Raw genomic sequence first — 240,762 nt, 5'->3', positions numbered from 1 at the left:
AATTTCTTCCCTTCTCCCCTGACACTCGTCCGCTCTTCACAGTATAATCCAAAGCCATTTGACTTTGATTCCACAAAACTTAACGCTGGTCTGTGACACAGATGGCAGCATCCTAACGACGTGACAAACAAGAAGTGGCAACTCTTGGTATGTGGGCATCTGTGTGCCTGGAGGGAGTTGAGCATCCTGCCTGCGGGTCCTGCCACATGAGGGAAGTTGTGCGGGTCCAGTGGGCTGGGGCGTGACATTCCCTTTGAGGTAAAGAGGAAGTCGCTGCGCCTTCACCTCCTCCCACCGAGAGACAAAGGTGGCCTGCTGGGCCTCCTAGGACTGGCAGACGGCTCTGGCTCATTTACTGAGAAATTCAGGAGGCTGCAGAGCGGGGTCCACGGCAGGTCCAGGCTGCGGCGCAAGCTGCCCTGTCACTTGGCCAGGTGACCTGGAAGAGCCAGTCAAACTAGACATAACCTGTGTAGATTATGGAGCCACGTGGAGTTTCCAAAAAGCCCTGACGAGCTGCAGCACAGACGCCAGGGCCCTGAGCAGGGCCGTGCCTCCACCCCAGTCTGTGGGGCTCTGGGGAAGACTGAGTGCCTGACCTGTGGGACATCCAGTGACCACATGACCAGAGCCATGCATCACACGCGGGTACCATCAGATCCAGGACAAGACAGCCATTATCAACAACAGCCATCATATGGTACCGTGTGCCCAAGGGCTAGAATTGATGAGTTGGGGCCCCAAGCAGTGGGAGGATTTGTCCCCCCACCATCATTCCCTGTGATCCATTTGAAGAGTTTTTGCTTCCCATCACCACAAGGTCAAGCTTGGTGGAATTAGAGGTTCTGCATCCCTAGGATGTGGAATGCTTCCACCAAGGGACACAGTAAGTGCCCCACTGAACTGAAACTGTAATCACTGCCTGGTAATTTGGGGCCCCTCACACTCGTAGACCAGCAGGCAAAGGAGTAAATTATTATGCTGGTGGGGCTAATTGACCCTGATCTCAGAGGAAGCTGGGGTTTCTGACATAATGCATAGTACAGGTGGGCAATAATACATACCAGTTTGGGCCTTGTGGAAAGAATAGATACATATATATGTATAACTAAATCACTTTGCTGTACACCTGAAACTATCACAACATTGTTAATCAACTACACTCCAATACAAAATAAGAAGTTTTTAAAAATTCAACAATAATGATTTTTTAAGATGACCGACTTTTAGCAATCTTGGAATAGGAGCCATTAACTTCCTAATTTAATAAAGTATATCTTAAAAAAACCTGATAACAAATCTTATACCTCATGGTAAAATATTGTAAACTTCTCTACTGAGATCAGGAATGATAAAAAAGCGACTTGCTATTAGCACTTCTATTCAACATTGTACTAAAGGTCTCAGACCACTGCAACAAGGCAAGAAAGAGAAAGGTATAAAGACTGGAAAAAAATAGAAATCATATTCTCAATCAATATGATTAGGTATGAAAAAAGTATAAAAGAATCCATTGATAAATTATCAGAATTAAGTGAAATTAGCAAGGTTTCTGGAGTCAGAGCGAATCCTCAAAAAGAAACTACAGAAATATGTGTGGCAGCTTTGTTCATAATACTCCAAAGCCAGGAAACAACTCAAATGCCCATCAATAGGTAAATATATAAGCAAAATTTAGATTAGCCACACAAAGCGATGTTACTCAGCAATAAAAAGGAACAAATCAATGATACACATGTGCCACTTACTGAATTTTTAATGCTCGGCTCCAAACTCACCCTTTAGTGCCTGCTCTGCTATAATGGGCAGGACCCCTTCAGCATTTCTCCTTTGCACGATGTTAAGCTTTGTCAATAGAGGGCCCTGGAGGGACTGTGCAGAAGGAAAGGGTTTCCCGGGCCTGGTGGACTTGTCCCTCCTTCCCTCCTTTCTTGTCCTCCTCCTCCTCTTACTCTGCAGCTATGATCACAGCTGTAGAGGATGTGGCCATAGGTGTTCTGCCCCAGGCTTTGCTAAGTGTCTCCAACCCTGAGGGCAGCTGGCCTGTGGGTCCCAGCTTTGATCAGCCTGATCGGGCAACCAACTCGTCCCAGTTTGCCCAAGACTGGCCCGGTTTTAAAACTGAAAGTCCCGCAGTTCCTTCAGTCCCGTGGAAACTGGGACAGTGATTCACCCTATAAACCATGCTCCCCAGACATGATTAAATAGCCTTTGAAAGGCAGGGAGAAGCACAGGAGTCCTAGGTCCTCTCTGCAGTTAATGGGAAGGAGCCTGTCCTTGCCAGGACAGCAGCCAGACCACCACCACGGCTAAGGCCATACTTGGCTGTACTTCCATTTTCAGGTTCTTTCTCTCCCTTTCCCTACTTTCTCCTTAAAACAAGCAAAGGAAGTTAGGGCGAGATCATGGAAGCTTTGACAATGTCACAGGGAACTGTCCTCCAGCTGACTGTTTGACAAGAGACCATACCATCTGCCCCCCGGGGCCCCTGCTCAGGATTCTCACGGGGGACACGTACCAGTGTTGGAAGAGTGGGGTGATCTTTCAAGACAGGTGCCTCCAAGAGTCTCCCGGGACACCCAGGGGAGGCCAGGTGTCAGGGGTGACTCCACCCAGCCCCAGGTCTGAGTCCCCAGTTCTCTGATTCTCTCAGCTCTGCCCTTCTTTGCATTTCAGCTTCATACTCAGGCTGGTAGCAAGATACGTGTGCCTGATAATGCGAGACTGTTTTCAGAGTGTGCCCACGCCTGGCTGTACCCAAGAAGGCAAGCATCTGTCGGGCAGCAGGAGGGAGGCTCTTAGAACCTCCAGGCTGCACGAGGTCCTCAGGTGCTGCTACCGCACTTGTGAACTCACCTGCAGCCTCGCATTGCTGCCGGTCCACACGCACCGCAGCTTTGCTTCACCGGGTGACCCTGATCTTTCCAAAGCCGGTAACCTTCCCACCCCCGCCGGCAGTCTGTATGGGCTCCCACTGCTTCACATTCTTTCAACATTAGGAGCTGCCAGTTAAATTACTGCCAGTCTGGGGGCAGGTAGCACTATCCCAGTACAGTATGCATATCCCTGGTTACTAAAAAGTTCGAGCCTTTTTCATGTATGTAGTTGGCTATTCATGTTTCCTTCTGTAAAATGCCTGCTTCGTAGTTTTCTCTTCAGTCACGTGTGTGTGCTGCTATTTAAGCCTCTCTCAAATGCATTCAGCTTTTAAATGAACTTATAACATACCCGATTAAGTGTATGGCTTAAGATTTGAGCGTAACTACTACCCAGACTGATAGAGAACGTTGACGGCCCCCAAAAGGTTCCTTGTGCCCCTCCTCATGCAATGGTCTGCTCAGAGGTGACAATTATTTCTGATTTCTATTAACAGTGATTCGTTTCATCTGTTCTTGAACTTCATCTAAATCGAATCATACATAGAGTCTTCTGGGTCTGGCTGTGAGACTCACTCATATTGGGTATTTGTCAGGAGTTTGTTTCATTGTCATGGAACATTTAATTATATGAATGTGCCACGATTCATGAACACGTTGTTTCCAGTTTAGGGCTAATACAAACACAACTGCTATTAACACGTTTGTGTACATGTGCACACATTTCTCTTGGCAATACTAGGAGAGGAATTGCCAGGTCGAGGGGCAGACACGTGTAGCATTAGTAGATGACTGCTTCACGGTTTTCCAAATGGTTAAAACCCAATGCTCCCTCCCACCAGCACTGCAGGAGAATTCCAGTTTCTCCAACTTCTCTCCAACACTTAGTGATGTCTTGTCAAACGCTGGTGGTGGGTGTGCAGGCAGTTCTCACCGTGACCCTAATCTGCATTTCTCTGATTACTAACGAGGTTAAGCATTTTCTATCTACTGTAGTTAACGGAGCATTCATGTTTCCTTCTGTGAAATATCTGGTCATGTCTGTTTTCACTTTTCTAGTTGGTTGCTTGTACTTTGGTAATATTGAGGTGTTCTTTGCATATTCTGGACAGCAGTCCTGTTTAATTAAACGTATTGCTGATGTTTCTTCCCCCGCTCTATTTCTACCTGTAGGGACTCTGCGTTTTTCCCCCAGTCTCCATGCAGAGACCATTTCAGCTGAAGCCCTGGGCCACTAGGGGTCAGCAGATACTTCCCGGGCTGCTCTGGGGTTCAGCTCTCCCCTGTCTCTGGATTTGTACGTTCTTATCATTTTTGGTCTCTGTATATTTTTTATTTTTTCTTGCCAGCTCAGTTATAATTTTAGAGGTTTTTTTCATACTTCATTCAGAACCTGTAGGGGTTTGTTTTAAGAAGGGTCACCAGGATATCTAATCTGCCACGTTGCCAGGGATGGATGTCTCCAGTTACTTTTGAATTTCCATGTTCTGACCACAAGGATCCTCCACAAAAACCATGCAGTGATCCCCAGAGTTCAGGTCCACAGACACAGATCAATAATAGGATGTTTGCTAGAAAAACAGCCCCCCAGGCCCCACCCTGAACTTGCTGAATCAGAATCTCCAGGGATGGAGCCCAGGATTTTCATTTTAGCAAGTGTTCCAGATGCTTTTCACATACTGAGAGAGTGCCTCTCCCAGAAGGCTGCTTGAATACAAAATTACATTCTTCAAAGTGGCTAAAATATCTACATGTAGAAGAATGAAGTTGGACCCCATCCTCACACCATATAGAGAAATGAACTCACAATGGACTATACACTTAAACGTAAGAGCTAAAACTAAGAAACTCTTAGAGGAGAAAATATAGGAGTAAACGTATGTACTTTGGATTAGGCAAAGTCTTCTTAGGTGTGAGACCAAAACCACAAGTGACAAAAGAAAAAAATAGATAAATTGGACTCCATCAAAATTTAAAACTTTTACACTACAAACAATACCATCAAGAAAGTGAAAAGACAACCCACAGGATGGGAGACAATATTCGCAAATCATATGCCTGATAAGGGACTTGTATCTAGGCTACATAAGAACTCGTAGCTCAATAATAAAAAGATGGAAAACTCAATTTTCAAATGGGCAGAAGGCCTGAATAGACACTTCTCAAATGGAGACATACAAATGGCCAAGAAGCACATGAAAAGATGCTCAATTTCATCAGCCGTCAGGGAAATGCAAATTAAAACCACCATGAGATACCACTTCACACACACTGGGATGAATATAAAGACAGATAATAACAAGTGCTGGCAATAGAATAGAGAGAAATTGGAGCCTTCAGACACTGCTGACGGAGATGTAAAAAGGTGCAGAAAACAATCCAGCAGTTCTTCAAAAGGTTAAACACAGAGTTACCATATGACCCAGCAATTCCACTCCTGGGTATCCACCTAAAGAAATTAAAACATGTGTCTGTAAGGCCAACTGGCCCGAGGCAGGGGAACGCAATCAGATTCACAGGTTGCATCAGACCGAAACTCTCCAGACCACCCAGTTCCAGAAACTGACCTGGAGGCATTCCGGACCACCCAGTTACAGGAACTGACCTGGGGACCTTTCACCCGGCCCAGGCTTCCCGCCTTTCGAGGGGCGGGACTAGCGGTCCCAAGACTGATGTAACCGGCACCAGATAGTGCCACGACACCCCCGAAGAGACCACCAGATAAGGAATACCCTGCGCCCTCCCAGATGCACCACACCCCTTTCCCTTCTTCCCCTATAAAATCTTGCCCAACCCTCGCCCGGGGGCGACTTCTCTGGCCCCTTTCTCTCGGACCAGCGAACCTCGCCCGGGAGCGCCCCCTAATAAAGCTCACTTGAAGCTTTCCTCTGTTTCGCGATGCCGTTTGTTAAGATCCGACCTTACAGTGTCCACACAAAAACTTGTTCACTAATGTTCACAGCAGTGTTTTCCATAACAGCTGAAGAGTAAAAACAACTCACAAATGCCCATCAGCTGATGAATGGATAAATAAAACATGGGACATCCCTACAATGGAATATTATTATTCCTCAGTAAAAAGGAAAGAAGTACTGATATCCTACAACATGGATGGACCTGAAAATCTTATGCTAAGTGCAAGAAGACAGTCACACAAGGCCACATATCGTAAGATTCCAATTATATGCAATGACCAGAGTAGGCAAACCCGGAGAGACAGACAGTAGATTACTGGTTGCTAACAGCTAGACGTCGGGGGGGATGGGGAGCGATGGTAATGGGTACGGGGGGTCTTTAGGGGGTAACAAAGTGTTCTAAAATTAGTAAGAATGGTTGCGCGACTGTGTGAATACACTAAAAAACAGTTAAGTTATATACTTTAAATGGATGAATTCTACAATATGGGAATTGTATCTCAATAAAGTTGATATGGCTAGGAAGTTTATATTCATGCATCTTCCTCCATCACACACGATGACCTCCAAGCTCTCGTGGTTTTGTAAAGAGCACATAAAGTTATCGCTGTGAATGACACCCTAATGCTGGCACATGTGCGTTTCAACCTCCCCATAAATCCCAGGCAGCAGGTTCAACGCACAGCACCTCATACCTGGGCCTGTGAGCAGGTCGCTGTTTGTTCTTCCTCTCTGCCTGGAGATCAGTGGAGGGCCCGCTGGTTCTGAGAGCAGCTCAGTTAGTGATCCACTGGCTATTTACATGTAAATTACATGTCAGGGTTGTCATTCCAACCTCCACCAGGGATCAGGTGGAAAAGATTTGCAAAGGCAACAAGAGCTTAACAGGAAAAACTGGACTTCACCACATGGGTATCACTAAAAACCAGCCTACAGTTGACCAGAAGTGACGGCTGTGAGCAGAGCTCAGCCCTCTTGCCTTGGGGAAGGAATGACCAGATTGGTAGGTCAGTAGCTTATTTGATGGCCCTGGATTGCTGGTGAAAAAAAAAAAAATCAGGAAACTGTTTTGCTAAGGAAAGGTGCCTTATGTGACAACATGGGTGTACTTCGAGGACATTATGCTCAGTGAAATCAACCAGTTACGGAGGACAAACACTGCATGATTTCACTTATATGCAGGAACTGAAATAGTCAAACTCAGGTGTTCCATGGTGGTCCGGGGGTTAGGATTCTGGGCCTTCATTGCCGTGGCCTGGGTTCAATCCCTGGTCGGGGAACTGAGATCCTGCAAGCTGCTCAGCGTGGCCAAAAAAAAAAAAAAGTGAAATAGTCAAAGCTCATAGAAGCAGAGAGAAGCCTGGTGGTTGCCAGGGGCTGGTGGAGGTGGGGTGACTGCAGGGCTGCTGTTCCCTAGGTATAGAGCTTTAGTTATGTGACATGAATAAATCCCGTAGAGCTGCTTACAGCAATGAGCCTGCAATTAACACTATACGGTACACTGAAACATGTAAGAGGGTAGACCTCGTGTTAGGTGTTCGTACCACAATTCCTTACAAAAGTAGGTAACAGGGCAGTATATACAATACAGTCCCATTGGTGTACTCACACCCACCTATCTATCCACCCATCCGTCCATCCATCTGTCCATGCATCCATCCATTCATCCCTTCAAGCTTTTAAATTTGGTTATCTCTAGTGAATGACAAATAAGGGAGGGTTTTATCGTGGCAAGGATGGGAGTTTCACTTCCTAAGCGATGGGCTTCAGAGGTATTGAGGTTTTTATAAGTAACATTTTAATAATAAAAAATATTTATAGGGCTTCCCTGGTGGCGTAGTGGTTGAGAGTCCGCCTGCCGATGCAGGGGACACGGGGCGTGCCCCGGTCCAGGAAGATCCCACATGCCGCGGAGCGGCTGGGCCTGTGAGCCATGGCCGCTGAGCCTGCGCGTCCGGAGCCTGTGCTCCGCAACGGGAGAGGCCACAGCAGTGAGAGGCCCGCGTACCACAAAAAAAAAAAAAAGTGACCTATTAGTTGATCATGGAATATGCTTCCATTAAAAAATTGAAATATAATTATAAATTTTTTTTTTTCGGTTCGCGGGCCTCTCACTGTTGTGGCCTCTCCCACTGCGGAGCACAGGCTCCGGACGCGCAGGCTCAGCGGCCATGGCTCACGGGCCCAGCCGCTCCGCGGCATGTGGGATTTTCCCGGACCGGGGCACGAACCCGTATCCCCCGCCTCAGCAGGCGGACTCTCAACCACTGCGCCACCAGGGAAGCCCAATAGGTCACTTTTTCTCATGCCTCTGAACTCTCCTGTGGCTCAGAAGTCAGCCCCCAGGCCACCTTCACCTGCCCTAGGGGGTCTCCCGTGAGTCCTGGCCACATTTAAATTCCCTGTCACCTACTCCCCTAGCCCTGGGCACACCTCCAGACGAGTCCTAACCATGCCCCTGTGCCCAGGAACATTGCCTGACCCTCTAGACAAAAAAGCGGAGCTGGCTGGGAGGGTGCAGGGCTGTTTCATGGGCCCCAGGGTCAGAGGTGGGTCTCAGGAACCCTCAGAAATTAGGTGGTCTCTTTTTCTCTCTCGTTTCTGTCATCTTCTTTGTAAAACGTAAGCCTCATAAGGGCATAGATTTTGTCCCTTTTTTCCTCTGTTCCATCCCCAGTGCCCGGCACAGTAGGCAGTCAGTAAATACCTGTTGAATGAACGGGGCGCACACGTGTCTGCTTCTCTCTGGGTTCCTCCACACAAACGTGCACGGCTCTCCTACGCACAGGCCAGACAGACCCCGACATCCTCTCCTTCCTCCAAGCCGCAAGGAGAGTGACCAGCTGCCCTCAGTTCTCTTTTCAAGTTCCTGGGAGAGAGGAGCTGATTGGCCAGCTCAGAGTACAGGTGTAACCCTGGTCTCAGCAGCAGCAGTCAGGTGTAGGTCCCGCAGGAGAAACACCTGTGGAGGCTGCGGGGTGGGGACAGGCGGACACCCCAGAGGAGCCTCTGTACCATCTGGATTTCCCACTGGTGGGGAGCAGGGAAGGGACGGGGCCGAACAAACACAGACGTGAGCCAGGGTGTCGGGTGGGAAAAGCGTCTGTGGTGACAACATGATGAAAAGAGGCTGGAAATGAACGAGGGAGCTGCTTTCATGATAACAGCATCAACGATTGTTCTACAAGTTACCTTAATCAGACCTCAGTGGCTAACTTCAAGCACAGCAGCTGGTCTGGGAATGAACACATTTGCCCTCCAGCCACGGACTCTGCCTCTCCTGGGCCAGGAAGCCCCCAGCCCGCATCACTGCGGCTGGAACCGGATGCTAATACACTCCAGCCAGGCCTCCCAGTGAGGCCGCGACCTGGAGCTGAGGGCTCCAATTAGAAGAGCCTAATTTGTCCCGGCCGCCTGCGAGCCCGGAGCGGGGAAGCTTTGCTATGCAAAGCAGCGGGAGGGGCTGTGCGTCGCGGGGGTGCGATGAATACCATTTGCTCGTCGTTTCCGGGGGAGCTATCTACAGAGCGGGAGCGTGTTGGGCCAACCCGGCGGCGCGGCAGGGCCACCGCACTCCCGAAGGGCGCGCCCGGGACCGCGCGCCGGAGCACATCTCAATGAGGCCCGCGCCGTCCCCGCGTCCTGGGCGGCGCGGAGCCCAACCGAGGCCCCGCCGCGGGGCATCCAGGATGCCAGGGGCTTCGGGACGCCGGGACGCAGCGGGGACGAGCTCCTCCGGGGTAAAGGCAGGGCCCTTGGCAACCCCGACGGCGACAGAGGGAGAAGCAGGTGCTGCGCCGGTCATCATGTGGAGTTCTGGGACCAGCGAGTGACTCAGGTCCCGACGCTGTTACCACTTAACACGCACAGCCTTTCACAAGTTATTTGACTCCTCTGAGCCCCCGTTTCCTCATCTAGGGATAAAAACAGCACTGACCTCAAGGGGAGCTGTGAGAAGGTGATTGAGAAGGGCTGCATTTATTGAGCATGTACTATGTGCCCTATTTTCAGCCTTGGTGTATGTATTCATCACTTCATCCCACAATACGAGCTTAGTATTGCCTAGGAGGCAGTGACTACTTGTTCTCATTTTACAAGGATCCAGAGGGGTGAAGCAACTTGCCCAAGGTCACACAGCAGCATGGGGACCTACACGCTTGGCGGGGACATCACTTGCCTCACAGAGGGGGCACAGAGCTGGCACAGCTGCTCTAACGGCGTGGGGCAGGTGGAGGGAGAGGAGGAGTAAAGGTGTGGGCAGTCCAGAGAGGAGGTCACCCACAAAGTAAGCCTTGCTGTGTGAACTCAGTAAATGAGCGTTGGATGATGTCCTTGGCTAAAGATCTACATCCAAATGGTATTTCGCTGAGTAAAGTGAGACCACATTCTCTGGTACCCAGAATGACACGCAGAGGGGTAGGCAGGCCTGTGTTGGCCACCTCCCTGCTTTTGTCTCCTGCAATCAGGGGGTGCCGGGTACAAGTGGGCAGAGTTTCATCACAGCAACCTGGCCCTGAGGTCTGTACCTGGGACTTCTCCGGGGCCTCCCAGGGCCTGAGGAGGCTTAATGGGCAGGAGCCCATTGTCAGGGGACTTTCAGGGTAGTTGCTGTTTTCCCTGGAGGGGTTGGGGGGAAGTGGGGCCTGGGCAGGGGAGGCCCTGATGGAGTTTCCTGCGTAGGGTGAGGAGAGAGAGAGTCGGGCGGCTGAGCCACGAGGCAGGGGGAGGTGCAGAGGCCAGGATGCTGCTTCTGGAGAGAGGGCCCAGCCCGGGGGGTGCTAGGGCAGGCCCAGGGCCCAGTCTGAGGTGACGGGGCAGAGGCAGGAGGGCAGGCCCGGAGGCCTGGCTCCAAGGACCCCAGCTGGCGGCTGGCACGTCACTGGCTACTGTGGCCAGCGCCAGGGTCAGACCTTTGCTGGAGGAACTCTGGGCTGCTCCAGGCTGGAAGGGGCTTTAGCCATTAGGCCTGGAGTCCCTGAGCTGCCCAGATCCCAGAGGCTGGAGTCTTGGGCCCAGGCTGGCCTGGCCTGCTGAGGCCCGCAGGCAGAGAGCACCAGAACACTGGGTTCAGGTGTGCCATGGATCCCGGTGACCTCAGGCAAGTCACTTACCCTCTGCGGCTTTAGTGTCCTGTCGATGGAGGGAATCACCCAAGTATCTTCCTAATGAGGTAAAAAAAAATAACTGGGTGGGGGGAGGGGGCTCATGAAAGAGGATCAAGAGCTCTGTCAGCCTAAGATGTCACTGTCCTGTCCCTCCAGGGTCTCCTCCTGGTGCTGTGGGCTCTGGGGGACCCAGAGGGGCTATTACGGTGGGAGGTGAAGGCAGGCCTTCCGAGGGGCTCCAGCAAGTCTCAAGAAACAGCTAAGTATGTCTAGAGCTGCCCTGACATGGCAACCACTCACCACATGTGGCCATTTACATTTTTTTCTTTTATATAAACTTATTTATTTTATTTATTTATTTTTGGCTGCGTCGGGTCTTCGTTGCAGTGAGCGGGCTTCTCAGTGCAGTGGCTTCTCTTGTTGAGGAGTACGGGCTCTAGGCGTGCGGGCTCAGTAGTTGTGGCTCGTAGGCTCTAGAGCACAGGCTCAGTAGTTGTGGCGCAGGGGCTTAGTAGCTCTGTGGCACGTGGGAATCTTCCCAGACCAGGGCTCGAACCCGTGTCCCCTGCATTGGCAGGCGGATTCTTAATCACTGAGCCACCAGGGAAGTCCCTACATTTTTTTTTTTAAGCAAATTTATTTTTCCCACAGATCAATTTCAATTACCAAGGAAATATTTAATTTTTTTTTTTTGGCTGCACCGCTTGGCATCTGGGAACTTAGTTCCCCAGGCAGGGCTCGAACCCAGGCCCCCTGGATTGGAAGCGCGGAGTCTTAACCACTGGACCACCAGGGAAGTCCCCATTTACATTGAAATCAGTGAAAATTAAGGACAATTTTTTTTTGACAATTTAAAAAACGTCTTCTCAGTTGCAGTGGCCATGTTCCCTGGGCTCGGCAGCCACCTGCAGCTCGTGCCGTGTTGGACGGTCAGAGGGCATGCCCCTCATTCCGGAGAGTTCTACCGGACAGGCTGCTGTAGAGACAGCGGCTTTGGTAAAACTGCATTTACTGAGCGCACAGCATGTGCCAGGCTCTGTGCTGAGCGCTTTACCAGCATCATCCCGTTTAGTCCCAAAGCAACCCCGTGAGGCAGGGACTGTTATTCCCCCATTTTAGTTGTGAGAAACGAGGGGCTCCGAGGATCGGGTGACAATCCCAGGGTGCACAGCACATTGATGCTGGAGCCACACCGCATCCCAGGTCTGACCTGGTCCGCAGCGCTCTACTTGACTGCTTTCCTGGACTTTGCCTGTCCTGTGCCCCCAGACCCCCAGACGAGGCAACCTTCCGGCCACCTCACCTTCAGGACACAGGAGACTGCACTCAGCACTCTTTATTGGCTTGGCTGAGTTTCCAGAAGGTCGGGGGAGAAGGATTAACTTTGTTTCCCTGGGGGATGCTTCTCTGCTCTTAACCCATCAGGGAACTTTCTTGGGCAGGGGATTAACGATCCCACTCTCTATGTATTCAAAGACCGTGTACGGGTCCTGGTCCCCGTTGACGGTGATGGCCTGCCCGTAGAACTCGTGCAACTCAGCGGAATTCCTGTAGAACAGCTCCATTCTGAGCCTGACCTGCTCTTCAGAATCCTTTGGGCTCTGCAGGAGACGGGCCTGGATTTCCATGGTCGCAGGTGGCTTGTAGATGAGGTGGGACCTGCGAGAGGAGGGGAAGCAGGTGACCCCTGGTCCAGCTCAGAGGACAGGGCAGAAAGGGGCCCTCTGTCCTACTGCCGAGCAAGCGGGTCACATCACCACCGCCACCAAACATTCACTCTGCACCAGCTGTGTGCACACCCTCAGCCGGGCCCGGGAGCCGCAGAGAGACCCAAAGCACAGGCCCTGCCCAGGAGAGAAGAATGCAGATCAATAATAGGACAGAATAGAGTAATATACCGAGGGCCAGATCCCTTTCTTTCTTTCATTCCCTTCCTTTCTTCTTTCTTCTCTTCTTCATTCCAAACAATATTTATCAGCCGCTATGTATGCCTGGCACACATTTGCTATTGACAATGCAGTGGCAGGCAAGGCAGTTGCCTCTGGCCTTATGGAGCTCACAGTCCAATGGGGGATGGGACATTATAACACCAAGTGTGAGCAGAGATGCCAGGAAGGGCCACCGTCACTGCTGGAGAGACCCCGGGGCATGGCAGCGTGAAGGTCATTGAACTTGACACAGGTCAGTGAAAAGATGTCCCCCAGCAGCAAGGCGACAGATCAGACCTATAGTTTAGGACAATCCTGGTATTTCCGTCGTGCCCCTCCTCACTCCCTACTGAGAAACGTGGTCTGGTGACCAAGAAACAGGGCCTTGATTACTGGGAAGATGGAAGCTTCTACCTCTTTGCAATCGCAGAGACTATAAATTGTATTTCAACACCAACGCAGTGATTGTACTTGGTCCGATGCGGAATAAAACTCAGGATTTACCCCCATAGCTGTGGGAGGGCTCAAAGGTGAACTGGTTCCCGAGGGGACGCGTCTGAACAGCAGCCACATCTGGGACGTACTGTGATGACAGCAGAGGCCTAGGGCGCCATTTCACATGCTGGGCTCAGAGCCGAGCCCAGGACAGGGCCCGCAAACATTTCAACAACTGCTGTAGAGCCCCGGACATTGATTTTCTTGCTGCTCTTCCAGGAAAAGAGGGTCGACAGAAAGCACAGAGGAGCTAGCTGGGGGAACCCCCTTTCTAGAGTCTTCTGTCAGTCGTCACTGGCGTCATCCCTAGAGCAGCCCCGCCCTGGCATCGGTCGGCTACATGGGGAGAGGGGGTCCCTGGTGGGGCGTGGCCCCTGGAGCCCTCAGAGGGCTTCCCACTGGGAGGCTGGCACAAACCTTTCTCCTGTGACAGGGTCGGTTCTTCTCAGAGTCAGCCGCTCAATGATGGAATCGAATGGCACATTCAGGAAAAACACCCTACGAGGAAGAACAAGGACCATGGTCAGCTGGAGGGAACCGCAGCCTGGACTCGTCTGAGACCAGGGTGGGCATCAGCCCCCGAGAGTGGGTGGAGCCTCAGTGGCCATCACTCAGGGCTCGGGGTATCAGGCTCTGGACGGTCACCAGGGAAAGATGCAGGCGTGGCCTCCCTGCCGTGGAAGCTCTCCGCACCCTGATTCAGGGACGGCGCCCAGCGCCCCTCACTCCCGGGGGTTGGGGGGACCCTGGGGGGACTCTTCACTCAGGTGAGCTTCGGGGAGCAGACGCCCCATCCTTGTGGCAGGACAGCGTGTTCTCTGGAGTCACACAGACTTGGGTTAGAATCTCACCTCCACCATGGACCTGCTGGGTGACCTTGGGCCACGAACACAACCTCTCTCAGACTCAGTTTCCTCACCAGCAAAATGGGTCCAGTGATAGTTGCTGGTGTTGAAGATGTAAGGAAAAGAAGCAGGTGACAAGCTTAGTGCAGGGCTTATGCGTCCTGGGCGCTCAGACACGGCAGCCAGTGTAGTGACTGAATCACGTTTCTTACTGGAGTCCCTTCCCGAGGGTCCAGGCTCCCTGGCTGCCTGCGCCCCCCTTAGAGAGGCAGGGCTGCTGGTCCTCAGCTTCCTCACTTTCTCTTTCACAGAGGAGTCCTGGACCCAAGGGAGCAGGACCCTCAAAATCAATAGTCCCAGCAGAAAAGACACAGCCCTCACTTCTGATAACTCAGGACTCCCACTGGGCCTGCCTGAGAATCCATCTCCTGAACCCCTAGTTCAAATGGTTTAATGCCCTCCCTCTTTGGCTGTGGAAGTCTTTCTTTCTTTCTTTTTCCTTTTTAATTTTTATTGGAGTCTAGTTGATTTACAGTGTTGTGTTACTTTCTGCTGTGCAGCAAAGTGAATCAGTTATACATATATCTATTCTTTTTTAGATTCTTTTCCCATATAGCTCATTACAGAGTACTGAGAAGAGTTCCCTGTGCTATACGGTAGGTCCTTGTTGATTATTTATTTTGTATAGAGTAGTGTGTACATGTCAATCCCAATCTCCCAATTTGTGCCTCCCCTCCTTTTTTCCTGCTGGTAACCATAAGTTTGTTTCCTACATCTGTAACTGTATTTCTGTTTTATAAATAAGTTCATTTGTACCATTTTTTTTTAGACTCCACATACAAGAGATACAATATGATATCTGTCCTTGGGAAGCCTTTCTTTATATAAAACCTGAGGAGAGAGGTTCTCAATCAGGGCTGATTTTGCCCTGAGAAGCTAGTTGGCCATGTTTGTGGCTGTCACGACTGGGGGCGGGGGGAGTGCTACTGGCCTCTGGTGGGTGGAGGCCAGGGGTACTGCTCACATCTCAGTCTGTGTAGGACACGCCCCACCACAAAGCATCACGGCCCCGTGTCAGTCAGGAGGCAGATGGAACCGGTGGGAGGTGCCAGCGCTCTGGCTGGGGTCCCGCTGGGGGAAGTGGGTCGGGGTGAAGGACCAAGTGTTCTGGTTCTTCCCCACAGATGTAATCCAGGGCCTGTCTCCCGGCATCAAGCCATCTCAGTTTGTTTTTAAAAAAATAAGTTCTGGAATATTCTATGGCTCACTTACTGTTTATTCATTCCTTTAATTAATTCATGCCTGTGTTTACTGAGTGCCTGCTGTGTGCCAGGCTCTGCAGTGAGGCCCTGTGTTTACCAGCCCATCGTATGGGACTGAGACAGGACATTTAACAGAGTTGTCATCTCGGACATCAGCGTCCCATGACTGATGCCACTTCCACTGGGGACAACATCCGTGACAGCAATAGCGGTGACAGCCTCACTGTGCACCCAACACCTTGCTCATGTCACTTCCGAGTAAGTAAATTCAGGCGAAAAGCACCTCTAGGTGTGAGAAAAACGTACTCAGCGATTTCCCGCCTTCACAATTGGGTAAGAGTCTTTTTAGGGTGGATCCTCTTTCTCCTCCTAAGTTAGTGAACAAGAAGCCTTCACTGGCATCCCAGGAATTCACCAGATGTGTTGATCAGGTCACCAAGAGGCCAAGCTTTAGGGGGTCCAGTGGCACATTGGTCCCCATGGGCCCTGGACCAGCCTCTTGGGCCCAGGTGCCACCCCTAGGGCCAGAGCAATGACCAGCCCCCAGCCAGTGTCCTGACACCCGGGAAGCACTCAGGAAAGGAAGGAATACGTGAACAGGTGGTACACCACTCTAGTGCTCTATTCATATACTCTCTCTGCCTCCTGACTGACTTTCCTCCATCCCAGCCAAAAAACTCAACCAACTGGTAGAGCTGAGAATGATGCTAAATTCCAGGGTTGGAAGGGATCAGCGTTTCCCTAATTCCCAGGGACCAGGTGCATCAGAATCCCCTTGGGAGACTGTGACTCTGCTGGATGCCAACAGCCTGGCCCAGAAATGCTGATGCAGCAGACACTGGAGGGCGCCCAGTATTCCCCCCTCCCCACCACCCAGTGCCTGGAACCCGCTGCCTTGGAGAACACCTGGGCCAGGCACTCTTGAAGGTCCTGTGACCCCTGGAAATTACACACAAACTATGGAGTACGCGTGATTTGGGGGAGGGGGATAGATCCATGTTTCACGACAGATTCTCAAAAGGGTCCTGGTTCTTAAAAAGGGTCAGGGGTCACTGGTCTGAGTGTCACAGGGCAATGAAGGATGTGGCCACGGCCGACGTGACGAGGTGGCAGAGCTGGGCCGCCCCAGATGCCACACTGTGTCCTCACACTCACTGCTTCCTGGCGATTTTCCTGAGCCCCTCTGGGGAGCCACCCCGACTCCCACTTATCCCTGTGACTTGTTTGGAGTTATCTCATCCCTGGGCTGTGAGGCTGGGCATGAGGGAGGCCCAGGTGTGGCCAATCTGAGTGCCAGCTCCTCCTGGCCACAGAAGTTGGGTCAGGGTGCAGACTGATCCAAGCCAGGCCAATGAGAGGCTGGCCCCAAGGCTTGCCAGAGAGAAAGGAGCTTCACTTTTTCTGGGGCTGCTAAGCTGTTGGCACGGGAGCCTGGGGCCTGCACCCAGAGACAGCCTACCTGAGAATAAAGCCCACCCCGAGAGAGCAGAGAGATGGCGAGAGACACTGTTTGGGGCCCTGGATCAAGCTGTACCTGAAGCCAACACCCCTCAATGTTTCCCTGACATGAATACATAAATCTCTTTTGCATAAACCAGTTTGAGCTGGGTTTCCTGCAATTGTTATCCAAAGGTCATCTACTACATCTAGTCTCTCCACACCTGCTTCTGGAAAATGTGTAAATTAAAAAAAAAAAAAGAGTGAAACGTGAGCCAAATGCTCTCCTTCAAGACCAGCGTCTCCCAGGCTTCCCTGGTGGCGCAGTGGTTAAGAATCCACCTGCCAATGCAGGGGACATGGGTTCAAGCCCTGGGCCGGGAAGATCCCACATGCCGTGGAGCAACTAAGCCCGTGAGCCACAACTACTGAGCCTGCACTCTAGAGCCTGTGAGCCACAACTACTGAAGCCCGCACGCCTACAGCCCATGCTCCGCAACAAGAGAGGCCACGGCAATGAGAAGCCCTCGCTGGCCGCAACTAGAAAAAGCCGGTACGGAGCAATGAAGACCCAACGCAGCCAAAAATTTTTAAAAAGACGACCGTCTCCCACTGACTTTCTTCTCGTTCTCTCTTTTTGCCCACACTGTTTGCTGAGGTTCACTTCTGCCCAGTTGCCAAGAAGCCCCTCGCTGGTAGCTGATGAAAGCTGCAGCCTCCCCTCCACGAAGTGAGCACAGCCTGGGGTGTGGGCGGGAGCCATGAAAATCCACCTCTTCCCCCGCACGCATTCTCGACAATGATCTCCATTCCCCACGTGCCTCAAAATAACAGCCACCAAATAAAACATGCGAGATCAGGAGCGTCTGAACACGGGGAGCACAGATGTTTCAATGTGCTTTCATCTCTTACACTCCAAACATGCCTGCCCCCCCTCACACCCCCAGAACTTGTGAGGCCCAACAGCAACACCAAAACGTGGCTGTCACCGCAGCTGGCGGCTGACGGTGCCGCTCCGGATGCCGACGCCAGTAGAAAGGGAGCCAGTTTGGAAATCCGTGATAATGGATGCTGCTTCATAAACAAAGGAGCCCCCACTGAAAGATTTTTAACCCAGCATATCAAGATCGCTTGTCGTCATTCAAGGGAATGGCTTGTGAAAGGCTGGCGAGATCAGACGCGCAAGGACACCAAATTGGTACTTGAAACACGTCGCTGGGAAAAGCCTCGCTGGGGAGGAGCTGTGCTTCCATGCTGGAAGCTTCTGATTAGCCAGGCTCACGGCGACCTGGTGCCACAGCCACGTGGCGGGGAGAGCGGGGAGCCCACTCAGCTCTGCTGCCCTGTGCGTGCCCCACCTGCCGGTTTTGGGTATCATGCTACTCATGTACAATAACAGCCAGGAAAGACAGAATGTGAAAGCAAAGAATACTCAAAGTAGGGCGCACCGGGCAGAGACACCCCTGGTATATGTGCTTGGGGTCACCAGGGCAGGCAGCTACCCCTGCCTTGGGGTTTGCAGAATTTCAGGCTGGTGGCTGCCTCAGGAGGGAGCTGGAAGGTACCTCTAATCCCTCGCTACTCAAAGTGGGGTCCCTGGACCAGCAGCATCAGTACCAGCTAGGGACTTAAGCCCCACCACCCACCCACCCACCGAATCAGAGTCTGCGTTTTAAGAAGACCTAGAGTGATGCATATGTACATCGAGGTTGGAGGAGGGCCACTCTGATCCTGTGTTTCCCAGATTTGTCTGATGTTGAGGATTATCTGGAGGGTTTATCTAAAACACAGATTCCAACCTGCAACTAACACAGTATTGTAAATGACCTATTCTTCAAAAAATAATTATTAAAAAACAAAACAAAACAAAACATTCCAGGCAGCCCTCCCGGAGCTACCAAGCCAAAACCTCCAGGGGAGGGGCTGGGAGACCTGTATTTGTAAGTCAGCAGCTCAGGTGATTCTCATGCTCAGGCAGGTATGGGAAGCATGGCTGTTATCCCAGGTCTCACCTTGGCCAAACCCTGGAACCAGAAGGGGAGCTTGGAGAATACTGAGGCCTGGGCCCCACCCCTAGGGATTCTGCTATAATTGGCCCAAGGTGAGGCCTGGGAGTGGAGATTTTTAAACGCTCCCCAAGTGATTGTTGTAGGCAGCCAACTTTGAGAACCACTGCTCTGATTCAATCGCTCAGTGTACAAGATGGGGAAACTGAGTCCCAGAGAGGAGAGGGCTCACACTCTGTCACCCAGGGCACTGACGACAGAGAGTGAATGACAGCTGGGATCTCCCGACCCACCCCCATTATGACCCCTCTGATCATACTGCCTGGGGCTCTGTCTGGGGAGCAAAGGAAGCCTTCCTCCTCCAAGGCCTTGAAGCCTACCCCCTGCTCCAGAGCTAAACTCACTGGGGACAGAGGGATAGAATTTTCTCTGGACCCATGGATAGATTTGATCAATTGAGAGATATGACATATAAGAACTGGCTTTAAATAAATATGATGTCCAGTGCTGTCCAGAGGCAGGGGTCTGCCCTTATTAGCCTCTTGATCTCAACCAATAAGTCTCTACTCTGTGCAAAACTCCATACAAAGCACCATGATGTAACTACAGTGAGATACCACTTCACACACATCAGGATGGTTATTATCAAAAAAACAGCAAAGGGACTTCCCTGGGTGGTCCAGTGGTTAAGACACCGTGTTCCTGAGGCAGGGGGCCTGGGTTCGATCCCTGGTCAGGGAACTAGATCCTGCACGTGGCAATGAAGGTCCCGTGTGCCGCAAACTAAGACCCGGCCCAGCCAAATAAATAAATAAATAAATATTTTTAAAAACAGCAAATAACAAGTGTTGGCTGGTGAGATTGTGGAAAAAGTGGAACACTTGTGCATTGCTAGTGGGAATGTAAAATGGTGCAACAAGTGATCCAGCTATTCCACCTCTGATATATACCCAAAATAAGGGAAAGCAGAAATTGGAACAGATATTTGCACACCCAAGTTCACGGCAGCATTATTCACAACAGCCAAAAGGCAGAAATAACCCAAATGTCCATCAATAGATGACTGGATAAACAAAATGTGACATATACTCACAATGGAATATCATTCAGCCTTAAAAAGGAATGAAATCCTGACACCTGCTACAACATGGATGAACCTTGAAGACATTATAGTAAGTGAAATAATCAGACACAAAAGGACAAATATTGTATGATGGCACTTATATGAGGTATCTAGATTAGTCAAATTCATAAAGACAGAAAGTAGAATGGTGGGGGAATTTCCTGATGGTCCAGTGGTTAGGACTCAGTGCTTTCACTGCAGAGGACCCGGGTATGATCCCTGGTGAGGAAACTAAGATCCTGCAAAGCCAAGCAGCTTGGCCAAAAAAAAAAAAAAAAAAAAAAAGAATGATGGGAGCCAGGGGCTGGGGGGAAGGGGAAATTTGGAGTTGTTGTTTAGTGGAGATGGAGTTTCAGTTTGGGAAGATGGAAAAGTGCTGGAGGTGGATGGTGGTGATGGTTGCACAAGGAGAATGTACATAGTACCACTGAACTGTACACTTAAAGATAGTTAAGGGCTTCCCTGGTGGCGCAGTGGTTGAGAGTCCGCCTGCTGATGCAGGGGACACGGGTTCGTGCCCCGGTCTGGGAAGATCCCACATGCCATGGAGCAGCTAGGCCCGTGAGCCATGGCCACTGAGCCTGCGCGTCTGGAGCCTGTGCTCCACAATGGGAGAGGCCACAACAGTGAGAGGCCCACATACCACAAAAAAAAAAAAAAAAAAAAAAGATAGTTAAAATAGGGGACTCCCCTGATGGTTCAGTGGTTAAGACTCCAGGCTTCCACTGCAGTGGGGCATGGGTTCGATTCCTGGTCGGGGAACTAAGAGTTCACATGCCATATGGCATGGCCAAAAAAAAAAAAAAAAAAAAGGTTAAAATATTAAATTTTATGTTATGAATATTTTACCACAATAAAAAATAAGCACAACGGTGTGGTTAATAGACATTATGATGAAGGGAGGAGGAGGGGTGGATTTCTAGCCTTGAATAAATTTACAATTTAATGAGGTTCTTAATATACATATGTATACAAATAAGTGGATGGACCAAAAAATATGAACCATATAATAGTACTAATTCTACACTAATTATAAGGCCAATGCTATACCTATTAAGAAAATAGAAAAGGAAAGAATAGAACTTAATTTATTAGGCTGCCTTTCCCTCATACCAAAAACCAGACAAAGACACTACAAGAAAACTATAGACCAATATCCCTCATGAATACAGATGCAAAAATACTCAATAAAATATCAGCAAATTGAACCCAGCAATACATAAAAAGAATAATACATTACAATAAATGGGGTTTAGCCTAGTAATGAAAATCTGGTTCGATATTTGAAAATCAATCAATATAACCATATTAGACTAAAGAAGAAAACGATATAATCATCTCAATAGATGTAGGAAAGCATTTAACACAATTTTATATCAATTCCTGATAAATATTCTAAGCAAACTAGAAATAGAAGGTAACTTCCTCCTCAGTCTAATAAAAGGTATTTACCAAAAAACTACAGCTAACATCAAGACTGAATGCTTTCCCCTTAAGATTGGGAACACAGCAAGGACGTCCATTTTCACAACTCCTATTCAACATCTTACTGGAAGTCCTGGATAGTGCAATATATCAAGAAAAGGAAATAGCAAGCATACAAGTGGAAAGGGAAGAAATAAAATTGTGTTATTTGCAGATGACATGATCATCTAATTCAAAGCCACAAAGAATCATCAAAAAGGTCACTATGACTAATAAATAGGTTTAGTGAATTCACAGACTACAAAATCAATAAACAAAATATAAACCAACTTTTCAAGACACTAGCAATAAACAACTGGAAATGGAAAATTTTAAGTACCATTTACTATAATATAAAAATGAAATACTTAGATATAAAGCTAATAAAATATGTATAAGATCTGTCTGATGAAAATTACAAAACACTGGTGAAAGAAATCAAAGACTTAAATACCTATGGGGAGCTATACCATGTTCATGGACTCAGAGACTCAATAGTGTTGAAATGTCAATCCTACTAGATCTGCAGATTCAATGCAATTCTAATCAAAATTACAAGAAGGTGTTTTGAAGATTCCACACAAGTTAATTCTCAAATTTATATGGAGCGTTTTTCTGGAAAAGAATTAGAATCACTAAAACACGTTGAAAAAGCAGAACAAACTGATTTCGAGGCTTATTACAAAGCCACAGTAGTCAAGACAGTATGAGTGTTAGTGAAAGGCTAGACACAATGGATTAAAGAGTCTGGAAGTTGACTCATACAAATATGACCAATTACATTTCAACAAAGGTACCAACACAATTCAATGGAGAAAGATGGTTTTTTCACCCAGTGTTGCTAGAATAATTAGACGTCCATATGCAAATAATGATAATAATAATAATAATCTTGACCCATACCTCACACCATACACAAACTTTAAATCAAAATGGATTGTGGACCTAAATATAAACCTGAAACAGTTAAACTTCTGGAAGAAAATCTCTGTGACTTTGGGTTAAAGAGTTCCTACATACGACACCAAAATCATGACACATAGATTTTTAAATTGATAAATTAGATTTCATTAGAAATCTAAACATTAAAAACTTCTGCTCTTCAGAAGCCCTTAAGAAAATGAAAGAGATGCCATAGACTGGGAGAAAATATCTATGAAATCTATATCTGATAAAGGATTTGCATCCAGACTACGTACAAATGTGAATTACACGCACAACTAATGACATGAAGGAGAACGCACAAATAGATCCCTTAGTACCTTGTGTTTCCAAATTTGATATTCAAATTGGGAAAGTCTGGTCCAGGAAAACAGTTTCCTGAAAAAGGCTCAAACAACTCCTCCTTCCCCAGTTCCTTCAAAGCCCGGAAGGAAGGCAGCGGCACTATCCACGCTTTAAACCAAGACTCAGCCTCTGCCACGCGGAGCCCTTTTTCGGGGCTGGAGCGTAGGCAGCAGTGGCTCTCAAGCTTTGATATAATCAAGGGGTCTTCTCTCAAGGGGAACTTTGCAATGACTGCCACTGAAGCAAGGAAACAAAGAGAAAGGAGAGCCACCAAGAAAAAAGGCAAAGTAACACTGTACAGTAGAATGGTCTGCTCACCTTTAAAACGTGTGCCCCTGACACATCAGAGAGGTGAGGCAACATCAAAGCTGTTGCAAAATAGTCCTCATGTGACTACAACAAGTGGGGCCATTGGATAGCACAAAGCAGGAGTAACCACTGTAATAGACAAGGCCTCCGCCTAGTCCAAGGGCAGGGAGAGGCTGTATCGTGTCTAGAGGTGACTGCATTTGAGGACGGCAGTGAGGGATGGGCAAGCTGCTAGAGGACTCTAATGGGAATGAAAGATGAGCGGAGCTGAGGATGGCAGGACTTGGGAGAGAGTGGTTAGAGGGAACAAGTGAATTATACACAGACTATCAAAAAAAACAAAAAATAAGAACTGGGTCAGCTGCAGAAGAATCCACACCTCTGAGTACACTGCGGGAGGGGCTGTCTGAGGACAAGGCCTGGGCTGCCTTGTCTGTGCTGCAACCTTCGTGCAGGGATGTGGTGAGGGCTGAATAAACGTGCAGCGAAGGAGTGCATTAGCACGTGAGGGAACCAGCTGTGATGCCGTGGAAGGCCCTATTCCATCTCACAGGGGCGCCCCGTCAGCTCTCTGGGATCGGCCCCCGGGTCCACCCAGCCACAGGTGCAGGCTGATTCCGGTCACAGAATGCGATGCTGGACACCGGAAAAGGCCCTGGCCAGAGTTTTAAATTTTTTACTATGTATCTTTTTTACTCTGACGAGTACAACTTGAAAACAAAAGGCCAAACGTCTCAACCTCATTTTAAACCCCTGCGCAGCATGCCTCCTGCCCTCAGGTAGCCGCTGCAGGGTTCCCTCCCCGACCGCTCCCCACTCCTTAAGAAAACAAGGCTCCCGCTGCCCATTTCTTGTTTAAAACTGTGCATAATTGATAGTGGCAAATCTACACTGCCCATGTCTAAAATCTCTCCACGGGCAGGAAGCACAGTCTCCACGACTGTCATTAACTGGGAAATTAACGAGCACGCCTGGCGGTGCAGCACGCGCTTTGCAAAGTGCAGCAGTCCGGTGTAAGGAAAATGACCCCAGGTTCAAATTCCTGCATAATCGGTCTCCATCTGAGAGTCCTTGAAAAATTTCTGCCTCCATCGACACTGGGAAGAAAGAGAGTAATTCCTCTGCACGTGGCCACCCAGACACTTCCTAGACGATCATGAAATGCACATCATTGGAAGTCAGAAAGTTCTGCAAACTTTTCCCAAAGAGAAAGGCAGATGAGCTTAAGGCAAAAAAATGACAGTGGACACGTGGAAAGCAAGCCAGAGCTACACTCCAGGACTAGCCAGTCTCTGCCAACTCGGGGCGCCAGCTGAACCAGTGGCTCTCAGACTGGACGTGTGTGGACACAGGAGGACTCTAAAAATTCTGGCTTTCCCCGGGTCCAGGCAGGCCCGGTGTCCAAACTCTGGCAACACTGCCCTCTCCCCGCATTTCTCACGCCCACACAAGACCAGCAAGTCAGCCCTCAGTGCAGGGCAATCACCTGGGCGGGGCCAAAACAGTTCTCAGGGGCCACTGGGCACCTACACTCATCACTGCCTTTCCCTTGGTCGTCCTTCAGCTCCGTGTCTGTGTTTGAGGGGGCCTGGCTCACCACCCAGCTGGTCTTCTTCTGTGTGAGAAGTTCCTGTGTGTTCCTGGAAACGTGTCTTCCCTGTGAACCGGCCAGAAGCCACACTGCGCCTTCTCTCTTGCGCTCAAGGCACCTGCAACCACACCGGCACCTGGCTGCCTTGGGGCCCCCCCGACAGTGGGAACACTGGCCAACGCTGGTCAACCGCGAAGCCTGCCGGTGTGGACACCAGTTCAGTCCCGAAAGGACGACTGGGCTGGTGAACATTGTGTCAGTGCCCCGTGGTCTGGCCGACACGTGGATGCTCCATCGGATCCCCCCCTTCAAGAAAGAATTTGTGTCTCAGCTGTAAGGGGCAGGGTCAGCGGACAGCCTCCAGCTGTAAATATCTTCCAGGGACTTGAACCCTATGTTCCTTTTTTTTTTTTAAACATAGTTACTGAGATATAATTCACCCCCCTAAAAGTATACAGTGCAGTTCTTTTTAGTGTATTTACAGCGTGTGCAACCGTCAACGCGATATAAGTTTGGGAGATTCTCATCACCCCCAAAGGAAACCCTGTACCCATGAGAAGGCTCTCCCCACCCCCCAGCTCCCAGCCCCTGGCAACTGCTAGTCTGCTTTCTGTCTCTGTGGATTTGCTTCATCTGAACACTTCATACAAATGGAATCATACAATGCATGGCCCTCCAAGTCTCCATTTAGGAAAATTAAGAAAAAAAAAAGAGGACCTCACAAGGTCATTTTAAAAGTTAAACCTAATAATGCACATAAAATGCTTAATGCATAATAACAACCTAGAATATCCATGAGGCCCTACGTGCCGGGCATCCTTCCTTTAGCCTAATGTTTGAAGGTTCATCCCCATTGTAGCATGTATCAGAATTTCATTCCCTTTTATGGCCAAATGGTGTCCCAGGGTATGGATAGACCAGATTTTGTTTATTCATGCACCAACTGATGGACCTTTTAACCCAAGCTTTTGAGCAAGGTCACATTCTTCTGGGGTGGCCCTTGGCCAGTGAATGAGCACGGACGGGTACCAGGGCCTGGCCACGTCTGCCCCACACAGCCCTCCCTCAGGAGGTCCCTGCTGGGCTGGTGGAGTCTGGGTCAGCCTGCCTCCTGATCCCACGGCTCCCCCTACCCCAACCTGCTTCATCCCTTTTCCTGGCTCAGCTCTTACCTGCTCACAAAGCCTTTTCCACCCCATGACTGTCTCAGCCTCTGCTTCCAGGAGAACCCAACCTGTGACATGTGCCCTGAAAGGCACCAGGAGCCTTAAAGTATTCGGTCCGATTTATGTGAACACAACTTCCTGTTTGCATGCCCATCCTCCACCAGGCTATCAGCTGCGAGGCAAGGACCAGTGCATTCGTGTGGCAGTGGAGAAGAGGGGACTGGCTTGGACATGGGTTCTGAGGTCAGAAAGACCTGGGTTCAAATTCCAGCACCACCTTCCGGCCCACTGTGGCACCAGCCATTTTACCCTCCAAGTCTCCATATGCGAGGATTTAAAAAAAAAAAATACCTTGCAAAGTTATTTTAAGGATTAAATATGATAATCCATACAAATTGCTTAGTGTGTGATGATAAGACAGAATATCTATGGGGCCTACATGGCAGGCAGCCTTCTAAGACTTGACCTACCTTAGGTCATAACTCCTCATCGTGACCTTACAAGGGGATTATTATTATGTCCATTACAGCATGTGAGAAAACTGAGGGACAGAGAGGTTCAACCTGCCACAGTGCCCCAGCTAGAAAGTGGCCATGATGGTTAATTTTGTATGTCAACTTGAATGGGCCATAGGGTACCCAGATATTTGGACAAATATTATTCTGGGTGTATCTGTGAGAGTATTTTTGGATGACATTAACATTTAAATTAGTGGAATACAGAAGAAATTAATACAATATTTTAAATCAACTATACTTCAATAAAATAAATTTAAAAAATTAATTAGTGGAATGAATGAAGCAGATTGCCCTCCCTAATGTGGGTGGGCCTCATCCAATCAGTTGAAGGTCTAAATAGAACAAAAAGGCTGACTCTCTCCCCAGTAAGAGAGAATTCCTCCTGTCTGCATGCTTTTGAATTGGGACATCGGCTTTCTCCTACCTTCAGATCTAGTGGGGTGGAGGTGGGATCGACAAACTCATGTACGCCATCCTCAAGGCTCACTGGACCCCACTTCAGCCTTCCTGCCTTTTGGCTCTTCCTGGGGCTCCTGCTTTCGGACTCACCCCACAGATCTTGCAGCTTGTCAGTTTCCATAATCACATGAGCCAATTCCTTACGATTAATCTTTCTCTATATATATAATACACATCCATTGATTCTATTTCTCTGGAGAACTTTGCCTAACACAGTGGTGGAGCCAGGATGCAAACACAGGCAGCCGGCTCCAGTGTCCGTGCAGCTGAGCACAGCACACCATCATGAATCTGCTGAAAGATGAAGGAAGGAAAGAAGGAGGGAGGGAGGGGGGAGGGAGGAAGGAAGGGGAGACGGAGGGAGGTCCTGGCGTCCACTGCTCAGCGCAAACCCCGAACCTCAAATCCCAAACGTGTGGCTAAGCTTTAGCTCTCTGGGCTGAGCTGCAGAGTCAGCTGGAGTCAGAGCCACCTTCCTCTACTTTAAGCAGATCAACTGGAAGGGCTGTGGGGCAGGAGATGGGCAGATGCTCTGCCAAGGGGGCCTCCACCATGTGCCTTCCTCTCAGCCGCCCTGCTACCGGGCGCACGTCCCAGGCACTGCTCCAGGAGCAGGAATTTGCTTCAGGGACCAGAGAGCAGGGTGAGCAAGACCTGGACCCTTGGACCGCCTGGGAAACAAGTGCACTCACCTTGTTGCCGGTCCCCGGAAAAGGGAAGCCGAGGGGGGGGGAGGTGAATTAATTTCGAGGTTTCCTTTCCCAGAGCCAGTCTCCCTCAGTGACAAATGGCACATGAAGGCCTGCCCTGGTGAAGAGTTACATAAGCGTGTCCCGGCCACCATCAGAATCTCCACTCTTGACTTTTCCACTCTCTATTTTTTTTAATAAGGTGCTGCAGAGAAGCTTTTGCTTTAACCCTTTCCACAGCTGGAGATTTCCTCCATGAACCTCTCGAGCGAAAAGCATTTTACTTCTTGGCTTCAATTTTTAACCCTTTGCCGCTTATTAATCTCCACCATCACCATCATCACCGTCATTGCAAACCTTTCTATACTCACTACGTGCCAGGCACCTGCACTAATAAGCATATTACACATGTGTGTTGTCCCATGTAATCCAAGTAAGGTCCTGTGATCCTGCCCATCTCAAGGGTGAAAAAACTCAGGCTCCCAAGAGGTTAAGTGGTGCCTCCAGGCTGGGCTCCAGGTCCAGCTGACTCTAGGTCGCTCTTTCACTACCTTCCTCCGTGTAAAATAACATCACTTGTTCCCTGCAGCTGTTAGAACATCCCTGAAGTCTCTGGTGAGAATCAGAAAATGGGAAAGGGACCGACCCCGAAGCAATTTAGGAGGGGGGCGAGTGGGGTGAGGTCCGCACTGCCCATGCACCCCGACCTCAAGGTTCACTGAACCCCACCTCAGGCTCCTTCGGGCCAAAGTCACCACCTCATCTGTGTCCTCCATCACCTGACGGACGGCTCCCCAGCCGCTGGGACTCCCTCCTCAGTTTGTCTCCCTGGGGACGCCGCACAGCTGCCTCTCAGGGTTAAAGATAAATAATGTGGATTCCAAAAGATCCTTCATCCCCAGTCGCAGCTGTCTTGCCTAAGGATTCCATCACTGTGTTTGTTAAACCCACACTTTAATTACTCCAAAATTATGTTAAAACCTTGCATAAATATTGCAGTGGCATCTTCCGAAGAATTTCATTACAGCAAGTTGGGCTGCTGCCAGAGCTTCGGTTAAAAAGTAAGAGGAGAACAGACGCATGCAGAAAAGATATTGTTTTCAAGATAAAAAGGCAGGGAGGTCATCCTTTGTCAGATCACCCAGGTGTCAAAGAGAAACAGACTCTCCCATTTCACAGACTGAAGGGGGAAAATGCCCTTCGGCCCTCCCACCTAATAGGTTTTACTTCTCGAAAAGCCTAAATCTGATGAAATATTCATAACCAGTGGTATTAATTAAGGGGGAAAAGTCCATCAAGAGAACCCCAATATGTTTACAGTGTCCCCAGGAAACTGGGGAAATTCACAATCAAGTGTGTAAATGTTCTAAAAAAGGGTCCTGAATATTTTATGAATATTTGTCATAAAACAGAAATAATAACCACTGTGCAGAGCTATTAGAATTAATATTTATGTTGCCCGCCATGAAATATTCATGGGGACAGAGAAAGGGGGGGCCTTAAGACAAGAATTAATTTACATTGGGCTCGGTTTACCCGCTGGCTTGATGTTTAAAGACGGTTGACAAGCCTCCGGATGAATCCGCCAGTCACTTCCCGCAGCAGCCGGTGGAGTGGAGGGGGTGGGGATGGGTCTGGGCTGCTGACAGCTCACAGATTGAGTTTCTGACAGCCCTTAAAAAACCTAAACGGCCCCCCACCTTTTTTTCCTTCTTCCATTGCCCAAGGCGCTCTGTTCTGCCACCGCGCATCCGAGCTCCCCTTCCATCTGCTGAAATTAACGAATTAATGAGCGCGACCCGCTTTACAGTGGGGCCCTATGAATGTTTACAGGCGATTAAATTATAATGCGGGGCGGCTGTATAATTCATGAACCAATTAAAGGAAGTGTTAGTTGATTTGATGGGATGAGGACGTACAAAATGCATTTAACTAATGGGGAGCCACGGGCTGCGAGGGCCGGCTCCCTCTCTCTCGGATTACGCGGCTAATTGCCGCACTTTATGGGGCTGTCACTGATAGCCATGCATATTTCATTGTTCTCAAATACTTCAATTGTGTGCGTCCGTGTCGCGGCTGTAATATGGAGAAGCCCGGCCAAACTTGGCTGTAGTTACAGCGGCCGGGCTGCGGCCGAGGCTGGAAACCCGAGCTGGGGCATCGGGTGTCTCCCGCCATTAGGTGATTAAAAGGGCTCAGCGTAGGATCGCCTTTGGTTTTACTGACAATTCCGATGCTGGCTTCAGGACAGTGGCCACACCGGGGCCCTGACCCCCTTTTCTGTGGGGGAGGGGGGAGGGGGGAGGGGAAGTCCACAGCCGCTGTATTGTTCCCAGCACGCCCACATCTAGAGTTCAGGGGTCCCTTGGGTCACCCAGAGGGCCCAGTGTCCCCCAGGGCAGTTCACCAGGGACGCATCCTGAGCTAAGGGTTTCCTCCAGGCCCGACTTTGTCCGTCGGCACAAGGTAGCTGCTCAGGATTTCATTATGCGCAGTTAGGGGCAAACTTGGACCCATCGTGAAGCTCTACCATCAGCACACTGCCGTGTGCTTGGAAGGAAATCTCAGAGAAGAGCAAGACTCTCCTGATGCTCCGGAAGAGAGAACTCGAGTCCACGGGTCTGGGCCTGGAGGGCAGGGAGAACGCGGCCCAGCGGGGTGCCTGGTTCTGAGAGACGCCACCTTCATGCCAACCATCCCGGTTCACTCTTCGAGGCCTGGGCGAGCGCCCCCCGATGCACCCCAGACCGTCAGAGCCCTGCCTCAAGGGTCTGCTGCTCCCAGTAGCCTGGCCAACTGGCCGGCCTCTGAAATGGCTCCGCTCTCTCCCCTGGCTGCTGAGTCTGGATTTCACGGGAGCTAAACACACGTGCGCACATGACACACACACACCCCTAAAATAAATGATTTTAAAACCCTGGGGTTCATATCTTCAACCCCCCGGTGGATGCCTGAGAAAGAATTTCTTTTGCTTCCACTTTTGGCACCCAGAGCTGGGAGGAGAGACTGGCCAGCGGCCAGAAGCTGCATTCTCAGATCAATGCTCACACGCTTTCTCCACATCCACACTCAAGAGCTTTGTGACCCTGGGCAAGCCTCAGGCTCTCTGGTTCCATGATGCGGATGGGGATGGGGATGAAGAGACTCAGCCACATGCTTAGGGGTGGGTCCGGCAAGTACTAACAGCCCACGTTATTTCAGCCGATATTATTATCGTGTGATATTAGAGATTCTAACTTATGCACATAGGGAGGCCAATCTCACCACTTTTCTCCTCCGCAATGCACATCGTGGTCAGGGTCGGCCTCCACCCCCCAGTTGCACATGAATGCTCTGCTGTCCAATGAAGTGACTGCTGGTCTATCAGAAGGCCCAAGGAGTCAGCAGACCCTCGTCTTACAAGCACGGGGTGTCTCTTTGACTAGATCCAGGTGAAAAGGCTGCAGGAGCCGAGGGACCACGGGTAAGAAGAGCACCCAAACGGCTGCCACTTCAAGGATGGAGGAAGGGCCAATGGCAAGCTAACAGAAAGTAAGTTACCTCGGCCTAAGTTATCTCCTTGCAACCTACACTTAAAGAGCAACGGGGGGCTTCCCTGGTGGCGCAGTGGTTGGGGGTCTGCCTGCCGATGCAGGGGACGCGGGTTCGTGCCCCGGTCCGGGAGGATCCCACATGCCGCAGAGCGGCTGGGCCTGTGAGCCATGGCCGCTGAGCCTGCGTGTCCGGAGCCCGTGCTCCGCAGTGGGAGAGGCCGCAGCGGTGAGAGGCCCGTGTACCGCAAAAAAAAAAAAAAAAAAGAGCAATGGGTAGTCCAGGTGGATTTAACGCATTCTGGTTTAAAAGAAAACCAAAGTATCATTCATCAAGTGCTTACCATTGGCAACCAACTGTCCTACATATTTTACAAACATGACCTTATACCATCTTGCGAGGTAAACAGTAGTATTCTCAGTGCACAAACGGGGAAGTTGAGGCACAGGGCAACCAACCATCTTGGTTCAGGAATTTCTTCCAAGCAAATACTTGTGCTGACATTGGCGAAGAGGCCAGGACACGCTCTTAAATTTAAAACAAAAAGTTATAGAATAACATATATTATATGAGCCTGTGTAACGAGAGAAGTAAATCTAGAAGGATGTACACCAAGCTGCCATAATGTTTATTTTGTGGGGAGGAAGTGGGGCAAAAAGGGGACTTTTTACTTTATACATATCTGCTTTTTTTTTTTTACAATGAGAATGTATTATTTCTACAATTAGGAAAAACGCTAATTATACAATAACAAGAAAAAGCTAATTTTTTTTTTTTTTTTGCGGTACGCAGGCCTCTCACTGTGTGGCCTCTCCCATTGCGGAGCACAGGCTCCGGACGCGCAGGCTCAGCGGCCATGGCTCACGGGCCCAGCCACTCCACGGCACGTGGGATCTTCCCGGACAGGGGCACGAACCCGTGTCCCCTGCATCAGCAGGCGGACTCTCAACCACTGCGCCACCAGGGAAGCCCAAGAAAAAGCTAATTTTTAAAAAGGGAAATTATCGATTTTAAGCTAAGGACCAGCATGATGGTGCAAACGCATATGAGTGGACCAGGTTTTCTTGTGCACACAATGTACAGAGTTATAGTTTGATGGGTCCAGGCACCAGCCTGACACCCTGACATCATCATGGAGTCAGCACTTCATTTCACAAGAGCGGGCAGACTGGAGACAGGACACCACAGATGGTGGCCGCCGAGAGCCACAAACAGTGAGATGAATCTGTGTGTAGACCACACTGCTCAGCTAGTCTCCCACGTGCCCAGGTGTAAGAGGGGCCAGGTGAGAAAATAGCTCACCAATAGCAAACCAATGCCTCTGCTTTAGGAGAATCAACTTATGTTCATTCATTAAACAAATATTGACCCAGTCCCTCCTGTGTGCTAGTCACCCACTGTCCCAGGTACCACGGACTTAGTGGTGAAAGAGCCAGACACGGTCCTGTCCTCACAAAGCTTCCAAGGTGTTCTCGTATACATACGAACAAAGATTTCCTGTTCCTGGCACTTGGGTTTGGTCCTGCTATTGAAAGATTAAAATACGTAGTATGAAAAGACCAGTTGGCAACCAACAAAGAGATGAGATGCACAAGGTATTTGGCAAATATGGTTCAGGCAAGGCGGGTGAAGCACATCCTAATGTCTTAAGTGAATAATTTTCCAGTGAAATGGCTGTTGTTAATCAGCTAATATTATTGACAGTGTTTGTTACGGGCTAAGCATGCTACAGATACAGCAAGTCCCCTGCACATGAACAAGTTCCGTTCCAAGAGCGGGTTCGTTAAGTCCAATTTGTAAGTCCAACAAAATTAGCCTAGGCACCCAATTAACACAATCGGCTAGATAGTATTGGACTGTAATAGGTTTATAATACTTGTCACACAATACATAAAAAGCAAACACAAAAAATAAGACATTTTTAATCTTACAGTACAGTCCCTTGAAAACTACAGTAGTACAGTACAACAGCTGGGATACAGGGGTGGCATTGAGTGAACAGGCAAAGAGAGTTACTGACCGGAAGAGGGAGAGGAGGTGGGAGATGGCAGAGCTGAAGGATCGACAGCAATAGGAGACGGAGGGCAAGCTGCAGTTTCACTCACGCCTGACGCTGATGGAACGCACGTTTGCATCTTTGAAAGTTTGCAACTTGAAGGTTCATATGTAGGGGACTGACTGTATAATGTTATGTCATGGAATCTCTCCCTGTACCAGGGAGGTACAACTATTATGCTCCATTTGATGGGTGTGGGAACTGGGGCTCCAAGCAGTGAGTGAAACTCCCAAGGTCACATCCTCATTAACAGCAGACTATTTTTTTTAATAAATTTATTTATTTTATTTATTTATTTTTGGCTGCATTGGGTCTTCGTTGCTGCACGCGGGCTTTCTCTAGTTGCAGCGAGCAGGAGCTACTCTTCGTTGTCATGTGTGGGCTTCTCACTGCAGTGGCTTCTCTTGCTGCAGAGCACGGGCTCTAGGTGCATGGGCTCAGTAGTTGTGGCACGCGGGCTCAGTAGTTGTGGCTCACGGGCTCTAGAGCGCAGGCTCAGTAGTTGTGGAGCACGGGCTTAGTTGCTCCGTGGCATGTGGGATCTTCCTGGACCAGGGCTCGAACCCGCATCCCCTTCATTGACAGGTGGATTCTTAACCACTGTGCCACCAGGGAAGTCCCAACAGCAGACTTTTTGACTTCAGGTTAGTTGGACACCCCAGGCTGAGCTGTAACCATTGGGCCACAGTGCCCCTTTGGATGCTCTTGTGCTCCAGGAGCTCTGGCTCCTCAGATGTCCCGTGCCTGGCATCACGCTGAGGATGTGCGGACACCACCTCCCCATTTCACAGATGAGGCAACACACTCCATCACCCTCCAGAGCGTTTTCACTACCTGTATTCAAAGGAGATCTATATTCTGCTTTCTGTCTCTGTGGGTTTACCTGTTCTGGACATTTAGTATAAATGATCTCACATAGGACGTGACCTTCTGTGACTGGCTCCTGTCACTCAGCATCGTGCTTTTGAGGTCGAAGTCGTTCTGAAACCAGCCCCATTTTACAGATGAGAAAATGGAGGCTCCACAGAAGGGAACTTGCCCAAGGCCATGAAGCCAGTCAAGGGCAGAGCCAGGCTCCGACCAGGTCCATCTGATTCAAGAGCCCATAGCTGTACCAGCTCCGTGTCTAGGCTCTCAGTTTCCTTTAGATGATTTGTTTCAGGAGGGACCGACTGAATGTGTGCACATGCTCAGCTCATCTCCTGGGTGTCGGCTACTCACAGACCCCCAGCCCCTCCACTGCCCCGGCTCCTGACTCCCCAGCCACACGGCCTCCTTGCTGCCAGGAGCACACCCTCCGCACAGGTGGCCCCTGGCCCTCGGACTCCCAGTGGCCACGGGGCCACCCCTTTCATTGATCCAGAGCTCCGCTGAGACGTCTTCCCCCAGGCCCCAGTGGTGAGCAGGGTCCCGACCTCTCACGCCTCCTGCTTTGTTCCCCTTGAAGCCCCCCTCCCTGGGAGACATCACAGATGCATCTGTTTGTGTTTACTCTCTATAGGCACAGATGTGTCTGGGTTGTTCTCTGCCCTCCTGTCAGCTCCTAGAACTGTGCGCAGCACACAGTAGGTGCTCAATAAACGTTTGTTGACTCAATTATGTTGTCCTCAAGAATCTCGCCCTGGAACTTCCCTGGTGGCACAGTGGTTAAGAATCTGCCTGCAAATGCAGGGGAACACGGGTTCGAGCCCTGGTCCGGGAAGATCCCGCATGCTGCTGAGCAACCAAGCCCGTGCGCCACAACTACTGAGATTGCGAGCCACAACTACTGAAGCCCGTGAGCCTAGAGCCTGTGCTCTGCAATAAGAGAAGCCACCGCGAGGAGAAGCCTTTGCACCGCAACGAAGAGTAGCCCCTGCTCGCCACAACTAGAGAAAGCCCATGTGCAGCAACGAAGACCCAAGGCAGCCAAAAATAAATAAATAAATAAATTTATTTTTTTTAAAAAAAGAATCTCGTCCTTTGAAGGGTGGCCTGGAGCTGAGGGCAGCTGGAAGAATCGGGAGGAAGGTGGCCACAGCCACAAGCCATAGGAACACAGTTACAAAGGCCACCACGCAGGGTGGACGGGGCTCGGCGCCTGCATGTGTCTCCTCTCATTTCCTCCACCATCTACTTGCCCTGCCTTCCTCTGCATGCTGGATTCACACTCACCTTTACTGAGTTTCCGCCGTGCACAAGCCTCTGGGGGTGGGCCAGGTCTCACCCACCCACCGTGTCCCCCTGAACTAGCCTCTCCTCTGTCGGGCCTCCACCAGCTTCACTTCGTCCACGCATTTTTCCAGAGCAGAGGCCACAGAGACCCTATGGGAGACACACCTCCACGGCATTCCCGGCACAATTCAAAGGACTTTCCAGAATGTTCCAACTCTGGGAGATCCCCTCGGAGCTTCCATTCCAGGAAAGGTACTTTCTCTTTCTTCTCAAATGTCTAAAATATGATAGGAAGCTCATACTTGTGGGCTAGAAAGACATAGGCTCAGATTCTACAAAGCCAAATAGACTCCACCTGGAGAATCCGGGCACAACTCAGACCTACCCCCGTGGGCAGCCTCTGAGAGGGGCTCCCTTGGGCCCCGTCCCCTCCTGAATCTGCACCTAACTTCAGGGTGCATCCACAGACAGTGACTAATGGAAGTTGGGTAGAAGCTGAACGCTGAACTTCATTGGTCAAAACCGGAGGAAACTTCGATTTGGGGCATGAAGGACGCCTGCCCTGTGAGGCCTCGCTCAAAGCACAGCCCCGAGGCTTGGCAGTGGCAATGCCAGGAGAAGACACCCCTGATCGCCTACTGAGGAGAAACCCAGGGTTAAACTGTTTATCTGGTTACACTCCTGGGTTAAACTTCTTAAGTGAACCTACCTATGAGGTGAAACCTGAGTCTCCAGTTAAAGCTTTTCCACATCCTTGGCTGCGGACACAGGTCTGCAACTTAAAACTTCTGGGTTTCGATAGTTGCCTAGGAATTGTATCTATTATTCGAGCCCAGAAGCCTACCGGCTCTGGAGTAATCTACCCCAAGGGCATCTCCCTGCAATAATCCTGTGTCTGTGCTGGGGCACAGCCGCTCTCAAAGGAGAGCTGTGCGGCCACTAACACAGGGGCCGGGAGGGTGTTTGTGAACAGGGATTCACGACACATTAAGTGCAAGAAAAGGATGGGATACAATGTGTGTAGTTAAAACCCTGTTTTTGTAGCGTATCTCTGAAAATGTCAGAATATGCATACTATATCAAAATGTTAACAATGATTGTCTCTGGGTATTGGAAATATTCTTACTTACCTACATTTTCTAGCTGTTCTACAAACAAATGGATTCCCTGTGTAATAAAATGTTTGAAATATACAGACAATATCCCCAGGCCCCCCCTCCGCACTCCGGGTCTCGGAACAGCTCCCAGGGCCCTCCCCTGGCCTTGCCCTGGCTTATGAAGGACTGGGTCTCAGGCTCATCCTTAGGTTTTACAGCCTCCCCGCTACCCCCTACCCCCGCCCCGAGATGAGCTGCCCCGGAACCTGCCTGGATGGCTCTTCCTTCCCTCTCCCCGCCGCTGGCTCCTTTTCATTCAAGTCTTGGCTTAAACAACCCCTTCTCAGAGGCACCTTCCCCTTAGAACCTGCCACTTCGCCCTTCTCCGCCACACACGGCCGTTTACCTCCCCACAGGGCACTCTGTCCTGGCACGTATTTCCCCTTCGCTTGTTTGTGTGGTGTGCGTCTCTGCCCGTGGGAATGTTCTGTTCACTGCTGTAGCCCCAGGGTCTGGGACAGGGCCTGGCACAGAGCAGCCCATAATACACACACATGGAATGGACAGATAGATGCATGAGCGCTTTCCTTATTAGTAGGAACAGCAGCTGCCTGACCGGGCTCTGCGTCGAGCGCTCTGCCCAGGGAAGCACACGGCATTCCCCTGAGAGAGGAGCCAGTCTTGCTCTCGGCCTCTTTCAGCGACGACGAGTCAAACGCTCAGAGAGGCAAAGTCACCGCCACAGTCACCCTTCAACGAGTGTTCAGGTCCTTGCCCTGCCGGTCCTGGGCCTCTTCATCTTGCCCCTCCATTGCCAAGACGCCCACCGGACGGTGTGAGCCTGGCCCCAAGGGCGGGGCCCTGGAATATCTATCGGGGAAGGGCTTGGGGCAGTGGCCTGGTTAGAGTGATGCATGGGATGCGTCTGCAGAGTCTCATGCTGCTTAGACGATGGGTGGGAGCTCATGGGGGGAGGGGGCTGAAGCCGTCCTGGACTCTCCCCCAGGTGAGGGTCCTTCCCCATCCTTGGTAGGGAAGGGCCCGCTGTAGCTCCAGGACATACTAGTCCCCTTGCAGAGGACTGGAGGTCATCCCCCCTGAGGTGGCCCCCCTCCCCCCGCCTGCGGGGATGGAACAGGCACCCTCACGTGGTGGGGCCCTGGCGACCACAGGAGATAAATGCTCTCACGGCCCATCCCTGCAGCCTCCTGGGGTGGCACTACGGGACAGTGGGTCGGCAGGGGGCAAGCACAAAGGTGTCCTGCCAGCTCTGAATTAAGAACTACTATCACCTCCATGCTTCGACGCAGAAAAGCGGCCTGGAGGAGAAATAAGTGGCCTCAGTTGGTGCAGCTCAGAAGGGGCCGGCCCTTCGCTGTCACTCCACAGGGCTTCTCCCTCGAGGACCAGCTGCAGGCCGACCCTGAGAATCCACTCAGCGCAGCACAAACTCGGGGAAGGGAGAGACAAGGATGCCGATGTCCAGAATCTCTGTGCAGTGGCTCCCAGGAGACGGGGACGTGCGAGGTCAGGGGAGGGGAGACGCCGAGCAGATCAGTCTCTGATGTTTCTGGACTGCCTCGGCCACAGGCAGGCACTCAGGTGCATCCTGGTTCAGGACAGAAATGCCTATTTGCGTTTCATTATCTTTGAGCAGGACTGCAGATACAAACGGGGTGATGACGGAGCAAAGCAGCTTACTGTTGGGCGGGGTGCAGGGGGAGCCCAAGGTGACCCCAGCCTGTAACACTCTCACTGCGTCACTGATGACTCTGGATGATTATGTTTTCCTAGAAGATGGCTAAGCACACAAGTGAGGGAACAGCCCCAAGCTCCCAGGCCTACCTGAGTGGACGTGGGGTGTGTCAGGAGCCCCTCCGCCTTTTTTTTTTTTTTTTTTTTTTTTTTTTGCGGTACGCGGGCCTCTCACTGTTGTGGCCTCTCCCGTTGCGGAGCTGTGCTCCAGACGCGCAGGCTCAGCGGCCACGGCTCACGGGCCCAGCCGCTCCGCGGCTTGTGGGATCCTCCCGGACCGGGACATGAACCCGTGTCCCCTGCATCGGCAGGCGGACTCTCAACCACTGCGCCACCAGGGAAGCCCTCCCCTCCGCCTTTTAACAGCACGTCTCCATCCGGCCAGGTGGTGCTTGGGGCTCCCATCGCCCCCGCCACCGTGCTCTCTGTGGCTGCTGGCTCGTCGTGCGGCCGGCCGTCCCACGAAGGGACACTCAGCCAAAGGCAGCTGCCCGGACTCTTCCTGCCCAGCCGTGCCTGCCTCGCAAAGCCGGCTGACTTTTTCCCTTCTGATTCCACTTTTCCCCAACCACGTACAGAAAAAGGCCTTGCGGCCAAAACATTGCCGCTGACCCGATTAGCCACGCTTTGCTGATATTTTTATCAGCATCTTCCCTTCTTCCAGCTGACAGCAGGGAGCACTCACTGTCGGGCTGGGATATTTGGATTATAACTTGCTCGTCTGAAATACGTAACAGGGTTTCGTATTTTCCGTGTGTCGGGGACCTGGAAGGTCACGCGTCCTTGGCACCCCTCAATTGTTTTCCTGTTGAGGGTGTCTTCCCAGGGTCGAGTGCCCTACCCTACACCCCAGGAAACTCCCCCAGGAGAGACTGCTATGGGTTGCGCACCCTCGAATCCCCTTCTGAAAGGCAGACTTCCGCGGGGAGGGGACCGCGTCTCACCCATTTTGCATCCCCAGAGCCTGCACTGTGTGCACGTAACACTCATCATAGGGCTAATCCTAACTTTGCAGAATGAATAGATGACCTTCCTATTTGCTGAGATCCATGCCCATGAGCTCCAGAAGTGCAGCCCCAGTAGCGGTGCAGTATAGCACCCCAGAATCAAAGAGAACCCCAGAAGCCCTCCAGTTCTGCAGGCAGAATTGCCTCGGACCAGTGACCATCGCTAATTCTCAAAGATTTCCAAGGGAAGAGATTTATCCCTCAGCCTGCTCTGGTTTTTTTCTCTTATGGTCACCTTTACAGACACAACAGGAGTTCTTTTTGTCCAGACTCTTGTCCATTTCAATTGTTTCCCTTTGTTTTCCTCTCATGGGAAATTCCAAAGCAGCAGCTCACTCTTTATAGGTAGAGAGAATTACCGTCCCCAAAGGAGCCCCAGGTTCTACAGAGAAAAAGCTTCAGTTCAAACCCTCTTGCCTTCTGCAGCGTCCAGAGGAAGGACGACGCTCGCTCGGGCACAGGGACGCTGGGCGCAGAGGGGAAGCAGGGCGGCGCGTGGGGGGCGGGGCCTGAAACCTATAAGAACATTAAGTAAATCATTCGCGTATTTTTAAACTTTCACTGTTCTTGGTAACAAATTCCTTCTGACCCACCTGCCCACCAACCACAGACCCACGTCTCGCCCCACAGGGCAAGGGTGCCCTGGCAAGGGGAGGGCAGGGGTGGGTGGGGATCAGCACTCCGGGGGCCACGCTCCAAAACACAAATCAAACTTGAACCATCCTCTCACCAGGATCGCTGGCACCCCTGCCGGCATCTTTCCAGCCAAGTCAGAGTTCACTGGATCATCTCACTCTTTTTTTTTTTTTTTCTCTGCCGCGCCTCACGGCTTGTGGGATCTTAGTTCCCCGACCAGGGATCCATCCTGGGCCCTTGGCAGTGAGAGCTTGGAGCCCTAACCACTGGACCGCCAGGGAATTCCCAATTATCTCACTCCTTGGAGCTGAAAATGTGCTTTCCTATGCAATGGACATGCATCACCTAATTGATTTCTCACCAGCCCCTGGGGGCAGGTGCTATTATATCACGCCCACTTTATAGAGGAGGAGAGTGACCTGCCCGAGGTCCATGGCCAGTAAATGGCAAAGCAGGATTTGAACCTGGGCAGTGTGGACGTGACTGCCACACGGCTGCTCTACCCAGCCTCAGGGACCACAGCAGGTCAGGGCTTCAAGGCAGGTCTTCCCCTGCACAGGTGCACGTCTGGCTGACCTTCTGGCTAACGCAGCGCTGTGTCCGGGCTGGTACCCCCAGCCAGCTGTACCTCTGCCCCTCGATTCAGGTAGTTGAAGGGCATACAGCTCGAGGCTTGGTGTGAGGCAGTGCCGCCCTCGTGGCTGTGCTCGTCAAATTAATGTCTGCACACCCATAAAACGGCGCACTCAAGATCGTTACCAACCCTACATATACAGCTCACCGGATTGGTATCTGGAGAGTTCTGCCGGCTGATTTTCTCTGTTCTTCTAAGTACTCCACAACTAAATGTTTCACAAAGCCATTTCCTCCCCAAATATTTATGTTCTCAAATGTTTATTAGCCTCTCTATCATGATCAAGATTTTATGAGCACTCTATACCAACTGTGAATTAAAGACATAATTTCGAATCCATCAAATTCCAGTTTGGCGCTACATTTGTCTCTATTACACTGCAGCGGTCGTCACGGGCGCCCGGCAGATGACAACTGAAGGCATCTGTCCAGGGGCAGCCCAAGTGACTGATGTTTCAATCCAGAAGCAGCTGGGGGACTTGGTGCCTACCACCAGCAGCGGCAGAGAAGTTTCCACGGCCCACTGGCACGTGGTGGATTTGGGAGCAAAAGGCAAATCTCCGGAGGACACTCTCCCACCCTCGTTCCACCAACCAGGCCGCCCCCAACCCACTCATCTCTGGGACAGGAGGGCCAGCATCTCACAGCAAATGAAAAAGACAGTTGAGACAGAAAGAAAGGCTGTACCTTCCTCTGATGAGCATCACCCACCTGCCCGGGGGCCTGTTGGTTAATCCAATCCTCTTTTTGAAACATGGAAGGAACAACAGTTCCCCAAGCGGGCACAGAAGTGCTAACAGCTGCAGTTTATTATCCACATTTAGTAGAAGCCACCTCGGTGAACCTAACAGCGACTTTACACCATACAGGCTATTAATTCCACTTTGAAAATTCCACTCCCACCTAGAGGGTAAGCTGGTCCATCTGATCTGTTCACTGTCCCAGCACACAGCACGTGCTCACTACTTGTTTGTCCACTAACACCAATTCAAACTCAAGTCTTTCAGCCTACGGAATGGGAGAAAATATTTGCAAACGATGAGACCGACAAGGGCTTAATTTCCAAAATGTACAAACAGCTCATACAACTCAATGACAAAAAAACAAACAACCCAACTGAAAAATGGTCAGAGGATCTAAATAGACATTTCTCCAAAGAAGACATACAGATGGCCAAGAGGCACATGAAAAGATGCTCAACGTCACTAATTATTAGAGAAATGCAAATCAAAACTACAGTGAGGTACCACCTGACACTGGTCAGAATGGCCATCATTAAAAAGTCTACAAATAACAAATGCTGGAGAGGGTGTGGAGAAAAGGGAACCCGTCTACACTGTTGGTGGGAATGTAAATTGGTGCAGCCACTATGGGAAACAGTATGGAGGTTCCTCAGAAAACTAAAAATAGAATTACCATATGATCCAGCAATCCTACTCCTGGGCATACATCTGGACAAAACTCTAATTTGAAAAGATACATGCAACCCAATGTTTATAGCAGCACTATTCACAATAGCCAAGACATGAAAACAGTCTAAATGTCCATCGACAGATGAATGGATAAAGATGTGGTATACATATACAATGGAATACTACTCAGACATAAAAAAGAATGAAATCATGCCATTTGCAGCAACATGGATGGAACTAGAGATTACCATACTAAGTGAAGTAAGTCATAAAGAGAAAGACAAATACCATATGATATAACATATGTGGAATCTAAAATATGGCCCAAATGAACCTATTTACGAAACAGACTCACAGACATAGAGAACAGACTTGTGGTTGCCAAGGACGGGGGCACAGGGGAGGGATGGACTAAGAGTTTGGGGTTAATAGATGCAAACTAGTACATGTAACATGGATAAACAACAAGGTCATACTGTATAACACAGGGAACTATATTCAATATCCTGGGATAAACCATAGTGGAAAGGAATATAAAAAAGAATATATATATATATGTATAACTGAGTCACTATGCTGTACAGCAGAAATTAACACAACTTTGTAAATCAACTATACTTCAACTAAAAAAAAACAGGGCTTCCCTGGTGGCGCAGTGGTTGAGAATCTGCCTGCCAATGCAGGGGACACGGGTTCGAGCCCTGGTCTGGGAAGATCCCACAGGCCACGGAGCAACTAGGCCCATGAGCCACAACTACTACTGAGCCTGCGCGTCTGGAGCTTGTGCTCCACAAGAGAGGCTGTGACAGTGAGAGGCCCACGCACCGCGATGAAGAGTGGCCCCCGCTCACCACAACTAGAGAAAGCCCTCGCATAGAAACGAAGACCCAACACAGCCAAAAATAAATAAATAAAATTTAAAAACAAACAAAAAAAACCCCTCGGGTCTTTGAGTCCAAAGCTCATGTCTTTAACACTAAACCTACGGCTTCTAGAAGATGTCATGGCAACGCCAGCCAGAGGTCCGTCCCTAGGGGAGCCGAGCGGGCCTGCTTCCAGGTGGAGCTCTACGTCCACGCTCTTCCGAGGTGCACAACTGTTCTCACGAATGAAGGACGAGCCTGGCATGTTTCTACCACCGGCACCAAGACAGGGAGCCTGAACGAAGAGCAGAGTTTCCAGGGCCTTGTCTTCCTGAAGGCTGGATGCCTGGGTCCCACCCCAATGGTGAGTCGGCGCCCATGCTCTGCATCTGGCACAGGCACTGAGGTTTCTTGGAGAGGCAGCACGGCTCTCACGAGAACCACTTTCTTTCACGATTGGCCTTTACGTTCATAAGCCTGTCATGTTTTAGCTGTGGCTAGAGGCTCAAAGCATTAAAAATTGGAATAATTGTCATTACTTAAATACTCTAAGCAAATCAAAGAGGAACTGCCGTGGGCAATACAACCATTCTTGAAAGAAAACATTTAGGCATCTTTTAAACCCATCATCGAGCCTAAGAAAAAAATATGCTCCCTAAAACTTAAGTTTCCTGTGGTCAAACATTTCCATGGCTTGAGCATTTGCGTGGTGATTCAGCCGAACTGTGTCACAAACCTGGGTGGTTCCAGGGACCCACTTTGCTGCCTAGGTGTCCTCTGGAGTCCTGCAGCGTGGTACCCCCAAACCTACACGAAGCCTTTGTTCCTTGGATGGTCTAGCGGTTTCCACACACACACCTCCTTTGTTCACTGAGTGCTTTATCTCCACCAGTAGAGTTAGGAGCTCTCGGGCACTTTGGTAGCACCCACTGAAAATAAAAATTACAATCCAGCAACTCCACTTCTTAGGATTTTAATCTGTAGAGATACTCCCATGAATATACAGAACCATACTACAGGACATCAGCTGTAGCAGTGTTTGCAAAATGAAAGAAGGAACACAGTCTAAATGCTCTTCAGTAGGGACGTGGTCACATTACTTACTGCCTAACCTAAGGCTGGAAGACTATGTGGCTATTAAAAAGGATAAGGCAGAGCTAATGTGCTACATGGAAATATGTCCAGATACGCTGCCAAGAGAAAAGAGAAAGGAAGCAGTGTGCACAGTGTGTCTCCATCTACAGAAAATAAATGCATACATTTATAATCTCCTTATTGATGCAGAGACATTTTCTGGAAGAAGACCCTAGAAACTACAAAGAGTTGTTGCTTATGGGGAAGGATGAGAAGAAAATGATATTTTCCCCATTTCTTATTATGACATATTTTGATACATAAAAATAAGTTATGTAACATATAATCATTCAGGCCACGACTCTTTTTTTTTTTTTTTTTTTTTTGGTGGTACGTGGGCCTCTCCCTATTGTGGCCTCTCCTGTTGAGGAGCACAGGCTCCGGATGCGCAGGCTCAGCGGCCATGGCTCACGGGCCCAGCCGCTCCGTGGCATGTGGAATCTTCCCGGACCGGGGCACAAACCCGTGTCCCCTGCATCGGCAGGCGGACTCTCAACCACTGCGCCACCAGGGAAGTCCACAAGCACGATTTTAAAGGGACATTTTTCTAAAATGGTTCTTCAAGGTGGTGGTGAGCTTGCCTCTAACACACCCAAGTGCTGGGAAGAAAAATCAGCAGACAGGGCTCCCACCTCTCATTTCTCACAAGGCCGAGGCTTTCTGCCCACTGCCCCTTGCCCCTCCTGCTAGGTAATCAGATCATTGTTAATTAATAAAGCTGTCAGGTGAATCATCCTCTCTGGTCATTAGTGTCCTTCCAGAAAGAGGATCCTGCTATCACTACCCCGTCCACCCCTCGGCTTGCAGCTCAATTAACTTAATGCTATGCAAATGAGAGGCTCTTCTCTTCATTAGCTTATAGCCCTCGAATGTTAATCGCGTAATTGGGCCTTCAACAGGGTAATTAGACACGATTTCGTCCATTAGTCTTACAAGGCTAATTATTGTTGAGAGGAGAACGGGGGACGCTCCCAGAGCTCCACACGAAGAGGGGCCTCTGCTTAAAGCAAACACGGGTGGAACCTCCACCAGGTACAAGGGCGGCCACATTCCAGGCTGTCCCAACCCAGCATCCTAATCCGCCGGGGGTCAGGCGAGGGAAGGGAAGGGGGACACGGGGAAGGACAGCAGGTGTGCCGGGTGGAGAAGAAGAATACACACGGCCCTTAAAAGCAGAACAAAAGAGCGCGGGCTTCCCTGGTGGCACAGTGGTTAAGAATCTGCCTGCCAGTGCAGGGGACACGGGTTCCAGCTCTGGTCCGGGAAGATCCCACATGCCACGGAGCAACTAAGCCCATGAGCCACAACTACTGAGCCTGCACTCTAGAGCCCATGAGCCACAACTACTGAGCCCGCGTGCCATAACTACTGAAGCCCGCGTGCCTAGAGCCCGTGCTCCACAACAAGAGAAGACAGCGCAGTGAGAAACCCGCGCACCACAACGAAGAGTAGCCCCCGCTCTAGCGAAAGCCCGCGGGCAGCAGCGAAGACCCAAGGCAGCCAAAAATAAATGTAAATAAATAAATAAAAATAAAGAGGTGATTAAGTTAAATGAAGTTGTCAGGGTGGGCCCTAACCCAATCTGAATGGTGTCCTAGAAGAGGGGAAATTTGGACACACAAAGAGACACTTGTACACAGAGAAAAGACGACATGAAGAGGCAGCAAGAGGGTGGCTGTCTGCAAGCCAAGGAGAGACGCCTCAGCGGAAACCAGTCTTGCCAGCACCTTGATCTTGGACTTCCAGCCTCCAGAACTGTGAGGAAATGAATTGCCATTTTTTAAGCCACGAAGTCTGCAGTATAGCAGCCCTGGGAAACCCGTTCAGATTCCTAATAGGTATCTCACTCTTACCATGTCCAAAATGGAACTGGTGTTCCCTTCCCCCAAACCTGCTCCTTCCACATCCCTGGTCAGGAGATGGCCAGCCCATTCTTCCCTTTTGCTCCAGCAAAAACTGGAGTTGTCCGTATCGACCGTGTCTGTTCTGCCTTCAAAACGTAGTCGGAGCCCAAGTACATCTTGCCACTTGCGTGGCTCCTACCCTGGGCCAGCCCACCAGAATCTCCCACCTGGATGATGCCAACTGCCCCCTTCCTGGCCTCCTTGCTTCTGCCCTTGTCTTCAGGCCTGCCTACAGTCCATTCTCCACCCAGGACCCTGAGTAATCCTTTTAAAACATAAGTATCATCACTCAACTGCTCATCACTCCCCACCCCCAGTGGCTCCCACCTGACTCAGAGGAAAAGCCGGAGTCCTCCAGGAAGCCCGTCTACCTCTGACCCACCACCTCCCTCCCCGTCGCCGCTCCATTGACAACAGCCTCCATGATGCCCCCTGAACTTGCCAAGCACATTCTCACCCCAGGGCCTTTGCACTTGCTATTCCCCTGGCCTGAACTGCTCTACCACAGATCATCCCAGGATTTGTTTAAACCTCTGCTCAAATGTGCTCTTAAGAGAAAGGCCATCCCTGACCACCTTCCAAGCAATGTGCTACCCCACCCATCCCTCCCCACCTTCCTGCCCGCCTTCCCTTCTCCCCTTGACTCTGTTTCACTGCTCTCCATGGGACCCAACAGAGTATGTGCATCTGTTGGTTGTATATAGCCTTTCTCACGCCAGCAGGACTGTAAGCCATGGGACAGCAAGTATTTTCGGTTTTGTTTCCTTCTGTGTTCCCAGAAGTCGAGCAGTACCTGCACGTAACAGATGCTCTATAAATATTTGGTGCTTATCTGAACAAAATCATCCCCATCTTTGACAGGAGGAGACTGAAGTTCAGAGATGATTAAAAGAAAAACCCTGCCCAGCCTCACTCAGCCTGTATGAGGCAAAGCCAGGCTTCTGGGGCCTCTTGCTTCACCACTGTCCTGTTAAGCTGCTTCCCACCCGCAGGACAACGTGTAAAGTGCCGTGAAGGTGCAGGGCAAGGAGAAGCGTCAGGGAAGGCTTCCTGGAGGTGGTGGAGTTTGAGCTAAGCCTTGTAGGAAAGATAAGATTTGGACAAAAGCCCAAGGTGTTCTGAAGGAAGACACATCAGGAGCAAACACTCGGTGTTTAGCAAGCAGGAAGTAGGCAGGTGTGCTCAGGTGCGGGGGCAGGAAGAGGAGGGATGGGTGGGAAGGAGGGAAGCCCTCCTCTCCCGATCCCCACCCCACCTCCTACTCTGCGAGTGGGAGTTCCAGGCCTGGTGGGTTTCTGCCCGGTGCATGGAGTCCTTTCCTAGGATCTAGAACCTACGCTTCATGAGACAGAGACCCAGAGAGAAAGGAAGGGCCCCAAGAGCCACATGGGGGTTCTGATCCACTTGCCCCTGGGGGCGGGGGCGGGTGTTGGGTGGGGTCTGGACTCTGCAGACACCTCAAAGCCAACAAGGAGGCAAGGCCCAGGGTTCTATAATCTCAGAAGAAGTAAGGCTGAACTTCAGTTTGTGGGAGACCTTCTTAAAAGTTTTTTTTTTTATTTTTATTAAATAATTTCTGTGATATTTAGGGAGGAGAGCTTCAAGCTTTTAGACATCTGCCACATGAATCTGGCAGAGGCCCAAGCTTTTAAAGCACAAGCGGGGTTCAGCAGTTCAGCACTTTATTTATGCCTCCAAGGAAGATGGAAAATTGAAGTACACTCTGATGCCTCCCAAAGTCTCCTATGGGTAAAGAAAACAAATATGATTTCTCCAGGTCATCTCGGCCTCCGTCCTCTTGCCTTTCTCTGGGAAATGAATTTAAGTCAACGGTCTAGAGTTGCGCCTGCCAAAAATGGGGGCATCTTCATCAGAGCTGGACTCAAATGCCAACTACCCGGGGCTCCATTCTGCTAAAGGTCACCTGTCACTCTCCACCGAGGCCTGGAGATTGCTTTGGATGTCTGATAGCAGGGAAGGTGTGTTTATCTCCCCTGATGTCTCAGTCACCACCGACTTAGGCCCAACTGTTACTGGTTGGATAAAACCCGTTGCACCCCTAATAAGAGCTTAGAATCCACAGGGGAAACAGAAATTGAGATGTGCTTTGTCAATGAAGAATAGTCAACCTTGATGGGGGGAAAAGCGAGAGCTGGTCATGAGAGAAATTCTCTGACTGTGAAGGTAATCAGACACTAAACTAGGAAACTGAGAAAAGTTGTCACTTCCTCCCCAAATGACACATTTACACAGTGTCATTTGGGGAGAAAGTGTGCTCAAGTAGAGTGTGGCAAACTCACTCTGGACCCCTTCCTAGACCTCTTAGAGACAGCAGGAGAGCCAGCCAGGCAGAACTGGGTGCTCTCAGAAAGTTCTTAGGAAAAAAAAATTTTAATGGTTAATAAATACACTGAGTTAGGGGCTTCCTTGGTGGTGCAGTGGTTAAGAATCTGCCTGCCAATGCAGGGGACACAGGTTCGAGCCCTGGCCGGGAAGATCCCACATGCTGCGGAGCAACTAAGCCCGTGCGCCACAACTACTGAAGCCCACGCACCTAGAGCCTGTGCTCCGCAGTAGGAGAGGCCACTGCAGAGGCCTGGGCACCACAGCGAGGAGTGGCCCCCGCGCAGCGACGAAGACCCAACACAACCCAAATAAATAAATAAATACACTGAGTTTCAATATACTACGGCAAGACGGTTAGTGTCAGTCTTTAACTAACAAAGTTACTAACCAAGAAAATACCACGCAAATCCCTTGTTACATGTGTGCCCTGTTTCCTCCTAAAGACTAAACTCCCAGGCCCTCCATCACCCAGCACAGGCTGTCTCTTACGCTCCCGGATTGCCAGCTGCCCTGAAGTTTCCTGCCACCAGCACGCCACGCAGTGTGCCTTCTGGTCCCCGCTGCCCGCTGGGGACAGCAGAGCTAAGCCTGTGGTCGTCGGGGCTCGCTCTCTTTCTGAGAATTCACTGTACTTTTCTATTTTATACTCTGCAGGATCCTGGAGGCTGCAGGCAAAGGGTTCAAAGGTGATGTACATTTTCGATGTCCCCGCTTCAAAAGTAATTGCTCTTAGGCTCTTCAAGACAGACGACAAACCTTAGTAACAGACTGTCATAAACTAAGTTTTAACCCTCGAAAAAAAGCAGTGCCGACCTTCCACATTTGCTCAGAATCATCCTCACCAGACTTTTTCTTACACAAACATTGGAAATAAGTGGTAAAATGTCAACAGTCCCTAGGCGGGTAAATAATGGGAGCACTTCCCTTTTTCTACTTCAGTCCTTATTTACCAAAGGATTAAAATGCTCCAGCCCCGGGGGCCCTGACTCCACCACTGGCCACAGTCTTGAGCTGGAGGCCCAGGGTGCACCTCCTTTCCTAACTCCAGGCCCGGTGACCCAGCCACCGGCTCTGAGAACCACCGCCTGCATCCCCTCCGACCTCCCAGGTGGCTGCCAAGTTCCCATCACCAGCTAGTATTTATTTTTGCTACGAGGACGCACAACACTCACTCTCAGAGCCAGGACAGTCGGTGCGTGCTGTCCCAATGTGCTAAGTGGCTGCGTAACAAGTGTAGTGGAAACTGAGAAGCCTGGGAAGATGGCCCACGTCTTGGGGAGAGTGGATGCAAAAGCGAGAACAAGGCAGTTGACCCGAACGGGACGCCGGAGCAGGTGACGGCAGAGATTTCAGAGACGCTGGAGAGATGCAAGTGTTGCCGGGATGGAAGACCTTTGGGTTGAGTTTTAATCTCTTCAAGGCAGTCTCCAAAAGTATGCCTCGACCGTGGAAAGGTAAAGAATACAGAATGAGGACAGGCGGGCAAAGCCCATCCCAAGCAGGACAGGTGTGATACGGCATTTCACAAGTGCTGTATCCACCCAGTTTTCAAGTCACGGCTCACAACCCTCAAGTCCCCTGCTTGGGCAGTTCACCAAGCCCCACTCCAAGCACTCCCCTTCCGGGACTCCTACACTCCAGCCGGGGACAGCCCCCAGGCCCCGGAGCCCCTGAAATTATTTAAATTAGCCAATCCAGCAAAAGCCTGCAAAACCTAGCTAACTGCCCTCCTGCCAGACAGAAGATGCCTTCCACGGCTCAGCTGCGGTCACCCTGTCCCCAGGGTGAAGCCTCCGCACCGGCCCCATGTGGCAGCCACCTCTCGTTTGGAGCTGTAAGTAACAGAGTTCTGCCTTTCATCTCTCTGAGCGTCATTTGGTTGTGTCCTGCCATCAAAAGAATCTTTAGGGAATTCCCTGGCGGTCCAGTGGTTAGGACTCGGCGCGTTCACTGCCGGGGCCCGAGTTTGATCCCTGGTCGGGGAACTAAGATCCTACAAGCCATGTGGCATGGCCAAAAAAAAAGAAAGAAAAAAAAGAAAAAGAAAGAAAGGAATCTTTAAGTCTTACAAAACAACAGGGGACAGGTGATCCACGCTTTTTCACGGCCGCCACACGATCTGTGAGACTGTTCTAGCATTCAGATTTCCCTGTTTGTCTGGCTCTTTGGCTTCTCTGACAAAAGTGCAGTTTTGTCTTTGTGTATCTGCAGGATCACCTTCTGCCCCGCAAATCACAGGTGAACAAGGAAGTACCTTCCTCCACCCAGAGGGGAGCAGTGTGCTCCGAGCGGCCGAGGGGCCAGCCAGGGCCACAGTTCCTTGGTGAGGAACTGGTCTGACCTTGCTTTGCAGAAGCTCTGGTCTCCACGCACAGGCCCAGAGCTCCCAATGTATCAGGAATAAATGCGGCTCTCACACCTGGAGGCCCTCGTACATACGCCAGGCTCTGTGCAGAGTGCTTCCGCATCACCGCCTCCTACCCCCGACCTGATGTCCTCAATGCCATGGTCCCTGGTCCTCAGTTGAGGAAACTGGAGCGCAGAGAGGATAATAACTGGCTGCAGGAAATTCAGGTTTAGATATTTATCTGTTGACAACATCATCTTGGCTGTACGGAGCATTTTCTAATTCCTAAGTCCCACCCATATGCATTTTCCCAGCAAATACGTACATGAATCCAGCAAAGGTGAGGTGAGAAGGGCTGGGTTATCACCCCATTTGACGGATAAGGACACTGAGGCTTAGAAAGGTTACGCAGAGCCCCCGGACCGCTGACCAGCGAGCCGCAAAGCAAGATTGTCAGAAACGTGTGTCAAACTATCAGGAAGGGGAAAGACGGATGAAAAATTCAGACAGCGGCTGAACGTTGAAAGAAAGAAAGAACCAGAAGAGACAAGGCCTGGAGCTGCCCCCACTCCCTCCTCCATCACATGCACACTTTCTTTTTTACCCTTGGCCCCAGACGTTTTGTTGAGACAATGGCTACTTCCTCCAAAGCCCTCGAACGCAAGTGGACATCTGCCTAGAGGGGCCAATGGACACCATCGTTTGGGCGACAGAATCCGAGTGGCTGGGGACCCTGCTGTGGATAGGTGCACAGCGACTCTGCTGTTAGGAGGGGCCTCCCAGCTCACCGATGTTTAGGAAAGATCTTTCTTCCAAAAACAAAAGGCACCGTGGAGCACACAGTCCATGATATGTATTCCAGCCCATGTCTGGTAAACTCTCAGATGGTGGCAGCAAGGCAGGGTCAGCCGGTTCTATTAGCTCAATTAATAATGAGTAAGATAAGGCTAACATCCCACTCATCGGGCGGCTCGGCACGGGGCTGGAGTAATGGAGTTATTAACCTCAGTCAGCCACTGAATTTTGCTGCTGATTCCAGCTCCATTTCCTAGTTCAGGCCTCCATTAATGGGCTGTTTATTATCCCTAATCCACGTAAGGATCAGCTGCAGAAATATGAGAGCCTCCTGGAAGGACCAAGTGATAATAAAAAAGAGGGAGAGAGAAAGAGAGAGAGGAGAGGCGAGAAATCCTCTCACGCATTTTAATTGTTCTTTGGTCCAACTGCTGTTCTCTTAAGAGACGATAACATCCTTTTCACTTTGGAACACATCAGAAATGGTGAAGCCATTCTCTGAGGGTTTCGCCGTGTTGTTCTCCAAAACACAGTGTCATATGCAACTACAAAATAACAAGCTTTTAAATTAAATGAGAGCGCTCTGGCATATTACCTATATGCCAGTTCAGTTTTTACTTTCATAACATACCATGATTTTCCATTGTTTAAATTTAACATAGCTGAACCCAAGAAATCAGACCAGCATTCAGCAGAATAATTTATCAACATTGTTAAATGCTCTGATCACAATTTTCCAGTTTGCCTGGATCCACGGGCCCCTTCCAGACAAAAGGGTGATTTTTGTCTTTGTCTATTTCAGGGCCACTCTCTCATCCCACATGCCGTCTGGTGAATAAGGAGCTACCTTCCCCAATTCCAACCAATGGGAGTCTTTAAAATGTCTTCTGTAGGTAAGAAAAGCAAGCAGATTGTGACTAGAGGGAAAATATTTTGAGTAGAAATGAGTTATTTGTACCAGTCCACAGTGAGTAGATACAGCAATTACCCTCTGACGGTCGTCCTTCAGAGTATAACAGTATTTGCCATTTTAGCCTCTTCTTCTGGACGCACAGGCTCAGTGGCCATGGCTCATGGGCCCAGCCACTCCGCGGCATGTGGGATTTTTCCGGACCGGGGCATGAACCCATGTCCCCTGCATCGACAGGCGGACTCTCAACCACTGCGCCACCAGGGAAGCCCCATTTTAGCCTCTTTTTGTGTAATAGGAATTCAAAAGCACATGGATAACGATCATAATAAATGTTTCCATGCTTCTTAAAGTGTAGGCAAATCAGTAGCTCACCTATTTAGGGCATGGAGTGTGTAATTTATTTTGTGAGGACAGGAGAGAAAACTATATCCTACACTTTGAATGAGAGTCTGTCCTCCCAGAAAGAGCTGTGGGAGGGATATTCAGAGCCAGCTCATAGAGCCCCCTGCATCCACGGCACTTGCCAATTATAAATCACACGCACACATATTCCACTCACGCTCCAGAGCACTGGTGCTGTCAGGTTAAAAGGGTAGAGGTTATTGCTCCATTTGACAGACAGGAAAACTGAGGTTAATTGTAGTTTTTTTTTCAAGCCAGCAAGCCAGGGGGCAGGGATAGACGCTCATCGCATTGCAGAAAGGACACGATGGAGCCGTTCAGAGCAAAGAGCTGGGGTCCCGGTTGGTCTCCTCCACGTGGCCTGGGGCGAGGGACACGGCTCCTCTGAGCCCACATGCCTTTTACTGAACCAACCTACTTTATGGGGCTATTGAATGGATGAAAGGAGATGCAAAGCAGGCACACAACTGGCACTCAGTAGACACCAGATATCACTATCATCATTCTTGCTTTCAGGGTGATGATGAGGGTCCAAGGTGAGGGGGCAGGACCGGGAGGGGGAGAAGTGTCCTCAGGGACGAACAAGGCAGGACCGCTGCAGAGCACAGTCAGAAACTGGATGCGAAGATGCAGAGGGGAGAGGAGGAGAGCGGGACCCGGCAGCAGCAGCCTGGTCTGAACACTCTGGACCGCCTCCGACCACTAAGCGGAGGCTTGTGTCGAGGGTCTGGCCCAGGAAATACGAAAGCTTTCAGACCCACGTGTCTGAGGGGCCAGGCTTGCACCGCGCAGGCTCCGCTTGGGTGTGGGAGTCCCAGCTCCTCCAGGCTGGGAGTTCATGGCAGCCAGCCTGGGTCCCTTGGGCAGCTCTGCTCTCCGGTTCCCTGTGGGAAAGGGCTATGCTTTTAGCAAAAGCCAACAAGACACCCAGCACCAACTGGGATCCAAGTGCAATGAGAGGAGACCTGTCACTGCTTTCCCGGGGACAACCGAACCCCTCTGGGCTCCCACAGTTATGTGGGACACACAACTGTCTAGTTTAAGAAATAATAATACATAGGGGCTTCCCTGGTGGCGCAGTGGTTGAGAGTCCGCCTGCCGATGCAGGGGACACGGGTTCGTGCCCCGGTCCGGGAGGATCCCACATGCCGCGGAGCGGCTGGGCCCATGAGCCATGGCCGCTGAGCGTGCGTGTCCGGAGCCTGTGCTCCGCAACGGGAGAGGCTACAACAGTGAGAGGCCCACGTACCACAAAAAAAAAAAAAAGAAAAAGAAAGAAAGAATAATAAATAAAAAATTGAAACCCACCACACTCGAAAAGGAACCTATACAGCAGTTGCCAGTTTGCACAAAACAACCTGGGACACAACAAGCTAATCGAAAATACCTTCCTTGGGTGATTTCTTCATAGTCCCCAAATTTAGTCCAATGGAGTACAGAAAGAGAGAAATACTAAAGAAAACAGCAATAGTAAAATCTCTGCTACCATTCTGCTGAATTCTATTGCCACTGACTCAGCGAGGGTCCCCTCTTTTACCCTCTTTGCAGGGATTTCTGAGAGACGCAGCAGCAGCTCTGACCTGGGACCTTGCAGTTGGACGTGACCCGGACCTTGCCTGCTGGGCCTGCAGCGGTACAGCCCGGGTCGGGGGAAGAGGTTCAAGGCATAGCCTGCCCCACCCCCTCCTCACAGCATCAAGGTGAGGGAGGAGGCAAAGGAAAAAAAAAAAAAAAACCAGTCTGTCTGATACACTGCAAACTTCCCAACATCAATCAGAATCCTATACTCCCTCTCCATAGTAAACATTAATTTTAAAAGGAAATACCATGCTACAAACTTGCAGCATGAAATGAATTATTTTACAGCCAAGCGGAGGGCAGATTTCTGGATGGAGCCTTGGATACTTCTCTCTTTTGTTTCTTTCTTCTTTCTTCTTCTATTTTTTTCTTTTTACTATTATTATTACATTGTAACAAACTTTATAGCCCATTTTATTTGTTCTCAAATAACTTTTTCTCCTTCTTTGTGACACATCAATTACTTGGTTTGTTTCCCTCACTGTGGGATGTTGGAACCAGGAGTTTGATATTGCTCTGCAGAATATAATTTAGTATTATGTGCCATAGGTTTATGAGATAGAAGTGAAACAAAACATGGCATTTGAACACTATCCATTTATTAGCTCTAAGAAGAGACTCATATTTGACAAGGAGACAATAACTTTGTTCCCTGATAAGCCAGAGGGGTCTATTTCTGTGTCCAATACACAGAGTAGTTTACCCTTCCCCAATAACTCTATTTACTAGTATGAATATATTTTAATAGTACAATTGATAGATATGTAAATTTATTTTAATCTAATTTCATTGAATCCTCCTAAAAACAAAAAGAGCCTTTGTAGACTGTTTTCATATCTGAATTATAGATTTCTGTATCGTATTCCCAGATTGATTTCTAGGCTATAATTCTGTCAAGATTTCCTCCTGGTGTCAAAAACAGCAGTACCACAGCTAGAGTGCTTTATAATTGGCATCACAACCGAACCAGAATTACAGCCCTGATACTCATCCCAGAGCTGGGTGGGTTCATTTTAGAATGTTTCTCTCTTCCTTAGCCTATATCTGGACTTGGAGGTTCATGGCTAAAATTACTTTCTGAATTAATCATAAAAAATGCTTAATGTCAAGCTAAGGTGGAGGAAACGGATTAGTCAGAGATGAGAAAGAGGAGGGAAAATACACCCTCAGTGATGGGAGAAAAATACAGAAGGATGATTAAACAGTGGCATATGATTAAATCTACGTTGTAAACAAATATCTTTTTTATTTCTCTGCTTGTCCTCTGCCTTAGGGTCAAATAAATTAAACTGGCATTATTTACTAAGTCTTTAGAAACTGCTTTTTACTTCGTGGTGAATGGAGAAGTATTTCCTTGCAAGCCTGCCCTAAATCAAAGAGGTTCTTGAATAATCTTCCCCGCGATGCTTTTAATAAACACCGTGCCCTCCCCCTGTTGGTCATGCAGTCCTGGCATGGTGCACAGGGTCGGTAAATAAAACAGGCGTTCTTCCCCTCGGGGTTCAGAAAAATGAGCACTAGATTCTCTCCCTATGTCTTGTCAATGACCCGCCCCCAGCCTTCTTTTAAGTGACTGTTTTTACATTTTCCCTGATGCCTTTCATCTTCAGGTAGATGAGTTTACTCAGAAGCTAATTATTGACACCAAAGTCTGTTCCATCCTCAGCAAACTGGAGGGTGGAAACTTCGCCTCATAGCACTGTGGTCCCCTGGAAATTCCCGGTCAACATAGGTGGAAAGACAGGATGCTCAGGCTGCCTGCTGGGTCCCTGCTGCCCTAGAACTAAACAGACCTTTCAGTCTTCTAGGAGGAAGCTCTCCAGACCCAACTCCAAGGATATAATTAAGAGAGAATTGAGGAGAATCCAACCGTGAGGAACAGAAGAATGCCCCCCACCAAGAGGTCCACCTCCTAACCCCCAGAATCTGTGAATATGTTACTTTACATGGAAAACGGGATCTGCACATGAGATTACATTAAGGACGTTGATAGGTAAGATCATCTGGGTGGACCCAATCCAATCACACGAGTCCTTAAAATCTGAGAACTGCTCCCAGCTCTGGTCAGAGGGAGATGTGGCCACAGAAGAAGACCAAGTGTTGCAACATTGCTGTCTTTGAACACAGAGGAAGGGGGCAATGATCCAAGGACTGGGGGCAATCTCTAGAAGCTGAAAAGGTGAGGAAATGTACTCTTCCTAGAGCCTCCAGAAAGGAACGCAGCACGTCTGACATATTGATGTTAGCCTTACGGAATTGTAAGACAATAAATGTGTACTGTTTAAGCCACTCAGTTTGTGGTAATTTATCACAACAGAGAAAACTAATTTTCTGTCTATTTTCTAAAACCAACTCATGCTATTCTTAGAGAAACCACAGAGCTATTCAAAGACAAATGATTTGCAAAATATACCCACCTTAGGACTCAGGTATAGACATTGCCAAATAAGGGTCCTAAAAGTTAAAAGAGAGAGAGAGAGAGAGAGACATAGACAATGAATACCCTTTGGAAGAAGAAGTACTCTAGGAAACAGCAGAACATTTTAGATAAAACCTTATCAATGTGCTCAAAATAATTTAGAGAGAACAGACACTGTAATACAAGAAATCAAAGAAAAGAGGATGAGATAAAATTTAAAAGGAGATGAAAGAAAACTGACAACGTTAAGGGAAAAAACTAAGGGAAACGTAAAAGCATTATAGAAATGAAAAATAAATTAGAAGCAACAAGAAATAAATATGATAAAAAATAAAGCTATCATGAAGGACAGATGTGAAAAATAATACAGAAAAGAAAAGGAAAAGATAAAAGCTACTAGAAAGAAATTGTAATTATGGAAACAGATAATAAATATCCAGCATGCACGTAATTGGTCTTCCTGAATAAGAACACCAAGTGAATGAACCAGAAAAATATTAATATATGTACTAGAAGCAAATTCTCCTGAAATAATGGAAATGGAAAGGATTCATAATATTCCAGAGAAAAGTAATAAAGAGAACCAAGACTGAGGCATGGCCTAGTGAATGTAGATGAACTGAGAGAGAGGGCATCCAGACATAAGAAGTACATTACCTATAATGGAAAAAAATCTCACTGGCCTCAGACATTACTGCAACCCTACAGGTGTCAGAGCACAGTATAGAAATGGTACAGGATGCTGAGGGGTAAGAAATGTGATGGGAGAATTTTTTACCTTGCTAGATGCTGTTTACAGATAAAGCTAACAGAAAGACATTCTCAAATGTGCAAGAATTTAGGAAGTTTAGCATGTCTGTACCCTTGCTAAAAATGACTCAAAGACATAATCCATTCAAATGAACAATGAATCAAAACTGATAAATGGAGAGGCTGAATCATGTAAACAGCTGGTGTTGAAATCTGAATCCAGTTGAAGAGAGAATGAAAACTTCACAAGTACAGTAATACAGCTAAAAACAGAATGCAATTGTTATATTTCTAGAAAGAAAAGCTTAGTGATCTTAAAAATAATAATCTGTGTATAATAGACTGAGGCCAAAAAATTTCAGAACGTGTCTGTCCCTCCCCACCCCCAGCCCCAGCCTGCCAGAAATGGAGAGTGGATCGGGGAGGGGAATGAGGAGGTGGTACCTATGGGAGCATTCTTTCTTTCATCTTTCATTGACAGAGTCAAAATATTCTGTTTCATTTCAGAACTGACAAATTGAGAAATACAAGTTTAATCAAACCATCTTGACAAGAGTAGTAGAACTAGAAACAGATTATCTTCGAAACCAACTTGGGGGGAGAGGAGAGAAGCCAACAATAGCAATAATAAAACAAAAAGAAGGGGCTTCCCTGGTGGCGCGGTGGTTAAGAATCCGCCTGCCAATGCATGGGACATGGGTTCAAGCCCTGGTCCGAGAAGATCCCACATGCCGCGGAGTGACTAAGCCCATGCGCCACAACGACTGAGCCCGCGAGCCACAACGACTGAAGCCCGCATGCCTGGAGCCCGTGCTCTGCAGCAAGAGAAGCCACCGCAATGAGAAGCCCGCGCACCACAACGAAGAGTAGCCCCCGCTCACCACAACTAGAGAAAGCCTGCGCTCAGCAACGAAGACCCAACGCAGCCAAAAACAAAAATAAATAAATACATTTATAAAATAAAAAAAAAGAAAACACAGACCATTAAAAAAAGATGGAAAACAAAGGAAACCATGATGAAGCATAAAATAAAGTGATGAAAATAAAAAAGAAGTGGGATAAATTCGACTGTTCAAAGGAAAAGACAAGCAGGTTGAATAAATGTTAAACCCAATTTCATTCTGCCCTACGTGACAACTTAAAATAAAGGAAGCAAAGTAATTAAAGGTAAGAGACATGCAAATGCAACAGAGCAATGGAGGGTTGAGTTCCGGGTAAAAATGGCGCGTTGAAACACGCATCACATTCTGTTTCCTCCCCAAACCCGACAGAAGATTGACAGGAAAGGGATTCTGAAAACCTACAGCAACGACAGGGAGAACAGTGGAAGGGAAGGCAACTAAACACGTGTTTTTGAGGCTGGAAGGCAGCTGGACCTCTGACAACAAGCAGCAGAGACGTCAGCAAGCCAAATCCCGAGTCAGCAGCAGGAAAAGCTGAGAACAAACCAGTCCTCAGCAGCAAATCCTCAAAAGGCTCAGGCAGGCAGAGGTACTGAAACGGAGCAGGGCCCTATGGTCCTTTCCTCCCATGTCCTCCACCTGCCTTTTGTCTGTGGAGAAACTTTAGCCAACGAATAAGTTTAATCAGAGAAGTGAGAAAATGCAGAGGCAAAGAAAACAGTCAAATAAATAATCATAGTTTAGTCATTAAGCAAAGTTAAGGACATTTAGTTCCTCCTCAAGGGCTATGGATAATATTCTGAGCCGTATCCTGTGAACTGTCTTGTAGATACTGAAACCCCCCAGGTGGAAGAAGTTAACTACATGATGACCAGGCTGTAGCCATGACATAAGCTGCCCCAATTCTGAGAACTGGCCTCAAGGAAATGGGAACAAACCAACCCTGGAACTGAAGACTAACTGTACCTAAAGCAATCAAGATGATGCTGGTCAGACCACCGCAGGACCAGTTTCAAGGTGAGTGTCAGAGCTGACTGTGCTGTTTCTACATGTAGCGCCCCCCCCTCCATCTATAAAAGCTCTTGTCCCCTGACTGTCAGTAGAGGGGAGTCAGCCTTTGGACAGGAGTCCCCCCCCCCCGGGTTGCCAGCATTGGAAATAAAGCAAACTTTCCTTTCCACCAAATTTGCCTCTTTATCGGCTTTTGAGCAGCGAGCAGCAGCGGTAACAGTCCACTCGGAAACTGGATGGCTAAAATAAGGACGATTGGTTAAACTTGCTTAAGAAATTAAGCCCCAGATCGCCTCCTCACTCCACCCAGCGGAGTGAATCCTCCTCCTCCACTTCGGTAGAAATGGGAGGTTTATTCTCTAGAGAGGATATAATACAGGCTCCTTGGACTTGAAGAATGCTGAGCACAGTTGAGAGTCTGAGTCTGTACCAAAATTAGGGGAAGTTTAGGTTAAAAATATATATGCCTATGGTGTGCAGTGTGTGAGACCTCTGCCCACCTTCCCCCAGTCCCCACTGTCCTGCTTCTCCCTTGGACCCCAGACCTTCACCCTCCAGCAGGAGATTGGGTGAGTCCTCTCTGAGGAATCCGACATTTCCAGAGGAGAAGACTTAAAGATGTTGAGTTGGTGGGAGGTGCACAAAAGGCCCAAATAGTTCATCCTACACTGAAGACAAATTCTATGAGCTCCATCTATGCCCTCAGAGCTCCCAAATAGTTTTTTAGTGAGCAAACAACCAAGGGTAATGCAACATCTTTCTACTGAGAAAGAATGAGACCAAGACAAACAAAATTTAGTAGGAACAGACTATGCAGGAGGGGAAAAAAACCTCTCCTCATTACCCTCCTGCAAAAACAAGCTTCCATTAACATCTTCAAGAGATTTTAAAAAATCCATGAAATAAGATCAATAAACTATAAAAGTAATATTCAGATGACAGAAAAAAGACCTCTTGAATGTTATAAAAGTAAAATCTGCAGCAGAAGTTAGAAATTCAGTAAAAGGGTTGAAAGAGAAAGTTGAGGAAACCTCCTAGAAAGTAGAGCAAAACAAAACAAAGGCAAACCACACACATACACAAACACAAAAACAACAAAAGATATAGGACATAAGAGAGAAAAGTTTTTTTTTTTTTAATTTACAAGGCCAGTCCAGGAGATCTAACACCCAAATAGCGGGTTCCAGGGAGAACAGGAAAAAAAAAAGAGAGAGAAAAATCAACAAAATAATTCAAGAGAATTTCCCAGAACTGAAGGACATAGGTTTTCACATTAATTTTTGGCCCGATGGAGTAAATGAGACCCAGACCAAAGAAATAAATGAAATTTCAGTGTGAACTTCTTCAGTCTGGAGCACATGTGATGAGGGTGTAACAGCCTACTGTCGTCAAACCATCTTTTTAACTTGAGAAGCAACTGGAAGGTATGCTACACTAAAACAAGAGAGCATGTGAGAAAGAGGAAGATGTGTGATTCAGGAAACAGGGACTCCAACTCAGAAGACAGGCCAAGGGAATCCCTCTAATCACAGTGCAGAAAAGTCCTGGAACAGCCCTGCAGTAAGCCTACAGAAAAAGCAATCCAAACAAGAAAGGAACAGGAGTAAATAAGAAAAACCTGGGACTCACAGTTTACATAATATGATGGACTTTGTGGACTATTGTTCTGAGGAGCTATTATAAGCTGCAGAAATAAGTAGCAAATAGATACAAAGAAAACTAGGCAAGCAAAGAGACAAGGTGATTATTAACATCAGGAAAAACAAAATGAGAAGAGAAAGGCAAAACCGACAAAAAGGACATAAAAGACCTTCCAGCTGAGTTAGCTCTCCGAAAGCAGGTTTTCTGGAAATTACACTCACAACTTTGTGCTTATATCTCATTGGCCAGAACTTAGTCCTGTGGTTCTACAGAGCTGTAAAGGAGGCTGGAAAATGGGCTCTTTCATTTCAGACACCAACGTGCTCTAATGAAAACTGATGTTTTGTTACTGAGGAGGAAAGGGAAGATTCATGTTGGAGGAGACAAGTAACGGTCCTGTCACAGACGGTCGCTTTCATCAAGATGCCACTGCACAATGAACACACAGCTGACAAAAACCTTTATGAACTAAATAACATGGCACCAAAACATATAAAGCAAAAACTACAGGAAACACAAAATCAAATCATTAATAAGCTACCTCTCCCCCAAAGGGCCAGCTCCAAGGAAGAGTTAATGTTGAAGTTTTAAAAACTATTCCAGATACAGAGGAAGAATGAAATCCTATGAAATGATCACATCCTTGATACTATAAGCCTGACAAAGGACAAAAAAAAAAAAAAAAAAAGGAAAAATTCAGACCCATATTACATATGCATATTAATGCAAAAAATCTAAATAAAAATGTAGCCAATACCATCCAACAGTATATTAGTTTCCCATTGCTACTATAACAAATTACCACAAATTTAGTTGATTTAAAAAGTTCAAACTTATTATACTACAGTTCTGTAGGTCAGAAGTCTGGTACAGGCCTAACTGCACTAAGATCAAGGTCGCCCAGGATGACCTCCCTACTTTAAAGCCAACTGATCAGTTACCTTAATTACACCTGCAAAGTTCCTTTTGCCATGTAATATAACATTCACTGGCCTGACATGGCAGGGAGGGGGACTGCTTAGTTTTGATGGGGAATCAAAACTGCACCTGCCACAAGCAATATATCGAAAGAAAAACACACCAAGACCAAGTGACAGTCATTCTAGGAATGAAAGGCTGACTTATTATTAGAAAACCTGCTAACATAATTCATTATATCCATACATCAAAAAGGGAAAAAAAAAACACATTTGTCTTAGAAAATGCTAAAAAGGCCTTTGAATAATATTCAGCATCAACTCCAGATATTTTAAATTCTAAGAGCTATACTTCTTTAACTTGATAAAAAACTGTATATACCTCAAATGACAGTAGTGCCTTAGTGGTAGAATGCAGGACAGTCCTTCAGGTCAGGAAAAAAAAAACCGCATGTCCATCATGACTCAGTTCTGGAAGTATTGCCCAATGTAATTAGACCAAAGAGTAAAATGAAAAATATAAATATTGGAAAGGAAGAGGCAAAAGGATATATATTTGTAGATGAAATGATCATCACCCTGAAAAGCCCAAGGGAATCAACTGAAAAACTATCAGAAGCAGTAAGAAAGTTCTAGTAAGGAAGTTGGAGTATAAAGCAAATAAGAAAAATCAGTATCTTTCTTATACTCCTGAGAAATCCAGTTAGAAAATAAAATGGGTGAAAATACCCTCTTATCACAACACCAACAAGAAGAACAACAGGTAATATAATACCTAGAAATGCACTTAAAATGAAAAGCATGGGCCCAGTAAAGTGTCGGTGGTTTCACAAAGGGGCAAAGAGAGGACAGGGCCACAGACTGAAACAGACCAACAGACCAACTGATAAACCTAATGCAATTCTAGTTAAAATGTCAATGGCAGGGACTTCCCTGGTGGTCCAGTGGGTAAGACTTCTTGCTCCCAATGCAGGGGGCCCAGGTGCGATCCCTGCCCGGGGAGCTAGATCCCGTGTGCATGCCGCAACTAAGAGTTTGCATGCCGAAACAAAGATCCCATATGCTGCAACTAAGACCGGGCGCAGCTAAAATAAATAAATAAAATATTTTTAAAAAGTCAATGGCAGTTCACGATCAAATTATCATAGTGCTCATTTGGAATAACAAACATATAAAATAGACAATAAAGAAGAGTAATGAAAGGGCTTTGTCCTGCACTGACTTGAAATACATGATAAAACTAAAGTAGTTAAACAGTGTGCAGAAATCGACTTGTGGGAAACAATAAAAAGTTTAGAAGTATAACCAAGCGTACTGAGAGACTGTATTTACGAGCAGACAGCGTATATAATAAATACCTATCCCCTGCAGCCACCAGCCCACGACCCAATCACCATCTCTGCAGCAATCAGCCCCAAACAGCCAGGACTTGATCAGTAACTAACAGCTTCCCTAATTTTGCCACCATTTCCAATTTAGAACCAAATTAGAGAAAGCTGAATATGTTCCCCTAACCAAGCACATAGGACACCCTGCTTCCAGCTGGCCGCCCCCAGCTTCCCCAGGCCCACAGCCTCCCTCAGGGAAGCCCTGAAGCCTCACCTTTCCCACTAGAAGGCTCTCCCTCCCCTCTGCCTGCCTTTCAGATTGGGCCAACTCCCTTGCTATATATATAGCAAGCTCTGACTAAACAGCCTTTGCTTTTTTCATGTAGGAGGTCTTTGTGTATTTCCACAATATCTCCTGTGGCGGGGTGCCCTCAAGTTCAAGTTAGTGGAAGAAGGACAGAGTATTCAACAATATTCAACATTTGAGGGGAAAAGAAAAGAGATTTGTACTGCATACCCACATCAAAATAACTATCAGACGCATCAAAGAACCAAATGTAAAAAAGCAAGTTGTGAAAACAGTAGAAGAAAACATGGATTGCTTTGCACCCACAATCCTGTAAGGAAAGCAAGACTGGCTGATGCGTATTATCATCCACAGATGAGACGCTGAGGTCCGGCAAGGCGAGCGGCAGAGCCAGGATCTGAACCCAAGCTTGACTCCTACTTCCCAGGGTAAATGGGACGAGTGGGTGGGAATGGGAATGACTAAGAGACACTCCCCTTCCAGAGCGTGGTAAGGCTCCAGCAAACTGCCAGCAGTCAGCCGGCTCCGGACAGACAGTGCCTGGTGGTGGGGACCTTCCTGGGAGGCAGCGTGGCCAGGGCCGAGGCCCCGTCGGAAGCGGACGGCTCACCTGTTGGGCTTGTAGCCCATGCTGTCCATCAAGCGTGCCTGGTTCCTGTCTCGCGGGAAGCCGTGCAGCACCCACCCTCTCTCAACGCAGTCCTGCCGGTCCAGGCGCTGCCTCAGCACCTTCATGATGATGTAGTTGGGGACTGCAGAGAAAGGAAGACAGCTGGTCACTGTGCCGCCCTGGCCGCCTCTCCTGACCCAACAGGAAGGTGACGGAGCCTCTGCGACCATGGCTCACGGCCTTCCTAACTTTATTTGACCCTGATGTGAAGAGGTGAAGAAGCCGTTTTAGGTGGACAGGGCTGTGGGTGCCCGTTTCCCAGGACCCTCCGAGGTCCTAGCAATGGGAGGAACATGGCCACCCAAGAAGGGAAAAGCATTGGGTGACCTTGAGCTTGAGCTTGAGCTTTCCCTGACTTTGACAGGATATATGCCCATCAGCAGCCAGGGTAGCTCCCAGCCCTCCAGTGATATGTGGGCATCCCTCCCCGATCCCCCTGCAACGGCAAGCATCCAGTTTTTGCAGCAAAAAGACTTTTCACGGAAGCATACCAATCCCCAGTGGAAGGTTTAGTTTTCCTCCAATGGGATGGCAATGGTGCCCCTGAGGCTCTCTGCTAATTCAGGATACACAAGAAACTCCCTTCCCCCAGTTCTCACCTCCTTGATGTTCAGAATCAAGTCTCTCTCAAGAATCACAGCTTTAGTTATAACCAGAGACTGAAATCAAGTCTCACGGAGAAGATGTTGAGAAGCCTCTTGTTTACATTACTGAAATTGACATTCTCCTGAAATTTATACCTCTCTTCTTAGATTCATTAAAAGGCCTATGTTGCTAATGTACTGCGTTCTAGCAATTTGCACTGCATTTCCTGCACTTTGCATTCATTTTTCCAGAGATACTTGGTAAATATTACCATTGTTTGCTATGAATGTGGGCCCCCCCAACGAGCGGGTTTCCTGGAGCTGCAGTGACAGGGCGGCTCAGCATCTTTTCTGGAGATGCCCGGTTCCCTCCGTGAGTCGGCCAAGTGGCCCTAACGCACATGACTGAAACTTCCCCAAAGGCCCCCAGGCTGACAGCCAGGTGAACATGGCGGTGAGAGATTCAGAAAAATTACTGCTTTCCTCCACGGCTGTGACATGCCGGGTGACTGCCCTGTTGCCAAAGAACCATAAACCTCATCTAAGTCATTTGCATTTCCCTGATTTTGTTCTTTCTCACATCTTTCAGCCTTTCTTCCCCAGTCCCTAGGAAAGGGCAGGAAAGGGATTTTGCTCTAATGAGAAGATCTGGCTAAAACAGATCAGTGAGAAGTTGATACAGCTAATCCCACCCCTTCCCTGCTTAAACCTGCCATGGCTCCCCAGTGCTCTGAGGATAAGAGCAGTAGCCTTCCCCATGGTCACCAGGGCCCTGCAGGACCCAAGTCCTGCCTCCCCTCCCTGTGAATCTCCCCCAGCTCTTCGCCTCCCCTGAATGTGCCGGTCCCTCCACCCAGAGCATCCTTCCCTCGCGCCTTGCCCGGGGCCAGGCCCCAGAGGAGTGTCCGCTCCCTGGACGGCCCGTCACTGGGTTAGCACCTGTGCTTCTTCACCTTCACTTGCCACCCCTGTTAGTAACTCTCTGACTCATTCTTTGTGTAATGCTGCCTCTCAGGAGGACAAAGGACCATGCCCACCTCGCTTTCCATGATTAACACAGTGCCTGGCAGATAGGAGGGATGGAATAAATAGAAGGAGCCCTCCTTTTTCAAAGCTTCACTGCAACTAAACAAAGATGTTAAAACCAACTCGACCAGGCTTTGGGGAGCTCAGAAGAAGAGGGGAGGGGAAGGAGCTGGGCTGGAGGCACACACGAATGCGGGGGCTGATCTCAGCCCTGCCCTTAGGTGCCAACCGACCTCCACTCGGTCAGGCAGGCTCTCCCAGTCTCAGTTTCCTCAACCGCCGAAAGAGGATGCCGGGACCTCTCACCACAGGATCAACACGACGCACAGCTCCAGGCATGTGGGGGATGGCACTCAGAGATGGGGGCTGGTGCTTTTCAGTTTGGGAGATGTATGTCAGGAAACAATGTTTCATGAATATGCTCATGTTTGCCCCAAGGTCAAGGTCACGGTGTGCTGGGTTGGCTCCTGGGGTAAAGGATGGTTGACTTCAAACAAGCCTGGGCAGTTAAAGATGGAGAGATGTAGGGCTTCCCTGGTGGCGCAGTGGTTGAGAGTCCGCCTGCCGGTGCAGGGGACGCGGGCTCGTGCCCCAGTCCGGGAAGATCCCACATGCCGCGGAGCGGCTGGGCCCGTGAGTCATGGCCGCTGAGCCTGCGCGTCCAGAGCCTGTGCTCCGCAACGGGAGAGGCCACAACAGTGAGAGGCCCACATACCGCAAAAAAAAAAAAAAAAAAAAAAGATGGAGAGACTTAGGGACCTCTGTCCTGAGTCCTCTGTTCATATTCCTGGAGTCGCAAACCTACTGATCTCCCTGCCTCCACTCCCCAGCGGCTGTTTATATGCAGGGCAGCGGCGGGGAGGGCAGAGGGGCAGCTGTCACAGCTTCGGCTCATCCACCCCGTGCCCCACTCCCCGCGCACGCAGGGCGCGCCGGCTCCCACCAGCGGCCCCTGTGAGGAGTCAGGGTGCGGGGAGCCAGCACTAAGGCTACTGTGTGAAAAAATAATGGGTCTTTTCTCTGATCCAGAAACCTCATGTTTCCTGTCCAGAGAAATACAGATTAAAGATAATGTGTATTAAGAATCTGCCATAGAGCTTTCCAATCCAGGTCTACCCCTAAATATGTACAGATATTCTCAGTGAAATAGTAACTAATACAAAAGCAAGCCTATCCCAGGGATCTATCCAATGGAGCGTTATGGGGCATCTGTGCTGTGTCCAGGGACAAGGGATTGACATTGCCACACATACAGCAAACAAGAAGCCAAGGGCCCTGCCCTCCTGAATTTTACGTTCTAGCCAGCGAGACAGACAATACGTAGATAAATACCCGTTTCAGAGAGTCATAAATACTATGAAGAAAGCAAATCAAATGATGGGATGCTGCTGGTTTGACTGGGTCCAGGATGGTCTCTGAGGTCACAACCGGCCAAGATCTGGACGGTGAGTCCAGCCTCGTGAAGATCTGGGGAGGATGTTCGGGGTGGCACTGGCAAAGGCCCTGAGGCTGGAATGACCTTGGCGCGTGGAAGGGATGGAGAAAGGGCCAGTGTGGCTGGAGCAGAGTGATCTCTGGGAAGTGGGGGTAGGGAGGCCCCGCCGGGTCTTCAGGAAGGAAGGGGATCTGGCCACCCCCGGGCCATCTCGGGAATGACCACGCGCTGGCCCTTGGTGCATATTTATTGAATGAACACATGGGGGTTGATCTCAGGATCCGGAGCTAGTACGTCCTGGCACATGCGCTTTGCCATGTTTGCACAAGGACTGCTTATTTTGTGGGATCACAGTGGAGTCCCCAGCTGGCATCCCCAGGTCCTATGGATGTGGCTAGTGAAGAATACTTTACCGCCTGTAAAGTCTGCAAAGAGCTTGGGCTGAGGACCCCTGAGTGCAAACTAGCTGTGAACAGCTCCAGCTTTCTAAATTTCTAAAAGGAAACCAAAAAAAAAAAAAAAAAAAAATTCCCTGGTGGTCCAGTGGTTAGGACTCGGCGCTTTCACTGCAGTGGCCCAGGTTCAATATCTGGTTGGGGAACTAAGATCTCGCAAGCCGCGCGGCGCAGCCAAAAATAATAATAATAATAATAATAATAATAATAATAATAAATAAAAGGAAAGAAACCATCTTTTGCTGACCCCACAAGCACAGTGCCCTCAAGTCCTTGGGCACCCTGAGCAGCTGAGGGACGCCACAAGCTTCCAGCAACACCCCATTAGAGAGAGGCCGGCTGTGGCAGAAAGAGCTCTCTGCACCCCACTCCCAGTCCCAGTCTCTCCATCAGTAGACGGGGAAGGTGGGTGGGCTGAGCTCTAAGTTGGGGGCTGCAGGAAGATTTGTAAACACTGCTCCTTCTATGAGAGTTCCTTAGAAAAAAACCCAGAAAAAGTCAGCTCTTAGCTCCCCTGGGTTCCTTTCTTCGAGCAAGTGTGAGCGGAGAGCCCAGGGGTCCGGCCGTGGGACCTCCCTGACCCTCAGAGTCCTCCTCTGGGACACCTGCCTCGCTGGCTGTTATGGGGCCTGGAGACAACTCGTGGCAGCTGCCAGATCAGAGCTCTTTTGAAGGGATGGGTCTTCGTTGCTGCCCGTGGGCTTTCTTTAGTTGCGGCGAGCGGGGGCTACTCTTCGTTGTGGTGCGTGGGCTTCTCATTGCGGTGGCTTCTCTTGTTGCAGAGCACGGGCTCTAGGTGCGTGGGCTTCAGTAGTTGCCGCACGCAGGCTCAGTAGTTGTGGCGCACCGGCTTAGGTGCTTTGTGGCATGTGGGATCTTCCTGGACGAGGGCTCGAACCCGTGTTCCCTGCATTAGCAGGCAGAATCTTAACCACTGCGCCACCAGGAAGTCCCTGTGTGCGTATAGTTTTAATTCCTCCTAAAAGTTTACCCAGATTCCCATCAGATGGCTACGATGAAGCCACTGGCAAGAAAATGGGACCCTTAAATTACAAACATGAAGTCCAACATCTGAGCTTGAATCTGGCTTTAGGAGAAACGGGCTTGCCCTTGGGAGAGGGGGTCACTGGGTAACTAGTTTGCTGACCAGTGATACCCCAGGCCCATTAAGGCCTCAGTTGTTTGGTGGTGAGAATGGCATTGGGCCAAGCTGCACTCCAGGAGGGATGTCTGAGCCACTGAGCTTCTAGGGGCAACAGCGGGCTGCTCCTGCAGCTCGGAGCCTTGGCGATTCAGAGAGGGAAAGACCTGGTAGGTCATCCCTTTGACCACCCCCCTCATTTCAAAGTTGAGAAACCAAGTCCCCAAAAGATTGTGCCTTAAGTGACACACCCAAGCCAGTTTCTCAGCCTGGAAGAAATCTGACTCAAGGTCAAGAAATCTGACCAGATAGAAACACAAAGAGACTTTCTGGTTTGGGGTGGGGTTTTTTTTCCCTATTAAGTTGGCAAAGATTTCTAGAGGGAACTTCCCAACTGGCATCAAAAGTTAAAATGTACATGCCTTTTGGCCCAGCAATCACGTTCCTAAGAATTTACACCTCAGATACAACAGTACATACGACCAAAGATGTGCACGTAAAGATGTCCATATCAGTGCTTTTTATAATAGTGACAATCGGAAGCGATTTTAAATGTCTGTCAGTAGAGGACCGCTTAAATAAAGGATGCACATCTATGCAATGTGAGATTAGGTAAACTTTAAAAAATCATTTATATTTATGTTGACTCGGAAAGAGGCCTCAGACAGAATATCAAATGGGAAAAAAGCAAGTAAATGGTTTCTATAATACGGTCTAATTTAAATGTATATTGACATACATATACACACATGCACATATACACACACCACACACGTACGGGGGAGAGAGAAGGGCCCCACTGATGCCCCACGAGTGACAGACGGTCCCTCGGGGGCTCAGGGTCCTGGAGTTGAGAGAGACAACGACACAAGTCAGGGCTTCCCTGGTGACGTAGTGGTTGAGAGACCGCCTGCCGATGCAGGGGACACGGGTTCGTGCCCCGGTCCGGGAAGATCCCACGTGCCGCGGAGCGGCTGGGCCCGTGAGCCATGGCCGCTGAGCCTGCGCGTCTGGAGCCTGTGCTCCGCAACGGGAGAGGCCACAACAGTGAGAGGCCCGCGTACCGCAAAAAAAAACCAAGAAACACAAGTCAACACATCCTGGCTGGAAAGGCCTAAGGACATGGGAGGCGTGGCAGTGCTGAGCACTTCGGAGGAGAGCAAGGTCACATTTCCGGAGGACTGGGGAAGATGTATAATCATACGGACTCCAGCTTCGAGCCAAAACCAAAACAAGCCCCTCTCTTCAGGCTCTCAAATTAGCACTTCTCCTCAGAGGGCCGTACCACAATTGTGAATCAATCATTATTGGTGCAGTATTTGTTTAATGCCTACATTCCCACTCTCACCCCCTGCTGGAGAAAGCAGGGACCCCTGTCAAGGTGGCTCGTTGCTACACCCGCGCATTTGGCATTGTGTCCCGCACATGGCAGGCACGTAATAAACACACTTTGAATGAATGAATGAATGAATGAATGCATAGTACCAATTCCCCCAGACCTGGACTGTTCTCCCGAGCTCTGAGTCAAGTCCTGTGGCAATGGGAAACGGCCCTTCCCCCAGGGTTCCCTTCATCCACGCCACAGCCCACCCATGAATTAAATATGCAGTCAAGAGAAGACGTGTTGACGTCTGGGATTTGTTTCAAAATACTCCTGATGGAGGCGGGGGGGTCTTCCTGGCGGATTCCAGATGCACCGAGGGTGACCATGAGCTCACGTGGGTTCCTTATACTGGTTATGGGTCCCTTCAGGTTCCTTATTCTATTCTCTCTGCTTTTTACATACATTTAAAGGCCTCCATTAACAAAGTGGGTTTTTTGTTTAAAGGAAACAATTTAAAGGCCTAAAGGAGGTTGAAATGACCACTGTGAGAGACCACTGCAAAAGGACAAAGGATGAAATCTCCCTGGAGGTCTGTCCTTGCACCCCAGAAGCGGCTCCACTTTTGGGGGACCTGAGGGCTGGATGGAGCCCTAGCCCTGCTGTCAGTCCGCTCTGGACCCTGGAAGCACTGCCCAGGAGCCTGGCATCTGCACGGATCTGCCTTCCTGGGCAATCCCGGGGAAGCTGCTCAGACCCGCACACCAGGCCGTTACCCTCTCTGTGTCTCAATCAAGGTTGAACGTTGGTAACTGGGGCTCCTGGGGCCTGGGAGACAGAGGCTGCCGGGCCACGGAGGTTCGCTGGTCCCCTCCCCCTCCAGCACAGACGGCTCTGGGCAACACCAGGGGTCCCCTCGCAGGGACGGGCTGTGCTCCCCCATTGGAGGCTGGGAGACACTGCTGGCAGCAAAAACAAATGACAGACCCCTCTGGATACTGCCTCCGGGGCCCTCCCGGACACAGACACGGCGTGCAGGCCCAGGGGTGAAGGGTGAGGCGGGAAGACCCTGCCTTAACTGCATTTCCCGGCCCTACCCCTGCAACTCCTGTATCAGGTTTTCCGCTCGGTGCCTTTGTTTGGCTGCCGCCTTTTTTCCCCCTGTAGGCCATCCACTCACTTTTCCAACCCCACATGGTCTGACCAGCCAGTTCAGCAAAAATGCAGCCTTTTCAGAGCAGATCTCGGCCGCTGTGTTCACTGGAAGTTGAAAGTCCCCTTGATAATGCTGTCCATCGCCCTTCATCCTCCTCTCGGAGAGATTTTCAGTGCCGTCTCAAGTCTTTCTCCACTGAGTCAGGTGCCTCAGGCTTGATTTCTGGGCTTGACAGTTAACATCTTACCCTGCGTATAAGCTACTGCCAAGGGCTACCTCTCCGGAATGTCCTGTCAACCCTAAATTTAGCAAAGTGCAAGATATGAATATCCCATTATTTCATAAAGGCCACATCACATGGTTTCAGGTGTTTGGGTTTTTTTTTTTCTGAAAATCTTCCATAAAAGATGGCAGTCCTCACGCTGACCTCGAGGTTATTAAAATCTCAATCCACGTATTCCCTGCCGGCCGGCTGTGCTCGAGGGGTGGACGGGGAGCCTCGGTCACAGGCGAGAGGTTCCCAGGTCCCCCACCAACCCCACCCAGGCCACCCGGCCCACCCTTGGTCTTGAAGGGGAGGCGTTCCTGTTCAAAGGCCTGGGATGCAGGTCAAGCCCCCGCCTGCATATCAATCCTACGGCTCAGACAGAAGAAAGTACCCCCCTGAGTCAGGCCACCATGAGGTGACTGGACAGGACTCTTCTTCCCAGGCTGCAGGTCTGACATCCTCAGTCAAGTCCAGCTCAGAATGCCAGTGGCATTCGTTAAGGAGGGCCCCGAGAGAATAACTGAGCCAGCTCATGATTTGTCCAGTGGAAACCCGAGCCCAGGGCAGAAGGGACTCTCTCGGAGCCCTTCCCCCGACCCTGTCCTGCCGCCTGTGGTCCAAGCCTCTGCATCCCTGACCCGGGGCTCGGCTGCTGGGGGAGGGGCCCGAGGGGCACCGAGGTTGCTGGCGCTGGCCCTGAACGGCTAGGACGGAAAGTGGAGAAAAGGAAAGAGCTCCCTCAGCCGGTGCTTCGAGGTAAAAAGCCCCAAGGTTGATTGACGCACCCAGGACAAGCCATTTAACCTTCCCACCACCCCTGGGCAGATCAGAAAAAGCTGAGGACCTCACCACACACCCTACACACTCAGAAACCCACCGACACACTACACACACCCAGGCACTCACCTATAACACCCCTACAGGACACGCATGTTACACACCTGCTACATGCCTACCTGCACCCTACACACGCTATCCCCCCATGTGCAACACACACGCTCTACACCCCACACCCTTCTACACACAATACAGTGCACGCACTTACCCCCTCCCCTACACACGCACACACACATGTGGACACACACGCACACGCATGCACACACACATACACGCACACACACATACACGCACACACACATACACACATGCACACACATGCAGCCTGTAACTGCCCCTGCAACGTCTTTCCCTCTTCAAGGCCCCATTTGAAAGCAAGTAAAGGGGACACTTGGCATCTGCCGGGGGTCGTGGGAGACTCAGCACTTTCTTCCCCCCCCCCCCACAACATCCCAGCGCAGCCCCGGCCCCTGCCCCCTCCTGATCAGGCCCAGTGGGAGAGTCTTGGAAAGGAACCCAGCTGCGGAGGAGAAAGAGGGGTTGCTCTCGGTTCTGTTTTTCATTTCCATCTCATGCATACTGATGCTCCAAAGAAATGGGGCTTCCATTCCCCCCCCCACATCTGTCTCTTCCCCACATGGCTGGGGGCTTGACCCAGGATATGGGTTGGGCTCTTCCAGGCCCCGACGCCCCGACTTACTATCACTGTAATTCAGTGAAAGCTAAACTCCACCATTTCTGGGAGACCGTTACCCTTCGGATGGCACTGATTCCTGGCAGCTGAGGCCTGCAAGCCCCCCTCTCTGCTGTAACCAGGAATCAGGAGTGTCTTACAAGGACCTGCAGGGCCACAGTGCCAGGACCTCGGGCCAGGCTTTCCATTAGCGACGCTCTTTGTTTATTATTTACTGCCACCTGCTGGTCAACCATGGATCCTGCGCCCCAAGTGAGCGCTTAAAACGATAAACAGAACATTTCTAAAACCCATACAGCAGATGACAAGGAGAAACCAGCTTGTTCGAATTGGTTGTACTCCACAATTCTTCGGGGGGTGGGGGAGCAAGCCCCTGGGAGAGCTTGCCTCCTTCGTAAACTCAAGTCACTTCCCCCGGCCAAGTGCCTGCCTTGGCCAGCCAGTGCTTCCCAGGCACAAGATGGAACGGATGTCTTTTAGGACTTCTTTAGTTTCCAAAAGTCTGTATCCTAACATCTCTATTACTTAACAACAACATTTAAATCTTCTTGGCAGACAATGGTGCGAGGAAATAACAATTTTTAAAAAATAATTTAAAAGTTTCTGGGACTTCCCTGGTGGTCCAGTGGTTAAGACTCCACACTCCCAATGCAAGGGGCCTAGGTTTGATCCCTGGTCAGGGAACTAGATCCCAAGTGCTGCAACTAAGGCCTGGTGCAGCCAAATAAATAAACAGATATTTTTAAAAAATAAATAAATAAAATAAAAGTTTTATTTCCCGCCACAATTAGCAAATGGGTTTCAACAGGAAGTTTTCTTCTTATAGTTGCCGACAATTTTTTAATATTGGCTTTTTTTTCAAGTCTAGAAGAGTACATTAGGCCTGGGACTCTTACGAACCAGGAGCCTGGTCATCCCGCAGTGAGCAGCTACCCACTTTCTATCACTCCCCTCTCTGCCACGTCTACTGGGGCCAAAAGCAAAGATAAGATTGAGGTGCCAAGACTGTTGGCCCATTCACAGCTGAGAGGTGGCTCTCCAGCAGTGGGCCCTTTGGGCTTCTCTTGCTAATGAGGTTTTAGATGAGAAAAAAAAAAAACATTTAAAAACATTCTTCTGGGGTGGGGTGGTGGTGGTGGGATGAACTGGGAGATTGGAATTGACATATATACACTAATATGTATAAAATAGAGAACTAATAAGAACCTGCTGTATAAAAAATAAAATAAAATTCAAAAACAAAACCATTCTTCTGTAAATAAATGGGGCTTCCCTTAGTAAATTAATAAGACTTTTAATAAAAATGCTCACTTAGACACACTGTGTATAACGATTTGGTAATTAGTTAATCTTAAAACGCAGTTTTACATCTTTCAGTGGAAAATGAGAAGAGGCCAGCAGTCCAGATGCGGACCAGACTGTTGTAAAGTGCAGAGTATTAACATTAACAGTACACTGCGGATCAAAGAGTTTAAGGGGCACGGTTTTCCTTCCATTTTAATGAAGTCGGGGCTCAGAACCAGTTACTTCCGCCCACATCTCAAGGGCAGCGAGAATGCCGTTGCCCACGTGATCTGTGAGGAGAAAATCAGCAGCTACTGGGAAACCAGGAAACAACCATAAGCCCTGTATTCTGGTGTCAAAAAGACGCGATGGCCTATTTACTTAACAAGCATGTGTGCCATAGTGCTTACTGTGAGCTCAGCTCTGTTCTGAGCATGTATTTTCTCTAATACAAGTATTGATTCATGTAATCTTCAAAACAACCCCATTTTGCGGATTAGGAAACTGAGGCACGGAGAGAGGAAGTAACTTGCCCAAGGCCACACACTAATAGGTCGTGGAGCCCAGAATTAAACCCAGGCCATCAGGCTCTGGGGCCACCTGCTCCACCTCTGTTCTCTGCCTGCCTTTCAGGGGAAGAAACAGCATGAATTCTGCCCTCCATTCTGCATTTCGTTCACAGCGTGCCCTTGGGTGAGTGACTTTACCTCCCAGCTGGGGTTTCTTCCTCTTTAAAAGAGAACTGGACTCTCAGTTCTCTGAGCTCCCTGAAAGCCCCTACGTGGCACGTGTGAAGTCAGGCCACCCCCAGCTCCGAGGACCCATGAGGCCATCTGGGTTCAGCCTCACCGAGTCACGGGATGCAGCCAATCCTGAACCAAACCAGAACGTTCAATGCAAGCTTTCCCTAGGGTGGCAGATTAGAGGTGGCCACTCCTAACGCTGAGAGGGGACTCTAGCCCCCCCCCCCCCCCCGCCTTGAATCTGGGCTAGTCTTATTGACTAGCTTGATGGAAGTTCATTCTGGGACTTCTGAGGCTGGCTCAGCAGAAGACATAGCTTACCCCATCCTCCACCCCATCCACCACTGCCGCCCTGGGCCTCCTTGGGATGCTTGTTCTGGGGGAAGCTAGGACCACATAAGGGGCGCCGACCAACCCGAGGCCGCCAGGCTGGGAGGAAGCCCAAGCTAGCCATGTGGAGAGGCTGCACAGAGAGAGGTCTGACCAGCCCCAGACGGTCCACGCATCTCACTCCAGGCCCCAGGCATGAGGATGAAGAATCCTGCCCCAGCAGATGCAATAGGGAGAAGAACCAAGGAACCAGGTTGACACCAGAGCCGAGAACAACATGTAAGGCCCCAGAGGAGCCGGCCCAGTTGCCTCTAGCTGTTCAAGCCATGCCAAGTAAGGCCCAAGGCCGTGTGGGGTGGAGCCGTCCCTGCCACACCCTGCCTGAAATGCCAGTGCACGAAATCAGGAGCATGATGAAACAGATGTCCTTTTATGCTGTCACGCTGCAGGGTGGCTGCAATAGATAACTGAGCCCCAGACGTGGAGCAGACTGGGCTTCTGCCAGTTCCTGGTGACCATAGGGACCAGGCACCCAAAGCTGACATTAGTCACAGGAAGAGAATACGATACCAAAAAAAATCCGCATATGAAACATCCGTCTACCCAACAATCCTGCTACTACTACCGTGACTTCTCCTACAATTACGCCAATGAAAATACTATAACTATTAATAATAATACTGGTAAGTATCCGATAAGCGGCCTATCATGTGCCATGCACAGTGTTAAACATTTTACAGACACATTTTCATTTAGGTACCTGACAAGCCATGACTTTGATACTGTGAAAAGCTCACCCTTGTAGATGAGGAAACCGTAGTTCTGAGTGGTCGGGTGACTTGCCCAAGGTCACGCAGCTGGGCAGTGGCAGAAACTGAACTGGAATCAAGGGGTGATCGCACAGCCCAAACCTGCAGCTGCCCCCTTGACTGTCAAGGAGTGACCGTCGCTGGCCACCTGTCTAGAAACTCGTCAGGCTGCCTCCTGCATTCTATGGCCTGTTCTCCCTTTGTTCCTTCGAGACAAACGGGGTCTCACCTACACAGGAATGCAGGCAGCAGAGGGGAGCTTCTGGGCCCCTGACGCCACAGGGCGTGCCTACCTGCTCTTGCCGCCCCACACTGTCCCAGGGCACGTGCTGGGCGCTCAGCTGTGAAATCGCTCGTTCACCCACGAACACTAGCTGAGCTCCTGGTATGAGCCACGCTGGCCATGGGGACTGGGGGGCAGACAGAGCAGAAGCAGAAGCCCGTGGCGGGAGGTGCTGGGAGGGGTTCCAGACGAGGTCCTTCTTACCTCCCGGTAACCTAACCGTGACCGACCAAGTGGAGAGAGGGTGGTGAGATCAGAGTTCTAGCAGCCAAGGTCACAGCTGGGGTAAATGGAGGCCAGGTGAGAGGTGAGGAAGAGGGAGGTGTCTCTCCCCGCCCCCTCCCCTGGGTCCCAGAGCAGGCCCCGGGGAGGACGGGTGGGAGGGAAGGGCACGGGCACTTCCTTTACGCTCTGTACTCTCTCTCCCTCACCTCTGCCTCCTGCGTCTCTCTGCCCCATCGCACCCCCCCCACTTTGCTCTACCCGGAGCCCCCTTCTCGCTCAGGGCAAAGCTGGAGGGCATGGGCCCCGCACTCCCCTCCCCGGCGATTACAGCTGTGCCACGTTCCCCATGGGGAAGCTGCAGCGCTGCCTTCTAGCTGACAAACCCTGGCAGGTCTCCAGGGACGTGGTGTAGGGGCCGCAGAAGGTCACCGAGGGCAGCCTCCCCTCCACACCTCAGGCCTCACTCCCAGCCCGAGGAGAAAGCCGGTGTCAGCTCCCCCTCCGGGGCATTCTGAGAGGGGAAGGGGCTTCGAGCTACACCTGCCTGGAGGGGGTCGTGAGGGGCTGGCCAGACGGCTGCGCAGGGAGACCTCCTAGCTGGAGGAGAAGGCTGGGCCTTGGGGCCTGGCCTGTCGAAGACGATTTCACAGCTGAGTGGGTTGGAAACCACCAGGGCTGCCCGTGGAGGGGAAATGCTTCCAGAAGCTTTGGTCGGAGAAGGACACCCTGCACCTCTGGGCTCCCCTTCTGTTTCGTGATCTGCACGCCTGACACACAGCAAGCCCCCGATGAACATTCAGCCCAAGAAGAACAGCTGAGCTGCCCCTCTTTGGCGACATGGCAACAGTAGACAGGCCCCACTCTTGCGGGGAGAGAGACGCTTCATTGACCAGATGCACGAGTGAACTGACAGCCCCTCGCTGCCTCAGTTTCCCCACTGCTCTGGCCACTGAACAGATAGCTTTGCAACCTTTTGGCCACAGACCTTTGGCTGATGCCCCAGCAAAGCATCGTTTTAATAATGATGCTTTTGCAATCAAAGTCTAGTTTTTACAAACTGAGAGCTGGACCCTCTAGGGGCGCAAACCTGTTGATAAAGCTTTCTACAGCTGTCCTCATTACAGGCCTCTGGCCCTCACAACGCACCCCGACTTTGAGACCCACTGCTTCTGCTGGGCCGTCTCAGCAGGAAGACTCCTACCTAGTTTCCAGAAGGAAACCTTTGTAGTAGTCCCAGCGGAAAAGTCAAAAGTTTGACTGGAAAAAAGGAGCTACTTCAAAAGCATTGTCAGACCGCGAGGTGAGGGTGCCTTCAAAATGCATAAATTACAGGGGTGTCCATTCATCAACCGATAGGCAGCCCGACAGTGGGGCTCTGGATGGGGGCACCAAGGGGACGTGTGGGGACACATCCGGGGGAGGTGCAGTGCGTAAAATACACGCTGGATAAAAGAGTAAATTAATGTGTTTATTACTCACTGCTTGGAGTGCATGCGCGTGCGCACGCGTGTGTGCGGAAAAATGAAAGAAAAATGTAGAGTTTTTTCAATAATAAAAAGGGAGTTGCACTGCGGGGCCCCTAAAGCTTGTGAAAAATTAAACTCGATGGATTCAAACTGTCCTATTTCCACTTCAAAAGAGAAGAGGCACTGAGCTCTTCCCAAGTTATCTTCAAACGCCCAGCACCCTAGAAAGTTTCTTTAAAAAAATAAAGGCTCCTGTTCCCCCAAGCACTGTACCGGTTACTGTACCCACTGTCTCTCCCTCTTCTAATTATACCCCTGTGAGTCTATTAATCAACTGGTAAATTATTTAGAGAGTCATGCGCTGTCTTCAGCTGGTACAAACACACCACATGCAAAGACTTGCTGGAAACGGGCTGGGGTCCCTCGGGGTCTCCCCTCTGCAGTACGACAGCTTGCAGCTCACCAAGGCCGCACTGTTAAAAAACAAGAAATAGCATTCCGCTTACCTCCTCGGATGGGAAGATTTACTTTGTCTTTCAACTCAGCAACTCTTTGCAAGGTTTTAACAAAGGAGAAAAGCTGGTGTATTGTCGAATCTTTGGCGTGCATTTAGTGATGAGAATATTAATTCCCCCTAAAAAAAAAAAGGCAGCACTTCGGCTGAGCTCTGATCCATGCCTCTTGGGATATGGACTCGTGGAAGGCTCTCGAAAACGCTCATAATCATGCCAATTTGGGGCTGGTTTGGCTTGTTTGTGCTCCGATGGCTGCCTTGGCTGTGGTGAGGTCTCATTACCAGAAAGGGTGCAAATTAGAGTCTGGAATCTCCCTCAAATCTCCCACCTCTTCTCAGGTTCTATTAGGCCATGAGGGACCTTCTCCAGATAGAAATATTTCAGAGACATGGGGTATACGGGAGGGGGCACAGGTAACGCTTGGTAATGATCTGTCTTCCGCATTACCTTTTCTACACACCAGGACTTGCGCTTTCAGGGGAAAGTTATTACGCCAATTAAATAGCTGTTTTCTCAGCTGAAAGTCAGTATATGTGTGGCGTGTGCACCAAGGAATTTGGGCCTTTTTTAATTGAATCACTCTAGCTGTTGGAGTGCTGGCAGGGGCTGGTTACAGAGGTGAAGTGACTTAGGAGCTCCCTGTAACTTGGCCAGTGAGCCAGGTTGGCAGGTGCTGGGGTGCACAGTTCTCCCTTCCGCTCCTAGAGAGACAGGAGATGGGAAAAGCTAGGGTCTAACCTGAAAACCCCACCCAGAGGACATGCCCTCGCCAGTGGTCCCCCAACCTGACAATCCCAGCACGTTCGGAGCACAGTGGGGACGGATCTAGACAAGCATCTCACACACTTAGAGCAAAGACTTAAACCAACAAGGACAAAATATGCCTTTGGCTGTTTTAATATCTCCCCTGGGTCACCGGGCTCCAGAGGAAGCGCAAGCAACATTCGAGAATGAAAACAATGGCCAGAGCCGGGTAGAAGGCAACCCTTCTGAAGCAAAGAGACGGTGGTGTACCACTAATTAGACCCAGCAATCTGGAATGAGGTTATACCTACTGCCAACAGCCATGGGACCGTAAGTTATGGCCGAAATTCCCAGGAGAAGGACTAAAAATGAAGCAATGCAGACTTCTTTCTGATGGGGTGAGTTGAGGCCCATGAGAAGGGTTGGTTTTTGTACTAAGTGAAACTTGGGAAATGAGACATTCCAATGGGCAAAGACAGGGGGCTGCCTTCCTCGGGAAGCTCCGCAGCCTGAGGGTTAAGGAATCTCACCTTCCAGAAGGCCCTTTGGTAGGAATGAAGCCCAGAGAAGGCTCAGGGCACATCATTTGGAGGTGGTGGCCACTGTGACTCACCGGTGACTGAAGCACAGAATTGAGCTCTAGCTGCTCCTTTGCCTGATTTTGGGGGAGAAAACAAGAACTGCACGCATGGCCCTAGTGCCCACTGGCCATAGCGCCCACCAGCACGGACCGTGGGACTTTACATGGCATACGAGCAGCTGAGAAGTTATTTTTCCAAAGGCCCAGAAGAGTTTGTACGTGTTCTGCACCCACGTAAAAGCGACGGGAGCTCCCGGGCCGTCAAGCCTGCATGACGTGCGGCCTGGCCCTGCGGGTCGTCGTCGGACCCCGCTCCATGGCTGCCGGGGAGGTGGCCACGCTGGGAGCACCGCACAGAGCCCAGGGAATAAATTTGCTCAGCGCAGCTCAAGTCGGAACGAGTTTAGGAGGTCAGACCTATGTATCTCAAAATCCGGAGCTCGGAATAAGCATCTCCCCACAGCATCCAGAGTGGCCACCAAAAGCCCAGGATCAAGAGATTTAGGATGAGCTAAGATGGGGCCCTGGAGTCCTTTGCCCAGTAAATGTGGAAAGATGGGAAAGCAACAGTTATTAATTTTGCTGCTGATTTGAAAGGAGGAGGTGTTGGCAGCACCTGTGAGGACAAAAAAGAACATAACGGAGCCTGCAGAGGTCACGGCTGGGACATCACATCATGAGGCCCCGCAGGGGGGAAATAAGAGGAAGTGGCTCCCTGGGGGGAAGATGGCATCTGGATCTCTTCTCTGAGCCGCTGGTGGCGGCAGGGACTGTGAGGGTGGCCGGGACGCACTGTGATAACCATGCTGCCCGTCGCTGGGGCTTGCAGCTCCGAGGCACGTGGAGAGAGGGCAGGGATCCCAGAGAGAGACGGGCAGCGAGTGAGGCTGAGTCAGCCAGCGGCCAGGAGCACGGGGCAGAGTCCCCAGTGGAGGAGGTCCAGCCCCCGGAAAGGCACTGCCTGCCTTCAGAGGGGGTGATGAGGGGGCGGTTTCTACACTAGGTTGGCTGCAGGGCAGTGACATCCGCCAACTCCGAGGTGCTGGGGCTCTGCCCCCGGGGATGAGGCCGCTATGTCCTTAGAAGAATCTCTGCCCCTTTAGATGAGCTCCCTGAACCTTATAGGATTTCTGGAACCTTCTGGATTTCACGCGCAAACCACTGGCAGGGGCTTCCCAGGAATGCTGCTGACACCCAGCAGAGATGTCCGAAACACGCCCAGGGTTCTGAGAAGGGAAATCTGCGTTGCCTTGATGGTCCCACAAGGCGGAGAGGCAGCTGTGTCTCCTTCTCCCAGAAAATTCTGTCAACGGGCTGAAAGCGTTCAGGGCCATGCCTCGCTGCTCATGAGGATTCGGGAAGAACCTTCTGATCCAGGGCAGTGCTGGGAGGATGTATTGCCTCCACCCCGCCTCACTCTTGTCCGGAAAGGAGAATCACTCATCCGACGGGCCTTGTCCCTCCAGCTCCCACCCTCCAGCTGGCGGGCCCTCACCCCTGGTGTAGAGGGATTCCCTTCCCATTTAAGCCCCTACTCAGGGCTCTTCCTGGGGAGGGCATGGGCTGTTCTCCCCATCCTCACCGTCGGGGTGTGGCCGTTTATTGTAAGGTGTCACCTCTGCATCCCAACTGGCTTGTCCCCAGGCCTGGACTTGGGGGGCGGGGGTCATGTTAGGAAGCCCAACTGTGCCCTCGGATCCCTGCCACGTTCTCCATCCGATGCTCCCAGCAGACCCTGTGTCTGTCTCCTACTGGGTTCAGAACTCAGGTGTGATGTGGTTGATTCCCACCCCCAGATCTGCACCTGCACCTGAGACCCCGATGCCAGATGCCAGCAATGCTGGCTTCCAGAAGCTGCCAGCCGCTGTCATGCGAGGTGGCCACGCAGAGCTTCCGGGTTCAGTCTGACCTCGTTTTCAAACCCGACTTCAGTGGAGAATCATTTAAATTTTGGTCCTGTTTCTGCTGGTGGTGATGCGGGCGGCCAGACCCGGGTGGTTCCCGAGCTCGTCCTGCCAGCCGAGCACTTTGGTTCTCTCGGCAGCATCTCCACAGCCCACTAATGAGCCCCTGTTAGTGGTGATGAATGTAAATGCATTCTTTGTTATCCCTGTGAGATCAGGTTTAGTGAAATGACAGAATTTATTGCTTCTGTTAGGAAGATATGATATTGGTGGTTGTTGTGTCTTTAATTCTGTAGGAAGTGCAAAAGTATAGAGCTACATTGTCTAATTAAAGAGAAGGTCGCAGAGGGAAAAATTTAGCACGAAGCGTTGAAGATCGAAGCTACCAGGGTCTCGCTCACTTTATAGGAATTTGGGAATTTTGCACCGTCTCCTAGGTGTACACCAAAAAAAAAGAAAAAAACAAAACAAAAACCCTAAACAACTCTGCCTCTTGCCCACCACTGAAAAGGCTCCTTGGGTTTATTTTCAGGGGTCAGAGAGAGAGAGAGATTGGAAGATGCTGTACTACTGACTTTGAAGATGGAGAAAGGGGCCTCTAGAAGCTGGAAAAGGCAAGGAAACAGATTCTCCCCAAGGGATTCCTCAGGGAGGAATGCAGTCCTGCCAACACGTGATTTTAGGACTCCTGACTTCTAGGACTGTAAGATAATAAATCTGTGTTGTTTTAAACCACTAAGTTTGTTTCAGCCACGATAGAAAACAAATAACTTGGCAATACCCAGAGATGGCAAAGCCGTGGAGGACTCGAGCGTTCCGTACACAGCTGGGAGGGGGATACCTTACTTCAGTGTCACAAGTCATACCCGCTCATGGGTCCCAGGCATCAATTTATCCTACGATAATTAGGGGTGTCTGCAAACCTGTGCCAGTACAAGAGGATGCATCATAGGATTGTTGAAGGAGTGCAAATATGGAAACCACCTGAATATTTACTTTCCGTAACTTTTTATGTTGAAAAAAAATTCAAAAGTACAGGAAAGTTGCAAGAAGAGCCAAGGAATTTCTGCGTCCCCTTGTCAGAGATTTACCCACTGTCAACAGTGCCTCGTCTGCTTGGTCATCGTCTCTCTTTCTCCACGAGAAAGCACAAAATGCTTTCTTGTGGAGAATTAAACAGCTTACCCTCCAGTCTGTGCAATGGAATACTGCGCAGCAACGTTTACAATGACATAAACCTATTAACTCGTTATCCTATTCCCTCATTTATGCAACAAATGTTCTTTGGGGTGCACATCACCCTCCCCCCACCCTCCTGCCCCAATAAAGGGGAAGCTGGCCTCGCTGGAGGGCAAGTGTGCTTGAGGGGGCGCCTGCTTGCTGCTCCCACCCCTGGGCGCGCACACCCCAGCCCGTCCTCACGGCAACCCTGCAACCCGGGGTTTCTGTCTCCATCTCGCCACTGGGAGGCCTGGGCCACGTGGCCGGGGTGGAGGGCAGCGGGATCTGAGCCGGACAGGGAAGCACCAAAGCTGGCACTGGTTTTCACTGGCGCCCAGGGCTCCTGTTCACACATCATCCTATTCACCACCCCGGTGACACAGGAATGAACAGACGCGCCCGCCGAGATCATCGTGTCTCACCACGCAGATCACTGTGCCTGAGGGATCCCATGCTGCCTCACCTGAACTTCACCCTGGAGACTAGAACACCTCAAGGAGGGCCTTGGGAGGGCCAGGCGGGACCTCCTTCCTGGGGGGCTCTTCGGGCTGAGGTCAGGAGCAAGCGGCCTGTCCCACGCCTCCTAGTCAGCTGACTCCATCCGGAAAACGGTAGGAGAAGGGGAGGGCATCCTCACAACCCACGCACTGCCCATCACAACGGCCCCTCCTCTCTGGGTCGGTTTTCTTCACAGCAAGTACCTGTCCGTGTCAGACTTGATAACGAGCCTGGACTGATTGCACAGAGGAGCTACAGCCCTTTACGTCAGAGTGGAAGAGGAGGGTGTGGGAAACGCACTGCCCCGGGGACGGGGTCCTCAGGACCTCGGTCCCTTCTCCGTGGCTCCTTTGTGGACTCAGGAGGCTGGAGAGGGTGGTCTCAGTGGTGCCCTTCCTGGGGGTCAGATCTGGGGGATGCTTTCAGAGCATAGGTCACAGAGGGGTCTGGAAAGATGATCTGGTCCAGCCTCCCCTGAGGACCAATGGCTGGTCAGCCCTCCCTATCTGCAAAGCTGTCTGAACCTTCTACCTTCTGACTGATGATTAAATTGGAATCTTGTCCGATGGTATTTTTCTGTACACCAACTAATGAAGGAGGTGGGCTGCACTATGGCCTCTCCTGGCTCCCAGGTTTTTTTTGGTTTTGTTTTGTTTTATAAATTTATTGTATTTATTTATTTATTTTTGGCTGCGTTGGGTCTTCGTTGCAGCATGTGGGCTTTCTCTAGTTGCAGCGAGCGGGGACTACTCTTCATTGCAGTGAGCAGGCTTCTCATTGCAGTGGCTTCTCTTGTTGCGGAGCATGGGCTCTAGGCGCGCGGGCTTCAGTAGTTGTGGCGCACGGGCTTAGTTGCTCCGCGGTATGCGGGATCTTCCCGGACCAGGGCTCGAACCCGTGTCTCCTGCATTGGCAGGCGGATTCTTAACCACTGCGCCACCAGGGAAGTACCCCCGGCTCCCAGTTTTAAGCGTTATCAGTTATGGAAAGCAAGCATTCTTGAGAACCAGGAACATTCCACACCACCAGTGAAATGCATCATGTCCACAGACCCCTCCCCCTCACTTGGAAGCCAAGGGGACAAACCAGGGAACAAAACCAGAGCCTTTGCCTGCTGGAAAGCCCAATTTCCATTCCCTGGTTCTTTTCCCCAGTTTGGGCCCCCGCGTGCCCAGCAAGCCTCACACAGGGGAATCTCTCTTCAGAGCCTGGAAGGTCGTGGCAGTCACGGCAAGTGTGGCCTACCTGCGGTCTCCTTTTCGAAAAAGGGCCGGATCATCTCGCCGTACTTGGACTTGTCTGCCATGGCCTCTTTGAGCAGTTGCCCACAGCAGACTAGAGGAGAGAGGAACAGAAAGACGCCCGTTAGATTTTAAATAGAAGAATGAGAAAAAAAGAAGAAAAAAGAACCCCCCCCAGTGCTGCCTGCTGCGGGAGAAAAAAAAAAAGGTCACTGAAAAAAAATATAAAAGGGTTTTTCTGAGTGTGGGTGTGTGTCCAAGTGAAAGTAAGTATCAAAAAGAAATAAAAAAGAAGCCGAGGAGGAAGATGCGGAATGAAAAAGAATGCATTTGGCAAAGAACATATTAAAAATGGACGGTGTGGAGAAGACATAACAGGGAATGTCACCACCAGAGAAGGCCCCGCAGGGCCTCGGCGACACCCAGGATTGCTGGCCCAGCCCCGGAGGGTGTTGAGAGTGAACATTCTGGCGGAGAACCGCGTGGACCTGCGTGACGTCCATGTTCACGCTGTTATCACGCAGGGGAGGGTGGGGACGCTTCTTGTTTCCATAGTCCCCCTGGGATGACGGCTCCACAAACATCATCAGTTTCTACCACAAAGGGACACACAGGTGCCTTCCTGTCACAAGCACCACTGTGTCTCTAGACCCCAGCCGGGGCCAACACACAGGGCGTGTCAGTGAACTAGTGTGGAAGGAATTAACACAGCTGCCCTCTCCTTGGCTATGAAAACCTTAACAGCCAAAGCCAGAAGGGTCCAGCCATGTTTTCATGAGTTGGTAATTGCACAGTCTTACTTTTCTTTAACTTTAACTTTTAACTTTAAAGCTAAGGCCTTTACTTCCTGACTTAAAGAAACCAAAACCAATCCTAAAATTAACTGCATAAAGTGAATGTTTAAGACAATGACCACCACCAAAGACGTATTCTTCCGTAATGACATGTTAATTCACTGTGTGACGGCAGTGATCGTATCCAGAGCGGCTGGCAGCTTCGCTCACTAAGGGAAATGTAAGGATTAATAAAGGCTGTCAGCTACTGAGACCTTTAGCTACACCAAGCACCATGCTAGGCATGCTTTGTATTATCCAGTCCTCACAACAAACTGTTGCTTTTTAGATAAGGAAACTGAGAACTGAAGAGGCTGTGTATACTGTCCGAGGTCACGGAGCCAGTAAGTGGTGGAGCTGGGATTCACACCCAGGTCCGTGTGACATCAAACCTAGGCTTAGCTTCCAGTTCAGGACAGGAGGGAGGTGCAGGTATCGTATTCACCTTCTGTCATAAAAAGCCATAAAACTTAGCAAAATATAAGAGGCAGCTCTTTTCAGGCACTGGACAAGACAGGCACGGGCTGTGATCCTTGAGAGAAGGGATACACACCAAGTGAGACCCTCACTCGTCCTGGATTTCGACCTATGGGCACTTTCCAAACCATGGCTCAGGAGAAGTGGGACCCAAACACAGCAGCAGGAAACAAGGATTGGAGTTTGGGGCCCTGCGGCAGCTGGACCATGTTGGACAGAATAATGGAGGGGGGAGGGGGTCAGGAGGGGTTCGGGAATCTGCATGAGGGTTTACTTGAGTCACTAGTCAATGCAAAACTGCACGTGTGCAGGGGAGGCTCCACAGGGCCTGGGAGACCAAAGCTACGGGGAAGCTGGGAACTGAGTGGCATCTGACAGCCAGAGTGAGAGATCTCGCTCAACACCCCAGACACGCAGCTGAGACTCCAGGAAGGCCATGCTTCAGGTGTAGGGATACATGAGCCCTAGGGGAATCCTACCCTAATCCCATAGTAACAAAGACTAAAAATAAGCCTCAGTGGGGTCAAGTTGGTCCTCCAGTTATTTAACTGCCTGTTAGAACTCCATTCTTTTTCATGCAATATTCTCAAAGCAGGATCACACAATCCAGACTCTCAAGACTGTGAGAACCATAATGTCCAACATATAATAAAAAACTACTTGAGAGGCAAACAAACAAAAACACCACCAGGAAAATGCGACCCCTGCAAGGAGAGAAAACAGGCCATAGAATCAGATCAAGAGATCACACAGATATCAGAATTCGGACATAAGAACTATAAAATGTCTATTATGAAAATGTTTAAACTTTAAAAGATAATTAAAATGAATGAAAAGATGGGGAATCTCAGCAGAGAAATGGAAACTATAAAAAAGAACCAGATGGAATTTCCAGAACTGGAAAATACAATATCTTAAATGCAAAACATCACTGGATGGGCTGCCATCAGTGAATCTGAAGACATGAAGACAAGCACTAGAAAGTATTCAAACTGAAGCAAAGAGAAGGTGGGGAGGGGACCGGAAAAAAAGAAAAGGAATAAAACCTCAGGGGGTTGGAGGATAATAGCAAACAGCTTAACATACATGTAACTGGAGTTCCAGAAAGGGGTGGGGAGGGAGGGGGAGGGAGAGAGAGAGAGAGAGAGAGAGAGAGAGAGAGAATATCTGAGAAAATTATGGAAAGAGAATTTCAAAATTTGATAAAAATATCAACCCACAGATCCAAGATTCTGATACCCAAGCAAAATAAAGTAAACCACACTTTGGTACATCATCGTTAAATTTCTGAAAACTAAACAGAAAATATTAGAAGCAGCTATGGCGGGGAGTAAGATGCTTTATATATAGGAGAACAAAGATAAAAATAATCTCTGAGTTCTCATCAGAAGCAATGCAACGGAATGCATCAATGCAACAACAAAATGACATCTTGAAAGTGTTAAGGTGGGGGGGACCCTGTCAACATAGATTTCTATAAGCAGCAAAAACATCCTTCAATAACGAAGGTGAAATAAAGACATTTTCAGACAGATGAAAGCTGAATTTCACCAGCAGACTTGCACTACAAGAAACGTTAAAGGAAGTTCTTTAGGTTAAAAGAAAATGATATCAGATGGATCTTGGATCTAAACAAAGGAGTGAAAAGTGTTGATACTGAGTATATATAAAAGCTCTTTCCCCCCACATCTTGACTTAAAAAAATGACTGTTTAAAGCAAAAATATTTACAATACACTGTAGGGTTTATAACATATGTAGAAATGAAATGTATGACTACAATTACACAAAGAACTAGAGCAAGGTGAAGGGAAATACACTGCTGTCAGGTTCTTGTGTTATACATGAAGAGGTATAATATTAATTCAAGATAGACTGTGATAAGTAATGGATAATAGTTAAGCCCTAGAGCAACCACAAAGAAAATAAAGCAAAAAGATATAGCCAAAAAAGGCAACAGAGGAAATAAAATGGATTACTGAAAAAGTAGTTGATCAATCCAAAAGTTGGCAGGAAAGGAGGAACAAAGAACAGATAACACAAGTAGAAGACAAAAAACCCAGAATGGTAGACTTGAAACCAACCATAAAAAAAAATATTTTAAATGGAAATGGACTAAACAATTAAAAGGCAGAAAACGTCAGGCTGAATTTTTTTTAAACCAATTATATGTTGTATTCAAGACACATATTTAGAATATAGACACATAGTTAAACAAAAAAGAATAGAGCATATACTTATCAGACAAAGTAGACTTTGAGAATTTACTGGAGAGATAGAGGAGCATTTCCTAATGATAAAAGGATGATTTAATCAGGAAGAGATAACGATCCTTAGTGTATACCCACTTAACATAGCTTCAAATCACACGAAGCAAAGACTGGCAGAGACATAGAGAAATCCACAGTTAAGAGTTGGAGATTTTAACACACCTCTCAGTTACTGAAATAACAAGTAGAGAGAAATCATTAAGAACGCAGAAGAAATGAACAACACTATCTTATACCTCATTGACATTCTTAGAGCACAATATTCAACAAAACCAGAATACATATTCCTTTCAAGTGCACATGGAATTCACCAATAGAGAGCATAGGCTGGTCCATAAAAAGTATCAATACATTTCAAAGGATTGAAATCGTATAGGGTATGTTCTTTTTTTTTTTTTTTTTTTTTTTGCGGTACGCGGGCCTCTCACTGCTGTGGCCTCTCCTGTTGCGGAGCACAGGCTCCAGACACGCAGGCATCAGCAGGCGGACTCCCAACCACTGCGCCACCAGGGAAGCCTGGGTATGTTCTTTGACCAAAATAGAATTAAAGAAACCAAGAAAAAAAACATCTGGAAAATTCCCAAATATTTGGGAAGTAAGCAATACACTTCTAAATAATACATGGGTCAAAAAAGAAACCACAAAGGAGATTAGAAAATATTCTGACCTGAATGATAAAACACAACACATTAAAATGTTGTGAGATGCAGCTAAAGAAGTGTTTGGAGAAAAGTGGGTAACATTAATGTTTGTATTAGGGAAGAATGGTTTAGAACTCCCGTCTATAGCCACCGCATTCTGCAAGACTCTATGAAGACAGTACCGTTAACAGCCTGCTCTTCCCAGAGGTTCCAAGTACTAAGGCTTTAGACACACATGACCTGGGACAGTGTTGGGAGGAGCCCCGTCCCACTTCATTCCTCCCCGCAGCAGGGCCCACCTCCATCCTGAAGCGCCTCTCTTATTCTTTCTACATGTTCCCTGTCTGTGTACCAAATAACATGCACTGCATATAGCAAGCACTCAGTGAGTAAAATTAATAGTATTTTAATAAAATGCTTCATGGTTGTTTCTCGTTAGAAAATTCATGCTCGGTGCAGGGGAAAAAAAAAGTCAGAATTGTGTAACACATGATTCTACAGAGATAACCAGGTTGGTATATTTATGTTCCTTCAGCTGTTTTCTTGAACATAGACTAACACACTTTTCTGAACAAAAATGAGACCATTCGGGCTTCCCTGGTGGCTCAGTGCCAATGCAGGGGACACGGGTTTGATCCCTGGTCCAGGAAGATCCCACATGCCGCGCAGCAACTAAGCCCGTGCGCCACAACTACTGAGCCTGCGCTCTAGAGCCCGCGAGCCACAGCTTCTGAGCCCGCGAGCCACAACAACTGAAGCCCGCGCGCCTACAGCCCGTGCTCCGCAGCAAGAGAAGCCACCGCAATGAGAAGCCCGCTCACTGCAATGAAGAGTAGCCCCTGCTCGCCGCAACTAGAGAAAGCCTGCATGCAGCAACGAGGACCCAACACAGCCAAAAATAAGTTAAAAAAAAAAAGAGAGACCATTCCCTGAACACTGTCGAGTGACTTGCTTTCCACCCCACCCTGACGTAACAATACCTCACGGACATCGAGTCACTTTACAGGTTTCTTTTTAATAGCCGCCCAGAGCTTACTTTAACTAATCCCCTCGCAAACAGAGTTTGGGGTTGCCTTTATTTTTCATTATGCATCCTTCACATCTCTTGTTGAATACTGTGGGGAGTGTTTCAGCAGAATAAAGTCCTGGGCGTGAAATCACTGGACCAAAGGATTTGCACAGTTAGCCTGGTAATCAGTAGCAGCCTTTATCTTTCAAAAGGTTGTGCCTGTTTATATACTCGCCAATTATAGACAGGAGCCTTTCAATAAACCTTGTTGGAGTGAATGCTGGTTATTTGTTTGGAGATGTATTCCCACCACCGAGAGGTTCATAAGTGTGGAGATAAGACCCAAGGCAGGGGATGGCCAGGGGGGCCGGGCTGTAGGGGGCTGGGTGGGCAGCTCCTGGAGCTTTGGGTGCAGACAGGCCCCTGCAGAGAGACCCCAAAGGACAGCTCAGTGCTTGCCTCTGCAGACCACAGGTCCCCTAAACAGGTTTACGGAAATCTCATGATGTCTTGTATTTCTCAAGAACACCTTTGAGAAATGTCAACTTTCTGAGCTAGTCTCCAAATGTTCAGTTATTGAAAAGAGGCCCAAAATGGCTCTTCTGCTACAAAAGCAAAAACCATGGTGAGCTTTTCTATTTTCATTTTTGGAAAAATCTAGGCAGGTAATTTCATTTCTTTATGATTGGTGTGCTGAAAACAATTTAAATTTAAAAATACTTTTCTTGAATGGGAGTGTCTGCATAAACAAACTTCGGCACAGTGACAATTATGTAAATTAAGCTGTGCGCTATATTAAGGTATCACTGTTGTGTTTTTCAGACCCTCCCTCTGCCATTAAGGCTCTTCTCACTGTAACTCTTCATATGTCTTCACAGAACAATAAGTGCAGGCACTTAAATAAATGTGGGTGTGGCCACAAGCAGACTGTGCCTCATTCTTTACAAAGTCATCCCTAACCACAGCTGGAATTTTATTCTTATAATACTCTTAAGAGGTAAACTCGGAAGGAGAAGGAATTATTTGAATAATTCCATTAAAAAAAAACCTGTTGATACAAGCAAAGCATTTTTTATCATAAAGTATCCAGGTGATTTTTCCATACTAATTAAATCAGAATACTACTATTTAGTATTTTTACTAAAATACTAATACAACTATTAGTGGTTTTTTTCCATACTAGTCAGAATAATTGCTCAGTTCTCCACCTTCGATCTACGGGTATGATATTTGTCATTGATTCCTGGCTGGGAATCTCAGTGGCTTTGGAATTTTAAGCCGGAGGAGACCTAATTGAAAAGCATTTTTATTAAAAACTTGATCTTTCTGGGGTGGTATGTATATATTTGTGCATGTCAGTATACATGTATATCTGTATGGTGTATATGTATCATTTGCGGGCGTATACATGCATATTCCTATATTTGGGGGCACAGGTCTCATGTCTGCTGCCTAAATAAAGTAGAGGTTATTGAGGCTTCTGGAGCACTGAAGTGGGAGGGGGTCAGTGCCTTTAACTCCCTCCAGTGCCGTGTGTCTGCTACAGCCTCCCTTCCAGCCCTTTATCCCCTGAAACCAGGCTGGCATCCAAGACCATCCGGGACCACCCCAGGAAAGACCTGGAGGACTAATTTCAGTATTTTCTCTCTTCCTGGTAAAATATTTATTGAAACTGTGCTGAGCTAGAAGTCTTCCTCCGGTTCAGAAACTGTTTGCCTGTAAACACACTGACCTGGGTTGGGGGAACCAAACAAGACCGGAGAAAATAAATAAACAGCAGGTCTACATTATGCAAGAAATCCGGCTTCTGGGGAGACTGCGGGGCAGGACGGCGGTGCCTCTAGGGCAGAGCACAGAAAAACCGCTGCGCCAAAGGACGTAAAAAATGATGACCGGAAAACGTTCCAGCTCTGTGGGCCGCGGGCATGTTTTTACTGGTTAATGTTTTTAGGGCCATATTCTTTGGGAGGCAAAAACCTTATCCCTGCAGAGATGGATTAAATGAAAATTGCTCGCAGCAGAGAGCAAGAAAGAGAAGTGACGCCGATCTCCTCGCCGCTCCTGAAACACGGGAAGGTCTGGGAGGGCAGGAAGCAGGGGAGGCTCTAGAAGCCGGGCAGCCGCGGGGGCACTCACCGTTGACAAGGCCATATTTCTGGGCCAGGAGGGCGGCCTGCAGACTTTTCCCGCTGCCCACGGGCCCGCAAAGCAGCACCCTCGGGGTGAACGGGGCGTTAGATCGATGGATGGTTTGGACATAGGTCAGAGCTGGAACGAGAGGACGTGAGGATCATAAACCAGGGTCCGAAAGAAAGGGAACCAGCTTACGACACCTCTACCTGGGCTCTTTTAACGGCAGCAAATATTTCTCTCTTTTACAGCTCCGTGGAAACCCCCTGTGAATCTGCTGGGTAACCACAGGGTGAAGCTGCGGGGAAGGAATTACCCTTCAGGCCTGGGTGCCAAGGCGGGAGGGGACAAGGAGAGGCACAGAAGCCACCCTCCGAGCAGAGCGCTGCCCTGGGTCCCTCTGACACGGCACAGGGGCCGCGCTGCCCTCCTGGTCCGAGGACGGCTGGCTGTGTGGTTGGGGGCTGGTCCCGGGACACGGAACACACACTGAATACCGGGTTAGGGTGTTTCCAAATTGAATCCGGGCTGAGCCTCACCCTGAAGCCCCGGGACTAGGCCGACCTCCTAGAGTCAGACACAGGCTTTGATAAACATGACAGGCCACGCAGGGGCCTCGTACTCGGGGACTTCTAAGGGCCTTCGGAACTGGTGGGGAATAATTTGCAGCCACGCTCCAGTGACACCAACTTTATCGCAAGTCTCCAGAGAGGCAGTGATCAAATGGGTCCCGGAAGTGGGCAGGTGTAGCCCTGGCCCGGGGTGGGCCTGGCATCTGAGGAACAAAGAAGTAGGGAGACAGGGCTGAGGCGCATGCACTGTGGGGGGCACTGGATGCCCAAAGCTACTGCACATCAAACCAGGTCACCTCCCTCGAGAGCGGAGGGTAGAGGAGGGGGCACGAGCGGGCTGAGGAGGCCGTTGAAAGTCAGCCACTCGGCACCTGGGCGAGGGGAGCGGCCCGCCCGCTGAGGCCGAGGGCGGGCGTACCTCCTCCTCAGTCCCCCTTGCATCCCAAGGGGGTCTCCCTCCCCGGCCCCGCCTCCTGCCCGGGTCCCTGGACCATCCTGCGCAGGTGCCGGGGTGCCTGAAGTCAGCATGTTGGCCCCTCGCCCAGGATGGAATCCATCTGAAGACAGGAAGGTGTCCCCAGGCACCACCCCAAAACCCGCGACAGGTGCGCAGGGTCTTCCAACCTTGTGCTTGACGTTGGGGCACCTCCCCGGCCTCTGCCCACCAGGTGCTGTCACGCTCCCTAGCTGTGACAGCCACAAATGTCTCCAGACATTGTCACATGTCCCGGTGTGGCAAGAAGGCAAAATTGAGAACCACTGGGATATGTTCACTGGGCAAATTTTGAACTCTCAAATCTTTGTAGGATTTTTTGATTGGAAGGGTCATTAGAGATACTATGATTCCCCTCTGTTTTAGAGCTAAAGGCACAGGTAAGTTACCTGTCTTCAAGGTCAAGATGATAACCAGCATCCTCACGGCAGGGATGCATTTGCTGCTAAGCTAAACTCTACCAGCCTTATCTTATCTGATCTGTGCACAGTCCCCCGAGGGATGTGCTTTTCTTGTCCCGATTTTACAGAGAGTTGGCAGGGCTGGGGCAACCCTCCCAAGCCCACTGCCTTGGGTAACACTTTCCATCAGCGAGATGAACCGGAGGAAGAGATAAAGATAAAGACAAGGCTGTCTTTATTCTCAGACCTTCCAGGATCCAGCCCATCTGAAGAGCACAAATACTACCGGCAAAGCAGCCTGCTTACAAATGATGCTTAATTTACAGTAAATAACCAAGTTAATTAGAAGTAATGATCCCCCAGACGGTCTCAACATCTAATTATTCTTTTTAAAAATATGTGGTTGCTGGATGCACTGCAGAGATATTAAAAAAACAACACAGAGAGAATTTTGCATTCCAATTTTCAATTTATCTCTCTGCATTATTAATTAATAATAATTAATATTCAGACACTCACATTTTTATTTACAATTTCAGGCATGAATTCTTTATGAACGATCATATGAACTTTTAAATTTAATTAAGTAGTTTGGAAGTAATTAATGTGTAAATTCAGAATCATGGCATAAGATAAATGTTGTGGTTGTTTATCTTCAGAGTGCAGTGTTTGCTACTAAAGACTCTTCCGAGATGCGAAATCACTGGAAATTTATAAGGCATCCATAAGCCTGGCATTTTTTCAAAGTAGCATCACTCTCCAGACATGCCCCCTCGTATACCGACCCCCTTCGGAGAGCGAGGCTGTGCCGGCTCAGGCTCTCCCTCTCTGTAAAGCAAAGCCGCTCAGACAACAAGGCCACCAGCAGGTGGGGACCAGTGGGAGGGCCGGTCGGGGGAGCTCAGAACAACCTCCACCAAAAGTAAACTTCTCTTGAAGAGATTTGAGAGAATATACCAAAAAAGGGCATCGTAAACCGTCAAGTGTCTTAAAATCCCTGCGGAGGTATTTTCATTGTGTCAGGCACCGGCATCGCACAGAAGGGGATAACTGCGTGTGGAGACAAATGAAGCTCAGCAAGACTTTTAAAAAATGAGGGAGCTCCCTGGTGGTCCAGTGGTTAGGACTCCACGCTTTCAGTGCCAAGGGCCCGGGTTCGATCCCTGGTCGGGGAAGTAAGACCCCAGAAGCGGGCTTCCCTGGTGGTGCAGTGGTTGAGAGTCCGCCTGCCGATGCAGGGGACACGGGTTCGTGCCCTGGTCCGGGAAGATCCCACATGCCGCGGAGCGGCTGGGCCCGTGAGCCATGGCCGCTGAGCCTGCACGTCCGGAGCCTGTGCTCCGAAACGGGAGAGGCCACAACAGTGAGAGGCCCGCGTACCGAGAAAAAAAAAAAAAAAAAAAAAAAAGACCCCAGAAGCCGCACAGCGTGGCCAAAAATAAAAACAAAATGAAATAAATAAAAGAAAATAATAAATTTAAAAAACTTAAAAATGATCAATGCAGCTGCTTTGGGGGAGAACTCTTCTAACTTTCCTTGTCTTTCGGGACCACATGTTGAATCCTGATGATAGCAACGTCCGATGTTTACTGAGCCGTTCTCTGCACCAGCTCCTGGGCTCAGGGCTGCGGATACCTGCGTTGCAGGATCTCATGGAGCCCTCTCCTAAGTCCGTGAGGAAGGAAGGATTTTTGTTCCCATTTTGGGGATGACAAAACTGAGGCTCACAGGGGTTAAGAGAGTTGCCGCAGACTGCACAGCTAATGTGCGGTGGGGCTGAGGTTACCTGGCTCCAAAGTCTCGGGACTCAATGGTCACACCCTTGACCCCCAAACAGGCCTCTTTCAGCCCATTTCTGGGAAGCTGTTGTGAACATCTGTTACTGTTCCCAACGGCAGGGCCGTGCCCGGCATGCGACTGCCTATCCCTGCCCTCAATGTGGGCTCAGGACACCTGAGTTGTGTTGAGGTTTTTTGGGTTTTGTGGCGCTGGTGGGTTTGTACGTTTGTTTGAATATTTATAAATTTTCTCTTCCTCCTCCTTCCTCCTCAGGGCAAGACTTCTTGCTGCATGTCCCTCCCACCCCAGCCCTCACCTCTCCTCGCCCCACCCCGTCACTGTCAAGTCCGCTGACCATGCGGGCTGTAGAATATTAGCCCAGGGTCTCAGAGGACGACGCTCCCAGGGACCCCAGACTCGTTTCTGGGCAGGGACCTTGGGCCTCCCGTGACTTGACTCCCGGGCTCCCAGGCACACCCTGGATACTGGACACTGGCATCACTGCCAGAAGAAGTGACACCAGCATGAGAAGGGTCGAGGGTCCACCTGGGTTTACCCTGGTAGAAGACGTCCACGCACGGCTGGTCGGCAGTGATGACTTTCACGATTTTGGGGTACGAGGGGAGGATCCTGACGATGTTCCTGTGATACTCCAGCAGCCTCCGCACCGTCTCCCCTTCCGAGATGCCCGCTGGCACTATCAGTCGGTTCTGGATTTCGGACTTGGAGGGCCAGTTGAAGGTGGTGTGATAAATCTCTGCAAGAAAGAGGGACGCGTTTATAGAGTTGCCCGCCCAACCTGGGGGCAGAGCCTGCGGGTCCCAGCGGTGCTCGTCCGCCCATGCCAGCAGCACCGCACTCGGCTTTGGCTCCGGGCCTGCTCCCCCGTAGCTATTAACAACAACAAAGTGGCAATGATGCTCAGCGCGAGGGGAAGGGTGGCCGTGACTTTCCGAGTGCTTCTTCCGTGCCAGGCTCCCATCCTCAGGCTCTCATTTCACCCTCACAGTGATCAGATCACAAGGCAGGGCTCGGCGTTTTCATCCTCAAGTCCAGGTGAGAAAACTGAGTCTCAGAGACACTGGGCAACTTGTCCCATGTCACACAGCTAGAAAGGGGCAGGGGCCACAAACCCGGGTCTGTCTGCTGCCCAAGCCTGAGAGTAAGTGCTCAGTGAGGGGTGGGCAGGGCTGTTACTAGGATTCCCTGTGAGACCCCACGGGGTGGTTGGGGGAAGGTGGAGACAGCTGTACCTCCTGTCTGAGGGTCGATTCTCTTCCCCAAATTTCTCTCAATCAGGACTGTGTCTGGAGCACTCAGCACGACTGGGTAGAGGAGGAAAGAAGCAAAACCAGGCGTGGTGGGCAACCGACCTGCTGCTGTATAAAGACATTAGAGCAACCACCATCTCCCATCCCCAGCAATGCCTTAAAAGAGAGGTCAGAACACAAACACGTAATCTCAGGACAGAGGAAGCCCACGCTTGAACACTTCACCCAAGGACAGGCTTCAGTGTCATCAATAACTCCGTGACATCTTTGGGCAGGACGCTTTTGCCACATTTGGGGATTATTTCCTAAAGAGAGTTTCTCAGATGTGAGATTCCTGAAACAAGGAATCACCAGGGTCAGAGCAAAACCTCATGTTTCTCAGAACAAGCCCCGAATGCATTTAGCTCCGTGGAAAATTCGACTGTGTTGTCCTCCTTTTTCCTGCTGGGTCACAGGCCCATCAAACCCCCTTTGTGGATGGTGCCTGGGCACCGGGGAGCCGCTGACACAGAGCGGAGCGCTCTCTCGCGGGGGCTGCAGGTCTGGGGGGAGGGCTCTCCAGGCGTGGGTGGGGCTACTCACTGACATGTCTCGGGGAGACCCCGAGGGTCTGGATCATCAGAGCCTGCTCCCGAGTTTCAGGGATGCCATCCAGAATCCAGCCCTAGGCAGAGAATGTGGAAAGATGCTCACCTATGTTTCCTTTTTCAGATTTTTTTGGAACTACTATAAAAGGAACATCATACCTTTATACAAAGACTGGAACTTTTAAGGTCAGAGAAAATAAACGTTTCTGACAGCCGCCTCGCCTCACTTAACAGCTCCTCTCATCATATCACATCCCCTTCTGAATCTTACGTTTATAATGATAATCACACCGTACGTATTTTCTGTCCTGATTTTTTCCATCCCGTGTTATAACCACCACTGTATGTTTCTTGTCGGCCCCCCTCCTCGCTGGCCATGTAACATTCCACCGAGTGAGCTGTCTCCCTTGCTGAGCCCTGCCCCACGACCAAACGCTTCACCTGCTGGGCGTTCGCACCGTTACCAATAACACCGTAAGAACATCTCTGTGCTACAGCTCCTTCCAAGTTTCGGATTATTTCCTAAAGGGAGCTTCTCAGATATGAGAGAAAAGGAACCACCAAGGGCAAAACAAAAACCCACTTTTCTTAAGAACAAGTCCCGAACAGGGCATTAAGAGGCCCGAGTTCAAGTTTCTGTTCCCAAGTGAACTTGTTATGGGGCTGAAATCCCTCAGGCATCTTCTTGGATCAGCTGGGGAGCTGGTTTAGAAGATTTATTTTCATTAACCCTTTAAGTCCAATTGTGAGAGTCTTTTATGATTGTTGTACACTCTGTGGGAATACTAAAGAGCTGAAATAATCCTGCTGGTCACTGGTGACACCACCGACCCCAACTAGCCACTGTTAACACTTAGGTGTATATCCTTCCAGGCTTCACATACAGATATCTTTTCTCCTGGCCGGCGGGGTGGGGGGGGGGCGGGGGGGGTGGAGAAAAATCACACTGCACATACTATTTTGTAGTCTGTTCTGTTCATATAGTGAGAACATTTCATGCATATTTCCCATGTCACAGAATGCTCCCCTCCTGGGAGTTTTCGTAGCTGCCAGGCATTGCATGAATTGACCTGCCAAATGCTAATGGATCACATACTGCTGCTCATTTAGTTTCATTCCATTATATTAAAAAAACAAAACTATTATCTAGGGACTTCTCTGGTGGTCCAGGGGTTAAGACTCCGTTCTTCCACTGCAGGGGGCGCGGGATCCATCCCTGGTGGGAGAACTAAGAGCCTACATGCTGCACAGCCTGCGGCCGAAAAACAGACAAAAACTATCGTTTAAAAAGTGCTATATGTACATCTTGAGGTACACAGAAATATCCTCATGATAAAGTTCTAAAAGTTGATACCTTCTTTTATAACTTTTGACACATTTTGCCACATCACGCTACAAAATTGCCCACCAGTTTCTGTATCCGATGGCAGATCACCTGCTTCCCTGCATCTTTGTCAATGTCAGGCTTTATCCTGGGGGAAAATCTGTCCAGCAAAATACAGTACACGGTAGCTGCTTTAATTTACATCTCTCTGATCACTAACGAGGTTCAATATTTTTTCCATATGTGTATTGGCTATTTGAATTTTTTCTTTTCCAAAATGTCCATTCATGCTGTCTATTCACTCTGCCCTTGGGGTTTTGTCCTCATTTGTTTACAGGAGCTCTTTACATATTAAGAATATTAACGCATTTTGGCAACTGCTACCACAGACTCTGAGAAAAATGATGTTGCCAACATTTTCCACAGTTTGTCTTTTGTGTATGGTGTTGTTTCTGACACACAAGTTTTTGGCCAAATCAATCAGTGCTTTCCTCTTTGGATTCTGGTGTTGTGTGGGTGTATAAAAAAGCCCTTGTCACTGCAAAAGCTGGTAAGTGTTCACTTGCATTTAAACTGAGTTCTCTTAACGGTTTACTCTTTACACTGAAATATTTAAAAGAGCCACATTTTATTTTGAAAATGATGTGAGCCTTGATCTAATCTGTTTCTTTGTGGATCTCCAACTGTCCCACGGTCATCTATGAAATAGCCTGTCCTCTCCCCTCTGAATGTCATCTTTTTCTTAGTCACAGCTACATGCTGATATGATGTTGGCTCTGGCATCTTTCTGCCTGTAGACGCTTGTGCCATCCTCACACCATTTGAATTATCACTGTTTTGTAGTTTATTGTTCTATCTAATAGGAGATGCTCGTCCTTCTTTTTCTTTTTTTCAAAAATTTGTTCCTTCAAGTAGGCAGAAAACTATTTTGTCAAGTTCCAAAATATAAATTCTACAAGGTTGGGAATGACATTAAATGTATAGATTAATTTATGGAGAATGGACATTTTTACAATATCAAGTCAAAACATTATCTTCCTGGGAATCTCCTGGCAGTCCAGTGGTTAGGGCTTGGCACTCTCCCTGCCGGGGCCCCGGGTTTGATCCCTGGTCTCGGAACTAAGATCCCACAAGCTGTGCGGCCAAAGAAGACCACAAAAAAACCAAAAACCATGATCTTCCCACTTGCTTACGCTGTTTTCTTTTTAATGTACCTCAGCAATATTCACATTCAACAATTTCTAAAGTCCTTTCAAATCCTATGAGCCTAGAGTTATACACATATACACTAATGCCTTCAACTTGATGGTCAGATAAAGTAGATAAAGTGAGCTTTGGAAGAGTGAAATAAAGCCACAAATTGTCTCAGGTCTCCATTCTTTTTTTTTTTTTTTTTTTTTTGGCTGCAGTAGAAAAGGATAGCTTTATTACTTTGCCAGGCAAAGGGGGACACAGCGGGCTCCTGCCTCGAAAAACTACGTCCCCCTCAGGTCTCCATTCTGCGGTGAGGCGGGGTCAGACAGCCCCAAGTGGAAGCCCAGGTTTCTGATGCAGGCTCCCAGAAGGGCCCCCCCGCCCTCAGACATTATAAGAACTTGCCTGCCGTAAGGTCAGAGGATGGACTGATAGGGTGAACTCAGACCCAAGGTCACCCATAACTCATAACACCTGATGTACAGAACACCGTGTGGCTGAGGGCAAGGAATGTCTTTCTTTTTAAAAAAAAAAGGAGGGGGAGCACATTTCTTCAATATTAAAATATTTAGGTTCCAACAGCCTCAACTGACAGTTAAAAAAAAAAAACTAAACAAATTTACAGAGTAAAGAGTATTGGAAAAATCAGGCATGCTTTCATTAATTCCTTAAATTATGCAGGAGAACGCGCAGCCATGGAGCCCCTGGATTCTAGAACTAATGAAGCAAAAGTGCAAAAAAAATCTTTTAACAGCCTTTTGCTCCCTTAAGTCCTTGTTATAGGCAGCCAAGCGCTGGCTGCGGCTCTTAAAAGGAGCAGACACCTACAGACGTGCGCACCCCTCCAGGAATCAGGAAGCACAGGGTCTGAGAGGCCCCCACTTACAGTTCTGGAAACCAAACCCAAATGTTCTGAACTTTGGCTACATTCAGACCCCTTTATTTTTTCCTTATTTGGAGGGGAGGGAGTCGGAGCCCCCTGACTGCTTCTTCTAGGACAAGGGCTGGTAATTCTGTTTCAAATCCCTTTTTGAAGCTGAAAGAAGGTTGGAATCCCGCCTTCACTCGGCACTGAGAAAGACCTCCGCTTTTAATATTGCATTACTGAGCAATCATTATAATCTTGCCCATAAATTTGCAGCTGATATCAGTATGTGGTCCAAAGCTTTTAGAAGTATTCAGGGGAACAGCTCTTGCCGACTGGAGAAAGCGGGCCTTCCAATTACACAGGAAAAGTGCAGCAAAATGAGGAACATCTCCCTAATTAACTGGCCTCATTGGTGCATCATTCTGGTTCGGATGTGAAATTAAGGAAGGAGAAGGTGGGTGGGGGGCGTTTGAAGCAAATCCCAGGCCACCTGCTCTCTGGGTTACTCTTTCAGACTCAGGGAGACGGTGCCATCACCCAGGTGCAAAGAAACGAGGTCCCTGGAGGACCTCTTAGGGCAGCACCCACACCCCACTGGTGCAGCTGTGGAGACCCTTCATCCCCGCATCCGTCCGCTTGGGAAGGAGGGGCACAGTGACCACGGCCTCCGCGTCAGGGAGTGTGGGTCCTGGAGCGTCCTCAAGATGGGAGCCCCAGGCTTAGCGCCTGCAAGAGGTCTTCCTTCCCAGAGCTCTTGACTTTATAGAGGTTATACGCAACTGCCCAGTGGCAAAATGGACCACACTTTCAAGGGGGAACAGCACTGCTGGTTGAGAGCAAGCTCATGGCTGCAAATTCTGGCAAAGCAAGGAGTCACCGATCAGTCAGCAGCATCCGAGCACTGCTGGGACGGGACGCTGGTGAGGTGCATCGCGAGGGTCGTGGTTCTGACGTCCAGGAACGGCTGGATGCGGAGAGAGCAGTCAGTCCCTAATTAGAATACATCATCCATCTTCCTGACACTTCAGTGAAACGTCTGTTCCACTCTGGAGCTGCAGCTTTGTTCAGAGCAGGTTAATTGATATTCTGATGCCTTCCCTCGCCGTACCCCTGTGGCTCGGTTCTGTTTTATCACACATCAAAAAGGCCGTATGCTCAGGGCACTCCCTGCACCGGCACAGAGCTGGAGGTCTGCACAGCTGCGAGGGGTACGGTATCACAGGAGGGACAAGCACCGAGCAGATGTCACAGATGAAAAAAAGGGAAAGAAAAGCAGCCAGCCAGCCTAGGGAACGTGGCGAGGCCCAGCAGGGCGCTGCCGGATGCTGAGTGGGCGGCCCGTTCTGTGTGAACACTGGCCTCTTCTGCCCTCCTGACTGTGATTAAAGCGCAGTTAGCGACTGCACACTGCAGGACCCTTGCCCTCTGGGCCCCCTGCCTGTTTGATGCGGTGCCCTTGTCTCCGCCCCTCTCCTCCAAAGACCAGAGCGGGGTGCTGCCCTGGGTTCTCCCTAGGACGCCCTGATCCAGCTCCCGGCTCCAACTGCAGCCTCTGGAGCCTCCATCCCAGGCGTTCCCTGGAGCCGAATGCTGATTCCTCACCATCCCAAGGAGGCAGACTGAGGCTGAAGGCTTGGATTCGATCAGATTCACTCAGCTCAGAGTGTGAACCAGGAGACACATCACAAGATGCATCATGGGCTGCCACCTCCCTCGTTTTTTTCTGATGAAACGTTATACGGTTTCCCAACATATAAAAGAGGATAAAACGGGAGATTTTTATCAGCCAGAAAAGAAATGCATATTAAAAGATCAAGTTTGGGGGCTCTCTTGTGGTGCAGTGGTTGGGAGTCCGCCTGCCGATTCAGGGGACGCGGGTTTGTGCCCCGGTCCGGGAAGATCCCACATGCCGCGGAGCTACTAGGCCCGTGAGCCACAGCCGCTGAGCCTGCGTGTCCGGAGCTTGTGGTCCTCAGTGGGAGAGGCCACAGCAGTGAGAGGCCCGCATACCACAAAAAAAAAAAAAAAGGTTCAAATCCCCAAAAAAAAAAAAGACTGTAGAACTTAATATAAAGAATTCATTTCAAAAGGCAATCTCAGGACTTCCCTGGTGGTCCAGTGGTTAAGACTCTGCACTGCCGATGCAGGGGACACGGGTTCGATCCCTGGACGGGGAACTAAGATCCAACATGCTGCGCGGTACGGCCAAAAGATTTAAAAAAAAAAAAGGCAATCTCTTGGAAAGAGCGGTAACTGGCATCCCAGACGTGAACTGAGGAAAGCTTTCTAATCAACGAGGACTTGGGAAAAACACATTTCGGTAAAAGTGAGGGAGTCTAGCGAGTCGTGGGTGAGCGCACACCCACTGCAGCGTGCTCATCCGTTTCCCAGTGCCTGCCCAGGAGCCTGCCAGGGAGTTTGCTCCTCTGAAACCACTGCCAGGAGCCACCTGGGCTGCCAGCCTGGGTCCAGCAGATGGGAAACAACAATCATGCTTTTACAGTGGGGTGGGCATTTCCACAGGAAGACCTGGGGCGCATTCATTCATACCTTCACCCATCCATTCATCAATTCATTGCCGTATTTATCCACCACTGTGTGTGGTACACTGTTCTTTCATATTGAAAAGTTCAGAAGCCCTGGGTCTGGGGGCTTGTCCAATAGATAGCACCTGGGGGTGGTCAGTCACTGGTTCATGTAACTAACGAGCCCCCCCCTAAGTCTGGCTGACCCAAGTCTGTTACTTAGAACTCTTTCCTAATTGACCATTTGACTTGTGCAAGGCACTGAACTTCATCTGTAAAATGAGAGGATTGGACCAGGCAACTTCTAGCAAAGACATTTATGGTCTAACAAAGGTATTTTAAGAGTGAACAGCTATTCATAATTATGCAGGGAAAATAGGCATCAACCAGGACGAGGGACTGCCCTGCCTCTAAGGGTCTTTGCACATTAAAACATGATAATTTACTTGCAATCATGCAGCCTGATTCTCCTGTGAAATTCTGCCAGCTCCTGAAATCATGAAAAGAAGGGGGAAACCCCCGTAGGCAGTGGGGGCAGACCTTGGGGACCGCTGACAAGCTACCTGGGTCTGATCAACACCTGTAATGACTCTTCTCCCACGGAATTCCGAAGTACACACTGAAGGTCAAGTGCTGGGTCTGAGCTGGGTACACACGTCAGCCCAGAGCTCCTGGCCTCATTCTCAGAGGTTGCAGTCGCCCGAGTTCACTGACCCGATGGTTTCTCAGACCTCATTCCTCTCTCTCCATTCCAAATCCGCTGATCCTGGCACGGCTCAGAGCCAAGCAGCCAGCCTGCTGATTCACGCCTCCTCCTCAAGCTGGTGCTCTCTCCCCCGTTATCCTGGGACCGTCACACCTGTCCATCCGGGCCCTGGTGCAGGGACAGCACTGGCCATGGGCAGAGTTGTGGCTGGGTCCACAACTGGGCTCTAACCCTGGAGCCTTGTGATCGTCAGTTACCTAAGCCTTGAGTCTTAGCCTGTAAAATGGGGGCAGTCAGACCCACCTAAGAGAAAATCTCTGCAATGATTGCATAAGATTATTGATGACAAGTGTGATGACAAAGCTCCTGACCCAAAGCAGGCGCCTCACAGGCACGGGTGCCTTTCTCTCTCCTAAGAACTGTCTGCAGTGCAAGGGCATTTGCATTTCCGCAGGACTGAAAGAGGCTGAATCTCCAAGTGGCTGACTTTACAAGGCTGCCGTTTCAGGCCCCAAAAGGTGGGCGGTAGTCTGGGGGACGCTCTGGGCCTCACCTTCACCAGGAACAGCTGTCCCTCCATCCCCTCCCTCGGTGGGCGCTGGCCACCACTGGTCACTTTCCCCCTGTCTGGCTGCCCCCAGCGTATCTGGGTTATTTCCTTCAGAAACACGTCCCATCTCTCCCAGTCAAAACAGCCTTCTCCTGTGGGCTCAGTACCCTGGGGACATTCACTCTCAACCCATCTGGAGGCCTGGACCACTTTCCACATCTTCCTAAGCTCATCTCAACTCAGGTCTGTGGTCTCCTGCTGCCAGAGACTAGACACCACAGTGCTGCTCCAGGAAAAACCCAACCTGGCCAGCTGTGGAAAGCGCAAGGTGAGAGGATCGATTACGTGTTCAGAGAATGAGAACTCATCAGTCTAAAGACCAGTGAATTCCACACAGTCTCAACAAATAAAAGGCACGCCAAAAAATATATATACATTTGCTCTGGTATTCTAACCAATACCCTCATTTAGAATTAATATTATAGGTAGTATGTTTATAATTAAAATTGGGGGTAGTTAATATGTTACAGATTATAGCTAAAAATCATCCACTTTAGTTTCCACAGTTCTTCCAAATCACACTGACTGACGGTATTAAGCTACAAGGGGTCCCCCCAGACCCCCACATACCAACTGTTTAACAATCTCCTTATCTGCAAAGTAGGGATAATGCTGACGGGCCCACACTTCCTGCTGTTCAAGGTTAGGGGCAGTGATGAGTGTACAGGGCCAGCTCGAGGTCTGGCCAATTGCAGGTGCTGGAGAACAGCAGCTGCAACCTCTGGCACACGCCATGTTTTCACAGTTGACAGCTAGCTGCAAAACTAAGCCACACCAAGAGCCTGGGAATGGGGGATTGAGGATGTCCCTCTTTTCCGTCCTCCTGGTGGGCGTTTCCAGCTCTCGGGAGGCAGGTCTCTGATCCGGCCCCTGGATCCGACCTCAACCTGCCAAGGGTGATGTGGTCGGTGGTTCTGAGTCCAATGCGGTCTCCAACATCACTGGGCCTCTCCAACGCCCTCTGCTGCTCCGAAGCCCACTTACGGTGGCTCGAACATCGGGCTCTATCCTGCATTCCAGCCATCTCTTTTCCCTCCCCGACGGCAGTGAGAAGGATCCTAAGGGCATCCCAGGCATCTGCTGCCCAAAAACCCCCCGGGGTGCCTGCTGCTTAGCCAGCAGATAGGTGGGCCACACACGCCCTGAACAAGCCCGAGACCACACCGCAGGGTCCAGAAACACCCACAAACGAGGGACCCACAAGGGGTGGTGCTCAGGGCGTCCAGCCCGGCCCGCAGAGCCCTGCCTTGCCGTGACGCATGCCATTCAGTTTTCCGAGTGGAGTTCAGACCTCCCCTCCAGAGGCCCAGCCATCCTGACTGCATTTGTGTTAGAGGAACACACAGCCCCGGGCCTCGGCAGAGCTGTTGATCAATAAACCCGCACTCCTCAGAGGACGCGAGTGACATCTACAAACCCGCGAGTGTCAGAACAACGGCAAGAAGATCCCGCGTTCCCGCCGTCAGAGGATGAGAGCTGGTAATTCGTGCCAGCCCAGTGACGCCGCCAGGAGAGGTAAAACAGACAGCGGGGGGTCTGTAGACCAGAATCAGGCTCCTGCGTTCCGTTAGCGTTTCCACTATAAAACACTCACTCCCGTTACAGGCAGGGACGCGTCAATCTGTGACCAGACAGGAAAAAGTAAACAAGAGTCTAGAAATCTGCCAAGTAAATGTTAGACTCTCGGTTCCACAGTCAGAAGTGTGCTCCAGCGACACCTCCTTTATCGTGAAGTAACGGAGCATCTCCATGATATGAAATGAGATCAAAAAGAAGTGAACCTGTGGACGCAAAGCCTCACTTTGCATTTTCTGTAAAGGAAACACCTCCAACCTGCACTGATCACGGGACGGGGTGGCGGGGGAAGCGACCCCCTTCCAGGGTGCCTCGGAGACCTTCTCCCTGGCTCAGCAAGCTGGGGACGTGGTCAAAGTTTTGCCTTTGGTGATGTCGGTCTGCAGCTCAAGGAGGGAGAGGACGTGGTGCCAGACACTGGAACTTGCTGGATTTCTGGAAGGGCAGTTCTTTTTTCAGGCAACACACGTATCCTTCCTTTGGGTCAGCAGCGGGGCTCCGGCACTGGAGCCTCCTTTTCTGTAAAGTGGGAGCATCACGGTGCTAAACGCCTACCTGCCCCACTAGCCACGGGCCCGTGAAAGCGGGCACTCTGTTTCCTTCGCTCTGTTTTGTCCCTCACACAACCTAGAATGGTCCCTGTCACACAGCAGGTGCCTTTAAGTCTTGGTTGTTAAAAACCTCGCAGGACAGCTGTGCACATCTCACCAGAAAGTGCCTCCGAGCGTGGCAGTGACTTGTACCATGTGCTAGTCAAGGCTGGTTAATGACTATTGGTACCTTTACCTCAATGGACCCGCATGGCTGCCCAGCACCTGGGCTGGGCTTAGCGCTGGCCTTCGCTGTTTTGTTTTTTAAATTTTTATTGCAGTAGAGTTGACTTACAATGCTGTGTGAGCCTCAGGTGTAAGCAAGGTGATTCAGTTATACATACACATATACCCATTCCTTTTCAGATTCTTTTCCCATAAAGGTTATTACAGAACATTGAGTGGAGTTCCCTGTGCTGTACACTAGATCCTTACTAGTTATGTATTTGATATATAGTAGTGTGTATATGTCACTCCCAATCTCCTAACTTATCCGTCCCCCACCCCACGTTTCCCCTGCGGTAACCATAAGTTTGATTTCGAAGTCTGTGAGTCGGGTTCTGTTTTGTAAATAAGTTCCTCTGTATCACTTTTGATTAGATTCCGCATGTAAATGATATCATATGATTTTTATTCTTCTGATCTTCACCACAGTCTCAGGCCTGACGAGTCATGGGGTGGGTTGATATTTTCTGAACTTGCTGAAGGAGGGGCCTGCTTGCATCCCATTTAAGTAACCACAGGTCCCCGGGGAAACGTTCCGTTTTTCACGCCTTTGCTCTTTTGTGGAGGCGTTGGGAAGACTTCCTGACCAGCGGCTGGGGATGAGGAGGTGATTAGAACTCAGCACCCTGAGCGCAGGCTGGGGCAGCGTCCCTCCGTAGGCCTCTGCCGGGCCGCCCTGGGGGACACGGACGCAGCAGGTGAATCTGTGTTATCAGGGTGTGTTATCCGCTCGGGTGGGTGGGACTCCGAGCACCCTGGTTTGGGAAACAGAAAGGAGAGGTGCTGCAACACAGAGCACGACCGAGGAGGGTGCCGACTACCACGTGAGCACCGAGCATGCCAGTCCCTGCCTCGGTCACACTAAAGGTCGCTGCCGATGGCCCGGCTCAGCCTGCAGGGGCTTCTTGCCTCACACCTGGCGAGAACCAGCCCTAACCTCAGGAGCAGTGAACTCCAGCCCAAGTGGACATTCACAGAAGGAAAGAAAAGCCAAGGCCAATGGACAGAAGCCAGGGCCGGGGAGGCTCCAGGTAGTTTTGAAATTTCATTGTTTTTCCCTCCAGGCACTACAATTAAAAGACTGCTGGGACTTCCCTGGTGGCGCAGTGGTTAAGACTCCGCGCTCCCAATGCAGAGGGCCTGGGTGCGATCCCTGATCAGGGAACTAAGATCCCACATGCCGCAACTAAGAGCCCGCATGCTGCAACTAAAGATCCCACACGCTGCAACTAAGACCGGCACAGCCAAATAGATAAATAAAATAAATATTTAAAAAAAAAAAAAAAAAAGACTGCCAACTCTCATCCATGCAGGTACGGGATGTTCCAGAACTCACTGGAGCAATTATTCCAAAAGCATGCTGTGGGCTTGCTGGCGGGTCAGCAGCCAACCCCGGAGGGTACAGGACCGCTGCCTAACACACAGGGAGGCCCATGGGGGCAGCAAGCTTCCCCCACCCGTTAGTGATCCTGGTTTGCTCTCACTCAGCTCACTTCGCATGGGAAAGCGGGGTCACCCTGCCCAGTGGGCCTCAGGGCCAGGCACGGTGCTTGTACGACGCGCTGTGCACCCCAGAGCCCTCGAGGCCTGCCTGCAGTCCCCGGGGGGCCCACACTGAGCCGCACCGAGGCCCACCCAGCTCCCCTCCCAGGTCCTGCTGCCGCCCACCAGCCTAGATGTGCGAGGGATGGCACAGGCCGGCAGAGGCGGACACGAGCCATCCGTGGAGGCCTCTGACCCTTCACGGGTGATGGAACTCCCAGCGCCTGACAAGCCATCATCATTGGGCACAGCTGCTTCCTCCCCACAGCTGGGCCAGGTGGCTGACCACACACGGAAACATTGCTTCTGTCTCTTTTAGCCTGATAGTCCCTGTCTGTGACATTCCAATCGGCCTGGTCCTGGTGATGCAGAAATACCTTTGTCAAAGGGATGGCACAGGATCATGGGGTCCCGGGCTGAAGCTGGGCCTGGCAGCCAGGTGTGGTGGCAGTCCACACCTGTCCTGGCCCGCTGGTCCCCTGACCTAGGCTAAGTCCCTTCCTCCATTTGGACCTCAGTTTCCCCTTTCATAAAAGGTTTCAGGTAGGAATAGTTCTCAAGACAATGTTTAAAAAAAAGTTGATGAGACAAATTGGAATTATCCACAAGGCACAGTGACTTCTATGAAATGCTGTTATTTAATATTTTAAAATCAAGTGTCCTGGTGGTTGATTCTTGTTACAGTCAATTAAAGGAATGAAGGAGAAGGATACAGGTAGTCTTGACACAGGGCAACAAGATCCAGTTGGAAGACAGGTTCCCAAACACTGGAACCCCAGGTCTGGTGTGCATGGCCACCCCTGGGTGCAGTGGTTGAACTTGATCAAGCTATAGGAGACCAAGGCCAAATGAGAACATTGAAAACACTGATAATGGAAAATAATCTTCAGATGTGATGGGGAAAGTCACTAAGTGGATCTCCACAATTCAGAAAAAGCCAGGGCAACACCCCCAAAAATTCTCCCTAGAGAAGCCTCAGGACAAATCTGTTCCTATGGTTGAAACCGTCGTTAGGGTATTCAGATTCCACCGAGCAGTCATGATGGATTTTAAACACCTACCCCTCCTTGGGCCAATAGCAGGTTGGGAAAGGATTTCATGGCCATGGTGGCGCAGACTGGGGAATTATCTGAACGGCATTCATTCATTCATTCACTTCATAAATATTTCCTGAGCTTGGAGTCTGTGCCAGGTACCATGTGAGATGTTGGGGGATTCTGCAGTGAATGGGACAGATGGGGCCCCTGCCCTCCCAGAACTCACAGAGGACAGCAGGATGCTATGAACTCGTGTAACAGGAAACCCATCTTCCCCGGGGCTGGGCGAGGAGGTCAGGGGGCCTCCCTGAAGAAGCGACTTAAACCTGAGACTAAGGGCTATGGGACAGGAGGGGTAGGGTATCTCAGTGAAAAGAGCATGTGTGTATTAGTTTTCTATTGCTTCATAACAAATGATCACAACCGTAGTGGCTTTAAAGCCACACATTTATCTCATGGTTTCCATGGGTCAGGAGTCCAAGCACTGCTGAGCTGGGTTCTCTGCTGGGGTCTCACAGGGCAGCAATCAAGGTGTCAGCTGGGCTGCGCTCTCATCTGGAGGCTCAACTGAGGAAGAACTGCTTTCATGCTCACTCAGGTGGTTGAAGAATTGCCTTCCACGTGCTCTATGACTGCGGGCTCTCGTTCCTTGCTGGCTGGAGGCTGGAGGCTGTGGGGTCCTCCAGGCAGCCCACACAGGCTTCTCCAACGTGGCAGCCAGCAAGGAGAATCTCTCTGGTCGGCTAAGATGAAGTCCTAGATAATGCAATGTAATCACCAGAGTGGATCCTCATCACCTTTGCCCCATTCTGTTGGTCCTGCCCCCATGCAAAGCAAGAGGATTTTCCAAGGTGTGGACACCAGGAGGGACACTCTTGGGAGTCCCCTCAGGCTCTGTCCTCCAGGTTCTGCACAGGCCCTGCACGGGGCAAGTGCAGGTGAAGCTGGAGGAGGTCTGAGAGGCAGAGGGCACGGATGAGAGAGGCAGAGGGAGGACGCTGGGCTGCACCCAGGCCCAGGCCCCTCACTCAGGGCTTCGAGTATGCACCCCACGAGGGATGGGAAGCAGGGAAGGTGCTCAGCGGTGGAGGGACACACGACATCTGTTTTCAAAAGACAGATGCTTCTCTGTGTAACAAATACCCTTCAGAAGGATGTTCTTTCAAGGAGTGTTAACAGCAGCTGACTCCAGGTCAGCTTGGTTCCAGGGAAGGGAACCAAGTGGCTGGGGGACAAGAGTTTGAGGGGGACCTGGGTACCTTTTGAATTTTGAACCATATGAATGTTCTGCAGTCAAGAAATAAATTTGTTCATTTTTTTAAAGCAACCTCTCTGGCAGCAATATGAAGACAGGATTAGGAAGAAAGAGACCACGGTAGCTGCAGGGAGATGGATTAGGTGTCACAGAAGGGAAAGGGATTCTTGGTAATCCAAAAAAAATGGAAGCAAACGGTGACTATGGTGAAGGTGAGATTTAGATTCTCTTTGGTACTGAGCCTTTCCCCTCACATTTCCTGAACTCCCTGCCTTACTTCTTAGCCTCCCTTTGCCCTACAGATGTGGTCTCAAGAACGGGGCCCTCCTGGACTCCAAGAACTCAGCTGCCCCTAAAGAAAAGCCAATTGGTCCCTGAACGTAGTGCCCACCTGCTTTTGATAATTCCAATACAAAGTGCTAATTTCTCTTTCTCTAAGGTATTTGATGGTCACTTCAAAGATATTCTTCAAAGAGATTGCATTAGACCAAAAAAAAAAAAAAAAAAAGAAAGAAAAGGAAAAAAGGCAACATTAACTACAGAATCCTGATGGGTTATGATTGCATTCTTTTTCCCTGAACACTATTCCCTGCCTCCTTCTTGTGCTCTAAATTACCAATTCTAGTCCCTGCGAAGTTAAATAATAATAATTACCACATAAATGAATATGCATATGTGTCATTTTTCTCCCTAAAAGCAAGAAAGCCTGTTTATTTTGGATGAGGGTTTGTTTTGTTTCTGAACAAACCAGAGCACATAATTAGGAGCCTCATCTCTTACTCTTGAAATCCTGTCTCCACCGGGAAGAGATGAAAAAGGTACTGGATGTCCCTCGAAGGTCAGAGAAATTTTAAAACAAATTAAAGAAGATATTTCTTTACTCTGCAGGTAACAATGGCTTGGACACGATCAGAATCAGAATGTCAGGCCAGAAGGAGCTCCAGTGCTCAAGCCCGAGTCCAGTGTTTTACAGATAGAGAAACAGAGGCCCTGGGAAGTGAAGTACTCGCTGGAGACGCACAGGGATGGTTAGACAAGAACAGAGTGGCCGAGAGCATGACTCCATGTTTGTATCTTGGCTCTGGGACTGACTGTGGGGCTTTGTGCAAGACTCTGCGACTCTTAAGATGCTACATCCCTAAAACAGGGGTGATGACAGCCGCGAGGCTCTATTGCATTGCTGTACAAATTAAATGAGATCGCTGACGTGGCACTCAGCCCTAAACCCCCAATCAGTGGTCACCATCAACAGTATAATAATGACAGCCTCTCTGCATAGTGTACTCTCAATGTGGTGTAGGGGATGCAGTGCCAGACCAGGGCTCCCAAGCCTTTGTTTGGAGTCCAGACAACATCTGCCACCATCATCAAAATAGGAATGATAATGATAATTAATATGATAAATATTAATACAAATAGTATTAATTCAGCCAGCAGTGTTAAGTACAATGCACAATACAGTCATATAGTACAATATAACAGTAATATCACTTATGATATAATTAATTAATAATGCTCATAAACGTTATGACCATTTTGAGGATGGTGGTAGCTGTCGGCAAGGACTTGGGATGCCTGGGCTCACGCTTTGTCCGTGCTGCAGGTGAGCTGTGAAGCCTGGGCTTTCAGATGAGCTCAAGAAAGGCTCATAGAAGTTAAATGTGTGTTTGAGAGACTATTCTGGATTACTGAGGGCAAATCTGGGATGTCCAGTTGAAATCACAGAGAAACTCATCATATTTTCCCCAGAAACCATGACTCAGTGACTTACAGAGATTAAAATTTTTTTTAAATAGACAATCATATGAACAAATCAGCCAAGGCCAGCTGGCTCCTGTGTCTGGATCCAGTGGCTGGATCTTTGCAGCATGAGTCCCAGGGGGTTTATCTCACTGATGGGATGCACCCAACCTCATGATTCCACACCTCTGAATTCTAGGCTGAATGCTTACACTCCAGAAACCTTTGACTTGGGATGCAAGTCAATTATAAAAATAACTTTCACAAAATGAGATTGTTCTGAATGTTTCAAGATTAGGAAGGACGGCGTCTCTGGGGTCACCCAGTGGTCCAGACGCCCGGCTTCCATGCCAGTCGGTTCAGGGTCACCAATAAATAATACGACAGCGGTTCCTCCCTTCCTTTCTTTCCTCCCTGCCCGCCTCCAACAGGCCCTTAGCCCTCCACACAGCTCGCAGGTGTGGGTTGGGGAGGGTCCCACAGAGGCATCCCTCCCTCCTCCTACATACATCTCTCTGCTGGGGGTGTCTGCCAGGCCCGCTTTTTTTTTTTTTTTTAAGTATTTATTTATTTAGGTGGTGCCAAGTCTTAGTTGCGGCAGATGGGCTCCTTAGTTGTGGCTCGCTGGCTCCTTAGTTGTGGCACGTGGGCTCCTTAGTGGCAGCATGCAAACTCTCAGTTTTGTCATGCACGTGGGATCTAGTTCCCTGACCAGGGATCGAACCCGGGCCCCCTGCATTGGGAGCGGGGAGTCCTATCCACTGGGCCACCAGGGAAATCCCCTGCCAGGCCCTCTAGATTCTGGAAGCATATCCTCCCAGGCGCCCATCTCTAGCTAACATCCTGACTGCACACCCCACTTGTTTCTTTGCTTTATCGTCTGTCTCCCCACAGCTAGAATCTGTGCTCCTTGAGAGCAGGCGTTTACCTCTTTTGCTCACTGTAAAGCATTTATTGCACAAGAGAATAAACAGATGAACAAACGGAAACTCTGGCAGGCGGGTCGGCAAAGCCTGGCGATGCCTTTGGATTTGACAGTGAAGGAGGCGCCATCAAACCTGGGCCGGGCACAGCACACTCGGCCTGTGTTCAGCCTCGGAGCCCTCAGCCCACAGCCTGGGGCCAGGAGTCGAAGCGCCCACCCTGTGCTCCACAGGCCCAGGTCCACGCTGGCCAGCGCTGTCACTCCACGCTGTGGCTTTGGGGGCTCTCAGGTCCTGCATCTACAAAATGGGGTCGATAATAATAATAATAACAGGGACCTCACAGGGTTCTGTGAGGATGGGGGAAGCGCTGAGCGTGCCGCCTGGTCCAGGGCCCCCAGCTTTTCTCAGGGCCTGGTGGGAGGTCTGAGCAGAGAAGCTGGGTCTGTGCTCCTGCCTGCCCGAAACACAGGGCCTCTTGCATCATTACTGTGGGGCTTGGGCCCCGGGCCTCTGCTGCACCAAGGCAGCCAGTGAAAGCGAACACTCTTGAGGGTGTGGGAGGGCCTGCGAGCAGAACAGCTGGGAGCCGGTAGTTCCCGCTCCAGCTCCTGGATCACAGGGTGGTTTGAGGTTTAAGCGTCTTGAAAGGAAATCTGGACTAGGCATGGGAGGCCCTGCTGGGAGGCCCTGCTGCCTTTGCTGAGCCCTGAGCCAGATCACAGAGCCGTCTCCACTGGGACTTCTGTTGGGCAGGGGTGTGACCATGGCTCCGGAGCATGTTCCTCAGGGCAAGTGCAATCCCTGGGACAGGAACTGAAGACGGATGTGTACCCCGCCCACTGTTCACGGCCACAGCCAGTCACGTGATATCCTGCTACCAGGAGCTCTTGGCACACTGAATTTGCTGATGGGCAAGGCTGTGTCCAGCTGTGCTTTTATTTATTTTTAGCTGTGGCTCGTGTGCTCTAGAGCGCAGGCTCAGTAGTTGTGGCACATGGGCTTAGCTGCTCTGCGGCATGTGGGATCTTCCCAGACCAGGGATTGAACCCGTGTCCCCTGCACTGGCAGACGGATTCTTAACCACTGCGCCACCAGGGAAGCCCCCAACTGTGCTTTTAAATACAGTCCCCATGAATGTAAATTGGTGCCGCCACTGTGGAAAACAGTATGGAAGCGTCTCCAAAAACTAAAAATAGAAGTACCATGTAACCCAGCAATTCCACTCCTGGGTATAACTGAAAAAAACAAAAACACTAATTCAAAAAGATGCATGCACCCTAATGTTCATAGCAGCGTTATTTACAGTTGCCAGGATAGGGAAACAACCTGAGTGTCCATCAACAGACAAATGGATAAAGAAGATGTGGTGTATATACAATGAAATACTACTCAGCCATAGAAAAGAATGAAATTTCGCCATTTGCAACGACATGGATGGACCTGGAGGTCATTATGCTAAGTGAAATAAGTCAGACAGAGAAAGACAAATACTGTATGATATCACTTATATGTGGAATCTAAAAAATACAACAAACTAGTGAATATAACAAAGAAGAAACAGATCCACAGATTTAGAGAACAAACTAGTGGTAACCAGTGGGGACAGGGAAGGGGGTAGGGACAAGATAGGGGTAGGAGATTAAGAGGTACCAACAATTATGTATAAAATAAGCTACAAGGATATATTGTACAACATGGGGAATATCACAAGCATTTTATAATAACTATACATGGAGTATAACTTTAAAAGATTGTGAATCACTATACTGTACACCCGTAACACATAATATTGTACATCTACTATACTTGAAGTTTTAAAAATACAGGCTCCCCTGGTGGCGCAGTGGTTAAGAATCCGCCCGCCAATGCAGGGGATGTGGGTTCAATCCCTGGCCCGGGAAGATCCCACATGCTGCGGAGCAACTAAGCCCATGTGCCACAACTACTGAGCCTGCGCTGTAGAGCCCGCGAGCCACAACTACTGAGCCCGCGTGCCACAACTAGTGAAACCCGCGTGCCTAGAGCCCGTGCTCCACACAAGAGAAGCCACCGCAGTGAGAAGCCCGCGCACCGCAATGAAGAGTAGCCCCCGCTCAACCCAACTAAAGAAAGCCTGCGTGCAGCAACGAAGACCCAGTGCAGCCAAAAATAAATAAATTAATTGATTTTAAAAAAATACAGCCCCCATCCCGCTGAGGGGTTCCGGTCTGGGTGACTTGGGTGCACTCATACCAAAGGAGTGACACCCGCCATGTGACAAGCAGTGCTGGTGAAGAGGAGAAACAGCTCAGCTCTGAAGAGCAAAGAGACGAAAGGCAGACCCAAACGCTTCCTGCCTGGGGATCCGCAAGGCCAGAGTTGAATTAGACTCGGCAACTCATAACCAATTACGGATTAAGGCATAGAGCGTTTTGTACGAGAAAGTCCCGTCCCGTTTCCGGTCACTTAGGGTGTTCTGCCTTCCCCTTCACTCCTGACAAACGACTCTTCCACCATTTCCCAGATAAGAGGGTGACCGCTGGGTGGGTCAGGTTTAGGAAGAGTTGGTCTGAGGTTGGTTGAACTAAGGCGGCGGTAGGGGTCAGGGGAGCTATATTCCCAGTCCTGCCTTGTCTGCCCGCCGTCCCCTCTGCCCAAGACGGCCCCTCCGCAGACTGCCCCGCCCCCATCTCGAGAGGCTTCGGTGACAACTGGACTCCCCTGGGCCTGGTTTCCCTTCACACTGTGTTTGTGGCCCCATCACAAGCCTTCCCAGTCGGCTTTGCTTTGGGCACATGAGGCTCTGTCTCCAACTGCAGGTGGTGAGCCTGGGGCCCAGGGTGCCACCCTGCTCATGGGGAACTGAGGAGGATGAGCGGGGGCAGGGGGCAGGGTCCCAGCAGGATGGACAGTGCAGTGCCTACAGTGGGCACTTGACTGGAGTGGGTGGAATTGAGCCGGGGGCTTGGGAGCCGGGTCACAAGGAGGGAGCTTGGTTACAACAAAAGTCTGTGGTTAAGTGGCCTTTCTCCTAACATTGCTGGAAGGTGGAGGTCTGTTTTTTATTTAGAACTGAAGAGAAAGGGGAGAAGTGTTTTTATCATCGTGTGAAAGTATCATTTAGGACAAGGGTTAGCAAAGTACAGCCTGCTGCCAGTTTTTATAAATAAAGTTTTACTGGAACAAACCATGCCCTTTCATTTATATATCATGCATGGCTGCTTTCACATTACATCAGAATGGTCTGCAAAGCCTAAAATATTTACTATCTAGCCTGGACAGAAAAAAAATGTGTCTACCCCCGATGTAGACTGGCCTCTGAGCTCCGGGCACTCGCCTAGGCCTGGGCAGTAGGAGACAATCAGCTCGCTGGGAACAATTTGAAGTCAGAGGAAAACAGGCTGTTCAGACCAGACTTTGAAACTCAGACTGCAGCTTACCTGAGGCTCTCTCATGATTTAGACCCACGTGGCTGAGGACCACGCAGAGCGAGCCTGTGAGAACTGCTCCTCCTTCACCAGTGCCCTGGGAAGGTGCCCAGGCATCTTTCCAGATGTGGGCCTCTCAATCAATTTTTAAGCAAGAGAGTGTATGTATGCGTCTGTGTGTGTGCGCACACGAGTTCTGGTTCTGGGCAAGACAGAGTAAGCCCACTGTAACCTGTCACCCCCACTGAAAGCAGCTACCATGCACGGACAGGATTCAAAGGGCGGCTATTTGAGGACTCAGAAGGTATACAGTCGTAGGTGAACTGGGGAAGAAGATCAAAATTCAAGATCCCACCAACCCAGTATCCCCGAGCTGGTCTCTCCAGGCAGCCTGAAGCCTGAGATGGGCAATAGGGAGGGACAGAGACAGGGCCAGGAGCCCCTATTTCTGGCTTGAGAAGTAAGAAAGGGGACTCCCGGGCTTCCCTGGTGGCACAGTGGTTGAGAATCTGCCTGCCAATGCAGGGGATACGGGTTCGAGCCCTGGTCTAGGAAGATCCCACGTGCCGCAGAGCAACTAGGCCCGTGAGTCACAACTACTGAGCCTGCGGATCTGGAGCCTGTGCTCCGCAGCAAGAGAGGCCACGACAGTGGCCTCTCACGACAGTGAGAGCCCCGCGCACTGCGATGAAGAGTGGCCCCCGCTCGCCGCAGCTAGAGAAAGCCCATGCACAGAAACGAAGACCCAACACAGCCAAAAATAAATAAATAAATAAATAAAATTTAAAAAGAAATGGGACTCCCAACACACAGAGAGAGGAGGGGAAATCTCCCTGTGTATTTTTTTCTTTTCTGTTTTTCTGCACTCCTGCCTTGAGGCCATCCTGCATGACAAAGGGGGCCTGCGGGGGGCCTGAAGCTCTTACAGCGCAGGGGACCCTTCCTCTCCAGTCCCTAGAAAATGCAGCAAAGCCCCATGAATTTTTCCTCTCACTGTCCTCCCACCACTTGGCCCTGGTCACAAGCATTGTCTCAGGAAGCCTGTGACAGAGCCAGGTAGATAAAGGCCCAGCTTTCTGGCCAAAAGATCAAATAGAGGGACACCAGGGAACTGGAGGTCACCAAGAAAGCGGCAAAGAGGGGAGCGCAGGAAAGCAACCAAATGACGTTGTTTATGGACTCCCGGCTCACCCCCGAGCTGTGCATGAATGGGGCTGACCCCGAACAGCCTTCCAGCCTTCCTGAGAAATGCCCTACAGCACAGCCGCTGCCCAGGCCCCCCTGAGTGGCACCCACACAGCACAGAGCCGTAGAGAACCACACAGCACTGCAAAGGCTTACGAACACAACTGAGGTGTAAACCACAGCCCAGAGAAGGTGGTTAGAACTTGCGACCTGAGCCCAACTGAAGCAATTGTCTGCTAAGACGAAAATATCAACATTCGCCATAGGATTCAAACAAGACCCAGAGTCTCAGAGCAATATTTTGCATGTTCAGCGTACAAAATTACTTAACACAGGGAGAACCAGGAAAATTTCACCTCACATGGGATGGGACATTAGACACCACTCCCAACATGACTCAAGGGTTGGAACCGTCAGACGAGACAGTGAAGCAGCTATTACTAAAACAACGACAGGGCTTCCCTGGTGGCGCAGTGGTTGAGAGTCCGCCTGCCGATGCAGGGGACACAGGTTCGTGCCCTGGTCCGGGAAGATCCCACATGCTGCAGAGCGGCTGGGCCCGTGAGCCATGGCCGCTGAGCCTGCGCGTCCGGAGCCTGTGCTCCGCAACGGCAGAGGCCACAACAGTGAGAGGCCCGCATACCGCAAAAACAAACAAACAAACAAACAAACAAACAAAAACCCCCGACAACGACAAAGCTCCCAGTAAACGAATGCACACATAGAAATCCTCGGCAAAGAAACAGAAGACAGAAAGAAGAACCAAATGGCATTTTTAGAACTGAAAAATACAATAATCAAAATTAAAAACTCCCTGGACAGGCTCAAGAGTAGCCTGGAGATGAGAGAGAAAAGGTTTAATGAGCCTGAAGCTAGTTCAATCTTATCAACAGAGAGAAAAAAAAGATAGAAAAAAATAAAACAAAACAAAACAACAGAGCTTCGGGCTTCCCTGGTGGCGCAGTGGTTGAGAGTCCGCCTGCCGATGCAGGGGACACGGGTTCGTGCCCCGATCCCGGAAGATCCCACATGCCGCGGAGCGGCTGGGCCCGCGAGCCATGGCCGCGGAGCCTGTGTGTCCGGAGCCTGTGCTCCGCAACGGGAGAGGCCACAGCAGTGAGAGGCCCGCGTACAGCAAAAAAAAAAAAAAAAAAAAAAACAACAGAGCTTCAGCGACCCATGAGAGAACACTGAATGGCCTGACCTTTATGCCAGTGGAGTCTCGGAGGGGAGAAGAAAGAGAGTGGTGTGGGAATTTATTTGAAGAAACAACGGCTGAAAACTTCCCAAGTTTGGAGAAAAACATAAACGTATAAATTCAAGGAGCCCCACAAAGAATAAATCCCAAAAAAGTCATGCCCAGACATATCATAAACTTCTGAAAATTACAAACAAAGAAAACAATCTTGAAAGGGGCAAGAGAGAAAGGACACATTATTTATGAGTTTGATTGACTATGGATTTTCACCAGAAACCACAGTGTTAAAAGTGAAACATTTTGCCAAGTGCTGAAAGAAAAAAACTGTCAGTCTAGAATTCTGAATTCAGAAGAAAATATCCTTCAGGAATGAAGGCAAAATAAAGACATTCTCAGATGAAGGAAAAGCAAGAGAATTAATTGCCGGCATACCTACCCTAGAAGAATTGCTAAAAAGTTTTTCAGGCAGAAAGGGACACTTGGAACATCAGGAATGAAAGGGGAACAAGAGAAATAGTAAATACCTGAATAAATATAACCAACTACTCTCCTCTTGAGTTTTTAAAATATGTTTGATGATTGAGACCGAAAATTATAACATTTGCCCGATGAGATTTTTGATGCATACAGATGAAAACATAAGACAACTACAACATAAAGATTAGACAGGAAAGAGACCAATATTGCACATTCTGCCTGAAATGGTAAAATACCGACTCTAAGTAGACTGTGGAAATCTAAGTTTGTATATTGTAATTGCTAGGTCATCCACTAAAAAAAAGAAAAACAGAAAAACCTACAAAGAGATAACAGTAAAACACACTAGCGAAAAATTAACATGGAGGACTAAAAAAATCCCAAACAACTGATAAATTGGACGAAGACCAAATACACATTTCTTCTTATGAATCACAATATCACAACCCCCGTCCACGCCCCAGGAGGCTGACCTCCACGGACGGCCTCACCTGGACCCCTGCCCTCTGGCTTCACGGGGTCTGGCGGGAGAGAGTGCTGACGAGAGGTCAGAGGATGGAAGGAGAGTTCAGGGGTCCCCCAATCCTCCCTCTGCCCCTCCAGGTCCGGGGCGCCTCCCTCCCCACTTCTGCAGCTGTCCTTCCATTAAAGGCTCTCCTGTGACCCCGTGGGGCGGGCCAGCTCTTTCCTACAGGAATCCCAATGGGCTCCCCAGGTGCCACCTTGTTATTTTTCCTCCATCCAAGGTGAAATCCACGTGCACAGCCTGACCTTCACCGGGTTTCGGTTCTTACCCTTCTCTGCAGGTCATCTCTGCTCTAGGACATAAACACCCGGCCCTCAGCCTCCTTCATCGGGTAAAGGAGGCCCCCTCTCCCCGGAGCCCCCGCTGGCCCCACGCAGGGCTTCTTACCCGCCTGACGCAGTCCTCTTCCCTCAGGCGTTCCTGAACCAGTCGGACGAGCAGCGTGTCGGGCAACGTCTACAGGAAAGATGACACGGGATGAGAGTCCGACCTTCCGTGTGGGGCTCAAAGGGACACAGACTGGCAGGCCAGTGGGCTCGCTAAGAACCAAGGACCCGGCCCTGTGGACACGAAGCTTCTCCAGGTCCCGGGCCAGGGCCCTGTGGCCTCTATGAAGCCCAGGCCCAGCTTGCGGCCCTGCCCTGGTCCAGCGTGGGCTCCTCTTTGATGACCCCCCCAACATGCATGCGTGCCCACCTCCATGCTCTGGCTTCTCCTGAGCCCCTGCCCCGACGGTCTCCCTCACCCGCCACCTGGGTGACTCCAGGTTCCCCCTGGGCCTCAGCCCCAAGTGCCACTGCCTGCAGGCAGCCCTCCCTGACCCTTCCCGGGCTGGGTTGGCGGCTGCCATAATCCTCGATGGCAAACTCTGTTACTGCACTAACCAGACGCCCTTCCAGGGGCCTGCTCACATGTCCGTCTCCCCAGAGAGTTTCACAGTTCCTGGAGGAAAGGGACTGAGTCTTACTCGCTTTGTACCCCAGACAACGGTGTACAAGAGGGAGCCGGTGGTGCACGTCTCTTCCCAAACCCACGTTCCGTGACCTCACAGTGGTAGCCTGAAGCAGGCCCTGGTATCCTGTGGCATTTGTACCACGGAAATGGGCAGATGCTACAAAGGAGGGCTTTTTCCCTCAGAGAGCTGGTTGTGAAATACTGACCAGCACACCTCTGCCACTGCACCAAAACAGCGTCGGGGATGGAGGAAGCCCCTGCTGACGGATGACTTAACGAAACTTCATGTTCCCTAATTCGCTCGGTAAGTACTGAAAGTGCTGGTGGTTTCTGCTGAGCCTGTGCTGGGTGCCAGGCACTGTGCCAGGCTACAGTAGTCAGGGTTTACAGCTCTGTGCAGTCTGTACTATTTTCATCCCCTTTATACGGATGGGGAAGCTGGGCACCAGAGAGGTTACGTCACCTCCCTGGGCTACACAGCCAGGGAGGAGCAGAGGCAGGACCTGAACCCGGGCAGGCCAGGCTCGGGAAGGACAAACAAGCAACGGTCGCGGGGTACGCGGAGTGACACCTAGAGTGGCCTTCCTTCTGCTTCCTCTCTTCTTAGCTGTCTCTCTCGGACCAGAAGTGACATCCCATTTTTCACAACCAGGTCTGCTCTAACAAAACCTCAAACGCCCCAGAGCCCATGCCACTGGAAAACCCACTCTCAGGTGTCCCCTTGACCCCTGGTCACTAAAAGCGGGTGCTTCTCCCCAAACTCCCCAACACTCGGCCAAGGGAGACTCCTGGGCCAGCCCCGGGCCACACATCCCAAGCTATGTCCGGGCTGACCAGCCTCCAGGAGGGGGCAGGGCTTCTGCCACGTGCGGGTGAGGGCCCTCAGGGCCATGGCCCAGCAGGGGAGCCTAGAGGCACCCAGCTGTGCGGCGGGGGGCAGGGGAAATCTACCTTACACTCCTTTTGCCAAGCTGGGGACCCTGAAGGGGGAACACGTAGGCCCAGGGGAATGAGCACCTTTCCCTAATTTCCTGAAGTATCCTTAGGGCAAACGGTGGGCCTGGCAACATGTCAGTGATGCTGGAGAAAAGTCCGGACCTCTCGTTTCAGAGCCAGCGTCCAGAGTGACCAGATCCTGCCTCGGGAATGCTGCCATGTGTGCCTGGAGTGATGAAGGAGCACCTAAAGGGACAGAGAGCTGGGACGTCACGGAGCCTCTGGGACAGGCTGTGGGAACGCTCGGGGCTGCTGACTTAGAAATGGCATTTTAATAAGCGTCCATGCACGCGGCAGAATCCGTCCACGCCTCCCTCTCCTTACGTCCTGGGAGGGAGAGTCAGGGGAATAGACAGCACTTGGCCCCCTCCGTGTCTACCTGCGTGCAGTGAACCGGCTTCGGTCAGTTCACACACAGAGCGATTCCGAGAGAGGGAGTGGGGTACCAGGTGTGCAGAGAAGAGCTGGGAGGTAGGCGGCCAATCCCCACGGGGGCTCGAGTTCTCCTGGATTCTACAGGCAGCACCCTGACCTGTCTTCTCTTTGAGCCGTTTGAATGGGTTCCCTGACAAGAGCAGGCTGGGCTTGGGCATGTGGAGGTGGCAGTGAAGGGTGTCCCGGGAACCGGCTCACAGGGGAGGGCGAGGAGCTAGAGGGGGAGGAGGTGGAAGGTCTGTGAGCCGTGATCCAGGAGGTTCTCTCTGGCTTCAGGAGAAGGATGGCCCGAGTGGGGAAAGAATGTTCCCAGGGAGAACCTTGGGGGACCACTGGATTGGCTGGGGACTCAGACACTCATGATTTGGACCTTGGTCACCCGCTGAGTGACCCTGGACAGTGCCTTCAGTGCTCTGAGCCTCACTTTCCGCGTCTGTAAACGAGACGAAGACCAAGTGCTTCAAAGAGTTGCCATGAGGATTAAATGAGGTAATACATGTGACGCCTGGGACGTGCGTGGCCCCCAGCAAGGGCTCGGTGCTATGGCAATTGTTACCTTCAGGCCCCCTTGATAAACCCTGCACCTCCTTCCTCAGCGAGGATCTGGATGAGGAAGCAGCTCTGCCCAGTGGGCCACTGATGCCTGGTCTGTGTCACCTACCACTGTAGTGCACAACCAGGGGCCCAAATTTCTCCCAACTCCCACTCACACCTCTGATAAAAGATATGGGAAGTCAAAATAAATTCCAAATGCTAAGGCCCACTGCTGGGGGGTGGGGGATTCCTGGAACAGATGTTTTTATGTAGAGCAGAGACACCCTCAGCATTAGGGCTCATCTCCCCAACCCCTGCCCAAGGCTGGTTCCTTTCATGGTTCAAACTCCCACCTCTTGCCTACATAATGGCTGCTTCAGCTCCAGCCAGCTGGGTGACCTTGTGTCTTGCCCTCTTCAGGCCTCACACACTACACCAGTAGAAATGAGTAACAATACTTCAGTGTTTGCTTTTATTTTGTGCCCAGAAACCCATACACCCCACCTCCAGTAATATACAGTCCCCCAAAGTTCCTTTGAGGCCACACTATCTTGCCCTTCAGCCTTTACAGTTTCTGTGGGGTCAAGCCCACCATCGGATCCAGAAGAGGGCCCTGATTGGTCCAAGCTGATCAGCATATCCCACTCCTGGCCACTGTGATTATTTCAGAGGCTGCCCAAGGCCCAGTCCCAGCGAGTGAGAGTCAGGCCCAGGACATGAGTGCAATCATCAGGGGCAGGAACCTTGCTTTCCACTGGATCTGAAGCTGAGAGGATGTAACAGCTGGAGCTGCAGCAGCCACTTTGCAGGCACAGGGGGAGTATAAGCGAATAAAACCAGTACAAAAGGAGAGAGAGAAACCAGGTCTCTCAGCCCCAGAATGGCTTTTCCAGGACGTGGAATTGGAAGAGGAACAGCAGACAGCAAGAGGATAAGGGAGGGGGCGCCTCTGATGGGAACTTGTAATGTCTCCCCTTGAAAGTTATGGGGCCACTACGGCTTCTAGAAGTGCACAGCAAAAGTCAAGAGCAAGAGTGAGCGGGAGAGAGAGGATGAATGAATGAGTAAGCCAGAGACAGGAGGGAGGCCAGCGGCATCTGGTCCCTGGTTTCAGCATCTCCTAAGACACCTCTGTGTCCTTACATCTGCCCTCTGCCAATTTCCTGCTTAAGCCAGTAGTTCTCAACTTGAAAGTGCATCCCGGAAGAGCTTGTTAACTCACAGATCGCTGGCCTCGCCCCAGGGTTTCTGACTCGGCAAGTCCGGGTTAGGCTGGGAATCTGCATTTCGAGTAGGTTTTCGGGTGATGCTGAGGATGCTGGTTGGGGGACCACACCTGGGGCATCACTGACTTAAGCAAATTCCAGCACCCAAGACCCTACCCCACGTGGAAGAAGTTGCTGGAGAGGGAGAGTGTCCTGCTGGTGCCCATATGCCCCCACGATCCCAGGAACCGCCCCACCCCTGAGGCTGCCAAGGGGAACAGGGTGCAGCCCTGCCCCTCCCCTCCATATGGCTTCTATCCTTTCCTGTCCCCTGGTGTGCCCCGCCGACCCCAGGTGCAGCCGGTTTCCATCCCGAGATTTCTCTCCCTTCCCTGCCATCACCCATTTGGGAAGCAGCATTCAAACAGGTTCTGGGATGCGGGAGACGAGGTGGGTGCAAGCCAATCAAAGAACACGGGTTGAGGGCTTCCCTGGTGGCACAGTGGTTGAGAGTCCGCCTGCCAATGCAGGGGACATGGGCTCATGCCCCGGTCCGGGAGGATCCCACATGCCGCGGAGCGGCTGGGCCCGTGAGCCATGGCTGCTGAGCCTGCGCGTCCAGAGCCTGTGCTCCGCAACGGGAGAGGCCACAACAGTGAGAGGCCCGCGTACCGCAAAAAAAAATAAATAAATAAATAACACGGGTTGAAAGGCGACAGGTCTGGGTGGAGCGCGGCGCCCCCCACGGCGGGGGACAGGCCGGCGACTTTGAGCGCGGCCCCTCGCGAGTGCTCCCCCCCGCCGCTCACTGCCTCTGTGCTGTCTCGGTGCCAGCTTTGATGTGTCATGTCAGCAGCGGGGGCTTCCCAGGGGCCGCTGCTCGGAGCCCTGCCAAACTGTCTTTGCAGGAATCAGGCTCCCTCCTTCCGGAGCTCTGCTGTGCTCTCCCACCCCAGCCCCCAGAGCCTGGCTTTTGGGGGAGAATCAGGGACAAACAAACGGATGGAGCCCAGTGCAGCCCCTGCTGGTCACCTAGAAAGCCCAGCCCAGGTGCAGGCCCCTGGCCCCTCGGCATCCCACTCGGTGGCAACGCGACCGCCAGCCTGCCTCCTTGCCGTAAAGGGCAGAATCGGCTGCGTTGGCCCCAGTTTGGACCTTTCTTCTCCTCCCAGCTCCCAGTGCCCGAACCCGGGGCAGAACCGCTGGCCTGCGAACCTCGGAGGTGCCGCCCCTGCCCCGAAGACGCAGCCCCTGGAGGCTCAAGCCCTGGCTCTGGCCCCCGGGGCGCCTCACTGAGCTTCTCCAGCCTGGGCTTCCTCCACAGGATGGTAGCAGCCCACATGGTCCCATCTCCAGGCCCCAGCCTCAGGGCCCCTGACGTCACTGTGTCACCTTTGGGTAACGCTTGCTCAGGAGTTGTGGGCATGTTGTTGATCAACTGTATGAATTTCCATCTGGAGCAAAGCAGGAAGGGGAAGAGTTGAGACTCCTGGTCTGCCCGGAGGGGAGGGGCCTCCCTCGAGGGGCTGCTGGTGGGGGAGGGAAGGCCCGTGCTTGGACTTGCGCTCACCTAAGAACTGATCCGAGAATCCTTTAAAGACAACTCTCCCTTCAAAGTTTCTGCTGCTTCTCGGGGCTGTCAGGGCAGGTTTACATGGCAGGGACTCTCCTGGTTCTGAGAGGCAGGGCCCAGGCAGAGTCTGGAACGGGGACAGCAGGTGAGAGGAGGGCGAGGACAGGAGATGAGGCTTTGAAGGGAGAGCAGAGACCCCACCACGGGGCACCGACAGGCCCGCAGAGGGAGGTGGCCGGGAAGGGAAACCCGGTAGCGGCAAAGGCCAGCGAACTTTAAAGGAGCTACGGAGACTGGTCTTTGGGTTTCTCTGTCCCCATCCTGGGCTGCCCCCATCCTCCCCCTGCCCCAAACCTTCCAAAAAGGACCGTTCCGCACCACTGCCTTGGGTGGCGGACAGGGAAGGACAGCGTGTGCGGGCTCCTGCTGGCTGTGTCTGAACACAGCCTCCAAGACAGAGAGCAGCCAGGTGGGAGATGGAATGGCCAGAGGGGAAGGAGACAACCCAGAGGACCTGGAAGCCAGGACCGCCGGGCAATCCCGGAAATCCTCAGAAATACTTGCAGGGGACTACACCTCTGTGTAGACAGAGGCAGGAGAAGGGCACAAGTGCTATTATTTGGACGTTAAAGAATGGTGACTGAGGGCTCCCCTGGTGGCTCAGTGGTTGAGAGTCTGCCTGCCGATGCAGGGGACGCGGGTTCGTGCCTCGGTCTGGGAGGATCCCACATGCTGTGGAGCGGCTGGGCCCGTAAGCCATGGCCGCTGAGCCTGCGCGTCCGGAGCCTGTGCTCCGCAACGGGAGAGGCCACAGCAGTGAGAGGCCCGTGTACCGCAAAAAAAAAAAAAAAAAAAAAAAAAGAATGGTGACTGACAACTGGGCGCTTGGGTACGTCATGTTACACCAGGTTCTTAATTTTTAAACGGGACTGAAGTTGGGAATTAAACGGGACTGAAGTTGGGAAGAATCCAGCTTTGGCTCCTTCTGGTCTGAGCAGCCTTTAGAGTGTGGCTCATTTATTCACTCAACATACACAGGCAGTTCTGCTCTAACGCAACAGCTGTGTTCCAAAGAAACCTTGATTTAGCAATAACTGTGCTGTAAAAGTAATAACTGCCATGAGAAGAGGGGAATGGTGTCTGGGCTGGGCTCCCAGATGACCAGACGAGAACTCCCTAGGGAGCACGTTTAAATCCAGATGCCTGGTCCCCCACTTCCAGGGATGCAGACTAAAAGAGTCTGGTGGGGCCCAGGTGAGTCTAATGTGCTGCTCAGGTGGAGCGCCTCTGGACTCTGCAGTTTAAAATTTGCAAATACATATGCTTCCTGCAGGGATTTCAATAATAAAGCTTTCCTTTTCTTTGTTTTTTTTTTTTTTCAGTAAAAATCTAATATACTCTAGAGCAATCAGCTCCATCCAGCTCCTGCTGCAAAGAAATGTCCTTTCCCCATGGAACCTGTACGCTCTTTCCCGCCCAGAGCCACGTCTAGGGCTTAAGAGATGCTCAGCGGACACTCAGTAAATGAATTAGTCAAGCGAGCCACCAACTGACTGCATGAGGGCTTTCTGGCCCTGCGTTCTCGGTTGGGTACCCTCGGTCTCCCCCACTGGCTAGAAGTTCCCAGGGACGAGAGGAGAAGGAACTCATCTCTAGGTCTCCCACGGCACGGCACGCAGGACGGTGCTTGGCATACAGGAGGGGATGAGGAAGTGTTGCAGAGACCATTTGGAAATGCCGAAGATGGAAGCGTCTTGGTTAACACCCGCTACATAAGAGGATTCTGTATAGGAGGGCAGAACCAAGATTAGCAGGAGAAGATTATGTATTTGAAGGTATTACTGCTGCTTGCAGAAAGAGCTATAAAGGCTCCAGGTCAGCAGATGCTTTAAAGACAACACTTAATGAGTGGCCTCGCCGGGGCAGGCGGCAGCGTCTGCGGCAAGGCCACGCACCCGCCCCCACTCCTCAGAGCACTTCCCTCCTTGATCAGTCCTGACGCCTCGGCCTTTCATCTTCCCTCCGCCCGCGCTTCGGAACCAAAGAGCCCCAACAAGACACCCTTGAAAGCACTTCGATGTGGTCTGAAATATGCTGATAATTAGCGTAATGAAACCCAGGAGGAATTTCCTTAAACGCCCTCCTCGCCGTTGAATTTTCTAACCCTAATAAAAGCATCTTTATCCTAGAAATGAGCCTGCCTCTCCCACCCTGAAAAGCTTATCTTCTGCAGGAAATGAGATAAGCACTTTCTTTCTAAAAAGTGTATTCCCACCCCAAAAGCTGGTATCCCCCAAACTCTGACCACACACTCTGACTCCTGCAAGACGGCAGGGCCGTGCAGGGGCGTCACTTGCTTGCCCTGAGAGTCCCGGCCAGGTGATGTGGGGTCCGGAAGTGCTCTGGATTAAGTGGTGTTAGAACCGGTTCACCATTTGGGTAGCGGGGCAGGGGGTGGGCGCTGACCTTGCTGAAGGAGGTTTTCCTTCACTTCCCTCAAACTGTTGCTATTGGCAAATTTGAGGTTGGGAGTTTGCCTACGTGACACCCTCACCTCCAGGAACTGCCCGCACCCTGCCGGGCCCTCCTGGCCGTGGCCGTGCTCCATGGCCTTGATGTGCCTGCTGTGCACACCCCTCACCAGAGCTGGCCCGGCCCTGGGGCCACCTGACCAGCTGGCCTACACAAATCCCTTTTCTGGAAATTTGGCCTTGGAGCTGCCTCTGTGGGTGGTGTAAACGAAAGACACGGGAACCTGGACGAGGGTGGTGGTCATGAGTGGCCGTGGAAGGCAGAAGACGAAAGGAAGGGAGACTCACAGGGAGAATGGAGACAGAGACAAGCAGCTGCACGGGGCAGAGGAGGCCAGGGTGCTGCCCAGTTCCCGGCCACAGAGCCAGGGAGGTGGGTGCTTCCTCCATCTGGGGCCCAGGAGTCACTGCATCCCGCTTCCAATCCCCTTTTCTGCCCTGGGCAGCCCGGGCGATCTCTGCTATTGCAGCCACGGGCTGGCCGTCTCTGCTACTTGTCCCACCAGCCATCATTCATGGGCAGCCCACGAGGTCAGGAAGCTTCCTTCCGAGTTCTTGGAGGAACAGTGACCACACGGCCACATGGTCAAGACCCGGCCCGATGAATGAAGATGAACACAAGAGTGGCGGCGACCAGCTCTCGGCTGCGGCTTCTGCAGAGATGGGCAGGAGACCCAGGGTTCTCACTCCGACTGGCAGCCCGAGCCCTGGGCAGCCCCGGGTGGGGCCTGAATCCTGCCCTGGCCCTGGGCACTTACTCAACCTCACCAGGTATCAGCACACCTTGCAGGAAAATCGTGAGGTGAGGAGGGGAGGCCTGCACGCACTTAGCACTCAGCAGACACCAGGGTCCCTACCCTTCTCAGCTGTCTCCCCTCACAAACAGGAGAAAGCCTGCGTGTCGGCGAAGAACACCTGAAGCAGCAGCCCCGCTGCTCTGGGCTGAACGCCTGTGTCCCCGCAAGTTCATGTGCTGAAATCCTCAAGGTGATGGTATTGGGAGGTGGGGCCTTTGGGTGCCCAAAAGAAGAGGCTCCAGAGAGCTCCCTGTCCTCTTGCCATGTGAGGCTACTGTGAGAAGACGGCTGTCAGCCAACACTGAGTCTGTGGGCGCCATGACCTTGGACTTCCCAGCCTCCAGAACTGTGAGGTTCACTCTGTTTCCAAGCCACCCAGTCTCTGTGACGGCAGCCTGAATGGACTGAAGCATCTGCTTATGCTCCAAAGGGGGTTTTGAAAAGATAGTTGGAAATTTCTATTTGCATTTAAGAGAACCAACATGATCAAGCCCTATATTTCCCTTTTAAAAATGTCTTTTGGGCTTCCCTGGTGGCGCAGTGGTTAAGAATCCGCCTGCCAATGCAGGGGACACGGGTTCGAGCCCTGGTCTGGGAAGATCCCACATGCTGCAGAGCAACTAAGCCCGTGCGCCACAACTACTGAGCCTGTGCTCTAGAGCCCGCAAGCCACGACGACTGAGCCCGCATGCTGCAACTACTGAAGCCCGTGCACCTAGAGCCCGTGCTCCGCAACAAGAGAAGCCACAGCAATGAGAAGCCCACACACCACAACAAAGAGTAGCCCCTCCCTGCTCGCCGCAACGAGAGAAAGCCCGCACGCAGCAACGAAGACCCAACGCAGCCAAAAAAAAAAAAAAAAAAGTCTTTCAAATATAGTGTTGGTGGGATTTTAGAAACAGACCCCTGATCCTCCTGGGATGCCACAGGGTGCCCACCCCGAGGGGCGGAAGGAAGTGCCCCTGAGCTGCAGCACTCAGGGTCTTTCCACTCTGGGGAGAGCTGGACCACTGCCCTTTAAACTCCCCGCCAGCTCAGGCCAGCAGGCACATCACCTGGTCATGATGGAGACCCCTGCCCTGCTCCCACCCACCTGAGCTGGCTGTGACCCTAAGAAGAGCAGGGCTGGGTCACTGCATCGGTACAGAGCAGCGTCCTCACTGTTACTGATCCTTGCCCACCACAAACCCCTCACCTCAGTACCCACCGGGACCTGTGTGCCCTACTGAAGAGTTCTCTCCTTCCTTCTGTCACATCCTGCCTATATTTCATTTTACCCCAGTATTTTCTCTCACTTAATCCACCAGGAAATGGAACGAGTGGGGTAGGGGATGGGGAAGCCTTGGGAGCTCTCACCCCGTCCTGCTCCCCAGGACACATCCTACCTGGAACTTCTGATAATGCGTCCTGGCATCTGCAGCCAGAGAGGAACATTCTTTTGCTAACAAGCTCTCCACACTGAGGAGGTTGCTATTCAGATGTTTGCGAAGCCACATTGCCTGAAGAAAGGAAAGAGGAAAAGAAAATTTTTGTGAAAGGAATAATTAAGAGGCCACCATTACAATGCCCCGTCCTTCCATATGCTACTAGAAAAGGCTGTCACCGGGAAGCATAATTATTTCTGGCTGGAAGGAGGCCACCAAGGGAGACAAACCCACAAAGTCCCTCCCAGCCGTGGAATTCTGCTTGCCTGCCATTTCTTCTTCAACCAGCCATTGACTCTAAATGGACCTGGGAAACCTACCCTTTACTGCCCTGGGCCTGCCTCTTCAAGCTCTGTGGACCATGAGTTCTTAACTCAAGAAAGGTTTAGAATAGGAAACACGGGGACAGGCCCTAATAGGGGTCACGACCCATACTCAATGTTCATTTTTTCTTAAAGAATGGGGGATGGCATATTCTCGCCAAGTGAATGTTTAGTTCATCAATGGCCACTATATATACTCTACCAGGGAAGAACACATTTTAATGTATAATCGTGCAACAAAATGTTCTTAACGCCAAGATTATACTGATGACCATTTCAACAGCGGGATGATTCAAAAGGCCCCGGAGGGGGACTTCCCTGGCAGTCCAGTGGTTAAGACTCGGCGCTTTCACTGCCGGGGCCGGGGTTCAATCCCTGGTCAGGGGACTAAGATCCTGCAAGCCGCACGGCATGGCCAAAAAGAAAAAGAAGGCCCTAGAGGTCCCCCAGGGCAGGTATGAACCCTCATCTTTCTGTTCCCCGTGCTGGGAAATGCCAGCGACAAGATCAGGAAATAGCCCGTTAGGCTTTCACTACGTATCATCTTATTGTAAAATGAGGTTTGTGTGTCCCTACACAGCAGACAGGGGTGGGAACAGTGAATTTGCCCAAAGGCCTGTAGCTGAAACACCAGTTAGTGCCAGCGACTGCCAGGTCCCCAGGTCCAGGAGCCCCTGGTTTCTAACAGTGAAATGGCGATCGGGAGGGTGGACTGCGGAGAGGAGTGAAAGCTGACAGCCTGACCCTGAGGAACGAAGCAGAAAAACTACAGAGAGAGAGATGGATGGATGGATGAACGGATGGACAGACAGATAGGTGACAGACAAATAGAAGAGCTGGCTATCCTAACTCCAAAAGCAGGGCAGATACACGTGGTTTTATGTAAGGACCAGACATCTTAATTCCTTTTCAGAATAAAGCCAGGCGCCAGCTAGTCGGGGGAAACCAACCACCTGCCGCATCATCTGGGCCCAGGAGGAGAGCTGACAGCGATTGTACAGTGACCAAGGAAGAGTTCGCTAATGTTTATTTATTATTATTATTATCTTTTTGCGGTACGCGGGCCTCTCACTATTGTGGCCTCTCCCGTTGTGGAGCACAGGCTCCGGACGCGCAGGCTCAGCGGCCATGGCTCACGGGCCCAGCCGCTCCGCGGCATGTGGGATCTTCCCGGACCGGGGCACGAACCTGCGTCCCCTGCATCAGCAGGCGGACTCTCAGCCACTGCGCCACCAGGGAAGCCCAGCTAATGTTTATTTTTTTAAGTAAAGTATATAGTTGATTTACAATGTTGTGTTAGGTTCTGGTGTATAGCAGAGTGACTCAGATATATATATATATATAGATAGATAGATAGATAGATAGATATACTTTTTCAGATTCTTTTCCATTACAGGTTGTTACAAGATATTGAATATAGTTCCCTGTGCTCTACAGTAGGACCTTCTTGTTTATCATTAACTTATGTTACCTGATGCTCACTAACGAGGCTTTTGAAAAAACAGAGTTCCATCTCAGATGATTCTAATTTGAAGACGCTTTTGGCACTTAAAAAAGGAGCTGAAAGATTAAAACCATACATGGAATGAAGCTTCAGCTTCAGGACAGGGGTTGCCTCCAAGGAGGGAGAGACAAAAAGGAGTGAGGGAAGTGGGGTGAGGTATTTGCCGTATCTTTAAAGTTCTACTATCTTTGAAATGGAGAGAAAGTCATCAAAGCAAATATGACAAAATGATAAGTTCCTGTAAAATCCGGGAGTGGGATACACGAGTATCTCTGGTGTCGTTTCTCTGCTTTTCTGACCGGTTAAAACATTTCATAATTAAACTTTTACGAGTGAATCTGAAGATTCCACACCAAAAGCCTTTGCAATGTGTGTGCCATCTGACCCAGCATTTCTTCCCCTTCTAGAAATGTGTCCTAAGGATGGAACGAAGGGTTTGTCATGATGGTGGCCGTGTAGCCATGAGAAAACCCTGGAAGGAATATCCCACACCTTCAAAGAATATGCTTATCTCTGGATGGTTGGGGAACTCTCCTTTTGTTTTTTGTATTTTCTAGGTTTTCTACTACAAACACATACTGCCTCTTGTCATGAGAAAATAATTGAAGAAGCAGGAGAGAGAAAAGATGAAGAAAAGCTCAGTTATGTTGAAAATTCGCAGAGGCGCAGTCTCATTCCGTCTCTGCAGGACAAACGAGATACGCCCGTATTACAACACTTAATATGATATACTTACTATAGTTGTTTTCCCCGAGGCGGGTGGACCTAATATTACAATCTTAGGCACTGTGGAATAAAGAGATTTGAGCGTCACCATTCAATATGACAAAGCAACCTCCCGCGTCTGCGGAGCTCTGGGCGTATGTATTTCTTTCCTCCCCAGATTTCATTTTCTGGGAGTGACGCGGTCGTTTGTAACCCAGTGGCTCCGAGATGCTTCCACCACAGAACTCACTCTCTGTGTTTAGAGAGGTAAGTGATCACTGAGATGGTTTATTTTTCTGTCTCCAAGGGGATGTGGACACGGTAACTTGTTTGCCAAACTAATAAATATCAAGAACAATTGGGATTTCAAACACCATAAAGCATTTTAAACAGGGACTTTGTCTCAGGGACACGCTCTCAAATACAGCTGTATTTTACGTAAATCGACCTTCAAAGGTGGGTTTGTTTGTTTGTTTTAATATCTATGCCTTTTTATTTAGTAAATTGTATTCCCCATCATTTTACAGAGGGAAATAATGGGGAAAAGCCTGGAGTGTATGGGCCAGGTTTATAAAAGCCCAGATAGAAAAGGCTTTGTTTTCAAATACGGGCATTTCTATGAAGATGGAAACCACTGGCTTCGGTGTGATACTCCTGGCTCTGGAAGGCTCCCAACCCTGCAGAATTCCCGAAGACACTACCAGACTAGCGAGTAGGTACTGGCCATTGGAAAAGAAAAAAAAAAAAAACAAAAACCAGCATCTTAAGAAAAGTGCTTGGGTCAAAACGAAGGAAACGGAATGTGGTGTCTGGACAGGTGAACCCACGCTGGTTCCTCCCTGAGTGCCACCTTGATTATGTCACCCCCCCCAGCTGTGGGAAGCGAGGGGCGCAGCACCCAGGTTGGGGAACCAGGCCTCTGCCTCTGCCTGTCAGCCTGGCCCCAGCCCACGGGGAAGGACGAACGGGTGTGCACAGCAACTCACGGGGCCCGTTCCTGCCAGGCCTCCGAGAGGGAGCCTCATCCAGGTGGAGGACCTCCTAGTTTGGGAGTGGACACAGAGAAGGAACTAGAGGCTCTGGCCCCCGAGTTCATGATCATCAGCAGACCTACACCCAGCCAGGCTGCTTGGGTTTAAACAGACTTGTGCCCCAATTCACAGCACCTTCTCATTTTCAGGGGAAATGCAGAGGGCAAGTTCAGGATAATTCACTGATTCACTCCACAAATACTCATCGAGCACCTCATCCAAGCTCGCATTGGGCTGAATGCTGCCGAGAAAAGCAAGGTGGCCTGAGGCCCGCACCGGGTCAGAGAGGTAATCGCGTTAGACCAGACCTGAGAGGGAGGGCAGGCCTCTGCCCCGTCTCCGCAAGGGAACTGCCTCTCCTTGAGCCCACAAATGATGTCAGACACACGTCACAGCTTTCTGCTGCTGCTTGATGTCTGTGTGCCTCCAGCTGATGGTCTTAGAGCAAACACTGTCGCTGTCCATGTTTCTAAATCTGGTCCACTGGTCCCACTGTTGTGAAATGTAAGCAACTTCCTTCTTGGAAGCCCAAAGCCTTTCCTGGGGCTGGTGATGTGAATCAGGGATGTGGGACAGGAAGGCCCAGGTCAGGGCAGCACCTGGCCTGCTGCCAGGAGGCGCGTCCAGGCTCCAGCTCAGCAGACCCCTGCACATATCCTTTCTCTCCAAGTCACGCTCGGCAAGGGAGCCTCCGGGCCTCCTCAGCAGGGTGGACTCAGCTGCCAGTGTCCTGCTGGCCAAGGGGCTCTGTGTTCCTTTAGGTCCCCTTGGACCCTTGTTGAGGGGCCTGACCTCACCAGGAGGCTGGGATGTGTCCTGGGCATCCTAACAGCCTCGCCTAGCTGGGGATCCAGAAGGTCGCCCAGGAGCCCTGAGCAATCCTCTCCCTTGACCTTGGGCTTCCTCGTTCTTCCTGAAGATGTTCTTCCCATGTCCCTACCTTGTCACCCGTCACCTCCCCATCAGGAATGTCCTCCTCACCCCAACCCCCCCAGCCCCACTGGCTTCCTCTTCTGAGACTCTCACCCCCTCCTGATTAAGGGGCTGCTGCAGCCCTGGTGCGTTCTGTCCCCGCGCTGAGCAGCTGAGCGGGTCCCCAGGGGCCAGCAACCAAGTCTCATCCTCCTTTCCTGGGGCCAGAGCTGCGAGGCGTCACACACGCAGCAGGACCTTTGGTGGCCTCCTCCTCGGCTGCCCCCCTCTCTGTGGCCACTGAGTGTTTGGTTACCTTTGTCTCCACCATCACTACCTCCTTACAAAGGCACCTTCTGCCAGCTGGTTGCAAGCTGCAGGAACCAGATGAGGCTGAGCCGGGTACAGGGGGGTTTATTCAAAGGCCAGCGTGGCTCAGAGAATCCTGCCCAGGCAGAAGGCAGGCCCGGGGCCACCTACCAGGAACAGTGCCCCACGTGAGGCCACCAAGGGGTGTGGGCGGAGCAGCACTGCTGCACTGGGCACCCGACACCGCAGCCTGTGTCCAGAATGCCGCTCACGCACGGCCACGGCCACCGGGAGCCGGGCTCTGCAGGGCCGCCAGGGAGAGCACCTCCCAGACCATGTCCAGAGCCGGGGCTCCGCTGAGCGGAGAACCTCAGGGCACAGGCCCAGGGCAGGCAAGGCACTTTCGGCTGCGGGGGTGGGAGCCAGGGCGGGGCTTCACAGCCCGTTCTCTGCTCTGGCCTTGTAACCTGGGGCAAGGCCTGCCGGGGCCCTGCAACCTGAGGGGAGAAGCCACAGCAGGTGGAAAACACTGCTTATGGGATGAGCCTGGAAGCCAGGTGGCTCTGGGGACACTTGGTCAGGGGAGCTCGGGGCTGGGATGCCACGGAAGGCTCGCGGGGAGGGGCAGCATCAGGGCAGCAGGGAGGGAGGTCGAGGGCGGAGGGGCCCGGTGCGCGGACCGTGGGGAGAACGCCTGCTTGCCGAAGCCAGAGGAGGCAAGGGCGGCGGGGCGGCGGGGGGAGGACGGGGGTCTGGCTCAGGCGCCCGACGCCTTGCTGCCTCTGCAGGCCTCCAACCCCAGGCCTCCGCTGAAGCTCCCTAGAACTTGGGCCAGACGCCACAAGGCTCGGGGCCTGAGGGACCGGGCGGAAGGGGCTGGCTGCACCTTGACAAGAGCATTTTGGGAACGAGCTGACTCCCAGGTTGCACGTTCATGTTGACAAAGTTATGAGGCTCCACGGCTGCTGGGGAAGCCCTCCCCTTCCTGGCTCTGTAAGTGGCACCCAAATTGTACACATCTATGAAAATACTTTAAAAGGGGAACATCCACGGCCTTTCTCCCCACCTAATTTCTCGCACACATTTATGTGATTAATTTCAGTTTCTTAAAATCTAACACCTTGAAACTCCAGGCCTGCTCATGAGTAATTATTTATAAACAGTGTCATAAAAGGCTGCTTGACTGCCAAGAGTAATCAACTTCTTCAACCCACTTCAAAGGAAATCAAAAAACCTTTCCATCCACAGAGCCTTTTGAGGTTTAACTAGGAGCATGATTTAAAATTCACAAGGAAACCCTTAGGTATTGGAGCTCTAATACACAGCTTTCTTGGACAAACGTTTGATAAAAAACGAAACATACCATTATATACACCATCGCCTGCTTTCATATTGCCCAGGGCTACTGTAAATGCTCACTTTGTACTAAATCTGGTTTTCTCGCAGCGAAGGGGCTGCCAGCCGGCGGCTCCCCTCACTCCCTCACGTGCACGCTCACCGCCAAGAGTCCAGAGACTTCTGTCCCTCTACACTAGCCACTGGCCATGCCACCGTGCGTCACAGCGAACCCCTACCCACCCAACACCCACATCCAGGAGGCAGAGGGTTGAGCGCCCGGCTGCCGTTCACACGGGCCACTGCCTGGCCGGCAGGAGGCAGGACCGACTGACCCACTAGCCCGGGGCTGCAGAAGTGCTCGCTGGACATCAGGGGACCTCTCCAGGCCGCCTGTCCTCTTCTAGAACCACGAGGGCTGGGTGAAACTCTTTTCACCTTCCCCCTCTCCTAGAGGAATTCCGGAAGCATGGTCTTCTCCCCTCCTCCTCCACCCCCCCTCCTTCTCCCACGTTTTTCTTCACTTGTGGGTGGAGGCCTGGGCACAGGAGGGAAACCCAGAGATGCCCCTCTCTTCATTTAAGTGGTTGGCACTTGAGCCAAAGGGCAAAGATGTGCCAGTGTCCCTCAGAGCTGCCGGCCCAAGGCCTGGGAGTGGGGATGGAGGGCTCTGGGAACGAATCAACCCCTCAGAACAGTGGTTACTGGGATCCAATGACTCGACTCCCTGAGAGAGCATCTGGACCAAAAGCCTGGACTCCAGCCACGGGCGAGGACAGCCAGGAGGCCGGTCCCCAGCTCCAGCTGAACGGGGAGGGTCTGGATTCTCCACCCCTACTGGACAGCAACAGAGCAGGTGTAACGTGGAGAAAGGAGGCGGGGCTCCGTGGAGGGCAGCCTCGGAAAGGAGGCCCGGAAGGAATGGAAAGGGGTGCTGAGGAGGGTGGAAGGAGGTGGGAAAGGGGAGAGGAGCAGGTGGCTGTAAGGCCAGCGCCCAAGAGGACTGTCCCGCCGATGCCGACTGCACTGCATCCGATGACATTTGAACTTAAAAATTCTGGTCAAGTGGATAGTTTGACACTGGAAATCATTTCTGCACACAGAGGAGCAAGATTAAAGCATAAAGATGGACTGTGCCTCAAATTTCAGGCTCTTGCAGTTCTAGCAGGGAGACTAACGAAGCCTTGAGGTCTGTGGTAGAACACACAGCGTGGCACACACGCCCCTAAACAGAATTTTTCAAACCATAAGTAGCAAGTGCCACCACAACCCAACTTAGGGTTCAAATGGTTATATTATCATCAAGTATGGTTTTCATTTAGAAAAACCTCATTAAGCTTTTCACAAGTGGACACTTGCATGGCACCACCTGAAGCCCGGCGGGAGCATCGGGGCCTTGTCATGCCTTCCCACGGTGTCATTGACCAGTCGCCATGGATGAGGCCGGAGCTTTGCCGCCTCCCTCTCTGTTACCAGACATGCCCATTTTACAGAGGAGGAAACTGAGGCCGAGAGAGAGCAATGACCTCTCGCCATTTCGTCGCACTTAACTAGGAGACGTGAACACCGATGGGCTGGAGGCTCCCTGGTGGGGGGGATGGCGGGAAGGGACACCTCCCCGAGCTGCACTTCCCTGCACTTCCCTGCCTTTTGCTTCGCTCTGCACTTTGAGTTTACTTCACTGTTACTTTACCTTTATCGGGCCTTCAACTTTTACTTCTTTTGACTTTGCTTTGCTGTATTGATTGGGCGGGGGCCGTACGAGAGGGGAACACGGGCAGAAGTGCTCCCAGCAGCCCTCAAGTAACAGAACTTAGCAACACCGGGCCCCGCGAACAGCCGTGGGGCAGGGGGCTGCAGAAACGTCTTCCTCCGGCCAACGGAGGCCACTTGGTGAGGCCCGGGCAGCAAGCTGGGGTCCGGAGCAGGACCACCAGGAAGCAAGGGGGCTTCTCACCCCACAGAGCAGGTGAGCCTCCCTCCCGCCCCGACCAGAGCACCAAGGAACGGAGGCACCTTAGAAGACTCTCCGTGGGGCAGACTGGATCCCCCACATCCGTCACCCCCCGCTCGGTCTCCACCTGGGGCACATGCGCTCACACTCAGCACCCGTTCTCGAATACGCCTCCCTGGAGGCTCAGAAAATGGCACTCCTGGGGCTCTCCACACCACACTGAACCACCCTGCTTAGGTCTCTGAAACGGCCCCTCACTCCGATGCCCTGACCCTGCCCAGGCCACGCGGAAGAGGCCAGGTGTCCCTGGCAAACTGCAGGCTTGGAGTCTCCTCTCTCCCCATTTCTTTTTTTTTTTTTTTTTTTTGCAGTACGAGGGCCTCTCACTGTTGTGGCCTCCCCCGCTGCGGAGCACAGGCTCCAGACGCGCAGGCCCAGCAGCCATGGCTCACGGGCCCAGCCGCTCCGCGGCATGTGGGATCCTCCCGGACCGGGGCACAAACCCGTGTCCTCTGCATCGGCAGGCCGACTCTCAACCACTGCGCCACCAGGGAAGCCCTCCCCATTTCTTTTTTAAACTACTTAGCATCCTCTCTCATCGTAGGCCTCTGAACCCCACCACGGGGCATCTCAGGCCTCCATCCCTCTCGGCTGCACCAAGCCCTCACTTCACTGGTGCGCTCGTAACTCCTTCAAAGCGGCTAATGCTCCAGTGAAAGAAATATCAAAGCTCTGAGACACTGGCCTCCCTGACAGCTCACACAGGACGGCAACGATCCTCCACGTGGGACGGAGCGCCTCCTCTCCCTCCTCCCTGTCCGGGGCGCCGGCCTTGGGTCTGGTCGGCCTGCACTCGCTTGGGCGAGGTTTAGGGAGCTCTGGAACTCATTAACGGGCGCCGACAATGAGACCATCAGGAAAACCCGAGTGTTGCCTGTCTGGGTAGACCAGAAACCCCATTTTCACCTGACAAGTGGAGTGATCACAGAGCTTAAACCCAACAGGCGACATCAGCTGGGGCGTGCCAAGGCATTAATAATTAATTCCGCGGGCCATTCTGAGGTTTTCATTTTAATCACTTGGCAGGAGAATTTGTATGAGTTGTGCTCCAAAAGAAATTAAGGCATTTTTCAATTAACCACCTCCCCAAGTTGGCAAAACCTTTCCCCACCCTGTTCTGACCTCCCTTTAGACTCGGAGAGGACAGTGTGGTTCCCAGAGGTTCCCAGGAGGGGGAGGAGAGGGAGACAGCTGGGGAGGGTGGGGGAGGCCCACTCCAGTGCTCACCGTAATCATTGTTTCGTTGTAGATGCTCAATCATGAATGGGATGGGGTCCTTGGGCTGCTGGATCAGGAGCTGCTCCAGCATGTTCTGTGGGCACAGGGCAGACACCCAGGTGGTTAGCACCTGCATGAGCACCCAAGGCCCCAGGCTCAGGTGGCCCAGCACCCTGGTATCACAGTGGATACCAGTTACGGGGCCTGATCTCCTCCCTGCCCCCCGCCCTAGCTGGCATCTGTTTGGGTCCCTGTGAGCAGAGGCGTGAGGGAGGGGCCGTGTGGGCTCTGCTGGGGAGGCACCCAGACGGAGGCGGAGCTGGAGGGATGGCGCCCCTGACTCAGAGCAGGCAGTTTCAGGGCCCTAGCCCCTCACTCTCCTGGTGACTCCCAGACCAGCCGTCTCTCGGTTTCTCTCCTGCGCTGCACCCGTTCAGCCCTCAGAGCCCTAGCAAATGCTGTTCCTTCAGCTTGGAACACTTTTCCTCAGGCCTCAATGGAAACATACCTTCCCGATGATCCTCACTAGGTCAACCCTGTCATATGTTCCTGCAGCCCCCGTGCATTCCCTTTATCGCCTCCCCCTTGTCCCAGTGCCCGGCACAATCCCAGTAGGTGCCCCATGTGGATGACTGCTGGGGGGCGTGGCCATCGCTGCTACCTGTGTCCCTCCAGAGTGCAACAGGTATCTAAAAGAGTCCTGGGATTGTCTGGCTATTTAATTCTAAGGGAAAGCAGCTTCCACGGTTCCAGAACAAAAGCTCAGAAATTAACCAGGTGGGCGACAGCAGCTGGGCTGGTGCACTAAGGAGCAGCCTTATGCCCTATGGACAGGCAGGGAGGGGCTGTAGCCCTTTGGGGGCAGAGGGAGAGCAGGGCAGTAAAAACAGCATGAACCATGAGAAGTCCTAGCCCCACTCCGCTTCTCACCATCACCACCCTTCCCTTCTCTGGGCCTCAGGTTCCCTGCCCATTAAAAGGCACAGTTGGACGAGATCCCTAGTCATATATCACTGGTGAGATGGTGTGAGATGATTTTAGATGGTTCTCAGATGAATATTTTAAATTTCACTCGCACACAGTTGCATATCTAATGTGTATTAGAAAAATCAGTATGTCAAACCGACGATTTCAAGGATATTGCTTAGGATGAGGTGAAATCAGTTAATTTTTTGAAGTGGGTTGATTTAAAGAAATGATTAAGTTAAAATGGAAATACGGTATTGGTTACATGAATCTATACCTGTGATAATATTTCATAGACTCATACCCAAAAAATGAGTGCTGGTAAAAATGGATGAAATCCAAATAAGGTCTGTAGTCTAGTTAATTGTATTGTACCAATGTCAATTTCCTGATTTTGACAATGTACTACAGCTACCTTAGATGTTACTACTAGGGGAAGCTGGATCAAGGGTACACCAGAACTCTGTACTATTTTTGTAACTTCCTGTGGGTCTAAAATTATTTTAAGATAAAAACGTTGGCAATTCCCTGGCAGTCCAGTGGTTAGGACTCAGTGCTTTCACTGCTGGGGCCCAGGTTCAATCCCTGGTCAGGGAACTAAGATCCCATAGCCTCGCTGCACAGCAAAAAAAAAAAAAAAAAAAGGCCAGAAAATGGAAATGGTAAAAACCATGGAGGGAGCACACAAATGACTAAGGACTGGAAATACTGGACCAAAAGCTTCCTCAGGCTGCTCCTTCTAACAACTGCTATGAGATACACCAGATTCTCTAGAGCGGAGCACAGTGCTCCCAGGAGTTGCCCCATCCTGCCCACCACCCGGTGACTTAGGACTCAGCTAGCCATCTTCTTTACTTAGATTGGCCACTCAGTTTTAGAAATCTCTCGTGTGCCCTCTATCAGTTAACACTTTCCAAAGGAAGCCTATGTTTGCTGGAGGGATGGAGACTCAGGTTTCTTAGTCTGAGTTCTTCTCTCAGAGCTGTCAGAGGCTCAAATGGCCACTGGCATCACTAAGGAGGTGCCTCTGGGGATGGGGTATACCCGGAGGAGCAGACAAATGATCCAGCTTCCCTTTGGCCCTCAGAACCTCGGAGTGACTGACAGTTCCTCCAGTCCGGCTTCTGAAAGCCTTTACTTCCACGAGATGCAGAAGGGAAACCTGGAGCACATGCAGGGGCACGGCTTTGCCTAAGGTCACACAGGGAGTAGGTCGGTCAGGTCAGGAACTCAGGATGAGGGCTTGGGAGGTGCCCTGAACTCTTGGCCCTGAGGAGGAAGGGCCAGGGACGAAATGCTGCTGTCCAAACCACAGGGCTGCTGTCCCAGGAGGTAGCCCTCTCAGAGGACGGAGAGGGCCACCTTCAACGCAGACACTCCCCAGCTCAGAAACCAACACTGCAGACGCCCTGGAAATTGTCAGCACCAGATGAGCCCCCTGGAAACCACCTCTTGCAACCTGGCGTCTCACAGATGGGGGAACTGAGAAAAGGAAGGGACCTCTTCCAGATCATGGACTTGACTGGGGCGGGGCCAGGACCAAATCATGGCCAGCATGGCCTGCCCCCTTTCCTCCCTCCAGGGAGGGTCAGGGAGCATCTTTTGGTCGAGCACTCCCTTGGGATACGATGGCACAGGAGTCGAACAACCCAGTTTGGGCGTCCTCTTGGGTAACAAACGTGACCCCTCCCTGATGCGGCGTCGCCGGCGCGCGGCCGGACCGCAGCAAGAGGTTCCCCGGCCACCGCCTGGTGTCGCGACAGGGCAGGGCTGCCCGGGTCACCTGCATCAACTCGAAGACGTGGTTCGCCTCCCCATACTGGGGCATTTCCGGGGGTATGCGGTGCGGGGCGGTGGTCGCGTCCATATCGCCGTGCAACGCGTCCGCTCCCTGGTGACCGCCGTCGCTAGGGCCTGCGTCATCAGCGCGCGCCGCTCCCTTGTGACCGCCGTCACCAGGGGTGCCGCGCCGTTGCGTCATCAGCACGCGTCGCCCCCGCCCACCGGAGAGGTTGGCTCCTGACGTTGGCACCCGCTCCTCCTCCGGCGCGCTCAGCCGCCTGGGGCAAGTGCTTCCGTGCCCTGGCCTCGTCCGCGCCCCTCTGCGCGCCCCCAGCGGGGCACCTCAAGTCTCCTCCAGCTGTGGCCTTCTGGGGTCAGAGGTGTCCCCTGATAGGGCCCCCCTGTGCTGAGAGACCCCACTACACCCCGAGGGCACGTCGGCCCCCGAGAGGGCGGGAGGCGGATCCTGCTTCTGGTTCCGTCAACGCGCCCTGGCCCAGGCGTTGGGGGCTCCTTGAGCCACCCCGGCTCTGCTCTCAGGGCCTCAGTTTCCCCATCTTTAAAATGAAGACACTGAGTAGATGTGGGGCAGGGTGCTTGAAAAAGAAGGGGCGGGAGGGTCGAGGGTCCGGTCGGAAACCCTCAGCCCAGCTTGCACCTTCTGAGCCCCCGAGACCCCGCCACTTGCTCCCGGGGCGGGGCGGGGCTGCCCCGTGACCCGATTGCTATGGCACCGGCGGTAACAGTCTGGCCCGCGGCCCCGCCCCTTCTCACCTCCGATCTCCCCACCCCACCCACCCCTCCTCCCAAGCCCTGGGAAGGGCCTCCCCGCCCCTTCGGGGTCCCAGACACGCACGGAGACACTCCAGCTTCAGGGCGCTCTGTGAGTGAAGGCCGCTCTAGGACAAGCAAGATTAAAGCAGGCCCGGGGAGGGCCCACCCAAGCCCTGGATTTGGAAACCGGAGGGTGAGGGGGGTGGAGAATGGAGGGGGCCGCCGCTGCTGCCGGTGCCCTGAGAGAGAGAGTTGGGGTGGGACGCGGAGGGGGGAAGGAGGTCTGCGAATCGTGATAATCCCCGGTGGGCAGCCTGGTATCTGACGCGGCACTGAATTGGGAGCTCTAGCTCTTGTCCGTTGCTATTCTTAGGAGGAGCTACCATAATGTGAACATTATGGAGAAGGAGTATGGCACAGTCAATACAGATTGCCCAGAGTTCAAATCCTGGCTCCGCCCTTACTAGCTGTGCAATCCTGCTCTGTGCCTCACTTTCCTCCCCTATTAAGTGGGGATTATGGAAGGTTTCCATGAACTAATATGTCAGAAGTATTAGACAGTAACTGGTGTGTAGTAAGTGCACAATGCATAGGGGTTACTATTAGTAATATATCTCATTTAATCTTTGCACCAACCCTGAGAAATAGGTACCTTCATTCCCATTTTACGGGTGAGAAATTGGAGGCTCAGAACGGTAAAAATTGGTTAGCTGAGCCATTTCCACTTTCTGGACCTCTTTCCCCATCAGCTGTTAATCATGGAGCATTAGAATCAGAAGAGCCCTTGAAAAGCCTCTAATCCAAACTCCCTCATTTTACAGATGGATAAACTGAGGCCTGGAAAGGGGGAAATTCTAGGCCAAGGTCACTTGTTAAAGGTAGAGCCAGGCTGGAACTAGCCGTCCTGACTCCTAGCCAAAGCCTTTTCCAGCAGCTACCAGCCCGGAGACATGCCCTCCAAGGGGAAGAGGCTCGCTCCCCCTCAGAACTGCCTTCTCAGAGCACGTACACACTTTGGTAGGCTTGTCAAATTCAACTGCAAAAACAGCTGGGGAAGAAAAGGAAGCTGCCTCACTCTGAACAAAGAACACAAACCACCAAGCCTGCAATTTGCACTGGAGAGGTTCAGTTTGCTTCCTGGACATTTCTGAAATGGCTTGCCTTCCTCCTCATTTATTTTAAGCCCTAGGCGCTTTTCATACCACGATTTAATCTTCTTTAGCAGCCTGAAAAAATACAAATCAATTAAAGCCTAAAACCTATCGGGTAATCATTTTTTTCCTTCCTCCTCCCCCAGATCAAGAAGTGCCTGCACCCTGTGCCTTTCATCCAGACTAATCTGGCTGCAGTGACTCTTGTTCAAGGGACGACCACTTTGGATAGCTTATTACAGCTCCTCTCACGATACTCCTGGTGTGCATGGCACAAGTCGATAGGATCAAGAACCAAGTAGGTTTTGCTCTCAGGGGCTCTTGGGGCCACCAGTCAAGGTAGGGCTGCTGTATCCCTAGAGAACTTGGCAGTTCCAGGAGGGTGGCAGGGAGCTGGGCACACAGGGCAGCCCCCTGAATGCTAGTCCTCGTTGCTCTGGGATGGGGAACAGGGAACAGTCTCACTCGAGCAGAAGCGAGGCCCAAGGGTCTAGGTAGTGCAGGCCCTTGGTGTCCACTCTCCACCCCCACCCCAGCCACAGTCAATCTGGTATCTGGCGTGTTTCTCTTAATGGACCATCACTGGGGGCTGGGGGGCGGGGGAAGGAAGGGAGGTATCCAAGTTAAGATCCCAGGCTAAATAAAGTCGGGCAAAACTGAGTGGGGAAGCCGGTTTGCTCCCATCCTAGCTGCCTGACCTCGGCTTTGTCATCTGTCATGTGGGGGTGATCGTGGTACCCCGCTGAAAGGGCTGTAGCAAGGATCTGAGGTGATGCCTGTCCAGGGTTTACCTAGAGCCTCATCGAACTGGCTGTTATTAGGACTGGCCCAAGCCATCTGGGATCTCGTTGAAGGCTGCATCTTGGCTCCAGTTCACCCTGCCCTGCACCCACCCACCTCCTGCAAATGCCCCTCTTGCAGACTGTGTAGCCCTTCTGGCCATTCCCATCTGGCTTCCCTGCTTGCTTTTCTCCTTCTCTAAACTACCGTTCACTTCACTTCTCCTCATTGTCCGCCTCCCATTCCTAACGTCCCTCCAGGGTAGGGAGTCTTGTCTATTTTGTTCAATGCTGTGTATCCGGCCCAGCACCCTGCAGGTGTCCGGCAGCTGGTAGGCACTGCAGCATAAATGGATGAACGAATGAGTGAACGCCTGGAGGGCTCTGCACCTCCTTGGCTGGAAGCTTCCAGGTTCGCTCTCACAGCTCTGCCTGACAGTGGGCCCTCAGCCTCGCCCTGCCCACCGCCCCTGCGCCTGCTCACGACATTCCCTCTTCCCACCCTCTGCCCAGGGTCCCACCCCTCCGCTCACCTGCCCTCCTCCTCTCCAAAGCCAGCCTTCTTTTCTTTTCTATAAATTTATTTATGTATTTATTTATTTTTGTCTGCGTTGGGTCTTCGTTGCTGCACGTGGGCTTTCTCTAGTTGCGGCGAGCTGGGGCTACTGTTCGTTGCGGTGCGCGGGCTTCTCATCGCGGTGGCTTCTCTTGTGGAGCACGGGCTCTAGGCGCGCGGGCTCAGTAGTTGCAGCGTGTGGGCGCAGTCATTGTGGCTCACGGGCCCTAGAGCTTAGGCTCAGTAGTTGAGGCGCACGGGCTCAGTTGCTCTGCGGCATGTGGGATCTTCCCGGACCAGGGCTCGAACCCGTGTCCTCTGCCTTGGCAGGCGGATTCTTAACCACTGCGCCACCAGGGAAGCCCCCAGCCTTCTTTTCAAACCTTCCCTCCCCCAGGAGGTCAAGCCCTCAGCAGCCCTGGCTTCTTTCAGGGTGCACATCACGCCTGCTTTTACCTATCTTGATGGCTGCGTTTCTGGCACCCCCTTACCTTTTTTTTTTTTTTTTTTTTTTTTTTTTTTTTTTCAACAATCTCAAATGTTTATTGTCTTCATAACAAAACAAAATATGAAGCTCAGAACTGGATCACTTGGCCCTTTCTCTTCTTATCTCCTCCCAGCTCAAAATGCTTGCATCTCTTAATAGCCAGCATTCTCTTAGATCTGCAGTTCGGCTCAACACATTCAAGCCTCAGCACAATCTTCTTTGTAGTTTTAGCCTTTTTCCGGAAAATCGGCTTAGTCTGCCCACCATAGCCACTCTGCTTCCTGTCATACCACCGCTTTCCCTGGGCATAGAGAGAATCCTTGCCCTTCTTGTACTGTGTCACTTTGTGGGGTTGGTGCTTGCCACACTTCTTACAGAAAGTCCGGCGGGTTTTAGGAACGTTCACCATGTTTGCGAGAGCGCTATCAGCACAGAAAGCACCCCCTTACCTTTTGCAGCGAGGTGTGGGCCTCGCTCTCCTCGCCCTAGGCCAGGTCCTGGTAAGCCTGCCTCCATGTGAGGTGACAGAAAACCGTTGCACCCCGGGTCGACTCATTTCTGCCTCCAGGATGGGGCCGGGGGGCCTTGGCTGGCTGTGGAACGTGTTCAACAAACAGCGGGTCCCACGGCGTCCCCACAGCCCGGATCCCCTCCCAGCTTGTGCTAAATGGGCAGGAGGTTGAGTAGAAGGAGGCCACTGCCCCACGTGGCCCTGTACCAGGCCTGTCCCCAGTGCAGCTGCGCTGCTCTGTTGGCAAACACAGGCTACGGCTCCCAGGGGTGGCCTCAGGACGCTGCCGCTGAAGCTGCTCCATTCAGTTTGCAGTAGACCCACCTGGGCTGGTGGGGCACGATTGTCGGGCCCCCTCCTGGCATGGCTCCTTTTTTTTTTCTCGGCCGTGCCTCACAGCATGCGGGACCTTAGCTCCCCGACCAGGGATTGAACACGCGCCCTCAGTGGTGAAAGCTCAGACCGCCAGGGAATTCCCTGGCGCGGCTCCTTTATGGCAGCAGGGCTGCGTTTAGCTCCCAGCCCAGGACTGCGGCTCCCAGCTCCAGCTCCCCAGCCCTCCGAAGTTCTCTGATTCACCCCTCCCATCGTGTCGTGGAGGCCACCTGGTGGTCTGTTCTCCTTTCATCCCCCTGATGCCGTCTCCTCCTACCACAGAGACTCCCTCATTCCAGTCCTGCTGTGTGAGAATGCTGAGGGAGACCCAGCAGAAAGCAAGCCTCCTCTCCACCTGGGACCTGGCAGGAAGCCTGGATGTGTTCTCCACACACACACACCCCACCCCAGTGTTCTGGCACCTTCCACTTGCAGCATCCCACTGGGGCCCTACCTCAGCGCAGCCTCCTCTGACTGACAGGGGGCACGTCCAAGCCTGGGCTCCATGTGTGCCAGGGCCTCGTGGTGCAGGGACAGCCGGCTGTGGCACCTTCAAGGATGCTGCGCGTGCTCAGCAAAACTGTGATGATATGGAGGGCAGAACCCACTGCCTTTCTCTGCTCAGAGGAGATTCTGGACACGTCGTGGACCTCCTGGATGACATTGGGACAGTTTGTGAGGCACCAAAAGACAGTACTCCCCGCAGCGTCAATGTTTCCAATCAGGGTCATCCCTGCAAACTCCACAGGAGGCAGGGAGGGGGCACCAGCGGCCAACCCCGCCCTGGGGATGGGCAGACCTCAACTCAGGGATCCTGCCCCGAGCACAGAGTAGGGAAACGGCATCTCCTCAGACTCGACTAGAAGGGTCTCAGTGCCGACCCTTCCCCTGCTTAGCCTGGAAAGGATCCTTAGACTTTCCCACCAGCTGCAGAGTGGCAGATGTTTTACAACAATTTGGTCCCAACTGATAAAATCACAGATTTTACATGCTGTGACACATTTCTCCATCCCGGCCTTTGCTGACACCACAGGGAGGTGCTGGAGGCCGTGTGTGTGTGTGTGTGTGTGTGTGTGTGAGAGAGAGACACACACACCCACAATCTGGAGAAACTGAGGCCCGGAGAAACTCATGTCTACAGCTGAGGGAAGGAAGTCTTGTTTCACGGCAAAGAACGTGCCTCTGGAGGGTAAATGGGCTTGGGTCGGGCTTGGCTCCGTCGCGGACAGCCTGCCGGGTTCTCGAGCAAGTGCACAGCCTCCTAGGGCCTCATTTCCTTCTCTGCAAAATGGGGATGAAAATAGTCCCTGCTCCCCAGCGTTGTGGGGAGCTGCTCAGCCCCGTGCGCCGCTGAGAGGGGCCGTGGGCATCTCACAACCCCTGAGCTGGATCCGCGGGTCTGGCCCTGGGAGCTCAAGACTCTCCTCTTCCTTGCACAGACTCCTCCTTGCCTGTGAATGAGCAGACAGGATGATGAATGAGGTGAAAGAATCCCTTCGAAGTGTGGAGCAGAAGTACCAGCTCTTCCAGCAGCAGCAGTTCGCCTTCATCGCTGCCCCGGAGCACTGCAGGGAGAATGCCCACGACAAGATCCGGCCCATCTCCAGCATCGGGCAGGTGGAGGCTCCTGGGCTCGCGGGCGGGGCCAGGCCTCGTCCCCTCACGTGAACGCTGAATAGAAACCCAAGGCCCAGAGAGGGCCAGTGCATCTGTGCCAGAATCAGGACTCAGATCCTAACTGGTGCATGAGCCGTTCACTCATTCCCTCACCAAATATGTGAGTGAACGGCAAAGTGGTTGAAAAGTGTGGGCTCAAGACTCAGCCGGTATGACAAACCCACAGCCAGCATCGTCCTCAATGGTGAAAAACTGAAACCATTTCCACTAAGATCAGGAACAAGACAAGGTTGCCCACTCTCACCACTCTTATTCAACCTAGTTTTGGAAGTTTTAGCCACAGCAATCAGAGAAGAAAAGGAAATAAAAGGAATCCAAATTGGAAAAGAAGAAGTAAAGCTGTCACTGTTTGCAGATGACATGATACTATACATAGAGAATCCTAAAGATGCTACCAGAAAACTACTAGAGCTAATCAATGAATTTGGTAAAGTTGCAGGATACAAAATTAATGCACAGAAATCTCTGGCATTCCTATATACTAATGATGAAAAATCTGAAAGTGAAATCAAGGAAACACTCCCATTTACCATTGCAACAAAAAGAATAAAATATCTAGGAATAAACCTACCTAAGGAGACAAAAGACCTGTATGCAGAAAATTATAAGACACTGATGAAAGAAATTAAAGATGATACAAATAGATGGAGAGATGTACCATGTTCTTGGATTGGAAGAATCAACATTGTGAAAATGACTCTACTACCCAAAGCAATCTACAGATTCAATGCAATCCCTATCAAACTACCACTGGCATTTTTCACAGAACTAGAACAAAAAATTTCACAATTTGTATGGAAACACAAAAGACCCCGAATAGCCAAAGCAATCTTGAGAACGAAAAATGGAGCTGGAGGAATCAGGCTCCCTGACTTCAGACTATACTACAAAGCTACAGTAATCAAGACAGTATGGTACTGGCACAAAAACAGAAAGATAGATCAATGGAACAGGATAGAAAGCCCAGAGTTAAACGCACGGACATATGGTCACCTTATCTTTGATAAAGGAGGCAGGAATGTACAGTGGAGAAAGGACAGTCTCTTCAATAAGTGGTGCTGGGAAAACTGGATAGGGACATGTAAAAGTATGAGATTAGATCACTCCCTAACACCATACACAAAAATAAGCTCAAAATGGATTAAAGACCTAAATGTAAGGCCAGACACTATCAAACTCTTAGAGGAAAACATAGGCAGGACACTCTATGACATAAATCACAGCAAGATCCTTTTTGACCCACCTCCTAGAGAAATGGAAATAAAGACAAAAATAAACACATGGGACCTAATGAAACTTAAAAGCTTTTGCACAGCAAAGGAAACCATAAACAAGACCAAAAGACAACCCTCAGAATGGGAGAAAATATTTCCAAATGAAGCAACTGACAAAGGATTAATCTCCAAAATTTATAAGCAGCTCATGCAGCTCAATAACAAAAAAACAAACAACCCAATCCAAAAATGGGCAGAAGACCTAAATAGACATTTCTCCACAGAAGATATACAGACTGCCAACAAACACATGAAAGGATGCTCAACATCTTTACTCATTAGAGAAATGCAAATCAAAACTACAATGAGATATCATCTCACACCAGTCAGAATGGCCATCATCAAAAAATCTAGAAACAATAAATGCTGGAGAGGGTGTGGAAAAAAGGGAACACTCTTGCACTGCTGGTGGGAATGTGAATTGGTACAGCCGCTATGGAGAACGGTATGGAGGTTCCTTAAAAAACTACAAATAGAACTACCGTATGACCCAGCAATCCCACTACTGGGCATATACCCTGAGAAAACCATAATTCAAAAAGAGACATGTACCAAAATGTTCATAGCAGCCCTATTTACAATAGCCCGGAGATGGAAACAACCTAAGTGTCCATCATCGGATGAATGGATAAAGAAGATGTGGCACATATATACAATAGAATATTACTCAGCCATAAAAAGAAATGAAATTGAGCTATTTGTAATGAGGTGGATAGACCTAGAGTCTGTCATACAGAGTGAAGTAAGTCAGAAAGAGAAAGACAAATACTGTATGCTAACACATATATATGGAATTTAAGAAAAAAAAATGTCATGAAGAACATAGGGGTAAGACAGGAATAAAGACACAGACCTACTAGAGAATGGACTTGAGGATATGGGGAGGGGGAAGGGTAAGCTGTGACAAAGTGAAAGAGCGGCATGGACATATATACACTACCAAACGTAAGGTAGATAGCTAGTGGGAAGCAGCCGCATAGCACAGGGAGATCAGCTCGGTGCTTTGTGACCGCCTGGAGGGGTGGGATAGGGAGGGTGGGAGGGAGATGCAAAAGGGAGGGGATACGGAAACATATGTATATGTATAACTGATTAAATTTGTTAAGAAAAAAAAAAAAAAAAGAGTCAGGTACCACAATGTTCATTGCAGCTCTATTTACGATAGCCAGGATGTGGAAGCAACCTAAGTGTCCACTGACAGATGAATGGATAAAGAAGATGTGCCACATATATGCAATGGAATATTACTCAGCCATAAAAAGAAACAAAACTGAGTTATTTGTAGTGAGGTGGATGGACCTAGAGTATGTCATACAGAGTGAAGTAAGTCAGAAAGAGAAAAACAAATACCGTATGCTAACACATATATATGGAATCTAAAAACAAAAGGTTATGAAGAATCTAGGGGCAGGACAGGAATAAAGATGAAGATGTAGAGAATGGACTTGAGGACATGGGGAGGGGGAAGGGTAAGCTGGGACGAAGTGAGAGAGTGGCATGGACATATATACACTACCAAACGTAAAATAGATAGCTAGTGGGAAGCAGCTGCATAGCACAGGGAGATCAGCTTGGTGCTTTGTGACCACCTAGAGGGGTGGGATAGGGAGGGTGGGAGGGAGATGCAAGAGGGAGGGGATATGGGGATATATGTATATGTATAGCTGATTCACTTTGTTGTAAAGCAGAAACTAACACACCATTGTAAAGCAATTATACTCCAATAAAGATGTTTAAAAAAAAAAAAGGTAAGCTCCATGACAGCAAAAAAAAAAAAAGACTCAGCCGGCCCGGGTTTGAGTCCCGGCTCTACCACATGCCACCTCTGTGACTTCAGGCCAGTGATCCACTTCTCTTTATACATTTCATCTGGGAAATGTATAAAGAGCAGCACACACCTCCTAGGGCTGTTGTGCGGATTTAATGAGATCATCAGCAGAACCCACTCCGTCGGCACCTGGTGTTGTCGGCCTGGGCTCAGGACAGGGAGGTATGGCGAACAGATGCACATGGTCCCAGCCACTGGGTTCCACTGCGGTTTAGAAACTGCGACCTACCACGCACATTGCTAGTCACATTTGCAGACGTGTGCAACCCTTGCCTGGCAGCATCCTTCAAAAAATTTAATTTTTGTAAAAATTTCTCCCAGTTTTTTAACTTGAAATTTTAAAAACCTACAGAAAACGAACACCCGTATAACTTTCACCTAGATACATCAGTTTGTAATATTTAGGGTGCACCCTTGTTTGTATGTACCCTCTTTCCTCTGAACTATTTAAGAGTAAATTGGCTGCATCCTTTTCAGCCCAGCCCCCAAAGGTTCAGACTTCCAGGGGCATGGAACAGGTTTTCAGTATCAGGAAGGGGCACCTGAGATGCCCCCCACCTCTGCTCAGAATCTACATCAGGGCTGAGTGACCCCGACCCACTCCTCCTTGCCTTAGGTTCAAGAAGGCTTTTGGTAGATAATGGCCCCATGTGTGTTGACTCTCAACCCTCCCCCTGCCCTTCCTAGACTGAGGTATCCAAAGGTTACCTGCACACACACCTGTGACACTGTGACAGGTGCTCTGTTGACACCTGTAGCCCAGTGACGCTGCTCTGTTGTAGTTACACCACAGTGCAGGTTCCTCCTTACACCCTGCCCCGCCCCGGACCCCAGGGCAGGTGTGTGTGGGTGTTTGGGCCTACAAGGTGGGTATCAAAAACCTCTACCCCCCTACAAAGCTATTGTACTTGGGAAGAAGCTACTTGAGGTCACTTGGGGAGGCATCCCTAGTGACAAAACGTCCACCAGTGGCAGCAGGAAAACCCTGGTTGTCTTAGAACTTTCTGGGTGCTGGAGGAGGCAGGCGATGCCCCCTGCCACCCGACCGTGGAGAGCAGGACCATGTGAGATGGGTCAGTTAGTCCTGCCTGGACTGCAGCCAACTCCTCCCCAGCCCTTGCCCAATCCCAGATCCAGAGTGACTGGGGGTTCCGGGTGTGGAGAGAGTCCTGAGCCGGGGAGGATCCCCACTGCTCCCCAAGGCAAGGAGTTGAAATTAGATCAATTTTATCACTATTCTTAGCACCTTTTATGGCTTAAGAAAGGTTTCCCTCCCACTAAGACATGTTCACATGGGAGGTTTCATTTTGCTTTTAGTATTTAAGCTCTCCATTCTCTTAGAGTTGATTTTTGTCTACGGCGTGATGTGGAGCCTACATTTTTTTCCTCACACAGATCATTGTTTTCCCAGCTCTACTTACTGACTTGTCCCTCCTTTCTCTAGCCTTGGAAGCACAGGATAACAAAACTACAGAGGATTCTAGTTTGCTCCTCAGTCTGGGTGGCCCAAACCAGTGGTTCTCAAAGTGGGTCCTCTAGGTGGGACCATGGCATAAAGTGTCAGGGACGAGCCCTCTTTGCTGCAGGTGTTGGCTTAGGTGCCTGGGACTGGTGAGAGGTATGGGGCTGAGAGCCCTCGAGCTGGGGTGAATAAGCAGGGCACTTCACCTCTCTGGGCCTCGGTATTCATCTGTAAAATGAGCACTTAAAAAGGTACCCAGGGACTTCCCTGGTGGCGCAGTGGTTGAGAATCTGCCTGCCAATGCAGGGGACACGGGTTCGAGCCCTGATCCAGGAAGATCCCACATGCCGCGGAGCAACTAAGCCCGTGCGCCACAATTACTGAGCCTGTGCTCTAGAGCCCACGAGTCACAACTACTGAGCCTGTGCGCCTAAAGCTCGTGCTCCACAACAAGAGAAGCCACCACACTAAAAAGCTCACACTCTGCAACGAAGAGTAGTCCCGGCTCGCCGCAACTAGAGAAAGCCTGCGTGCAGCAACGAAGACCCAACACAGCCAAAAATAAAATAAATAAATAAATTTATAAAAAAAAAAAAAAAAAAAGGTACCCAGTGTATGGCATTTAGGTGAGGACTGAGTGAGCTCAGGCCTGCAAAGCCTTCTGCATGGTGCCCGGGACACTTCAAGATGTTCGCTGTCTATAGACCCGAATGCTTACACGTTACTGGCCTCTGCCCCATGACTCTGGGAGGGCCAAGGCAGGTGACCCCGGACCCTCCCGGCTCACTCCACGCGGGCCAGCGCAGGTGCAGAGCTACACGGGGCGTTACTGCAGCAAGTCCACAGACCGGCGCATCCCGCTCGTGTTCCTGGACATCTGCACAGAGCTCGGCAAGCTGTGCCAGCACCTTGAGGCACTGCACTCAGGCACCCCCGTCACCAACCACCTCCTCGAGAAATGCAAGACCCTCGCTAGCAGCCTGCGAGCCAAGTTAAGACCCTTCTGATCCGGTTCCCGAGGCCTCAGCGCCTGCGTGTGGGAGGAGGGAGGAGGGGTCGGGGACGGGAGAGGAGGGGTCCTGGAGGAAGGGTGGGCTTTTGCTGAGAGGGCAGGTGCGTCTAAGCTGGTGAATCACAGGTGACTGTCCAGACGTCCTTGGCTGGGAAGTCCTAGGCCCCTTGATTTAGTGGACTGACTCTGACCCAACAAATCATTTTATTGAAAATGAGGGATTCTGAGGCCCAGATTTAGTAGGACACAAATCCTTTTGCTGGAGCCTGCACCAGGCCAGGAGAAGGGGGTCACAGACCAGTTGTTCCCAGAAGCCCAGGAAGAAGTGGGATGTCTGGAGTCCAGTCCCATGGATGTCAGCACCACCAGCGTGGTCCCCTAATTCTGAGCCCTGGGGAATCCGCAGCACAGGGTACCAAATTCTGGAGGAAGCTGTTTAGATACTACAGTGAGACGAGTCAGAGGGGCTAAACGGTGTACTTGGGAGTGATCAGAGCAGGCTTCCACAGCTCATGACCCACGCCTTTCACACCGGGATCTCCTGGGGGCTCCTGGGCCCTAAACCCGCTCAACCACCATGTCTGGCACCGCGAGCCTGGCCTGGTGGGCGCACAGCTCTAAAACCTCCCACTGGGGTTCTGCAGCGGGGGCAGCTTTAGAAACCCCTGCCCGAGGTCTGGGCCGCGGCACGGGAGTCCCTGGGGCAGGGCTCAGCTGGCCCCTCTTGCCTCCCTGCAGGTGCCCTCCCGACATGGCGAACTACCTCAGCTGCCACAAGGCCAAGAACCACTGTGGAGGTGTGGTCAGCCTCATCCCCATCGTCCTAGACGTGATGAAAGAATGGGTCGCCCACTCGGAGAAGCTGCCCCGCAAAGCTCTGCAGCACGTGAGTGAGCCCCAGGCAGCCACCAGGGCAGCCGCTCGTGCTCCCCAGGCCACAGGAACCCAGCCTCGGCTAAGAAAAGACAAGTGTGGGCAACTGACACAGGACAGCCTCAAACCTATAGGGGCAAAACAGAGTGTTCAGAACTGCCCTGGAGACCAGCTGGTGGGAAACTGTAACTCAGCCGGTGACCTGCTTGATCCCAGTCCCATCCTGTCCCATCCCGTCCCGTGGGGCACTTTGCTACTAAGCTTGGTTTCCACTAGTTGATCCATTTTCACTGGTGCCCACAGTCTTTGCCACTTATTAACCCCCAAGGGGACCACCCCATGTATGACTGAGAACCTCTTTCCCTCTCGTGCTGGAACTTCTAACTTTTCCTCGCCTCCGAGCGTCAGGCTCCATATGGATGAAGAGGACCCTCACTTTGTGTTGCTTGTAGAGGGTGTCCCGGGGAGGCCGGGAAAGGGCCAGGGCGCCGACTGTCCCGCCCAGGCCCAGCCTTCCCAGCTGAGCCGTGCAGCTGGAGGAGGCCACTCAGCTCCCTTCCCGCCGCAGCGGCAGCCACAGGCGAGACGCCACTCTCAGCAAGACAGGGCTGCTCCCGCCTCCCGGGATGCTGAGGGCAGCACGCTGAACTGCTCAGTGTGATCTGGTCTCTGGACCAAAGCCCAAAGGGGAACGAACCCGCCTTGCCTCTCCTTTACTTGGGAGAGAGACCGAGAGAAGCCAGAAGAACTGATTTTGTGGTTCCCGTCCGAGGACAGTTACCTGGTTTTCACAACACAATTGAGGCCCAGACGTTGTAAAACGTGTCACCGGCTTCCGAGCTTTTGCCAGAAGTGCTGTCTGAGTGTTGGTTTTCGCCTTCACAGGGGGCGACTTAGCTTCTGTATTCTTGCTTCCTCGGGGGCGACAGTCAAGAATAAAAAGTGTTCTGCCACCTCTTTGCCTGGCCTGGTTTCCTGGGACTTATCCCTTAAAGAAAACGACATTCACCCTAAGACCCCAGAAGATGCTGGGCAGTAGCCTCACAAGCAAAACCACTAGCAAAGCGCTACCTCTGTGGAGGGGAACACACCCCGCTCCAAACAGGGTCCGCTGTGAGGAGGTTCCTGCCAAAGGCCCACAGAAGGCCAGCCCGGTAACTCCTTGTATAGTCAGAGACCTACTCAGACAAGAACATCTGAATTTTCCAGACAAAACTTACAACTGCCACCTCGACGTCCTGTCCCAAAGGAGCTGCTCCCGCTGTTAAATGGGCAGAGCCAACCAACTTCCAGGGCAGCTGGGCAGAAGCGAGCAGTGGAAAACCACACTGCAGACGTAGCCCTTCCCCGCTGGTCCTTTCCCAGTAAGGCCAGGGTGGATCTTGCAATCGTTTAAAGGCAGTTTCCTTCCTTCCTCCAAACACCTGACGGCGTAGGGAAGGTGGTGGACGCGAGCTGCACTCCCTCCTCAGCACGCTCGTAAGACACAATCGGCGAGGCTCAGGGTCTGTAAGCGTTTGACCACTTCGGTGCCACCTGCGCTCCTCCAAAAGGGCTGTATTAAACCCGATGTGCCGGCCAACCCCTAGGAAGGCAAGCACACACCAAAAGCAAGGCTGGATGGCTGTGCAGACCCGGCCCGCCACCTGCTTTTGAGAGCTTTCTGGTAGAGATGGCTCCAGTCACCTCCCCCCACACCACCATGACACTTTGTGGGAAGAGCGTGAACTTGAGGCAGATAAAGGTAGGATTTGTGGCTCTTTGCCAGAACAAAAGGATCCTACAGGGACTAAAGCCAGATTCCACGTGCCAGCACCCCCTCCAGCCACCCAAGGTAACCAACCAATCCAGACCCTGAGGCTTTCCATCTCTGGACAAGTTCCTACTTTGCCTATACGCCCCTCAGAGGCCAACATGAGTCACTTCATGTCAATACAGCAAAGTAGTGCAAAACAATAAATTTTTATTTGTTCACAGTTAAACACAAGCAACTGCCTTGACATTTTAGAACATTCTAAGAAGGACAGCAAACCCTTTTGATTCCAATTCCCATTCACTAAGATTGTACCATTTCCTCTTGCAGTTCGCATTTATGGCATCTGACGTGGATTGTTTGACATGCTTTTAAGATCAAGACGGGAAGGTGTAAACCTTTTGACAAGAGATGACTTTCTTAAATTGAGCTAAAAGCAGTCAGCCAAAAAAAACCTGTTTTTCAGTGATGGGACCCCTTTAAACTGCAAGTTAGCCACATACGGTTGATCCATGATTGAGTTACAAAACTAGATTATGTCTTAGCAAAATGTGTGCCTCCACGATATATTTATGGTCCATAGACGTCTTCTGAAAAGTGATCACTGATTCTTCCTAGTGCAAAATGCCTGGCTGCCTCTTCAATAAGCCAAAGTATCTGCTGCCAAGAGCAGCGCCGTACCCTCCTGTCCAAACACTGTATCAGGTGGGGAAAGGGAGGAGGGGTTGGCCTGGGGGGGAAGGGTCTCCTCTAAAAGGTCTACTCCAATGGTTCACCTAGTCTACTTATCCCCGAGGATGGACAATTTTGTGGCACCGGGACGGGAAGTGGGAGAGAAAGCTCCTCTGCCATCGTGAGTGAACTCGTTTCAAGGCCAGAAGCCGTCGCGGGCCCAGGTGCTCGACTATCGCAGGCAGGTTCCCCTTGTAGCTACAGCCATCTTCTCTCAGGGCGGCACATACAGACTGCAGGACGGAGTGGAGAAGACGGAAACACCGCTCCCCCGGGCACATCAGAGTCACGGACGGGGAAACGAGCCACGTGGGGATAAGGGTCACAGCAGCAGCCCGGGGGCCAGGCCCCAACCTCAATGTGTTCTTTCATCTATAAAGAAAAGCTTAATCAAGTGCAATCAATTCCTCTGTCGTGGTCTGGGGGAGGGCAAGGGCACATGTCAGAGAACTCTGGATGTAAACAGATACGCAAACATCTTCGCATACTCGTGGCTGGTCAATTTTAACGCACGTACCTCGAACAGTGAAAATGCCCAGAGTGAGACGTGCCGATTTTGGGTCATTCCACGAAAGACAGCTTTCTTCCCCATGCGAGACACACGCTTCTGGGTGGGCTCGGGCTGCTCCCGGAGCCACTCTGAGGAGACGGCAGCTTCTCAGAGCATCCGCACAAGGTGGGTGGCACTCCACCTCGAGAGCAGCTCTGCACTGAGTCTTCAGTCTGCCTAAACCCTCCTGAGACCTGTCCACACTTTCTAACACCTCTTACTGCTTTTGGTTAGAAAAACCGCATCTCCATGTAGTACTGTCTTTCACTTGTTCTTCAGTTCTTTCTTTCTGGCTTCAAGTGGTATGTTCTAGTACTTGGTGAACATTCACATTGACTGGTCATAGCACTTTTGTTATATTCTCTACACAGAAACACCCGATTTTTGTACTCTTGACTGAGAGTCTGAACCTCTGTGGTCTCCACGGACCCTCCCTCATCATCACGATCATCTTATTTATCCTTTTCACAAAACTACCAGAGTTTTATCTTTTTCAGCAAAAACACTGGGAGCTACATGTGCTGTTGCAAATGGGGACGGCCCAGGTCTGGAGTTTTGTTTCCCACTGTCCTGGTTTTGCCCAGTGGGAAGCCGGCCTCTGTGGCCATGGTGGCACGGTGGGCTAATCTTTCCAACTGTCAGTGGCTTCCAGGACATTTTCCTGGATTGTAACAGTTTACCTTTTAAGAAGAGTTTGGACTATTTCCACCTAAACACATTACATATATTCTGGCTCACAAAGCAGCTTATCTATCATTTCTCTCTCCACTCACAGAGCCCAATAAGAACCTTCAGCAGCTTATTCCCAAAGGTTGGGCAGTTTTCCCTCCTGAAAAACCCTGCTGACAAACCTAGGGAGGTCACATCTACCCACCCACCTTATATGGTTGGTCCCAGCACTCATCTCCAAGGAAACCTCCGACCCAAGAAATGGTCTTCATCTCCTACCTTTGGATTTCAGTTAGTTTTCTTATTCATGACCAGATATTTCTTCCAATTCCACAGTAGCAAATTTCATAGACTTGTGACAGAACCTTGTCAAAAGCTTTTTTAAAATCCATGAAAGTTCTGTCTGATAGAGACCCATGTACTTATCTACCTGCAGTAGATTCAGGAACTCAGTTTCTCTATGGAGACCATGCTACCATCCCCCCTCCCGCCCCCCCCGCCCCCCGCAATGACACTGTAGTGCTCCCTTTTAAAACAAGCTTTCACGCTCCCAAGGCTCGCAAGAAGCAGACTCCAATCTTCTCTCAGGGTCTATGCTGACCCTGGTTAGTGTCAGGTGGTGAGCGGAGCAGGTTATGGACACTGGCCAAACAGCTCTGAAGCAGGCAAGCCTGCTCCAAGCGACTCCAGTGGAGGTTAACCCTAACGTCTGTGAATACAGGCTCTGCCTTGAATGTGACAGTTCTACTGCCTTTGCCCTGCCTGTTCCCAGGCCTGAATTCTCTCTCGGGAGCTCCCCTACCACTAACACCTTTTCCATCCTTAAAAATACTCACTGCAGCATAATTGAGCGACCTGCTGACTCTTGGCAAGTCTGTCATTTTCAAAACCAAACCAAACTTTATTATTGACTCAAGTCCTTTGCAATATAAAAGCCTAAATTTTCAGGCTGGGTAACTTCAGCATGACTCCAGGCCTCCATCCCCCCCAGCCTTGGCTGAATAAAATCCATGGCCTCCTGGAGCCCAAAGGAAGCTGAGTGCAGCTGCTGGGTCAGCCATGGTTATAAAGCTGAGCAAACGGATGCCCCGGCTGGAGGAGTATGCCAAGGGCCTCCAGCCCGGGCCCCAGTCCACTTTACCACGCTGCCTCCTTCTTCCCTGTATTTTTACAATCTGTCCATTAAACAATTTTTTTTCTTTCTTTACATTGGCCTCCTTGCTTTTGCAGTTAGGGTAAAGGCTTTGATTTAAGTGCCTGGTATCTTTGTTCTGTGGCACAGATCTCCTGGGCTTGAGGAGGGGATAAGCATTTAGAAAACAGTTTTAATAGTTACCTTGTAACTTTTCTTTTCCTGGATTTGTTCATGTTTTCCTTTTCTAAATAAAACTGTAATAGGAAACCAGAACGTATTGGATTTTAAGCCTTCCTTTGGAAAAAGCTGAATTAAACATCCATGGTGTCATTAATACTCCACATCAGGCATCCAGCAGCAATTGCTGGCCCCGCGCTGGGCTGGAGCAGTCGGGCACACCCCCCCCCCCGCCCCTCAAGCTGGGATCCATCAGTCACACCCAGAAATCCTGTCCCAAGGAGGTGGTCTGCCAGTACAGCCATGGTGACATGGGGTCTCATTCTCTAGCTCCCTTTGGTTATTTAGGAGGCTAGAATATTTATTGCCACATTTTAAAAAACAGACTTTAACCCTCATGTGCTGGAAGCTTCCATACGCACTAAAGTTTCGTACCATTTCAGTTTGCCGTTTCCCTCTTCATGGATGAACCCTTCTACACTTTTAACTGAAAGATGAGAAAGAAAAAAGCCAAGTTCACTGGCTCTTTCCTACCAGTCTCCCCCTGCCTCAGCCTCGGCTGGATCACTAGGCAACAATTCTTAGGCTTCTAGCATTCATTTCAGGAGCACCAGCTGAGTTCAGATTCTCCGCCACGACCCACGTTCTGACTTGTGTCACCTCTCCCAAGCACGTGCAGGCAGCCCGCTGGGTCCAGGCAGTCAGCTCTGTCAACCCTCTCCAGAACTCTGCTTTAATGCTCTGCCACGACCAACATGTGCAAGGGGAGCAGCATCAAGCCCCCTGCAGGGTCGGCCCCTGAAGGTCAGCATTGGTGTGAAAAAGCTGTTACCTTTTTGGTGGTCTAGAATCTACTATAGCGAGGCAACTCTCACAGCCTGAGACACGATGGTCACAAAACTTTGAAGAAACTCTTTGGACCTTCAGAGCCTTTCTGCTGCAGCATCCCAGAGCAGCTGACGTAAACAGGAGGCACACGGGACGGGGAAGAGAGGCAAACAGCTGGCACCGCCCCGCCTGCAGGGGCAGGTCCTCATCCCCAGCACTTTCCTTTTCAGGGAGCTGCTCCAGCCACCATCCTCCCTCCTGCAGAGAGCACCGAACACCCACACCCCAGCCTGTAATCAGAACAGTACCAGCTTTCGAGCAAACGCCACATAAGCAAGAGGTAGTGGGGCAGGGGGACAGAGCGTCCCCAAAGGGGAGCATGGTCTCCACAGTGCCAGCTCCAGACTTTTCCAACAACAGACCTTTGTTCACATGGAACTTTCTAGGAAGCTTATCAGAACTGCCAAAAGAACTTAAGAGAGAATAAACCATTGTTTCTCTAGATCTGCGGCTTTAGATGATGGATGTTAGAACCAAAAGCAGTGACAACATCTCATGTAAAAGCTCTCATGTGAAGATGGTCAGCTTTGCATGTCACATCCTCCTGGAAAGGGACAAAACCAGACTTACCTGTGATGCCAACAATGACCTGGGCTCACGGAGAGCCCGCCCAGCTACCTGAGCTTCAGGAAAGGAGCGGGTGGTGTGTTAAGACTCCAGGATTAAATTTGGCCTCATATTGCACAGGTTCAAAGGACACAACCATTTGGGGGGAAAAGGAAGAAAATAAAGCTAGTGAGGAACGCACCCTGGCCCTCAGGTTAGTACACGCTGCCAGGTAAATGAAAGAGAGGGTGGCCGAAGGGAAACTGAAGAGGCATTTCAATGCCAGATCCAAAAACCGTTCTGCATTCAGTCAACTGTCAAAGGACCCCCATCCCATTTCCTCTGCGGGAGCTAGCCCCTCAAACCCCGGAAACAGGAGAGCTCTGAAACGGGCACTCACACCTCCCGTCCTGGGCCGGCGATACGCAAGTTAACACTGACTGACACGGTCCCTAGCTGTGCTCGTGCTGCGCCTCGTTGTAGTCCATGATACGGAGCTGCCCCACGCTGTCTGGCTTCGGGGGAGGTGGCTGCGGGCCGTCTAGGTTCAGGGGTGGCTTGGCTTCCACACCCGAGTCTTTGCCCAGCTCTGTCTTTAGGGTCTCAGAAAGGCTACTGCTGGTCAGGCTGTCCTCATCGCACTGGCTCTCACTCTTATTACGAAATAGCTCTCGAGCCTTCATGCCCAGGAAGCTCTTTGAACTAGGAAGTGAGCCGACAGTCACAGGGATGCCCGTAGTGGGCTCTCCCACGGCAGTCTCCCACCGACTGCTGAATGGGCCCACCCTCGGGTTTGGGGGTTTCTCCGGGGTAGAAAGCTCACTGCCGCTGCCGCTGCCGCTGCCGCCGCCGCCTCCGCCTCCTCTACTTCCGCTACCGCCCCGGGCGCCGCCGGGCCTGGGGGGCTTGGTCTCCCCGTTAGGGCCGGATGCCTCTTCATTGCTGTGCCCTGTCACAGAATCCGAGCAGCCATCACGACAACAGTCGAGCCTGTAAGAAATCCGAGGACGAGAAAGGGAGCTGGTGGTTGCAGTGCCCGTGTTTGGGAAGCACGGAATTACCCGGACGCGCGCTCGCACCGACGCTGGACTCTGCCGGCCCGCTCTACATCCTAGAAGAGGGGACTCCCGTGTTGAGAGCTCATGAAGAGAAACCTAAGCCACAACCAGGGATATCAGGTGGCGATCTTAAATAGGAACGCTTCCCAGGACCATTATCAAGAGCTTCGGGCCCCAGGACAAGGAACTCAGAAGGATGGCTGGGCGCTCTGAGGGATGCAGCTGAGAGCTGCAGGCTCGCCTGTCAGGCTGGGACCGCCACTAACACCACGCGATGCCTCCCTGCTCTGTCAGCGGCAGCCTCAGGACAAGGCCATGGCTGCCGACTCTTTGCTCCTACCTTTCTTCCGCTGCTTCGGCTGCTTCTGTTTTTTCTTCTTCAAGTTTTTTCAGGAGGCCATCCTTCTCCAACCTGCCGTATAAGTCTAAGATCTCCAGTTCAAACACTTGGGTGACCCTCTTCTGAGCTTCATACCTGCTCTCTGCGGCCTGCAGCTGTCCTCTGAAAGATACAGACCACCCCAGAATGTGGGAAGTTCTACTTAAATACATCACAGCAACTTTCCCCCTGAAAGTTACCTTGCCTGGAGTTTGACATCCTCTAAGTATTTTTTCTGTTCCAAAAGAAGGTGGTCTTTCTTGGCTAGATGAGATTCCAGTTCCAAAATCCGTTTTTGAGCAGTATCCAGCCTCTGATTCTGCTGGAGAACATGGCTTCTGTTTTTTTCTAGTTCTTTCCGATATGCAGTTTTCATCATTTCTACTTCCTGAAAACAAAACAAACAAACAAACAAAAGGAACTGTAGTACTTTTAGAAAATGAACATGCCATATCCACTTTGAAAAATCAACGTAACAAACATTGAGACGGTACTTTATTAGTATATTGCTAGTGGAAATAGAAACTAGTACAACTTTCTGGAAAGTAGGCTGGCAGTAATCCTTCCCTGAAATCCATCCCTTAGGAAATCATCTGAAACATGAATAGACATTTGGGCACAAAAATAATCAGCACGGCATATTCAGAAGAGCAAAAAACTAGAAACCATGAAGTCTAACGTCAAGAAAACAAGTAAATTAAAGTACATCTTCTATTTAATAAGTTTTTAAAAATTATGTGTATCAGTAAAAGATAAAAAAGCAGATTATAAAGCCACGTGAATAGTGTGATCAACTATGTTAACACACACATTCTGAAAACACGCCAATATTCAGTTATGATTTCAACATGGTGGAGGCGTGGGCCGGCGCGGTGGAGGCCTGGGCGGCGTGGTGGAGGCGTGGGCCGGCGCGGTGGAGGCGTGGGCCGGCGCGGTGGAGGCCTGGGCGGCGTGGTGGAGGCGTGGGCCGGCGCGGTGGAGGCCTGGGCCGGCGCGGTGGCAGTGTAGGCCGGCGCAGTAGCGGTATGGGTCATTTCTTTTCTTTTCTACTCTTCTCCCTCCCCTAATACCAACTAAGATAAAGCTAGAGACGCAACAGGAATGACCATCTGCAGACCAGGTACCCTGACAAGGTTTGTCAATCATGCCAGGAAGACAACCTGCCTGCTGACCGATGGAAACAGCCAGCGTGCACTATCCTCAGAAGAGAGGTGGAAAGGATGCTTTTCTGACAAGTATATGCTATGTTTGTGTTGTGTGGCTTTTTTATTGTGGTAAAATATACATAAAGTTACCATACATTTGTTTTTTTAAAAAAGATAATAAACCATACGGAGCAAGGAGATGAGCTTCCCTGAAGGCACCCCACCTCGAAGATGACCAGCAAGCCCAATGCTTCCTCGGTCAGAATGGGATCGAGTTAAGCTCAGGACTGGGACCAGATAATGTGGCCGTTCCAGCTATGCCTAATGGCTCCAGACTTCGGCATAGGTTAGGTGCACAAACTGAACTCTTGTCGGAAACGACAGCAAGTATTTACAGAGAATCAAACAAAGTAATGAACTAGGAACATCTATGCACTATCACTAACTCTCACGGCCACGTAAGAGGGGCTACACCCAGTACCTACCAGCCATTCCCCACCTGATGCTCAGATACCCATTTCTCGTCCCCTACTTGACTGAACAAGAGGAAGCCCAGCTCCAGGTCCAAAAACAGGTTCAAAGCCATGGCTGGCTAGGGATGGACACATGACATAATTGTGGCCAATAACAAGGGTGGGAAGTCTGGTGGAGAGTTCCTGGGAAAGGTTTCCTTGATGAGAGAGACGTGCAGGAGGCGATGCTCTCCTCCTCCAGGGGACATCATGACATCGACCTGTGACAGTGTTAACTGTGGCACACACTTTGCAACCAGGGGCACAGACGGCCCAAAGACAAGGCTGAGAGGATAGATCAGGTGGTGCAGAAGAGGGGAAAGAACCAGGCTCCTTGCTGCTGTCCCTCAGCTTCTGACTTGACCAACCTGGAACTCACTTGCCTCGGGACTTCTTGTCAAGAGATACAATGAAACTCTTTATGGTTAAGCCAGTGAAGTCTTTTTCTGTTGCTGCTTACAGCTGAAGGTTGCAAGTCAGTATCACCATGCGCATTTTATGAACTATGAAGCCAGGCCCAAAGAGGTCAGGTGGCTTGCTTGAGGTCCCAAGGGCGTAAGTGTTCCAACCAAAAGACAGCACCCACCGCGGCACCCATCCACATTTCTCTTGGGAGAGTTAGGAGTGTGTTTAAGTAAGCTTTTTCAGAGGTTCTCTAGTCCCTCAGGTCTCTTTTCCCTTCTTTCTTTTTCTGAGGCCATTATACTTCCAAAATTAGTGAGAGCTGGTTTCTAGTGACAGTTCCACATTTAACATCCTTCTAAAGGAGTCTGAATCTGAGAGTTGAGAGGAGCTGAGAAATACGAATAACTATTATGAAAATTCCATCTCTCTGATTCTAAGACTACTCCCTACATTTGGCCAAGGAAAAAGAAAACAAAGCTTTACAAAGCACAAGCCCAAGAAATCCTAAAAAGAAAGCCTGTGTGTGATGAAGAAGTTAGTAACAGGAAGCATCTAAGCATTTATTCTTAAAATTCCATTCCCAACTCATTCACCAACATTACCCGAGGCTATTTATAAAGCGACATAAGACTTCTGCCTCGACACCACTGCTAAGGCACTAATTAATGTAAGGTCATCCCGACGCTGGCCTTGTTGCCAGGACTGAACCACCATCTGCTGAAATTAAATTCAACATTATGAAGAAAAAAAATATTTATAGCAGTATAAACCCACAGCCCTGAGAGTTATATGCTAAACAGAATTGGCTCCCCATCCTTTTTCTTTATCTGTTAGCCTGTCTCTCTCTCTTTAAAGAAGGGGGCATGGGTAAGAGAAGGAAAACACTTTTGGGACTTCCCTGGTGGTCCAGTGGTTAGGACTCCACGCTTCCACTGCACGGGGCACAGGTCTGATTCCGGGACAGGGAACTAAGATCCCGCGTGCCGTGCGGTGTGGCCCCCCCCACCCAAAAAAAAGAAAAAAAAGGAAGAAAAACACTTTTATCACCTAGTCTGTACCAATTACCATTATGTGCTTTCACATATAACTGATTTAATTTCAAAGCAACCCAACTAAGGGAAACAAGTTTGTGTGATAGCTGAAAAGTGCCTGTGTTGCCAGACCAGGGAGAGGTGGAAATGACACTAGGTCTGCCACGCCATCTTTCAGGAAACAATTCATAAGCCATTCTCTGTGCTGTGCCATAGACATATTGCCTGGGTCCTAACAGCGTCCCAGGTAGGGTCTGGCTCCCCAAGCCCACATACCTTTGTGGTGTCTGAATGCTTGTTCTGCAGTTGTTCCAAATACAGCTCGTTGACTTCCCCAAGAACCAACAGCTGCCTGTTCAAGAACTCCATCTGCTGTTGGACCGACTCACTATTTGAGAGCTAACAAAAACACAGAAACAAGCAAAGTGAAAGATCTGAGACACAAAGCTAGCAAATGCACCTTAAACAGGGAACCAGCTAGGAGCACACTGTTTCAGGGCTGAGTCAGTGTAAACAACCCCCGTGGTTTCAGAGGCCACACCAAAACAGCTGGTGGGGAGGAAGGCATACAGGGCAACAAAAATGTACAGAAACGTACTTCAAAATTGTCCCTATGCAAAGGGGAAGAGGCGCAAATGCTCCACATCAAAACTGGCCACCCACAGGGCACCTTGAGGAGATGGGTATGTACACAACCACCACAGCAGGGACGTTAGGTCCAGGGGGATAAAACCCTGGGGTAAACCCACAGGTTCTTGAGTAAGTGATTTACATACGAGTGCAATGACTTCCAAAGAGGGAAAGATCATAGCTCAAAAGCCTGAGCGAACTCTTCACGTTTATGTAAACGAAGTATTAAGAACAAGTTCCCGGGATACACACAGACCAGGGCTCAGGCTAGGTAGTTCCCTGCTGCAGGGCCGTCCATGCACTGTCTGATGTTTAGGAGCACCTCGGCCCCCGCCCACTCGATGTCAGTAGCATCGAAAACATCAACCAGTGGTGGCGCAGTGGTTAAGAATCTGCCGGCCAATGCAGGGGACATGGGTTTGAGCCCTGGTCCAGGAAGATCCCACATGCCGCAGAGCAACTAAGCCCATGCACCACAACCACTGAGCCTGCGCTCTAGAGCCTGTGAGCCCCAACTACTGAGCCCACGTGCCACAACTACTGAAGCCCGCATGTCTAGAGCCCATGCTCTGCCACAAGAGAAGCCACCGCAATGAGAAGCCCGCGCACCACAGCGAAGAGTGGCCCCAGCTCGCTGCAGCTAAAGGGGGCCCACGCACAGCAATGAAGACCTAATGCAGCCAAAAATAAATAAAAAACAAAACAAAAGCCATCAACCAAAAATGTCTCCAGACATTGCCCAATGTCCCCTGGGGGGAGGGGAGCAGAATCACTCCCTGTTGGGAACCCCTGACACAGACACACAAGTAATACACGTGTTCTGTCTGGAGGAAGAACATCAGCAGTGGTGTGAGCACGGCCCAGCTTGCGCGCCTCTTACCTTCTGAGACACCTGGCTGAGCAGCAGCTCGGTGTGGCACACCTTGCTGTTGGCCTTCTTCAGTTCTATGCGCAGCTCCGAGATCATGTTCCTGCAGTCCTCCAGCTTCGTCTGCCCAAGGAGACGTGCCAGGAAGTTACAGAGTGCCAGCAGGCCAGGCCACGGGCACACCTGGCCATCGGCCCACAGAGAACTGGGAAAGCCTCGTGCCTCTGTTGCTCTACTATTCTTGGGCCATCAGGCTTAAAACTAACTTCTTAGTTTTAAAAAGTAAGTTATAGTTAATTTCTGAGTTTCTGACTGATTATCAAAAGGAAAAACAAAAAACAAAAAAAAGCTTAAATCTGCAGTTCCCAAACTGTGCACCAAAGAGCCCTAGGGCTACAGAGCAGGCTCACAGAGGCGCTGTGGGGCTAGTTTTAAATTTCGAGGGAAACACAGCGACATCTACTGGTCATGATGTGAACTACTAGCTAGAGGGAGCTCAGCGTTTCAGTATCAGGTGTTCTAAGTGCCTGTGGAACACGTATTATCTTTGCAAAGCTGGGCTTGTAGGTGGTTGCTGTGATAAACATCACCATGAGAAAACCAATGTGAAATAGGAATTGAGGGCGTCAGTGTCTCATCTGATTCCAAGGTCTGAGACTCGGCAGTGCCCAACAGGTACACACACCGCGTTTGTTAAGTGACCATGGTCACTCAAAAATGAGATTGAAAATTGAAAAAAAAGTATGTGTATTATTTTCTAACAGCTACTAAGTCACTAGGACCTAAATCCTAAGTTGTCTGGATCTACTTACTAGGGAGAACTGTTAGATGTTTCTTTTGGCTGTGGAGTACCAGGGAAAAATCAATGAAATGCCGACAGAACCGTGAACCCAGAAAGCTGGGGGCCCTCTGCCCTAAATAAAATGTACCTGACGTGAAATCTACGTGCCACGATTTCAGAGATGAATCAGGTGCCTTCCCGCCCTTTCCTGGCGGCCTCTGCCGGGCGCCGCAGCGCGTACCTGTAACTCCTGGCTCTGGTTGTAGAACTCCTCCCGGTCGTGCTGAAGCTGTCTGATCTGGCTGTGGAGCTGGGTGACCACCGTGTCTCGCTGCTCCTGAAGCTGACTGTACCTGGCTTGTTCTTTCTGCAGACTAACCTTCCATGTCTGGATGTCCTTCTCTTGTAACTTCAACTGGTCTTTCTAGCAGAGACCAAAGAGGCCATCATTTTAGCTGCCTTCCAGCATGGGCAGTGACCCTCAAGTTCCATGCATGCTGCAGACGCTTCACCTGAACAGGCACGAGCTAACCACAGGCCCAGAGTCTGACAGCTCACTGCTGTCTAACTTGGCTTTTGGTCAAGGGTTTCCAAATTCCACATTAGCAAATGGATCAAAAGTTGCTTAAAGGACTTTTCTCAGCGATCAACTTGCTCCTGATACTTTCCAAAGTCCTAAGCACCAGCACTGAAGTAAGCGCTGGTACTGGCCAAGGTCACTAAAGTGACGAGCACTGACTGAAAGCTTACCCTGCACCAGCGATGCGCAAATGCTTCCTGACACGCTTTTTTTAACCACCACAGTTAGAAAGTAGATGCTGCTATTATTCTTCTCACTTTACAGAATGGGTAACAGAGGCCTCCAGAGGCTAAATGACTTTCCTAAGGTAATGAGTGTTAGAGCCAAAGTCACTCTCCAGGCCTGATTGGCTTAACTGCCCTCCAAGTTGCTGCCATAAAACTGCTTCAGGAGAGCTGGTTTTACATTTGGAGAAACAAAATCATCTTTCGCCTCTGTTATCACCATAGCCAATTATAGACCAACAGACACACAAAAAATCACTTGTCCCCGTGGGTTCGAAGAGCTGCCAGGGAATTCCGGGGCGTGGCCGTTCACGTATTAACCTCAGAGACGAAGTGAGCTGCCCCAAGCTGCACCAGCGGGCAGAGCCAGGACGGAGAGCTCTGGCCTCGACCCCCGCCGGCCCCGAGGTGCTCACCATGGCGGCGTTGTGCTCCTCCAGCGCGGCCGCCCGGATCACCCTGCGCAGGAGCCGCCTGTTCCGAAGCGCATGCTGCTGCCGCTGGAAACGCTCATAGAGTAACTGGTTGTGCAGTAAAAGCAACTGGTTACGGAGGGAGCGGGTCTCATCTGAGGGAGCGGAGCCTGATTGTAAAGCAGAGGGAGGGTGGCAGAGATGCCTTTTACACAGCGTCCAGTCAAGCCCCAGCCGCGGTCTGTTAGCTTAAGAAACACGACTCCTGAAGAAACAAAGTCACTCACTTTGCAAATGACCACCTGGTTTCCAGCCCCAGTCACTCACTGGGGAAGGGGGAGGGGCAGTACCTACTACCCATCTTCCTTTTAAAGGAACGCACAGGGGTACAACGTAGGGTGGCTCTTTGAGAGCTCCAAGTGTTCTTCCCCACAAATCTGCTATCTATCTATCTATCTATCTATCTATCTATCTATCTATCTATGACTCCCTTTCTTGCTTCTTGGTAGGTTCTCGCTCAAGAACTGTCCCAGCGCCACCCACTGCACTTGGACCTTTTCTAGGGAAGGCTGGCATGAGGCCTGCCTCTTTGCACTGCTGCTCTCAAGCACGTGGTACTTGCCACTTTCCAAAAATAGGAAATGCTGACTTTGCAACACGTGAGAGACTCTGTACCCAAGCAGATAACCGGGCTGGAGCAGTCGGGGAGGGGAGATGTTTCCTACAGGGCACCTCCTTCAAGGACAGAAAAGGCAACAAGCAAGCAGGATCTCTATGGGCTAGATTTGGAGCTAAAGTAACAACTTTACCTCCGAAGTGGGTCCAGTCGACAGACTTGCTGGGTAAAGACAACCTAGGAAAAAAGTTTTTGAGTGACAAAGTTAGAGATCTTACCTAGAAAAACTTAACTGGACTTTTAATTGCAGCAACATTAAATCACTTCCTTGTGGTCACAAGTGCACAGGCATGAGAAAGTTTCAAACACAAAGCCCACCCGGGGTAAGAGGAGGGGCCTTATAGCAGATGGAAGGGGTCCCCATTAAGCACGACCCAGTTTCTGGAGTGGAAAGGCCCTAACTCGGAGCTCACACTGCAGCCTCTGAATTTTGGTCAGCTCTCCAAGGCAACTGAGTGACCGCAAAACTGAGAGCTGTTTTCAACCCTCTCTGTTGAGCACCTACTGTCACCCAAGGTTCAGGAAAAAGCAGGTAATTTACCTGAGTCTCTTACACTAAACTTCATTCAGAAAGAGATCTTAAACATTACAGTTATCTGTCAAATTCCACCTTAGGTTATTCTACAGAAGAAAAATTAAACCTAGCATTCCCTAAGCGCCTGTTTAGAAATGGCATCACTGTGGACTAGTGATCCCCTTATTCTTTCTCTAGATCACCTTTAAAAGTGTAATAAGGAAGGGGTGAAAACAGTGCTGATAAGTTCTTAACCCATGTGAGCAGGGGCAGCCCACCATGAACTTGCATTGAAATGCTGACGGTGTTTATCTTCCATCTAATGGACTATGTTACCAAAACAGAACAACAACAAATCTTCAGCTGGAGAAGGAGACTCTGTGACCACTATTTCTATATTATTTGAACACCATAACCTCATCCTCAAATTTTCAGAGAGCAAAGATGAAAGCATTTGAGCTTCCTCACAGCACAGTGGCACAGAACAGCTCAAATATAAAAGACCCATTTTTAAATGGCCTGTAACCTAAGGAATTACCTGAGTTTAACGCACCTGTGTGGAGGATACACACATTCATGTACATGAAAGGCAACAGGCTAGAAGGATGCCTGACAAAACAGCGAACCAACTGCCTCTGGTGAGCACAAGAATAATTCCTGTTTCCAACCACCAGCTTCTTGTAGTTTATAACAAACGGAACGCGCCTTTACCTGCTGAGCTCCCTGCTGTGCGCGTCTGCCCCTTGCTGTATCAGTCTGTCCAGCACTTCCATGGGGGAGGCAGAGGGCGTGCAGTCCTCCTCTGTGTTCCCTTTTGCTTTCTTTAGCAGTCCCTCCGTCTTCTTGCTGACAAAATGACGGGCAGTCTTTGGCAGTGCCACCTCAAAAAGATGATCGTACGGGGGAGGCTGCCCACTGCCAAACCCCACTCCCCTCTGAGGTGGAATTTTAAAAGGGCTGGGAGTGAGGATGCTGCTCTCCAGAGAGGCCTGGCGCTCTCTGTCCCCGGCAGGGCTCTCCTCGGCGCCTCCGCAGGGCAGGTCTATGGGGGTAAAGGCTTGCTTTGGGGTGTCAGGCCCCAGCCTGTCCAGGGCGGAGTTCAGAGGCTCAGGGTTCGCACCGGTGCCCTGGGCACTGGAGACGGCTGAGTGGGTCTTCCGCGGGCAGCCTGGGAGACTGTCCCGGTAGAAGGGAGAGTCAAAGCCTCCGCGAGGAGCTAGGGGCTCGGCGTCGGCTGTTGTGATCTCAGAGAGTTCTTTAGATATTGCCGCTGCGAGCAGGGAGGGAGAGAAGAGACAGCACAGTCAACAGGCAGTGCGGGGCTGCACGCTGCCCTGGGCCCCCCAGAGGGACAGATCAACAGTGGCCTCCCTTTACCGGGCACAGGACTCAGAATACAACTCCCATCTCCTCCCCCAAGAGAAGAAAAACCAAGCAAGCCTGTGTGTGTTGACGCTACATCCTGGTACTAGGGCAGAAGGGCTTTATCAACTCGCAGCGATCCCACACGAGCCCAGAATCCCGCACGTGTTACCTTCTTCTTTATCTTTTTCAATACTATCTTCTTCAGAAGCCAGGTCACCTAAAAACCCTGGAAGATCACTGAGAGTGACAGACCTTTTGCTCCCAGGTGGCTCTTCTGAAGAGAAACAAAGACAAAGAAACACACTGGTCATCCCCGTCACTGTGAAAACTGCGTCCACTGTAACAGAAAAGGTCTACTATGATTCCTTCTGCTGAAGACAGAAAGCTACCAGAGAAAGCCAAAATATTACAATAATCTAACTAAAGGTACCAAAAAATAATCCCACAGAAAATATAACTCTCTGTTCTTAACATCTCAGAGAACAGATAAAGCCACAGTTCAACCAGCTCAAAACACAGGCACTTAAAGGCTTTGGGGGCTGTTGTTATGAGGCTGGCTTTCCGAATTAATTATATGTTTCATTATCTCTGGGCTTCAGTGATTTGTGGTGTTCCAGAATTTCCCTGTTTCCACATATAACCCATCAAGAATGAAGCAAGGTCTACTGTTACCCAGAGATTTTACCTAATCCTCTGTCATTCGGAAGATGGTGTTGTCTATGTAGACAGGGCCTTGCAGAATCTGTTCTCTCTTCCTGAAAAGACAGGTACCATTTATATCACAAGGCAGAAATTTGTGTACATGTTCTCTAATATTAGAGAAATATCCTAAACACCTAAAAATTTAGCATATTATAAAGGAGTTTAAAGTTTAGCCCCATGGTTCTCAAACTGCTTGGTCTCAGGACGCCTTCCTATTCTTAATAATTATTGAGAATCTCAAGGACTTTGTTTATGTGGTTATACCTATTGATAGTTACCATGTTACAAACTAAAACAGAATTTTAAAATTATTAATTCACTTAAAAATAACAAACCCAGGAATTCCCTGGAGGTCCAGTGGTTAGGACTCCGGCTTTCACTGCTGAGGGCGCGGGTTCAATCCCTGGTCAGGGAACTAAGATCCCACAAGATGTGCGGCGTGGCCGAAAAAAAACCGACCCAATACATGTAAACATAAATAACATTTTTATCATAAATAAGTTTAGTGAGAAGCATCAAGCTGTTTCACATTTTTGCAATCCCTTTCATATCTGGCTTAGGGGAAGAAAGCTGGGTTCTTAGGTCTGCCTCTGCTCTGCTGCTAGGCTATTCTGGCTCAAGTGTGTGAAGAAAACTCTAGGGCCCACAGACAAGTAGTTATAAAAAGTAAACAGACTGTTTAGATACCTGTGGATAACCATCTTTGATACTACACTAAAACCTGACAAGGGGTATTTCTTCAAGGTTAGTTACAGTGCAGAATCTGAAACCATGGCAATTCACTCTTCACACTGTGTCAAGATCCACTGGTCTGCCTTGTCCCCCAAATGCGTCTTTTACCTACGTGTGATTCTATAACATATACGCTGGGCATGCAGAATACTGGGTCACCAAGTCATGCAGACCTTCTAAGTGTGGCAACATTTCATGACACGGTATCAAAAACTCAAGTTACTGACCAAGCTTCCCGAGCCTTTTCAATCTCATCATAAAAGACTTGGGGAAACTATTAAGCTCTTGGTGCCAGATAGCAGTTGTTTAATATTCTAATTTCACCTTTTATCACTGGCAACAAATACCGTCAGTTGTTTATCTTGACGTGACAGACCCACTTTGTCATCTAAGAAGCTAACTGCCTGCCAGACACTCAAGTATGAGTAATCATAGTTTGTCACCAGTTGTTCTTTCAAATAAAACTGCTGCTCCATGAAAAAAAAGCAACTAGCTCAGCTCTTAATGCAGATAATGGCACAAGTGCTTGTGGTGACCGCGACACACTGGTAAGCACTCAAGGTGCTTTATGTCTGTTTCCCACTTCAGCACAAACAATATTAAACACAGGCGTTCTTTCTATGGGACACTCAAGGTTTGTTTTGTTGTTGTTTCTTTTCTTCTGTTAAACTGAAAGAACACATCGAGGAAGAAGAATGCAATGCCTACTAGGAGAGTATGATTTATACTAAGGGGCCAGCCCTTTTACCCACCATTGTTTCTGTGCCATGAGTATAAGTGCCAATGCGGTAAAAAGGGCGAATAACCACTTAGTACTACTCTGAAAGTAGTTCTGACCTGGCAGATGCCCTTAAAGCGTTTTGAGACCCCTGCAGTCAGCAGATCACACTCTGAGAGCTGCTGGTTAGTCTATTTTGAATTGATCTGAGTCAAACCCATTATATTTTAGGTCAAACTTCTATCTGGCATAACAGGCTTCACAAAGTGAGGCTGGAAGCATGTCACTGTGCTTGGGCGGGGGGGTGGGGAGGGCAGCAGAGGAGCCCAGGCAAACCTTCTTGGGGGCTGTGGCCATGGCCTGCGGGAGTGAAATGTGCACGTAGTCGTCCGAATGGCAGGGTGGGGCTGGAGGAGGAGAGGTTGCAGGGGTTCCCAGAGGAGTTCCTTTTCTACCTGCTCAGAGACAAGAGCAGAATATACACACTCTGAGGAAGTAAAACAATTAGGAAACTGCCAAATTTTTTTCAGCTTAACTATTACTGCAAAGAAAGCTGCTAGAGTTAACTTTCTGGGGATCTAGATCAGTCTTTTTTTTTTTTTTTTAGGTTCACTTTATGTGTTCTGAAAGCTCCAGGGGTTTGTATTGTCAAAAATAGGTTTACTACTGCAAATGGCTCTCAAACTCACTATTAGATCTAAGAGATATTTCCTTACCATAAAAGGCCGGCCCGAACCAACCAGTCAAATCTAACCTAAGACATACATACCCGCTGTACCAAAGACTTTACTGTAAGGGTGTGACAAATCAGGTGGGACATTTCCAGGAGAAGTTGGAGGAGTGGTCATCCCACAAACCACAGATGGGCTCCAAAGAGCAGCCTAGAAGTTAATAAGGCAGGTCAGCGATGAGGAACGGATACCTACGCCTCCCGAGCTTTAAGTCCATGACCAGTGATCTTAAATTTAGCCTTTCAACTGGAAAAAGGCATCTTATTAAAGCCTTATCAAGAGACACATTGCATTTTGTAAGTCTAGACTCCAAGAGAAACCCAAGTGGCAACAGTGACTTTTCTTGCAAATGTCATGCATCCTTAAAAACTAACTCCTGAAATGAGCAGTGAGAGATTTTCCCAACCATAGGCTAAATCCTGACCCAAATGGTCAGCTTCACCAGCAAGCAGAGAAGAAAGCAGGCACACTATTTGACACCATACTTGTGGCGGCTCAGTTAACAGCCGTGTCGACAGGGAACTCAGAGTCTGAGGTAGCTGCCCTGGCGTGTGTAACAACATCAGCCGAGAAGTGGAGAGAGGGGTAGAAGTAGCACTCCCTACAACGGAAGGGAAAGAACACAGTGGGGGTCAGTGTGTGGCTTCAGATTATTCTGATAAAGAATTACGGTCCTCAAGACCATTTGATAATTTAAAAGCCTCTTTAAATACCCTTTGGAAATAAAGTTTAGTAAGGTTTGATGTCTAGTTAACCTTTAGGATAACTTGAAAAAGCACAACCTGTATGACAACTTCGCTGGGTGCTACCTATAGATAAGCCTAGACTTTTACATGAATCCAATTCTGAATTGTCCAGGTTCATTCAAAACTGTGTCAATGTGACAGCCCAGAGGGCCTCACTAAAAGTGTCTGAAAAAATCTAAGATTCCTTTATGAGCTGGAGCCTAGAAGCCAAATCCTTTAATCCATTTTCTTTGTTAAGTGTTGACACATCCCAAGTCTGTTGACATACTATCAAGAAGGAGATCAAGGACATGGGACTGTAAATTAAACTTAGGAGAAAATGGTGGCAAATTCAAATTTTAAATATTTGGTAAACAGTTCCTAGGAGCTGACCTAAGTCTTATTCTAGGAAAGGGGAAAAAAGTCAACAAAAATAAACAATGCTTTCTAGAGACAAAGTTGTAAAGCAGATAAGTACCAAAGTCACTTTTTACCATAGCTATTCTGTGTGTCAACATAAGAGCTGGCGGTGACATCGGCTGAACGATGAGGAAAACGGGCTGAGATTTGGTGAGACACAGAATAGCCATCTTCATATGAGGCTTCTGTAGGGTCCAGAGAGATTTTGGCACATTCTATGACAACATCATGTGTTTCTAATCTCTTCCACCTGTAAAAGGCAACGAAAGTCAAGAAGTGCAAGTTATAATCCATTTACTCAAACCATCAAATACTGAAGAGTGCTAACTCAATTCCAGCCACTGAACTATGACTAGCAAAGAACAGGCAGAACCACGCCAGCCCAAGTAGTAATCAGCACTATGATATAAAGAATTAGCCATTCATTTTACAAACCTATACCCTCCCTATTTAAAATGGTTATATCAAGTTATCAGAAACTAATCCGAAACAAAAATTCCACCAACAAAAGACCAGGCATAGCCTCAGAACAGAACACAAACTATGCAGAGCAGTCACCAGGGGAAACTCTCCTTCGGCACAAAGGTAATCAAACAAGAGGGAGACCTGGAAACTGCCAGGTAGCTGAGGCTGACTTAAGGTCTCCTATCAAAGCCTCAGGATTCTAATCCATCCCTAGACCAGAAATACAGCACAGCAAGACTCAAACTGAGAGAAAGCCCATGAGGATATTGGAAGAATTGTCTAAAGAGTCCTGTTATGTGATCCAGAGTTCCACTTCTAAGAATTGAGCCTATGGAAATACACATACATCAAGATGGACGCCACCACTCAGCACAGCTTGTAATAGAAAGAAGAAAGGTCCAACCAAAGAGGTAGATTCTACAGAAGAAAAATTATTACACCACCATGACAAAGCATGCTTTCAGCAGATCAACGGTTGCCAGGAGTGAGAGAGGAGACTGAACGCCTCTCAAAGGGCATGAAGGAACTTTCTGGGCAGCTTCCAATTTTAGCTGCTTCAGCTGAATTGTTACCCTACCTCCATATTTCTATGCTTCAAATTTCCTGATGTCTGAATTTTTAGACATCAACTATTCTTTTTAATTAATTAATTAATTTATTTTTTGGCTGTGTTGGGTCTTCCTTGCTGCGCACAGGCTTTCTCTAGTTGCGGCGAGCTGGGGTTACTCTTCGTTGCGGTGCAAGGGCTGCTCGTTGTGGTGGCTTCTCTTGTTGCAGAGCATGGGCTCTAGGCGTGCAGGCTTCAGGGCTTCCCTGGTGGCGCAGTGGTTGAGAGTCCGCCTGCCGATGCAGGGGACACGGGTTCGTGCCCCGGTCCGGGAAGATCCCACATGCCGCAGAGTGGCTGGGCCCGTGAGCCTTGGCCGCCGAGCCTGCGCGTCCGGAGCCTGTGCTCCACAATGGGAGAGGCCACAGCAGTGAGAGGCCCAGTACCGCAAAAAAAAAAAAAAAATCAAAATGTCTTTTGATTTCAATAGCAGCATTGGAGGCAAGGCAGCAATGGGATAATGCCTTCAAATTGCTGAATGAGAATGACTCCCAATCTAGAAATCTATACCCACACAGAAAATGACATCTTTTCTCTAAAAGCTACTAGAAGATATATTCCATGAAAATAAGAGTGACCCAGAAAAGAAGGCATGAGATACAGGAAATGGGAGAACCTGCACAGGAGAGAGGCACAGAGAAGCCCCAGGACAACAAGATGATAGCTGTGTACGAGGCACAGAAGACAACCTGGTCAGATCAGAACAGACGTGCCAAGAGACAAGCATGTTGCAGGCCATCTCTAAGGTTTCTGCTGCCACCATACCCTCTTTCTAACTGAGGGACAGAGTGTCTAGGTGACGATAACTTGTTGGTACTGAGCTTGTCTTGTTATGTACTAATGAAGTTCCTACTCTCCCTTCTCTGCCAGGATCAGCTAAGGACATTCATTTCATCCCACAGAATGATTCTGCTCTGACCTATTCCTGGAAGCAGCCACAGTGAGTTCAGGAGCACAAACAGAGCAGTCCCCTCCCACTGCCATATTTCGGCAGCACATCCAGCCCTGGGCCCTCACTATCTGGCCTCGCCAGATGCCCTGACTAGGGGAAGCCTTACATTTCCCAGGACTTGTTCATGACCTTGCCCACCGACTTCCCCAGAAGGGACTCCTATAAACTCTCAAGGAAGGGGACACCCAACCAAGACTCAGACACTCAGTTCCTCCTCTCGCCTCCTGGGAACCTTCACCTCATGATGACAAGACCGCCTTTTCCAAGGCCAGACTTTGCTTCCTAATTAGCTTTTCAAAATGAAACAATACATATGGTCAAACTATAAAGAAAAGAAAAAGAATGATTAAAATAAAAGCAAGAATAGTAGGTGCCTCTGAGGTGAGACATGGAACAGGGAGAAAGATGGCTGCAGTTGACGAGGTTAATGTCCCATTTTTTTCAGCCAAGTGGTAGCTACACAAGTATCCATGTGTTATTACTAAACTTTTCTTACACATTTGCTATGTTTCTCTACATATATCTCACAGCAAGTTGCTTTAACCTGAGGTTCGTGTGGCAGAAGGAGGGCTCGTAGAGAAGTGAAATTTGCTGAAGGGGGATCAGGCAGTGAGTCACCCTTCCCAGTGGGAGATCCTCCAATGTCAATAGCCGTGGACCCCTTGTCCCCCAGAAGGCTTCAATCCCCAGCCTGGGGAGCATGAGGCTGGCAGCCAGCCAGAGAGAAGCGGCGGGGAGGGGCTGAGCCTCTCACAGCTCAGTGTGTAGGATTTCACCCTGGTCCCCCCTTTCCAGTCATGACTCAGCTCCACCCTCCATCATACTTGGCGTCCTCAAATCAGGAGCCTTGAAGGCTCCACTTCGCCAGAGAGGAACCTGGCCACTTCTGCAAAGCCCCGTGGAGGATGGCAGTCGCCTAGCTAAGCAGGACAGAGAAAGGGACCTGGGGAGCCCGGCCACTCGACGTCCGGACTCTCCACGGTGCACTTGGTTCCAACCACACACCTCAGCGCCCGCCTTGCACAATCACACTGAGCTGCGAGCCTTTCTGGGGTTCCGCAGTGCGGGTGCCTGCACTGCCACCTCCTCCATCCTGTCTGTGAGGAATATGCTTTAGACTCGCGCATACAAAGTTTTTTTACTGTAAAAGTCCTTTAAAGTGGAATGATTCCATAAATAGAAGAACATGCTTCCCCAACAACACCTCAAAAGGGACATCTCCGAGGTCACATTTTCAATGTCTTAAGTGAGCCTATAAAATTCTGTGTCACTAGTTCAGTTTCTATACCTTCGAGGGTCCAGTTCATGGTCCTTGGATCCAGTCACTAATTCTGGGTGAATTCGCACATGCTCCATCATTGGCTAGAAGAGTTTGGGTTGACAAGTTATAAAAGGCTTAACTTCTGTGGTATTTCTACACAATGAAATATTATTTGACAATAAAAAGGAATGAAGTACTGATACATGCCACAACGTGGATGAATCCCAAAACATTATGTTAAGTGAAAGAAGCCATTAACAAAAGACCACATATTATATGATTCCATATAAATGAAATGTTCAGGACAGGCAAGTCCTATAAAGGCAAAAAATAGATCAGTGGTTACCAGGGCTGGGGGCAGTGGGCAGCACAGGGAGAAGGCTGAATTTCTTTTCAAAATTTCCTTGTCTATCATTTAATACAAAAGTTATAAATGCAGCCTACTTACACAGTATGCTATGTAGCAAATCAATGAGTTTTTGTTACTTACCTTGACCACCTCTTCAAAAGTCTCCAGGTTCTCCTTCATACTGTAGTGAGAACGTAGGAAGGAGACAAAGTTGCAAGGGTACATCCCATACAGGCGATGGAAGAGAGCGTAAACGCTGGCGTGGAGGTGGACGAGATAGATTTCCGTTACGTGGCCTAAAAAAGAAAACCATTGAAAGGAGTCACCGAGCTGAACACAAGACTGATGTGTGTGAAACAGACACGAGCACAGGGCTGCCAGCATGACTCCCTGCGTACGTGTGCTCCAAAGACAGTAAGTAAGTAAGAGCGGTTTTCTAAAATCCAAACCTGAACACACCGGACACCCCTGTTTGAAATCCATCAGTGGCTCCCCATGGCCTCTGGATAAACTCCCATCTACTTAGAGTGACCCATAAAGGCTCACACTGATCTAATCTCTGCCCTCCTCTCCAGTCACCCCCAAAATAGGACCCCAGACATTCTCATAACACTGAACCACCTTTACAACAGTACTCCCTGAAATCTGTAGTCATACTTCTCCACGGCCCTACTCAGTACACGTCTCTTGAGAACAGCACCGACTCACTCACCTCTGTACCCTTAGTGCCTCGCACTGGGCTTGATGCGTAAGAGGCATTCATAGATTTGTGGAACGAATGTGTGAGAATGTTTTAAAATCAGTTTGTAGTCTTAGCTATGCAGATTTGTAACTACAGAGTGAAAAACTACCACCCAGAAATAAGCTTAAAGAGCTAAGAGTGGGAGAAATAGAAAATTTAATTCATCTAGCATTACCTAGACCCTATGGAAAACCCCAAGTCCACAGTATACATAAAGCTCCTCTAAATTAATGGACAGGCCATTTCTTTCTCCCCAGGAAAAGCCTACGAGACAAACTGGCATCATATGCGCCTCAGGCTTGTCACTTAATTCTGCACAGGAAGCCAGAGTATTCCATTTCCCAGGGCTGACACATTTCATTCTTTCAACACGAATATCTCATGCTGGGATGACCAAAGGATTCCAAATTTCGCGTGTTTATATAGCTTCTGAATCATTTTGATAGAGCTGTACTACCTGTCGATATGGAAACAAAACCCCAACGTATCGGAAACTAGAACACTGATTAGGACATGCTGCACTCTCTCTGCTCCTTCCACATTTACGATGGACAAGTTCTCTGAACCAGAAGCTGGTGTTCTGTCACTATAGACCAGCAGAGGAAGACAAAGATGTACCACAAGTTTAGTCCTGTACTGCTAGGACACAGATTGAAGTTGTTTTTCAGTTTACTGAAAATCAGCAAGTTGTACCTACCACTCAGTTTCTCTGACAACTAATCCTTTCAAGCCAACAAAATAAGGGAGGTATCTCAACAGTTGTGCTGCTTCTTTTTTTTTTTAATTTGTTGGCCGTGCCCCGCGGCATGTGGGATCTTTGTTCCCCGACCAGGGATCGAACCCGCACCCCTTGCACTGGAAGCATGGAGTCTTAACCACTGGACCACCAGGGAAGTCCCAACAGTCATGCTTCTTATTTGTGCCTCTGGTGGACGTACCTGAGGTATTTCCTCATCTGGCTGGTGACAACCAGCCATTTCAGCTTTAGAATTCTACATGTCCTTCCCTTCCAGCACATGACCTGTCAATCAATCATGAAAGCACTCCCTTGGTGGGGCATGACAGGTATAGAAGGAGATCTTTACCTGGTTTCTTCAGGCACCATGACGAAAGACGGCCAAAAATATCAAAGAAATCATGAAGGTGCTGTTTCCCCGACTGTGGAATCATTGGTAGCATGGTTATCAACACTAAGACCCCTGTTGTGAGGACAATGACATCGGTGTCCATCTGCAGGAGGGATGGTCAAGAAAGAAGAAACACCTGTCAGGTGCAGCATTAGAATCCACACACTTGGAGGTTCTAACACCAAGGGGTCACAGGTTAGACGCCCAGCACAGACTTATCCTACTACCCCTAAGGGTGGGGGCACAACACTGAAACAGATGCAACCAAAAGCCACTGGGGGCCAGCCCGACCATGCTGAGTCTGCAGGGACCACGCTGATGCACCAAACTCATCTGGGGTAGGGGCTTGAACGGGGCTTGGGGACACCCAAACCCAGAGACTTAGGATATGCTATTTATAGCCCTTGGAGGGAAGCACAAGAAGCTGCTTTTTAACAGAACAAAAGAATGCTGCTATTCTTGTTCATTCAACCAAAGCATAAAATACTTACTTTTAAAAAGTCAATTAAAAAGAACCTTATACATTGACAAGTCATTCACTATTTTCAAAGGATTACAACAGAAGTATAATTTAATAAGAAATTAGTATAGCACTAACAAGTCTACTTAATGGCTCACCTTCACAGCAATATTTAGAGACCAGCAAATAAAAGAAGATATGGTGACCTCTGACGATGTCTACAGTTTAAATATCAAGTCATATAAATTTAGACTAATTGAAGACACTTAATAACCAATGAATAATGAATCAACTCAGACTAGCTACAGCAGCTCACATGATCCATAATTAAATTATGAATGTTTGCCAAGTAACTGGAATTCAGATTGAAGAAACAAGATATTAATCAAAAGACTACCATGCAGGCTAAGACATTCATTATTCCTACTAAAAAAGGAATCTACGAGTCTGGAAATAAAGTTTTAAATATATTTAGCTTTTACATCAAGCACCAAGCCATTTGTTATGGCGGATATTTAGTAGGAAGAACATACAATACTGGTAGGAGAATCAAGAATCTATAATGAGTTTGGGTAAAAAGGACTAACCTTAATTTTGGTTAACAAAACATTCTTACTGAAGGTTTGAATAACAGTCCGTAAGTAATGTTCAAGGCTTATCTTTTTGGAAAAGATAAGTATTTTGCAATCTGAACTAAACAGTGTGCCTCAAAATCGGATTATATTCTCATCAATCCATTCACTTAAAAAAATTGTTAAAATTGTTCCTGCTTTTCCTTAACATTAAATGCACATTTTTATGATACCCTACCAATATGACTCCTTGAGATCCACCTCTAGGGAGATTAAAACAGTTACCCTTGTTGGCAGAGACAAAAATCAATTTGCATGGTGCTGTGTCGGATGACTCCAAAGGCGCTGCCATTCTGGAACAAACACTACTGGATATTTTCATGTCATATCTCTGTGAGGTACAGGTAGTTCAGATTAACCACATTTCCTTATGTTATAGATAGGAAACCAGTCCAGGAACTAAAACAGACTAAGCAAATAATGCTGAGTATTTCAGCAAGCCACGGTCAAAACTAAAAGCACTACTTTTAGAAACTTTTTAGAACTTGTAGAAACTAAAAGTTCTACTTTGGTTTTGACTCCCTCTGTAGAAAAACGCACTATGGTTAGTGCAAAAACGTAGACTGCAACTCGGCTGCAACCAGAACATGCTCCTAAATAGCTGAAAGAGCCTTTCAGCCATTTTCCTATTAGCCAAAAGAGAACTTAGAAATGGGGGTTCCCCCAAGACAAACCAGTATGTTTTCAACGGAGGAAAGGCTAGACAACGATGAAATCAAAGAGGGCTGGAACAGCATACTGTCAACCAACCCGACCGAAATGTTACCACATTTGCTTGGACCAGACTTATTGCAACAGCCGCAGTGATGCACTGAGAGCTTACTACGTACCTATTCTGGACCACGTTACATTCGAGAAAAACCAGATGCCCAGAAGCTTTCAAACCCTCAAAGTTAAAATCTAGCTTGCTTGCTTGAACGTACTCAGGATTTCAGAAATTATATTCACAAAGCTATTTCATTCAAATCCTTACAAACACCGTACCTTGAGACATTTTAGTAAAGAAGGCAAAAGAGGTGCTTGAGAGAGCTTATGCTTCCAAGACGGCTGCAGTCTCACAACGTGGCCCAGTAACGAGAGGGTGGATAACCGAGAGGCGGCTTTGCCCACGTATTCATTCATTTTGTCCAAGAGGTGCTGAAAATGCACAAGAACAAGAGAAATATATCTCAATAAAGCTGGGAAAAACCAAGGGAAATGCACACATGAATGTATGAAGTTCACACAAGGAGAGGCAGCAGAGATATAGCCCAGTCTCTCAAGTCTTCCCTTTGATGTAAAGAAAGGCTCATGCAGGTAGAGATCAAATTCAAGATTTTTTAAAACCATGCTAGCAAACAACACACTGTTGCATTTGGCCTGAGAGAGGGAAGCCAGTTTGCAACTTCTGAAAGAGGATGTCACAATACAGGTCTGTAAGCCGGGGAGAGACTCCTTCATAGGCCCTCTTTCTGTAATACATATAGGCCACTTCTTATAATAACCAATGTTATAATAAGCCTGTGGTAGGTTGTTGAAGCTTCATGGGATCCTGCTGGAAGCAGTTACTTATTGCTCCCATAGCCCAGCCTACATGGATTTGGCCCCAGATATAAATCAGGTAGTAGTAGAAGTTAAAATTCAGCCCAGGGCTTCCCAGGTGGCGCAGTGGTTGAGAGTCCGCCTGCCGATGCAGGGGACGCAGGTTCGTGCCCCGGTTCAGAAGGATCCCACATGCCGCGGAGCGGCTGGGCCCGTGAGCCATGGCCGCTGAGCCTGTGCGTCCGGAGCCTGTGCTCCACAACGGGAGAGGCCACAGCAGTGGGAGGCCCGCTTACCGCAAAAAAAAAAAAAAAAAAAAAAATTCAGCCCAGAGTAAAAACAAAAAAACCCAAGATGTACTGCAAAAGGCAGACAATGGCAAGGCCTTCAAATCCCAGTCAAGTAAATCACTAGCACATACAAACTCAAGATGTACCAAAATCTGCAACTGCAATGCTATGTTAGCTATTTACCATCAACAAAAATAAAAGCAAAAACAAAACATGAAGGAGTCTTCCAAGTGCCTGGTGCTGTGAAACAGCACTAACCAATTAGTCCCATTAGTTGCCCACACTTAACAGATTCTGCCATATTGATTAAAAGTCTGAAAATCCTACTCAGAGCATGGGTTTAAAGATGGGTACCTGATGGATCAAACTGTCACTATACAATTATAGTTTAGGATTACAGGATTTCTTTAAGCAGAAAGAGCCTTAAAAGTCTCTTGAATATGTTGTATTTTGAAAACTTTTCAGGAAACATAGGTCCTGACAATTGTTTTTATTTGTAGTTATACTCTGGGGGCAGTATCATCAATGGCACGCATAAGTTGAAGGAGTGAGCTCTGGACAGACTGTGCACTGGGGCTGCACAGACACTGTCACACCACTCATAGAAAATGTATCAAATCTCTCCCATTAGTTCCAGCAGTTACCTTATCATGTGGCTCTTGCAAGGTAGTCAGGATGTGCAATACAGGCTGAGAATTGGTTTCCAGGTAATAATCCACCAAGGTGTTCACAAGCATCGGACCACGGTCTACAGAAAGAAAAGGGCAGTTTATAATAATTTCCTTTAACACTCTAAACTTACCTCAAATAGTTGCCTGTCACAAAATCCAGAAAACGTTTCTTTGTATGCTACCCAAAGTTATATGAAGTGTTGTATTTCTGCTTCCTTAAATGAATTTAGGTTTAACAATAGGATAATACCAAGTTTACTTGCCTAAATAGCCGTAAGAGCACATGAAATACTATCTTCTTGTTTTTTTTTTAATATTAATTTATTTATGTATTTGGCTGCATCGGGTCTTAGTTGCGGCACGTGGGACCTTTCATTGTGGCGCACAGGCTCTCTAGTCGTGGTGTGCAGGCTCAGTAGTTGCGGAGCACGGGCTTAGTTGCCCCAAGGCGTGTGGGATCTTAGTTCCCCAACCAGGGATCGAACCCGCGTCCCCTGCACTGGAAGGTGGATTCTTAACCACTGGACCACCAGGGAAGTCCCCTATCTTCTTTTTTTATTGCTTTTTTAATTACAAAAATAATTCATGTCTATTGTTAACAATTCAAGTTATGTGAAAGTACATAACATGCAAGTGAACATCTTCCTCACCACCTGCCTCCCAGCCCACTCTCCAGAGACAAACACCCTTGGGTTTGGTTCATGTCCTTTCAAAACTTTTCACACTTGTACAGTCACACACATCTAGGCCCCATGTCCATATACCCATGGTCTGTGTATGTGTGTTTTTTTCCACTCAGCAAGGTGTTGTAGACACCTTTCCATGACAGCATCTATGACCTGCTTCATTCTCTTTACTGAGCTCCTTGTTCTCCACGGCATGGCTCTACATAATTAATTTAACCATCCACCTGCTGAAGGATACTTAGGTTTTCCCAAGTTTCCACTACATTTCATTCAAGGCTATAATGAAATACAGGTTCTTGTACGTCTGTGAGCCGAATGGCACATGCTTTTCAGTTGATGACAGAGACTCCAGAAGGGCAGAGCACGCATGCACTCGCCGGCTAACAGTGCCCATTTCCATGACCAAGATTGGATTTCAGCCAACCTGGTAAGCAGGAAAGGGCACTGTGTAAATTTATAGTTCTCTGATAAAAAGAGAGGCTAAGCATGTTTCATATGAAAAATCACATGTGATTTACAAATGAAACGATATACCTGGGATGTGCTTTAAAATACCTGGGTGGGGGGAAGTCAGGGAGGTAAGATGAAACAGGAAAGGCTGGGTATGTGGGGTTCATTATGTGACTCTTACTTCTATGTTTGCGTGTATATTTGAGTATTTCCCTAACTAAAAGCTTGAAACACATGTAGAATGAATCCACCGATGTATGCTTTTCCTTGGTGGTTTTAAAGACGCTCTTTAGAAGATGAAAACCAAAATTTATCAGTAGGATTCTAGTCACCTCTAGGTCAATCTCGTCTGATTAGCAGATAAGCTAACCAGGGTACGATTCTGCTTACCAGAATTGAGGTTCTCTTTAAAGACAGCTGTTACATCATCACGCACACTCAGCATGGGGGAATCCAACATGGAGAGGAGCTCCCCAATATTTGCTTGTTGGGCCATTATCTTACACAAATGCGCTGTGCTGGGTCCAGGATGTGTGTTAAAGACTTTGAAGGCTCTTCATTGGTGCCACTACCAGACTGAAAAAAAGAAGAGGGATGGTGTAACAAAATGGCCCCATTTTTCCCCACAAAAAACTACCTGCCAGACAAACGGAGCATATATTCGAAGCAGTGAAAAGTTTGTGCAGAACTTTGCTGATAAAAGAAGCTGGGGCGTGTAAATAATTCTGTCCTTGACAAATTTATGAAGAGGAGTTCTAGGGAATGCAACAGAGAGAAACCTAAAAAAAAAGAACAATACCAGTTGGAATCATCACAGCAACTTAATAATGGGACTAAATCTAAGTTTTATTCCTACTCTGATTCTACCTTGGGTTTTGGCTAAGACTATGTTTATGTTTCAAATCAGTGATCTAAAGAGTAGATGAACTATTTTCAGAAAAAGAACTGAAAGCATGCTATCTTCTTCTTGACAACCCCATCAGAGTCTAGAAGTTAGTATGGCCAGTTAGGTCACAAGTGCATAAACCTCATTTGAACCAGGGATGGTTCCTCTATTTTTAGTGTACACTCCTCATCCCAGATATCTACCACACACTCAAATGCTGCTAGTTACAGGGAAGTAGGCATGAACGGGGGAACCCTGCACCTTCAAAAACCCAGTCCTTTATGGCAGTGGAGCAGTCACCTTATCTTCATAGAGAAAAAGCAGCTCATTCTCCAGTGTCACTATACACATTTACAATTATTCATTTCTCCCCACTATGGTCCCTAAAGCTATATTTTCAAAACCAAGTAAAGACAGCTACCATTTATTAGACAGGCACTGCACACCTTTCACAAACATCATCAAATACACTCCTTATATAACTACAGTATGACTGGCTCTTTTGTCCCCATTTTACAGGGAGAGGAACAAAGATCAACCCCATTTGCTTACGGTCAAAAAGCTAGCAGGAGGCAAAAACAGGGAGAACTGAAATTTGAGCCGAAATCTGCTTCACTCAAAGCACTAAGCCCATAAATGTGACATTAAACTAACTTGTGGTTTTGATCCTCACAGCAACTGTGAGGTAAGCAGATATTATCCTTATTTTACAAATGAGAATATGGATACTCAAAAAGGATAAATAATTTTGCCAAGGTCACACAGTAAAGCAGAACTTAGATGCCTCAGCTCCCAGGCCAAAATTGTATACGTCACTTGCAGTCACATTAAAACATATTCTTATTTTCTATTTGCTTGTCTTTGGGTAAGCTAAAGTAGCAGTTCTCAGGCTTCAGTGTGTATCAAAACCACCTCGGATCTAACTTCCTGGGCCCATTCCAGAACTGAATTGTGGGCTTAGGAATATGCATTTTAATAAGCACCCCAGAATAATTCTTATATGGGTGATAAATAAGCCGCATTTGAGAAACACCACGCTAAGGAAAAACTCCGCTAAAGAGTTAAGCTCCTCCAAGGATGCCAAATTTAGAGTAGCAATGACCCCTGAAACTGGTGAGTAGTAACTTACTATCATCTATGCTCTGGTTTAATCACGACCTGGTGATATTCACTGATTTTGCTCTTGGTGAATCAGAAATTCATTAGCCAGAAAAATCAATTAAAATGTATAAATGCATTTTCGATAGAAAATCCTGATATAGAAAGTATGATGTAGGAATATAATACAAATTCATATTTACATAAATATAAATCCTACAGGTAAATCATAAAGGAAGTCAATTTCAAAGGACTCAAAATGTGAGACCATAACTGGTAAGATTTTATTGTAAAAGTTCAAAGCTGAAAACAATAAAGTCTCACCTTATTGTGAGTTGGATTAATTTAAATTTACAAGTGAAGATAATACCAACCTGTCAGGGTTTACTGTTCACCAAGAGGATTAAATGACATAACGTGTATCACACAGTTAACACAGCACCCGGCACAGATAAACACTCGCTGAGTAGTACTCACATATTATCAGAAAGAACACTGGTAAAAATCTTTGGGCCACCACTTTCAAGATGACTGGAGGAGCACATTTATCTAGCTAGCCTCCACATTCATTTCTACTTCAGGTAAATCACAAATGATTCTCGGGCTTAAAAGTAATTTGTCCCTAAGTTTTGTTTTGTTCCAATAAAACTGCTACTTACCCAGTCTCAGGCTAGTGAGACTCCGCGTTTGTCTTCTGTATATTCAGAAGACAGTAATGTCAGAGCTGTTCTTCCAAATGCAGGCAGCCCAGAGCAGAGTGACATGAGCTCAAATCTAAACAAAGATGGCGCCCATCCAGTCACCTTGGCGAGACTCAGGGCTGACCGTCATGGGTCACCTAGCTTGTTTTTCAGATTGTAAATGTAATTTAGGTATAAAAGTCTGATTTCTGGAGCCTACTCTTTCCAAATGCTTTACAGAAAGCAAAAATAAGGTTTTATTCTAACGTACATTAGTATCTATTTTTGGCAACAAGCTTTCGTTGCTCTTCTCTCCAGTTCTAAAATTCTACCTTTTAACCACATTTTTTAAACCTCAGAAAAAATATAAATCATGGGCTTTGTGTGGGATTCTTCATTTAAGTGCCTCAAGTTCAAGGATTTTTGACATTCTAAAAAGCCCTCACGGGAGTTCAATCATAAGCTTTTAGAATTAGTTCCATGACTGGAATATCTCCCCTTTTAAACTTATTCAAATATTTCTTGAGGGACTGAGTGCAGGATGCTAAGTAGGGAAGACAGACTTAGCAAGTGCAATGAAGAACTGTATGTACACGAGCAGGAAATGGACATGATTTAGTGAGTACACAAAGGAGGGAAGGGACCAGCTCCACCTGGATGTGGTGGAAATGGGTGAGTTTCACCCATGTTAAACACACTTTACAGCCTAGAGAAGATAAGGGGAAAGTCCCTGAGAGGTGAGCACCACAGGCACATGAAGCATCCACTTCAGCCATGAAAGTCTCTCTTCCATCTTGGAAGTAACCAAGTATAGAAAACAGGAGACAGGAGAAGCCAAAAGTCAATATTTAGTTAATACATTTCTGTATCCTACAAATTTACATTAGGGAACCATGACTTTCAACACCCACTCCCCACCCCAAAACCTGTCACTCTGATAGTCTCCTGGACCTCAGTAAAAGGCATGATCATCAGTCTCTAGCAGACGTCTAAGTGACATCCGTGCTCTTCCACCACTCGTACCCTCCCATCTAATCCACTGGCAAACCCACTGACTTATCCCTTTTGTCGTCACCCCAGCCCAAGCCCCCATCATCCCCCCTTGGAGACAAGGGAGCAGCAGGCTCCCTCACTACCCTCGCCCTACAACTTATCTGCCACCAAGCAACCACAAAAGACTCTGAAATAGGGAAATCAGAATCTTTCACTCCCCTGTTTAAAATCATCCAGTGGCTTCCCACGGAGCTAATAAGCGCCAGCTCCCAAGGGGCCTGCAAGGCTCCACCAGATTGGGCCAGTTGTGAAGTCCCCACTCCCTCTCCCTTCATTTCACAGCACTCCACCCCCTCGTCTCTCTGCTCTAGTCTCAGGCTCCTAAAACTCAGGAAAACAGCTTCTTGCTCAGGCCTCTGCACTTGCTGTTGCTCTTCTCCCAGATCCTCGTGTGGCTGTTTGTTTCAAGTCTCTGCTCAAAATGTCACACCATCTCTGAGAGGCCTCCCCCATCACCCAATCTAAAGCAACGGGGGTTCTTAGTCACCACCTTTGAATAAACCAAACCAAATATGAAAAAGTCATATTTGGGAATATCTCACATCTTGTGAGTGTGAATTAAAAATAAAATGCCAACCTGTCACCTCAATTTTATGACATGAAAAAAACCCAAAATCACAGTCAACAATATCCATGATAAATCATCGTCAAGCCAAACATAAAGAATATATAGAGCATGAAGAAAAGAAAACAATGTTAAGAAATGAAATAACTCAAACACATTTTGTACTCACTAATCAAATTTCAAAACAGACTTTACAAAACTGTTTTAAGAAGACAATTTCTTGTAGTTGTGTGCATACGGAGGCTAAAAATTTAATCAAAAAGCTTTTCAAAATGATTGGTATAGATTGTCAACAATTTTTAGTAGCTGAAAATGAAGGATCCTTGAGGCTTGCCCAAGCTATGAATCCCAAGTACACGTTCCTTCCAGAAAACAATGTACCAGAAACTTTCCCGAATTACATTCTGCTTTGTCTAAAAAGGTTAGTGATGGGACTAAACGCGGCAGCTGAAGACAAATGTCCTTCCGGTATCACACACGTGTTAACCCAGGAGCAATCTAGCAGCTGACACAGCTGACCAATTTGTTAAAATTTCAAATTTTAACAATCTGACTACTAAAACGGAATACAAATGCAATATTGAAAAATGTTTAATAAAATCTGAGATTTGTGGGACTTCCCTGGTGGCGCAGTGGTTAAGAATCCGCCTGCCAATGCAAGGGACACGGGTTCAATCCCTGGTCCAGGACGATCCCACATGCCGTGGAGCAACTAAGCCCGTGCTCCACAACTACTGAAGCCTGTGCGCCTAGAGCCCATGCTCTGCAACAAGAGAAGCCACCGCAGTGAGAAGCCTGCACGCCACAATGAAGTAGCCCCCACTCACCGCAACTAGAGAAAGCCTGTGCGCAGCAACGAAGACCTAATGCAGCCAAAAAATAAATAAATAAACGAAAAAAAAAATCTGAGACTTGTGATGTGTGATGTTCAGCTTGGGTCTCAATGATTTGATCATGACCATCTGACTTTGGGTTCAAATTCATATGCAGTGGATTTCCGACAAAGGACAGGGTGAAGTACACATAAAATATTTGAAAGTAAAAAGTCAAACTTAGAAAGCTTCCCCTACTCGTGAGGGAGCAATACTTCCACCTTCTTGTTAGACAGTCTACAATCTGTATTAAGTCCCTGTCTGTGAACAGACACCATCTTTAAGGCAAAAATCTCCACCTTATTTCACAATTCCTAGGAGGTAAGGTGAGGAAGACAGTGACAGAATACAGCAAATAGCAACCAGTGAGGCATTAAATGAATCCCATTAGCCATCTGTGTATAAAGACAGCAGACCAAACACTTCCCTATCTCCCCTACACCCTTCCTGCAGACACAGAAAGCTGTTGCACTGCACACTCCTGCCAGTAAACTCAAAATTAGAGCTCAGGGATCAGTCAGGTCACTCAGACTACATTAGTATCCACTAATATCCACTAATATCCACTGGCATTAGAAATGCCAAAGCCTCAATATTTAGGAAGGATATATTCCAGGACTCCTCCAATTCCTAGAAACCACGATAGCATGCAACTCATCCCAAAAAAACTAATTAAGACAATTAATAAATAAAGCCACGTTACAATGTAAATACTAATTCCTTAGCTCAGGGGTCCTCAGTCCAGGACGTACATTAGAATCACCTGGAGAGCCCACACAATCCTGAGCAGGTTAAGGGGTGGGGTCCAGACAGGACATCTGGCTTGTTTTATATGCCTGTGTGGATTGTTAAGGCACAGCCAGGGATGAGAACCTCTGTGCTAGTTAAATGACTTGCTCAGACACACAGGCTTCAATTTTATCTAGGCGTTAGAACCAACGCTTAGACTGCTTCTAGAATGAACTGATTTGAGTAGCAGGTACACCAGGTACTAACTATACAACCTTAGGAAAATTATGTAACATTTCAGAGCCCAATTCCTCATCTGTAAAACGGAGATACACCAAAAGCTGTGAAGAACAAAATAAATAACCATAGAATGCACTTAACACCATGCCTGGCACGGAATAAGCAGTTAAAAAATTACCGGTAATTTGACTAATTACTTCACGACACAGAAGGTCTAGTTCCCGGCAAGTAGCTAAAACCATCAACGTTAATCCTGAATGCAAAGAAACATCTTTGCCCTAGTACAGCCACAGACAGGATAAATGATTCTCTTCCACCTTCCCCCAACCACTGGACTGAGTTTGTACCTTACCTGTTCTGGGGACAATTGGTACTTCAGTTTCCAGTGCTGTCAACCTGGTGTCTTTCATGGTCACTGAAGAGAAGAAACACGCATCTGTCAATATCAATCTCACAGTGAAGTGAGATCCCAGACGCAATCAGAGGAAGTTCAGGATTCACTGGCTTCCACCTCTTTCCTACTGCACATCCCTGACAGGTGGCCATCTGGTTTCCGCTGGAATGAACACTTATAATCACTGGGTGCACATGCCTCTCCCCATCTACATTTCTGAACAGTTGGCTGCTGGAAAATTCTTTATATTGTGCTGAACTTGTAAACTCTGCCTTTTGTTAACTGTCTTTATTAGAGCTATAAACGAATGGGCAGGAAATGCATGGGCAGGATGGGCTCCAGAATTAAGAGCTCCGAGTTGAAATCCAACCTCTGCCACTGAGTAGCTGTGTAACTTTGGGTGATTTATCCTAAGTCTCTAATGTCCAACCTTAAATTACGTCACCTGTACAGTGAGAAGAACGGTGGCATCTACCTCCTAAGGCTGCGTGAGGCCTGCAGGAGAGGAACACCCATAGCCCTCGGCACGGTGCGTGGCACAGAGAAACCACCCGAGGAGCCCGAGAGGAAGAGCAGCGCCAGGCACGAAGCGCTTGGTGGGTCCGCATCGCTTCAAACCCACCACGCCCCCTCCCTCCCCACGGCCCTGCCCCACTAGCCGCACAGATTCTCAGCCAAGCCACACACGTCCCCACTTCAGGACCAGGTACGTGTTGTCCCTATGCCCGAGAGACTCCACCTCTGCCCCCCTCCCAAGCTCAGTCTTCACCCTGAAAAACCTCAGCTTAAACGTGCGCTTCATCAGAGACGCCTTCACTTCCCTCCACTCAGGACCAGACCAGGTCAGGCCCCATCACATACTCTCAGCAGCCTGTATTTCTTGGTCTCATGGACCACAACCAACTAAGCAAGTGTAATTAGTTACTGAATATGTCCCCCTCACCAGAACAGCAGTTCCAGCCAGGGAGAGACAGGGGCTTCTCCAGTACTGTGCCTCTTGCAGCTGCCGCAGTGCCTGGGACTTGTTCACTGAATGATTAGGAGTTAAAATATTTCTTAAATAAATGTACAAAGTTGAATTCTGCCTTTGAAACCACACAACCTTAATCTAATCTTCTACATGACAAGCATAAAATATTTGAGAACAGCTATCATTTCTCCCTATTTTCTTTCCCTTTTTGCCCTGCTTTCTACCTAAATTACCTCATATTAAATATCCTTGTTAAATATGAGTATATGTAAATACATTCCAGTTTGCTTTTAAAATGTGGGCCCTTCAAACTAGGTTTAGGTACAGCCTGATCACTAGATTGTAAGCTCCATGGGGACGGGGACCCAGGGCCTATTGCAGCATCTGGCACACAAGGGGGAAATATACCCTGTTCAAGTCAACAAAGATTGCATCAGCTTCTTTGGTAGCCATTCCAGGGGTGAATACAGATATGAAAAGCTGAACCTCATACACGACATATGTCTAATTACACTGAACAGGGAAGAGCTGGGAAACGAGCCGTTCCACATACGATCCTGGTCAAAGTTGAACTAGTGTGTTGAGCAGCTCTCTAACAATTAAAACCTCTTGCTCCAGATGACGCGGTAATTACATTTCCCTGTAGAACACATTCCAGGCATTAACGCCGCTAACTGTGGTCCTCAGTGGCATCCTGCAAGTGTGCGTGCAGAGCTGGAAGGCAGGCTGGCTTTCCAAAAAGGCCAACGAAACCATTCACACAGGGGGTGCTTGCCCAGCCACAGTCACTCAGCCAAAAGAGCTAGAATTAAAACACTGGAGCCTCTCATCTTCAGAATCTTAGCTTCAGCTGCTACTCCACTGAGTCATGTAGACTTCCTCTTGCAATTAATCCCAGTTGGATCTTTTACCTGAAAAGGAGTATCTAAGGCAAGGGTAAAATTAGGATGTATACAAGATGAGATCTTATAGCCTGCCTAGCCAGGATCACTGTCCTAGATAAAGGAACTGGCATAGGAAATCAGAATGTTTTTTGTCCAATGCTCGACATTAAGACTTCTTACCTTCTTTATTGCTATGCTTAAAAATGGTAATGGTGATAAATGTTGGCCAGTCAGGGGCTACCTGGCGTTATTTATATTTTTAAGTGTTTACTTATTCATTTATATTTAAATCCTGCCCTATGGAGGTACTACTAGGTAAAATCATGCGACCTGTGAACTTCCTGATCAGAAGTGAGGAATGAAGAAGACCCTCCTCAAAAAATGTGTACCCTTGAGGGGTATGGATGGAAACACCTGTCAGAGCATAACAGGGCCAATCCATGTTCTTATCTTCGAAAGCCAAATTAAAAAAGAAACATGCCCTCAGATCTGGACTCTTCCTCTTGGACCCAAAAGTTGTATTCTCACCAGAAAGCAACACTGTAATTGCACTTCTACAAGTCTTTTTGAGTAGAAATAAAGGGTAGGTTTGAGGAAGATGACAGCTCTGTGCTTTAGTGTTTTGAGATTAAGCAGAAGGAACATAGGTCAACTTGTTTTCACATTTCACCTTCATTTCATTCTGTAGGTGTTTACAGAGAGATGGTGTGTATATGTGGGGTACACACAAACTCCAGCTCAACAGCCATGTAGAGATGTCATTAGCAGGACCTGTACACATTTTTTCACACATCTCTGCCCTAGGCAAGATGCATTACGAGCCATGGGAGACCTGAGAGCTGTAATATACCTTTATGAAATACTATTGGCAGGTACCTAAATGCCTTCACGAAGTATTTTATCTGAAAATATCAGCTGAATATTCAGACTTTTGGAAAATCAGTGCTGTGTGTGTGTGGCCTTCTATCCCCTAGGACTCCTCAGAACCCCAAATCACATAAAGTATGTAACTGCATATCACATCACCTAGATAATTTTGTGCAACTTTTCTACGATGTAAAAACACAACTACAGGTATAAACGAAAGCAGATGTCTCTTTACTGTAACTTGTTTTCTGTACTGAGGTTTTTATCTAAAAAAGTTCAAAGACAATTCAGATACAGGTTCAGGCATAGATAGACTATTTCATTATCAAGTACAGTATTAAGTAGAACAGAAACATTACACAGATAATACAGATAATAATAATATGTCAATAACACACTACTGGGCTTCCCTGGTGGCACAGTGGTTAAGAATCCGCCTTCCAATGCAGGGGACACGGGTCCGAACCCTGGTCCGGGAAGATCCCACATGCCATGGAGCAACTAAGCCCGTGCGCCACAACTGCTGAGCCGACGTGCCACAACTACTGAAGCCTACACGCCTAGAGTCCGTGCTCTGCAACAAGAGAAGCCACTGCAATGAGAAGCCCACGCACCACAACGAAGAGTAGCCCCCATTCGCAGCAACTAGAGAAAGCCCGCGCAGCAACGAAGACCCAACGCAGCCAAAAATAAATAAATAAATTTATTAAAATTAATAATGTACTACTACACAACGATGTTTGACTCTGGCTCAGTAACGCTCAGGTGATTTCTTAGAGTAGTATTCTATCAAGTGAATAAAATTGCCTTCAGCACAAAAGCATTCCAAAAAAGGTAAGATACAAGCTCCAATTCACTCTTCCTACCAATGCACAGAAGGAAAGAAAGGGGTAGGAAATACCACTCAGTGTGTGAAAGTAGAACAGCTGGTAGCAAAACCTGCCAAAATGTGTAGTCATGTGTGATTTACATGGTCTCAGCAGTTGTGGTCCCTCTCTAGGTCGTATAAACAGGGGCAGGAGAGCTCCAGATTCTCCATTCAGAACTTTTGCCGTGAGGGACCTGGAAGGGCAATTTGCTGAAGCGTATACCTACCCTATTTCAGAGGTAAATCCTCTAGTAACCTGCCTGCAGGGACAGAGCTTGATTTTGGTAAGGTGTAGCTCATCTATAAATAATGTTTCTTATGTGTTAACTTTCTATTAGCATGAACAAAATTATTTACCAAGAAAATAAACCAAATATCATGTTTCAAAAAACAGAGCTTCCCTTAAAAGAAATCTGAGGAAAACTGTTAAGATTTCTTTAGGTTTCAAGTTCACAAGACTAAAACAGAAATATCCTAGGGAATAAAGGCACAGGGTTTGATAGTCTAGGACTAACACACGTGGTTCTCAAATGTGGTCCTCACACCAGGAACATCAGCATCACCTGGGGATTTGTTAGAAATGCAAATTCTTGGGCCTTGAGCCTTGGTGGTCAGAGACCTCTGAATCTGGGAGTGGGGTCTTCCTGGCGATTCTGATGCCCACAAAAGGTTGAGAACCACTAGTCTAGGAAGAAGGATGAAGGCAAGAAATATTAAAAATATATATTTAATATATATTTTATATATACTTTTGAGGTTCTAAAGGAAAAAAAATAGTGCATAAACCTTGGGGAAAAAAGCCCAATGGAATTCTGCCAGGTGCTAAAGGTACACACAGACTGAATGCCAAGCTTGACAAGCATTTAGCAAGTTACACACCTGAGTTCTCCACTTACAATTTTTTTTTTAATGTGGCACCTAAGGTTGATCTCCCAGTGAAGTGTAAAGAACCTTTCAATATAAAAGTGTAAGAAAATGATTTATAATACAAACAGTACATAGTCCATCTTTAAAAGACGTGGGCCTTTCCTATCTACTGTTTTGTTTGTTTGTTTCTTTTTTAAAGCCCAAGTCCATTTTTAAGAGCAGTAATCTATCTAGAATGATCAGCTGGGCTTCAGGCTGGGTCTGTAAAGTTCCTGAAGCCATATCCAAAATTTCGTATCTGTATGGATTTTGTTCTTGGTGCTGATGGGACAGAAAAGGATATTTGGTCCACAGCTTCCCACAACTTCTCAGAGGGTAACGGAGGCCCCCCCAAAACTTAAGAACCATTGACCTTTGAGTTAGTTTATGAGATCAGCAGTTCAGACAATTTATCACAGTGAAAGATTAAATGTGTGTGTTCTGGAGTCAACCAACAGGGCTCAAATCCCAGCTCAGCCACTGAATAAGTGACCTTAAGCCTCAGCGTGCTCATCTCTCTCTCCCGCCCCTTCAGGCTGTGGGAAGAGCTAACAGGATCACGCATGTAAAAAACACAGCACACTGTTTGGCACTGTGCCAATAAATATAAACTTTATCGTAACAATATTACTACTAAACAAAATGGGTACATAAGCCTTAGAAGTCTACATTTAATCACTTATACTTGAAACATTGATACAGTCGTTCTGTAGCTTAAAATGGATACATTTCACGTTTGTTGCTGTACTCGTGCGCTCTGTGGAGCTACTCAGAGCAGCCCAGGTCTTAACAACTGCAGACATTTCAGTCACCGCATCTGTTTTTTCTTAACACGGCCCACTGTGTCCTCCATCACCGACCGAAGGGTAAAGTTGTCCCTTGTTACTCAAGTACTTCTTGGCTTCTATTGCCATTATCTTTACTTTAGAAAGTGGCCTGTGAATTCTAGGCCAGTAACTACCATGTCTTGCTCTGTATCAAAGCTAGGTTTTTAGGGCACTTTACTCATTAGATGACAATCTGAATTCATTCAACCTTAAAAAGTGTTTTATAACCTTTTGCTACTTCCCTGTATAGAACAAAAGTTAGTACTGCACAACAGAATGGACAAGAAGAAATTAGCAAGGTCCTGGGATTATATATGTTTTATATATACATATTTTTTTAAATTCTCCCCCTCCCAAAAATAGACACTAGACATTAAATTACTAATGTCTAGGAACTACATGATTAACAAGTAAATCAGAAAAAGAATAATCTAAAATTGCTGATGGTAATTTTAGACCAATTTAATTGGTCTAAAACCTTTTTTAGACCAATGGAAAAAATCAGTATTTCATGCAAACTAAACACTGAGGGGGGAAAATTCAGTTTTTGAGTATATGCTAATTATAAATACATATGTGTTTTTAAAGCAAAAAGCTCGAGATTTAAATGCTATCGAGTATACTTTTCTTTCATGCTTGCAGCTACTTAAATGACAAACAAAACTAATACAAATAAAACTAATCTCTCAAAGGGAGATTTATAATATGAGGAACTTTTAAGGAATACCTTCTTAAAAATGTAATATAAAGGAAAGGAAAAAACAGGTCGCACTAAAAGTCATCCGTTTGCTCAGTTATTATAAAGCCATTAACACTTTGATTCAATCAATGTAGAATCTTTAACTGAAGCCCCAGAAGGACTTGAAATCTCAGAAATTTAGACTTTGAAATACTCATTTACAATCCAACTCTCTTATTTCACAAATGAATAAACTGAAGCTCAGAGAATTTAGTGGCTTGTTAGAAGTCGAAAGCTATTTGACTTTTAGAAAAGCTTGAAATGGTTGATGTATTGCTGTATTTGGCTCATCTGCAGCCAAGAATATCCAGTTAATTCCAGAAAAAGTTAACTTTAGTCTACCATGGCCCTAGAACCCGGAAAAGAACCATACCTGTACCTTAACAAACTCTGAAAGAAGACAGATCTGTAAGATCAAGTCAGCTGTAATTCAGACCCCCAAACTTACCTACCACTATATACACCAGAGGTTAGAAGCTATTTTAAGAAATGCCTCTGCAATATATTATAAATTAAAAGCAAAATAGCCGAAGTGGCTACTTTAGCCACTGGTCCACAACCCCTGGTGCACATCAGAATCACCTATGACTTCTTCCAAAATACACATCCAGGGTGTCCTTAAAGACCGAATATGCAAATCTGCCTACTATGGGGCCAGATAACCTGTGCATGAAGGTTTTGATGGACGCTACTGTTAGAGATCTCTCGTTTCCAGTAATTTCATTACTCTATAAACATCCCATAGACAGGCATGTATTTGATTTGTCCTAGTAAGACTGTTCAGTTTCGCCTCACACATGAAAACAGGTATGCACAGAAGGCATCTTATCACACCCGGACAGCAGCAGCATGGGACGTCTTTGCTCTTAAGAAACCAGTGAGGAAGAGTACAACTGAGTCACAGGATTTGAGACACTCCAATTTAATGAAAACAAGTAAGAATGCGTGTAGCTGCCTAGGAATCTGTCTAGCTAGGCAATTAGGAACATCCCAAAGTCTTCATGACACCAGGAAATGCGTGAAGCAAAGAAAGCTTACATCGTTCGCCCTTCCGTGCACGTGATGTAAGAGCGTCTGGGTAAGATATGCAGTTTGGTAAGAGGATAGTTTCCATTGACACCCTCTATAAATACCCCTTAAGTTTACACCAGGTGGTTAGAGGGAGAACCTGTGACTCCCCAGAGAAATAGCAAAGAATCTGACAGTGTTTCTGAGGCACCTCATTGGCCTGATACGTGACTGTTAAAGGTGCATTTCCGCACACAACCCTACATCAGTTTTCACACGTGCGTGCTCCAGGTTTACTCAGGAATGGTCAACTTAAGAATCACAGGTGGTTGCTCTGTAAATCAAGGGCTCCCACAAGGTTTGGTTTTATGACGCTTCTCGAAATTTACAGCTCCACTTTGCCAGCATGTGTGAATTCAGACGACTCCAAGTTGATCCCCAAATTATAAACCTATGAATCTCAGAAGAGTATTATTCTATTTTAGTACTTTTACAGCTTACGCTATGTAAAGTGAAGGGCTATTTCTATGCTTTCTATAAAAAAATCCAGCAAGGATTTTAGCACGACTTTCTGCAGTAAACACGTGAGTTTTATGAAAACATCAAATACTTTCCGGCGTAATTTAGACTAACATGTTTACAGGCACAACACTGCCACCCCCAACAAAAGCTAAGGTATATAAGCAAGGGTGCCCCTCCTCAAAATTAAAGACACACACACACACACAGAGGCACTTATGCACAGACCTCGGCCAACTGATTAATTCTAATCACCTACTTAGAAAGAATGACGGGCCAGCTTTGATCAAATAAGAGATAAATGAGAGAGTCTTGGGTGTACAAATAGAGACAGGAGCACAGTCTGGGAGGCAGTCAGACCCCAGTTCCAGTCCTGGCTCACATAATCCCAGAGGGGTGACCTTGGGCAAGGGACCCTCCTCTCTCGGGGCCTCAGTTTCTTCATCTGAAAAATGGAGGCGTTAAGAGTGGCTGCCTCTCCCCTTTGTCTCGAGGGCTACAGGAGAGGATGACTTGAAAGCACTTGCTCAGCGAGTGCCCCATAAACAAGCTGCTGTTGTCAAGAGGACCGCGACCCCTCCAAAGCCTCCCCCCACACCCCCAAATCCAAAGCACACGAAGCAAAACTCTGGAACAGAAAACACAAAGAAACAGCTTTCATTCTCAAAGGGCTCTGACTGCGGGCTCTCCACCCTCCAGTTCCTCAAATGAATGAATGAGCGTCTAGGAGTGGCTCTGCAAATAGCTGCCTCTTGAGAATCACCTCTGCTGACTCGAAAGCAACTGTCTTTCACCGTCGATTAAATACCCACGAGCACACCCGGAGCGACGCGCTCGGTCATGCAAATTTCAGCGGAGACACCGAGTCCAGGCGGGTCCTTGATGCCCACAGGCAGCCTCCATTCATCCCCCGCCCCCCCAACCCCTGACCCCTCTCAACAAGCCCGGGAACCAGCCCCACCGCCCGGCCCCGCCCTCCAGTCGAGGGTCTCGCCCCCGCTCTCCACACCCCGCGGGAACCTGTCACCCCACCCAGCGAGGGGCTGGCGACCGGGCCCACCTCACCCCTGCACTCGGCTCCGCGGTGCGGGGCTGCAGCCGTCCCCTCCGTCGCCGAAGAGGGGCGACGTGCAGGCCGGGGCCGCCTCTCCTCCCCAGGGACCCGCCAGCCCGGCCGGGCCCCGCCGGAGATAACGCGTAATTAGAGGGAGGGGAAAGCTCTCCGAACCCCCCTTCCCGGTGTCCCTTCTCCGGCAAGAGAGCCCCTTGCCCCAGCCCCACAGGGCCTCCCAGACTGAGGCCATGGTGCCAGGACTTCCCTGAGAAGCCCCCATGAAAGGGAGGGGGCGACACCCTCATACTCACACACCGTCTCCTCCCCCTCAGCTGTTTACCTCACAGCTCCTCCAGCCTACAGGGCGCCGCCATCTTGGACGTACAGCACCTCCCCCCGTCGTGAAATGTACGAGGCCGCTGCAGCCTCCGCCACGAAAAAGAGTCCCAGCGGGATCTCGCCTCCCACCCCGTCGAACCCGACGACAGATGTCCGAGGTCGGCAGCACCTTTGGAAGGAAGGGGCAGTTCTGCTCATTACTGATGATGCTAACCAGTCGAGAAAGAACCAAGGAGAGTTTGTAAGGTAGGGGGGCGGGGACGGGCGGAAGGATTCCGAAAGGGAGCCGCTGAGAGATCTTGTGACTGCGAAGGAGGCAAAAAGAAGGGCCGGCGCGGCGGGAGGAGCTACGCGATGAGAGCGAGGGGCGGGGCGGCGGGTCGGGCCGGGCCGGGCCGGGCAAGAGGCGTAAACAAGTTGGCCCGGCTGGGTGTGGTTGGAGTGCCTCACGCATTGCGGAGGTTCCTTCTCCGCTCGCAGACCCGGGTGCCCCTTCCAGGGTCTCCGTGTGCCCGGCCGCAGAGCTGCGTTCATGTTTCCCGAAGAGCCCGTAGGGCCCCTGTGGGCGAAGGGTCTGCTGTGGAGCCTTGGAGGAGTGGCAGCTCATCTGGGGAAAGAGAAAAGCTGCACCAGGGCAGCCTTCTTTCCTTCGCGGAGTGTTTAGAGAAGCCCACCTCTGGGCCTGCGGAGACCCACAGTGGCTTCTACCCTCAGGTTGCTGGCGTTTCAGACCTGGTCGCGACGTCTATGGAAAACCACCCTGATCAGAGCAGGCAGCTTTAAAAGCAGAAGCCCTCAGTTCAGTTCCTGCTCCGCTGCTTCCTAGCAGTGTAAACCTGGGCAAGTCTTGAAGTCCCTTGAGCCTCAGTTTCTTCCTCTGTGAAATGGGCATAATAACAGGAGTGAAGTGAGGAATCAGGGAGAAAAAGTATGGAGAGTGTTTAGCGCAGCGACCCGCGCCGAGTGAATGCTTGAAGGATGATGGTCCTTATCAGAGGCAGGGTATAGTAGACGCTGTGACTGATACCAAACAGCCTGAGAGAGGCCGCGGTTCAGCTGTGGTGTCTGAAAGGCTCTCTGAAAGAGTGAGCATCCCGCCGGGTTTTAAAAGAAAGGTAGGTTTCATGAACTAGGAATAGGAGAGGCGGTTGGGAAGAAAAGAACTAAAAGAAGCAAGCGCCTGCAGGCAGTCAGCGCTGGCGGAGTTACGGAAATAACAAGTTTTGTCATGGGAACTAGTTGGGTCACAAGGCAAGGCAGCATATGGCTTAAGGGGCCTGCTGTGTGAGTGGCTAGCGCGGTGGGTGCCGTCAGAATTCCAAGAGGCCCAGGGGGGTCAGCCCGTGGGTTGCCTTTGTGAGAATTACAAAAAAGCACTCCTCCTGGGCCCATAGCCCACGTGAGCAGAGCCCGGGCTGTATTTTGGCCTCTACCCACCTACCTGCACCCACACTCCTCCTGGGGACCCTTGAGCCGTGCACATCCTGTATAATCATACCGGCTTATGGGGGAGGTGAGCATTGACCTGGAAATCCCACCCGCCTAACACACCATGGAGGCAGCTGAGGGAAGCCAAGAGGTCGTGATTCAAACAGACGAGAGTGTGAAGGCAGGTTTCTGCCATCGTGCTGCCTGGGTGAGCCTTAGTTTCCTCATCTGCAACATATGGCTAATAATAATGCCTACCTCGGGCTCCCCTGGTGGCGCAGTGGTTGAGAATCCGCCTGCCGATGCAGGGGACGCGGGTTCGTGCCCCGGTCTGGGAAGATCCCACATGCCACGGAGCGGCTGGGCCCGTGAGCCATGGCCGCTGAGCCTGCGCATCCGGAGCCTGTGCTCCGCAACGGGAGAGGCCACGACAGTGAGAGGCCCGCGTACCGCAAAAAAAAAAAGCCTACCTAATGGGGATTTGGGGTGGATTCAATGAGACGTTAAGATGTAACCAGCATAGAACCTAGTTCGATAAATGTTAGTTTTGGTAATTGGTTAACTGCGCTCACAGTCAGCATCCAGTCACCGCCTGGAGTCAGTCCACCCACTGCTGACTTCTGTGTAGTTAGTTAGGGGCGGGGCGGTCTGGGTTCAGGAACAGATTCCTGCCTTCGCATTAGCACCATGGCAGGAACTCAGGCACATTCTGAGACCACCAGTGATTGGGAGAGTTGGGTTAATGGATGAAGTCGGGGGAGGGGCACTGCTCCAGAGCTCCAGCCCAGGACCCGCCCTTCCCTACCCACAATCTTCCTGGGCTCCGTGATCTCATCCTGCTGGAATGCTCTCCTCCATGGAAGGGAGCAATGATACAGGAGTCTCATCAGCTCCTGGACCTCAAGGGGGCCATAACCGCGCTGTTACTGTTTATACAGTGTCTGGAAGAAGAATGGTAATTGTTCTCTCAGTATGGACCACCAGGGGCTGTGAGAAGAAGCTGGGAGGAAAGGCAGAGGCAGCCCTGCCACTGACTCCGTCCCCTCCCCAGGGGCTGCCTTGCTATTTTCTGCTTTTCTGGGGTTGATTTTTGTCATTGGCTAAATAGATGTTAATCAGACCACTACTTTCCACGTACCACCCTGGAGCCTCCCCGTGGCAGGGGCTTCCTGACCGGGCTTTCTCCAACTGTCATGTCCAGCCTGTCTGAGTGTGACAGAAAACGGAAGGGGTGAGCCCTTGGAGGCCGGTGGCACCCACTTGATGTGTGTGAGGCATTCATCTGTGCAGCATCTCCCCCTCCCCTTCCTGGGGACAACCACAGCATCACCCTCAGGCCACAGGCACCTGGACCAGGTCTAGCCAATCCAAGATCCTGGGCATCCAGCCAAAGGGGTTGGTACAGTTGGACATGTGACCCATTGGCCAATCAGGGTGCTTCCCTGAGTCTTTATACGTGGATGCTGAAAGAGATGTTGTCTTTCCTCTGGGGTCACTAAACTGGGATGAGAAAGCTGTGACCCTCCCCCTCTCCCTCCCCTACACCAAGCGCTGTGAGGAGTCCAGCCAAAAGATGGAAAAGACACAGAGAAACAGAGATAAAGAGAGACAGAGATGGAAAGAGAAATGTAGGTTGCTACCCCCTCAAACTCCGGAGTCCCTGATGCCAGCCAGCTTCACCCTGGTCCTCTGAGTTCCATGAGGCAAAAACTATTTCCGCTGATGTTAGTTTCAGTTGGGTTTCTGTCCCTCACAAACAAAAGACCTTCCAGATGCAATGAGATTTGAAGGCCTTTGGAAGGACACCACTAGTCAAAAATATGTCCTTTTCAGTGTCATAAGTTCATCCATTTGAGTGGTTCTCCTGCTTCAGCTTTCTGTGTGGCAGCCCCCTGCTTTCAGGGGTCACACATTTACTGGAGGGTGGACTCCAAGCTCCTGGCAGTATCCCCTGAGGCTCTCAGCAGCCCTGGCCTCTCCAGTCCTGTCATTGTCCCCTTGCTGTCTAGCACTGTGTCCGAATGGACACATATGTATATAAATATATGCATATATTTTTAACTTAGTTGAATGGACTATGTCATAAATGGCAATCTGCTTCTTACTGTTTTCCCCACTCAACTTTATGATTTGAAGCTTCACGTACCTTGCCCTGTATACGTGCAGCCAGTAGCTTCTAACCGCTGACGATTATTCAATGATGTGGATCTACCCTGATCTACTCCCCACTCTCCCAGGGAACGACACCCATAGAGCCACCAGAAACAACACTGTGATAAACTTCACTACTTGTTCCCGTATGCGACCAGCTGAGAATTTCTTTGGGATACGTAACTAGGACTAAAACTGTGGATCACAGAGTATGCATGGACTTACTCTGTTGTTTTTAGAGGAAAAAAATTAGCTTTACAGGGGTATAATTGATACACAGAAGATTAATGTTATATCTTGATGACTTTGGACATGGCACGCACCTGTGGTACCATCACCCCAGCCAAGGTACTAAACATATCCATCACCTCCAAAATTTTTACACAGACTTACTTTTTTTTTTTTTTTTTTTTTTTTTTTCTTTTTTGCTGTACGCGGGCCTCTCACTGCTGTGGCCTCTCCCGTTGCAGAGCACAGGCTCCGGACACACAGGCTCCGCGGCCATGGCTCGCGGGCCCAGCCGCTCCGCGGCATGTGGGATCTTCCGGGATCGGGGCACGAACCCGTGTCCCCTGCATCGGCAGGCGGACTCTCAACCACTGCGCCACCAGGGAAGCCCGACACAGACTTACTTTTAAGAAACACCACCCAACTGTTCTCCAGGACAGCTGCCCCAGGCTACAGCCTCACTAGAAGTCTACGAAAATGCCCACATCCCTGCCAACACTCTTAATTGTAAAGTATAATAGGGCTATAGTGACCCATTCTTGTTTTAACGTACCTCTCTCTGTAAATGAGATGGAGCATTTTTTAATATTCTTGTCAGTCTTGTGGTTTTCATCCTCCATAAATGGTCAGTTCTTACCTTTCGACCATTTTTCTCTCAGGAGAGTTACTATCGTCTCCTTGTTGCTTTGCAGGATTGCAACACACAGAAATGTGTGCTTCGTTGACTATAGATATTTCAAGTGTCTTCCGCCATCTGTTATCTTCCTATTAACTCTATTGTACTTTGCTGGAAAAGAGACATTAATTTTGATGTAATCAACTCCTTCTCCTTTTTTGACTTATAATTTGGGTTTCTGTGGTTTTGTTCAAGAATGCCTTTTCCAGCCCTTACTCATGAAGGACAGTTGGCATGGCGGCCACAGGTGTGCAGTGCACGAACCAGGCCATCTGGGGAGGAAAGAGAGAGCACGGCTGAGTTGGAATCCTGGCTCTGCAACTTGGCAGTGTGCCCTGGGTGAGTAACCAAGCTTCAGTTTCTATACCTGCACGTGGGGATGCCACCAATACCTTAAATACCGAACTCACAGGGTCACTAGGACAGTCCAGTGAGAGACTCATGTAAATGCTTATCAGAGCGCGTGCCAAAGTGTGGGCACCCATGAATATCGTCATTACTGTTCCCTGATGCATGAGTGTCCTCAGGCTGCTGTGACAAAGTACCACAAACAGCGTGGCTTTAAACAACAGAAGTGTATTCTCTCTAAGTTCTGGAGGCCAAAAATCTGAAATCAAAGGGTCAGCCGGGTGGGTCCCTTCTGGAGTCTGTGATGGGGAATGTTCCACGCCCTCTCCTACCTTCTGGGGGTTGCCAGCCATCTCTGATGTTCTTGGCTTGCAACTGCATCCCTCCACTCTCTGCTTCCATCTGCGCGTGGCCGTCTCTCTCCCTGTGTGTTTTCACATGGCTTAACTTTGGTCACTGGGTTAAAGAGGTGACAGCAAAGAGGCGACACACTTCTCTGTACGTGTCACTGTGTGTCCTCTCCTTTTATAAGAACACCAGTCATGGGGAAGTCCCTGGTGGCTCAGTGGTTAGGACTTGGCGCTTTCACTGTCACGGCCCCAGGGTCAGTCCCTGGTCAGGGAACTAAGATCCCGCAAGCCACGTGGCGCAGCAAAGAAAGAAAAACTCCAGTCATCGGGTTTAGGGCCCACATCAATTCAGTAAGACTTCATCTGAACTGAATTACATCTGCAAAGACCCTATTTCCAAACAAGGTCACATTCTGAGGTTCTCAGTGGGTGTGAATTGGGGGTGGGGGGAACACGAGTCAATCCCCTACACCTGCTTTAAGGTGCATGGAGTCCAGCAGATGAGATGGAAGGGGGACCCACCGCAGTGTGACTCAGAGTCAGGTCCAGCCCAGAGCCACCTTGCCAAGTGGTTGCCCTTGGAACGATGAGGGCAACTTACTGGTGGGGATGAGGTTTGAACTTGGCTTCCAGTTTAATCAGAACTCTGATAAATGGTGTTGAGGCGGGTGGGCTTTTCAGGAGGAAGACCCAGCTTGAACAAAGGCATGGACGTAAGACCACGTAAGGCTCATTGGCTGATAACTTGTCAGATTTAAGATATACATGAAACAGGAGATAAGAAAGGCAAGGCATGGAGGGTCCTGAGCTAAAAAATATAATGAAGACTGATGAACATCTATACACTACCAAATGTAAAACAGACAGCTAGTGGGAAGCAGCTGCATAGCACAGGGAGATCAGCTTTGTGCTCTGTGAACACCTAGAGGGGTGGGATAGGGAGGGTGGGAGAGAGGCGTGAGAGGGAGGAGATATGGGGATATATGTATATGTATAGCTGATTCACTTTGTTACACAGCAGAAACTAACACACCATTGTAAAGCAATTATACTCCAATAAAGATGTAAAATAAAGAAAGAAATAAGCCTGAGCTGTATCTGGAGGCAAGGAGGATCCTCTGAAGGTCTGAGAGTTGAGGAGAGAAGAGGCGGAAGTTGTCGGTTGAATATTGACAAAGGCTCAATCTTGACTTTCATGCTTACCAATGTAGCTTTGAAATCCTGGGCTCTCTGTCTCCTCGGCAGGCCGCTTCCTCACCCAAATTCCCAAGCACATCTCTGTACACCCCTTGCAGTATGATGTGTAGGACCACAGTACACAGTGTTCTCCATGCTTAAGAGTTTCCTGGCCATCACGAGACTGTCCCCTTCCCCAAAGCAGAAACATTCACAACCAGAGGTTTTATTTTAGCTAGGCCTCCCTTGAAGAATATGCAGGGACTATTTGGAAAAGATAAATCTGGATCCCTACTTCACACCCTGTAATCAGAAAAAAACTCCAAAGGGATCAGAGCTCTTAGGTGTCAAAAGTGGAACCATAAAAGTGCTAGAAGAAAACAACACAGGTGAATTTTCTGTAATCAAGAGTGAAAGGGTGGGATAGGGAGAGTGGGAGGGAGGGAGACGCAAGAGGGAAGAGATATGGGGATATATGTATATGTATAACTGATTCACTTTGTTATAAAGCAGAAACTAACACACCATTGTAAAGCAATTATACTCCAATAGAAACGTTAAAAAAAAAAAGAGTGAAGAAAACCTTTCTGAAAATGGCTGAAAAGTCAGAAGCAAAAGAAGAAATGGCTGATGAATCAGACGACCTCCAAAACAAGGTAAAAAACAAAACAAAACAAAACTCCTTTTGTAAGGCAAAAAGAAAACAAGCAAAGACAAAACAAATAAGCTGAGACAAAATATTTGCAACTTATTTCACAAATAAGCCTCCTAATATAGAGAGAATTCCTTAAAGTGTTTTTTTAACTCACTTATTTCATAGAAAAAGAGGACAAAAGACATGAACAGAAAGTTCACAGAAAAAGAGATGTAATTGATTTCAGACTTCCGGCCTCCAGAACTGAGAAAGAATACACTTCTGCTGCTTCAGCCACCCAGTTGTAGTCGTTTGCTAAAGCAGCCCTCAGAAGCTAATACACTGACCATAAAAAGGAATTTTTGGAATGTAATGTAAATCATTGAAAAAATCCAAATCCATGAGTTCATAGTGATACTCAAAATTAAGGGGGAAAAAGGAGAGAGAAAATTTTAAAAATCCAATTATGCCAACACCTTACTATGGAAATCAGCAATTAAAAAGAAAAGATGAATCATTTACACCCTGATATTTGGAAGAACTCTGGCTCATCCACAGTTAATGAGGGAAAGCTCTTCTTTACAGGAAAAAAAAATATACCAGTTAATAAATGTGGAAGGAGTGAGAGAATTAGAAGGATCACCATTTTGCAACCATCAGTGAAACAGTTGATTCAGCAGTGGGGGCTGAACCCATTAGGAGAAGCTGTGGGGAACGGGATGCGTGCATTGACAACAAAGTCCTACTCTACAGATTGCTTCTCACCTCACCTTTATGACGGAGAGAGCTGGCTGTCACCTCTTTAACCCAGTGACCAAACTTAGCATCACTAAGGTGGGACACCCTGACTTTAGGTACCGCCAATGCTGTGGAGCACACAGCATCACCTGAGAAATATCCTTGCCTGAGACATCTCAGCGGAACTGCATCAAGCCTTGGCCCTAACGTCCGGTATACATGGGATGGAGGAACAGGTTAGACGGCACCTCAAGGAAACAATCAGACAAATCCGGAAAGCAGACCCTTCTACCAGACTGGCCTGAGCTCTTTTGAGGGGGTGGGGGTTGGGGGGGGAGGGATCAATGTCAAAAGAAAGGGGTAGGGGGCACTGTTATGTCATAAAGGAGGCTAAAGAAACAGGCAAACGCAATGCTTGAAACTTGGCATGATCCTGATTCTAAAAGAGCCACTCTACGAGAAAATGGGGGGAGATGGCAAAAAAAGAAAGAAAAAAAAAATGAGTCTGAACTGAATATGCAATGATACTAGGAAATTATTGACAGTTTTCTTAGGTGTGATAATGACAGTTACATGATGTAAGAATATCTGTTTTTAGGAGATACATGCTCAAGTATTTATGGGTGAAGTGTTATGATGTCTGCAATACATCTTCAGAATGTTTTATCAAAACGAAACACATTTATATGTACATATATATGCATATAGAGACATAAAGCACAGTTGGCAAATGATAACTATTGTTGAATAACAGTGAGGGATATATAGGTGTTCATTAGACATGTTTCACTCGCTTTCTTTTTGGAAATTTTTCATAATAAAAACTTGCAAAAATACATGAAGATCAGAAAATAATAATTGGACCGCGCAGCGAAGGGAAGTCTGAGATCCTCATCACGAGATGGTGAGATTCTCCAGGCTTCACTCACTCTCTGCGTCTGTGGAAATGAAGGATTGGGCAGATGGTTTGTTTTTAACTTTGGTAAACTATGCATCACACAAAATTTGCCATCTTAACCTTTTTTTTTTTTTTTTTTTTTTGCTGTTCGCGGGCCTCTCACTGTTGTGGCCTCTCCCATTGCGGAGCACAGGCTCCGGACGCGCAGGCTCAGCGGCCATGGCTCACAGGCCCAGCCGCTCTGTGGCATGTGGGATCTTCCCGGACCGGGGTACGAACCTGTGTCCCCCTGCATCGGCAGGCGGACTCTCAACCACTGCGCCACCAGGGAAGCCCCTATCTTAACCATTTTTAAGTGTACAGTTCAGGGGCATTAAGCACATTCACATTGCTTTGTAGCCATCACCCCCATCCACCTCCAGGACTTTCTCATCTTGCAAAACAGAAACGCCGTACCTATTAAATAACTCATCCCTCACCCACAGCTTCTAGCAACCACTATTCTACTTTCTGTCTCTGTGATTTTGACTTCTCCAGATACCTCGTGTAAGTGGAATAAAGTATTATCTTTCTGTGATTGGCTTATTGTACTTAACAGAATGTCTTCAAGGTTCATCTGTGTTGTAGCACGTGTCAGAATTCGCTTCCTTTTTAAGGCTGAATAATATTCCGTTGCACAGATACACTCTATTTTGTTTACTTATTCATTTGTCGATAGACACTGGGTAGCCTCCCCCGCTTGGCTGTCGTGAATACCGCTGCTGGGAAGACGGGCATACAGGTATCTCTTTGAGTCCCTTCTTTGATGCTTCAGGTGCCTACCCAGGAGAGGAATGGCTGGATCTGGGTGGGGTGATTTGTAAAGGATTCTTTCCTGCTTTCCAAATGAGCTTATTACAGGTGCCCTTTTAAACTGCAAACCACTCATCTTGCAGAAATGCGTGGACAGACCACCTTTCAAGGATGTACCAACTGTAGTCACAAGACTGCTATGTCCTCACCCTCTCCCCAGCTTCTACATTCTTTTCTTCAGAGAAGGAGACCTCCCTACATGCTCTTGGGTAGATAAGAAACAATTGGGAGAGAAAAATGCTCACCCTTCAGGGGACAATGATAAAATGGTAATTTGAAAACCTCTGAAGGTACAGGCAAAATAAATGTAAATTGAGTGCAAATCCTAGAAGCTGGAAGGCAGCGCCCCCTGCAGGTCACTCCTAGTGCTGATCAGCCTTGAGATAGACTGCTGAGATAGATGGGTTCGTATTTCGAGTTCTCTGCAGAGACGTGTATGTCATCCTGAATGTCTTTCCTCGGCTCTCACTTCTTTATGGGTTCCTTTGAGGCTTTGCTTCCTCGGTCTGGAGGCTGAAGCCATACCCCAGGCCCAAAGCCCCCTGACCCACGTAGGATGTCGGGGGAGACAGGGCCTCTCCCCGCTCAGCAGCCACAGAAAACTCCTCTGATGGCTGAAACTACGCAGGCACCAAGGCTACCGCTCCCTGGGGCTACTTGATGGGGCTTGACCGGGGAGGTGAGGACCCACTGGGGGATTTTCACCCTCCTCAGGCTGGCTAATGACCCCCCACCCACACACCCACACACGCGTAGTGCTTGTTGGGAAGAGTACAAACTTGCATCCATGCGTCACAAGCTTACTGATCCTGGGGCGCATGGTGCTGGAGAAACCCTGGGCAATAGGAGGTGGGGTCCTTGCCCTGGTGGATCAGGCAGATGCCCCCACTTATCACTGTGTGGACTTGGCTGTGGTGCCAGCTGCACCTGGGGGTTGGTGCTTGGTTTCCCGTCATTTGGTCAATACTTCCAAGTGACAAAATGCTACCTGGGACTAAAAGAGGCGAGGCTTGTGAAGGCCCCGCACCCTCCCTGGCGTGGGTGAATGTTCACGAGACCCCCATTCCTTCCTCTGTGCCTGCGGCCTTGCGAGGGCTTCCTGTGAGTATCCAGAGAACACAAGCGCGGAAGTCACCGGGAGTTTATGGAGCAGGAACCCGATGCCGTGTGTTTCATTCATAACCAGCCTGCCATGTAAATTAGCACAACCCACCTGGTAGGAATCAAGCTGACACACCTTGTTTGCTTGTTTGCCCTCAGCAGCTAAAGCTTCTGGACTATCCCATGAAAGAGAGGGCAGAGTTCCACAGCTGAATATTTCTGATGAGATGTGATAACTTACACATTTAAAGCATTTTAGCATTTATAAAACGTTTTGCATGTATAATCTCATTTGCTACCTACAGCTCCAAGGGAAACTTTATCTTAGCCCTGTTTTAGAAATGGCAAGTCTGAGGCTCGGGGAGGCTAATGCCTGCCTGTGGTCTGCAGCGGGTGTGTGTCAAGGCCAGGAGCAAGCGCAGGTCTGAGTACAGGCACGATGCACCCATTGCCCCCAAGTGACTCTGGAGAATCCGACATTATCCGCTCTGTTAATTGCCACCGGGGATTTATGTTTTATAAAACATGTATGAGGGATTCCCTGGTGGCACAGTGGTTGAGAGTGCGCCTGCCGATGCAGGGGACACGGGTTCGTGCCCCGGTCCGTGAAGATCCCACATGCCGCGGAGCGGCTGGGCCTGTGAGCCATGGCCACTGAGCCTTTGCATCCGGAGCCCGTGCCCCGCAGCGGGAGAGGCCACAACAGTGAGAGGCCCGCGTACCGCAAAAAAAACAAAAAACAAAAAAAACATATATGAATCATCTAGATGGGAGGCAATAAAACACCAGTCTCCATTATGAAGAGCTGTCAAGAAGAGTTAGCCTCTCCAGTCCTCACGAGCCTCCTGCCAGAGGGTTTCATGAAATCGCTGTGGGGTAGAAAGATCAGATGAGCTACTTGATCGTCTGGTTATTTCCTAAACCTAGAAACAGGGTCCCAGCACTCTGTTTGATGCCCCTGCCGGGGATGCTGGGAGGCATCAAGCAGGAACGCTGGCCCTTGAAGGCTCCTCTCTTGTACTTCCTGCTTCCCTGCCTGATTTCTCCAAGCCCCTCTTTCCTGTCGTGCTCCTCTAGGCAAACCAACCATCTTGTGAAGTGGAGGCACCCCAGAACCTCACGCCGTGGTCTTCCACCAGGAAGCTGCCCGTCTCCATCTCGAGATTCATGGAGGCAGGAGGATGGGAGGGTTGAGCTCACAGACCGAGGGAGGTAATGCCTGTCTGGTACCCAAAGGGCCAATAAAGATTTGTTTGAATCGAAAACGTTATACACACATATGTATGTGTGGGGAGAGGGAGACTGGAGAGAGGGGGAGAGGAAGGAAAGGGAGTGGGGAAGAGGCAGGGAGAGAGGGAGGGAAGAGGAGAGAGGGAAATTAAAAGGATACACGTCAGGATGGAGGTGCATATTTTATTTTCTTCTTTCTACTCTGATCATATTTCATTCTTGTAATTTAAGCAGTAATTAGATAGATGGATGATGGATGGATGGATGGATAGATAGATAGATGGATGGATGGATGGAGTTTTCGGGCTGGTTTTTGCTAGAGGAAAAGTAGGCAGGAGCGCCACCGTGTGGCGAATTGCTGCCTCCCGCGGAGCCCGGACGCCTGGGAGGTGGGGTCGGCCCGCACGGAGTGCCGTCCGCGAGGGGCAGGCAGGGCGGGGCTCCCTCCACCTCAGCTGCCTACAGCTCCTGGGCTTGGACAGAGCTCCCCAGTCTCCCTGAATGACTGAGTCGCAGCAGGACCGCGATGGGTGCCCTCCCGGCGCCAGGAGACAGAGGAGGATTGGTGGTGGTGGTAGGAGGGTCACCGTTGGGCAGCATGTGGGAGCCCTCGCCCCCAGGGCAAAGACCACCTGGTCCATCCTCTCGTCCCCAGGACGGGTGGGCTCAGCTCAGCTCCCGCTTGCTGCATTCTGTGGCCATTCTAAGCCAAGGCCATAAATGTTCCCAAGGTCACAGAGCTGATGCCAGCTGATGCTGGGACCAGAGGCTGAACCCTGCGGCACACGCAGCACAGCACAGGCCAGCCTTACCGGGGTCAGTCTGTGCCTGTCGTCTGCTGAGACAGGATTCCACAGGGTCCTTCCCCTCAGATAGCTGCCGGTCTTATTAAGAAGCAGCTGAGTGCCCATGACAATGGACAGAGACAAGAATCCAAGGTTTGTCGTGGTGGGCCAAATCCTTTACACTACAGGTGACCCAGAGATTGTGGGAAGTCTGGAAGGCTTCCTGGAGGAGTAGACTGAAGAAAAAGGACATTCCAGGCAGGGGGAACAGGAAGGGCAAAGGCAGGAGTTGGAATTCGGTCTGGTGGATAAAGAACCCACCTGCCATATCAGTAAACAAAGGATGTTGTGGCCACCAAGCCCTCAGCCACGCAGCCACCCCCAAGGGTGCACCCCAGGGGATTCAGGATGGAGAAAAACAGGATACTGACCCTAGATAGTTAAGAAGCATATCAAAGGAATAATTTCATTAAGCCCAGACTCTTGCATTTTCCCATTCATAGAAAAGCCCTAAATTCATTAACTTGAGATGCCTGGGTTTTTTGTTTGTTTGTTTGTTTTTTGGCTGCAGCTGTGTAGCACGTGGAATCTTATTTCCGCGACCAGGGGTCAAAGCTGTGCCTTCTGCAGTGGAAGCGCGGAGTCTTAACCACTGGATCGCCAGGGAAGTTCCCCGGTTTTTCTTTAATTAGCAATAACCTTTTGTTGTTCGACTACCTGCTGTTTTGTTTTGTTTTGTTTTGTTTTTGCAAAAACTCCTATATATCCTGGCTCCTCCCTTACCTCTTTAGAAGAGTCCCTCAGAGTTGCCTGAGAGGCTGTCTCCTGGGCTCAAGTCCTCAGTAATGCCCCACATAAAATATAATTCTCAGCTTTCAGGTTGTGCTTTTCTTCTTTTAATCGACAGTCTCCAGCAGGAAGGACACAGCATATTCAGGTGACAATGAGAAGATGGTTAGAAGGTGACAGCTACAACCCCAAACACTTCTCTGGCTTTATCCTGTGTCCTTGCCCAAACCCTTTTTCCACTCTCCCGTGGTTTTAGCAGGTCGGCCAGCCCGGCCAATGAGAGGCCCATATCCCTCTCCCCGCTACAGTGAATGGTGCAGAGATGAGCCAATCAGAGTCGCTCCCTGGCCTCTAACTGAAACTATTGAGAGAGCAGCTTTCTTTCCACTGGAGTTTCGAAGCTTATAGACTCAAAACTGGTAATGCTGAGGATCTCAGCTGCAGGATAAAGCAAAGCTGAGAGATGGAAAGTGAGATATTCATGCATTGATTGATGGATCCATTCATTCTGTAACTACATCACCAGTATCTACCATACACTGAGATTCAGCTGTGAGCCAGGGAAGCGAGACCCCTGCTCTTGTAGTACCCACATTCTCTGTGGGCAGTGAGGCCCCACAAATAAATAAATAAAAAGGCAATAAATCCACAAGATATTTTCAGTTAATTATGAATGCTAAGAAGAGCAAGACTGATGAAACAGAAAGTGTCTGGGGTGGGAAAGTCAGGCTTTAGTTGATGGCAAAGGAGGTCTCGCCACAGCGGTGACATTTCAGCTGAGACCTGGATGACAAGGGGTCAGCCATGCAAAGATCTGGGGTTGGGCCATCCAGCAGAGGGGACAACAAATGCAAATGTCCTGAGGCTGGAATGAATGAGATCCAGGCAATATCATGTGAGCATCTGGATCCAGCCATACCTGAAGTAGACTCTTTTCAGTGACATGAAGTAATTGTTTTGTTGTTTGTTCTTTTTTTTTTTTTTTTTTTTTGACAACCGTGTGGCCCCTGACCACAGGGAACCATTTTCTTTTTAAATATTTATTTATTTATTATTCATTTTTTGGCTGCGTTGGGTCTTAGTTGTGGCATGCGGGATCTTTCATCGAGGTGCGCGGGCTCTTCATGGTGGCACGCGGGCTTCTCTCTAGTTGTGGCCCGCAGGCTCCGTAGTTGCGGCACGTGGGCTTAATTGCCCCGTGGCATGTGGGATCTTAATTCCCTGACCAGGGATCGTCCCCTGCACTGGAAGGCGGATTCTTAACCACTGGACCACCAGGGAAGTCCCTTGTTGTTCTTAAACAAGTTTAAATCGGGTTTCTGCAGCTTGCATCTGAAAAATTCCATCATTTGAAAGAGTTCTGACACCATGAAAGCACTGAGCGCTAATCTCTGAAGCTGAGAATTTTGTCCTGCGGGCAAAGGGAACTCATTAAAGGTTTTTAAGCTAGGGAGGACTCTTCCTGGTCTTGCTCCCTCTTTCCTCTCTAGGCTCGTCTCTCGAATGTCCTGTCCTTCCCTCCCCGTCCTTCAGTTGCCACCTCCGCTCAGACTGAACTTGTCTGCTGTCATTTCCCTGAAGGTCCTGGCCTCCAGCCCTTTGCACATCCTTCCCTGCTTCCCTTCTCCCAACTAACTCAGCCTGGCGTCAACTTAGATGCCACTTCCTTCACTAACTCTCCAAGTCTGGGTCCATTTCCCCATGCCCCAAGCTCCTTGTTTACATGCAAACCACGTTCACATCACAGCACTTATTAGCCCAAATTGTAAATGCCTGGGTATTCTGTCCCACCTGCTAGACAAAGAAGAAGCTCGCTCCTGTCTGGTTCTTGTTTGAAACCCTAGCATCTGGTACCTAGTAGGTACTCAGTAAACATGTATTAGCTAAGGGAATGTAATGGACCAAATGTCTGTATCTCCCCAAAATTCATATGTTGATGAATGAATGTGATGGTATTTGGAGGTGGGGCCTCTGGATGAGAGATAGGTTTAGATGAGGTCATGAGGTTGGGACCCCCATGATGGGATTAGTGTCCTCTTAAGAAGAGGAAGAGAGACCGGAGCTTGTCCTCTCTCTGCCATGTGAGGCCTCAGCAAGATGGTGGCTGTCTACAAGCCTGGAAGCTTGTCCTCACCAGAGACTCAATCTGCTGGCAACTTGACCTTGGACTTCCCAGGCTCTGTGAGAAATAAATGCTGTTTAAGTCACCCAGTATGTGGTGTCTTGTTCTGGCAGCCCGAGCTGGGAGGAGGGAAGGGGGAAGAAGGAGGGACCTGGCACGTGAAAGGTACCAACAGAACTCGAATGAATGGGCACAAGGCTGCTGATGTGAACTATAGCCCTTGGAAGCATCTAAATGAAGGCATTTCATTTCCAGGGCTGCCTACCAAGAGGAGTGGTGTTGGCTCTGCAGGCAGCCCTGGAGGGGATCCAGAGGCTGGGAGGTCTCAGTCTGCAAGAGCCTGTGAGAGGCTGCCTGTGGCCTCCTGGCTTCAGTTGATGTGCTCTTGGGGCCTGGACAGTGCTCTCCCATAGAGGGGCTCCCAGGTGGCTCCAGGGAAGGCCTGCCTTTACTTGCAGGCTGGGATCCTGGTCTAGGAAAAGAGTCCCTGAGCTGGTTACTCAAGGGGGAAGAGAAGGACCCTAAGTGGGACTACATCTTAGAACAACAGCTGAACTGTACATGCCCGATACAGCAGCTTTACACTAGAAAATACCCTACAAGCTAAATGCCCTGAATGGAGAAGGTGATTGGTAAGGTAAGCCATGAAAAACCGTGAAATCATTAAACATGTTAATGAAAGCCACAAGAGAATTTAGGAGGTCCTGAAACAAAATAACATTCAGTGAAAAGAAAAAAAGACCTGCTGGTTGACAATAGCAAAATGTGGACATGTGTGTATACCAAAGTGAATTAAGGGACAAGTCCTTGAATTAATTTTTATTTTTATTTCTACTGTAATCATTTTTCTAATTATTTTTTATTTTTCTGAACGTTCTTGAATTCTTTGCATAATGACAGAGTTCCAGTTGATTATGGGCAAACTGCAGCATCCAAAGAATATTCCAGGAGTTTCCACTGGTCTCTCTCCACCAAGAAGAGAGACCAGTCGTCTCCTGTGTTTGGCCTGTGGTCCAGAGAGCACCAGCACCGCACAGACCAGGGTGACCCCCAGGCTGGCGCTCCCTCGATGGCCTGGCCCAGCAGCAGTGAGACCCTGCCCGAAACCCCGCCTCTCTCTCCATGTCGGACCTTGGACTTCAGTTATGTCGAGGCTTCCTGTTGCCAAACTTGTTTTCTTTAGGAGGGAAACCTAATCTCTCCAGCTCTGGGCTGGCAGAGCATGCAAATCAGCCTAACAGTGCTCTATTTTGTGAGTTCTCATATGCAAAACCTCCTGAAATAAATCAGCCATCCCGTAAGCTGGGGGAGGCTTGAGAGGCAGAGGAGGAAGAAGTAGGTGCCCTCTGTGCCCAGTGGGCTGAAATGTCCGAGACTGGCCATCCCAGCCTTCCCGCTGGTGACGGACACCTGGAGGCAGCCCCCAACACCCGGCCCTCCCTGTTCTCCACAGCGGCCACCAGATGGCAGCACACGCGGGCCTTGGGACCCGAGAGCAGCCTGCCCGTGGGCCTGAGCGGCTGAGGGTCCCGCACACGCGGAAATCACCCACGTTCAATATCACACCTGCTGCGCCTCACTCGGTCTAGAGTCAAGTCTGGGGAAGCGTGAATTTGACTTTTTTCTCAACGGCGACCTCTGCAAGGACAAGAGGGGCCACTCTAAAAGCAGTTTGCAGCAGCACAAGCCAAGGGCTTTGTAGGCGAGTGCTCCAGGCTGGGGATGCTGAGTGCTGAGCTCAGGGGGTGAGGGAGGGAAGGAAGGAGAAGGAGGAAAGGGAGAAAGGAAGGAGGGAGGGAGAGAGGAAAGAGGGAAAGAGGGAGAGAAAGAAAGGAAGAAAAGAAAGAAAGGAAGAAAGAAAGAAAAAGAAGGAAAGGAAGGAAGAGACTTATGAGTTCTCTACACAAAAATCAGGTTTATAAGCAAATGTTTTATTTTAACTTCAATTTTTTAAAATTTAATAATTTAGCCATTACTTTTTAAATCCACATGTTATTAAAAATTTCCGGAGAGTGAGTGCTGCTCCAGGAACGGAGGGTTAGAGAAGAGAATGGCGAGTCTTGGCTCCTGGAAAGCTTTGATAAGCAAATACAGCCCAGCGCTCTGGCGCGCTCTCTATTGGCTGTTCCTTCACCACCAGATTTTGACACAAATAATCAGATTGAAAATCAGGTAGGGAAACAGAAGAGGAAACACACACGCACACACACACAGAGAGAGAGAGAAGGGGGGGAAAAGGAGAAGTATCTACTTGAGCAGAGAGTCACACATTGACCGGGTGGCACCGTCCCCAGAGGGAGCAGCGAGCTTCCCACCGAGGACGGACGAGGAGCTCTGGACAGGTGAGTGAGTCGCACACCCCTGCCTCTGCTTTTGAAATTTGCATATCCGACTTAGATCGCTTCCAAGCAGTTTACCTAGTCCCTTTGGCAGTCCTAGGAAGACTAAGGGGGGGCTGGAAAAATCTCTTTTATGAGAGGTGGCTTTCAGTCCTTGAACCCAAAGAGGTGGCAAGGAGGCAGTCTCCTCTGAGATGCTGCGAGCCCCCCCGCCGTGTACCCGTGGAGGAATTACCTTCCGCCAAGTGCACGTGTATACCCGTTGTTGTTATTTTTGTGTTTGTGTTTTGGCCGTATGGCATGTGGGACCTTAGTTCCCTGACCAGGGATGGAACCCGTGCCCGCTGCAGTGGAAGCGCGGAGTCCTAACCACTGGACCGCCAGGGAGGTCCCATGAACGCCCTTTGAAGTTTTGATTTTAGGCTGACAGAGGCCACCTACCTGCACGATGTCATACCCACACCCCAGCTCTCCCAGGGACCTGGGCAGGCGAGGCAGGACACACGTGGAGGTGCCCGAGTTGGTGTCCATTTTCGGGGACAGACTGGCCCTGTCCCCAGGGCACTCTGAGCCTTTCTTTGGCTGTGAAATAAGAGAGTGGGACTGAGGACTCTGAAGGAAGTCTTAGCTTCAGCACCCACAGTCCCAGGCGACCTTCCCCAAAGTTCTTGGGACACTTTGAGAGGGAGGCGCTTCACATTCAGAGCCTCCTAAGGGGAGCAGGGGACTGACATCTCCACTGCACCCTCCCAACCAGCCTCCAGGAGCAAGAGATGGGGAGGTGGTGCCTCAGCCTCTTCTACCTAATTTTGAAGAAAAAGCCAAGTTAGAGTCTGGGCGTCTGGGGAGAGGTGCTTGCTGTAACGTAGGGCTTGTTAAGGGGGGCAGTCCACTGAATCACTGTGGGTATGTGCCTGTGTACATTTTGCTGGGAAGAAAGTCCGCAGCTTTCATGAGATACTGTGGTGGGAGGTGCAAAGTAATTTTCGGTCTCTGGACGTGGATCTGGTGGGAGCCAGCTGAGCTGCACCTGCCCACATGGGCTCACTCCTCTGCACATTTCTTAGTGGGCAACAGGTAGAACGCTTCAGTCTTAGAGAAGGGGCAAGTTTCTTGTCCTCAGAGGTGGTGCAGAAAGGATTCTTTGGATAAGAAGATGTGTGAGGTTTCTTCCAACTCAGATTTGGGGATCAGAGGGAATTCCCTGGTGGTCCAGTGGTTAGGGCTATGTGCTTCCATTGCAGGGGGTAAGGGTTCGATCCCTGGTCGGGGAGCTAAGATCCTGCAAGCCACTCAGCCAAAAAAAAAAAAAAAAAAAAAAAAAAAAAGATTTGTGGGTTGGTATGGCAGTTTCCCAGCACAAAGTTCTTGGGGACCACCAGGGAGTTATACTTGGGTTAGGTTTGATTGATGGAGTCACTCAAAACCAGTGCAGAGCATTTTCTCAAGGCTTTCAGGAGACTGGGTGGTGTCCCACTGGAGAGTACAAGGGCTCCCGAAGCCTTTGGGGCCAGATCGCCCCCCACCCGGGAAAACTAACCTGATCACATGTGATGCTTCACTGTGACACAACCTCTCAACCCTTTTCAGAAACAACAGAAAACTTTTACCCTTCCTCAGTCTAGAGGGTGGTTTTTGTTCCTTTGTTTCCAGGAATTCAAACCAATGGGAACTGGTTTAGCCTCTAATTCAGAGATGCTCAGGAAATGTTTTGTTGACTCCTTTTTGTTTTGTTTTTTAAATTAATTTTTATTGGAGTATAGTTGCTCTACACTCCTTTTTGTTTTTATTGAGGTAAAATACACATAACATGAAATGGACCATTTTAATCATTTTTTAAGTGGCCAGTTCAGTGGCATTAAGCACATTGACATTGCTGTGCCACCGTCGCCACCGTCCATTTATAGAACTTCTCTCATCTTGCAAAACACTGAAACGCTGTCCCCAGTAAACAATAACTCCCCGTTCCTCCCATCCCCCCCAGCCCCTGGTCCCCACCATCCTACTTTCTGTCTCTGAATTGGACTACTCTAGGTAACTCATGTAGGTAGAATCACACAGTATTCATCCTTTGGTGTCTGGCTTGATTTCAAGTGGCATAATGACCTCATTGTTCATCCATGTTGTAGCACGTGTCAGGATCACTTTCCTTTTGAAGACTGAATAATATTCCATTGTTATGTCTATACTATATTTTGTTTACCCACTCATCCATTAATGGACCCATCGGTTGTTTCTACCTTTTGGCTATTGTGAATGACAGTGCTATGAACCTGGGTGTACAAATATCTGTTCAAGTCCCTGCTTTCGATACTTTTATATACCCAGAGGTGGATTCACCTCTTTTTGGCATTGCATCCTCTGAACTTAGGAAGAGACATTTGAGAACTCCTTCCAAATTTTGAATAGAAGTAATGACTACCCTCTGCTGGGGCCCCAAAAAGGACCTGGGCTCACGTCCCCTGACTCCCACATGGAAAGGGTGATTGTTTGTTTGTTTGTTTGTTTGTTTGTGTTTCCCCTTGAGTCGTGTCTTGAAACGTAAAGGAAGTCCAAAGGGTCCTCTGTAGCAGACTCTGAGAAACAACGGAGTCTTACTCAACCCTCCCAAAAAGGGAACCCGAGTGATGAGTTTCTTCGTCAAGGTAGGTCGGTCCCGTGCTAAAAGTCAACGAACCCCAGCATGGGATTTTAGAGCAAAAGGGAAGTTTAGAAATCTCTTAGTTCAACCGTCCCTTCTGAGAGATAGGAAAACCAAGCCCCAGGTTGGCGGCTGACGTGGTTAGGCTCAAGGTCACAGAATCCGATTCAGCCCCACGGGAGGCGCCTCGTTGCACGGAAATCACAGGCCTGCTGCTCTGGCTCCATCTGGAAGTCGGGGTGCAGGGCTGCCCCTCTTCAGAAGTACTGGCCGAGATTCTGACTCAGGGGCGGGGAACCCTCTACTGGGATTGGGGGTTTTTGAAGAGATATTAACAGTGAGTCTCTTTCCGGAGGCCCGATACCATCAAGGCCTCTGTTCTATGAAGAAATCTTGGGCTTCTTTCACAATCTCTGCTCTTAGCTCTTTCTCAGGACAGGTTAGTGTGAATCAAACCGTGTGGTTGTTAATTAACTACAGTATAGGTGATTGGTTCCTTTTTTTTTTTTTTTTAACTCAGCTCACAGGGGTCAAAAGGAAGTTCTCTGGGTGCATTTGGCCTCCACAGTGAGCTTGATGGCTCGGCTGTAGGGTTGCCTTCGCCACTGTCACTTTGCTAGGCTTAGCAGAGAGAATGTTCTAGGGAGGGAAGGGGAAGAGATTGGGGGCCCCGAGGGGATCACTAGAGTGGGCCCTGAGAATCACCTTCCTGGGACCTCCTTGCTCCCCTGTGTACGTGCTTCTGAACCCCAGAGAGCCCCTGTGTTGTCATCCCACGTTCCGATCAGCTGACCTCTAGGGTCTCTTTGGGTTCTGGGCCCAAGGGATCACCGAAGCTTCCTAAAAGTAGCCTGTGCTCTCGCCTGCCTCTCCACCCCAAACTCCTCACGAGCCTAGATGGGGCCTGCTGGATCCTGGAAGAGTCCAAAGATCAGGGGAATTTGATTTGTCCTCCATCTTGCCCCACCAATGAGACTTCTCCTCCCTGCTCCAGGCAGGCTATCTTCATCCGGTGTTGAAAGGACCACAGGTGCAGGTGGGCAGAGCTTGGGGCCAGGAGTCAAGTCCTAGCAGGCAGGGGCTCTGGGTCTGGCTCTGCTGTGAGGCCCTGGACAAGCCACTTGCCTCTCCCAGCCTCAGTTTCCCCCCGTGACCCGGGAAGACAATCACTGTTTCCCTTGCCCCGGTGGGCATCAGATTCGGTGGCACAGTGCACGCTGGGGAGCTTCACACGCTGTCCTGGGTTCCTCCTTAGCTTGTCAGCTCAGTCGCCACCGCCCTGAACGAGAGCCCACCCTGTGGTCTGACGGCCAAGAGCACGGAGGCCTGGGAGGCAGACGACCAAGTCCAGCTCCGCCTCACTCTGCCCTGGGATTGCGAGCCTCAGTTCCTCCTCTGTAAAATGGAGTAATAGCCACTCAGCTCACAAGCCAGGATTATCAGAGCTGAGGCTCTGCAGATCCAGGCTGCAAGAAGTATTTCCTGGCGTTCTAGCTCAGCGGCTTTAATACCTACTTTTGGTTCTAGTTGATTGACTAATAAAATACTATGTTTTAAAAAAATCATGGCTACGGAGGTCCCCCCAGAACAAACGGCGAGGGGAACCCAGCCCCCCGGTCCTCCCCCAGAACGTGAGGGTTTCCTCTCTCTCTGCCCACGCTCTGGCCTCTTCAGGGGGCTCCTGAAGCCAAGAGTTAGAAGGGGGCAGGAAGGGGCAGTGTGGGCAGCCCTGGGTGGGGGGAGGGGAGGAGGCATGGGGAAGAAGACTGTCCCTGAGAGATAAGAGCTGCCCCACAAGCCTGGGGAGGACAGCAGGCCGGCCGAGCCTCATGAGGTCAAAATCTGACAGCTGGACCGGACCCCAGAGGCCATCAGGTCCCACGCCCTCATTTCAGGGCCCAGGGGGAGGGGCCTGGAGCGTGTCCCGGCTCCTGGTCAGGGCTTGACCCCACCCATAGAGCATGCCGGCTTTGGGTCAGGCACTGGGGATGCCACCAGACCAGACAGGACCCAAGCAGTGCCTGCCCTCCCAAAGCCTCTCCTCTGTGGCCTGAGTACCTGCATCCCCCCAGCAGCCCAGGCACCACACTGGGCCCTTGACACAATTGTCTGTAATAAATAAAGTTCCTTTCTCTCCCCAGCAGTCCCAGGAGGTTGGTTTGAGATCGCCATTTAGCAGATCCGGACACTGAGGCCTCCATCCAGGAAGGCTGGGCCTGGGATGGCCCCTGGCAGAGTGGCCTGGCCCAAACTCCTGCTGCCCCCAGAGGGGCGGGCAGGTCTGGGCACGGGTGTGGGTACCTCTTCTGCCTGCTGTGGGTCATCCCCCTGGGGAAGGGGTGGCTCCCTGGGCCGCTCCCAAGGCAGAGCTCCAAGCTCCCGCTCTAATCTGCCTGCTCCCAGCCGGCTCCTTGGCCATGGCCTTATCAACCAGGCCCTCGCTGCTGTTCACAGCTTTTTCCCGCCATCTTTTCCCCCCTGCGCTTGGCCCTATCACGCCTGCAGTCTTGCCTGGTGCCTGGGCTGGCCCAGGAGTGGGGGACTCCTCCTCTGAGGCCTGGGGAATGGGCCCAGCAGAGCTGCCGTCAGCACCGGCATCGGCTGAGTATTTCCTCTGAGCTTCTGCCTGGGTGTGGCCTGGGGGTGGGGAGGACAGAGGACCACCAGGAGATGCTCTGTCCCCTGGGAGCCCTCAGGAGAGCCTCACGGTTGGGCGCAGGGATGTGAAACATTTCGGGAGGGTGGGGCGGCGGGCAGGAGATGCTCTCTGCCCCAGAGGGCTCTGCACCAGAAGCCAAGCGTACCGGGTAGTCAGGCTGGTCCAGCTCCGCACCCCCCGACCCGCTGACCCGTGGGTTCAGTGATGGGCCTGGGCTGGGCTGCCCTGTGCTCAGTCCCTAGAGTTGGTGGACATTGGCCTCTTCCTCCCCGTGCACAAAATGACCTCAGGCCTCCAGTGGGGTCCTCTCAGGCCTCGAGCTCCACATAGAACCTCAACCATCCCCTCCACCCACGAGGAGAGAGGAAAAGCCCCTCCCTCTCTGTGGGCCAGATTCTGGGCTGGAGCTGTGGACAAGGTGCAGCCCCGCTCTGGCTACATCAGCACCCAACTTGCACAATAACGTGGATTTGCGATGGAGGGGGCCCCCCTCGTTGCAACCCACCTGCCAGGCTCCTCTCTGATAGGTGCTGAGCACGTACTAGGCACTCAGCAGCATCATCAACCTGGATTACCATCTTACAGAAAAGGTAATAGGCCCAGAGAGGTTAAGCGTCTGCCCCAAACTGCACAGCGGGTGAGCTGGGATTCTAACCCATGAGCATCTGACTCCAAAACCTGTGCTCAGACCACAGCTTTTCACGGCCTCTGAATGCAGACTCCACCGGGATGCAGGTGCAGTTTTCTGGGTGCAGGGTCCAGAGTGTTTCACAAATGGAGGTCCCCTGCCCTTCCGTCTCTGCTCCCAGTGTAACTCAGGGCACGCAGCAGGGGCAGGCTGACCTGGGGTTTCCTAGAAGTGGGTGTATTGGTTTTCCAGCAAGAGAGGAGTGAGGGACACTAGGCTTTGTAGCTGCTGTAACAAAATACCAAAAACTGGGTGGCTTAACACAACAGGAATGTATTCATTCAGGGTTCTGGAGTCTAGAAATCCAAAATCAAGGTGTCAGCAAAGTCAGCTCCACTGGAGTTTCTGAGGGAGCGTCTGTTTAAGGCTCATCTCCTAGCTTCTGGTTTGCCAGCAATCCTTGTCTTGAAGCTGCATTCCTCCAAATCTCTGCCCGCATCTCCACGTGGCCCTTCGTCCTGCGCGTGTCTGTGTCTGTGTGTCCAAGTTTCCTTCTTCTTATAAAGACACTTGTCACATTGGATTTAGGGTTTCTCCACACCTAGTGTGAATGTCACCTTAACTCGATTACATCTGCAAAGACCCTATTTTCAAATAAGGTCACATTCACAGACTCTGGGTGGACCTGAACTTTGGGGGACAGTATTCAAACCAGGACGGTGGATTTTGATTTTAGGAGGAGGTCCTAAACTATAGAGGAGTATCGTCCTCATGTCCTTCCTAAACTTTCTCATCTCCTCCCCCTGTAGGTGCGGGGCACCCACTGACAATGCCACGCTCCTTCCTGGTTAAGAGCAAGAAGGCTCACACCTACCACCAGCCTCGTGCCCAGGAGGATGAGCTCCTCTGGCCTCCTGCCCTTGGTCCTGGTGAGTCATAGCCCGGGCTGGCCTTCTGCTGTGCCCACCAGGACTCCCTGCCCATGTGATGGGGATGCAGCAGCATCCCACCGGAAGTAGCCGCTCTTCCAAGTCTGGAAACGGGGAGTTCAGTAAATGTGGGTTGAATGAATGAATAAATGCACCTATCTCTTCTCACCCCATGGGGGTGATGAGAGCATCCTGATTGGAGCTGTCCTCAGCAGCTGACATGTGACTTGTAATCAGAGGGCTGATCTAGGGCTGAGGGTGGGTGCTCGGAAAAACGGAGACTGGTCCTAGAGCTCTCCTCGGTGGGGGGAGAGGGGGAGGGGAGGGGGAGGGGGAGAGGGGGAGGGAGGGGAGGGGGAGAGGGAGAGGGAGGGGAGGGGGAGAGGGAGAGGGAGGGGAGGGCAGGGGTCTCCTCCTGGCCTCCACACTGCTCCCACCATCCTGGGCAGAACCGCTGAGCGTCAGTAGCCAGGGGCAGCAGCAGTGGTCTCTCTCTGGTGCCCCTCCTTCCCCCAGTCCCTCCGGACTTCCCAGAGCTGAAGTCTGACAGTGCTGTCTCCCCACAGTGGCCAGGGACCAGGTCCTGAGTACCAACCCTGTCCTCAGCACCCTGTTCCCAAACCAGTGCCCGGACTGGACTGACCTCAAACGGGAGCCGGAGCTGGAGCTGGACCAGAGCTTGATGACCAGGATGGCCTCCGCCCCAGGTACCCAGCAGGGGACCCCTGCCACTCCCCAGCGGGTGCAAGGGGAATGGAGGATGGATGGGCCTGTGGAAGCGGGGCCCCTTGGAGTTGTGGAGTCAGGGAGGATCGGCAGTCTGGGCTCTCAGGCTTCTGCTTGAATCCCTCCAGGACGGGGAGTTCATTCCCACATGAGAGCTTCTGTGTAGTGGGGCAGAGGAAGCTGGACAGGCCCACGTAGTGGGTGAGGTGGGCACTCTGCAGGGGTTGGGGCACATTTCTGGACTGAAAAGCCAAGGAGCTACAGTGAGGACCCAGACCACCCCCTAGTAAATAATTGGGGCTACACACCAAAGCCTCAGCATGAGGTCACAGTGGAGGGTGGCGGGGAGTGGGTGCCCTGCTTTTAATGTCACCACTAGGTATATGTCCCACTCTCCACAGAGGGGCCTGCTGTGACGTCCCGACCCCAGGATGGGGGCTCACCATCCTCCGACTCACCCCCGTTCTACAAGCCCAGATTCTCCTGGGATGCCCTGGCTTCATCCTATGGGCACAGCTACCAGCAGGCCCCCTCCACCATGCAGTCTGCCTTCCTGGAGCGCTCCGTCAGCCTGTATGGCAGCCCTCTGGTGCCCAGCACCGAGCCGCCCTTGGACTTTAGCCTCCACTACTCCCCGGGCTTGGACACATACCACTGCATCAAGTGCAGCAAGGTGGGTGGCCGGGATGCAGATGGGCTCTCGGGTCCTGCTTGCATCCCCTCTCCAGCACCCTGGCAGCTGCGAGTGTTCAGAGCTGGGTGCCCCCTGTGAAGTGACTCTTGGGTCCTCTGGTGGGATCAAGGACTCACAACGTTCTTCCTCATCACCATTCATTGAGCCCTGACCATGTGCTCAGCCCTGTGCTAAGCACTTGACATGCATGAGCCCTGGGAGGTGGACGAAAGGCGAAGGTTCAGAGACGTTGAGTCACTTGCCCAATAGCACGCAGCAAGTAGATACCACAACCAGCATTCCAACCTGGCTCTGCCCACCTCCCACTTTTTAACCGCCATTCAGCCTCCAGATAGGGCCAGGAGGGGCCTTCCAGATCCCCCCTCCCAGACTCCATTCTATAGACAGGAAAGCCAGCCACAGAGAGGGAAAGGGACCTTCCCAGGACACACAGCACATGGCAGCAGAATCGGCAATCCCGTGTTCCTTCTCCTGTACACCCACCTATGGCTGAGCTGGGTGCAGAGGTGGGACCCCGGCCCCTCTCCCTCTCTGCACCCCTGGGGCCTCATGCTCTGCCCCTCCTGCAGGTGTTCTCCACCCCACATGGGCTCGAGGTGCACGTCCGCCGCTCCCACAGTGGGACCCGGCCCTTCGCCTGCAACGTCTGCGGCAAAACCTTCGGCCATGCAGTGAGCCTGGAGCAGCACACGCACGTCCACTCCCAGGTGGGCAGCTGGCTGAGCACAGCACCCTCACTTCCCACTCCTGCTCTATGCTCCCCCCAGGAAGCCTAGGGGGCTTTGGTGGGTCTCTCTCTGTGCCCCTGAGGGTGACAGATCGGGGGGCCCTCATTATCTGCCGCCCTGATCTGGGTCTCCATCACCCGCCCTTAACACATTTGAGTCCCTGATGGACCAAGCCGGCTTCATGTACAGTTGGAAGAGGCTAGGAGCTCAGGTGGGATTTCGGGGGCAGCGACATGTCTGTGATGCTGAGGAATGACCCCACCTCCTGGGTGGTCAGGACAGGTTTCTCACCTCTGAGACCCTTGACTCTTAGAATCTTGAAGTCAGGCTTAAATGTTCATCTCATCCCACTTAGCCCTACCTGATGCCGAAATCCCTTCCTCAGAATCCCATTCCAGGGAAAGCACCTGACACTGACCTGAGTTGCTAACACCTGGGTAGATATAAAAGCTCAGGTGGGAAACGCAGGAAAAGATGGTTAGAATGTACCACGTGCCGGTTGCCAGCTCAGGTCCCGACCTCCAATCCTCCCAACGATCCTTTGAGGTCACTACCCATAACGATCCAATGTACAGATGAGGAAACTGAGTCCCAGGGAGGTTAAATGACTTGCCAAAGGTCACGGTGGCGAGTAAGAGGCAGAAGCCAGAATTGGGCCCCAATAATTCAGCCGCTTAAACAAACCACAAGGGAAAATCCCCTAATAGGAGGCCACTCAGGGCCCAGGCCTCGGCCCCTCCTGGGAGGCAGGGATGGGGGTCCCTGGCCCCTGCTCCTCCAGGCCCCATCCTCGAGGCCACCCCAATGGAGTGTCCTGTTCCTCAGGGGATCCCGGCCGGGTCCAGTCCCGCGCCCAGCCTGGCAGTCCCGGGTCGCGAGGCCCCACCTGCGCCTGACCCCCCGGGGCCTCGTTTCCTCCGGCAGGGGCGCAGCTTCGAGTGCCGGATGTGCGGCAAGGCCTTCAAGCGCTCGTCCACCCTGTCCACCCACCTGCTCATCCACTCGGACACGCGGCCCTACCCCTGCCAGTTCTGCGGCAAGCGCTTCCACCAGAAGTCGGACATGAAGAAGCACACCTACATCCACACCGGTGAGGCCGCGGCCCGCGCTCTGACCCCGCAGAGCTCCTCCCCCCACCCCGCCCCCACCAAGCCCCCCACCCCAGGGCCCAGGCAGAGCCTGCGGGCACCCCACCTTTCACTGTTAAAAGGTGCGGGCTTTAGGACCCGGGTGGGGAGGGATGGGGGTGTCAGGTTGCACAGGGGAGGCCACCCCCCTCCAACAGGAGGGCGGGGCACGCTGTGCTACGTAATGCGTAGAAAAAGTACTGGAAGGAAATAGCAAAATGTCGACACTGATAATCTGTGTGTAGAAGTGGGACCAGAAGCTTAATTTCTCCTTCGTTCATCATTCCTTCATTCACTCATTCCTCCAGCCATTCCTTCCTTCATTCCCGCATTCATTCATTTCCCATTTGGTCATTCATTCATTCATGCTGCTACTCACCCTGTTCGTCCCCCACTCATTCACCCATTCCCCCGTTTGGTCACTCATTCATCATCTCTCCAGCCATTCATTCATCCTCATTCAGTCATCCATTCCTTCATCCCTCCATTCATTCATTCCCCATTCATTCATTCCTCAGCTGTTAGCCAGTGCCTGTTTTCTGCAGGGCCCTGTACCAGGTGCTGGGCTTCATTGATAAACAAGGTGGACCCAGTCCCTGCCTTAAAACCGGGGTACAATTGGCCGAGGGGTTGGGTGGTCAGAGCTGTATTTTTCTTGTCTCCCTTTTCTAATTATTTTCTAAAGTGAACGTGCGATAAAACATAATAAAGTTCCAGGGAACAACAGCAGGGCATTGGGGCAGCAGGTCTGGTCCAAACGGCCCTGACCCTGTCCTTGCCGCCCTGCAGGTGAGAAGCCACACAAGTGCCAGGTGTGTGGGAAGGCTTTCAGCCAGAGCTCCAACCTCATCACTCACAGCCGGAAGCACACGGGCTTCAAGCCCTTCAGCTGTGAGCTGTGCACCAAAGGCTTCCAGCGTAAAGTGGACCTGCGGCGGCACCGCGAAAGCCAGCACAACCTCAAGTGAGGCTGTCCCCGCTCCCAGCTCCTGACCGGCCTGCCCCAAGATCGTGTCACCTGGAGGGAGGCCAGCCTCACACACCCAGATCCCCAGTCTCCTGGAGGCAGCACTGGACGGGACTAGTCAAGCTTGTTTTGAGACTCACGAAATTGCTGGATGACCTCGGGCAAGTCACTTTCCCTCTCTGGACCAACAATTCTCCTGCTGCAAAGTGTGGCAGCTAGATCTTTTCTGAGCTGATGTTGTCTACAGGTCTAAGAGCTCGGTGCCTTCCCCCCGGGGCAGAGCCCAGGAGGCCAGAGTAGCCCCAGGTGCACAGCGATGCCAAGAACAGACCAGAGCTGGGACCCACAGAGAAATCCTCCCCCTGCCTGCTGCTCACTGGGATCTGGTCAGCTCGGTTTTCAGCAGGCCCCTTTCTGGCTGCCACGGATGGTCAGAGCTGTCTCCTGCCCCAGTGGGAGACCTAGCATCCCTCTGCTTCAGCCAACGTGCTGGCTGCTCCCCACTCCTGACGGGCACTCAGGCCACGGGGGTTCCAGTTCTGTGGTCAGACCACGGGGAAACCAGCAGTTACTGCTGTCAAAAGCCTGTTCCTCTCAACAGCTGTAAATAAAAGACACAGATTTACGTACATTTTGCCACCATTTTTTAGATGCGTACTGGGTGCAAGCTAGTGCCTGAGGCTTTGGGGAGGGATGGTGGGGAGGCTTGAAAAGTATAGAAAGCTCCGTAGTCACTCACAGACACATTGGGAGGCCAAACTGATAAAGTGCCGAAACAGAGGCATGAGAGACCCGTGTGACAAGACCCCAGGCGAGGGCAAGGTGGATGCAGCTGGGGCTGTATCAGTTTCCTGTGGCTGCTCTAACAGATCACCGCAAACTCGGTGGCTTCAAACAACACAAAGGGGGACTTCCCTGTGGTCCACTTATTAAGACTCCATGCTTCCAACGCAAGGGGCGTGGGTTTGATCCCTGGTCGGGGAACTAAGATCCCACATGCCAAGGGGCACAGCCAGAACTTAAACACACACACACACACACACACACACACACACACACACACACAAAGGTATTCTCCTACAGTTGTGGAGGTCAGAAATCCAAAATGAGTCTCACGGGGCTAAAAGTCAAGGTACGGCAAGGCTGGTTCCCTCTGGAGGCCCCAGGGGCGGTTCTGTTTCCTCATCTTTTCCAGCTTTTAGAGGCCACCTGCATCCCTCAGCTTGTGGCCTCTTCCTCCATCTTCAAAGTGCATCACTTGGACCTCCCATCAGCCCACCTCCTTCCTCTGCTTTTGACCTTCTTGCCCCCCTCTTGCAAGGACCCTGGTGATCACATCAGGCCCACCTGGGTCATCCAGGGTAACCTTCCCATCTCAAGGTCCTTAATGGAATCACCATGGTAGGCAGAATAATGGCCCCCAAAGATGACATCCACGTCCTAATCCCTGGAACCTGTGAATGTTATAAGGCAGAAGGGACTTTGCAGGTGTGATTAAGTTAAGCCTGGTGCTGCCCCTCATTAGCGGGGTGACTCCAGGCTGAACCCCCTCCTCTGTAAAATGGTAAATGTAGCAATCCTTTCCTGTGGGTTGCTGGGAGGATCCCCTGAGACCATGAGTATACGGCAGTGAGGAGGGCCTAACACAGGTTAAGTGTTGGTAGGCCATGAATGTGCCCTCTTGAAATCCTGCCCATGCTACAGGCCTGCTCAAATGCCGCCTCCTCCAGGAAGCCTCCCTTGGTCATTCCAGCCAGAGGTCTTCTCCTGCTTCTAAACTGAGCTCTCCGGGCTCTTTGCTTACAGCTCGGGACCCACTGAACCTGGACTGGCAGTTATCTGTGGGTAAGTTTCTGCTCTGCTAGAAGGAATTCCATCTGGGCTCTAGCCTTCAGCACTAAGCCCGTCCTTGGCCCACCACAATGAACACTTCTGAATGAGTCCCTTCCGGGTAACAAGCTGGGCTCAGGGTTTCCATACATCGTCTTTAACCCACGTAGCCCTCTGCAAAGGAGCTGTCATTACCCCATTTTACAGAGCAGGCAACTGAGGCTCAGGGAGGTTGGCCATCTTGCCCAAGGTCACCCAGCAAGCAAGTGCAGAGCTGGGATCAGGATATCTGATCCAAGTCTTCTTCTTTGAGTCTCTGTCTACCCTTCCTCCCAATAACACTTGTAGATGTTTCCTCTCTTCCACTATGAATCTAGAGGATTCTGAGGCTCCTTAAGGAATGGTAAATCCCTTGACTCCCAGGCTCTGGGTTTGGCTGGGCAGGACCCCATGGTATAGTTCATTGCAAAGGCTCTTCCTGTTTACTTTAGCAAGAATTCCCCTACACAGACCTGTCAGGTGTGCAGAGGGTGGGGTGGAGGTTCGGGATTTGCATACGAGGGTGGTCTGGTCTCCTCAACAGGCTTTCAGATCCTGTCCTGCAGGCCTCACTCTTGAGGTCAAAGGAAGACAGCTTCTGGCAGCCAACCCACCAGAGCCACCAGAGCCTTGGAGAACACCTGGCTCTCCCCTCCTCCTCTTGCCCATGAGGACCGTGTAGCCCAGAGAGGGGAAGGGACTTGCCCAAAGCCACACAGCAGGGCCCGGCTCACCCGGGCTTCTGAACCCAGAGTGAGCCTGAACTTCCCAGAGGACAGACGGACACACACACACACACACACACACACACACACACATGCACGGATGAGCTACTTTGCATGCTCCTTGTTTGCTAAACAAAACCACACCAATATCAGGATTTCAGCCACTTCTGCAGCAGGGCGGGTCAAGGAAGAGCAGCCAGACAATGTGTCTTTCTTCATCTGCTGAGGTCAGGAGCTCGGGATTTAGTGTGTCAACACCTCCACTGAGTGCCCACAATGGTGGGAGGGCCCTGTAGCCTCAGAGCAGGGGGGCTGGACCCCCATTTGTACACATATTGCAAAGAAAGGGGGCCAGTGGGTGGGCAGGTATGGCGGGGGGCGGCGAAACTTGCTTCCCCGGGGATAGTCGGCACCGCGTGGACGGGGAGAGCCAGGCTGCTGTCCCTTCCGCACACCCACCCCTCAGCCAGCTGCGGGAACCGCAGGGCGGTCACAGGAAGGATGGGCTGCCCTGCGCACGCAGAGCTGCGGCCCTGGAGAAGGCCTGCAGGTTGGCGCCAGCCACAAGCCACCGGCTACGTTCCCGCCAGCGGGAGCAGAGGTCCCGTCAAAGTCCCGTCTCCTGCGGGATGCGAGGGCTGCGCTCATCACGCTGGGGTCGGGGGCCCCCTTCGGTGGGTGCGGCGGGGCCCCCAGCTGCTGTCTGAGTGGAGGGCGTGCAGTCCACCGTCCTCAGCCTTCGCTCCGCTTCCACTCCCCACGCCCTGTCTGAGATTCCCAGCATCAGGGTCACAGCGTGTGAACTGGGAGGCCCCGTCCAGCCCCGTGAAGACTGCCCATGGCTTCCCTTTACTGCACGAGGGCACGGGCCCAGGGAGGGGGCAGCGGTGGCCCCAGTCACACGGGCCGTCGGCAGTGACATCACACAGAATCCAGGTTTCCTGACCGTCCAGCCTAGGGACCTCTCCACCAGAACTATGGGGTTGACTGCACAACTCCAGGCAACTCTGCTTACACAGAACGCAGAGCCGGTGGCGGCCTCTGAGGCTGCACGGGGAGGTGAGGGGCTGCCGGCCTGCGGCGCCGACCCAGCTCCTGAGGGCTGGGAGGGCGTGGGTGAAGCAAGTGAGGCTTCAGGATGGCGCCGGAAACTCAACCCGTAGGATCGATATTCTCCACGGTAAGTAACAAAACCAGAATTTTAATATTAAAACAAAGCCGTCACCTTAAGGTGCAGAAACCAACACCGGAATTCATTTTCCAATGAAACGTTCCACCACTGGTGTCAGCTTCAGGCAACATCTCCAGGCCCCTGTCAGCCCCTGAGGGACATTCTGGGAGATGCCCAGCGGCCCTGCAAGGACATCACTGGTAAGGATGGAAATGCGCTTCCCAGGGTCAGCCCACGCATTCACACGGGTGGCTGAGCTGACCCCAACCTGTCCCCAAGCATGACCGCCCAGAGCTGACTGCACTGGCCTGGAAGGCGTGGATGGATGTGGGAATGGAGGTGGCAGAGCCTGGGCGCTGGCGCAGTGCGGGCAGTGGAAGGATGATCTAGAAGAACAGGACCTGTTCTGAAAGTTCACCAAGTGTGCCTCCGTCCATCACCTGCAGAATCAAGTCCAGCCCCTGGCCATGACCTAACCTTCCCAGCCCTGGATGGGCTCCCCCTCAGGCTGGCACAGGCTATTCCAGAGGGAAGGAGCAGGACAAGTAAAAGGGTGAGGGTGGAGGACAGGGGATAGAAGAGACACGACCAGAGAATGATGCAGAAGCTGGGCCGGCCAGAAGCGTCCAAAGCTGGGAGGGCCACACAGCTTGGGGCAGAGCCTGGCACAGGCCAGGGGCAGCAGGAGAGACCCAAGACCCAGAAGAATCTTCCCAGGACCCAGAAGAATCTTCCCAAGGCCCCTGAGCCATTGATTGTTTTGGACCAAGGGAGGAGCCCAAGAGACAAGGGAGCTGAGCTTCAGAAAGACAATCCATGGTGGACACGTGGTGTGGTCTGGGGAGCCCAGCGGGAGCACTGGGGACTGGAGGCGGTTCCAAGTCAGGTTCTGAGTCAGTATATTGGGGATGATAGCAGCACCAGCTGCCCTGAGCTCCTCCTGGCTCCCTGCTGAGGCTGGTCAGAGAGGGGAGCCCCCCAGGATGGAAGGAGGACGCACAGGAGACCGTCGCGGCCGCACATCCCACTTCCCTGGGATTCTGGACAGGAAGCCAAGTCTTTCCTGTTATTCCCCCAAAAGCCTTTAGAGAATTCCCGATGCCATTTCCCACCCTTTGCCCACGGTTTTCCCTCCTCTAAAATCCCCTCTCCCCTCCCCTGAACCCTTGAAAGGCACCTCGACTGCATAGATTTTTCTTTTCTTTTTTCTTGGCCGCGAAGCATGCGCAATCTTAGTTCCCCAGCCAGGGATTGAACCCACGCCCCCTGCATTGGAAGCAAGGAGTCTTAACCCCTGGACCACCAGGGAAGTCCCACAAGTGCATAGATTTTTCAACACGTGCTCACCCCCTGACCTTCCATTCCACTTCTAGGAATTTGTGTGAAAGAAAAGTAGTCACGAATGGGCCACTGATTAGCTACAAGATCATCTTCTGAAGCCTGTTGAAAATGGAAAAAACAAATTGCAACCGTCCTAACCTCCCAGGAGAGGAGATTGGCTAAGTGACCGATGGTGCACCCAGACAATGGTCATCCAAGCAGCCATTGAAAGGAGCCAGTGTGCTTTACTTTTTTTTTGGCTGCATTGGGTCTTCTTTGCTGTGCTCAGGCTTTCTCCAGTTGCAGTGAGCAGGGGCTACTCTTTGCTGAGGTGCGTGGGCTTCTCACTGCGGTGGCTTCTCTTGTTGCAGAACACGGGCTCTAGGCGTGCGGGCTTCACAGCACGTGGGCTCAGTAGTTGTGGCGCACGGGCTTAGTTGCTCCGCAGCCTGTGGGATCTTCCCAGACCGGGGCTCGAACCCGTGTCCCCTGCATTGGCAGGCGGATTCTTAACCACTGTGCCATCAGGGAAGTCCCTGGAGCCAGTGTGCTTTATAAGGACTGACCCAGAAGGGGCCAGGGTGCTGGTGTGGAGTGAGAAACGCTTGCTTCACGATTGCGCGCTGGTTCTATAAAAACAGCACAATGTACATTTGTAGATGCGTAGAGAAACAAATCCAAAGAAGGTCCATCAAACCATTGATAGCAGTTGCTTCTGGGGGCTGGGAAAGAGGGTTGGCTTCACCCTCAATGCTATCTATAAAAGAGACTTGGATTTGTGTGTGTGTGTGTATTTTTTACTAAAAAAAATTTGAACAGAAAATAGATTTTGCAGAATAAATGCATCAACATAGGAAGCTGTTCATGATATCTTAAGTGGAAAAGTGGTTTAAAATCAGTATACACCATATGATTCCATTTTGTTAGTTACACACACAGAAGGAAGGTTGCAGGATAAAGAGAAGCATATCAACAAGGGCTGCACAAAGGGGGCTGTGCGTTTTCTTCTCCTTCCTTTTCAGCGCGTATGCTGTATTTTTCTGTCATGGGCATGCATGATAACATTATCACCGGCATTACAAATTACAAAAAGGCTCCTTCAGCTCAAATATTATTTCCCTGCTTTGAGGTTTGCCTCGCCACTCCTCCCTCCAAGCTGCTGGCCCTCCACAGCTCCTTGGGTCAGTGTCCTTTCTCCTTCATCAGTGCTGGCTCTCTGAACCCAACCCCCAAACCCAAGAGCCATCTCCCGGCAGACACTGCGTCCAGTCCTAACACTCAGCTTAGGACCCAGCACCTAGGAGGTCCCCAGTAATTCTGAGAAGGATGTGCAAGCCCATCAGGGCCCCTGGCTCCTTCGTGGCAGGTGGGGTGGGACCCCTAAGGTGGAGCCCCTGGCTTGGGAGCAGCAGGCCAGACACTGGACACCCAGCTCTTCCTCCTGGTCTTGGTGGAGGACTGTACCCTCCCACCTCCCTGGGGTCCAGCTGGGATTGGGCAGGGCCTGGGGCTCCAATGACGGGGTGCCGGAGGGCTGCAGGAAGGCAGGAGGAGGGAAATCTGAGACAGAGGCTTGTGCTGAGCGGCCCGTGCTCAGGTTTGGCCTGATAAGTTTATCAGACGGTGCCGCCTGCCAACCGTCAGCACGGAGCAGTCCAGCGGGCTTCGGCAGGAGGATGCTCCCGGGCCGATACTGCCTTACAAGTGTTATCAGGGGCCTGGTGGCCCAGAGAGCGGGAGAAAGGGAGAAGCAGAGAGAGAGAGAATGAGAGAGAAAAAGAGGGAGGGAGCCTTCCAACCACTTCGCCCAAATGACAAGAGCCAGGGAAAAGAGGCCTCTGAGGTTCCTGGCGGGCCTGCATCCCAGCCACACGGGCAGATGCAGCTGGGAATCACAGAGGCGCGGTTGGGAGCCTCCATTTCTCCCTGGGCACAGCCTTCCAGGCCGCAGAACGGGCCTGATGTTGCCCTGCTCTTCAGCAAGGCTTAAAGAAAAAGTCCCCTTTTCTGGAAAGTTCCATGCCCCAGAAGGCAAAGGACACAGGAGGGCACCTCTCCACCGTTCTTTCCCACTCCAGCCTTTCCTCTCGCAGCCCCTGTGGTCTCGGGGTGAAAGTCAGTCTCCGTTCACCTTAGGGACCAACCCCTCAGGGAGGCAGGTCATGGTCATCCCTGCCTGACGAATGAGGAAACTGAGTCTCAGAGTGCGTGTAGACGAGGACCAGGAGGACGGGGACCCGGGAGGCCACGAGCGGGATGACAGAAGGAGGAGGGGTGAGGGGCTGAGGCCTGGGACCCTGCGCCCGCCCCCCGGGTCTAGAGCTCCCGCACAGAGAGCCTGTGCTCTGCAGGGGCAGCCGCTCCAGACGTGGTGCTGGTCCCCGGCCCCGAGCCATGCCCCCAGGCCCCCGCCCTCGGCGATGGCCGTCAGAGGGAGGCGCAGGTCCCCAGGTCCGCAGGGCTACCTTGGGGGTCAGCATCACAGTGGATTTTTTTTTTTTTTTTTTTTTTTTTTGCGGCACGCGGGCCTCTCACTGTTGTGGCCTCTCCAGTTGTGGAGCACAGGCTCCGGACGCGCAGGCTCAGCGGCCACGGCTCACGGGCCCAGCCGCTCCGCGGCATGTGGGATCCTCCCGGACCGGGGCTCGAACCGTGTCCCCTGCATCGGCAGGCAGACTCTCAACCACTGCGCCACCAGGGAAGCCCTGTGATGAGAACTTTTAAGATCTACTCTCTCTTTCTCTCTCTCTCTTTTATTGAAGCATAGTTGATTTACAATATTGTGTTAGTTTCAGGTATATACAAATTTTTTTTTAGGAAAACAAAGTATTTTATGAAAGAAAAGTAAGTTCAAAACTGGTGTCCACATCTATGAGATGCAAAGATGTACAGCAAAGCGATTCGGCTGTACATACATAGAATTTTTCAGATTCTTTTCCCTTATAGGTTATTACAAGATATTGAACATAGTTCCCTGGGTGATGCGGTAAGTCTGTGTTGTTTATCTATTTTACACATAGTAATGTGTACCTGTTAATCCCATACTCCTAATTTATCCCTTCCCCCCTTCCCCTCGTGGACTCTTGAACAAGGGAATGGAGGGTGCAGGTGACAACTGTCGGAGACAGACACTGGAGCTTGCGCATTCATGGGCCGGCAGCGCACATGGCTTCAGGCCAGTGTCCAGACATGGAGCATGGTTTGAAATTCGGGAAGATAGAACAGGGGTGCCTGACACATTTCTGCAGCTCAGACCCCTGCTGCCTGCGCCTGGTAACACCTTGACTCTGAGCCTCTGCCCTTTGTCCACATTACGCACAAATAAATGTGGTTGTTGCTATCATCTTAGCCAGTGGCTCTGACCTTGGAGCACAGGCCCCAGGCTGGATCCCCGGGTCCAGCATGTGATGAACTGACCCAGGCCACACTCGTGGGCTGTCCCTGCTGACAGCTGGAGCCAGGCTGAAGTTCAGAGCTATTTCTGCAAAGGGTGACTTGGGACTTCCTCTTGGATCTCTTAAAAATAAAGGGGTTATCGTGGTCCTCAGGCTCTTTCCTCCATGTGAGGAACCCTGACATGATTTCTGGGGAAGAACTGCACCCCCCGAGCCTCCCTCAGCCCAGCGAGGACTTATCTCTGGGCTCAGTCGGGCAGCAGGAAGGGAGAGAAGCGACAACCGCGGCCAGCTCTTCCTGCCCCAGAAGTCCCTTTTGGGAGCAGCAGGGGATGTGGCCACTGACTCAGGGGCGTCAATCACCCCTCTTCCCCGGGGCTGCGGTTGCCCACCGGACTCCGGGGGGAATCAGAAATCAGGGGGGCAGAGAGCGTTCCGGGGAAGCCTTCAGCTCGTCCAGCCCAGCCTCTGCCCTGGGCCTCCCACTGCACCCAGCACGACCCTGTCTCTGTATGTGGCCCACGCCCTGCCCTGCGAAGCTGATGGGACGTCAGTCTCCGCTAGATCACCAACTCTAGCAGAGGCTGGGAGACCCGCTCCTAGAGGTCAAGCCAGCCTGCAGGGAGAGTGAGGGCCGAGGAGGCAGAGGCTGTGGCATCCAGGGCCCAGGTGGGGCCCACCTCCCCCTACCGGGGGGTCCACTCTGCAGCAGAGAGCGGCCCAGGGGCCAGCCCACCCCCTCTGGGGGTTCCTTCCCACCTTGCAGGCCCCAGGATTTTAGTCCCAATAGAAGGCAACTCCTCTCAGTGTTTCCGAGGAGATAAGCTCAGGGTTCTGTACAACAACCTGGGCATCCACTCAGGGCTGGGCCCTGATGGAGCAAGACCCAAAAAGGGGACATCTAGGGGACCCTAGGAGGCTGAGAGGTCACCAAGCCCAACCCTGGGTCAGGGAAGTCTTCCTGGAGGAAGCAGACATCCGAAAGATGAAAAGAATTTTTTTTTTTTTTTTTTTTAGGCCACAGGGCATGTGGGATCTTAGTTTCCCAGGCAGAAATCGAACCCCTGCCCCCTGCACTGGAAGCACGGAGTCTTAACCACTGGACCGCCAGGGAAGTCCCATGATGAAAAGAATTTGATCTGTCAA

At 50.1% G+C, this 240,762-nt stretch overlaps 5 protein-coding genes and 1 long non-coding RNA gene across 11 annotated transcripts; 3 read left to right on the top strand and 3 right to left on the bottom strand.

The window, feature by feature from the left end:
* Positions 1 to 12,251: 12,251 nt before the first annotated feature.
* AK8 (adenylate kinase 8) lies at positions 12,252 to 142,805 on the bottom strand. Of its 4 annotated transcripts, XM_082621062.1 has the most exons (13): positions 142,665 to 142,805; positions 139,925 to 140,009; positions 133,128 to 133,177; positions 130,526 to 130,639; positions 120,503 to 120,571; positions 97,201 to 97,282; positions 96,601 to 96,672; positions 95,904 to 96,104; positions 92,109 to 92,240; positions 84,748 to 84,837; positions 63,924 to 64,065; positions 13,737 to 13,817; positions 12,252 to 12,555 (listed from the first exon to the last, which is right to left on the bottom strand). In XM_082621062.1, the coding sequence occupies exons 1-13, from the start codon at positions 142,746 to 142,748 to the stop codon at positions 12,318 to 12,320; spliced, it is 1,440 nt and encodes a 479-aa protein (XP_082477188.1). In that variant the 5' UTR covers positions 142,749 to 142,805; the 3' UTR covers positions 12,252 to 12,317. The 4 variants fall into 4 exon arrangements, with proteins under 4 accessions (XP_082477188.1, XP_082477189.1, XP_082477191.1 ...); XM_082621063.1 differs by lacking the exon at positions 96,601 to 96,672; XM_082621065.1 differs by lacking the exon at positions 139,925 to 140,009 and having other exon boundaries at positions 142,665 to 142,681.
* Positions 142,806 to 144,796: 1,991 nt separating this feature from the next.
* SPACA9 (sperm acrosome associated 9) lies at positions 144,797 to 156,368 on the top strand. The gene is given in 5 exon segments (XM_082618530.1): positions 144,797 to 144,927; positions 147,579 to 148,913; positions 154,344 to 154,528; positions 155,288 to 155,550; positions 155,553 to 156,368. Coding segments are annotated over 4 exon segments (654 nt in total). The 5' UTR covers positions 144,797 to 144,927; positions 147,579 to 148,766; the 3' UTR covers positions 155,612 to 156,368.
* LOC309801533 (large ribosomal subunit protein eL42-like) lies at positions 146,436 to 146,843 on the bottom strand. Its single transcript, XM_082616441.1, has one exon. The coding sequence runs from the start codon at positions 146,817 to 146,819 to the stop codon at positions 146,499 to 146,501; it is 321 nt and encodes a 106-aa protein (XP_082472567.1). The 5' UTR covers positions 146,820 to 146,843; the 3' UTR covers positions 146,436 to 146,498.
* Positions 156,369 to 157,365: 997 nt separating the features above from the next.
* Positions 157,366 to 202,418, bottom strand: TSC1 (TSC complex subunit 1). Its single transcript, XM_082619242.1, has 23 exons — positions 202,194 to 202,418; positions 193,170 to 193,232; positions 187,085 to 187,270; positions 185,532 to 185,635; positions 184,061 to 184,213; positions 181,943 to 182,087; positions 180,257 to 180,411; positions 179,794 to 179,867; positions 176,556 to 176,731; positions 175,822 to 175,937; positions 175,375 to 175,486; positions 174,942 to 175,060; positions 173,139 to 173,208; positions 172,623 to 172,727; positions 171,800 to 172,358; positions 170,708 to 170,751; positions 169,902 to 170,068; positions 168,923 to 169,105; positions 167,913 to 168,023; positions 166,679 to 166,801; positions 163,510 to 163,697; positions 163,271 to 163,432; positions 157,366 to 162,862 (listed from the first exon to the last, which is right to left on the bottom strand). Exons 3-23 carry the CDS (start codon positions 187,188 to 187,190, stop codon positions 162,325 to 162,327), a joined length of 3,510 nt encoding a protein of 1,169 aa, XP_082475368.1. The 5' UTR covers positions 187,191 to 187,270; positions 193,170 to 193,232; positions 202,194 to 202,418; the 3' UTR covers positions 157,366 to 162,324.
* A 209-nt stretch (positions 202,419 to 202,627) lies between these two features.
* Positions 202,628 to 211,816, top strand: LOC309803248. 2 transcript variants are annotated; one of them, XR_014293918.1, is made up of 3 exons: positions 202,628 to 203,307; positions 206,871 to 207,014; positions 211,755 to 211,816. It is a non-coding gene; the product is annotated as an uncharacterized lncRNA (long non-coding RNA). The 2 variants fall into 2 exon arrangements; XR_014293919.1 differs by lacking the exon at positions 211,755 to 211,816 and adding an exon at positions 211,538 to 211,600.
* Positions 211,817 to 219,941: 8,125 nt separating this feature from the next.
* GFI1B (growth factor independent 1B transcriptional repressor) lies at positions 219,942 to 231,729 on the top strand. Of its 2 annotated transcripts, none has more exons than XM_082616399.1 (7): positions 219,942 to 220,040; positions 226,775 to 226,894; positions 227,461 to 227,601; positions 228,022 to 228,293; positions 228,884 to 229,021; positions 229,967 to 230,132; positions 230,959 to 231,729. In XM_082616399.1, exons 2-7 carry the CDS (start codon positions 226,795 to 226,797, stop codon positions 231,135 to 231,137), a joined length of 996 nt encoding a protein of 331 aa, XP_082472525.1. In that variant the 5' UTR covers positions 219,942 to 220,040; positions 226,775 to 226,794; the 3' UTR covers positions 231,138 to 231,729. The 2 variants fall into 2 exon arrangements, with proteins under 2 accessions (XP_082472525.1, XP_082472526.1); XM_082616400.1 differs by having other exon boundaries at positions 229,868 to 230,132.
* Positions 231,730 to 240,762: the final 9,033 nt, after the last annotated feature.

This window comes from Mesoplodon mirus (assembly GCF_964341445.2).
Source record: "Mesoplodon mirus genome assembly, chromosome: 1".
NCBI lineage: Eukaryota > Metazoa > Chordata > Mammalia > Artiodactyla > Ziphiidae > Mesoplodon > Mesoplodon mirus.
This window is presented reverse-complemented; position numbering and strand designations above follow the sequence as displayed.

Bases quoted from the DNA above. Each gene is read 5' to 3' on its own strand.
- AK8 (XM_082621062.1), bottom strand. From the start codon at position 142,748: ATGGACGCGACCACCGCCCCGCACCGCATACCCCCGGAAATGCCCCAG. The intron at 120,572-130,525 runs GTAGGATGTGTC...TCTTTCCTGTAG, and splicing joins CGCATTATCAGAAGTTCCAG to ACGTTGCCCGACACGCTGCT. The intron at 64,066-84,747 runs GTAGGCCACACT...CTTTCTCTGCAG, and splicing joins TTTCGAAAAGGAGACCGCAG to TCCCCAACTACATCATCATG.
- LOC309801533 (XM_082616441.1), bottom strand. From the start codon at position 146,819: ATGGTGAACGTTCCTAAAACCCGCCGGACTTTCTGTAAGAAGTGTGGC.
- TSC1 (XM_082619242.1), bottom strand. From the start codon at position 187,190: ATGGCCCAACAAGCAAATATTGGGGAGCTCCTCTCCATGTTGGATTCC. The intron at 185,636-187,084 runs GTAAGCAGAATC...TTCTTTCTGTAG, and splicing joins TAAAGAGAACCTCAATTCTG to ACCGTGGTCCGATGCTTGTG. The intron at 179,868-180,256 runs GTAAGTAACAAA...AAACTCTTCTAG, and splicing joins CTTTTGAAGAGGTGGTCAAG to CCAATGATGGAGCATGTGCG.
- GFI1B (XM_082616400.1), top strand. From the start codon at position 226,795: ATGCCACGCTCCTTCCTGGTTAAGAGCAAGAAGGCTCACACCTACCAC. The intron at 226,895-227,460 runs GTGAGTCATAGC...GTCTCCCCACAG, and splicing joins GCCTCCTGCCCTTGGTCCTG to TGGCCAGGGACCAGGTCCTG. The intron at 230,133-230,958 runs GTGAGGCCGCGG...GCCGCCCTGCAG, and splicing joins GCACACCTACATCCACACCG to GTGAGAAGCCACACAAGTGC.